Source organism: Mus musculus, chromosome 6 (genome assembly GCF_000001635.26).
Source record: "Mus musculus strain C57BL/6J chromosome 6, GRCm38.p6 C57BL/6J".
NCBI lineage: Eukaryota > Metazoa > Chordata > Mammalia > Rodentia > Muridae > Mus > Mus musculus.
Window position 1 is genome coordinate 113,008,713 of NC_000072.6, and position 228,679 is coordinate 113,237,391.

The 228,679-nt window shown below is 42.2% G+C and overlaps 3 protein-coding genes, 2 long non-coding RNA genes, 1 other non-coding gene and 1 pseudogene across 45 annotated transcripts; 3 read left to right on the forward strand and 4 right to left on the reverse strand.

The window, feature by feature from the left end:
• Positions 1-27,128: 27,128 nt before the first annotated feature.
• Gm23244 lies at positions 27,129-27,222 on the reverse strand (annotated as a pseudogene).
• An 8,100-nt stretch (positions 27,223-35,322) lies between these two features.
• Positions 35,323-37,459, reverse strand: Gm43868 (predicted gene, 43868). The gene has a single exon (NR_164179.1). It is a non-coding gene; the product is annotated as a predicted gene, 43868 (long non-coding RNA).
• Positions 37,460-37,589: 130 nt separating this feature from the next.
• Thumpd3 (THUMP domain containing 3) lies at positions 37,590-59,566 on the forward strand. Of its 4 annotated transcripts, none has more exons than NM_001355266.1 (10): positions 37,590-37,747; positions 38,703-38,992; positions 40,627-40,704; positions 46,927-47,403; positions 51,243-51,373; positions 54,389-54,458; positions 56,832-56,947; positions 58,044-58,154; positions 58,556-58,679; positions 58,962-59,566. In NM_001355266.1, exons 2-10 carry the CDS (start codon positions 38,735-38,737, stop codon positions 59,112-59,114), a joined length of 1,518 nt encoding a protein of 505 aa, NP_001342195.1. In that variant the 5' UTR covers positions 37,590-37,747; positions 38,703-38,734; the 3' UTR covers positions 59,115-59,566. The 4 variants fall into 4 exon arrangements, with proteins under 4 accessions (NP_001342195.1, NP_032214.1, XP_006505641.1 ...); NM_008188.3 differs by having other exon boundaries at positions 37,590-37,678; XM_006505578.3 differs by having other exon boundaries at positions 37,654-38,137.
• Positions 51,986-52,091, forward strand: LOC115490527. Its single transcript, XR_003956671.1, has one exon. It is a non-coding gene; the product is annotated as a U6 spliceosomal RNA (small nuclear RNA).
• On the reverse strand, positions 58,716-68,532 carry Gt(ROSA)26Sor (gene trap ROSA 26, Philippe Soriano). Of its 3 annotated transcripts, NR_027010.1 has the most exons (3): positions 68,462-68,532; positions 62,582-62,723; positions 58,716-59,106 (listed from the first exon to the last, which is right to left on the reverse strand). It is a non-coding gene; the product is annotated as a gene trap ROSA 26, Philippe Soriano (long non-coding RNA). The 3 variants fall into 3 exon arrangements; NR_027009.1 differs by lacking the exon at positions 58,716-59,106 and having other exon boundaries at positions 61,686-62,723; NR_027008.1 differs by lacking the exon at positions 58,716-59,106 and having other exon boundaries at positions 61,686-62,723; positions 68,356-68,532.
• Positions 68,533-68,549: 17 nt separating this feature from the next.
• On the forward strand, positions 68,550-144,720 carry Setd5 (SET domain containing 5). 34 transcript variants are annotated; one of them, XM_030255622.1, is made up of 26 exons: positions 68,915-69,000; positions 96,223-96,409; positions 97,205-97,429; positions 100,712-100,904; positions 101,173-101,278; positions 101,373-101,509; positions 101,605-101,813; positions 101,918-101,958; positions 102,154-102,212; positions 102,646-102,824; positions 106,132-106,374; positions 106,816-106,964; positions 107,293-107,410; positions 108,068-108,177; positions 108,656-108,905; positions 109,546-109,632; positions 110,704-110,961; positions 112,129-112,449; positions 112,856-113,098; positions 119,700-119,829; positions 129,241-129,488; positions 134,901-135,371; positions 138,728-139,026; positions 140,843-140,976; positions 141,390-141,478; positions 142,150-144,714. In XM_030255622.1, exons 9-26 carry the CDS (start codon positions 102,158-102,160, stop codon positions 142,756-142,758), a joined length of 3,993 nt encoding a protein of 1,330 aa, XP_030111482.1. In that variant the 5' UTR covers positions 68,915-69,000; positions 96,223-96,409; positions 97,205-97,429; positions 100,712-100,904; positions 101,173-101,278; positions 101,373-101,509; positions 101,605-101,813; positions 101,918-101,958; positions 102,154-102,157; the 3' UTR covers positions 142,759-144,714. The 34 variants fall into 34 exon arrangements, with proteins under 34 accessions (XP_011239787.1, XP_011239784.1, XP_011239782.1 ...); XM_030255612.1 differs by lacking the exons at positions 100,712-100,904; positions 101,918-101,958 and adding an exon at positions 69,670-69,755 and having other exon boundaries at positions 68,912-69,000; XM_030255625.1 differs by lacking the exons at positions 97,205-97,429; positions 100,712-100,904 and adding an exon at positions 69,670-69,755 and having other exon boundaries at positions 68,912-69,000.
• Positions 144,721-159,374: 14,654 nt separating this feature from the next.
• Positions 159,375-186,672, reverse strand: Lhfpl4 (lipoma HMGIC fusion partner-like protein 4). 2 transcript variants are annotated; one of them, NM_177763.3, is made up of 4 exons: positions 186,503-186,672; positions 185,106-185,591; positions 167,734-167,970; positions 159,375-163,246 (listed from the first exon to the last, which is right to left on the reverse strand). In NM_177763.3, the coding sequence occupies exons 2-4, from the start codon at positions 185,509-185,511 to the stop codon at positions 163,146-163,148; spliced, it is 744 nt and encodes a 247-aa protein (NP_808431.2). In that variant the 5' UTR covers positions 185,512-185,591; positions 186,503-186,672; the 3' UTR covers positions 159,375-163,145. The 2 variants fall into 2 exon arrangements, with proteins under 2 accessions (NP_808431.2, XP_017177089.1); XM_017321600.2 differs by lacking the exon at positions 186,503-186,672 and having other exon boundaries at positions 185,106-186,268.
• Between the last annotated feature and the right edge of the window lie 42,007 nt (positions 186,673-228,679).

Consider the following 228,679-nt stretch of genomic DNA (forward strand, 5'->3'; position numbering starts at 1 on the left):
AAAAAGAGACGACTACCCAGACAAAAAAGAAAAGAAAAGAAAAGATGCTGATTTCTCTAGCCATCAGGTCTGCCCTGAGAACTAGAAGCACCAGCGTTGTAGGTGAGGAAACTCCAGGCTTCCAGCTGTGGGAAGAGGACAAACTCTTTACCTGAGGGGTCTATAGCAAGATAAAGCCCCTCCAAACCATGGTGGCACACGCCTTCAATCCCAGCACTGGTGAGGCAGAGGCAGGAGGATCTCTGTGAGTTCAAAGCCAGCCTGGTCTACTTCAAAGCGAGTTCCAGGACATCCAGAAACTCTGTTCTGAAAACCCAAACCAAACCAACCAAACAAAAAAAGCTAAGTCCCTGTGTGGGTCCTATAAATCCCTGTGTGGGTCCTATCTATCTCTTTCACTGCAGGGACACTTTATGCTCTCCCTTCCTGAGGGCCTACGACCAGAGACTGTGCTGTACCCTTTTGTGGTCGCTTTCTTTTCCTACCTGGGTTAGACGTCTATCCCCCGTGCTCCCATGTGCTCTGACATCCTGTTTACCATATGTAATTTCATTCATTCATTTGTTCATTAACAACTTTGTTTTGAGACAAGATCTCACGTAACCCAGGCTGGCCTTCAATTAGCTAGCTGTATAGCTGAAGATGACTGAAATTCTGATCCTTCTGCCTCCACTTCCAAAGTGCTGAGATTAGATGCGTGCACGGCCACTTGTACTTTATCAAACCCACAGCCTTGTGTGTACTAGACCAGCACTCTACCAACTGAGTGACATCCCCAGCCTTACATTATCCTTCAAGTTCCTTTTATGTGCCAAGTGGTATTCCAGGCACAGCGCTGACCAGCAGCACAGTACAGAAATAAACGAGACAAACAAGATTCCCTGCCACCAAGGAGTTACATTCTAAACAAAAATGCGTCAATTATCACCCATATTCTACGTGAGTAAATGCAAAGCGGGAACCCAAGGATAAAAACCAGCAAGGAAATCACTGGTAAAACCTCATGGAGAAAACAGTAATTTGTTGTTGTTTGTTTGTTTTTCGAGGCAGGGTTTCTCTGTGTAGCCCTGGCTGTCCTGGAACTCACTCTGTAGACCAGGCTGTCCTTGAACTCAGAAATCTGCCTGCCTCTGCCTCCCAATTGCTGGGAAGATTTGCAGTGATTCTCAACCTTCCTAATGCTGCTTTAATTCCATTCTTCATTTTGGGGGTGACCCCTACCATGCAATTATTTTTGTTGCTACTTCATTATCTGTAGCTTTGCTACTGTTATAAATCATAATGTAAATATCTGGTAAGCAGGATATCTGATCTAGGGCCTCTGTAAAAGGGTTATTAGATGCCCTCCCCCCAAAAGGAGGCATAACCCACAGGTTAGAGGCTAAGCATCCACAAGCCCTCTCACTGTCTGGTGGTGAATGTAATGGTAACTGCTAAGGATGTCGAGCGGATGCCCACTCTGTCAGAGAAACTTCAGGGGAGCCAGTATGGGAGGAGAATGCAGTTGGGGCAGGGTAATGTTTGGGGTGTTGAATGGGTTACAGAACACCCCAAACCCTATAGTTGGTGAGTAGTGGAGGATCCTCAGCAGAGGAGATCTTTATCTTAGTCTGTTTTAAGCTGTTGAAACAATGTTACAGACTGAGTAATTTATTAACAGTGGAAGCTCATTTGCCTCAGGGTTCCAGACTAAAAAGACCACGATAAAGGGTTGCATCCCAAGAAAGCTGCTGGGGTCATAACTTGGCAGAAGACATTGCATGGCAACGGAGGGAGAGAGAGAGGACACAGGAAGCTGGACATACTCTTACATTCATCCATTCATGGGCGTTCATTTCCTAATCACTTCTTAAAGGTCCCACCACTGATTCTTGAAATGATCTGACTTTATTTTATGTGTATGGGTGTTTTGCCTGCATATATGTCTGTACACCATATGTGTGCAATGCCCATAGAGGTCAGAAGTCATTGGATCCCTAAGAACTAGAGTTATGCATGGTTGTGAGCAGCTATTCGGGGTCAGGGAGCCTGAATCTTGGTCCTCTGAAAGAGCAGCCAATGCTTTTAACCACTGAGGCATCTCTAAAACTTGAGTTTTAGATAGATTATTTCAATCATAGCAGCGATGGTGGCTTTCTTACTGATGTTATATTAAAAGATCACAAGTCACTGTGTTCCAGAATTGCTCTGAGAAGTGGACTGTTAGCTGTATTAAAGTTTTGACACCTGTGTGTCTAGCCAAGTGTCCAGACCTCCCTCCATTCATTTGACAAACTTTACTGAGCCAGACACCAGGGCAGGGTGCTAAAAGCAGCTGTGAGCATTGAGGTTTGAGTCTTGGCTGTCAAGAAGTGAACTGAGGAGCAGAGAAGACGGGTCACCAGCAGCTTAGCTGTCTAAGAAGAAAGTTGGAATGTGTGCCCCTTAACTTGTACTTTCTATTGATAGACAGATGGTTTATTTTCTGAGGTAGCCATGGCTGAACTCCATTCATAAAAGTGTATCCCTTGAAAATGCTTTGCTTTTGAGAGAAACACGAGATTCCCTTTTAAAGATAACTCCCACTATCAATAACTTGTAATACTATAATAATACTATAATAATAAATAATAATAATAAGTCATGCCAAAGTGCATGTGAGGTCAGAGGACAACTTGTAGGAATAGGTTCTCTTCTTCAGGTGGAACCCAGGCATCACACTCAGGAGTCAGGCTTAGCGGCTCCTCTACCCACTGAGCCATCTTGCTGCCCCTCCCTGGCCTCATTAACATACATGTGCTGTACATAACAATGGGTTTCATTCTGACATCTTCATCCATGTTCATAATGTGTTTTGATCACAGTCACCTCCATCACCCTCTCTTGTCCCCTTCTCATGGATCCCCTTCCTCTTTCCTGTAGCCCAAAGCTTACAGTCCCTCTTCTGCTTCGATGTGGGGGTGGGGCAGAACCCCAGTATGTTCAATCAATCAGGCTCGCATAATTACAGCAATATGGATGAAGGATTGTTTACAGCTCATGAGCACATGAGCATCTTACCAGTGGTTATGCACTGAAGAAAATGCCTCTGTACCCCCCAGCAACCATGAACTGCCTGATGGGCCTCCTGAGTCTCTCCCCTCTCCATGAGAGCATGTTGGTAGGCCCCACCTTATACTGGTCTTATGTCAATAATCACAGCTGAACAGTGAGAAATTGTTCTTTAAAAAAAAAAGCCTCTATGTATTGTCAGTCAATAACAATCAAACACAGATTGGAGAAAGGAAAACAGAAATGAATGGCTTAAATTGTGTCTATTATCAAAAAGCCGTCTCAACAGACTCCCAAGGTCAAATTCCTCTTTGTGTAATGCAGTTCTGCACTGTCACATATCTCACAAAAGTGGGTCACCAGCTACAGCCAAAAGCTGGGTTGGTTGCTTTGTTGGTTGGTTGTTTTGGTTGTTGCATTGTTGTTGTTGGGTTTTGGGTTTTGGGGGGGGTGGTGGTGGTATTTCTTTTCTTTTTTAATGTGTGGTAATTTTCCCTATAGTTTTAGAAGTTGGATTTTAAAGTCAAACCGATACTTTTGTTCTTCTGAAGGAATGCATCAGATACATTTGTTTCAAAGCCTGCCTTGCAAGCAATTGATTCCATCCTTTTGATTCCATCCTTGTTCCGCCTCTTCACTACCTCTTTACTACCCCACTCAGCGTCTTAAGGAAGAGAGAAGGCTGCAGAAAGCTTGTTTTGTTTTGGCTTTTTTTTTTTTTTTTTTTTTTTTGGCCTGAGAAACTGGGACTCCCCTGCCTTTCAGAGCACAAAGGTCTATTCTTTGAGGCAAGGGGCCAGGGAGGCGGCGTAATTGAATTTTGTAGGCCACTGTGTACTTCCTTCTTCCTCTCTCCTGCCAAATCAAGGCTCATAGCAATCCCAGTGGACCTTGAGGGGCAGTCCTCCATGAAAAAGTGAAAGCAGTCGAGGAAAAAGAAAAGGGGCCAGCCAGAAGCAGCCCTTCTGAGAGGCTGGGGAACGCTCATTATAGTTGAATGAGCCCATGAAAAGGGCTTTTTCTGAGCAGCCTTGATGGGGCCACTGGCTTGGTCCCATTGTAAATTCCATCTGTGTGCTATCACTTCCTGACCCAGAAACGGGAGAGAGGTTTTGGCCACACATTTCCCTAAGGAGATGTGCCAGGCAGGCTACACGAGGCTTACAGGCTCCCAGAGATGAAGTATATAAAGCTTTAAGATCATGTTGGCCTGTAATGAATTCCTTTTCCAAATTTACTTACTAAAGGGTCTGTTTCTCACCCCCCAGTTTCCTTTCAGAAACTGGAGCCTAAGTGAAGCGAAATACAATTGGAATCGCTGCAAGGAAACTTCTGGAGGGAAACAAACTACCTGGCTTCCTAGGAGGGGCTTCTAACGTGCAGATGCCTCCAAGCAGAAGCCAGTCACACGTCAAATGTACAGAGGGAACTGAGAGACTGAGGTGTAAATAAGAAAATCAAAATGGTGTGCAGTGGTGGTTCTCACACTGCGCCATGTTTGGGGACGCTCTGATAGACTGTGGTTCAATAATTTTGAGGTGGAGGCCTGAGAATGTGCATTTCTGTGTCTGTGGGGACTACATAGTAAAGGCCTCTGAGGCAGAGAGGGCTACCCCAAGCCTCAGCATCAAGCAAGACATGAGACTGAATCAAAGGTTCAAAAACATCTTACTCAGAGTCAGTAAACACATCGTGGTGCCCAGCTACAGACACAAGCTAGTGCTGTATATGGTCACGGGTCATGATGTTCCATCTCATACAGGTTTGATGTAATCAAATTTGACTAGAGAACAAAGCAGTTGTGCAAATCCATTTCTAGCCCTTATCCAAACAAGACAGCAAACATGTCACCAAGGTAAGGAACACCTCTAAGCTCTGGTCCTTATGGAAAGCCACGGAAGCTGGAAGTGGTACATCCTGATCCCTCCTACAGTCTACCCACTGTACTAGGCAGCTGAAATTATAATCACCTTATCTGGTTCATAGGCAGGCACCATCAATCACCACTGGCACAGGCCTCACCCCCAAGGCTGCCTGATTCCTTCCAGTCCAGCACCCTTTCTAAGGTGTTGGAACACGGTCCAGGGGTGGAGCCATATGAGAATTCTGAGTCTTGTAACTTCAGCGTCTTTAAAACGCAGATTTATTTCTGTGCTCCTCCTAGGAGTAGCAGATAGGAGTGAGTTTCCTTCAGATTCTTCATTATAATTAGCCATTGTTATTTGCTTATATGCCTCTATGGGAAAGCATGTTTTTGCCGTTTGCGGCTTGCCCCTGTGATTGGACACTTTACTCATGTGACTCCTCTTAAACCTCAGAGTATAAACTGGCTGATGCTCTGAATAAAGCTGGCGATCGAGGCTTTAGCCTGGCTCGTTTATCAGCTCTGTTCTCCCAGGTCCCACCACCTTCAGAAGAGTAAAATCTAGGCCATACTGGGAACCCCCAATCTGCTAGTGTGTCCTTTGTGTTCATAGGACTCTGACTGGAGAACAAAGCGAGGGTTCCTGCTCTCTGTGTCCGGCTGTGTCTCTACTTTGATCAGGCCTTATCTTCTCATCTCCATCTCTACTCATTTCCTGCCCCAAACAGGAGACCCTTTGCTGGTCTGAGAGAGAATCTCCTCGCCCCTTCAAGGTCCTTGCTCTTATCACACTGTCAACGTCATTATCTTTGTGTGTGTGCGTGTGCGTATGTGCGCTCATGTGCATCTGCATGTATGTGGTGAAATTGTGCCACTGTGTGTACATAGGTCAGAGTATAACCTTCGGGAGTCAGTTCTTTCCTTCCATCATGTGGGTCTTGGGGACTCCACTGGGGTTTCCAGGCATGGCAGTCCGCACCCTTACCCATGAAGTCGGTTCACCACCCCAGTTTGCTTGTTTGTAATGTAGGTTGGCTTTAAACCCCATCCCATTCAGCCTTCTCAGTGCCAGAATACCTGCAGTCAGCCACCATACCTAGCTTCCATGCCTATGTCTTGATGTTCCCTGAATGCTTCAAGTTTTTCGAAACCAAGAGCTGGGGGTAAAAATCTATGTTTTGGTTTATTTTATTCCTTCTCTGACATTCCGTTTTCTGAGGCAATGAGCACAGGACACTCTGCCTGTTCAAATGAGATACACCGTGTGACAGGGAGATGCTTGGAAGTGGACAAAATACATTTATTAAAGGAACATAATTTAGCATTTGGGAATTAATATTGCCAATTTGGCAGCTGGGCGTGGTGGTAAGACTGCAGGCTCTCTGCACCCGCTCTCTGTACCGGGATAAGATTCACAGACAAGAATTGATGGTTATTGGTTGGAGAGATGGCTCAGTGGTTAAGAGCACCATCTACTCTTCCAAAGGTCTTGAGTTCAATTCCCAGCAACCACATGGTGGCTCACAGCCATCTGTAATGGGATTTGGTGCCCTCTTCTGGTGTGTCTGGAGACAATTACAGTGCACTCACAGGAATAAAATAAATATATCTTTAAAAAAAAAAAGGATTGGTGGATATTACTGTTTCTTCCTTTTGATTTTATATCTAACTACCCTTATATATAACTCCCTCTCATCTACCTCTCCTCCCTACATACTTTTTTTTTTTTTCTGAGACAGGGTTTCTCTGTATAGCCCTGGCTATCCTGGAACTCACTCTGTAGACCATGCTGGCCTCGAACTTAGAAATCTGCCTGCTTCTGCCTCCCAAGTGCTGGGATTAAAGGTGTGTGCCACCACTGCCTGGTATCCCTACAGACGTATTAATGTGTGCATATGTGTGAGAAAGGCTAGACTATGAGTAGATTTTACCAAGAGATTAATAGTAACTAAATCTGGATAGTAAGATATTGAACAATTTGAAATATTTTTCTAGTTTTGCTTTTTCTATATTTAACAACTTTCTAAAAAGAGTATGGATTACTTACAAAGTAAAGCCATTCATAGGAAAGTATAGATGTTTAGGTGTTTAGGTGTTTTGTCTGCTTGTATGTCTATGTACATGTATACAGTACTGAAAGAGGCCAGAAGAAAGCATTGGATCCCCTAGAACTAGAGTTACAGTCACTTGTGAGGTTCCATGTAGGTGTTAGGAGTTGAACCCAGGTTCTCTGGAAGAGCAGCCACTGAGCCATCTCCCTAGCCTCACAGAGTGACGAATTTTAAATAAGGGGACTTGAGCTAGGGAGATAAGTCAGTGAGTGGTGGAGCACATGACTAGCATCCATGAGGACCTGAGTTCAATCAATCCAAGAACTAGAGATGCTGAGGCAGGTGGACTCCCATGATTTCAAGCCCAGCATGGGCTATGGAGTAAGTCCTAAGTCAGCCTGAGCTACATAATAAGAAAATTCATTATTCATCTGAATGACTACCTTATGTCAGATACTAGGCAAACTGTTTTTCCATACATGATAGGTTTCATTTAAATTTCACAGTGTCTGAGAAATGCTATTGCTGAGCTCATTTTAAAGATGAAGAAATGATGGGGGGAGGGGAGGCTGTAATTGGGATGTAAAGCAAATTAATTAATTAATTAATTAATGGGAAAAAATGAAGAAATGAGGCTTCAGGCCAAATGGATTGATGGACTAGGGAATACAATTATACAGATGTGTACAAAAATGCCTGGATACCTTTATATACACTGTACCCTAAGGATAACAGACAGAGGTGGCAGCTATTTAAGCCTCAAATCTCAGGATAGTTACCTGCCCCAGCCCCATATATCCTAATAATCATGCTCTCTTAGTTACCTAGTTATAGTAGATAGAACAAACTAACCACAATGCTTTAGGGCTCCTCCTCTTCCTTCTTTCTACAATTTTATTTATTGTTTTTATTTATGTATATCAATGTTTCCCTAAATGTATATATGTGTACTATCTGTGTGCTTGATATCCACTGAGGCCAGAAGAGGGTATCAGATCCCTTGGAACTGGAGTTTCAGGTGGTTTGAGCCACTTCTCCAGCTCCCAGGGTCCCTTCTTTCAAGAAGGAGATTTCCATTCCTCAAATCTGAGCTGGCCTCGAGATCTGCTTTGACAGACAAACTGTGAGCCCCAGGAGACTTGTGGATTCTACCTTTAAGAGACAGAATTCTATGTTGGAAATCCAAGCCTGCCACAGTGTGACAAAGCCCCCAAAGGAAAGACCCTGAAGAGGCAGAGGCTCAGTCATCCTTTGCAGCCCAAATAAAGCCAGCACCTTGGTAACCTTCCAAGTGAATGCAGTCATGAGTACATGGAAAACTGGCAGAAAAATCTACCCAAAGAACCCACAAAATAATGGGAAGAACTGTAAACATGCACCACTTGATGATGCCTCAGACCGCAAAAGATGCATAGGATGTGGCCCCAAAAGGTTTCATTACCCAGGGAACTAGTTACGCAGACAGAATGATGTCTGCACACCAAAACAACTTCTCAGAATACATCTGCACCACTCAGTGACAAGTGATTGTTGACTGAGGCCAGTAAACTGGGAAGGGATTTATTATAAAGCGTTATCTAATTGATAAAGCTTGAATTTACCTATGAGCAAGGTGTCAAGTCACTGAGATGCCTGTGGTTTCGCATGGTACAAAACCTTGAAGTGTTCCTTGTGCACAAATCTAGACCAAATTCCATGCCCAGAGAAGGAACACAGTCTCACCCTCCCTTCCAAATCCTCTTCTCTAAAGGGAGCAATCTACTACTAAACAGATTCTGGCGAGAAAGAGGAAACAACAAGAAACAAAAAATGTATCAAACGAGCTCTTTCTGCTTGCAAGTGAACTGTCTGTATAGTAAAACCGGTGAGAAACCATTTTCCCCCTTTGTCGTCACAGCACATTGGGTTTCTGCCCCTCAAGATTTACTGGCTTGTGAAATGTATTAACTGTAGCAGACCGAGTTTCAATTACAACAGAAGGCAAGGGTCATTTACCTACAATGAAACGGCGCTTCAATAACACACTCCCAAGCAAAAGGAGCTTGGTACAAGAAGCAGGAGACAGATTGTTACTGGAGCTGCCGGGCTTATCAGATATGAATGGCTCTAGCCAGGAAATCCTGCTCACTCCAAACACGATTCAGAACCCACTGCTCATTCCAGGAGATGCGGCTTCCACACGAGTAGTTCCATCTCAAAATCAGGAAGTGCAACAGTAAGAAGAAACTCTTGCTTGTCAGTGGCTGGACAGCTATGGTCAGTTTATAGAATGGCAGCACATTGTGTCATTCATGATAGCCTTAAAAATTAAGTCATCGTTAACTTAAAAGCACTCTACCTCGGTTTTTATAAAAGAGGTTTTTATAAAAGAGGAGCGCAAAGATGATAAAAGCACCCATAAACTACTCTGGACCTGGCCCAGATGAATCACGAGACCCTGGGGTCGCTGGCCTCAGCAGGGGCTTCCGCAGCCCCTCTGGTCAACCCCGCAGCCTCTTGGTCTTTCCTTGGTCTATTTTTCTTATTTCTAGGCTTGCTTCCTCATTGGTTTCCATCATTTGGTCTCTCTGGTTTCTCCTCTTCTGGACTCTCAGTCCCGGCCCCCGCCCCCCACCCCCCATCCCCACCCCCAATCCCGTTCTGCCTTGTCCCACACCGTGAGCAAAGCTGTTCCCCACAGGACAGCCTGCATTCCTCTGATGGTGGCACAGAGGGAGGCCTCTCTCAGGCAGGGTCCACTGCGCAGTAATTTCACTCACTTCTTTTTCTCAAAGACTCCTGACTCTGCCTCACCCTGTTTCTCTCTGCCTCTGTCTCTTTTTCCCACCCTGCCACCAAATGTGTCTTGAGATCACCAATCTGAGTGTAATAGATCTGAAGCCTGGGTAACTACGGGGGGTTTTAGTGAGGAATTTTGGGAGATGTCAATGGAATGCAGAGCAAACATTCTGCCACTGAGCACACCCCACACTCAACTCACAGACAGCTTTTAAACCTGTTTATTAGTGGCTGGGGAAAAGGATTCATGTGTGGAGGTCAAAGGACAACTTTGTAAAGCCAGCTCTCTCCTTACACCTTTACATGGGTTCTGGGACTCGAACTCAGCTCACCAAGCTCGCACAGCAAGTATCTTTTCCTGCTGAGCCATCTTGCCGGCCCACACACAACTTCCAAATGACATTTACAAACATTCTTCCAGCGAGTAGTCCTATATATATCTTCTAAGATACTAAAGAATAAATTCAATTTAAATCCACAATTACTGAATGTTTACCACACCCCAAGTCTTAGCATAAGATTTGGGCTCCGTCATCAAAGAGAAAACTTGTCAGAAGAAAGACAAGCAAATAGCCACCAGCTGTTTGTTAGGGGCTGGGCCTTAGCTCAATAGTAGAGCTCTTGCATAGCACACAAGGCCCTGGGTTCCATCCCAGCACTACAGAAACAACAGTCAGCTGTTGGGTGGAAAATGGTAAATGATAGTCCCTACCTCAGTATCTCCAATGGGAAAGAAATTCTCAGGTACTTATTTAAATACAAAGATAATGAGAGTGATGACAACACCTGCTTCTCAGCATTAAAACTCTAGCGATCAAATCAGAACATGTGTGTTGTTTAGAATGCACAGTCCTGAGAGTCTATAATTACTGCAAAGTAAAAGAGTTAAAAGAAAAACCCTAGTGTAATTGAATGTATCTTGCGACTGTATCACTCAATTTCAGTACTACTCCGTCATTCCCTCAGCCACTCTAGACTGAAGCCACTCTAGATTCACTCTAGACTGAAGACTAGAAAGGAAAGGGAAACCCATGTGCTCTGAAATAAAGCACCCAAAGATCTAAAGGAATGGAGACAGACACAGAAGAGATGGAAGATGGTGTGACATGCTGGGGCAACGCTACAGACACCATATCAGATAGTAGATCAGAGATTATACATCCCAGGCCTGGGAAGGAGAGCAGCAGCATGGGATGCTCTGGAAATAGAACATAATAGCAGAGGAGCACTGGCTCAGTAAGGCTTTCTGTGTGCCAGTCAGATGTCCGCCATATGACAAGTAAGGTTCTCAATGAGAAACGCTTGACAGAGGGGTCCCCTTCTTTTTAAGTGTGTGTGTGCGCGTGTGTGTGTCTGTGTGTATATACATATGTGTATATATACATATATAAATATATTGTATATATGCGTTTTTATATAATAATACATTTATTATATGTAAATAAATATATAAATTTTAAAAGAAATAGGGTGGCTGTGAGATGGTTAAGGTCTTTGCTGCTAAACTGGAAGAGCTGCATTTGATCCCTGGGACCACGTGGTGGAAAGACAACTGACTCCCATGCTTGCCCTCTGATCTCCATACATATATATATACATATATTTTATATATGTGTGTGTGTTCATTATATAATTTAATCAATATATAATTATATAATATTAACACTTTATAACATAATATTAATATGATAATTAAATGTATGGTTTATGTAATATATAATTATAATATATTTAATTAACATATAATTTATATATAAGTATATATTTATTAATATATGTGTGTGTGTGTGTGTGTAAGCACATGCCACTGGCTTTATATTTACATGGAGGATATGATGTGTGTATGTGAGCACATGTGTGGAGATCAGAGGTCCACACTGTGATCAGTGGAGTCAGGAGGAACAAACTCAGGTTGCTAGGCTTATGCAGCAAATACCTTTACCTGCTGAGCCATCTCTCCTGCCCAAGGACGTTCTTGAAAACAGCTAGCTCACTGGTTTGCAGAGTTGGGTTTGGTGGCCATCAAGTCTCTTGGCCTAGGAAAAGAGTTGGCTGCCCAGATGGAAGGAAGGAAACCCCAGACTAAGTAGAGAGTGACTTGTTCCCTCTGTTACTGTGTGACTCTATGATGTCTCTTGACTCTCTGATACTCAGACTCTTCATGGGCACCATGGGAATGTAATTCCACCTGACCTGACAAGCAGGGTCACTGGGATAATGGTTATAGAATTTGCTTTGTGAGGCTGATGAGATGACTCAGTGGTTAAGATCACGTATTTCTGATTTCCAGTACCCACATGGTGTTTGTTTTTTTTTTAATAAAGAATGCTTTTTATTTGTGGACTTGTTTTGTTTTTTATAGTTTGTTGTTTTTTTTTTTTAAGATTTATTTATTATTATACATAAGTACATTCCAGAAGAGGGCATTAGATCTCATTATGGGTGGTTGTGAGCCACCATGTAGTTGCTGGGATTTGAACTCAGGACCTTCAGAGGAGCAGTCAGTGCTCTTACCCGCTGAGCCATCTCACTAGGCCCCCCCCACCCCCCCCCCCACACATGGTGTTTTATGCCCATGCATCACTCCAGTTCCAAGAGATATGATACCCTTTCTGACCTCTGTAGGCAGCAAGCATGCCTGTGGTGCACTAACATACATGCAAGCCACACACACACACATCCAAAATGAAATGAATAAATCTAATTAAAAAAAAAAAGAAAACAAACAAAAGAAAGGCTTTACTATTTTTCATCCAGTGTTCCCAAGGTAAGGCCAGGCTGGTGACTGATCTGCTCACTGACTGACAGCCAGCAAGAGCCTCTCAACTAAGGTACCTTCGTCACGCACCACACTTGCCACCGTCTGCCCCTTCCCCATCCCCTACCTCCAGCCCTGCACGTGGTCTTCTGAGGAATGAGAGTATGTACAAAGCACAGTTAACTGAAGAGAGAGGCATTTACACAGCTTTTGGGAGTTCATTTTCCAGGCTAGGATGGGACATTTCACTAAAGAAGCTATTTGGGGGTCAACACACCCAAAAGAAGCTATTTTAGGGTTATCCACACTCCTCATAAGCCCAATAAACACAGTGAAAACAGAAGTGTTAGCTTAGGGTCTGAATGCTTGTGGCCATGAGTTTAACTGTTCTAGCCTTCCTCTCTCATCCTAAGTTCCAATAGATACCTCACAAAACACCTTATGAGTTCATTTACTAAGGAAAATTCTTTAAGAAAAATAATTAAGTCAGCTTCTATATTTTTACTTAATTTTCAAACTTTGCTGTTTAAACCTCATTGTAAACTACATCCTCCTGAGAGCCTGAGAGATGGCTGGGTGTTGAAGGAAGAAACTGAGTTCAGATCCCAGCATCCACACCTGGCAGTTCCAAATCCCCTGTAAGTCCAGCTCTGGGGAACCGGACAACCTCTTCTGGACTCTGTGCAGTAGCATCTACAGGCACAGAGCCTGTATGTATGGACACAAACTTATACGCATAATGTAAGGATAATAAAATGAAATTGTTTTTAAAATTACATCTTTTAAATAACTCAGTAACTTAGTTATTTAAATTAACTTAAATAACTTAGAAAACCACCAAATTGTATAAATAGTATCACTGTGAAGACACATAGCTCACACCTATTTCTTGAGGATGTGAACTGCCTTGAAGTTTCTCTCACTCTTAAACTTGAAGTACGTATTTATCATTTCTATCTAATAAACTTGTTATCTTGGCTTCACACTGGCTCATCCTGCAATTCTTTTTTCAACGTAGTCAAGAATTTGTTTATTGGCGGTCTCTACGGGGAAAACTCCTCAGGCTACAGTACTGGTACAGTACTGGGCTAAGTCCCCTCATTACCAATGACTGACTTGATCTTAGCCTGCCAAAGCTGCTAGAACCCGGGCTTTTGCCATAAAAACTGTAGTTACACAAGGATTCTGCTGATTCTATCAGTTAGCTATTGCTGTGTAACAAATTACCCTACAACATAAGAGCTGATATCAAAATAGTATGTTATTTCTGAAGGGACCCTGGCCAGCCCAAGGATGGAGAGCACGGCTCTGGCAGACCTTGCCCTTTCCCCCCATTCCCTCTGCCTTACTAAAACTGACTTGGGAACTTACTAAAATCACATTCCTAAAGCCAGCCCCCAAGGTCCATTCCCTTATTTCTCTCTCTCCATTTCCTCCTCCTGAGGCTGACTACCAAAGTCCAGCTATCGAAGTATTGAAGTCCAGCAATCAAAAGCCCCCTCTGGCTCACCTAATTGGCATACCCAATTAAAGTTAAACACCTCATCCTAACAAGGGGTTTCTCCTTGTACCTTTATAAACTGCCAATTTCCTATTTGCCTAGTTTGTATCCTTTCTACCCAGAGGCAGCCCTTTGTCCCCTGGAGACAAATATCCCTCCCCCTTCTCCCTTGTTTCCTTCCTGTTCTCCCTTGTCCTCTATCTCCTATGTCTGTCTCTGAGTCCCTGCCTTCTGTCCTTCTGGGACAAAGAAATCTCCTTTGTGCTGAGAATTTGGTCTTGGACCAGGTCCTGAGTCAATATTTTTTCTTTCACTTTCCACTATTTTACTAGTTGCTTAGATAGTTTTTCTGTATTAATTGATATTACTACCTTCATTTGGAAGGTTTACTGGAACCTAGGCTTTTTTTATGGTGTTATCTATTTGTTTGTTTATTAATTACTGAAACACTGTAGGCAAGGGTGACTTCCTACTTGCATTGTAGCCATGGATGACTGTGAACTCCTGAACCTCCTGCCTTTACTTCCCAAGTGCTGGTATTCCAGGAGTGTACCACTATATCCATTTTATGCTGGGCTAGGGATAAAACCTAGGGTTTCTAGTATGCTACACAGACACTCTGCCAACTGAGCTACAATCCCAGACCTATGTATAAATAAATCTCTGATCTTTTTTTTTTTTTTTTTTAAAGATTTATTTATTTATTATATGTAAGTACACTGTAGCTGTCTTCAGACACCAGAAGAGGGAGTCAGATCTCATTACAGATGGTTGTGAGCCACCATGTGGTTGCTGGGATTTGAACTCTGGACCTTCGGAAGAGCAGTCGGGTGCTCTTACCCACTGAGCCATCTCACCAGCCCTAAATCTCTGATCTTAAAAGATTACTTTTTAACAGAAAGCATTGCTTTGAACTGACTCAATGGTTAAAGGCACATGCCATCAAGCCTGGCCACCAATTGGTAGCTACTATGCAGAGTAATGCTTTCAGCTACTCCTTTAATGTGCATAAGATCAGGTTTTCCTCAGTCCACAGAGTGACCTGGGCCCCTGATCCTTGTAAACAGAGCCTCTCAAGGTGAGACCCCAAGACCAGCAGCACCTGAGAACTGTTAGAAATGCAAATTATTGGGCCCCACCCCAAATCTATTGATATAGACAACTGAGGACGGGGTTCAGGCATCAGGACTACCTGGGCTGATTCTAAACTATGTTTATCTCCTGGAAACACTTGGAGAACTTAGTCGATTACCAATGCCAGAGCCCCACTCTCAGAGAATCTGACTTACATACCCTGGGTGCTGCAATCCCTGCAAGATCTTAAGTGCTCTGCAATTGACTCTAAGCTGCAGTGATTGGACTTCACTTGGACCTTGAGTTCAAGGTTGAATGCAAGGAAGTTAGGAAGCTAGGGATGTCCCAGGGGGAAAGTACAGAGAGATTTAAAGGCTAGGAAACACCCAACTCCCCATCCCATCCCCGTGCCCCAGTGCTGTGAATCTAACTCAAGGCCTCCCACAGGCTACTCAAGGCCTGAGTTACATCCCAGCCAGAGATTCATTCTTGCAACAGCTCATTTCCAGTTATCTTCCATAGGGCACAGTGGAAGTTACATCTTGATAAATCCATCTTAAGGTCAAACAATCACAAGCCTAATTCTCATAAACCTGAGACAGTCTATGTGTGTATACACACTCACAAGAATTAGCTTGCATGATCACCAAGGGTCAGGATCTGCAAGGTGAGGGCCAGGGAGATGGCTCAGCATGCAAGACTAATGACCTGAGTATAATCTTAGAATCCTTATAAAGATGGAAGCAGAGAACCGCTCCACACAGCTGTCCTCAAACTTCCACATGCATGCTGTAGCATGCACACCTGCACCAAAAAAAACAAAAAACAAAAAAAAAAAAAAAACCGCACAATAATGATAAATAATAAAAGATCTGTATGGGGAGTTGGAGGCCCAAGAAAAAAAGATGTTCAGAGAGAAAAAAAAAAAGAAGAAAAAAAAAATCCCAGTCCAAAGGTAGCCAGGCAAGTAAAGTCGTCTGTTAGTCTCTTTGTTCAGTTTAGGTAGAAGGATATGATTTACTACGTAGACCAGTTTCAATGCTAATAATATCTAGAAACATACCTCAAATAACGGCTGAACAAATATTTAGGCATTCCATGGCCCAGTCAAGCTGACACATAAAATTAATCATCACAGGGAGTATGGCCTTGGATTGGTGGACCAGGGTTTCCCAAACGCTGTGCATGAGGATCTAGGCCAGTGAAATTCTCTACCGAAAAGGCCTCTGTGAAAGCACAAGTCTTGAGGAAGGCTGTGTAATAAGGCACATTAACATATCAAAGCTATGAATCATCCCTCGGGAAAGAAGTGACTCACAACTTTCTCAGCGTTAGCGTTTGATCCCAGCATCTGTTTTTTACTTAACACCTATTCATTTCCCACGGAACTAAAGTGTTGCACAGCACATATTGGGAAATGCTATGCCAAGCCATGAGAAGATAACACAGACTTGGAACGTGGGTTGGAGCATGATGTTTTAGAGGAATCTGACGGTAGTCTACGGTGATATTAAAGAGTCTAGATACAAAGAGCCCAGCCGTATCTGAAGTGATAGAGGCTGTTCTTAAGTGGGAAGGGGGGAGAAAAGGAATATGATGAGATATGTAATGGAAAAGTATTTGAATATATAGTTCATAAAGAGAAAAGAATAATAGAAAATCCCAAACTTTGGAGCCTATGAAATGAAAGAATAAATAGCCACAGATGGGGGTGGGGAAGGAAAGAAAATCTGGTTTGGGGACAAAGGCATGGCATATTAGGCTAGGGGTGTAGCTTAGTGGTGGAGTATGTGCCTATCTGAGGGAGGCCCTGAATTTGACCCCAACATCCCCAACATACATGCACAGCTGCACACATGCACACATACAAGATATGTTCAATTTTTGATGTGCAGTTTTAGGGTCACAGTAGACAGGGGGCTATAAGAAATGCAGCAGTTATCTGAATTCTGAGATTTTGTCTGTAAGACATTGAAATGATTCACCAGCTTAGGACTCATCAGCACAGAGTCAGAAACTAAGTCACCTTTACCCTCTTTCCTTCAACCAGAACAATCCCTTCTCTTTTGAAAAGGCCATGCTTTTTAAGCCAGTCTCGGGGCCTCTTGTGAATTGTACAAAGAAGCTTTCTAATACATCCCTGTGTACTGTGGCAGTAGGAAGCACTACCCTTCAATGAAGGAAGCCTCCGGCTCCATGTATGCAGCCCATGTTGATTGTGGACAGAAACATTAACTCTTCCTGTTGCGTGTAAAAACAGAACATTCACTTCGGGAAACCTCAAAGCTCTGGGTACCTAAAACCATCAGCTTTCAGATGGACTTTATAAACTAAAACAAAGCCTTGCCACCTTCTCAATGGACTAATAAGGACATGCAGGGCGTCACTCTCAATCAGTTCAGTGAGTCCTCCCCGTGTGCCTTCTGTGTGCATGGCCATAGTGGTCCAAGGCCTTTCCCCTCCTCCATTCTGCTCTGTCTGAATCCGAGCTGTGCCCTGCTTCCCCACCAGCTGTCTGAATTCTGATCAACTTGTTTAATTACTTTGGGCCTTGGCTTCCTTATTTATGAAAATGTCTTTTTTATTATTTATGTATGCATTTCTGCAACAAATGCTCCTGAGCTCCTACCTCGAGCCCCTACTTATGCTAGGCAGGGTGACCTCTCACAGTGGCAAAAGATAATCCCTGTAGCCATGGAGATTAAATCTCACTTAATTCGGTGGGGCAGTGCTGGTGCACACCTTTACTGTTAGCACTCAGGAGGCAAAAGCAGGGACATCTCTGATAGTTAGAAGCCTATCTGGTCTACAGAGCAAATTCCGGGGGAGCCAGGGCTACACAGAGAAATCTTATCTCAAAAGACAAAACAAAACAAAACAAAATACCTTCCCCCCTAAAAAATAATAGCTCACTGGATTCTCTTTTTTTTTTTTTTTTTTTTTTTTTTGGTTTTTTCAAGACAGGGTTTCTCTGTATAGCCCTGGCTGTCCTGGAGCTCACTTTGTAGACCAGGCTGGCCTCGAACTCAGAAATCCGCCTGCCTCTGCCTCCCGAGTGCTGGGATTAAAGGCGTGCACCACCACACCCGGCTAGTTCACTGGATTCTTAAGAAGAAGAAGAGATACTTTGTACAAATTATAAGGCAGGATCCCAGCACTCGGGAGGCAGAGGCAGGCGGATTTCTGAGTTCGAGGCCAGCCTGGTCTACAAAGTGAGCTCCAGGACAGCCAGGGCTATACAGAGAAACCCTGTCTCGAAAAACCAAAAAGACCAAAAAAAAAAAAAAAAAAATTATAAAGCACGATGTTTCATGTGTAGAAGGCACTCAATAAATGCTGTTTTCCTTATTTTTGATAAATCAAAGCACAGAGATCCAAGTGTTTGTGGAAGCCAACATGAGCCTGAGAAGCAGTAAAACTGTGCGGACAAACATGTGTAGTGGCCACGTCCTCACCAAAGGACAATAGGCCACTCAACACCAGCCCACTGTCACAGGAACAGACATGGATCTAGGATTTTTTTCAATTTTAAAGAAAAGCAGGGGAGGGGGAAATCCCTATTTTAGATGTTTCAAGCCTAGTGTGGGCCAAATACAATCTCTCTGATTTGCAGCTGACCCAGAGAAGACGGTGTCCTCAAGGAACTCTGGGTTTTCATTCTCTCGGAGACATTATGTTGAAAAGGTAATGGACCCTTGAGTGAAATCCTATTTCACTCCAGCTCAGTCTCAATCAATCAGCCTAAGTCTCTTCACGCTCCACTGAAACAGGAACCTGGAGTGACAGGGTCATTATCACCAGAGGAAAGGGAAATCTCACCACGGGTCATCAGCTTGCATTGTGTAAATGACTATAAGGGATAGATGGGAGCAAACAATGGAAGGGGGCACAGCAGAGAGCAGCAAAGCACAAGCAGGTCAAGAATCCAATCATGCTGATTGGATTTGAAGGAATCCACTGAGAGACAGCCACATATATAGCCAAGCACTCAGGTGGTGCCTGTAAGGTGGTCCTCCACCAGGGTGACACTCATTGCTTTCATCATCTCTTTCCACTTTATGGATTTAATATCTGGTTCCATCCTTTAAAAGAGCTCATGATTCCCCTCTGTCCTCGCTTCCTCCTCCTGCTTCAGAGCAGGGCAGATGGAAATTCCATAATAAACAACGGCAGATGTGAGAAGACAGGGATATTTGTGTTGCTTCAGTGTGGAGCCCTAAATGAAGCTAACTTAACAGACAAGAATGTAGCAGCCTCATCCCTTCTAGAAGCATCTAAGCATTCCTAATGCTTTCATTTGGCTTCATAGAAACCCAGTAAGTATACTTCTGTGCTCGTACAACCTGCTTCAAAGTTTTCTTTGTATTTAGCCCACGTAAGATTAACTGGATATTCTATAAGACCATGTCAGCTTGTAGACCCTAGCGTCATTCACCTCTCCCAGATTCTATCAAGTGACTCGAGATAGTACATGTTTCTCATATACTGGGAGAGTATGGGACAATAACACTGGCACCCATTCCTTGGCATGCATGAGACACATGAGTCCTATAAAAGAGGTGCTGAACTCAGTTCATGATTGGAAGGTGACCGTATGTGACCGTAGGTGATAGATTGAGAAATTCTTCAAAAAGAAAAAGTCTAGGCTGTCAGAAGCATCAAAGGGACCACCATGAATGAAAAAGTTTTGCAAATGAATGTCTCATTCAGACTGGGCTGCCATAACCAAGCACCATAGATCAAATGGATTAAGTGAGAGAAAATTGTTTTCTCACAATTCTGGAGATTAGTTTTTTTGTAAGGGCTCTCTTCTAGCTTGCAAAGGACTAGTGAAGATAGATAGGTAGATAGATAGATAGATAGATAGATAGATAGATAGATAGATAGATAGATAGATAGATGATAGATAGACAGACAGACAGACAGACAGACAGACAGACAGAGAGAATAGGAATCATTGACTTAAAGCAGGAGTTATATAGGGTTAGAGACCCACACAATTAGTACCTCATTTCATGTCACTTAACAATTACTTTCTTAAAAATCCCACTGTCTCCAGAGAGAGTCACATTGGGGGTTAGGACTTCACCATATGAATGGGAACATGGAGGGAGACAGACAGGTCATAGTAGTGAACTAGTCAGAGCAGCATGCTGTAGATGCTAAAGGGACATTGCCTGGTTATTCCACAACCCAGTACAACTCCCCCACACTCCCCCCAAGTTCAAGTGTTCTTTAACTCTATGGAAGAAAAGCCTAAAGCAGGAAGCTGTGTCACTAGGGCTCAGAGCTCAGCTACAAGAACATACCCATGAGAAAGTGTCTTTCAGATGCTTGAGAGCATGAAGGAGATTGGAGGTGGTCTTCTGAGGGAAGAGGCTGCTACCAACACAGGCTGTAGCCAATGAGCTGTGTGCTGATCAGCATGTAGAGGAGGCTAACAGACAGTGTGGTCAGAGAGTGATGATGGGCAGTCTGGAAATCGTGGCCCAGTGAAAGCTGAGAATGACAGTGGAAGCGAATGGAGCACTATGCCTGTAGTCAAGGGGAATCTCAAATGGCAGAAGCTGGAGACGCCAAGCAGAAAGTCTGCTGTTCCAATCCCACCCAAGAGCCATCACTCCCCTCTCAGTGCTTCTAACACATGCCTTCCCCATTCAGAGAATCCTTTGAGAAAAGGAGAATGGGTACCAGGCTTTCTGCTAATCGTAAATTGAAGTATGGCCACAAATGTCACACTTATATTCACCAGTGAGCCCAAAAGATGTGTGCTACCTGAGTTTTCCCATCAACCTATAGAGCACACACTGGTGGAGTCCTTTTTCCCAAACCGTTCGAGCCTCTAAATACAGATTTTCTCAACACTTTGCTAACAATAGTAGCATTTGCTCTGTCTAAATTTAAAGTTAAGTTGAGAAGCTAAAATAAATAGTGTTTCTGTTTTACAAAAATGAAAACCGATGCTGTGGAACAGCACTGTGGTTAAGTGCTTGCTCTACAAGTGTGAGGACCAGCGTTTGGATGTCCGGAACCCAAGTGACTATCAGGAGGGCATGGTGGCCTGCCTGTAATTGCAGCTGTGGAAGGTGGGGACAGAGATCCCCAGAGTGAACTGGCTATCAAGACTAGCCATCTAGGTCAGTTTGGGGTTTGACTGAGAGACTTCAATGAATAGGATGGAAGAGCATGTGAGAATGATACCCCACTCTCCAGCCTCACCATGAACATGTGCAGGTGCTTGTACATATATGCAAAATGTGTACCAACACATACATGTACACCATAAACACATACAGGAAAAGGACTTGGGGGTGGCTGGAGAGACGCCTCGGTGGTTAAGAGCACTGAATGCTCTTCTGAAGGTCCTGAGTTCAAATCCCAGCAACCACATGATGGCTCATATCCATCCATAACAAGATCTGACGTCCTCTTTTAGAGTGTCTGAAGGCAGCTACAGTGTACTTACATATAATAAATAAATAAATCTTTTTTTAAAAAAATGAGGAAGGAAGGAAGGAAAGGGAAGGGAAGGGAAGGGAAGGGAAGGGAAGGGAAGGGAAGGGAAGGGAAGGGAAGGAAAGGAAAGGAAAGGAAAGGAAAGGAAAGGAAAGGAAAGGAAAGGAAAGGAAAGGAAAGGAAAAAAGAAAGAGAGAGAAAGAAAGGGACTTGGTGGGAGCCTGTGTAAACAGCTGTCAACAGCCTCCAAGTGTCCAAGTAGGGAGGTTTCATCTTTGTGGCACCTGACCTATTCAACATCTGCTATGTGAATATTTCCTTATCACTCTCTCCTCTGGTGACCCCCTTTTTCTTCTCAACTCTCTGGCCACTGTTGGTCCACCATTGTCAAGCCAGGCACACATACAAAGGCAGGAATTTAAAAAACCACACATGTACCTGTGGCGCTACCAGGAACTGTCCTAAGCACTTAGACACTTGAAACATCCCCACCCTGAAAAGCAGTGGATAAAGGTCAGACACAGAAGGGACTGCACTGGCTGCAGACTGTGGTGGCAGCTCCATGTGAGAACTGCAGTTCTCTTCACTGAGCACTGGTCCCTGTGTCTGCTGTAGAGCTAACCTGAAGGTGTCCTAATGACCTGAAAGGAAAGTGACACTGAGTTGGCCCGGCTGGTCAGTCTTGCCAAGCTTTAGCTCCAGACTAGCCGACTACAGGCTGGCCAAGCTCCCTACTTCTGTTTGGCCTTCTCGGTGGCCTCCTCTGGCTTGCCCTAAGCATTTATCACTCAGCAGGAGCATTCTCCCGCACAGCTCCTTTCCCTGGACGTCCAAGAAGCCTGAGCGTCACCTCAGTTTTAACTACTTTCTTTAGCTATGATTTGCACCAATTATGTAAGCTGCTGATTCTGTGTTCTGTGCCTACAGAGCAGACACCTGGGCTCCAGACACTGCCAGCTTAGGACAGGCCCCACAAACACCTTATGCCTTGTGTTTCTAAAACTGAATTCATGACTTCCATCTCCCGCCTTCCTCATATGTTCTTTCTGGTCATCACCCTGGATCTCCCTCAGTTCACTTAAACATGCTTGAAAGCCAAAATCATCAAAGGTATCTCCGTTTCTTTAAACACTTCTTTGGAGCACTGCAGGGATGACTGTGAATCATACTCCCTCTTTTGAAAAACTAACTTTATCACTGGCTTGCAGGTGTGGCCTATGTTTATTGTTCTCACTCGAGTACTGATCTCATAGGTAGGAGTACTGGCTATGTCCACATCAGCTTTCTGAGTCATCTCCACCACAAATCCTTGTTTCTCACTCGCAGTGCTTCTCACCTGAACTGCTGTAATCCAGCGTCCCTTGTTCAGCTTCTTCTAATTTCCTCGAAGGTATTTTTTTTGTTTCATTGGGGTTTTTTTGTTGCTAGTAAACATTTAAAAACATTTTTTGTTGAAGTAATAAACATCTGCTGTAGATATCTTGGAAAAATATTGTTACAGATGTTTGTTGTTAGTGTAAGTATGTATATATGTGTGTATGTATTATGCATTACAGCCATTTTCCCTCAATAGGCATACCTCCTTATATGGAAAGGATTATATTACACACATTCTTGTATGTCCTATTTTTAAAATTAGCCTTGTGAATAATTTTTTATGTCAGTAGGTCTCTTTGTTTTCATTATTAATGAAAATGTACCATCTTATTATTAGCACCATTAAGTTTCTGTATTTCCTAATCTTACAAAAAATACACTGTAATAAACATCTTTATCCATGTTTTCCCCCTATGGGATAAGAAAAGCCAAAGATGCTGCTATTTTTAAAACTCTGAAGCTGTCACGAAACACTCTGACAGAAGGGCTTGATCCTACTACATTCCTACTGTGGGTGATCACTGTAATGTACAACTTAGGTTATTGCTGAAAACTGGGAAGAAAGTTATAGGTTCAAGTACATAAAAGCAGAGAAGGCTCAGAAATAAGGCATCCATACACAATCAGGCCAATGTCTCCATTATAGAGTTCAGTTCTCAACATCCACACTGGGCAGCTGACAACTGCCTGTTACTCCAGTTCCGGGGCATCCAACGCCCTCTTCTGGCCTCCTTGGGCACCTGCATGTATATACTCATAGCAGGGTAGTTGTACGTCAACTTGACACAAGCTAAATTCACCTAAGAGGAGGGAATCTTAATCAAGAGAATGCCCTACTGGAAGCATTTTCTTAATTAGTGATGGGGGAGGGCTCAATCCATTGTGGGTGATATCAGCCATCCCTGAGCTGGTGGTCCTGGTTTCTATAAGCTGGTTGAGCAAGCCATGAGAAGCAGGCCAGTAAGTAGCACTACTCCATGGCCTCTGCACCAGCTCCTGCCTCCAGGTTCCTGCCTTGTGCATGTTCCAATCCTGACTTCCTTCGATGATGAATTGTGATGTGGAGGGGTAAGCGGTGAGCCGAATAAACCCTCTTTCTCAAGTTGCTTTGGTTCTAGTGGTCTACCACAAAAATGGTAACCCTAAGTAGGACATACAGAGGCAGGCAGGCACATACACATACATGTAGATAAAAAAAAAATTTAATGTAGCCGGGCAGTGGTGGCTCACGCCTTTAATCCCAGCACTTGGGAGGCAGAGGCAGGTGGATTTCTGAATTCGAGGCCAGCCTGGTCTACAGAGTGAGTTCCAGGACAGCCAGGGCTATACAGAGAAACCTTGTCTCGAAAAAAAGAAAGAAAAAAAAATGTAATGTGAAAATGCAGCCAAGTTTAGTGGTACAGGCTATGATCCCACCTACTTATAGGGAAGTTAAGGTATGATGATTGAAAATTCAAGACCTGTCTGGAATAAAGAGGGCTTTTAGTCCAGTCTCAGCCATTTAGTGAAATCTGTCTCAAAAGAAAAGTATTTAAAGGGGGTGGGATATAGCTCAATAGTGTTTGCCTATATGTATGCATGAGTCCCTGTGATTAGGCCCCCAACCCAAATTAAAATAATCCAATTTTGATTCTTAAGGCAAGCAGCATATAAGACCAAGGACTTTCATTTTCTACACATGACTAAGTGTTTAATAGCTTCCTTCATTAATTATTAAGGGTGATTAAGCGTTTATGTTCACAGGGAAAAAGAAGTACTGCCAAGTGTTTAAAATGCTGGATTGCTCAGGAAGTTTGGCAATGATGCTAATTTTCTGTTGCACATGTGAGAACATGGGTTGTGGGAGTTTCCAGTATTTCAGAAGAATCTTTTTGCCTTCTCCATTGCTGTTTCTCCCCTTCCTCCCCCGGTCCTCCTTTAGTACTTCAGTGTTGTGAGTATCCATCACAGCTCTCTTCTGTGTGTTATTTCACATGTCAAATAACTTTGTTTTCCTATTTTTGAACATTCTATTCATGCATAAATGCCATGATATTCTTACTTAGGCTTCTCTCTTCTCTCTCTCTCTCTCTCTCTCTCTCTCTCTCTCTCTCTCTCTGTGTGTGTGTGTGTGTGTGTGTGTGTGTGTGTGTGTGTGTGTGTAATCCTAGCTTTCCTGGAATTCACTATGTAGACCTGACTGGCCTCAAACTCATAGAGATCCACCTGCCTCTGCCTCCTGGACTTAAAGTTCTGGCGCTAAATAAAGGTGTGCTACCATGCCTGGCTTCTCTCTGGTCTTCTGTTATTACCAAGTTCTGAGCCAGTCTAGGGAGAATGGAGGCAGCAGGTATAGTTTAGGGTCCTTTGGCCCCAGTAAGTTGGAACCAATAGTCTGAATGACTCAAAATATCCCTTCCCTGAAACTAGGTCAGTTTATTTATAAAGAAGTCTGACCCCCAAGATGATCAGGTGTTTGGGGGAAGAAGCCAAAAGCAATCTTTCAGGAAGGTGATAGGGAAGGTCAGAGACTTGTCCTTTATTCTACCTTGACTTCAAAAACACAGTTCTTAGGTGACAGGAGAATATATGCGGTACTCTGTTTAACATTAGCAGGGCTAATTCTGCTGTGTTGAGAACTGTAATAATACTGCTCAGTACTGGGATGGGCTACCTGCAGTCACTGGCCGGCAGAGTCACTATAGTGTGCATCTGAAGATGAAAGACTAGTAGGAAAGATAAGCAAGGCCTTCCTATCTCAGTGCCTATCCAAGGAAATAGAGATATCTGCAATTTGTTCCAGCTATCAGGTCAATCCGGCTTCTTCCATCTAGCCTGAGAAGTCATGCTTCTAAAACGTCTGTGATTACTTTGACAAACAGCCTAGGAGAGGAGATAAAGTCTGATTTCAGCCAACCCAGCTTGCATTTCAGTTTCTTAACAGAAACTGCCTGAGAAAGGACTGCTGCACGGCACATCAGCACATTTCCACTCTTTCATCTAGAAAAAGGAGAGAAGATTGGCTAATTAATCCTACTCGACGGTTCACATTTCTATTGCCAAGAGGAGCAGTTACTCACCAACAGACACTAGAAACACCCACACGCAGACAGACATGTACAGTCAGGTCCTTGTCAGGCATTCCGAGCTTGCCATTCCACTCACAGGAAGCTCTGGTTGAAGTATTCCCAAGCCTCAGAACAGGCCTCCACTCAAGAGCAGAGGCGTTGTTGTTGTTTTAATTTTGTATTTTCTTTTATGAGTATAGATGGTTTGTCTGCATGTATGTCTGTGTACCACATGACCAGATGAGGGTGTCATAGCCCCTAAAAATGGAGTTACATATAGTTGTGAGCCACCATGTGGGTGCTGGGAATCAAATATGGGTCCTCTGAAAGAGCAGCCAGTGCTCTTTTTTTTTTTGTTTTGTTTTTGTTTTTGTTTTTGTTTTTGTTTTTGTTTTGTTTTGGTTTTTTTTTTTTTTTTTTTTCGAGACAGGGTTTCTCTGTATAGCCCTGGCTGTCCTGGAGCTCACTTCGTAGACCAGGCTGGCCTCGAACTCAGAAATCCGCCTGCTTCTGCCTCCCGAGTGCTGGGATTAAAGGCGTGCGCCATCACGCCGGGCTCAGCCAGTGCTCTTAACCACTGGACCATATCTCTGGCTCCAAACAGCAGAGTTTTATATAGTTTTATATGCAATAAAATTACAAGCAACCATGATTTACAGATAGATATATTTACAGCATTTTTTTCTTGGATCATAGAAAAGATAGAATACCTAACGATAGAGGGAGAGAGAAGAAAGGGAAAGTCAAGCGTAGCTGTGCATGCCTGTAATCCCAGTATTCAGAGGCTGAGAGAACTTCGAAGAGGAGGCCAAGCTGGGTGATGTAATGAATCTGAGGCCACCCTGTGCTACACAGCAAGACAGACAGATGAGAGAGAGAGAGAGAGAGAGAGAGAGAGGGGGGGGGGGAGGAGGAGGAAGAGGAAGAGGAAGAGGAAGAAACTAAATGAAATCAGGCTAAAAGTAAGCAAACATTTTAAGAGATAATGTGAATGGTTTATTCCCATACTGGATTGTTTCAGCTAGTGAGCATAATCTATGTTAAACATTGCTCTGCCCCATTGTTTAATTCAACACAGTCATTGCACATGTTCTATGTTAGTCATGGTTCTAAAGAAAGAGAACAAAACACAAGAAAATTTCCTCCTTCTTGGAGTTTACCTCTCAGTGGGGATAGCTTATTTCGTTGTCCCAATAAGAAATGGAGATTGGGTGTCATCCTTGCACAGGGGCCATGCTAATCTTCTCTGTATCGTTCCAATTTTAGTATATGTGCTGCCGAAGCAAGAGAGGTGGAACAACAATATGAACTAACCACTACCCCCGGAGCTCTAGCTGCATATGTATCAGAGGATGGCCTAGTCGGCCATCATTGGAAAGAGAGGCCCCTTGGTATTGCAAACTTTATATGCCTCAGTACAGGGGAACACCAGAGCCAAGAAGTGGGAGTGGGTGGGTAGGGGAGTGGGGGGGGGGAGGGTATGGGGGACTTTTGGGATTTGAAATGTAAATGAAGAAAATACCTAAATAAATAAATAAAAGAAACACACACACCCACACACACACACAAAGAAAGAAAGAAATAGAGATTGGAAAGTCAGGATTGTCTAAGGTACAGGATTGTCCAGTGGCAGAATGTGTGCTCATCATACACAAAAGCTCTGGTTTGATCCCTGGCAGCAGAAAAGAGAGTGAAGAATGAAAAGTAAGAAGAGAAGAGGAAAACCATACATAGAAACAGAAAAACAGGGTCAAATATATAGGACAGAAAAAACACTGAGGGATCTTTGAGTTTTGCTTCAGTTGCTGTAATAACACAGTGACTTGGGGAGGAAACAGCTTATTTCATTTAAAGCTCATTGTCTATCACTGAGAGAAGCTAAGGCAGAAACTCAAGGAGGAAAGCTGGAGTCAGGAACTGAAGCAGAGGCCACGGAAGAGTGCTGCTTACTGGTCTACTACTCTCCATGTACTGCTCGGTCTGCTTTCTTATACAGCCCAAGCCTAGCTGTGCAGGGGTAGCGCCACCTACAGTGGTTTGAACTCATCCAACATCAATCATTAATCAAGAAAATGAGTCCAAAGAGGTGCTATAGGCCAGTCTGATGGAGGCAATTCCCCAACTGAGGGTCCCTCTTCCCAAAAGATTCTAGTTTGTTCCATATTAACAAAAACCCTATCAGCACAGGGGAAGAGGAGCTAGTGGAAATTAGACCCTGTCTCAAAACAGGCTCTTTAGGCTTGGCTTCCTCACATAGTAAGCAGCAAAAACAGCGCAAAGAGTAAAAGTAGGAGCTACCAGGCCTCTCATGACCCACACTTGGAACCAGTCATGACATATTGCCACAATGCCACATTCTAGAGATCCAAATCAAATCCAGAGGTCAAAGCAAGCCATAAGCCCAGCCCAGGCAATGCCCCTTGTTAAGAGCAAGGATACCAGAATTGTTGGAAGCTATTTTTGTAGAACCTTTATAACACTTCAATGAATATCCACAGCCACTTATGAGACAGTCACCATTTCACTCCCTATTGTATAAGTAAGGGAAACTCAGACTGGATTGACTAAATAGCCCCCTGACGCAGGCATCATATCTGGGAGTGGCTCTTCACTGCTGCAGAGTTCCCCTTTACTTTCAAAGTAGAGGGCAATGGTTAGATGGCTAGAACCCAGTGTTCCTTCTTCTCTGAGAGAGATAGGAAAGCAAAGTACTGAAGAGTTCAGATGCTGGAGTGCAAATCACTTTGGTTTGTAATTCAGTGCTGGTTTTAATTCATTGTCACCATGACTTGGGCTAATTAGCCTCAGTTTCACCACCTTAATAATGGGGTTGATAATGTACAGTTAAAACAATGGTGAGATAAGACCCTGCCTGGACACATGCAGCCAGCTCTTTTTTCTCATGGGATCTACATTCATTGACTCAGTCAGAAAGAAAGGATGTTTTCAAATAACACCTGTACTACACACATACAGACTACTTACATAGAATTTACATTCTATTAGTTATAAGACAATCTAGGGATGCCTTAAAGTATACAAGCAGATATTCACAAGTCAGTAGTATGCCACTTTATATAGAAACTTCAGTATCTTTGAATTTGGGAATCTATTGAGGCACTTGAAATGAATCTACTACCACACCTAAGAACTTTCTACTATTGTTAACTTGAGTGTCCTAATTATTTGCCTTGAATCAAGCAGTGTACTTCAGCCTCAAGACCACTGTGTCAAGAGTTCCTGTGGCCTACTGACACTCTATGGACACTGCCTCAGTCAGCTTTGCCTCTGACCCCAATTCTGCTGCAGTGACTACTCCCAAGGAACTCTGTCACGAGGTTGACCCCATGTCTGCTCTTTCGTTGCACTGCGTATCCCTGTTGCAGCTATCTACTCTCTGTGCTGGAGCCCTGGTGGCCATCCGTGTTTACTTACACCGCTTCCTTTACCAGTCTCTTTCAGCTCGGACTGGACAACTGGAAGAGGAAATGGAAGTTTCCAGGTTAGCTCATTTGCTGCATTTGTCGTGCTTTGAAATAGCCAAAATGCTCCAGCGTGAGGAACCACTAGGTGGCAGGGCTGCTTCACTGCCTGCCTCATCGCTTTCTTTATTCCTTTATTGTCTATACATCAACTGCAGCAAAAATACAGTTTCTTTAAAACGAATCAGTTGCTTTTAAATCAACTTGCTTACTGCTACGCAACTGCTGAAAAACTAAGAAAACTCACATACTTTGCTCTGAATATCCACTGTGATGTCACTAATTCCTTTCGGAGCTCTCACAGAGGTCAGATTACTGCAGAAGTTTTACTGCCTTCGGCTTAAAAAGGCGTGGGAAAAGCAAATAAACCAGTGCCTGTTGAGCACACGGCCAGAGCTGATTGTTTTCCCTCTAGTTGTCAACGCCCAGCAGGACAAAGATCTTTAGGTTAAGGTTCATGGACTATTAGGCTGTTGTTTCATTCATAGGATTGTGGCCCCATCTCTCCTTTCCCAGAAGGTCGCTTCGGAGGAGATGGAATTTCAGCTGCTTCCTGAGACAGAAGCAGGTGCAGGCACATCCTTCCTTCAGTTACGTCCCCACAGGAATCCAACCCGTCAGGTGGGAACTCTTAACAAAATGGACTAGGAGGGACAGAGAAGGGAGGAGATGTGGAGCGAAGGCCAAGAATGCTAATAAAGCCCTTGTCTTACAGCACCAAGGACGGAGAACTGCTGTAGACAGTTGGCGGGATGAGACATACAGCTAGGTGTGGTAGTGCACATTTGCAATTCCATTACCTGGGAGGCCAAAGCAGGAAGGTCACGGGTTCTAGGGCAACCAGTGCTACTTAGTGAGACTGCAAAAATAAACAGACAAGTTTTTAACATATATATCATTTAGAGTTAAATGTAAAATTAAGATACAAATCCTTGGGGGCTGTAGCTGGAAGGACAGAAGGGAGAGGCAAACTAGCAAAAAGGAAAAGTTAAAGTCAACTTAGGTAACACAGCACAGTCGATAGAAAATATGGAAAACCAAACCAGCAAGGTATAACATTCATAAACAAGGAAACGTTATTTTGAGGCATGAAGGTAATAAGAAAATAAAACTAAGCTAAACCACCCAACCAAACAACAACCCTGAAAACACAAAGACCTAGTAATCCTTGTGTCTACACAACAGATGGAGGCACTAGGTAATAGAGTAAGCGGTACTGTGTGGTTTCCTAACCACCATCTTGTTGTACCTTAAGAATGGGCTCGGGTGAGAGATCGCTTGGAAGCTAAAGTCCTCGCTACTCAAGCCTCACAACCTGAGTTCAACCCCTGGAATAAGCAACTCTACAAAATGATCCCCAGGCCTCCAAACAAGCCAGAACACGCACACACCACCTCCACCACCTCCACCATCACCTCCACCACCTCCACCATCACCTCCACCACCTCCACCACCACCTCCACCATCACCACCACCTCCACCACCACCTCCACCATCACCACCATCACCACCACCACCACCACCACCACCACCATCAGAGAATGACAGAATGGGTGAAGGGCTAGTAAGATGGTTCATGGGGCAGAGTGCTTGCCAAGCAAGTCTAGTAACATGAGTTCAATCCCTGAACCTACAAAAAAGGGGAAGGAGAAATTGAAAGGAAATAAAACTTGAGAACTGTGGTTCATGTAATTTATGTCAAATAGCCCAAAGAGTTGTTTGTGAGCTTTGAAACTTGGGGCTAAGAACATAGCAGAACAGGCCAGGACATGCCTGGGCAGGCCCGTCGTCACATGTCCTGACTGGCCTAGTGCCTCCCTATCTCCCGCCCTTCTGACAGTCTGTTGATGTTTAAATGGACCAATCATGTGAAACCGTGCCAATTCCTCCCCAGCCCCACCCCTTTTCTATAAAAGTCCCTAGCTTCCAAGCCTTGGGGTCGAAACCACTGTCTCCTGCGTGAGATACGTTTTGAACCGGAGCTCCGCCATTATGGCTCCACCATGTGGTCGACACCTCTGTCTCCTGTGGGAGATATGTGTCGGCCTGGAGCTCCGTCATTAAACTACCTCATGCTTTTACAACAAGATGGTTGTCTGTTCGTGATTCCTGGGTGCGCGCTGAATCGAAAATTGAGTGGGGGTTTCCCCACTAGGTTCTTTCAAAATCCGACTTCTCCCTCTTCCTTTCTGATAATAATAACACATTATTTAAAGAATAGGCTGGTATAAAGTAACTTTTATTTGCCCAAAGAATTGTTGTCTCCAGACTTACTGCCTCCATCTGTTATCCTAGGTCTAATCCTGGAAGCTTCTAGCCTCCGTACAATCTTATCTAGATCTAGAATGTTTTCAGCCTCTAAGACTTGCTGCTGAATAAACTTACCCTTTCTTGTTCTTTCTGATCTCTGACTGGCAGGTTCAAATCAGCTGTTCTGGCTCAAACTCCTTTCCAAGATGACTGATTCGAACTAACTTCTCTCAGCTTCTCTTGAATTGCTTTGCTTGGCCTCATACTAACTCTGGCAATCTACTCTTCTAGCTCCTTCTTGTTCCCTGGTTCACCCAGTCTTAACCTGTGTCTATTTGTTCTTTCTTCAACCTGTCCCTGAAAAAAAAATCTCCTGGTAAAACTGCCTCCTCCTTTCTCTGTGCTGCTCTCTTAAGTAGCCTCTTTTTCCTCTCTTCTTGTGAGAGTTGGGCATATCCTATTCTGTCAAATCTTTCTCTGATTCATCACTGTCTGCCACTCAGTTAACATCAAATATGACTGCTTCCTTCTAAAACATGACTTTACTTTCATCCTTTGGGATTAAAGGTGTGTACGAAGGATGTGTCTGTATTCCAGCCAAAGGGATTGAAACTCAGGGCTAAGCCACACCACAACTACAAAGTTTTCCCAGCAAGTAACACACTCTTAGGGTTCACAGTCTGACCAAATATCCTGGAGCAGAGCATATATGAGAAACCGGACTCAAGGAAAAGAAAAGATCCTAGTGTAAAACAGATCTCCAAGTTCCTGGGAACAGCTTCCTTTGAGCTTTAAAGTTGATGCTCTGCATCTAGCATGAGTTATCTAGCATTTAAGCAGGAGAGAGGAATGTCGCAGGGAGTAAAGGCTGGCTGCCAGCTTTGGTTACCCGAGTTCCTTTGCTGGGACCCACATGGTGAAAGGAGAGAATGAGTCCCTGCCGCTTGTCCCCTGATCTCCACAGGTATGACGTAACAAGCTTGCGTGTGCATGCACACACACGTGCACAGACATAACACATTTAACACATACTTGTTTACTTGGAGATGACTTTGACTTACTAGAACCACTACTGTGAGTTACAAATTAGAGACTACAAGTTTTCATACATATATGTAACATTCAACATAGGCATTTTCTACTAAAGATCCACTTTATGTCAATATTTTCACAGCATATATTTGGGTTCTCTATGCTACAAACTAAAGTTATATTAATCTTTCTAATAAACTGGAGATAAAATATGCTGTTGGCTTCATTGGTGGCATTTCGGTACAAATTTCTCAGCACTTGGACCTATCAGCAGAATGTGGTTGGTCTACAGCAGCGAATATGTTAGGCCTGGCCACACACTTCCTTTTTTATCTTCTTTTGAAAACCACATCCAGTCTATCAGTAATGACTGCTATTCTTTCTGAACATATCAGAACTTGACACCTCTCACGATACCCAACCCTAACATTATAGTTCGAGTATCATCGCCTCCTACTTGGACCTCAGAAATGGTCTAGTTACTGCTTTCATACAGGCTCCAGAGTGGTAGTTTTTGCTGTTTGCTTTTTGGGTTGAAATAAGGTTATCAGATAGTTCAGGTTGGCCTCAAACTTGTCATGTAGCTGAGGATGGCCTTGAGCCTCTATCTCCCAAGTGCTAGGATTACAAGCCTGTACCATCACCATATACTGGAGATGAATTCCAGTTTGCATACAAAGCAAACACTTTGCAACTAAACTATACTCCCAGTCCCAAAGTGCTGAATTTTTAGAATATATATATATAATGCATGTGTGTATCTAATGTATGTAGACCAGGAGACTGTATCAGGCCCCTTGAAGCCGTGAGTGACTGTGAGCCATCCAATGTAGGCACTGGAAACTGATCCCTAGATCCATAATAGCAGCAAGTAGACCTTACTACTAAGCCAGCTTTCTATCCCCAGGATAGTGTGCTTTTAACTGTAAGCCACGGTGAGAATTTGTAGACTATTGCTCATCCCATCTTACACTTGATTCCTTCGTTTTCCTCAGCCTTACAGCCTAAGGGGCCTCTTAGTTAATTCACTGTGAACTTGCCCTGGAATACTCTTCTTCCAGATTGCTAAACAACCTGCTCTCTTCCTCCAGACTCTGCTCTGTGTCCTTACCAAAGAGACCTTTCCTGTCCTGCTGGTATAACATTGGATTATTCCCTATATCTCCACCATTCCAACCCTGATAGTTTTTCTTCATAAGATCCTCAAAGAACATTATTACTGCATATTATTTATTAATTCTGTCTTTTTTTAATTAGAATATATCGAGAATATAAGGATATATAAGGATCTCTCCCTTGCCCTCTACTGCTGTATACCCAGAGCCTAAAAAATATCTGACATATAATAAATGGTCAATATATTGTTGCTAAATTGACAGGCCCAACATACAACTGGTGGAACCTTATTAGACAGTATAAAGACACACATTTGATACACATGAGATGGCACTAAATGATATCCAGAGAATATCTCTTCAGTATTTTAATCCTTCAGTATGTTACAAAGATCTCTGTTAGTGCTGAGTTGTCTCTATGACCTGGCCACTTATCTCCACAATTAGGGAGTGAGGAGCTCTAGCTTCACAACCTATTGAAAGCCTTTTATAATCCTAAGATAAAAATGAATAAGCAAATGAATACATTTTTAGAAAAAATAAACATAAAAGCCTTTTACATAGACTAATATTTGATAATTGAATAATCTTATTTACATTGATTTTTTCACTATTTTGTGTGTGTACACATGCCCACACATGTCATAGCTCCATCAGCACTGGAGATCAGAGGACCACCTGTGGAAGTTGGTTCTCTCCCCATGCCATACAAGCCCAGATCATCAGGCTTGGTGGCTACGACCCCCACATGCTGAGCCACTTCACCAGCTACTGCCTCCCAACAATTCTAGGAGGGAAGGATGATTTTGCAGAAGAAGCTGTAAATGAATCTCCCATAAGATCCAAAGCTTCCTCCACCAAGATAAAATTCACATAAAACTTGCAGTCTTATTAAAGTGTATAATTCAGTGTCTCTTAGTACATTTACAGTGGTGTGTAACTTATCATCACTACCTAACTACAGAACTTTCACATCTTCTGAAACATTACCCATCACCCCAATTCCTTCTAACCCTAAGCAATCCTGTTTTCTGACTCTATATATTGACCTTTCCTAGACACTGAATATAGATGGAATTGTAACCTGTGGTTTTCTGTGTGTTTGTGTTCTCTCCCTCCCTCCCCCCCCCCCCCCCCCCGTCATTGGGGACTGGACCTATGGCCTCTCACATGGTAAGATTAAAAGGGCACTATCACTGAGCTATATCCCCAGCCTATATGTGGTCTTTTGCATCTGGCTTCTTTCAGTTAACATGGCATCCAAGTTTGACCGTGTTGTAGCATGTACCTGTACTTCAGTACTTTTTATGAGGTAGCTTATGGTAGAGTTCTTACCTAGCACATGTAAAACACTGGGTTTGCAATCAGGCACCACAAAATAAAAGTTTCAACAGAACTTTTTAAAGACTAAATATTAACCTGTTGTGCAAATACCACATGGATTTCAGGTTGTTTCTAGTTGGAGGCTATATGCAGTGTTTGTGAACAACTTGTTTGAATGTTTTCTCTTCTGAGTATAATATGCTTGCTGGTAGAATAGGTAATATGGTGGATCTATGTTACGCCTCTTTCAGAAAAGCTAAACTGAATTCTAACGTGGCTGTCACATTTTGCATCGACAGCAGCAAGATTTCATTGCTCCACATCCTTCCTATAAGAGATGATTTTTGCTTTTCAAACTTGCCATTTGAATAGTTATCATAAAGTTAGTGTTAGTGTACATTTCCCTAATGATTGGTGATAGTGACCATGTACTTCATGTACTTATATTGGTCTTTCATGTACCTTTTCCAAAAGCTCTGATGCAAGTCCTTTGTAAAGCAGGATAGAAAGGAGAAATTACAAGGACCTGAGAAGCAAAAGGAGCCGCTCTCTCAACAGCTGAGAATCACAGATTCCAAAACACTTAGCAACTGCTTGAGGCCTTTCTCCTTTCTCATCTCAGAACCTATAATTTTCTAGAACTCTCATCAGAAACTCCATTTAGTAAAGGGCATGTCCTAACCCCTTTGTACAACCCTAGTGGCTTCCGGTTTTATTAGAGTGTAATCCCATCCAAGGTACTTCTGAAACATCCTATAATCTCATTTATGAAAAATAAAGAAGGAATAAAGCTTTCTTTTCCATTTGAGATGTAATTTCAGAGCCACTAAGAGTTGTTATTCTGAATTTCTAGGCTTAAAATCTATGCTAACACTGTCTTTAATAAAGTTTGCTGTTTTGAGAGGGCTACACTTTCAGGTGCTTTTTTTGTTTTGTTTTTTTGTTTTTTGTTTAAGACAGCCTTGGCTGTCCTGGAACTCATTCTGTAGACCAGGCTGGCCTCAAACTCAGAGACTCAACTGCCCTTGCCTCCCAAGTGCGGGGATTAAAGATGGTAAGCCCCACCATCTGCCCCACCTCCCAAACATTTATTTATGGAGGTGAGGATCTCACGGTACACTTGTGGAAGTCAGGGGGCAACCCATGGAGTTTGTTCTCTCCTTCCACAGTGTGGGTCCTGGGGATAGAATGCAGATGGCCAGGCTTGATGGCAGACACCTTTTACATGCTGGGCCGTTTGTCAGACCCCTTTTTTATTTTTTACTAAACTACAACGCCGCTTTCTACGATACTGGCTGCTCCTAAACTCTTTGATGCATCCAAGGCAAGGATCCGGTTTTTACCTTTCTCATTGTCCGTGCTGACAAGGACAGTGTGGCTCCATGCCTCAGCTGCTGCTGCCACCACTGAAACTTTAAACAATTTTTATTATTTATTTATTTATTTATTGGTGAGGATGAGGGGAGAGGCAGAGAGAGAGATTGCAATGCAGTGTCATAATGCCCTTGGAGCCAGACTTGGCTGTCAGAGCCCCTGAAGTTACAGGTATTGAGAGCGGCCAGAGGTGGGTGGGTGCTGGGTACCAAATTTGAATTCTCTGGAAAAGCAAGCCTTAATCACTGAGCCATCTCTCCACCATCGCTCCCCCCCCCCCCCCAAAATCCGGCTGTCTCTTTCTGTTGAGTTCTAAGTTTCCTCTTTTAAAATGTTACATTTGGGGCTGGTGAGACGTCTTAGAGGGTAAAGGCTCTTGCTACCCATCCTGATTAGCTGAGCTGGATCACTGGAACCCACGTGGTGGAAGAGAAGCAACTTCTGCCAAGTTGTCCTCTGACCTCAGGTGTGGCACACAAGCTCCCTCCACACACACAGGAAATACATGTAACTAAAATATAGGAAATGTAACCTTTGGCATATATAGAGAAACATGATCTGAAAACCGCAGGCTAGGCTAGGGGCTATACTCTAGTTACAGCACAGCTTGCCGGTCCCTGCAGAATCCAAGCCGGGTATGGTGGCGCACACCTGTAGTCCTAGCATCCCGGAGGCAGAGACAGCGGATATCTGTGATTTCCAGGACAGAACGATCGACAAAACGAGCAGGCCAGTCAGGGCTACATAGTGAGACTCCAATCTCAAAAAGAAATTCCAAGTAAAGAGTGTTGTGCAAGACGGGAATGGGGGAGAAGAATCTCTTTAGCCTCGGTTTCTCTGGCTTTAAGACTGGAATCAAGTCCCAGTCTCACCCCAGTGCTCGACACTGAGGGCAGAGGAAGTAGAACAACCGAGCATCCGCTCGCTAGGAGAGCGCCCTCCGCAGTGGTTCCCTCCGGGCAGGTGACCGGCCTACCGGCCGTTCTTCCTCTTCCGGGTCAGAGTGCACCCAACTGCGCACAGCTCTCCGCGCACACTCCCCCGCCTACCCCGGAGCGTGGGAGCACCGTGCCCTCCGAGGCCTGACTTCCGTTTCCGGGCTGGCACCTCGGCTTCCGGCGGCGTGCTCGCGGTGCGGAGACCGGAAGGGTCTGTGCTTGCTGCCGGTAACTGGCCGCGGCTGGGAGTGGCCGGGTGGGTGGGACGCAGGGGAAGACGGCGGTGGCTTCGTATAGGTCGGTGCTGGGGCTGAGCGTCTGGACTCTCGCTGGGCTTCGCAGAGGGTGGGAGTGAGAGAGCCACTGCCCTTCGGTCCGAACAGCCCTTCTGCTCTCCACACTGTCCGTAGGAGTTGTGTTCACAGTGGCGAACGGTGACACGGTGGAACCGCGTTCACCTCTGTGGCCTGTTCTTGGTTGGCACAGCATTAGGGACAAGGAAGATGTTAGCTTAAGCCACGGCGCTTTTGAAAAGCTGGTGGGAGGTGTGGGCCCTCCATCACGGTAACACCACTCCAGCCCCTTCAACCTCCACAAACACTCCCACAGGACGTCTGTATTACTAGCTTCAGACATTTCCAAGGTGTCCCCAGCATGCGCGTCATTGGATCTCGGCGTCACCACATAGTAGGCTTTCAGATATTTGTAATTGTTTAGATAGTGGAAGTTGAGTTAATCTTTAATAAATTCACTGCCCACTTGTCTACATGGCGGAAAGTAGATACCTCACCCATACATTAAAAGTTTTGATCATTAGTCCAGAATTGTGTTGTTCTCGTTAAAATCTTCTGTCTTTGGGAAAGAGAGATATATTTAGTTTCCAGTTCGAAACTAGGCAGGAGTAACTTGCTTCCTGGACCCGCGAGTGTGGGAAGCAAGAATTTTTAACTCTGAACCACTACAGCCTCACATCCTGAAGTGCTAAGCTGAAAGAGCAACAGAGGAGCTTCTCTATTCATGTTAGCAAATGTAAGATGGTGCTTACCAACACAGATGAGCCTAAGCCAAGCACTGCATGCAGTGGAAACACTCTTGTCTTTTCTCCTGATGAGCCTGCATATTGCTTGTTTAGTCACGTTTCACTGCCTGTAATCCGTGCCCTTATTTATACTACAGTTTTAACTCGATAGGTACATTGAAATACAAAAAGAGATGGCATTGTTTCCCTTTTTCTTCCCTGTATTGCCTCTAGAGACTGTTGGTCCTTTTAGAAACATCTCCATCATGTCTTGTGACACTCAAGAAGCTACCAGAGAGTGCCTGGGTATGAACCTTGATGGCAACAAAGAGCCTGTGTCGCTGGTAGAAAGCGGCGTCAGAAGTGAGTCGGAGCATCTCCAAGTCACTATTGGAGCCACTGTACCCACTGGCTTTGAACAAACGGCTGCGGGGGAAGTGAGAGAGAAACTGAAGTCGGCCTGCAGAATCAGCAAAGACCGCGGAAAGATCTATTTTGATATTGCAGTGGAAAGTCTGGCTCAGGTTTGAACAAAACAGTATTTAAATTAGTCTTGGTTATTTTATGATTATTTTTCTGGTTTATAGACACCCCTCCCCCCCTTGGGAATCCTTTACTCTGTTCTGCTTAAAGTAGCTGCATTTTCTGTTGTGTACTAATTTATGAAATTGACTAGTTTACTATGTTGCTGTTTATAATGTCTTTGTAATGTATATTCAGTTTAGTACATTTTAGCGTTAGTTTAATATGGTTTAGAAGTGATCGTAGCATTTCCTGATGATTTATTCACCGAAATGAAATACCTACCAATGTCTATGACACGTAAATTTACTTTAGCAAAAGTTTGGGTACACACAAAAGCTGAGGTTTCCTTTTCATCCTTGTCAAAGACATTGTTTTTAAAAGATTTTTATTATTTTATGTGCATTGGCATTTGCCTGCATATATGTCTGTGTGAGGGAATCAGAGCCCCTGGAACTAGAGTCTAAACTGAACCTGGGTCTTTCTGAAAGAATAGTCAGTGCCCCTAACCACTGAGCCATTTCTACAGCCCCTTCAAAGACATTCTTGATCAAAAGTACATGATTACAGGTGAGAAGCAGAGGTTAGCAAACTGCCATTGCGTTGAAACAAAAGCTACCAGATTTCTTTACTATACAAGTAGCATAGGGTATGGCTTGTTAACTGTTGTCTTGCTAGTGTATCCCAAGCTGGAAGCATATAACATGCAATAGACACTCACAAAATACTTGTGGTTTTTGTAAGTAAGCAAGCATTTTCTTGATGCCTTCAGTAGTTTTTTGAAGATTGGGCACTATTGTCATCAGTCATTAGGTTTAAGAAGAAAAGTAGTTTGTCTGCAGTAATTCAGCTATCACCGAACTAGAGCTTAAACTGTATGTGGTTTCTTTTTTGGAGGGGAGAGATAGGAGGTTGAGACAAGAGTCTGATGTAGCCAAGTTAGCCTAAATTTCACTATATAGCTGAGCGTGCTGCCCCTCCCAAGAGCTGGGAGTGTAGGCATTTGCTGGTAGATCCATGCTCTTTGCCCCTGCCATATGCAGCCAAAAGACATGAGAGAAGAACAAGGATAAAGCCTCACTGTGTTACCCTCCTTCCCTTTCCCAGACCAGAGTTACTGCCTATATGACATTTCGGACTATATACTTTGGTCTCAGTGACCCTTTCTATGGGGAAGAGTGGAAATTGATGGGTAACCAAAGAGATGGAACACTCGGGATGGGAAAATTTTGTCTTTATATTTCTCCCCTCTTTAAACCAATGTTGTTGCCTGTATGACATTATCACAGTGGCCCTTCTCCTGGGAAAAGCAGGAACTGATGGGTAACCAAAGAAATGGACTACATGGGATGGGAAAAATGTTAACTATAAAATACAGGCAGGAGGTGCTACTTTAAACCTATTTTACTTAGTTAGACATGGTAGCTTTCTCCTGGAATGTCAGTACTGGGGACACTGAGTCAGGGGAATTGTGAGTTGGAGGCAACCCAGAGCAACATAGCAAGACCGTATCTCAAAAAGATAAAAATGAACCAATTTTGTACTTCTTTTCTTTTAAATATTTAACTGTAGATAGCTTCTGTTATTTACAAGTATGTTCAGAAATTTGTTTCTAACGTTTGTTTCTCTCCCCTAGGTTCATTGTCTGAGATCAGTTGATAACTTGTTTGTGGTTGTTCAGGAGTTTAAAGATTACCAGTTCAAAGATACGAAGGTGAGCTATTCCAAGCATGGTCTTTCCCAGAGAGCTTGTTCTCTGCAGTGTACTACCTGCTTGTCACACTGTCACTTAGCCTTGCTATTGGTTTATTTCTTTACAGTGTTGAGAATATAACAAAAACCAAGCATGTGATTACAGTAAGCCTTTTCACGAAAATCCAGAAATCTCTTTAGAGCCCATCTGTACTGGCTAGTTTTGTGTCAACTTGACACAGCTGGAGTTATCACAGAGAAAGGAGCTTCAGTTGAGGAAATGCCTCCATGAGATACAACTGTGAGGCATTTTCTCAATTAGTGATCAAGGGGGAAAGGCCCCTTGTGGGTGGGACCATCTCTGGGCTGGTATTCTTGTTTCTATAAGAGAGCAGGCTGAGCAAGCCAGGGGAAGCAAGCCAGTAAAGAACATTCCTTCCTGGCCTCTGTATCAGCTCCTGCTTCCTGACCTGTTTGAGTTCCAGTCCTGACTTCCTTTGGTGATGAGCAGCAATGTGGAAGAGTAAGCTGAATAAACCCTTTCCTCCCCAACTTGCTTCTTGGTCATGATGTTTGTGTAGGAAACCCTGACTAAGACACCATCCCAGAAGCTGCTTTTAAAAGTCACTTGTTAAAGAAAAACCCTAAGTTATAGGGAAAAAGTCTTAGATTAGCTCGACAGATAGTACAGATGGTTTGCAACTAGAATTGCTTCCAACATGTGAACAAAAGACAGAGAACACAAATAGCATTCCCTCCCCAGTTTGCTTTTGTCCTGTTTTAGCTTCATGTTTTGAAATGAAGCCAAAGCAACATTTAATACCCCTTCAGTTGTTAGGACAACAGCTTTGTCTCCAGCCTGTACTTATCATCTGAGTCCTAAATATTCAGCTGCTGTTTAATCTGAAGGTTGCAAACAGACCTCAGTAACACTTTAGGGTTTTTTCCCTATATCTCTTTCTGGCCAAGTTTCCAGAATCAAGTGCTTAAAACTTTTCCTGTCAATATTATATTAATGTCTAATTTAGAGCTAATCTTTCTTAAAAGAACTGTGGTATGCTGTCTAATTCTCTGTTTTTTATTAATTTTCCAGATTATTTTGGAAAGCCAAAGTATCCCCAAATCAGTAAAACTAATCTGGGATCAGGGGCTTAATGATAAAGCACTTTCTTCATTAGATCCTAGTAAAGAAAATTAACAGTAACTAAAAGGCTAACAGAACCCATAGCTTACTAAAAATTCAAACAGCTCTAAAAGAATATCCATTGAAAATAGCTAAAAATTGTATTGCCTATAAAAATAACTTCAGCATTAGAAACATTAGTATTATAATCCTTCATACTCATTTTTTTTCTTCCTTAGTGATGTCCTGGTGGTTTGAACCCTTGACTTTTACATCCTCAGTGAGCACTCCCACTGAACTACATCCCCTGCTTAACTCTGAAGATTTCTGATAGTTACTACCAACTGAATGATACCAAAAACAGTTTTAGAGGCAGTCTTTTGAAAAGTTATACTGCTAAGTATTTGGAAATTTTGAAGGTCAGTTTTATGCATGAGTAAATGTTATTGGGCATCCTATCTTAAATCCTCTTCCACTTAAATTACCAGACATTATTAAATTCTTGGATTTTTGTCATCTTAATTTTTTTGTTGTTGTTTTTCTTCTGTTTTTTTGTTACTGGATTTCTCTGGGTAGCTCCCCGGCTGCCCTGGAACTTGCTATGTAAACCAGGCTGTCATTGAACTCACAGAGCTCTGCCTGTCTCTGCCTCCTGAGTGCTTCGATTAAAGGTGTGTGTAGCCCCTCCCACCCTAGCTTATCTTAAAATTTGTATAATTGAGGCAGTTCTGATCTCTAATAAGAGGTGAATTTGATGTACTAGAAGTCTACATCAGTTAATCGTTCAAAGTTGCCTTAGAAATCACTGTAAAGCAGGTTCGTGAAGGCAGAGGAAGGGGATCACTGTTGGTCAGATGCCCTGCACAAGCTGGGGGATCTGAGGTCAGTCCTTAGCATCTGCATAAAAGCTAAGGGGGACAGTGTAAGATGTGACTTCGTCACGAAGGGAATAGAGGAGGCAACCTGGCTGAATGAGTTCCAGGTTGAGTGAGAGGTCTTGTCTCTTTGTTTTGTTGTTGTTGTTTGTTTAAGACATGAATTCTCTGTGTAGCCTTGGCTGTCCTATGGACTGGGCTGTTCTCAAAATCAAATCTATGCCTGCCTTTGAGTGCTGGGATTAAAGGCAGGTGCCACTACTATCAACCAGACCAAATTCCTGGATCAAAAAGTGAGTCCAGACCCTCAGTGGTGGCTCATACCTTTGATCCCAGCACTGGGAGGCAGAAGCAGGAAGATCTCTTGAGTTAGAGGCTAGCCTGGGCTACAGAGTAAGTTTAGAACAAGCAGCACTACATAGAGAAACTCTTGTGGCCCCCCCCCCCCCCCCACCAAAAAAAATTGAGATGCAAAGCAATCAGGGTAAGACACTAACTTTGACCTCTGGCTACCACACTTGCACATGCATTTATACAAATGTGTACACAGCCGGGCGGTAGTGGTACACGCCTTTAATCCCAACACTTGGGAGGCAGAGGCAGGTGGATTTCTGAGTTTGAGGCCAGCCTGGTCTACAGAGTGAGTTCCAGGACAGCCAAAGCTACACAGAGAAACCCTGTCTCGAAAAAACCAAAAAAAAAAAAAAAACCCAACCAAACAAAAATGCACAAATGTGTACACAGCAAAATGCACATGTACCACACACCCACACAACATTTTTGATATAAATTTCAAGTCTATACAAAGGAAATTTCTGTCTTGACTATGAAAAATTATTAAGCCCTTTAGATTATGAGTGTAAATTGCACACACTCCCCCAGTGAACTCTCATTACTACTTTTTTTTTTAAAGTATGCACATGTATAACACAAATAAAATTTAATTTTGATTCTTATTAAATTAACATATAAAATAAAGGGTAAAGTTGGTTGGTCTTGTGTTTTCATTTGTTTGGTTTTTGCTGTGTTTTAGAGAGGGGTTTTCAGGGTGGTTTCCTGTTTGTTTGGTCTTAGTTTTGTCATATTTCTGTCGTGCATTCTTTTTCTTTTAAACTTCTCTTTATATAACGATTTTTTCATGCACTGTGTTTTCTCTTTTGGAGCTTTAAGGGTTTTTTTGTTTGAGAAGAATCTCACTATGTAGACCCTATACAGACGTGCTGTCGTAGAATTCACTGTGTAGAATAAACTGGCCTCAAATTCACGGAAATCCACCTGGTTGGTGAGAAAACTTGAGGGATCTTTTCCTATCCTCCCCGACCCAGCACTGGGATGGTCTGAGGAGCAAACCACCTCTCCTGCTTTTTCAGATGCGTGCTGAGGAATTGAACTTAGGTCCTCGTACTAGTGCAACAGTAGTGGTACCAACTCAGCATCTGCCTAACTCCCTGCATTTATTTATTTGTTTAGTTTACGTTTTCTTTAAACTCTGTAAACTCCATCTCCTGGTGACTCAGCGCATTTCATTTCTGCTTCTAAGTCTGCTGTGAGGTCTTATTTACCAGGCATTTTCTTATATTTTTGATGTCATCATCTTTTGTTTGTTTGTTTGTTTTGCCTCTAAATCATACTGTTTAACAGAGTTCTATGGCCGGTTTTCTGGGGCGAGTGTTCTTTCCTGCAGGTGTTTCCTTCCCCTGTATTTTTTTTGTTTATTTTGTAAGTTCTGTGTTGATAAAGGTTTGAACTTTGGAATTTTGGGATGAGGCAGTTTCTCTTAGGCTCCTGAGGGTGAGGCCATGAGGAAGAGCTCTCCCTGGAATGACTGGGGATAAACAGGCCTTTTCCTCCTCACTTTGTCCTATTTTTATTGTTTTATTGAAGTATAATTTTTGCTCCACCAAGTGAATTGTTATAATCTTTCCTTCCTCCCTGGCCTCGGGCATCAGACTTCAGAGTGAGTCATCAAGGAAAGCACACTAACTTCTGCCATGTTAATGAACTATAGAGACAAAAGGTATTTTAAAAGTGATTTTGTTTATTGTATATTTTATGTATTTACATTTCAAATGTTATACCCTTTCCTGGTTTCCCTTCTGGAACCCCCCCTATCTCATTCTCCCTTCTCCTGGTTCTATGAGGGTGCTCCCCCTCCCACCCATCCCCACTCCCACCTCACCGCCCTGGCATTCCCCTACACTGGGGAATCAAGCCTTCACAGAACCAAGGGCCTCTCCTCCTATTGATGCCAGACAAGGCCATCCTCTGCTACAGAAGCAGCTGGAGCCATGGCTCCCTCCATGTGTACTCTTTGGTTGGTGGTTTAGTCCCTGGGAGCTCTGGGGGGTCTGGTTGGTTGATATTGTTGTTCTTCCTATGGGGCTGCAAACCCCTTCAGCTCCTTCAAACCTTTCTCTAGCTCCGCCATTGGGGACCCCGTGCTCAGTCCAATGGTTGGCTGAGAGCATCCACCTCTGTACTTGTCAGGCTCTGGCAGCACCTCTCAGGAGACAGCTATAGCAGGCTCCTGTCAGCAAGCAATTCTTGGCATCCGCAATAGTGTCTGGATTTGGTGACTGTATATGGGATGGATCCCCAGGTGGGGCAGTCTCTGGATGGCCTTTCCTTCAGTTTCTGCTCCACAGTTTGTCCCTTTAGACAGGAGCCCTTCTGGGTTAAGAATTTGGAGATGAGTTAGTGGCCCCATCTGCCAACAGGGGGCCTTGCCTAACCTCTGAATATGGTCTCTACAGGTTCTCCCTCCCCTTTGTTGGACATTTCAGCTAATCTCATCCCTGTTGGGTTCTGGGAGCCTCTTGCTTTTCTGGCACCTGGGATGTGCTGGTGGCTGCCCCTAGTTCCCCATCTTAAAAAGTGAATTTATCTAGCATGCTAAGTGCTAGATTAGAGGGTAAAATGTGGCTGAAGTGACTGGGAAACTGAGTATTTAATTTCCTCCAGGTTTGTTTTGTTTTGAAACAGAGTCTCACTACATCCACACCTGGCCTGGAACTTGTTTTGTACACCAGCCAGCCCTGCCTCAAGCTCACAGAGACCCATGTGTCTCTGTTGGGAAGGAAAGGTGTGCATCACCACACCTGGCTTCTCCATCTTTAAGTCATTTAACGTCTGTACTGTAGATGTTTATATAGATTGTATAACTCTGTTTGGCTAGAGCTTGCTCTGTAGATAGCAGTCCTTCGTACTTCGCATTTAAATATTTAACCACACCATCCAGTAACTGTGTCTTTGTTGTTTACTCTTGGAGTAGTAGTAGTTGAATTTAGGACCCCGTGCACTGTATGTACCACTGAGCTCTATCCCTGGCCCTCTTACTTTTTATTTTGAGATATGGTGCTAATGTGTTATCTCAGTTGGCTCTGAACCCACTCTGTAGCTCAGGAAGGCCTGAACTGCAACTTTGCCTCGGGTTCCTTAGAAACTGGGACTATAAGCCCGTGCCAATAAACCTAGCCTGACAGCTATATATTAACCACCCTTTATGTGCCTCTGCTATTGTAGGTGTATGGTCTGTAGCAAAGGTCAAGGTAGTTAAGGTCTTTTCACCATGGACTTAGAGGAGTGGCCTTGCCAGTAAGCAAGTGCATGAGCCTAGGAACTGTGGGCCATACTTAGTACTGTAAAGAAAGTCCAAGTGAAGGGGAGAACAGCATAGGGGAGCTCCCCCACGTTTACTTCTTAAAAAGATAATCATGGGAGCCAGGGGCGACGGCGCACGCCTTTAATCCCAACGTTCAGGAGGCAGAGGCAGGTGGATCGCTGTGAGTTCTAGGCCAGCCTAGTCTAGGACATTTGAGGCTATAAAGAAGAGATCCTGTCTTAAACAAAACAAAACAAAAAAATTAATCATACTGTTTAAAATCTAGACAGATGATATTTTTAAGCTTCTTATAGTTTTTGCCCAAATTCAGAAGATCCGAAAGGAAGTCATTTATAGACATGTTGTCTTACTTTCTGTCTGCTGCCTTTTATTCACCTGCTTCCCCAATGCTGTGCATCTGATCTGCCCTCTGCTCCATTCTTCTTTAGTAGCATACTGTTTATATATCCTCACCATTGAAACTGGAATTTCCTTCATTGCAGGTATTATCTTGTTTATCCTTTGGTCTGTACTCTCCCACCATCCCCATCATAAGGACCAGAGTTGTCTACAAGGAAAGTAGGCACTTATTTGTTCAGTTACAATGGTGAGAAACAAAAGGCTTTCATTCTCCATCATTTGCAGGAAGAAGTTCTAAGAGACTTTGAAGAACTGGCTGGAAAACTCCCATGGTCAGACCCTTTAAAAGTCTGGCAAATTAACACCACTTTCAAGAAGAAGAAAGCAAAGCGCAGAAAGGCAAATCAGAGTGCAGGTAAAGAGAAGGCTGACTGTGGACAAGGAGACAAAGCAGATGAGAAAGATGGTAAGAAAAAGCATGCCAGCAGCACTTCAGATTCACATATCTTGGACTATTATGAAAATCCAGCCATCAAAGAAGAGATATCAACCTTAGTAGGTGATGTCTTGTCGTCTTGCAAAGATGAAACTGGTCAAAGCTTAAGAGAAGAAACTGAACCACAGGTACAGAAGTTTAGAGTCACCTGCAACAGAGCAGGAGAGAAACATTGCTTTACCTCCAATGAGGCTGCGAGAGATTTTGGGGGTGCTATTCAAGAGTACTTTAAGTGGAAGGCTGATATGACCAACTTTGATGTAGAGGTGGGTATTAGCTTTTATTGATGATGAAAAAGATCTGTAATGTGGCTGGGGAGATGGGTCAGTGGGTAAAGTATTTGCTGAGCAAGCTTGAGTACTTGAGTTCAGATTCCTAGAATCCACATAAAAGCCAGAGTAAATGTATGAATGTTAATCCTAGCACTGATAGTTAGAGACAAGTAGTGTCCTGGAGCAGACAAGCTGAAACGGCAAGACCCAGGTTCAGTGAGAGACTGTTTCAAAAATAAAGTAGAATGGTAGAAAGACAATGTAAACTTCTGTCTTTTGTACAGTCACCCACAAAAGAAAAAAAAGGTTCTCATACATTTGTAAAATTTCCAGACAGCTAGCACAAGGGCCATTGAACAGTGGCCGTAAAGCTAGAAGGATGTTAGGAATAGCATGACTTGTGGAGATAGATGGATAGGTATTGATTGAAATTTTTACTCAGTAACTCTCTAGACTTGGACAAGATTGTCTCTTTGAGCCTCTGTTTCAAATGGAGCCAATAATAGTGTGTACCTTTAAGGTCTATACCCTGGAGGGCAAATGGAATGGTTTCAAGTGTTTGGTATAGTTTGTTGGTATATGATAAGTACTCAATGGATAGATTGTCAGAACTCAAGTAGTGGTGGCACACGTCTTTAATCCTAGCACTCAGAGGCAGAGGATCTGTTGTGTTTTCAAGGCAAGTCTGGCTTACATAGTGAGTTCCAGAACAGCCAGGGCTATGTAGAGACCTTGTCTTGCAAAACCCTAAGGTGTGCTCTGTCTCTGTGTTGTGTGTCTCTGACCTTGGCATTGCTATGTCCGGCAGAAGAAAGATGAGTCTTCCCCCCCCCCCTTTTTTTTTTATTCCAAATTTAGGTGCTGGACTCATACCTACAGCCTTGCACATATGGACAAGCAATGTATTTCTAAACTATATCCCAGTCTTCTTATTTCTTTCTTTCTTTTTTTTTTAAAGGTTTATTTATTATTTATTTATTATATGTAAGTACACTGTAGCTGTCTTCAGACACTCCAGAAGAGGGCGTCAGATCTTGTTACAGATGGTTGTGAGCCACCATGTGGTTGCTGGGATTTGAACTCTGGACCTTCGGAAGAGCAGTCGGGTGCTCTTACCCACTGAGCCATCTCACCAGCCCCAGTCTTCTTATTTCTAATCTAGTATTTTTCTACATTATATGGATTTCTAGATTGTAACTTAACCTAAAATAAACTTACTTCTACCTTAGTTGGAAATTCTGCTACTAAACAATAATAGAATATAGTTTTCAGAACCTTCTATCAGGGTTTTAGAGCTAATCTTCATCTAGAGCCAGCTTTGTTCTTTTTAAAGTCAGCTAGGTTCTTAAAACCAAATGCCTCCTGTTAGCTTGAGTATCCTTGTGACTACTGGGTGACTTTTGTTGATAATGGTAATTGGAGTTCTTTAAATTTCTGATGGTTTATGTAGGTCCTTAGCAGTTGACATTTTTACCAAGAAGTCAATTTTTGTTTCATTTGGGATACTCAAGCCTGGGGCATATCACTCTCTTTGTAACTTTTTTTTTTTTTTTAATGTCAGACAAGAACAATTCTCCATTCTATATTTTCTTACACAGCTGTAAGAACAAAGAGGCTAACAAAGGCCATGTCCAGAAGTCTCCAAGGTAGCACAGAAGACAAATCCTGTATGAACTGGTGTCTCTGTGTCCCAGGCTCAGAGGGCTTCCTAGGAAATGAGGCCATGTGAATAAGATATGTAGGACAGGGCCTTGCATGTTAGAGTGTTAGCTCTAGACCTCTGCCTTTGGTAAGGCCATGATGAGGACATTTTAGGGGGAATACTGGGGAACATTTTATCTTCTTAGAATGTTTGTGAGTTAGGAAAACTAGGACAAAGGTAGTCATAATCAGACATTGTTATAAAACTACCAGGAGCTGGGCGTGGTGGTGCACGCCTGTGATCCCAGCACTTGGGAGGCAGAGGCAGGCAGATTTCTGAGTTTGAGGTCAACCTGGTCTACAGAGTGAGTTCCAGGACAGCCAAGGCTACACAGAAAAACCCTGTCTCAAAAAAAAAAAAAAAAAAAAAAAAAAAAAAAAAAAGAAAGAAAGAAAGACAAACTACTAGGAAAACAAAATAAAAGCAAACATGACGTGGTGTCAGCTTTGGATAAAGGGTATGTTTTGAGAGGCCACCGTTAAAGTGTTTGAAGTGTTCTTCAAAAACACGTAGTAATTTAAAAAATATATGTAGACCAAATGTGGTGGCACATGCCTTGGATCCCAGACTCAGGAGACAGAGACTGTCAGATCTCTAATTTTAAGGCCAGCCTGGTCTCCATAGTGACTTCCATGCCAGCCAAAGGGCACAGTGAAACACACACACACACCCAGGCAGTGGTTGTACACACCTTTAATCCCAGCATTTGGGAGACAGAGGCAGATGAATCTCTGAGTTGAGGCCAGCCTGGTCTATAGAGTGAGTTCCAAGACAGCCAAAGTTACACAGAGAAGCCTGTATTGAGAAAATAAAAGGTGGTAGAAAAAAAAAAAACCCAAAACATACATACATATTTTAAATCTATACCATCAAAATATGTTCATATAATAAAAACTGGGAGATAACTTATTAATAGCCTGTGTGTGGGGGGAGTAAAAAGAATAAAATGTTTTAAAATTAAATGAAAATAGTACATATACTATTTCATTTTTGTTAACTCCAAAAACTGATACAACTAACTTATAATAATAGTGGTTAGATTAATGATCACCCAGGAAAGAGACAAAAGAGAACTTTGTAAAGGGTACTGAGTATAGGTCAGAGCTCACTGAAATGTATATGCAGAAGGCTTACACCTCTGGGCTCACTAGGTAGGCAGATTTACCACTAAGGTTGCTGACCTGAGTTCAGTTCCTAGGATGCATGGTAGAAGTTGTCCTCTGATCCCCAAACCCAATCCATACACAAACACAAATAAATACGCAAATAACTGAATTTTATGTACTGTATAGTAAACCTGTAAAGTATAATTCAATCAGAAAGTTTGTATAGGCTGGCAAGATAGCTTAGCAGTTAAAAGAATTGTCTGCTCTTTCAGAGGATACAAGTTTAATTCCCAGCACCCATACGGTAGGTAGCTGTAACTCTAGTTCCAAGGGATCACACACCTCTTTCTAGCTTCCATGGGCACCAAGTGTGCATGTGGTGCACAGATATACATTCAGGCAAAACATTTGTGCACATAGAATAAAAATTTAAAATGTTCTGAAAAGAAAGTTCTCTGTGTTGTGGCTGTTATGTATGTATAAGCCATGCTTGGCTTTTACTTGGGTTCCAGGGATAAACTCAGATCTTCATACTTGCCAAGCAAGTACTCTTCCCATTGGCTCACCTCAGACCTAGCCCTGGTTTTGTTGTTTTTATCTTAATTCAAAAAGTCTTAATAAGGAAGACATGTATCTCTTTCTTGTGATCACAGCATTTATGAGGCAGAGGCAAGAGGATTTTGAGTTTCAGTCCAGCTAGCCTATCTAAGAATTCAAGCCAATTTTGGCTTCAAGGCTCTGTTTATTTTACTCTTTTAAATTTATTTATTTATTTATTTTGTTGTTGTTTGTTTGAGACAGTCTTTCTATCTAGTCCTGGCTGCCCTGGAACTCACTGTGTAGACCTGGTTGGCCTTGAACTTACAGAGATCCGCCTGCCTCTGCCTTCTAAGTGCTGGGATTAGTTAGAGCACTTGGGAGGTAGTACCACAGCCAGATAAGGCCCTGGATTGTTTTTAAGGGTCTTGTTAGTAGGTACAGTTCGAAGACTGTTGACTTTCTCGTTTGTCTCTAATTTGATGTAGGTTCTCCTGAACATCCATGATAATGAAGTCATTGTTGCTATTGCACTGACAGAAGAGAGTCTCCATCGCAGAAATATTACACATTTTGGACCTACAACTCTTAGGTCAACTCTTGCCTATGGGATGCTCAGGTAACAGAAGGGGATTTTGCTGTCCATATTGTAATGAACACTTTGCTCTGAATTAAATCACTCATTTTCTAAAAAAAAACAAAACAAAAACTCCCAAAACCATTTTCTTAGTTAGAATTACAAAGTACCTATTTTCTCTTCAGTATTTACTGTTGTCAGTTTTTGATGCAGAAAACACCACGTGGATGGTTTATTAGTATTCTTGGTTATACATGTGAGAGTGGTGTTGTGTGTCTTCAGCGAGGAGCTGCTTCTGTCGAGAGAGGCTGTGCTGCTTTAGGCAATAGAGTGAAGCAGAGGAGATCCTTGTGATGTGTGAGTGAGTACAGACCTTGTCTGTTGAGTGACAGTGCTGGCATGCAGCTTGGTAGCCTGAGTGCTGGGATCATGGTACATATCACCACACCCCATTTACTCATAGTTTTAAATGTTACACTGGCTGTAACCTAGGGATCGTGTTGGGACTTTGACAAGTGCAAGACAAGCAGCCTGCCTCTGTTGTCAGTCTTACGTTCTTGGTGTTTTCTTTCTCAAATAAGTCTTTTTCCCCCCTACACTTGAGATTTCAGTACTGCAAAATGGGCTTGACATGGGATGCCAAAGATTATTCATGTGCTCAACTTGGCAGCACATACACTCAACTAAAGCAATATAGAGAAGATTAGTATGGCCCCTGCATAAAGATGACAGACAGATTTGTGAAGTGTTCTATATGAAAAGAAAAAGAAAAAGAAGAAAAGGTTTACTCATGCTGGAGAGATGGCTCAGAGCTTTAAGAATGTCTGCTGCTCTTGCAGAGGACCTAAGTTTGGTTCCTAACATTCAGGTTGGTAGATAACAACAACCTGCAACTTCAGCTCCAGGGGATTCAACACCTGTCTTCTGTAGGCACCAGCACATACATACTTTAAAAATCCCACCCACACATATGCATACTTAAAAAAAAAAACGTGGTGACTGACTTTAGGGCTAGAGAGATGGCTCAACAGTTAATGTTGATGCTGGTTTTCCATATGACCAGAGCTCAGTTCTAGACTTCCATGCCTGGCAGCTTACAACAGTCTTTAATTCCAGCTCCATACTCTCTTCCAATATCCTCTTCTGGTCTTTGGGTACACACACAGAGGTACTAACACACATGTATAAATAAAATGTGAAAATATTTATTAAAAAATTTTGTTCATAAGGATTAAATGCAGAAACATAGTCAGATTATCTTATTCTGTACAGTTCCTGGCATGATCTAGTGAGTTACATAATTACATTTTCTTCCTTTTCAATTTTTGCTTCCTCTTTTGTCATGGTCACAGTTCCTCACAACTGGAACACATTAAGTTAGTAACAGAAAACTTAAGAGAAACACTCCTAAGCTTCTTTCACTAAACAGATATTTACTATCTGCCTCCAACCATGATTATAGAAACCAGCATACAGAGTTGAGTGCTGGTATTAAAAACTAAATAGAATAAAAAAGTAATGATTGGGCTGAGGAGACAGCCTGGTGCACTCTCCGCACAAGCCTAACCCCAGCCTCACAGCATCGCTATTGTCAATAATCCTAGCATTGAGGAGGCTGAGACAGGAGGATACCCCAGGCTTTCTGGCCAGCCACTCTAACTGAATTTGTGAGCTCTAGGTTGTGAGGTAAAGAGCAATTGAGAAAGGTGCCCAGCTGAGTGCAGTGGCACATACCTTTAATCTCAGCACTTAGGAGGCTGAGGCAGATAGATTTCTGTGAACTCAAGGCCAGCTTGGGCTTGGCCTACATAGTTCCAGGACAGCCAGGGCTCTGTAGAGACCCTCTCTCAAAAAAACCAAAACAAGAGGCAAGCAGGGTGGTGGATTGGGATGCCAGATCTTGATTTCTATTTTTGGCTTTCATGTGCATGTGGCAAACACAAGTGTACAGACACATGAAGTGATAATTATGCTGAGGATTGCGGTGGTTGGAGAGATGAGCAAAGATTATACCAGATCCACAAAAAACCCTTGGGCGATTCTCAAGAAAGGCAGAAACTACAGGGCTAGACAGATGGCTGTTCCAGAGAACCTGGGTTCAATTCCTAGCACTGACATGGTGGCTCATAATGGTTAATAACTTGCCTCAAGGGGTCAGATGCCCTCTTTTTGATTTGACAGGCAGTGCTCACATGTGATACAGATATACATGACAGCAATATATCCATAGACATAAAGGCTAAAAATTAAGAGGTGCAGAAACTAGATAGTAGAAAATGCAAAGGACTGCTTTCCTGTCTTCTAAAAGCTTGTGTGTTCTGGCTTAGCTCGCCTGTGCACTTGACTGCCTGTCCTCCAGTTGCACATGACTGGCTCAAACGACCCAGGGTTACTTGCTCTTTATTCCACATTCCTAAGAGGATTTGAGTGACATAATTTGATCAAGTGCCCAATTCTGGCCCATTAACAATGACTGGCATTACAGGCTTGCCCAAGAATCCGTCTTATGAGGGAGATCATTAACATGCATGATGCAAGGTCTCAAACAGAATAGAAAAATCAGATAAAACTTAGTAACCTGAGGACTGGTAAGTAACATTTAAAGCTAGTCACATGTAGTCTTGACTCCTTATTTTGTGTCCTAGGAAAAATGTTTCTTTGGATCATTTTGTCTGTTAAATGGTAATAGGGTTGTTTAAAGAATTTCAAGTGTATAAAGTTAAAGCAGTTATTTTATGTTAAGGACTGTATCTCCATAGTTAAATCCAAAATGAAAGGAGACTGAATGTCTGGTTGTCAGCAAATGCCCACTAAAAATCTCCCTGCCTCAGCTTCCTGAGTGCTAGGATAACAAATCAGTATCTCTCGCTCTCTCCCCTACCACCAGAAGCATTGTACGCATAGGCGAGGGCTGCTACTGAGTGTCAACCCCAGGCTGACTTTCAAACCATAAATTGCTGATCCTTCACGCTGGTGTGCAGATCCTATGCCAGTAGTAGATCCCAGTCTTAGTTTTTGGTTGGTTTTCACATGTGCTGGATTGTTTTCTCCCTCCAGGCTCTGTGAACCTAAGCCTACTGATGTAATAGTGGACCCAATGTGTGGAACAGGGGCAATACCAATAGAGGTAATAACAGCTTTTTATTTTTACATAAGCAAGTGATCTATTCAAAATGGTGGGCAAATTGGATCCAATGAGAAAAACCCCAAAAGTTTGAAAAAACTTCTCATAGTCAGGGTAAAAGTTCTGTTAAAGCATTGTAAGCATTGATTTCACACAGCCAAGTACCGTGTGGTTAGATGGTGAAAGCTGAAGTGGTAGAGAAGCGAGCTGAGAACGGCAAACTGATAAGCCTTTTTCCCTGTAATGAATGGACGAGGCACTAGGTTGAACAGCAGAGGATAACTGAGGGGGTCATAAACGTCCACATAATTAGAGCTTCCTGGAGTGAATAAGTGGGAAGGAGAAACCACAGCATTGCAGCTCAGTGCCAGGGCATCTGCATGCAAAACAGGTGTTCTGGGCTTGATCTCCAGCACTGCAAAACAAACCCATAAGAATACCTAAATTGCCGGGCGTGGTGGCGCACACCCTTAATCTCAGCACTCAGGAGGCAGAGGCAGGCGGATTTCTGAGTTCGAGGCCAGCCTGGTCTACAAAGTGAGTTCCAGGACAGCCAGGGCTATACAGAGGAAACCCTGTCTCGGAAAAAAAAAAAGAATACCTATAAGTATTCTTTATGTTTGTTTTGAGATGGGGGTCTTATTATGTAGCCCTGGCTGTCCTCAAACTCACAGGGATTCACCCATCTCCTCTAGGGCACAAACTACCTGGCCGTTTGACCTTTTTTTTAAAAAAAAAACGTATTTTAGGAAATCTGACAAGGCTACATACCCAGTGACCATCAATAATTTTCAGAATTGCTACAACACTCAAAAAACTACAGAAGGTACTAGGTGGTGGTGGTGGCATATACATTTATCCCAGTACTCAAGAGGCAGAGGCAGGCAGATCTCTTGTGAGTTCCAGGACAGTCAGAGCTGCACAGAGAAAGCCAGTCACAAAAACAAAAACAAAACAAAACATTACAGAAGGCAAAGTAAGAAATGGGAAGATGTTTTCTTTCTTTCTTTTTTTTAATCCTTTTGAGGCAAGGTCTTGGTATGTAGCACAGGCTCACCTTGAATTCATGGTACCACAGGTTGTGTTGAGCGGGCAGAAATTGGACAGATGAGCAAGCCCAAAGCAACCCACAAAGGGAAAAATAATCTAGTATAATTAGGAAATCTCTGGTCTGACTTTGATTGGGAGTTAAAATCCAAGAGGAAAATGCACCTAGTTTGAATGTTCCACTGGTGGTGGCTAGTGAGTGACTACTTCTTGAGATCTGAACAGGAGCTGAATTATTATAGTCAAGAATTCTGGAAACCAAACTGTAGTTCTCCATCATTAAACCATGACTTATCTGCGAAATGGCAGGTAAACTGACCATGATGAAGAAACACACAATCAAAGTAGACATCAGAATAAAAGGGGTGGGGTGGGAAAACCAGATTAAGCCATTTCCACGTAAAAGTAGGCATGAGAGAGAGTACCTACGTGGAAACTTCAGCTGAGTCATGATGGAAACTGAAGGGTCTGTGTACAGATGTGCCCATTAAATTATCTAATACCTGTCCTAGAAGACACTGAGATTTAGAAGTACTGTAAATGTAGCCCAAGGTAGGAAATCCATCCTGGATTAAACATTAAAATAATAATTAAAAAAAATAAAAAGGTTGGCAAGCACAGATCACACCTGTGAGTTCTTCCTGTATCCCTGCACACCCAGTTTATGGCATACTTGAACATTCCTCTTGTTTGCTGTCATTATAGAATAATAGACCAGAATGTCATCATCCTAAAGGGTCTGGGCAAAATAGTTATGAAGTGCTGTATTCATGCATGCATGTCTTTGTGGCAGAAACAGTACCATAGTATGTCACTTTGTTTCACAAATATGTCACTGCTTGGCATTTATATGCTGCTGACATTTTTTACTTAACTACAAAATCTTTTCAGAAATGTGGTTATCTTTTAAAAGCTAAACTCACAATCCAAGACAGCATAGGTCTGGTTAGTTAGGTAAATTTTTAAAAATCATGTTAATTAAGAGAATGCAGTCCCTTATATGTGCCAGCCATTGCCGGGTAGAAAGAAAATACTAGACCTATCTGGAAGGAATTGCTGGATTACTTAGGCAGAGGTGATAGACATAGTTTCAAATGGGCTAAGTCAGCAACAGAGGTGTGCAAAGTGCTTCTAGCGCTGACATTGATGTCATAGTGGATGACATTGGAGCCACATTTCTAGTGGGTGAAAGTTCAGTAGGCAGAAGAACAGGGAAGACATTTCTGGCAAGGAAATGAATGGCACGGATTGCCATGTTACTGAGAGTTGGCCATAGTGACTTTTCCCTTTTCTCTTGTGGCATGTTTAACCAACACTCCTGTCTCATAGGGGGCTACTGAGTGGTCTCACTGTTACCATATTGCTGGGGACAATAACCCACTGGCAGTGAACAGAGCAGCAAATAACATCTCATCTCTATTGACTAAGAGCCAGATTAAAGATGGGTAAGTTTAACTTCAATGATTGCATTGCATCTTTTCAAGTCTCTCTCCCTACTGACTTGGAATTATTATTCACCCCCAGTGCTTTGTGGTATCATTATAGCCAAATGAACAGTATGAGAAGTCACATCTAATTTACTGAAAAACATTTGTAATTAATTTAACTACCATTTCCATACTTTATTGGAATGTTATTTCTCCTTTTTTGTTCATTATTTTTTGTCTTTTCCCAAAACGGTACAGTATGGTATAGGTTTTGTTATAGTATAGGTTTTGTTATGTAGAAAAGGCACGCACGTGCCCTTATTCCAGAGGCAGATGGATCTGAGTTCAAGGCCAGCCTGGTCTACAGAGTGAGTTCCAGGACAGCCAGAACTACACAGAGAAACCCTGCCTTGAAAAACCAAATTAATTATTTAGAACAATATGAGTTGAAAGAAGCATGAAAGTCATTACCATAACTTTTAAACTACCAGTTATCTCTATTAGTAGCCATGGCCTGTTTAAATCCTCCAATTGCTTTGCTTCTGAAGGCTGGTGGATTAGGTTTCTGTTTATATCTGTATATGTGTGGGGGCCTGAGAGTGCCATGGAGCTGTGTCATGGTGTGGAAGTCAGAGGATAACTAGTGAGAGTTGGGTCTCTTCTTCCTGTGAATCAAATTCCTTTTGTCTGGCTTAGGGCAGACACCTTTGCCAGCTGGGTCATTTCTCTGGCCTTTTAGACACTTTTTTACATGTAAGCTCATTTTCCCTGGTATTTTCTTAACCATACATCCTTTGAAAACCAGTCTTAACCATTTAAAAAACTTGTATTTCAGTTATGGACATATTTCTTCCTATGTTACTTTAACATTTCTTTTTAGAAAAACAACCTTTAGAAATTCAGACTGCAGAATGTTTTTTATTGTATTTATTTGTGTGTGGACATGAGGGTAGAAGATTGAAGTCCAACTGAAGGATTTAGGTCTCTCCTTGTACCACATGGTCCCTGAGGATCAAGCTCAGGTCATGAGACTTAATGGCCAGTACCATTATTTGCTGAGCCATCTCATTAGCTTGGGAAAATATATTGAAATATCTTACCTTTGTCTCCACAGAAAAACAACCTGGGGTTTGCCCATTGATGCTGTTCAGTGGGATATCTGCAACCTCCCACTGAGAACTGCTTCTGTGGATATTATTGTAACAGATATGCCATTTGGAAAAAGGTAGAAATTGGATTCTTTTTAAATAAATACCATGAGTTTACCTTTTATTGTACTGTCTTCTCAGTCAGAAAAACATGCCATAATTCATTTCACTCACTGTACCATTACATGGTCCTATTCCACATTGTAGGCTGAGAAGCACTTGCTTCTTGGACAGATTTCTACTCGTGGTTTGTCTTCAATAAGCTAAGTTGCAGTTGTTTAAAAAAAAAGTGTTCTGATAGAAAACTATACACTGGACTAACTCTATAACACTGGACTAACAGTTTCCTTCATTGGCATAGAATAGAGGCTCTGGCCTGTAAAAGATGACTGCTTCACACCTAAGATTTGTTCTTGTCTCATGTAAGAAACTACCTATTTACCTTTTGCAATAGATTAAACTTGACCTTCTTTTATAGGATGGGATCCAAGAAGAGAAATTGGAATCTCTATCCAGCTTGCCTTCGGGAAATGAGCCGTGTCTGTAGACCAGGGACAGGCAGAGCTGTACTGCTTACTCAGGACAAGAAATGTTTTACCAAGGTACTATACACGAGAGTTAAATCACTCACCTCCCTGTTTGTACACAATACATTTATTTGGTGCCCTCAACAGAAGAGGATGTTGGATGGACCCCCTAGAACTGGAGTTATAGTTGTAAGCCACAATGTATCAGAAACTGAACCCAGATCCTCTCTAAAAACAGCAAGTGATTTTCTGAGTCAACTTTCCAACCCACCACCCATAGCATTTAAGTGGGAAGATTTTAGGTTGTTTTAGAATCAGACTGGTAGCCTAATGACTTATGTTTTTTGTGTGTGCCAGGCCTTATCTGGAATGGGACATGTGTGGCGAAAGGTCCATGTAGTCTGGGTGAACATCGGGGGCCTTCATGCTGCAGTTTATCTTCTAAAGCGCACTGCTCAAGCCTTTGTTCATCCTTCAGATCAAGATGAAGGAAGAGACCCTCCTTGGTAAAGAAAAGAGTGAAGACAACTTATTAATATTTGTAGTTCCTAACACTGGAAATATCAGCATAAAGAACTTGCTTTGGGAGAAAAATAGCAGAAAAGTAACTTACAGTACAGGTTACACTGCTTGACCACTCCAGAATGCTTGATTTCTAGCAAGGTGATTGTAATGGTATTTCTTAAGAAGCCTACACTGCTTGGCTTCTAAGTGTCAGAACACTTTAGGCCATATTCTATTGCTTGTGCAACCTACTGTTTTATGGTCTAAATTCTTTGTATCATCTCAGAAGCAGAAGCATCCCTTAAGATCTACAGTTTTATCATCTGCCTTAAAATAAATATACAACCTAAACAGAGCAAAGATGCTTGTGTGACTATTATAATATTACTAAGTAGTAGAAACACCAGTAGATGTATGGAACCAACAAGCCTAATTAAAGAAATTTCTCTTTTAGTGTATGGAAGCGTTATTTTCCAAAGCCCTCCCCACCCCCAAAGTGCCTGTCAGTCTTAGGGGGTAGAGGGAGCTAATGTATCTTTAAATGAAAATGTAAACTGTACACTGTACTGCTTACTCAGGACAAAGATTTACCAAGGTACCTCAGGAGAGTTAAAATCACCCACCTCCCTGTTTGTATACAATATGTAGGTCTGGGGCCCTCAACAGAAAAGGGTGTTGGATAGACCTCCTGACTTGGGAGCCCTGTTATTCCTGCCTAGCTGGTTGTTCTGTTTTCGAGTTGTACTGATTTTTCCTCAGATAGTCTTGTGGGACTATCATTATATAAGTAACCTCATTACTTATCAGTTCCTTAACAGTGCCTCCTAAAAGTAATCCTTGTTTGAGCTTTATGGAAAGTTATTTATTTAGGAAAGTCTGGCTTCTTTCAGCTTAGATTTTCAGTGTGATGTTTCTATTAGAATAAAGGGCACAGACAATCCTTCCTTTGAGAACAGAATCCACATTGGCACCATAGTCAGTGGCTTTTTGGAATTAGTAACTGGAGAATGAACTGGTATTATGAAATTTTTAAAGGTTTTATACCCTAGATAGGCAATTTTGCAATCACAAAATAATACATTATTGATTGAATATAAACTTAAAATTCCATCCTTGATCAAAGGAACCACTTTTACCTCAAACCAAGGTGATCACAGAACCAAGATGTACAACTATGATTGTTTCATCACCATTTACCAAGTTCCTGACATAATCTTTGCCAGTAAGCATTTAATATTTACTGAACAAATGAACTACTTTTTATGCTAAGTTCTCAAGTTAATACACCAGGTTTGTACTTGGTTCACCATAGCTTTAATTCTATTAAGTATATTTAAAAAATTGACTTAAAACACTACAAATATAGTGGACACTGTTAGCTTCATCTCTGGCTGGTAAATTTTGCTAACCTGGTTACGTGAATAGGAAATAAGCTATGAAGTTTCTCCTCTAGACAAGGTTTTTGTCACATAGCCCTGGCTGGCCTCTGCCTCCCAAGTGTTGGGAACTAAAGATAAGCAATACCATGCCAGGTGGAAGGCTTCTTACTGTGTTTGTGTGAAATTATGTGTACCAGTGCAGGTGCCTGTGGAGGCTAGAAGCTGGTGTTAATTGGCAGTCTATGAGCTATCTGGTGTGGGTGATGGGATGAGAAGTCAAGTCCTCCTCTAGAGCAGCCTGGGATCCATTGCCACCTTTCACTTAGTTTGTTTGGATGGTTTTTGCATCAGGATAAAGTTCTTGCTCATCAGTTGTGAAGATGTTAGCCACTTAAGACACCAGTTTCAGCCCAAGTTCTTCCTGCCTGCCTTCTGTGACCCACGTAAAGCAATACATGCTTTTCAAGAAAGACCTCTCAGTCCTGTGTGCTCAGTACCAGTTTTCTAGGCTCTTTAGGAGCCATTCAGTGTTCACTATGTACATCTTTCTAGAGAAGCCATTTCTCAAAATTTAAAACTTTCTAATCTTACCTATTCCTAAAATTTTGAAACACTAGCATAAATCTTATTTGAGATTTTTTTGGGGGTGATGGTGGTCCTATTTTCAGGACTAGATCAGGATGTAGCTCAGTGAGAACACTAACCTAGGAGTTTGAAACTAAATTTCTGGGTTAAAAGGCCCAGATGGCTGGCATCTTCTGTATTTAATTGATAAGGGATAAGTATTAGTCAGGTGAAATCAATGTAACATGGAGTTATTATATACATCTTCCAGAAGTTGGTCTAGGTTCATTTTGTATGACCAAATCATTAAGAGTCCAAATTGTCACACTCCTAACAATGTACAAGTTCCTCCAACTTACCTCAAAGTTTGAATTTAATCACACTTGTCAGCATAACAAGCCAGCCTCCCTCCCTCCCTCCCTCCCTGACAAAAGGGATGCCCAATTCCAACTGTGAAGACCCAAACTTGTCAGTCTTTCAAAAGGATGTTTGAAGTGTAAGTGCATGCCCCCCTCTTTGGTTCACACCACAAATGAACAGTGCCAAGGCACTCCCCACTTTTTCTTTCACCATTAGGGCAAATGGCAACATAACTGTTCTAGACAAACCAATAGATTAAAAAGTCATTCCACAGTTTGACTATTTAGGACATAGGTTTATTGCCAAACTTTCACATAACTAAAACAAGCACAGTGACAAGTCAAGCCACATTTGTAAGCTTCATCCATTTGTAACATTTATGAGTTATAGATTAGAGTTTATATCTGTGGGGAAAATTTTTAATATAACAAGCTGTTATATTGCTCAAAAGAACCACTGAGTATTTCTTTTCATCTGCCAGATATTCAGCAATGACAACTATATGGTTTTAAATTTTCTAAGCTATTACACTTTCCTTCAACTAATACAGCAAGTAGCTTATTTCCCTTCTGAAATACTTCAGCTTTTTAATTTCTAGTTCAAAGCTTCTGACAGTTTTGCTTTCTAAAACACGAACAAGTCTGCATTTAAAATGTTCAATAACATTCAAAACAATCTGACACTCATTGAAATGACTCCTTTCAAAATGACTACACAATATTGCTCGCACCAACACAAAAGTTAGTATGTTGCAAAAGACATGCTATATTAAACTCTCTAAAGACAGTATACATTTAAGAAATGTTCTGGACAAACACTTCTACATGTCAGTTTTATATATATTATAACACAAACGGTGTTAATTGAATAATTAAGCATTTTAAAAGCATGAAACTACAACCATTGTTCATAAATAAGTTCTAACGTTGTGGTTTTATAATTTGGAACTTTGGGGAAATGTTCAAAACATTTTATGACAAACACCTTTATCCTCACATACAAAGAAAGCTACAATACTTAAAATGGTAATTGCATAACACATTGCATGGATTATACAAGGTGTAACTTAAGAGTTTAATTCATACAGAACACATATGTTCTACCTACACTACATTAGAAAAATCCAAACTGCATAGCAACATTTAACACAGTGACATTACTGTCACTGACCATCATGCCTCTGCTTGCTTCTGAGAACATAAATGGCAACATCTTGGGATTATGAACATCATGTTGATCTCGAAGACCTGTTGCTGCTCAGACAGCAGAAATATAGCCTTAAACAAGCACTGTCCTGTCCTCAAGGAATGATCTAAAGGAGGAAAAACAATAATTACACAATTAATATTCTTAATTAAGACTTTAAGAGCCATGGCAATGTTCAAGCAGGACCAAATGTGGTGCAGTGTTGAGGGCAATCTGGGAAGGTTCCTTAAGAAGTTATGTTCTGAGACCATTCTCAGTGGCTCAACAACACTTGGTCAAAAATTTTAATTCTCCCCTCAGAGAAATGGAGTAGTTACTCCACTTTCAAGTTCCTTATAAGCTTACCATCAACCTTATAGTACACTCTAGATGTCCTGAAATATTTCTATCAGAACAAGGTAGTATAAAGCTGGTAGGTATACAAAACGCTAGACTAGTTTCTATCCCTGACCCTTAATCTGCTAGTATATCCGTAGGAAGTTGCTTAAGTGCCACTAGTACCAACAGCCTCTGTTAGAGTGAACAGTAGATTTTAATGAAGGGCCAATAAAGACCACTTAAGACTACTGACTGAATTAAAAATCCACCCAGTGGAGTTAGTATTGGTTATAGTTATATAACAAAATATCCAACTTAGCCAGGCGTGGTGGTGCACGCCTTTAATCCCGGCACTCAGGAGGCAGAGGCAGGCGGATTTCTGAGTTCGAGGCCAGCCTGGTCTACAAAGTGAGTTCCAGGACAGCCAGGGCTATACAGAGAAACCCTGTCTCGAAAAACCAAAAAAAAAAAAAAAAAGGAAAAAAAATATGGCTTGAAAACATGCTATTGTTGTCAAAAGGAGATCCAAACAAGTATTTCTTTGAACAAAAATTATGTAGAAAACAGGGTGATAAAGAACAAGGGCTTTTTAAAAAAGGCCAGCATTATTTGAGATATACAAGTGACTCCAATTCAAGCCTAAAGGCCACTCAATGCTCACTAACAGTGCTAATCAGAATCAATTCCTTAGCCCAGTCAAAAATAGTCCTGAATATCTTCTGGATAAACATGTCCTCCAACATATAAACTAGTATACACTAACAAAACGTCTCAACTTCAAGGTGAAATGCTTGACTCCTAGACTTGTGACCCAGCAAAGTGCTCTATAGGTAGGGTTACTAGGTCAGAGAGTCTTGCCTGCAAACCACAATTATACAATTCCACCAAATGTAAGACATGTAAAAATGACTTATTTAGCTCAGGTTTTGAAAATTAAAAATCAAACCCACAAAGACCTAACTTTCACATTAAGTACAAATGTTTAACATATATAACATGTTTTGCCTTGATATATGAAATCATATGACATCACCTGACAGGAAACTTAAGTTTATTTGAACAACAATCAGCCTAAGGTAGGCCTAGCACATGATCAGGATAGTGCAGGGAAACCCAAAGAAGTGCTTCTGAGTATAAACCAAGAGACCTCGAAATAGCAGCTTTGTTCTGTATCTCATGGGCTTTAACTATCACTTGAAAACAATTTCACAAATCACAAAACCAACATTTGTTTAGTTTCCAACTCTGCCTATTCACCGGAGAAATCCATGTCCCAATTTGATGGGGGAAAACTTGAATGAAATATTATTTGGAATATTTTAATATCCCTGTGTATATGCAGATGGTTTAAAGACAGGTAACCTTAACTGTAGTTTCTTGGTTGTCTGCCTTGTTTTTTGAAATATGCTCTCACCAGGAGCCTGCCAAGTAACTACTCTTGTGTGCTCAGCAAGTCCTAGGGATCCCTTAAGCATGCTCTAACAGGCCTGGCTTTTTTTTTTAAAAAGTAGGTTGCGGTGATAATAATTCAAGTTTTCATCACTTGAAACACATTTTACCAACTATCACCCAAGCTCCCTTAGTGTGTCCCCTATAAAAGAATCTGACCTGCAAGTTCCAAAAGTATTACTACATTTTAACCTTAGTATTCAGGAGACAAAAGCAGGCAGAACTTTAGTCTACATATCTTGTTGCAGATCAGGCAGAGATACATAGTGAGACCCTGCCTCAGGAAAAGCTATCATTTTTATATTCACAGTAAGCAAATTAACATTAAAAGTCAGAAATTCTTAATTTGACTTTGGCTGTGAAGAATTTGGATTCTCTGGATTTGAAACTAGAAAATCTGATTAAGCGATGCAACAGTTTCTGTATACTAAAACTCTAAGACCCTTGGTTCTAAAGATACCACATTTAAAAAAAAAGTTAAGTATAAGACAAAAAGCCTTAATAGCTCTTTTATAGGGGAGGGACTCATTTAATATTAGTCCACCTCACTCCTCATAACTATTTTATGAGGTTTATTATATAACCCATTTTTTAAAAAAAAAATTAAAGGACAATTTTAGTGTTTGAAAGATTTCCCAACCCCACCCTGGAAATCAGGCTGCAAATCTCAGCAGCTGCCCTTAGAAGGCAAAAAGCCATGCCATTTAAGCCATGGGAAGTTAGTAGCAAACAAGAGACCACATGGCAGGAAGGAGGCTTTAAAGAAAGCCCACAGTGTCAAAAGACCCAACCAACAGCAGAGACAGAAAAAATAATACCCAAATCTCATCAGAAAGGTAGACGGATTTAGCCACATCCATAGTGGCTCATTAGGGAATGCTTCAATTATAATTTTATGAAATCTCAGAGCCCCCCTCCCCAACAGGGTTTCTGTGTGTATTCCTGGCTATCCTAGATAGAACTTGATGTGTAGACCAGGCTGGGCTCAAACTCAGAGATCTGCCTGTCTCTGCCTCCAGAGTGCTGGGATTAAAGGCATAAAGGCAAGCACCACCACTGGCTGGCTAAACTCTGGCCCTACATTTTTGAAATCCAAAATTATCATTACTTGCTTTCATGTTTAGTAATGGCTGCAGACTTAGCTTTCAGCTTTGTATAGATGAAGCACAAAAGTTAAGTAAAGCTAGCAGTTTAAACAAATAGGATACTAGAAGTTCAATTTTTATTTCTTTATTGCTTAGTGTAAGAGAAAAGACATTAAAGTCTGCATTGGTCTTCTGTATCCCACAAGTCTGCAGTTATGGCTCCTCTGTCCACAGTTACACTTCAAATAAAAATTAGTTCCTTGGTAACATTTCCAGTGCTTAAAGAGTAATTTGATTATTGGCTACCATATTGGAACAAACACAAAGTATTTCATTACTTCAGTAAATTCTACTGGAGACAGTATTCTCTTTAAAAAAAAAAAAAAGAAGAAGAAGGAGGATTTATTTATTTAATGTGAATACACTTGTGGTCTTCAGACACACCAGAAGAGGGCATCAGATCCCATTACAGATGGTTGTGAGCCACCATGTGGTTGCTGGGAATTGAACTCAGGACTTCTGGAAGAGCAGTCTGTGCTCTTGAACTCCGAGCCACCTCTCCAGCCCCTGGATAGTATTATTATAGAGCACAAGCACACACAACACAACAACCTAAAAACCAAGCTTCACAAATACATTTGTTGCTTAATCATTTTACTTGTGTTTGGCTACAAGTCAAGCAAAATTATAGGTCCTGAAGAAGCTTGGCAAAATCACATTTAGACCAGCAATAACGTGTAGAATGCCATGAGTCAAGCCAGTCCAAGAGAAAGCACTGCTTAAATAGAAAAAATACAAGCTCACAAGACCTTAGGTCAGGAAAGACAACAAACACCTGAACTTTGCATTCCAAAAGGAACCACCTTTTACAGATGTGTACAATGACAAAATTTTAGTAAGCAGTAATCAATACCATGTGGCTCAATAATGAAATATACCTTTTAATGTCTTAAAATATCAGCCTGGCAATATGTAAGATACATCAGGTAATATTGGGGGAGGAGACATCCACCTGGAAACCATTAATGGTTAATAGCTCAGTTTATAAATGGAGAAAAAGGAGAGAGGCATTCATGGGAGTGGAAAGTTAAGCTTTAGGTTGGATTCTCAATACATCTATTGTTGTAAAACTCCCTGGACTGAGAATAGGCCCAAATGTGGAACACCACCTGACGGGAGAGGTGATAGACACTGAAAATTAAGGATCAAGGCAAAGGATCAACAAAAAGTGTACTAAGGAGTTATAAAAGAACTGCAGTGTTGAGGCCCCAGCTACAGCCTCGATTTGTGGTGTATGTAACTAATCTGTCTGGTTTCATGAGTCATCAGACTTCTAAGATCAGGAAAGGGAAAATGCCAATGCTCTGTCTAGGGGTTGGATAAGCCAGTATAATAAATGAAAATGGGGCTAAAATGAGTGTTCTAAAATACCTTTTGATAAGGCTGCAGAAGGAGCGGGAGAAATGGATATGAAGTACTGGGCTCTTTAAAAATGATTAAAATTCTGCTTACATAGTCTAACTCGCGACACTGTAATTTCATACTGTAGTAAGGATCTCAAGCAGGAGAGTATAAAACTCGGGTGAGCATGTCTTTAATCTACCTCGATGGAAAATACTCCGAGGCGGATCACAAGCAATAATAACCTGTAGTTTTGCTGCATAAAACCCCAGATGACTACCTATCCTCCCATTTTCCTTATTTGCCCCTATTAAAAAACTTCCCGACAAAACCGAAAATCTGTGGGAAGTCTTGTCCCTCCAATTTTACACCTGTTCAATTCCCCTGCAGGACAACGCCCACACACCAGGTTAGCCTTTAAGCCTGCCCAGAAGACTCCCGCCCATCTTCTAGAAAGACTGGAGTTGCAGATCACGAGGGAAGAGGGGGAAGGGATTCTCCCAGGCCCAGGGCGGTCCTCAGAAGCCAGGAGGCAGCAGAGAACTCCCAGAAAGGTATTGCAACACTCCCCTCCCCCCTCCGGAGAAGGGTGCGGCCTTCTCCCCGCCTACTCCACTGCAGCTCCCTTACTGATAACAACTCAGAGCGACTTTGGGAGAGCAAGTGCTTCCTGCCTCCAAAACAGCCCAACTGAGCCCTCGCTCCTTCCCTCCACTCCCCGGAGTGCGCGATGGAGGTCTGGCTCAGCACGCCCCTCTTGAGGCAACTCAAGTCGGAAACGTGCTTGCACCCGCCCCGCAGCCGCTCAGCCCTACTGCCCGTCCCCGCCCCCAGCGCGCGCTTCCTGCCACGTTGCGCAGGGGCGCGCGGCCAGACTCTGCGGCGCGGGGCCGAGGGGAGGGCCGGAACCTGGGAGCGCCTCCTCGCCGCCCCCGCTGGCCGGCGGATGGACTCAACTTGCACGAACACGAGCCAATGGCAAGGGCCAGTTTTCTGGGCCCCGAGAGCCAATCAGACGACGAGGCCCGGCCGGCGGCGGGTAAAACGACTCCCCCAGAGGAAGGGGAGGGTGGGCGGCCGCTCGCGCGCGAGCTACTTTCGCTGACCCTCCCTCCCCTCCCCCGCCCCGCCAGAGGCCGACCGCGCCCGCACGTCCAGCTCGCCTCACCCCACCTACCTCCCGCCCCACCCAGTGGGCAGAGCGAGGCTGCCGGCGGCTGCGCACTCCGGCTGCCGTTAACTGACAGGCGCCTTACGCCAACCAAAACACGCCATTTGTGTTTTCACACACGGCGGGAGGAAAAGAAGCCAATCAGCGACGAGACGTCGGCCGGAAGCGCTCCTCCGCTGCCCCCCCCCCCCCGAGCCATGGCCGCGTCCGGTGGAGACTTTTCCGCTCCCTTCTCCCTCCCCCTCCGGTTGCTGCAGGGCGGACCGCATTCCTGCCCACCACCCGCTTGCCCCTTCCAGCGTCACGACTCGTACCCGGCTGTCTCACAGAACGGCTCCACCACGCTCGGAGGGCCTGCCGCGGCCGCCCATCCCCGCAAACGCACCAAGCCGCCCTCCCGCCAGAGTCCCGATCCCCTACCTAGCCGAGGCTCTCTGAGGAGCCGGAGCCCCAAAGCACAGCCTCTTCTTTAGGCGGCCCCGGCAGCCTCCGCTGATTGGCGGCGCACCGGCCAATAAGTGTGGGGCGGTGGGCGGAGAGGCCAATGGCGCGGCGGGAGGGGGCGTGTCCCGCGTGCCCCTGGCGCCGGCACTGGGAATCCCCGTGCGGTCAGTGGCGTTTCCGCTCGGGCAGCGGGCTGAGTGAGCTGCCGCCGCTGCCGCCGCTGCCGCCGCCGGGGGAGGGGCGGCCGCCGCCCGCCTGCGCTCAGAGACTCACGCAGCCCTAGTCCCGCCAGTCCGCCAACACAGTAGTGCCGGCCCCCTCCGCCCCTGGCCCTCCCCCTCCCCGCCTCGGGCTCGCTCCGCCTTTTCTGCCCCCCACCCCCACCTCACGGGTACGGGCCATTCCCGGCCAGGAAACGCCGTGGCGCCGCGTTGGGCCTAACTCGAGTCTCGCTGCCTCCCGGGAGTGCCGTGCGCCGCAGCCCGGGCCCAGGCCCCGGCAGCGCCTGGGTCAAGGTAAGGGTCCAACAGAAAAGAGACACCGAACCACACGACCGGGCCCCGGGGGAAAGAAGGGTCACCTCAGTCTCCCTGCGTTCCCTCTCCTCGGGGTCGTGGGCCTGGGCCTCCCCAGCCTGGTAGCAGGAAGATGCTTGCCCTTTTCGTCTTCTCAGCTACCTTTACACACCATTGCACCGCTCTTGCCCAGAGAGAAAGGCTCTCCTTCATCTAGTCGACCCCACTACCTTTTTAATGTCTTCCCTGGGTCAGGACTCTTCCCCTCCCCCTACTCTGGTCTCCCCTTTTTGCCTGGGTATTGCCTACTCCACGTTTATACCCTTTTCAGGAGAGGCCTCCCAACCCTGCTCTCAAAATACACATACTTTTTTTTCTGTCCCTGAGCCCCCCACCTCCCCTGTTCTTGCGGCCTTGTGACAACTCTGGTCGCTCGTGGGGGCCCAGTCCTCCCCTCCATAATCTTCCTGAACGCCTCTCCTCTGGTTTTCCAGTTCCTATCTCAGATGGCTGCTGCTTTTCCCACACCAAAGACATTACCTTCGCCACCCCCACCTCACATTCTTGGACTCCCTGTGGCGTATGCCCCAGTATCCTTGCGATATCCCTGTTGAATTTGTAGGGTTCTAGCCTGGAATTGAGCCAGATTTTGTCGTTTTCCCTGCCTAGGGCGTGGAGAGCGATCTTTTAAGAACGACTCTAAAGAAGAGGGGGAGGGATATGCCCCTATGAATCCGTGCAAGCCAAGATCCTAGGTAAATGGTAGTGGGCAAAAGCCCTGGTTTTAGTAGGTAATCGCTCAGAAGGAAAGTTTTAACTCCTGGGAAAGCCCCTTCTATGCTAATTTATTCTATCGGGCGCCTTTGCCTTTCTCATTCTTAGGAATAAGGATCTTTCTCCTGTGTACTGATGCTGCAGCCCGCCCTGCTGGCCTGGGTCAGGGGTGCGTGGATGACCTGCATTTTCTGCTTTCTCATGTTACTTGTGTAACGTCTTCACCAGCAACTCATTTTTCGCCCAGAGCTCTGGGCTCTGGGTTTTGTCTATACCTGGATTCCTTTTGCCAATTGTTCCTGTGCTCAAAATACTTAAAAAGATTCAGGTTCTCGAATTTCCTCCATACCTTGACTAAATTGTTTTTAGATGACATATTTGTGACCAAGGTCATGTTTACATTACTTCCTTGCTTATATGTTAAATACCTATACTTTTGATTGGGGAGGATCCAGATGGAGGAGGTTCCAGGAGGAGGTTTGTGTGCAGCATATTGAGAGGAAAGTGTTTTGATGGTTAATTTGATATTAATAATGGTTTAGGTCGCTAGGAGGAAAACTTTAAGAGGTTATTTTAGATGTGTGCAATCTGACCTAGGACTAAAGCAGAGAATACTGACATAATTAGAGATTTCTGAGTTTGGAGGACACAGGAATTTCTTTTCCCTGGATTTCTTCCAGTTTTCTCAGGAGGATCATTAGTTCTCTGTCCAAAATTTGTGGCCTGTTATGGGATTAGAGGCTTTAAGGTTATTCAGATTGTCATGTGTAGAATATTGAGTTATGTTCTTTGGTAGGACATGACCCAAGGCTCTTGTTCCTAGCTGTAAATTTAAATATGATTGCTGAATGTTTGGAAAATTGACCTTTTTAAAACTAAAACTTAATGCTTATATCCACATTGCTGGTTTAATTAAAACGAATATTTGGAATTTGGTATTTGTTGATTTTCAAATCAAAGACCTCAATTTAAAAGTGACCTTAGGATTGTTCCTTTCTAAAAGCATAGTTCCAATCCTTCCAGCATGGAGCACTTGTTCCCCCCCCCCCCCAAAAAAAAGTGTGTTAAGAAGTGGGGGTGGGGTAAAGAAAAGGTTGCTCCTGTGTTGGATCACAGGAGTGAGTATACAAGGCGGCAGCAGCTGCTGGCTCTGGAGCTCTGGTTGCTACGTGAGAAGCTTGAGTAGTGCTGGCTGCTGTCTCCAGGGAAGGACAGCAGTGCAGCGTCCATTAATGCTGTTGGCTGCAGGGAACTGCACTTAGTGATGGCTGCTCAGGCTGGAAAGAAACCTTGCTTGCTTTCCTGGGAAATTGTACTGCTGAGCTGCTTTGCTTTTTGCTAGTGAAGAGACCAGAATTAGCAATTCATAACTGTATCCATTTATGGATATCAGCATCTGAAAACTGGATCAAAGTTAAAGACTTGGGGTTTTTTGTTTGAGGAGGGGTTGGAAGCTTTTTGTTACTATCTGAGGTTTTACCCTTCACAGGACTTAAAGTTCATTAGTGTTTTGATCTTTTTTAACCCCTAAAAAACCTAAAAATAGTAATGTGGGTAATAGGGTGAGGAGGATCTTTGTTTTGTTTTCCCAGTGCAAGTGACATGAATTCCTCCATCTTTTAATTGCTTGAGTCATTTCAGATTTGTATTTGTCTCTCCGTATTAGGCCGTATTTACCTTTGTGAATAGATTGATGTTCTTTGAAACATCTTACTATATATTTGGATGCCTAAACTAAAAAGAGCTGCTTTTGGATTAATGCTTGGTTTGTTGTTAATTCTAAATTAATCTGTAGACCTCTCCAGATTAGATATACTTACTGATATCTGACCTATAAATTGGATTAATCGTGTATGTGTTGGATTATAGACTTTCCACCGAACAAAGATGTGTTTTGGCAGTAATCCATCAGAGACACAGAAGGAATATTCAGAAATTGAGTAAGTTTAGTTCAAGATACTAAGAAGGCAGCAAGAGTCCATTCTAAGCCCACCCTACCCCTAACCAAATAGAACCAGGGTGATCTTTGATTAAGCCTTTTTAAGTAGTTTGTCTGGCAAGGAATATTTGAAACTGAACCATCACCCAGGCATGTGCAGCACATAAAATCGTAGGGTTTTTCCTCCCTAGGATTATTACTGCAACCAATGCCTTTTCCTTCGGGAGTCTGTTTAATTTTGTACAAATTTATTTAGATCCCATAAATGTAATGGTTCTAGAATTTGTAGCAAAAAATGAAGAAACATTGTAGAGTATTTTGAATTCACAAATGTAGTTCATATTGTTTTTCCAGTGCTAAAAGCAAGTCCATAAAACAAAACTCTGTTAATGATTGTTTTAGATGGTTGTAATAATATTTTTGTTACGTAGATTAGGTGCTGTATCCCATAAGTATGATATCACTCATACTGATATTACAGTTCAAGGTATTTACAGTTAAGGTGCAAGTGTTTTGAGCTTAATTATAATATACAAGTTCCCTTAGAAAATAATGACTACCACTTTTATTTCCTGTTTTTTTGGATCTGATTGTGGTCTTACAGTAATCTCTGGAAGATCAAGAGGCTTTTTTCTTAGAAGGATTACTTGAACTGACACACTTAAAAATGCCTACATCTTGATACTGCTTAGTATCTAGAAGCCTGTATACTTTAGAAATTATTCTGACCCTTTTGATGAAGGTGGAACTTTGAAACATAAGGCAATAGTAGTCAGTAATTATTGAGTACATATCTACAATAAATTAGATCATAAGTAAAATAAAATTTTATTACAACTTTTGGCTAAACTAGTTTTTTTTTTTTTTTTTCAGTTTAATTTGAAATTAGGAGGCCTGACTAGTGGTGAACTTAGACTGAAATATGCGTATAATATGCGTATAATAGTTCAACTGGTAGTCATTTTTTTTAAACTGGTAGTCATTTATAATTTGGTTTAAAGTGTCCTTTCAGATAGACTTAGAAAAGAAGAGCAATGCACCTATGAGGTAGATAAGTCTTGGAGCCCAGATATTCTAACACATCTAGTAAATGGCATGACCTTCATTTGGTATTGTGATTCGTTTCTCTAGTGGCTGGAATTCAGGGAAATTGCAAAAGGTAAAAGGAGTAGCCTTTCTTTCACTTAACGATACGTATAGTGAAATTGTCTTGTTGTGTATTAAGTTATAAACTGGGTAGACATGCCAGTAACCCTGAGAGTTGGTTCTGTTAGAAAGCATCCCTTGGACGAGTTCTTACTCAGTACTTGAAGAAAGGAGCTGTGAGGTACACAAAAGTACAGTCTATGTTTTTCTTATGAGTAAGGGTTCTCAAACCCCAACCCCTTCCTTCCATTACTGTTTCCTTCCTTCCTTCCTTCCTTCCTTCCTTCCTTCCTTCCTTCCTTTCTTTCTTTCTTTCTTTCTTTTTTTCAGAGTATCTAGGGAAATGCCTGAATGTAAATTTCCATAAAGTATCTTTGGTGTCAGGAAAGTGATTTTTTTTTTTAATCTTTTAAAAATCATTGGTATTCTCAAAACCCTAAGAGTATTGCTCAGTTTTGTTTGTGGTGTGTGTGTTTGCCACTTCCATGTCTCTTCTGTCTTGTAGTATGAGGCTTCCCAGAGTTTTCATGGCACATTGAAGTGATAATCATACATGTATATACCAGAGATGAAGAAACCTAATTTAGGGATTACAACACAAAACAGCAACAAATCAGTGGCTATAAGAATTCTGGCTAGAGAATCAAGTTTTTGATTTATACTACGGAATCGAGGGGAAATGCCAGTTCCTTGCTGCTCTATTTGAGAACTAGGTGGAAGTATGGGAGGAGCCACAGACCTCTGCAGCAGGATTTTGTGTGAGTAGAAAAGGAAGATTTTTGTTTGAAATCGCCAGCTGCTTATGTCAGACTGACTCCCTTATTATGCCTCCAGTAGGCCTGTCAATATGGCCAAACAGCTAGATAAGTGCGGGGCAGGACAAAGGGCTCTTTGCACAGCAGGGAGGCAGTGTTGGTGGGGGAGGGGCCGGAGGTAGGGAAGGAAAGAGATTTTTTTTTCCCCCTAGGAGAGTATTCACTTTGGTTTACAATTAAAGAAACTGTTTTTAGTTTTCACTTACGCCTTTAATTTATGTCAAGCACATACTTTTAAAACCCAAATTTCATACGGTCTAGAAATCAGAAAGAACCTATCCTATCTTCTGAGGAGTGGGGAGGCCCCAAAGCTTTGTATGGATTAAAGTGAGTTCCATGTTCCCTGTCCTTATAAATGTAAGTTGCCTCCTTAGTGGACCAGGTCTAGAGCATCTAGGTTTTAGTAATGATTGGAATGACCTATTCTGTGTAAAGTAAATTTGTATTTCAGTATATGCAGTATGTTTAGTTGGGTTTAGATTTGACAAGGTGTACTGTTTTCCTTTGTGCAATATTTATATGTTTGATCATTATGTAAAATGTGAACTGAAAAAGGATTTTTATAAGGGCCTTTTAGCTTACATCTGTATGTTCTGTACTCAGGAAACTGACTCAAGAGACTGAGCCAAAGACTGATGCCAGCCAAACTATAAAATAAGACTCTGCCGGGTGTGGTGGCGCACGCCTTTAATCCCAGCACTTGGGAGGTAGAGACAGGTGAATTTCTGAGTTCGAGGCCAGCCTGGTCTACAGAGTGAGTTCCAGGACAGCCAGGGCTACACAGAGAAACCCTGTCTCAAAAAACAAAAAACAAAAACAAAAACAAAAAAAAACAAAAAAAAAGAATAAGACTCTTGTATCAACAAACAAACATACAGGAACCCCCTTCCTCCCCACCCCCAAACACATAAGGAGAGCTTACCTTATTGTTTCAGTCTTCCTCCTACTTCCTGCAGAATCTGATATGCTCTGGAGATTACTACCTGTCCCCATCTTTTAGTTTAGGCTTAATTCTATTAGTTTGTGCTTGACTCTCAGCAAAAGGTGATTGCATCTAGCTTATTACTTAATGAAAATTATGGTGTTAGAGGTGTGTAAGTTGTATCTCTTATAGGCAAAGCCATGAGAGATACTGCCAAAATTAGGTTCCTGTTGAAGGTGTTATTAAAATGTTAAAGACTCTATCCTGAATCATTTCAGGTACTTTAAAGGAAATGTCAAATGTTACATGTATGCTAGTTCATTTTAAAAATTACACTCACAAATTAGACAGTAGTTATTTAGATTACAAAAGTTCTTCCTTATAGAGTAGTATATGACAGCACATTTCCACGAACGAATGTTTTGCTTTAAGAGAATTAATTTTTAGAAATCCTTGAACTGTTTTTCCAAGAGCACATCTGTTGCTTGAGTGAGATAGAGAATCGGAATGATGATTACTTTGTGTAGCAAAGAAGACATTGTTGTAGACGAACATAACCAGAATGCTGCATGTAATGTACATTGATCGAGTTTTTGTTGTTTTGTTTTGCATCATTTCTCTCTTTTGTAAAAAGAAGTACAGCATGTTACCCATGTAACATTTTATTTTAAGTATGGCAGTCTTGGCAGTTACAGTACACAAAATATTTTGATCTGAAAAAAAATTAAAAGACTGGTCGAAGGCTCAGTTGGTCAGGTATTTGTAAAAAGAGTACTTGAGTTCAGTTTCTCAAACTCACGTAAAATTGTGTGTGCTGCTTGTAATCCCAGCCCTGGGCAGACAGAGATGCCAGGTCTCTAGGGCTTACTCACTGGTCAGCCTGGCCTACTTGTCCAGTTTAGGCTAGTAAGAGACCCTGTCTGAGTTGTGGGGAAAGAATTCCTGAAAAATGAAATGAGGTTGTCCTCTGGCCTGAACATGCATACCCTTGTTCACACATGCCCAAACAAGAAAGTACATTTGTGTTATTATCACTGCTGGGAAACATTTCTCATCAGCAAAATAGCAACAATTTTAATGTGAACTCTAGTGATACCTCATTATACATTACAATAGAAATTTAGATGGTCTTTTCTTCTTTTTATAGTCTGTTAACATGGATTATTCCCATAAATTTGTGGGAACTAAAAGGAAGCTGGTTTTTCTAGCTCCAGTGTCTCTATCAAATATCTATTGCTAGCATTAGGGTTCCCTTGCAAAAAATACTAGAAATGTAGCTTTTATTGCTTCAACCGAATCAAACTAGAGACCTAAAACAGATTCTGACAAACGTGAGAAAGTAGGAGATTACATCTTGATTCCAGTAATATTTATAACTTGTAGCTTCCCAAATAGCTAATTTCATTTTTGTAAGATCGAGGCAGCAGTAGGCCAGCATGGAGGTGAAGCACACACAGCACCTCATCTTGGTGTGCAGCTGCTCCACCTTACTTCCTGCTATTATTATCCCACTACGCCTCTTCCCAGCAAAAAAAGAAACTAGGACAAAGGGGGAAATTGAATGGGCTGCTGTAGTTTATAGCTTATGTTAGGTTGTGGATTTGTTTATATGTTCTAAAGCTAGTACTTTAAAGGCTAGTGACAAATAACTTTTATATCTTCCACTCTTGGTACACTGTTTCAGATTCTGAGCTTACAGAAAGATTTTTAAAGCATGTAATATCATTGGCTGTTTATAATAATTACCACTACCAGATGCCATTGTATTATAAGGTGAAATCCATTCTCTATTTGTAGTTTTTATTTTGCAGCTTGGGTCTATGACTAGAATTGAGATTTTTAACATTAAACCTATCTATCTACCTATAGATAGTTAGATAAAGATATATACCTCTCTAACAATTAAATAGTCGATTGAATATGAAAATTTCATGCCTGAATTATTTTAAACTTTCTTTTCCAACATTACTCAAACTGAAATTTTTATTTTTTGCCATTTTTGTTGTATTTTGGTGCTCAGATTTTCTCCCTCTTCACTCCTGAAATGTGGAGACTTGGACCCCACCCCTACCCCCAATAATTCATATGGTACATGTGTGCTACTATTATAGTAAGAGTGGAAACTTTGTAATTCTTAGACATTATGATCTGGTTAGAATTTTCTAGGTTTGTGCTCAAATCAATCCACAGGGATTTCATTATTTTATGTTTACATTTATTGTTGATTTGTATTAGGAAGTTATTGTTTTCTCTCCCAATGTATATAACTCTTTAAAAAAATTTATTCTTGTCTTGTTCTGATTTTTATCCCATACTGAAAAATTCTATTTCCTATCACCAACCATAGCATATACTTTTGTGCCTTCATGTCTTCTGTGAAGGAGTGCAATGCAATCTACAGCTAACAATCAACTGAACACTCTTGGTATCCAAGCAAGGTTTTACTTAGGAAAAAGAACCTTAAAGGATATTTTAGCAATTAGTTTTCCTCTGCATTTATTTGTATTACATTTTTCTTCATTTATTTTTTTTTTTTTCTTTTTCCAATGGACTGTTGAGAATTGGCTTGTTTTTAGGGGGTAGTTATATTTATTCTTAAAATAAATGTGGTTATTGTGACATTTGAGATAGACTCAAAAGAGTGCTTTTTTGTCGTTTTTGAGTCTTGAACCCAGGACCTTGCATGTATTGGTAAGTGCTATATATATGTGAGCCCAGAAGGATACTTAAAACAAGTATTTAACCACCTAATGCAGAACAAAGATAGGTTTTTGAGGCAGTGAGATTGACCACAGGGTGAATGTAACATTAAATTGCTGTACGAACACATAAATTTTATTTTTCAATTCTGTGGCACAAACAACTACAGCCATGGAAATAGGTGTGTTTCTGTGCCCACAGCCTGAAAATGTTAGCTAGATTTTTTTTTAAGAACAAATCTAGAAAAAATGTAGGAGCAAGTCTAAAATTGTAGGCTCTTTTAAAATAGTTCCGTTCTTTCTAGACAAATTTACTTTTATTTATACCAGATAAAACTTTTAATTCATGACCCAGCAAAAGTACAAAACCAGGTCAGGTTGGTTATGTCAAAGAACATCTTAAGATGAAGCTAAAAATATATGAAATTGTTAGGATGTTTGTGTTTAGGCTACTTTTATTGAGAGAGTGTCAATGTTTAAAAATCTTTAAAACAAAATCTTCCCAGGTTAACAATCACTTTATTGACTGCACAGTAAATAAGCAGAAGTATCAAAGAATCAAAACAAGTAAACATTGCTAGCATCAGGTATATTGCTCAGAAGTTAGTGTTGCTATATAAGTATTAGAACAAGTAAATAAGAAAGCTAACTCCAAGGTACTTTTACTTTGGGATCTTGGGCTTAATTGACTTAAACCAAATGTTTTTATTTTACTCATACTTGGTGCTTAGGTCATTAGGCTTCACAGTATTGCTAGTCCTAATGGATCAGTTCATGATTTGAGTAGAAATCTAGTCTTTTTTTTTTTTTTTTTTTTTGAGAAACATGACTCTGGATTGGTGTAACTTTCCTTTGTAGTTTATTATGAACTGTTAGTATGAAAAAGAATGGCTGGAAATTTGCATAGTATACAAAGCAACAAGAAGTAGGCATACTCTATAAAATAGTGTGGGAGCTGGATAGCTCAGGATTAAGAGAACTTCCTGATCTGCTGTAGTGGCCTTCTGCAGTAGGGTCCTAATGCTGCGATTCTTTAGTACAGTTCTTTATGTGGTGACCCACCAGCCATAAGGTTATTTTCATTGCTGCTTCATAACTGTAATTTTGCTACTATTATGAATTGTAAGTATCCGTGTTTTCTGATGGTCTTGAAGGCTACCTGAGGGAGTCACAACCAACATGTTGAAAACCACTGTATAGAGGATCAGGATCCAAGTTTGGTGCCTAGCACACTCAAGCTTAAGGGGAGCTGATGGTCTCTTCTGGCCGTCAAGGGAACCACATTCATATGCATACAATTTAAAAATAAGGGAACCACATTCATATGCAAACAATTTAAAAATAAATCTTTCACAAAAGTTGCAATGTTCTAAACAAGAGAGGTGAAAAGTAATTTTTTGTGGAATGAGTTAGTTTTGCCTAAATGTGTAATAATAGTAATACATTTCTATTGCAGGTAATTGTGCAAAGGATTCAACTACATTTTTTAAAGTTCTGTTTATTTTCTAGTTATGGGTGTTTTGTCTGCATCTGTGTTTGTGCATCATGATTTTGCATGATAACCTGTAGAGGCCAGACAAAGGTGCCAGATCCTCTAGTATTGAATTTACAGATGGTTATAAGCCACCATTTGAGTTCTAGGAATTGAACTCTGGTCCTCTCCAGCACCTCAGATGATTGTCTTTTTGAGAACAATGGGGGGGGGGGGAAGCAAGTGTTCTATCACTACACCCTAGACCCAAAATTATTTTTCTTAATCTTTTATGAGGAGGGACCATGAGTTTCCCTAGAACAGACCATCAACTGGAGGAAACTCTTAGTCCCTACCTAGCAAACCAGTTTTCTTTGTAGAGTTCTGATTCTGTGCTAGAATTTGTCTGTTGGTCTTTTATTCTCCCCTGTAAGCAATTTTTAGAATGTATTTTTTTTTTATTTAATAGTATGGCAAGAAGTAGCTAGAGATTAGATTAGGAAAAATGTATTTCCTTTGGACTTTATAAAATTGTTAGTTTAAAATACCTTATTTAGAGCAGGGAAGGTGGTATAAGCCCTAGATTCTCCTACCACACCCTACTCAAATTCACTTGGTTAAGGGCCATAATGGGACTGGAGAAATGGCTCAGCAGTTAAGAGCACTTGCTGCTTTTATAGAGGATCCAGGTTGGGGTCTCAACATCCAGAAGGTAGCTTACAACCCTCTGTAACTCTAGTTCCAGGGAATCTGACACCCTCTTCTGGCTTCCACAGTCATCAGGCACACCTGTGGTTCTGACACATAAATACAGGCAGAACACCCCATGTAGAGAGAAATCACTTTTTTTAATTAATTTATTTTTTTATTAGGTATTTTCCTCGTTTACATTTTCAATGCTATCCCAAAATTCCCCCCATACCCACCCCCCCCAATCCCCTACCCACCCACTCCCCCTTTTTGGCCCTGGCGTTCCCCTGTACTGGGGCATATAAAGTTTGCAAGACCAATGGGCCTCTCTTTCCACTGATGGCCGACTAGGCCATCTTCTGATACATATGCAGCTAGAGACAAGAGCTCCCGGGTACTGGTTAGTTCATATTGTTGTTCCACCTATAGGGTTGCAGTTCCCTTTAGCTCCTTGGGGAATTTTTCTAGCTCCTCCATTGGGGGCCGTGTGACCCATCCAATAGCTGACTGTGAGCATCCACTTCTGTGTTTGCTAGGCCCCGGGAGAAATCACTTTTTAAGGTAAGGTCAATATATTGGGCTTTATTGGTTTGAGTCTGTAGGTTTTACCTCCTTTTCTTTTGTGTCCTGTGTATATTTTTTTAAATGCTGTTTTACAGTTTCTAATTTTTTGGGTTTAAAGGCTAGATTGTCATTAGTACATTTTACTGAGAGATATCCTTATACCTATATTTCATATGAATTGGTGATGAGTTAGATTGCAGGGATACTTTATAATGGTAGTATGTACTTTGTTGAATTTCATAGTATTTGCCTAATTATGATATTAAACAACTGTTGATATTGGTGGCCTAGATCAACTACCCTCACACTTTAAAGTATTAAACATGAGTTCCCATGAGTTCCCAAAGAATTAGTGTTTGAGTGGTTCTCTACACTAAGATTTAGTACTTGAAGTTAAAACCAGAATAATTCTGGAGCAATGGCTTAGTGATCCAGAACATATGCTGCTCTTCCAGAGAAAGAGTTCAGTTTCAGGCACTCATGCAGGTAGCTCACAAGTGCCTTCATCTAGCCTCCTTGGCATGCACACTTGTACACTTAAGAGATAAATCCTGGGCTGTCGAGATGGCTCAATGGGTAAGAGCACTGACTGCTCTTCCGAAGGTCCCGAGTTCAAATCCCAGCAACCACATGGTGGCTCACAACCATCTGTAATGAGATCTGATGCTCTCTTCTGGTGTGTCCGAAGACAGCTACAGTGTACTTATTTATTATAATAAATAAATAAATCTTTAAAAAAAGAGAGATAAATCCTTAAAGTTTTTAATTACTAATAGGAATTTTTAAAAAAGACTTATTTATTACATATACAGCATTCTGCCTGCATGTATGCCTGCAGGCCAGAAGAGGGCATCAGATTTCATTATAGATGGTTGTGAGCCACTATGTGGTTTGTGGGAATTGAACTCAGGATCTCTGGAAGAGCAACCAGTGCTCTTAACCTCTGAGCCATCTTTCCAGCCCACTAACAAGGCTTTTAAAAACAAGGAGTATTGTTGACATGCCTGTTTGTTTGTTTGTTTGTTTGTTTGTTTTGAGACAGGGTTTCTCTGTGTAGCCCTGGCTGTTCTGGAACTCACTCTGTAGACCAGGTTGGCACCTAGTTTACAGAGATCTGCCTGCCTCTGCCTCCTGAATGCTGGTATTAAAGGCTTTCACAACCACCACCCAGCTTGATATGAACAATAACTTTCTATTTTTTTAATTACATTATTTTACAATTTTGCAAATCTCTTTAGTATCTTAATAGAAGACAGCTGTGTTTTCAAAACTGCTTCTTTAATTTTCACAATCAGCTGAAAACAGGATATCCATATACTCATGGATATACAGTCAGAAAATAGGAAACTCAGGGTGCCCCTTGAGGGAGTCTAGCAGTGAAATACTACTGTTTTGTGCTCATGGTTTTGAATATGTTTAATGTGTTAGCATTCTGCTGTATTTTTGACATATTCAGATTATACTGCCTTTAGCTGTTAGCTAAATAAATCCTTTAAATTCATCTTAGTAGCTTCCTTGCTTGTTTCATTGCTCTCTAGTTCTTGTGTTCTATTATAACCCAATGTTTTAGGATCATTTTTACCATTTTTCACCCCAAACAGTTGCTGGGTTGTGTGGTTGTGCATGTGTGGAGTGAGGGTGTTTCATTTTCCTTTTGTGACAGGGTCTTGGGCACAGGCTTGCCCTAGAACCTCAGGTCTTCCTTTCTACTTTGGTTGTCTCACACAGTCTTGGTTTGTTTTAATGGTAAATGATCCTTAGAGACAAGGAATGTTCATTGGTCTTTAATTGATCTGTTTCTAGATCTTTTAAATAAGCAAAGCTTTAAAAATGATTTTTTTTAAAACACCCGACTACTTATATTTCAAATTCAGTACCACATAGTTAATGTAAACTGATCTTTTTTTCTGTGCACAACTCCCAATTTCCAGTGACACCAACATATTTCTTCACTTTATTTTTGCCACAGTATACTTGAAACAGTTTCAGATTAGTAGAACAATATGATTACTAAAAGTTGAATGGTTTGCTTTATTCTGTTTACTTTTCTTTAAAACATATCCCTTCGAATATAGTCATCTAAATTACAGCATTTTAAATTTTTTGGTGTGTGCTCTGATTATACCACCAGCTAGAAACTTAGTGAAGTAATTTTTATTTCACTTTCAGATTTTTCAGGGATTACCTTTTGCTTTGCAAGTAAATAAAATATTTTTCTAGTTATTATGTAAAATATAGAAAGCTAAGTATGATAAAAAAAAATCCTGCTTTTAGCCCTGAGGACTTCATCCCTGTTCTCTTTCTGTCACACACTCAGACTTCACCTATTCTTTATTAAACATACTGTTTAATAAAGAATATATGTTTATAAAGAAGAGGTGTATTTTTTTGCATTTACATTTATTTTTGGGGAGGCATGCACATTTACATGCCTGAAGTCAGAAGTTAACTCGTGAGTTAGTTTTCTTGGCATATGTATTCTGGGGATCAAATGTGAACCATCTTGCTAACTCACAGTGGTATTTTCTCAGGATACTTCTGTTTTAAGTGTCTAAAAAGTAAGTTAATACAAACTATCTCATTTTAGATTTTCAATAATTTTTCAATAGATAGTTTTATACCATAAAAGTAGTGGCATAGAGTTTCTTAGAAACCAGGATTTCTTGACTTAGTATAATTTATTGGGGTAGAAATACGCCTTTTTCTTCTAAAAATGTGTGTTGAAATGCTAGGTCATGTTTGTTCCTGGTGGACGCCACTGCTGCAGTAGCTCCTCAGCAGACATTCCTTTTTTTTTTTTTTTTTCTTCGAGACAGGGTTTCTCTGTGTATCTTAACTCAGAAATTTGCCTGCCTCCGCCTCCCAAGTGCTGGGATTAAAGGCCTGCACCACCACACCCGGCTAGCAGACATTTCATGAATGTTTATAAAAAGTACCATTTCAGATGAATTCAGGTGTTTTAAAAATGAGTTAAATGTTTTATTCTTGCTAACTGAGATATCCTAAGAGTTACAGTTTCACATTTTAACACTATCAAGTTGTAATAAGTAGACTAACATTATTAAACTCACAACAGGTGAGTCAGTGAAGAAATAGTGATTACAAGGATGTGAAGGTTCTAAAAGGGAAAAATATATGGTGTGTATTTTTGTATATAAATTTAAATTAAAAAGAAAGCAAATAGGTACACTTTGAGTTGTCCCCACTTCAGCCCACACAAAACTATATGGGAGCTCTGAAATTGTATAGACTTTAATTCATGTTCTGGTGCTTCTGTTAATGTGTGTGCACACGTTAATAAAATAAAAAATCAGGTACTTGAAGGCAAGAAGGTGGTGCAGGATCTCCTAGAGATGGAATTAAGTATTTGTGAGCAGTCCAACATTTGTGCTGGGAATTGAACTTACTTCTTTTGCAAGAGCAGTATGCACTCTATTAACTGCTGAGCCATCTCTTCAGACCCAGATTCTAGTTTGTTTTTTTCCAAGACAGGATTTCTCTGTGTATCCTTGGCTGTCCTGAAACTCAGAGATCCACCTGCCTCTGCCTCCCAAGAGCTGAGATTAAAGGCGTGCGCCACCACTGCCCAGCCTGATTCAAGTGTCTTGGCAAATTTAATTTGCCCTAATAGAAATAGTGCCTTCCTCATAGAGTTGTTATTATAAATGTTACATGGAAATGGAATATAGAAAAACTTTCTGGTACAGAATAATCAGTAAAAGGTAGCTTTTAATTTGAAAGTTGGTATTCTGCTGTGCGTATCTGATTAGTTTTTAAACTTCAACCTTACTTAGGGTTATGTTCATAATTTTGTAAATAGCACCTGATTTTTATTATTCCATTGATTATATGAAAATAACTAATTGTTTTTTTTAAAAAGGAGTAATTGGTACTTAGCTGAAATTTGAAGCTTCTGAGAGCTTTGCCTGTACTTAGCAGTGTTTTGCCACAGAGCTATATTCCCAGTCCCTCTTCCTTTAAGTCTTTGTAGCCCAGGTTGACATTGAACTTGTGAATCTGACTGCCTCCAACACCTAAGTTTCACTACATGTTTTCATTATCATACTAGGCAGGTCTCTCATTTTATAAATATGCCAGTGTTTACTTCAGAAATGTAATCAGGTTAAAAATTCTTGCTGTGCTGTCCAACTAGAGATCAGTCTCTAGATCTCACTTAAAGTTGGAAGGAGAGCACCAGCTCCCAAAAGATTGTCCCATGGGGCCTAGAGAGATAGCTCAGCAATAAAGAACACTGTCTCAGTCTTCCAGAGGTTCTGAGTTCAATTCCCAGCAACCACATGGTGGCACACAACCATCTGTAATAGGATCTGATACCCTCTTCTGGTCTGTCTGAAGACAGCTATTATTTGTATATACATGCTGAAGTATTGCTTATGATAGGCTATCTGTGATTTGCTTTGGAATGAAAATCAGTTGTAGGATTTGTAAAACTGGCTAATGACTATATGAACTAGAATTATTTCAGTTTTGTGCCTATTTAAAAATCTTCCTTATAAAACATTTTAAATTTAGAGTAAAAGTTGACCATAGTGGGACCTGGTCAAGCAGACTACAATAGCAGAATCAGCGGGTATACCTGTAATCTGAATACTTGTTGGTGTAGGTAAGACAGACTCGTTTAGAGTTGGAAGCCAGCCTGGGCTTCAGAATAGGGTCCAATCTCAAAATAAAAACAAAACTCCAAACAGAACCAGATGGTTTGGTTTCTCCCTGTTGTTTACTGTATGTACTATGAGCCAAGTTCATCTCCTGACCATCACATATTTCCAGTCAACAACGAAATGGAGTGGCTCAATAAAAATATAGTGGCCTATATAGAGTAGGGATTTTTTGTTTGTTTGTTTTTCTGGTTTTGTTTTGAGACAGGGTGTAGCCTTGGTTGCCCTGGAACTTCCTTTATAGACCAGACTGAGATATATCACAATTTTTAAAATTTTAAAGAAGTCTACAAAGTTTGGAAAGCCTTCTTGACTGGAAGATTGAGGAGGTAAATTTGTTAATTATTAATATGTTCAGTATATAGTAGATCTTTGAGTTGGCTGAATTTTTGGTGAAGCATCTCATAAATACCAGATTTATGCCAAATACTGAAGCTTTACCAAAGAAATCTGACCTGGTATTTAAATAAGCCTGTTTACTACTCAGGCCTTAGCATCACTAGTGACATGGAACAAAACTGTCCATTCCTCAACTTCACTTGAAACGGTTGCCTTAGAAGAAGGAGTTCCTTGTTTGTTTTCATCTTAGTTCCTATTCTATTCCTTTTGTATTGGAAAGCTGTATATCAAAATTTGTAATGTGCTAAGTTCTTAGAACCATGCACTTAGGTGAATTATAACAGATTTAATTAGAATGACCACACAGCTAAATAATATGGTATATCAAATCTGTCGATTTCAAGATCTTTTCATTATACCATGTCACTCTTCTGATTTCAGGAACCTTTGACTGTGCTGTTAAAATCTTCACTTTCTTCCATTTGTTGTTTAGATATATTTTGAGTTTTTTTTCCTTCAGGCTGCTTTGTCAGAAGAGGAAATAAATGGGAAGTTATTGAGAGTTATCCCTTATTATAGTGATTGCAAATTCTTATTTCCTGGTAATGGGAGGCAAAGCTTCCAGATATCTGTATACCATAAGTTGCTTTTGAGCCTCCTTTATTCCAGACTAGTTGCAGTTCAGAAGATATATATATAGAGCAAAAACTTGGGTTTCTGGATACTTTAGATCATATTTTGATTTTTTTGTTTGTTTTTGTTTTTGAGGAAAAGTTGTATGGTCTTTATCAGGTTATTATGGATATCAATGACCACTCCTTAACAGCACCTGTTTTTCATTATTCCATTGATTATATGAAAAGTATAAGAACTACAGATATCCTAGAATTTGTTTAAGAAAGCAACATATACCAGATTCAGCTAATTTTTTGGTCTGAAAAGGGTAACAAACTATTATGAAGCCCACCTATGAAGCAGTTCTTGTCTGAGTAAAGACTTGTATATATAGTGTAAACAAAGTTCTCAGTACATGAATGGATGTTCAGTGCAACACTGCAGAGTACCAAAAATGAGTATCTGCCTGCTGAAGAATCATTTAAATTATAATGAATCAATAGAACAGTGCTACAGTATCATTGAAGAAGTACATATTTAAATATGGTCACGTTAAATATCAAAACCAGTTTACAAAACCAGTCAGACTATTCCTTTTCTCTTTTAAGAGGATACACGAGAATTTTACTTCTGTTTTTTATGTTCTTCTAATGATAGGTTTTTTGTTTGTTTGTTTGTTTGCAATATATAGTATCACTGTGTGGCTCTAGTCAGCCTGAAACTTGGTATGTAGACTAACCTTAAACTTAGAAAAAGTCTTTGTCTCTTCATGTTGTAGAATTCCTGCCATTTGCCCAGCACACCCAGTTATGATTGTATACTTTATAAGCATCTTTGTAATAGAGCCGGACCACTGCAGTGAGGAGGCCTCTTGTACACATCAGAGTATTATGCTTAAGGTTTCTTTGGTGTTACTGTCCTTAGCTGTCATTTGAGAAATCTTCTATCATATTTTCCTTTATTACGGTAAGAAAAAGTTTGTGTTTTCTAAACAACAAGCTACTTACACAAGAAACTCCCCTGGTAAACAATGCAGTGGATTGGCTTTTAAGCAGACAGGAGGGTTACTTTCCCTTCAGAATTTGACTCAGTTATAGGAAGAAACATAGTTAAGAGGTATTTTTGGTTTGGTATGATTTTTGTTTTTCTTGTAAGTGGTTGTCAACATGTAATTCTTGTCACATGAGTAAACCTAAAGAGTTAAACATATTCAAGGACAGGGTGAGGTGATGATTCCACATCCTAAATCCAGCATTTGGGTGGAGGAGGCAGGATCTTTTAAGTTTGAGGAGTTCTAGGCCAGCCAGAACAATATAGTGAGACCAAGTGTCTCAAAAAAAAAAAAAAGAAGAAGAAGGCGGCTTCAGGGCTGATAATGTGGCTTAGTTGGTAAAAGTGCTTGCCTACCATGCAAACAGCTCTAGACTTGATTCCTATCACCATATAAAACTCTAGGTGTTTTGGTACATCCCTATTATTAGCATGCAGGAGGTAGAGGCAGGTGAATTGGAGTTTGAAATCAGCCTACAGAGTACCTAAGATGGAAGACACACCTTCAGATAGCTTTTATGTTCATAGTAATTGTTTGTTGTCATTGATAAAGGGAGAAGTGGGAAATCTGCATATATAAAACTCAAGGTAAAGCTACATAATATAAATTCCCCCAGAGAGCTGGAAGATTCTGGACTTGTTAATAAACACACTTTTAATTTAGATATTGCTACCCAACGTAATTAGTTTAATAAATAAAAGCTACGTGTTAAAATCTTAATTTTCTTTTGAAATCTGCTGTATTTGTGACTTTCTTGTGAGTAAATTCCCCCTTTCATTGTTACTCATACAACCCAGAGCTTATTGAATGCTAGGCAAGCACTCTACCACTCAGCTATACCTTCAGTTCCCTGAGTTAATCTTTTTCTAATTATGTTTTTGTCTGTAAAATAATCAAGGTTTGGCGATGTCTCAGTGATTAAAAGTACTTGCCTCACAAGCATGAGAGCTGGGTTTGAGTAAACCCATGCAAAACTGTACAGGTCTGTTATTCCAGCCTGTAAGAGAGTCCAGACAGGAAAGTCACCAGAATCGCCTGATAACTTCAGGTATCAGTCTTCCTCTGACCTGCATACTTGTGTGTTCACACAGAGGTTTTTAAAAACCATCTTCTAAGTCCTAAAACTATTTTTATGAAGTTGAATTTATTTAAGCCAGTACAATTATGAGGTATGCCTCCTAGTACATGTAAATAACTATCTAGGAAAGGTAAATGTACGCCTTGACCTCTATCATAGCCATTATAAGTAGGACTTTCTTTTTAATTGGTCTTAAAATTGCTTCATAGTAAGCGAAGCTTTACAGACATTTTACCAGTTCCAGAATCCCCTAGAGAGAATGTAAATTTTAAGAAACCAAAGGATAAACAAGAGTTAGAAGAAAAGGAAATTTTATCTTGGCTTGAATTGTTAAGTCACATATTTCAGATTATGCCAATCTGTTTCTCTTTCTTTCTTTTTTCTACAACTCCTGGATCTATTTCCTGTATTCACTATCTTCACAGTTAAGCCCAATTTACTATTGTGTAAATTAGGTGAGCTTCTCACCAGATCTCTGAATATTTATAAATACTCCTGTAGTATTTATCCTTTCTCTCCCTTTTACTGTTTGGTTTGTTGGTTTTTATTTTGAGACGGTCTCACTGTGTGCCCACCTTGACCTGGAACTCACAGGGATTGCCTTTCTAGGACTGAGACTAAAGGCTTTTACCACCACACCCAGCCTATATCTTTTGGGTTTTTGTTTGGGTTTTATTGTGGGGTTTTTTACTTCTTTGTCATATTTTTCCCATTTCCTCTTCCTATACTTTTTGGGTGTGGAAAGGCGGAAGCTATTTTTAGCCACATTCAAGTTATTAGTGTGGCACTTCTTTCTTTGTAGATTCTTCTAATTCTACAAGCTTCATAAATATCCTACTGCAGATTCTTCTCCATGTGTTTCTTAGAGCGGGACAGTATTCTTTCTGTTGTACCTACTTGAGACATAAATTGCCAAGCAAGTTGAGGATTCACAGAAAATATGAAGCAGGAAAAAAGAAAATAACTATTTTATATTGATACATTTAGAAGTCATCTAAAACAACCAAAAAAAAAAAAAGTCATCTGTGTAATACAATGTTTCTGGAGTCATTGAGCTAAATTGTGGGCTATATCACAAAATTTCTAGCTCCTTATGTAATCATTTTTCCTAATATCCTTTTCTCCCAAAGCAAAAAAAAGTAGTACTGCTAGTTTTTTTTCCCTTGGGATAGTTGGGTTTTGGCTAGAAATGGATAAGCATATAATTCAGATGGTACATGAGTTCTGCAGAAAGCTGATTGTATGCATTAAAAACCCACATTTTGAACTGGTGTGTGTGTGTGTGTGTGTGTGTGTGTGTGTGTGTGTGTGTAGTAAAAGGAGGAGTAAAGCCGTGGTGGAGCACGCCTTTAATTCCAGCACTTGGGAGGCGGAGACAGGCAGATTACTCAATTCAAGGCCAGCCTGGCCTACAAAGTGAGTTCCAGGACAGCCGGGGCTACACAGAAAAACCGTCTTGAAAAATCAAAAGAAAATAAAAAGGAGTAAAGCAGGACAAGCTGGGTTTGCTAGTGGATCCAGTATTCTGTAGATCTGGTAGGTTGTTCATTGATGGGAAAGTGAAACTACATATTTTTTTCTTTTTCGTTCTTTCTTTCTTTCTTTCTTTCTTTCTTTCTTTCTTTCTTTCTTTCTTTCTTTCTTTCTTGTTTTTGTTGTTGTTTTTTCAAGACACGTTTTCCCTGTGTAGCCCTGACTGTCCTGGAACTCACTTTGTAGACCAGGGTGGCCTCGAACTCAGAGATCTGCCTGCCTCTGCCTCTGGAGTGCTGGGATTAAAGGCCTGTGCCACCACGCCCTGCAAGACTTTATCATTTTAAAGTCCTCATAAGAGTTCCCACTTTGTTAAAAAAAAAAAAAAAAGTTTTTCATTAATTTATTTTTCCTCCCCTCTTCTCCTCCCAGCCCTACTCTCTCAATCCCCCCTTTTAAATTTTATAGTCATAAGAAAAACTGATTTAAGAGAAAATTCAACTCACATGCAGACGGAAAGATCCAATCATAAAATTGCAATTTTTCCCCCAACCCCTTTGCAATTTTTTTGAAGGGTTTTTGTTTTGTTTTGTTTTTTAAGACAGGGCTCACATATCCCAAATTTGCCCAAAATTTGCTATATGTAACCCAGAATAACCTGGAATTCTGATAATTCTACCTGTACCTCCAAAGTCCTAGGATTATAGATAGCCTCATAACACCATGCCAAATTTGTGCAAGGCTAAGAAAACTCAGGGCTTTGTGGTGCCAGGCAAGTACCCTACCAAATTATCTCTTTGTACAAATTTTCTCTCTTAATTCAGTTACTCATTAGCCTACTAAAGAATTTTCAGAGCTGTGCTATATGTGTTAATTTCCATTATCTAAATACAGGGTTGAACATAATGCTTTCAGTAATATATATGTGTAAGAAACCTGAATCTTGAATTGTGTCCCAGTTTAAGGATGGTGGTTTTAAAAAGAAATTTGGTTTGAGGCTTCCTGTAGTTGAAGTTCCCTAACCTAAGTCTTTAACAAGGTGAGAAACAATATTGTATATGAAAAACCCAGTACCTAAACTGAAAAGAAATTGGGCCTATGATGACAATTCTAGGGAAGATTTTTAAATTGAATGTATATTTAAGCTGGAGTCTAAGTAAATGGATTATAATCATTAACTCTAGTAAGATCTGAAGTCATGCTGCCCCTAGAAAAGGAGGCGTTGTACCTAACATTGTAAAGACACTTTGTTAATGTTTATCTTGACCTAAGCTAGAGTAGATTTTCTTTTTTCTCTCCTAGATGACATTGTTTTATGTACTGAGTTCCATGTAATTTCAGAATTCAAAATATACCTCTCTGACCCTAGATTAGTCTAAATATTTATCTTTATTTTTGTGAGTCATAATTGAGTATCAGATTTCATAACAGTTTTTATACAAGAAACTATTGTGTCCCAGGTTTTTCTTGGGAAACTGAGGAAAATTAGTATAAATTTTTACTGTAAAGGCCTTATCGTTAATATGTTTAGAGAATTCTGCTCATCAGAGTAAAAATATTTTTGGTGTTTCATTTGAAATATAATTATGAGTGGTGGAGACTTTAAACACAGTTAAAGGAAAGCAGGGAAGACAAAGGGCTCTCTAAGAAAAGGGCTTGGGATGCGTGGGGTAGGGATATTCCCTTTATTTTATCAGAGACTGAAATGGAAGAAATTTGACATTCTGGTGGCTTATGGGGAGCTGCTCAGAGATTGCTTCTTGGCTGAGTTGCTGTCTGCAAAGGCTGCTAACAATCGCTTGTCTGGCAGCAGATCTTGTTCATCAGGATTGCATCATCTCTGGGAGAGTGGCCAAGGTCCACAGCCTCAGTACAAAGACTGTCTGAAGCATACGAGGCCTGTTCTCTTTCTAAAGCTGCACTCTTCTTCCTGCCAGTCCTCTTCACAGGATTGCTAAAGCTGACTTGTGCGTTTCTTTCATTGGGTTGACTGTTTACTGGTCTCTTGTCTCCCAGCTGCTTCCGCCTCACCTGTCTGATACATTTCTTCTGAAATCTTAAAAGTCTAGAAACTACATATAAATGGTAACTCTCAAAAGAGTGCTCAGTATTGGAAGACAGGCTGGGTTTGTTAGTGGATCCGGTATTTTGTAGATCTGGTGGGTTGATAATTGATGGCAGAGTGAAACTATATTTTTACTTTGCCTCTGTCCTTCCTCTTACTTGCTGCTGCTGAATACTTGACTATTTTATTTCTTCTTTTTACTGTCACCTTCAAACCTTTTTTTTTTTCACTTCAAAATTGTGAATATACTTTTGAAAATATTTTTCTAAAGATTACTTTGTTTTCCAGATTTTTAAAAATTGGAAACATGCGCACGCCCACACCCACACACATAAATGTAAAGGGCATGCCTTCTAATGGATGGTGACTTGTGAACAGCTTTCTTCCATGTTTATGACCTGTTATTATTTTGGATATTGAGAGCTCATTTTGGTCAGTACTATATTTGACTTTGTGAAATAAAAACATGAATTTAAGAAATTCTGATCACCTACTCTTCCCTTTCTTCATTCTCTTTCCCCAAATTTAATAGGTTCTCTATTTTCCTTTCCTTTTGGGGATATAGTAAGTTGATGGAATTGACCCCAGGTAGAACCGATTCCCCCTGCCCCCAGTTTTTATAAGGAATGGAATGGGGAAAAGAAAGGAGTCATCATTTAATATGTTTTGCTAGGCCTGTATCCAAAGTAAATCTGGTATTTGATGAAAAGAGGTCTGTGCCCCATGTGGTGGTGTGTGCCAATAATAGCACTTGGGAGGGTCAGCCAAGGAGGATACAAGTTTAAGTCTGATGTGGGCTATAGCAATTGCTTAAAAACAAACAAAACAAAACAGAAATGTAAAAGTTACTGAGTTTGGAACCCCCATGGAAAGACAAGAAAAACTTGAGAATCCTGAGGGGAACAGTTTTGATAGAAGGGAAGAGAAGGGCAGTATCTCATCACCTTGGAAACCAAGGCCATTTCCTTCCCTCCCTTAGTTATTTTGTGTTAGATGTAAATGGAAAGTAACAAGTAATACAGAAATAAAATTATTAATCTGTAGTGTTCCACTTTTTGAGCACATCAATGTTTCTTCATATATTAAACTGTGTCTCAGCCTTTTCTAGGGTTTCAGAGCTACTCGCAGATAATTGGGGGACCTCAAAGGTGACTGCCCCAAATCCTTTTCATTTGTTATATTTTGAATTTTAGTAAATGTTGAACTTGGTTACTATGATGGGATCACTCAGTAAACATTTCTTGATTCCTCTTGATATGTCAGGCATAGTATTTAATCATTGGAACTACAGCAGTGGTTTAAAAAAAAAGTTTTGTTTTTTAATCCCTGCCATAATTTGTGTTCTGGTGATAAGAGTTTAAGTAATGGAATAAATTATATTTTGAAATTATTTTTGTCTAGACACAGTTCTTACACATCTCCAAATTAGGAGATTAAATTAATAGTTACTCTAGCTAAAATTTAGCTTGATAAACCAGAGTAAATGTTTTCTTACATGAGATATTATAATAAAAGATTGTATATGGATAATCTAGTAAAAGTTCTTTATCATTTAAATAGCTATATTTTACATCATTTTTCAGTGAAGGAACCATATAAAGAGAGTTTCGTGTATCAGAATTTGAATTAGGAAACCTCATCATTGGGGCTTGAGAGATAACCCAGCAGTTAAGAGCCCTGGCTGTTCTTCCAGAAAATCTAAGTTTAATTCCCAGTACCCACAACCATCTATAATTATAGCTTGATGGGAGCTGATACCCTTTTCAGATGTACATTCAGACAAAACAGACATTTAAAAAGAAACCCCATTATTATGATTTAGGACAACATGGTCAAGCTGGCCTATTAAGATTGCCTTTATCAGAATAGTAGCAGTAGTACAGTTATATAACAATTGGCAAGAGGAAAAAGAATTTACAAAGAGAAATTAATAAGCTAACTTCTTAATGTTTCTTAAAGTTGTGTATCAACTGTCCAGATAGCTGGTGTAATATCTCACCACTGCATTTGAGACAAGTATGTAGTCCAGGCTGGTCTCTCTTGAACCTTCTGCCTTGGCCTATTGAATGCTGGGATTACTGGGTGTGTGTGCCTAGCTATTGTGTTAAGATTTCATAAGGCAATGTAAAAATAATTTATTCACTCTTGAGAGGAGGTACTACCTGAAGTAACTTTTTCATTTTTGCCTTGTAATACATCTTTTTTTAAAGTTACTATCATAGGGAGAAAATTAACTATGTGTGTCTGTAGATAATAGGTAGTTGGATGGGTAATAATTATTTTTATGAATCTATTTAGCTTATGAATCTATGTTAGCGGTGGCTATAGCAAAGAATCATTAATATTGTTGAGTAATTTTTAAGGCCTTTTCTGACATAGAACACATGATTTGAATTCTTCTGAGTAATGATCATCTGACAGATTCTGGTGGTTATCTGGTCAAACAACTTCTAGGCTTTTCTTAATGCAAATTATCTAACTAAAATTAGAAGAAGTACCCTTCAAAATGCTCTTTGGGTTTATTTGTGAGTGTTCTCTTTGTTTTGCCATTTGAAGATTTTTGTGTCATTTCCCCAATTGCTTGGGTGTTTTTTGAGAATTCTTGTTTAGCTACTTGAGGGGGGATGGATATTTATTTGCAAGTTGGTACAAAGACAGCAAGTGGAGCAGTCACACTGATCATGAATTGTGTCAAGTCGATAGGAAAGTTCACTTCATTTGCATTTTAGTTTTAGTTTTAACAGTGTCACCCTGAGTTGGATGAGAACAGGTATTTTGCCACACCCCGTTTCAAGAGGCCCAGGTACTACAGAAAGCTGCTTTAGTTTATCGCATCGGTAGCTTTCTCAAGTAATGGTGCAAAAGTAATACCTTTATATGGTCTTAATTTTGGACTAATTGACCATTCAGAATTAGTTTTCTTTTGCCACATTAATGTCTCATTTATCAAAATGAAATCCACATGACTCAAATCAGTAACTATTTAAAATCTTCGTTAATTGATTTTAGTTGGTATCATATACTTTTTGTTTTATTTAGCTATTTTTTAATAGTATTGATAATTTTACTTCTTTCTTTTTCAGATTTTAGAGGCAGGGTTTCTCTGGGTAGGTCTGGCTGTCCTGGGAATCACTATATACACTGGACTGGCCTTGAACTTAAGGATTCCCCCCCCCCCGCCTCTGCCTCCTGTGTGCTGGGATCAAAGGCTTATGCCACCCTCACCACCTGGCTGATAATTATATTTTACCTACTGTGTTCACGAGAGTCTTTTTAGTCTAGAGGTCTTTGACATTATATTGACTTCTAAACACATAAAATGCTTCTTGTTTCATCTTTTAGTGACTCTTCTTACATTAGTATGAAACCACTAATATGAATCATGCTAATTCTGTTTTTACCTCCAAATGCCTTAATCTGATTTTTTTCCCCATATTTACTACTCACTGATTTTTTTTCTTCCTAAATAATACCAGTTTATGGTTACCAAATCAAAGTTTGTTCATTGCTTTTTTTATGCAAAATAATATTTGTCATACAATGTTGTTTAGGATTTCTGTTACGTACATGTATACATCCTTTTAAAGTGGTTATTAAATCAAAACAAAGTTGAGCAGGAGGTACAAGTTTCTGTATGTCCTCTATATCCACACATACTTAGCTCTCTCCCTCCACCCCTCTCACACATACTTAGCTCTCTCCCTCCACCCCTCTCACTTACGTTTCTCTTCATATCTATCAGTATATATTGCTGCACAATTGTGGGTTTTAGATAATTACATGATCTCTAAGACTAGTTAAAAGAAGTCAGAGAGGGTGGAGAAATGGCTCAGCAGTTAATTAAAAACAGTGGCTTTTCTTCTACAGGACCTTGGATTCAAGGCCTAGCACCCACATAGCAGCTTACAGCTGTCTGAAACTCTATTCTGAGGGGATCCAATGCCCTCTTCTGGCCCCTGTGGGCACTACATACACTTAATGTACAGCATGCAAGTGAAACACATAGATTTTTTTTTTTTTAACAAAGCAAGTTGGGGGCATAAGAAATGGCTATCTGATCAAACAACTAATTGATATCTTCTACCAGGTTTATTTTAGAAGGGATAAGTGAGTGTTGATTAAACTATGCTTATTGATTGCCTAGAAGAAGTTTAAGTGAAATTATTAAGGAATAATAGTTCTAGGATTCTTCTGATAACCATCCTGAATCTTAAAATTTGTTTGGTATATCCTAGACTACTAGAAAAGTGTGTCTGCTGGGCAGCTAACGAGTGAGGAACATGTGCTTTTTAGTAAGCCAGTTAGACTATTGTTTTCACTTTGGCAGAAAAGAAAATAATGAAAATAGAAATTTAAAAATAATCATAACGTTTACCAATCTCCTTTGTAGAACATTAGTAAATTAAAATACATAATAAGCCAACAAACAACTTTTTAAAAACCTTATATCTATTCAGGGAGCTAGAGAGATGGCTCACTGTATAAAAAGCACTTGTACAACTTTGAGGACCTGAGTTCAAATCTCCAGTGTGCATGTAAAGGACAGGAGATTGTTGCTTCACATGCCTCTAACCAATATCAGCAGGCATAGATCCTATAAGTCAATCCTACCAACTTACTGGCCAGCCTGCTAACCCAGCCAAAACGGTGATTTTGCAGTTTAGTAAGAGACCCTATCTCAAGGGAATAAGATTTGAGAGCCATAGAGAAAGACAGCCAGAATCCTCTTGTTTCCATGTGCATACATGAGTACTCTCAAACATACACACTTGACAAGCATACACTGTGCAGAGACACCACAAACACAAAGAGTACTATCCTAACAATACAAAACACCCTATAGCATTTAAGATAAATTTAAGAAATTCTCTAGTCAGTGGTTATTTTCATTTTTTGTGGCAGGATTCCTCATGTCCGTAACATGTTGGCTGAGGCTCTGCAGTTCACCCCCACTCTTTGAGTGGTCAGTCTCCATTAATTGGACCCCGTGATTCCCACCTTCTGCTGTCTTGGACGTCATGAGCATTGCAATCCCTCTGGGAGTCACCACACCAGATACTTCCTACTCAGATATGGCTGCTGGATCAGAGTAAGTGGTATTTCCTAGATAATAGGATTGCTACAAGTTCGTGTGAGGATGGATTTCTTCTGGGCAGTTCATAAGCTATATGTAATATTTTCTTAAAACCTATCCCACTAAAGAAAACATTAGGCATACCCTCCCCCTCCCCACCCCCCAGTTGGAGGGACAAAGAAATTAGAAGGGGGAGGAAAGGAGCTTTTAAGGAGGGATTTCTGGGTAAATAGAATCAAAGTTGCAAAGCAGTGGTTACATTTTCCTTTGTTTTATGGGTGGGGAAGATTGCAATGAAGTAGGTGTTACCACCTCCTTCTAAAGAGTTAATTCTGATGAAGAGAGATAGGTTTTCTTTCCAACTGATTTTCTTTGAAGGCCTCTTCCTATGTACTTGTCATTATTCTAGAATAAAGGGGCTGAAACTTTATATGGGCAGACTGCTTAACCAGCTCACTGTGGGGTAGAAGGCATGGAGAGCTGTATCATCTGTTTTTACAATATTCGTTGCCTAGAAAGAGGACCTTCAAAGTCAGTGGTACCAAACTTGTTTTTCAGCTAAGAGCAGCGTTAGGAATTCAGAATTTGTGGAAAGGCCCAATCCCTAAAATAGACTCAGTTCTTTGAAGAATTTAAATGCCAAATGACAATGAAGGTAGGCCTTCATTATACAATTCTATATATTATTCAGTTTAAATTTTTTTAGCCTTTTGTATCCCTTCTCTTTAAGTTGTCCAAGATTGCCCCCGCTCACAGATTCCCCCCTCTTGTCCTTTTACCTCCCTTGTACCCAATCTTCCTTGCTTACAGAAAGGAAGTGGAAGCCCCCTACCTTTCAAGACGAAGTGGCACTACACCAGGATGTGAAAGTCCAGCGAAAGAGACCCAAGGGGCCTAGGGGGCAGCACACCCCCAGAAGCCAAGTCTATTCCAGGCAGTACCAGGGATTAGGGTCTGGGCTGGAAAAATCCTGGTGTTTTGAATATGTTCAGGTCCAGTTCAGACTCTTGATCCCACAGCCACTTCTTGAGTGAGGTGGGTGTTGCTCTAATTCCCGTTTCTCTTGCCATTTTCAGTCCCTGGGAATTCTTTCCCCTTCAGCAAAGCAAAGCGACTGTTCCAGAATTCTGGGTTGAATGGCGTCCCTTGTTAATAGTGGTTTCCTTAAAACTGAGGATACTATTAAAGAGCATGTATATTTCTTCATAAAGCTACATAATGTTGATTTTTATTGTGTTCCTTAAAGAGGAAGACATGAAACTACCCTAGGAAGTAATATATGATATTCTGGGGTAGTCTGGAATTGAAAGTCATTTTTAAGCTTATTCCCATAATACAATGGGAGGAGGGAGGGCATAGGAAAGACTAGTTGTCTTTCTTTATTATAGTGGTTTTTGTTGTTGTTGTTGTTGTTTTGTTGGTGTCATTTGGGTTGGTTTTTGTGTGTGTGTGTGTGTGTGTGTGGTTTGGTTTTGGTTATGGTTTCTGCATGCCAACAAGATTTAGTTAAATACTATTAGCTGAGACTTCCAATTGTGTAATTTTTCTCTAAAATAAAGTACTTAAAACTCTTCTGTGTTATTGGATAGCCAGCTCAATTGTACAGTGGTTATAGGTCTTTATAAAGTCAGAAAATAACAACCTACTGCAATGTTAACAAATGATGTATCAGTAGAAAGTACTAATATATATGAAAAATAAAGAGGCTAAACAAGTAAGTTTGGAATTGGTAGGTAAGGAAAAAACCTAAACCAGTTATTTTTAAACAGATAATTTCTTCAAAGTATAACAGTAGCTGCACATATGGTCTGGGGAATCGAGGAATAATGCAAGAATGAAAGTAGCCTGGCCTGTACTACAACTGTAGTGCTGTGTCCTAGAACTTTCTAAGCTTCTCATTCATTGTCTGCAGACAAAATTCTGATAACTATGGTCAACAACCAATTTCACATTTCTTGTTGATTAGTTTTACAAAGGGTATTAATGTCAATAATTCAGCTTATTTGCTAGTCTTACTAATTATTAATGATATTTGTCCTTACTTCATCATGTCTAACCATTGTTCCAAGCATTCTCAAGATTAAATGTGGTATTAAGGGCAACATAGCTAGCCAAGGAAGAAACCTATACCTTGCCTTCTGAAATTATTAACTCTTGATTGTAGTAGTTTACATTTTACAATTATATATACCAGGTTACTTGTAGGGAAACTTGTAGATGTAACAACGACCATAAAAAGATCTTTTCATCTCTTGCATGACCAAAAATCAGTTACTTTCTAAGAGGTGGCCTTATAAGAGGCTGCATATTGCTCATTGAACATAATTGATGGGATATATTTGTTGTGAGCCCAATTTCTCTGTGTATGCCCAATTCTTAAGACATTTTAGTCACAGGAGGAAAAAGGATAATCATTTGCATAAAATGGTTGTCTAATAAAGACATGCAATACTAATACTTTTTTGTGTGGTTTTTTTGTTTTGTTTTGTTTTTTGTTTTTTTTTTTTTTAGTCCTGAGGCTTGAACCCAGGTCCTCACAGACTAAACACTCTATGACTGAGCTATCTCCCCATATCCTATACTATAAATTTTTAATCTATATTTTAAAATACTCATAAAAATCATTGTATAATTTCTAACCAATGTAGACATTGTAAAGTTTCCTCATTTAATCTAAATTTTAGATTAGGTACGCATAACAATATTTTAAATGGCTGTGCTTGAGCTTGACTACATATTATGGAGCAGTAGGATGGCCTGTTAACCTCCACAATATACGTTTTATTTTTATTCCCTAGACTTGCACATGAAGTGCATATGTTCATATTTACCCAGTTTGGAGATGGGTAAGATATAACCAACATAGCTCCATCTCCATGGCCATCTTTTATTTCATGCAACTTTTTTTTTCTGTCCCACAAAAAGCTTCATTTCTAATAAACAACTTTCTTATTTCACCCCATGTGTTTAATGGTATAAAATCCCCTACATAAAAATATGTACAGCCCTTTGAATTACTTACCTAGTAACATACATAGTCAATAACAATGTATAAATCCATTACTTTCTTTTAACTGTCCATCATAGAAACTAAATTCTACCTTCATTTTATTAATGCTTGTCTGCCTTTGGTTTCATTTAGGAAACCCTACCTGTTTCCTAACACTCAGCCAATTGCCTCAGTGACCCATGTTCAAATCATCCTTTTCTCAAGAATACTTACCTGCATTCTTGATATCCCCTTCCAGCCACCCCACTGCCAATTCCCAAAGTGCATGCACCTCACTAACAGAGAATACTTTCCTCTGTCTAAGTTCCTCACCTAGAAATGACCTTTGCTGTTATTAATAAGACCCCTTCTCACAGTTGTGGACCATAAAACTAGGTGAGTTCAATACATATCTCAGAGTCTTCTCATCCCTCATGTCTCAGTTCATGTGCTACCTTGAATTGCACGGTTTATTCCTGCTTAGTTTTGTGTGTTTTATGTATCTTGAAGCAGGAAGGTAGTTATTTGGAACAAACTGAATTAATTGATTAGCTAAAACCCTTTGATCTCTGGAGTTGTGTTAACACTGGTGTTGCTAATGGGTGAATTTGTTCTGATTAATATACATTACGGATAATCCATTCTTACTTCTCCCAAGTCATAGAATTACATTCCTTAATTATTCTTCAAAATTCTATAAAACCAAACCAGGTAACAAAAGTAAAGAAACAAGGAAAAACCTATTTTATCCTTGGCTATGGATGCCTTTTTTTTTTTAATCAAATAAACTTACATAAAATTTATAACCTTGAATGTGAAAAAAAAAAATTCTGGGCTTAAAGGCCTCAATACAGTTTATAGATAGAATGTTATCCTTGCTTTCAAACAATGCATAATGGGAAAGGAAGAGGCTTTGGAGTCAGGCAAACAACTTTGTTTCAAATCCTGACTCTTATCAGCATACGTGCTTAGAAAAATCATGTAATCTCACCACCTTAGCTTCACTTCCCTCTCTATAAAAAGGGGGTGACCATGCTTAATAATTGCAGGTATTAAATGATTTAATACATGTAGACCCAAGTAATAGATGATTCATAATGGTAGTCATGGTTACTATTTAATATGAAGCAAATTTAACTCCCAAATTCAGTTTTATTTTGAAGTTCTATGTTACTGTCATGCAGCTGTTAAACAATTGTGTCCTTGAATATGCTTGCATGTCCTTGGTGGATGAGAAATTCTAATATGTGAAAGGTATTTGGGGGTTCATCAAGATGAGAGGTGTGATAAATATAAGATGCCATTGTTTTTGCCTGTACTTTCTTCAGGGTATCCTGTCTTGGTAGTGAATGGAAGAGGGCCTGGTCCCTGGGGCAGTGCAGAAGGCACTTTCATCATCTCACTCACTGCAAATGTCATGTGAGGTTTCATGGAAGTATTAAGAGATCCAATTAAGAAGAATAGTTCTGAGTCTAAACCAGCCCAGAGTGGCTTCTCTAGGGGAAACTCCCCGCTCTGCTGGTACGTTTGTGTTTGTCATTAGGGACACCTTGTATCCCAGGTGCCTGCCTTGAGACATCTGCCTGTACTGGCTTCATGTTACACACAAATCCACATTCAATAACACTATTATTTATAGGCGTAGTTATGTTAAACAGACTTTCACTAAGTTCTTATTCTAGTGGCTGGTGGTTGTGGAAAGAGAAGGGATTAGGATGGGAAGTGAACTGTTAGTTTAAGGGAAGAGTAGGTGTTATGCTATCATGCATTGCTTTTCGCCTTTGTGCAGCCCTGAATCTGTGGAGGCTAGTCCAGCAGTTAATGAGAAGAGCGTGTATTCCACTCATAATTATGGGACCACTCAGAGGCATGGGTGTCGAGGACTGCCTTATGCTGTGAGTATGCACTTGTTTCTCTCCAGAGCAGTGATCTTCTTGGAGTGTAATCCATTCTTATACATTGTGACTTTCTTGAAATGTTTATATGCAGCATGACGAAGTTGCCCCTTTTGCACTTCCCTGCCTCCAGCGGACGTCTAGCCCTGCATCATTGTTCTTGTTTTTATGTCCCAGTTGACCTTGGCATTTTGTTTTATCACTTTCCTGGTTGAAGCCAAAAAACGAAGGGTACTACTTTCTTCTTTCTTTCCATATGTACCATACTTTAGGGGAGAGAGGGGCCAGTGTTTGGACACTGTTGATTTAAAAAATCTTATTTTCAGGATCATAATTACGGAGCCCCTCCTCCTCCGACACCTCCTGCTTCTCCCCCTGTCCAGACGATCATCCCTCGTTCTGACCTGAATGGCCTGCCGTCGCCCGTAGAGGAACGCTGTGGAGACAGCCCGAACTCTGAAGGAGAGACTGTTCCTACCTGGTGTCCTTGTGGTCTTTCTCAGGATGGCTTCCTTCTCAACTGTGACAAGTGCAGGTAAGATCCTGTTTCATCTAAATTCAAACCTGGGTTGCTGGGATTAGGGTTTCTTATCAGTAGGGAAAAGCTCAAAGTATTTCTTCTTGTGTTTGTTAATGTAGATGATTCCTTAGTGCTCCTTGGCTCGAATTCTCTGCACTAGGTGAGAATTGCTGACAACAAGGAATGAGAGATTGATGTTAAAGCTATTGAATTTGATAAGAAATTTAATGTCCTGGAAACATTTGGTAGGTGGGAGGGAGGGGGTAGTACATACGCAGAGACACTTCTCCCATGTATGATGTGCTGTGCTGCATGCTGCTGGAAGGACTACTTTAAGTTTATTTTCCCTCTTTAGGGGAATGAGCAGGGGGAAGGTTATTAGACTTCATCGGCGGAAGCAGGACAACATATCAGGTGAGCAGAAGGTGGGTTAAGCCCACATTTTGACTAAATATTTTGATTTAAATGTTCTCCTATAGTACATAGCTATTTTCACACAAAGAAGTTCCACCAAAACCACTGTATCTATCTGGAAATGTTTCTTAGACCTCTAACAGTCAAATTATCCTTTGTAAGCACCAGAAATAATTTTTTTTTTCTGTTAAGTTACCCATTTATAGTTAAAGACAGCAGAGTGTGGAAACTACTTTGAAGGGGAAAAATTGATGGAATACAGACTAAATCTTACTTCATGCCAACAACAACAACAAAAAATCTTGTTTTCAGAAGAAAGGTGGGGGTCTATGTAGAGTTATAGTAGAGGTAATTTTTTACCTGGTGTAGGGCATATGGAAAGGAGGAAGAAGATGATATTAGTGCCTGAGCTGTGTGATCATCTTTTTTTCAGGTGGGGATAGCAGTGCAACAGAAAGCTGGGATGAGGAGCTTTCTCCTTCCACTGTGTTGTACACAGCAACACAGCACACACCTACAAGCATCACCTTAACTGTTAGAAGAACCAAACCCAAGAAGCGGAAAAAGAGTCCAGAAAAGGGTCGTGCAGCACCAAAGACGAAGAAGATCAAGGTATGCAAGGTGTATAAAAACACCTTGAATACAAGTATGTCTGAAATAGCTCAAACATTTGATTCAAGCAAAAATACTCTAAAATTCTTTGAAGAAATTTGATGCCAGTGTTTGGCCACTTTTTTTCTACTTTCAAAAAGTCACCTGATCAATATATACAAACAGAACAAACTCTCTTCTAACCTTCGTAACCATCACCACAGGCTCAGTTTCTTCTACTTCAACCACCATCCCAGGTATGGAATGCCAGCCCTTGCTGGTAAATTCTCATGTGAGATACAGCCTTGAATCTAAGCTTCCACTGTCTTTGCAGCATCTCCCTACTTCTCTGTCACAAAGCAGTCTGAAGTTCTTGTCTTGTTTACATGGCTGACCTCATGTCATTGAGGTCATTAGGCTGATTGATTGTCCTATATCTAAACAGAACAATAACATGAGGAAATTTATCTTGAATGGTCTAGATTTTCTTATTGTCTTGGTCACTTTTCTATACTCTTAGATAAAGGGTCTCTAGAAGAAACATTTGTCTTTTCTATTCTTTCTTCCCCATCACAGCAACTTGGTTGCTCCTAGGTCACTTGCCCACCCTTTGTGAAGGGGATCAGTCTTTGTTTCCTTCCTAATTTCAAAACTAATAATCTGCAACTTGAGGATTATAATTACTTTCTGCTTGGTGTCAGCAGTTTGTATAGTCTATAAGTGGTGCATGCTCTTACCTATTAATTGTCTCATACCATCAAAGTATTGGAATTCATGTCCGTGTTCATGAGCCTTTGAACTGTCCTTTTTCTTGATCATGGTTTGATGTACCGTTGTATTTGTTACACTGAAAATGAGACAGCATAGGATACTGGTTAGTACCTTACTTAGTTTTAGTCACATGGATATAACTGTCATTCTTGGTACCAAGTTTTGTTTTGTTCTACTTGTTTTCCTCTTTGGGATAGGCATTTCGAGAGGGATCCCGGAAGTCCTTGCGGATGAAGGGAAGGGGTAAACCTTTCCTGATGCTGCATTTTACATTTGGTCTTGCCTTTTGATGGCTTCTTTCCTAACGTTGATGGTCTGAGACTCTTGGAGTCTGCTTTTCACAAGGTTGTAATGTTGCCATTCAGTTTTCATAAATATTTTCTCCAGAGTGGACTTTCTTGTCTATTTTATGAAATATTTTCATGTTTCTGTTTCATTGTGGTAGTGTGGGAGATAAGTCACAGTTTTTAAAAACAAAACGAGGCTAGTCTGTTTTATTCCAGTGATTGGACTCAACCTCAGGAGTGAGAATTTTCTGGTGATGAGCCAGGCTCTCTTGTAAACTCTCCTTGACAACTTTGGCTTTGAATTATTGTTTGAAAGGATAACTCTTTAGTAGAAAATTGGTGTTGTTAATATGTGATAGTCTTACTGAAAAAGCACTATTTTTCTTGGCATCTTTTGGCATTTCTTGGCATCTTTTTCTTGGTGGAGATTTATGTAATGCTGCTTATCAAATAGGACTGGTGTGTGTGTGTTTGGAGAAGTAATGTACTTTTTAGATACTGGCTGGGTTTCGTTGTACTGGTTAGTTTTCAAAGATTTGGTTGTCGTTTCTTATATCTTCTTTTGTCCTGCCCATGAGTAAGTTGACATACCTCCTAAAAGTTTAGGATTTAAGAGCTTTAGTTTGAATTTGAGTTGTACTTTGGTTCTTCTAAGTATTCGTATCCCTAAATCTCTTAAGTTGTCCATTAAATAAACAGTGACTCTTTGAGTTAGGATAAACTTATTAGGATTACTTTGTAGTTGGAGCACCAGTGGATGTTGTCATTGATGTCAAGTGACATTTTACCTTAAATTTGAAAGTCTGACCTCTTATGTGGATAGGAGATTCTTTAATGAGATAAATCTACAAGTTGCCACGTGTATTTTCAACTGCTCGTTTCATTTTATTTCATTTACTAACAGGGACCTTACATAGAATTTGGGGACTAACTTTAGACCTAAACTGTAAGGCCCTCTTTTTTTTTTCCCCCTGCTATCAACTAATACTATAACTAGCTCAACTTTCGATACCTGTAAGCAAAATGAAAGCCATCTCTTTCTCTCAGAGAAGTTTATATACACTTTTTGCTTACAGTTTCAACAGAGCCTTGTAGATATGTTAAAATTTAAATAGGAAAAAAAAAAAGGTTTTACTTTAATTATCTTATAATTTTTAAGTTAAGTTATAAATTTTGTCTTTGGAATTAATGAAAACTTTCATAAAGATACAGGTAGTAGCTATAGGAATATAAAGAGAATAGCATTTGAATTTTTAATCTCAAAACCAAGAGCTTTCCTACAAGACACAACTCTTAGCCAGTGTTTTAGGTCAGCAAGGTGAGTGAACAGGTAAAGGAACTTGCTGCCAAGCCTGACAACTTGAGTGTAATCCCTGGAACACTTTTGGTGGAATAAGAGAATTCCTACAAGGTGTCCTCTGTGGCACAGGCATACCAGCAAAATATATGTTAAAAATAGAACAATAAGTAAACCAGTGTATCTTCAATACATTTGGATAAGTAATTCTGTGTGGTAATTTACATAAAATGATGGAACATTATTCAACGTGTATTTGATAATGGTTCCAAATGGTAATTTCCCTGTGAGTGTTAACATTATGAACTAGGTATTGCTATTAGAAATAATAGGTGTCTCAGAAACAAATAGGTGACTCATTCTCCTAATACAAATACAAACCATTTTTACTGCTATACTAACACAGCGAATATCAGCCTATTTTGAAATTTTATGCACTACAACAACTTAAAATTCTTTTTTGTCTTTTTATGACTCCCCCAAGGAATTTGATGTCAATCTTTCTTTCTTTTTTTTTTCTTTTTTTTTCTTCCCGGTTTTTGGTTTTTCGAGACAGGGTTTCTCTCTGTAGCCCTGGCTGTCCTAGAACTCACTTTGTAGACCAGGCTGACCTCAAACTCAGAAATCCACCTGCCTCTGCCTCCCCAAGTGCTGAGATTAAAGGCGTGTGCCACCACCGCCCGGCTGATGTCAATCTTGATGGATTGATCTTTACTACTGAAAATGGTCATGAAACCAGTAATGGATGAAGATACTAAGTCAGATTACTTTCTCACTTTATAATTAGACAAATGAGGAAATCATTTGAAGGTGTCCAAGACCTCATAATTGGTTGATAGTAGAAGCTAAAACCCCTGATTTCAGTCCATTGCTCTTACACTACACCAACTGTCAAGTAAAAACAAGTATCTTGCTTATCCTGCCGTGTTCATGAATGGTCTCTTACTAATTCACTTATCTTTGATCTCTACAGAATTCTCCCTCGGAAGCACAGAATTTAGATGAAAATACCACTGAGGGCTGGGAAAATCGGATAAGACTATGGACTGATCAATATGAAGAAGCTTTCACTAATCAGTACAGTGCAGATGTACAGAATGCCCTTGAGCAACATCTCCATTCTAACAAGGAATTTGTGGGCAAACCTGCAATTTTAGACACTATTAATAAAACTGAACTGGCCTGTAATAATACAGTAATCGGTTCCCAAATGCAGGTAAGAGCTAAAGCTTTAAAAGCACTAAGAGATTGAAATTACTTTAATAACCAAAGAACCAGAATGGAACAAAATCATTATTCCATACCAAATAACAAATGAACTACCTTCCTGCTGATAATCTCTGTTCAAAATCAGGTTATAGTAACTAAACTGTCTAGGCACATGTTTGAGAAATAAAAGCTATAAATTTATAAAGCAGACACAGCTCCACTGACATCTTAAGTTCTTCTTTGATCTTACCTTCTCTGGGACCACTAATTGGAACATGTTTCCTGGAAACTTGAGATTATGTCAAAAAGAAAATTTTCCAATCTTCAACCTATTTAATACACTGATAAAACCTGAAAGTGTTAGTACCTTTTTAACAGTTATGAAACACTGTAAATGTTTACCACACTGCTATTGCTATTCTTAAACATTAACACTGTTTTTATTCAGTTACAGCTGGGAAGAGTCACTCGTGTTCAAAAGCACCGGAAAATCCTGAGGGCTGCAAGAGATTTGGCTTTGGACACTCTTATAATAGAATATCGTGGGAAAGTCATGTTACGACAACAATTTGAGGTCAATGGGCATTTCTTTAAAAAGTAAGAACATCATTTGTTGAGCATTGAGGGCTTGCATGGTTCTGACTGACGAGTCATTCAAATAAGCTCGTGTTTTGTCTGTTTGCTGTTGATTCAAAAGGGCAAATAAATCTGCAAATCGTGTATGTACACTAGTGATGACTCCTTTCCAAGCCCAACATTCCTTGCTTTTTGCTTATTCATTAATGAAAAGCAGACAAGTCTGTGGTGTTTGCTACCTTAGGTATTGCAAATGACTGTTCCTTATTGAGTCAGTGTATACATCACATTTGTGGGGTGGCCCTTTTGTTTGTGTTGAGAATTACAGGAATTTTAATTATATCCCTAGACCATATCCCTTTGTGCTCTTCTACTCAAAATTCAATGGTGTAGAGATGTGTGTCGATGCTCGTACTTTCGGTAATGATGCTCGGTTCATCAGAAGATCATGTACACCAAATGCAGAGGTAAGCTATCTTTAGCAACTTCCCTTTCAATGGAGCCATCAAAGGACATGTTTAATTGAAGAAACAATCTGAAAACTTCACCCAGATAAAGGTCTGTAGCTAATAGTTGTATGATTTTTAATGCAGAGATGAAAAAGTAAAAGTGTGGTGTCTTATGGAGATGGAATAAAGACAAGAAATAGGTTTTCTTTAGAGAGGACAGAAATGAAAAAAAAAAGAAGTAATAAAACAGACTGGATAAGATGTCTATAAATTGAATTGGAAAAAATTTAAAATATTAAAATGTCATGTGGTAATAGTTTGTCTTTGCTATTGTGGGAAACAGTGGTAAAAATTTGTAAACATTTCTAAAGTTCATTAATCGATGTATTCACAGTAAGTGCAGTAAGGTTAACACAGCTTTGTTTCCAGGCTAAGGAATTTTTAATTCTTTAGCAGAATGCAGATACTTTTAAGAATAAAATAATAGTTTCACCCTTTTCTATTTTGAAGAAGTTTAACAGATTGTTCACTAGTGTATTATCATGAAGTGATAGAGGTAAATAAAATAACAGATTACTCAAAATAGGCAGAAATTATTTGGGTCATGCTTTTCCCATTTATGGAAAACTTGGTTTTGGTTTTGAAGGCAAACATAATGATGTCTTGTTCATATAGGTGAGACACATGATTGCAGATGGGATGATTCACTTGTGTATCTATGCCGTATCTGCTATCACCAAGGATGCAGAAGTCACCATTGCATTTGATTATGAATATAGTAACTGGTAAGACCTCAGAAATTTTTATAAGCATAGATGGCCTTAAGATTTTAATATCTTAATATTAAAATTGTTTTTAAATCTTGCCCTCCTTTTTTTTTTAATTACTGTATTTTTTGCCAAGAATCTGTACTCCTACTACATAGGAGGCAGAAGCATATGGATCTGTATGAGTTTGAGGTCACTAAGGCATTCCAGGCCAACCAGGCCCACCAGGCCATGACTCTGAAAAGAAAAATAAAAAGCAGTAGGGAGAAAGAATTAGTCGAGGTTTGTGTTCTTCCTGATTCTGTGCTGCATAGGTTAGAGGTAGACATATACAGAAAAACTGAAATTTTGAAAGTATTATACCAATTCTAATTTATTTAACAATAACATCAGAGGAAATTTTTATACCAGTTTTTCAATAAGGCGAATAGTTAGTATGCCATAATATTCTGTTTACAAGAATACTGAGATACTTATGGTTGTTTCTTTGGCACAGTAATTACAAAGTGGACTGTGCTTGTCACAAGGGAAACCGGAATTGCCCTATACAGAAAAGAAATCCCAATGCTGCAGAATTGCCACTCCCACCTCCTCCTAGCTTTCCCACCATTGGAGCAGAGACCAGACGTAGAAAAGCACGGCGGAAAGAGCTGGAGCTGGAGCAGCAAAATGAGGTTCCAGAAGAGAATCCTGACCCGCAACCACAAGAAGTTCCAGAAAAAGTAACTGTATCCAATGAGCATGAGGTAATCTCTGTAACCAAGTCAGGATGGTCTGATCCCATGTGTTGTTTCAGAGAGCTATACTAAAACATTAACTGCTATTATACACATCATCATGAATATACTTACTTAGATTTTCTTTTCACTTTATGATATTCAGAACCATGAGCAAAGCCAGGGTATAGTGGCACACTGCTCCAGTATTCAGGAGACAGAGGCAGGTGCATCTCTGTGAGTTCTAGGAAAGCCCAGGCTGATGCACAAAGAAACCTTGTCAAAATATAAAGAGAGGGAGGGAGAGAAAGGAAAGGAAAAAAGAAAAGCCTAAGACCTGATTCAGAAAGAAAAATAATAATATCAGAAACCATCCTTTTAGGGCCTGGTATGGTGATACTCACATCTAATCCCAGCATCTGTAGGGCTGAGGCTGGGTGGTTATGAATTTGAGGCTAGGCTTAGGCAGTATAATAAGTCCCTGTCTCAAGAAACATACAACAAAAATAGAGCATCCTTTGACTCACAGATCACATGCTTTGCACACAGAAGGACCTGGGCTTAATTCCTATTGTAGAGCATAAAAAGAAGTGGGGAGGTAGTGATGCCAGAATAAAGCAGGTTGATGCTCAGTGTTTGAATATGATCTAATAGTGCTTCTGTCTTAAAGGAAGTTGACAATCCAGAAGAAAAACCAGAAGAAGAAGAAAAAGAAGAGGCTACAGATGACCAGGAGAACTCTGCTCATAGCAGAAGGGTAAGTCCTGTCCAGTAGATGTCTCTGTACTTTCCTAACGCTGAGGTTTTACCATAAAGTACGTTTCATTACATATAGGCATGCTCACAGTTGTTTATGATAACTATCTGTTAGTGGCTTTAAGATATTTCCTTCTAACAACTGGATTTCCCTAAAACTTGGTGATGAAGACCAAAGTTTGTTGGCTTAGTTTTCTTACTTTGTTTTGTGTTTTTATATTTAAAAACTAAAATCAAGAAGAGCTGCTGATAGCACAGTTGTATAGCAGCACAAGGTCTTGAGTTCGATCCCAAATTACTGGGAGAAGAGGAAGATAATCAGCACTGTGAGCCTCTGTCCCTGTGACAGAAATGCTGTGAAAAACAACTTGAAGGAGGCCAAGCTTACCTATGCTCAGGTTACGCAGGTTCAGGTCTGTTGTCTTCATTGCTTTCAGAGCAAGCCGAAATAAGACAGTAGGAGTCCACTGCAAAGAAAATCTGCTTACCTCATTGCTACCAGGAAGCTGAGAGGAAAAAAAGCCAAGAGGCCAAAGATGGAAGAGTATATTCTATACTTTTCCATGGCACCCAGTGGCTTGCTTCCTCCAAGAAGGCGCAGTTCCTGGGGTCTCCACAACCTCCCAATAGCACTTACCACATGAGTTCTGAGCCTTTAACTGAACTTGAGCCTTTGGGGCACATTCATATCCAAACTGTAGTAATTTTTTTTTTGTCAGATTGATTAAAAACATTTGCTAATTGTGTTCATTTGTGCTTAGAAAAAATTTAATGACAATTTACTTTGGTTTTGAGCTCTGAATGTAGGACAGAAATTGCTTGTCGTTGCTTTATGCACTAAAATGTGTTGAGGTAGCTCACCTATTTTAAAACATTTAGTTTTAAATTTCTGCTATAACTGTTTACTATATTTAAAATAATTTTAATTTTTTTTATCTTAAAGTTTAGTGATGCATATGCTATCTTAATAATACTTTGAATAAATTCTTATAAACCCTACTAATTTTACTTTTGAAATAGCTTCTGGTTGATGCTTTTTTTATTGTTGTTTTTAATACTTTTCTACCCCCAGACTCGAGAAGACCGAAAGGTTGAAGCCATCATGCATGCTTTTGAATCTTTAGAGAAGAGAAAGAAACGGCGGGATCAGCCTGTAGAACAGAGCAGCTCGGACATAGAGATTACTACTAGCAGTTCAGAGATAGTAGTTGGAGAAGAGACAAAAACTGCAGCCCCTGAGTCTGAAGTTAGCAGCCCTGTTTCAAATGTTGCTATCCCAAGCACCCCACAGAGCACTGGTGTGAATACTCGGAGGTCCTCCCATGCTGGGGTAAGAGGGAAAGCTCTGAAAAGTCCTGCGTATGCTAATGTCAGTTGTCTTTTTCTATAGTGGTAGAAGTTAGTATTTTCAACGTTGCTCTGTATCAGAATAAGCAAAGCTATTTTGATCTCAACAGCTGGTTTGTGGGATGCAGAGAGACAGGTGAGGTCAACATTTGAATGACAAAGTCCCTTAGCACTTAAGTGTCTCCCAGATAAGTTCATAGAATCCTTTGGTTTGGGAGAATGCATACTGAGCACGAAGGCTTCACCTAGCTCAGTCTCCATCTCTAAGGGAAGAAACCAAATCTTTGGGTTTCTCTCACTGATTCTCTGAATAGCTCAGGTACATGACTGACCTTCCAGGGCCTTCTCAGGACTAGTGTTTAACATAGGACTTCTGGGTGTAGAAAAGAAACAAGAATTATCTTGCCTAAGAACCTTAATATTAGGTACCTAGCTTTAATTGGCTTTTGACCTATTTTATTTTATACATGTTTGTTAGAAATAGAATTAACTAAGGCAGATGTTTGTCTATGGTCTATTTAGGTAATAAAGTCTATAAAATTTTGTATTTTTTTTAATTTGTTTTGTGACAGGGTCTTCCCATATAGTCCTCCTGGCTGGCCTGAAACTTGCTTTGTAGATCAGATTAACCTTAAATTCACAGGGGTCTACCTGCCTCTGCCCTCTCTACCTCTGATTCCACCTCCTGAATGCTGAGATTAAAGATAGGTGACGTGGTGCCAAGTTCAGATTTATTTATTTTTATATTTATGTGTGAACAGACAGACACACACCTTCTTACATGTATGTATGTGTATCATGTATGTACCCTACCCACAGAGGCTAGAAGATGGGATTGGATCCCCATCTAAAACTAAAACTCCTAGTTAGAGGACTTTGTGAACACTAAAAACTGAACCCCAGTCTTTGCTGCAAGAGCACCAAGTGGTGTTAATTGGGGATTAATCTTCCAGCCTTAAGGATTAATTGAAAATCATTTAGAATGCTTTAAATAGATAGAAAACTAAGAAACAGGTAAGACATTTCTGATGCTAGGTGAGAGGAGCCTTGTCTAATCCTAGTACTCAGCAAACTAAGGCAACCTGGGAGATCCTGTCTGCAAAGGAGAAGAGAATTTTCTAGTAAACATTTGGCCTTGATATTGTTACAGGATGTAGCTGCAGAAAAGCCAATCCCTAAACCACCTCCAGCTAAGCCTTCTAGACCCCGACCGAAAAGTAGAATTTCTCGGTACCGGACCAGTTCAGCCCAAAGACTAAAACGCCAGAAGCAGGCCATTGCACAACAGGCAGAACTGTCGCAAGCTGCCTTGGAAGAAGGAGGAAGTAACAACTCAGTAACTCCTCCTGAAGCTGGAAATACAGACAGTTCAGGAGAGAACAGACAGCTAACAGGGTCTGACCCAACTGTGATATCAGTTACTGGATCCCATGTCAACCGTGCTGCATCTAAATACCCCAAAACCAAAAAGGTAAGCGACGATATAAATTTCATATGGTAAGGAGTATCACGCTAAAGCAAGAGGGCCTATAATCCCCAAGGAAGAAGTAACCTTAGAATTATTAGATTGAACATTTTACGTAAAAAGTTGTTTGTGCTGGAAGCTGAAACCATCCTACTTATTTTTGTTCACTTGATTTTAGACAGAATTTAAATCACTGGTAAAACACTATTTTTATCTGTCTTTGTGAGCATGGAAAATGTAAAGGAAAGATACCTTATACTCTGAATGCTCAGCTCATCTTCACTGTGGTTGCTGATCTGTTCTAGTTTTAGTTGAAGTTTGATTTGTGAACTACACTACTGCTTCTGGCAGCTGTTACAAATGCAGTGATAACTAATGGTTTTTGTTTTGTTTTGTTTTTTTAAACCTTTAGTATCTAGTTACAGAATGGTTAAATGACAAGGCAGAGAAGCAAGAATGCCCTGTTGAGTGTCCTTTGCGTATCACCACTGACCCAACTGTGTTGGCAACAACCCTGAACATGCTACCAGGTCTTATTCATTCCCCATTAATTTGTACCACCCCCAAACACTACATTCGCTTTGGCTCACCCTTTATGCCTGAGAGGCGTCGAAGGCCCCTTCTGCCTGATGGCACATTCAGCTCCTGTAAGAAGGTATGTGCCTTTCTGTCTGTCTCTATCTATCTATCTGTCTATCTGTCTATCTCCCCCTCTACCCCCCACCCCCTCCCCGTGTGTGTCTGTGTGTGTATACCTGCCCATGAATGAAAATATGTTTAATACTGTAGGGTGCATATAGTTGTAGTATATTTTACATAATTGTCTAGATAATTCGAGAATCTCTAGATAACTTTGTGAGTTTATATTGTGTTGTTAAACATGGAAGTAGACTCTTTAGAAGTCACTGTGGTCAAGTTGGAATGTATACAGCATTTTTGGTGCTCAAACTTGTGACTGTTTACCTGTCCATACCTAGAAGCTTTTCACATTACTGAGAGCACAAGGCAATTGATGGGATGGATGTGTTTTGTATATGCTTTTGTGATACTGGTTAGCATGGTAATTTGTGACTATTGTATGATGTTGGACCCCAAATAATTAGAGAACAGTTATATTCATAAAAGCAGATAAGATTGTCGTTGTAACTATATAATCAATTACTATTATTTCTTAAAGGAGTTTAGACAAAAAATTATCTTAGAATTTTATTGGACAATAAAAAGACTTATTCCCTGCCTTTCTGGGACTCTAGTTGTTTTGGGTCTAGCACCAGCAATGTTTGGTAGTTGTTTTGGGAATGCACTTTATTAATTCCCACATTTGTACACATGTTCCAAGGGTGTCTTGGGAATAGATTGTTCTTCAAGCCTATAATGCTCTTCAATGTTTTCAGAAACACAGAACACACTTTATCAGGTCTTCCTTTAGGTAGGGTTCTTTTCCCTGGACCACCCTTTTCTCTGATCCTCAGATCAGGATTCAGGCTGCCGCCCTCATTGTCTGGCCTTGACCTCTTCCTCGGGCATCACATACATGAGGATGCTGCATGTAGCTTATTTGATGTGATGAAGTTTCCAATTCCAGGCAGGTCTTCCCTGATTCCTCTAAACTTAAAAAGATTTTTTTCTTTCCCCAAGATCATAAGTTACTTCTTGGGGACGGGAATATAAAGGATCAACAGAATGACATGGCCTATTGAAGGGGAGCAAGGAAACGGGAGTCTGCATAGGGAAAGGCAGTGCTGCTGAGTCAGTAGTACATTGCAGAAGCCTAAGTAGCACATCCTATAAAGTACTGCACTTACTTGGTTTGTATGGGGAAAACTCCCAAATGGAAGATTTTCTGAGAAATTAGATTTCAAGGTCCTTGTCAAAGAGATTTTGGATAATGCAGTAAGTAACTTGGTGAAATAAGTAATAACAGTAGAAAGATTTTGAAAATCTGATCACTATAGGAATTTTGTCTAGGTAATGAAGAGCTGGGTCTCTAGGGAATTCACTTATACCACTCACTTAGCTTCTCTTGGATCTTGTGTTTATCAGAAAAAGAAAATGGTTTGTTGTACAAAAACACCATTACCCATGATAACCAGGTATGATAGTCATGTTACATCATACAGTAGGCCAAGACAAGGGTGTTATATTACTAGCCTGGGCTGCAAAAATCTCATCTCAACATCTAGAATGGCAAAACAGACTCAGTTCTTCAGTAAGTAAAACAGGAAGCTGATGTGATGGCTAATTAGGCAAACACTTGAATTCTATCCCTTGACTCATGTAAAAGTGGAAGATGACCTGTTGATGTAGTTGTCCTCTAACATCCACACCAGCATGAAATCTGTAGTCCCCCGCAAAATAATGATTTCTTAAGATGTAATATTTAAATAATAGCAGAATCCTAGCTGCTTTTATGAGGAGTGTTAAAAGTTAGAAAGGACCCTGTCTCTCCCTAAGGCTATATACTCAGTTTATTATGGGAAGGATATATTCTTCAGTGGTAAGAGGTACTACACTGGTAAGATACTCTTGTGAACAACCCAAATAGAAACTCTGCTTATTAGGTTTAAAAATAAGAAAGTAGAGTCATTGGTTATAAAAAGGGAAGATTAGAGTGAATGGGAATGGGAGAGGAATAAGAAAGAATGGAAAGGGCATAAGTATAGACAAAATACATGATATGTGTATATAGAAAAGTATGAGACCCATTGGATAGTTAGTATGTGCTAAGAAAAGCAACTTTTAAAAAAAGAATTATTTTATGTATGTGAGTACACTGTAGCTCTCTCCAGACATCAGAAGAGGACATCAGAGCCCAGATGGTTTTAGCCGCCATATGATTTCTGGGAATTTAACTCAGGATCTCTGGATAAGCAGTCAGTGTTAACTGTTGAGCCACCTCTTCACCCCCAAAAAGCAACCTTTTTTTTTTTTTTTTTTAAGACAGGGTTTCTTTGGGTAGCCCTGGCTGTCCTGGAACTTACCCTGTAGACCAGGCTGGCCTCAAACTCAGAAATCCTCCTGCTTCTGCCTCTCAAGTTCTGGGATTAAAGATGTACACCACTGCCCTGCTCAAAAAACAACTTTTTAAAAAGAATATTGGAGTGTAAAGCATTTTTATCAAGGCAGTAAAATCAGGTTGTAAAATCTATCCTGATGTCTTAAGAAGAGTTACTGGGGGCTTTGGAGAGACGCCTCATCAAGAACACTTGCTGCTCTTGCAGAAGACCCAGATTTGGTTCCTAGTAACTACATGGTGGTTCACAACTGCTGTAATCCCCGGTCCCGAAGATTTGATGAGCCATACACATACATACATACATACATACATACATACATACATACATACATACATACAGGCAAAACGGTCACATAAGTAGAATTAATCTTTTTTTAAAAGGAGCGATTGATGGTAATTTAGCAGGGATTAATATAAAGATCGTTATAAAGTGGACTAACATTTGAAATGCCTTATTGGTAATTATACAGAATTGCAATCTTTTTTTTCCTTTCTTGTTTGTCGAACTAGCAGAGAGCCAAGCAAACAAACTTGTGTAAAAGTATAACTTACATAGAAAATGTACTTGCTTGAGCTTTTGTTGTTGTTGCATTACTATGTATAGGGGGAGGTGATTCAAAGTATCAAAATAATCCAGGCTTATCTGTATATCTACATAGAGTAGATTGACTTGAGACTCGTGGAGATCTGCCTGCCTCTATCTCTTGAATGCTGAGATTAAAGACATAGACCACAACACTTGGCAGTTATATATGTAGTATCTCCATTGGCAACCCATAGAAAGAAATTGAATTTAACTGAACTCCACATTGCATTCTCCAAGACTGTGACCAGTCTCCTACTTAGTTGTCTCCCACACCTCTTTTTTTAAGCAGGGTTAGAACAAGCTGGATAAGCACTTTAACCACCGAGCTATATCTTCAGCTCTGTATCAATCACTATTTTTAGAAAGAGACTATCATAGAAAGGCTGCCTCATTAAAATTAATCTTAAAATTGTTATGGCCAGTGATGTGGCTCAGCTGGAAGAGTGCATACCATTCCCAATGGTGGTGGGGGTCCTCATAAAACTTAGAATAGCTGTGGTGCAGATTTGTTGTCTTAGCCTTGGGACAGGTGGAGGCAGAAAGATCAGAAATTTGAGGCCAGTCTCATAAGACCCCCTTACCCTCCCTTCCTAAAACCCTTATTTACATTGGAATTCAGTTTAAATTGCTGCTTTAATATTTCCTGAGAAAAATCCAGATTAGATTATACAACATAAACATTTTGTGGGCGGGGCAAACTAACCTATTTTTTTTTAAAGCTAGAAATCTGAGTCAACTTTTTCTTGGGTATGAGCATTTTACCTGCATATGTGTAAGTGTTACCACATGCATGCCTGGGCATTCAGAGGCCAGAGTTGAGTTGGAGTTTGAGATGGCCTCTATATGGGTGTCAGTAACCAAACTTAGGTCCTCTGCAAGAGCAACATGCACTCTTAAACCACTGAGCCATCTCCAAAGAATAATATATATTCTTACTAATAGACCTACTGTTTCATATATCATTGAAAAACCTCCTAAGTTAAAAGCAGTATAGGACAAGTTTGTGTCTATATGTTTATACCCAGATTGTTCACTTGTGAAGACATTTATTAATCTTCCAGGAGTGTCTAAATTTAATTAATTTGAGATAGATAGACACAAATAAATTCATGTCTCCTGGTTTTTTTTTGTCTTTGTTGTGTTTGTTTAAGGATTTTTTTTTTATATGAGTGCACTGTAGCTGTCTTCAGACACATCAGAAGAGTGCATTGGATCCCATTACAGAAAAGGTTGTGAGCCACTATTTGGTTGCTGGGAATTGAACTCAGGACCTCTGAAAGAGCACTTAGTGCTCTTAACCGCTGAGCCATCTCTCCAGCCCTGTTTTGTTTTATAATAAACATGTAAGCCTTTAGTCAGTGTCCCTCTGTGTTGTGTATAAAGTCATTTGAACATATGGAAAGAATCTTTGGTGTCAAGATTGCTTAGAAAGTTAGTGTTGTCTGCACTGTTGCTTTATTTACCTTTGAACATAAACATACTGCTAGAATTAGCAGGGAGAGGTGATTAATAGATAAGGGAGTGAGTATATTTAAAATAGATAATATATTCAAATGCACTTAAATCATTAACGGAAGAAGTTGAAAGTTTGGAGTGTTGAAATCATTGGCTACTGTGTATAAACCGAGTCTTTTTGTCTCGACCAGAAATGGGTTCAGAAACTTGCCCAAAGTAAAGCATCTCTAGTAATGGGGAGAGCTTGTTTCCTACCAGGTCTTCACATTCCAAAGCTTAGTTAGTTCACTGTTCTCCCTCATTTTCAAAAATGCCTCACCTACCTTTTGGGCCTTCTAAAAACTTTTCAGTATATTTTACAGAAAACAGAATTGTTTTCAGACTTAAATATTTTCTAAATAGAATTTGCATAGGAGAACAGAATAGGAATTTGAAAGTAATCTTTTATCCATAGAAAGAAGTGGTCATGTTCCTTTTTTATGAATCTTAAATATTGTTTAAAAAAATGAATGAGAGGACACTGAAAAAAGGGTTACTTGATTTGACTCTGTTTAGCCTTAGAGACAAGACTGGTGACATCATCTCAGTGCCCCATCTGCTTTTATATAAGCTCTTTTTTTTCTAGTCTTAAGATCTAGAATGTCAACACTTATATGGCTTTCTTACACTAAAAATATTTTAGTGTAAATGTTTTTTCCTTTTCTCTTTTCCTTTCTTTTTTTGAGGGAACTATAGGAATCTCTAATTTGAGTTCCTATCTTCTGCTCTAAGTGGAAAAATAAATTGAAAATAACCTGTATATAATATAAATTTTAAAACTTGCATATTCATAACTAAGGATTTTTCATTTGTCTTTCCAGGCTAATATCCCCTACCCGTGAGAAAGGGCTTTAGACCAAGATGACCTCAGAGGGTCTGTGCTTTTGATGACCTGTGTGCTAAGACTGTGTAAGAGAGCATATCACTCTTGGTCTTGGCTTTTTAGACATCTTGTCATGTCCTAGAACATTGATGTGATTCAAATGATTCTTAATTTTATTTATATTTATATATACAGATGTATATATACACATAGACATATTCATTTACCTCTGTTTACGTTCTCCTTCAACTTAGTAAACCACGGATACTTATGTAATAGAGAATTTTTCATAATAAAATTTCCTTGAAGGCTTCCCAGGTTCTAATTAACCACTGGCTACTAATCTTCTATAACTACTCTGTTGAGAATATTTACTGACCTATGTTCTCTAAAGGTATAAAATTATACTAATTTACCTTTTCCTATTTGGAGACAGTCTGTCTGAAATTAATGTTTATCAAAATTGGAAGTGTCTTATGTTAGGATAGGAGAGCTACAGAATGGTGAACAACTTAAAACTGTGTCTTTTAAAAAAAAAATCACATATAATAATTTCTTTTCCACAGAATCCTACCTTGTAATTTTTGTAAGCATTCTTATTTCTCATCCATCTAGATTACATATTAGCAACTAAAAAAAGTAAGTGGAGAGAATTCTTGAAAAAGTTTTTCCACTTTTTTTTTATTTCTTCAGAACCTCTTTTTTTTTTTTTTCCCCTCTCTCCTCTCCTCAGTGATCTGCAGTTACTGGGGCATAATTTGTGCTTGAGATAGGATCCCACAGCTTTGGGAGCTTTGCCTAGTAGAAACACTGACTTGACTGTGGGAAATGGAGCTTGGTTGATAGAATCCCTCCCTTGGCCCAGTCCCTATCACCACATACATAAACTTGATATTGTGGTAGACACCTACCCAGAGGATGAAGCAGAAGCATCATTATCACCACATACATAAACTTGATACTGTGGTAGACACCTACCCAGAGGATGAAGCAGAAGCATCATTATCACCACATACATAAACTTGATACTGTGGTAGACACCTACCCAGAGGATGAAGCAGAAGCATCATTATCAGGGTGATCTTTAGATACTTAGGATGTTTGAGGCCAATCTAGGTTACATGAGACTATTTCAAAACTAATCTTCATTAAAGAGAAGGGAAAGAACAGCCAAAGCCAGCCTTGGCTGCACAGGCCCGACCCTGTCTAGAACCTATGTGAATGTATTTGTATTGTATTACTCACCAATTAATTTGTAATGATCTGGTTAGTGCACTGAAAATAGATATCTTTTAAATGGTTATTGAAAATTCTCTGGGTTTTCCCTCCCATTGTAGCGCTGGATAAAGCAAGCCTTGGAAGAAGGGATGACTCAGACTTCATCTGTGCCCCAAGAGACTAGAACACAGCACCTATACCAAAGTAATGAGACTAGTAATTCTTCTAGTATCTGTAAAGACAATGCAGGTATGTATCTGATCCTTTTCTAAATTTGATAAGAACAGTCACCATTTGAGGTTCACAGTGAAATTTTCAGTGTTGGTTCTCTGATATAAAAAGAAATAGTGTTTTCTCTAAATAGTTAATTTACATCTGTCTTTACAGAGGAAGAGAAAGATCTCGAGTCAGGGATCAGTTTTCCCAGGACGACAAAGAAGGAACTAGACAGTGTACAGATAACAGCAGAAATGGTTATAAAAAAGGTTAGATACGTTTAACGTAGTAAGTTTAGGAAATATTTATTTGTACTTATAAGGGGAGACAGTAGAAAGTGGTGGAACACTTTCAAGGGGAACAGTTGGAACTGTTAAGTGGCTTGTTGGGTGGGATCTGACTAAAGGGGCAGGAAATAATGGCATCCTTGAGGAATCATTGTTGTTTTGTTTTTTTTCAAAAGAACTTGCCTCCCAGAACTATAAAATTTCTGACTAAGACATAAAGATATGGGCCAAATGGCTATGAAAAAAGGACCTGATCATTGTCTTTTACAGTGTTCTGTTTCAGACTTCTAGCTGAAATTATTGGTATATTGACTTATGATATCCTATTTGTTTGTTTACTTATTAGACAGGGTTTTTCTGTTTAATCTAAGCTGGTATCAAACATCCTCTCTGGTACTCAAATTCGGATCAGTTTTCTGAATATTGTATAATCAAAAAATGCTGTAACTGGATACAATGATACTTAGGATCCTAGTACTTGGAAGACAAAATAAGACAAGAGGATTGCTGCAAGTTCAAGACCCTCCCTGTCTCAATAAGAAACAACAACAACAAAATTTACCAACACAGATTAGTTACTAAAACTCACTTTTAGTTTTGCTTTGGTTTATTGGATAAAGAGAGGTGTTTGTGGGGTTTTTTTTTTTAAACCACCATTTTTTGACTTGCTGAGTATTTATGAAGCTGAATTTAAAAGAATTTTGTAAGTAATTGCTTTATATTAAAATTCTTAGGTTTTAATCTGTTCACCTAATGAGACAGATTCATTCAGGTTTAGTTTAATAAAAATTTTAAGGCAGCTTTGAATTGTGTCAACTTACAACTTTAAGAGTAGCTGAATTAGACTATGGTGTGTGTATGTGTGTGTGTGCGTGCATGTACGCGCCTTCCTCTATCTGGTGGGTATGTTGCACACATATACACATATATAGTTGATTTGGAGAACAGACTGCATGTCCTGGCTGTCACACACTCAGAGAGAACTTGTCCTTGTTACTACATACCCTCAGTGGAATAGAATTAGCACTGTTAGTCATCAACTTGTATTACATTTCTATTCTTCTCTCCAGCAAGCTGTGAGAAACATTGTTAGAAAACACCTTGCCCTTAAGTATCAATATAAACCAAAGGAAAGCATTACATAAAGAGATTAATGGCACAGAATTACTGTTTGTTGAGTTTTAAAAGTTTTGTTTACAACAATATGGAGGAAAGTTGATGAAGAAAGTGAAGAGATGTGTTGACACAGATAAAAATATCAAATAGACCTTTATTTGAGGTCTAGTTTTCTATCCTGTGTGATGTTACTAAATGTCTCTGAATTTCACCTGTAAGTGCCTGCTTCATAAGGTTAATAAGAAATTGAATAATTTTTACTAAGTGCTTAGTTCAGTATCAGACCCATATCTGAATTACGGCTGTCATTCTACATAGAATACTCTTTCTTGTCACATATGAACTACCTAGATTAAAGATGATAAATTCTTCCACTGGTGTGGTTGTGCTTAATGTGTACAATACCAGTAATCAAGACTGATGGAAAAATCTTGGTTTTCAGGCCAGTCTGGGCTGTATAGTAACTCTATCACAAAAAGAAAAGTCAAAGGATATTAAAAGATAAAATTGAATAAAAATAAGATGTATTACCATTGACATAAAGAAGAGATCAGATATTCATTTGTAAATAACATGAATATATCCCTAGAAATACCTTAATAATCAACTGAAAAATTCAGAACTAATAACAGTTGAATAAAATCCTTGGTTAGAAGTAAATATCCCTTAAATACTTAAGAAAATGAATGAAAACAGGTTTTTGTCATCCTCATTTTTAGCAAAGCTAAGAAACTACCTGAGAATTTTCATACTTGGATATGTGATGCAAACTATTATTGAGAAATACTTTGCAAGTTTGAGCATAAAGGAAATTCTGTATTCAATAATTGGATGTATAATATTCTTTCTACTCCTATGGTTTCCTAGAGCCATCTTTAAAATTTTGATTTTAAGTTCATTAAAGTTTTTAAAATAAACCTTGGAAGGGTAATAAGTACTTTGCTGAAAATACACACCTAGTTTTCATGGGACACTCGTGGTTAAATTATCATGGCGAATGAGAATACGGAACTGAATAGCTAGACTAGGCTTTGAAATAGGGGCATGGTAAATTGCTCTAAAAAGAAAATTGCTTTCTAAAAAGAAAAGTTTTCAGTTACTTGGGAGATTGTAAAGTGATTGGATCTTTTGCCAATGCAAATTCTAAGTGAACTCAAATACTTTTTCTTACAATTTTTTGGGTTCTTTGTGTTTTGTGGTTGGTGTGTTTGGGTTTGTTTCTTGAGACAGGTTTTCACTATGTAATCCTGGCAAGCTTGCTTGCCATCTTCCTGCCTCACTCTCCTAACTGCGTGTACCACCACACCCAATACCCTAATTCAAATAGTATTAACTCTTGTTTCTGTGATCATGCTGACTTTAAGTTAATATAGTAAGAAAGGATTTTCAGTAAAAAAAATATATATATAACAATATTCCAATTGTCTATTCAGATTCATTATGTGCTTTAAAGATTTATTCTTAAGCTCACTAGTTCTAGCTATTGTACAAGATATAAAAACCAAATATTTAGGTACAAAAATATTTATAATTACTAGTAGCTCCAAGTTATATTTTTAAATATAATTCTTAAAATTAAATTTAAATTTTTTAATTTATAAAATTATATTTAAGCATAATTTTTAAAAGCCAGAACTCCAACTGATGAGAGAGTAATAGAAATTGTTATTTGATCTTTGTTCATATATAAGATCTTGATAGTTTACACTGACATTGGCATTTTTAAAAATTGTGTGTGCATGTACTTGGTGGGAGGGTGAGCTCGCGCGCGTATGTGCGCCTGCTCACTCCCACACATTTATACACTTGATATTTCATATAGGATAACTGACAGAACCTTCTACCTTGTAGGTCTTGAGAATTGAGCTTAAGTAATCATAATCAGCCTTACCAGCAAGCCTTCACTTTCTGAGCCATCGAATGGGCCCTTTTAATTTGAATTATTAATTTGAGGTTGTTGCTCAATGATAGTACTTGCCTAACATGAGAAAAACCCTTGGTTTGATCTCTGGTTCCACAGTTTTTTAAATAGTTTAGCTTTGTTTTATCAAATTGATTTAAGACCACAAAAAAAAAAAAAGGATAGCATTACATGTAAATTAGATTTACTTATCTTCTTGAATCTTGAAGAGAACTAAAGGATAATTATATGACCTATTCTCTCATAACTATAAAGTTGGCTTGATAATTGTTTTTTAACATTTGAAATGGAGAGAAGAATGTAACAGCCATTCATGAATTTGATAATAAATTATCATGCTATAATTTTTTAATGAATTTATCTTAAAAGATGAGCTCTCAAGCTAGGCCTTTGATCACAGCACGCGGGACAGAGACAGGCAGATCTCTGGAAGGAAGCCAACCTGTTTTACAGAACAAGTTCTAGAACAGCCAGGCCTTCAGAAACCCTGTCTCAGAGGGGCACCGAAGTAAGCTATCAAAGCTAAGAAAATGGCTTAGTGGGCAAGAACACTTTCTTTATAAGCCTAAAGACCCACATTTGAACAAATTGAATTCCCAGAATCCATATTTTAAAAGCCAGGCATGGATTCATATTCCTGTAATAACCACTTTGGGAGGTAGAAACAGAGCTTGGTGGCTAGCCAAAATAGTGAGGTTCATATCCAGTGGGAGACTGTCTCTAGGTACAAAGTGGAAGCACTAACATAAAACATCTAATGTCCTCTGGCTTCTGCATGTACCGGTACACTCCCAACCACACATAGATTTGCACACATATGCCACACACTACCAGAATTAAAAAACCATATGTGAATTATCAGGTTACTCCACTGTTTTATTATTATTTAACATATTCTGGAGTTTTTAGCTATAAGCATACTTGCCTCTTCCAAAGGGAAAGGATGTATAAGTACTAGTAAAGAGGGGTGACTGTCATCATATGCAAGTAATACAGTTAGATTCCTAGAACAGCTGAGAAAATTGGCTGGAACCAATATGTAAACATTTCATTATAACATTAAGATGGACAAATGGAGAACATGGGAAACGAAGGCTCTCGGTTATGAGGAGGGAATCAAGGCTTGAATAGCTAAAAGAAATCATGCATAGTCATTGGTGAGGGTGGTCTCCCCGAGTTATATTACCAAAGTACTGAGATTAGATTGTCTAATTATTATACTTCATTGATAAGAATATTGTGCTAGTCTTTCCAGAAATATTTTGGATAGAGTTGGGAACATTTCTAGCCAATTTTTAAAAAGACGAAATATCAGTATTGCTAGATGTGGTATGTGCCTAGAATCTAGTACTGGAGAGGCTGAGAAAGAAAAACACAAATTTGAGGCCAACCTAGGCAACATTACAAGACTCTGTCTCATCACTAGGGGGGAGAGCATTGTAGCTCAATATTAAAGTACTTTCCTAAAATATACAAGGACCAAAAAAATGTATAATAATAGTCTAATGGAGAAAAGATTCTTTTTAATTCAATGAAGAAAGATAAGAGTTGTTCAAAGGTAGTAGGCATTTGCTACTAGAAAGGTGGGGTAGGAATCAATGCTCTAAAGTTAATTGTGCATACTTCTTCCTTAAGAGTTTAAGTATAACTTAGGGGGCCAGGGGGATGACTCAGTGAGTAAAAGCGCTTGCCACTCAAGCCTGAGAAATTCAGATTCCAGAACCGTGTAAGTGTGACTAATCCCAGCACTGCTGTGGCAAGATGAGATTGTGGAGACAAGTGAATAGGCCAGAGGAACACAAGACAGCTAACCTGGAATATGGTTTTCAGTAGAGGCTCTGCTCCAACAAGGAGTACACCAACTCTGGCCTCCACACTTTAGGTAATACAAACATGGACACATTTTTTTTTTCTTAAGTGTAAATTAGGGAAGGACTATAACTAAGTGGTAGAGTGCATACACAGCATGTGTGGTTGTCCCTCAGTTCATTCCTCAAACAAGATAGTATTGGTGCTTTATACATACTGTCCCAAAACTTCAACAGTGAGTACTGTTGCAGCCTAGACTACATTCTGGGCCTCAGTGAGAGACACAAAACATAAACATACTGACTTATAGACAACCTAGGCTCAATCAACCCTTGAGACCCCCATGGTAAAGGAGAAAATCAACTCACCAAGTTGTTCTTTGACTTCCAACTGCATGGCACAGCCTGCATGTATGCATACACACACACACACACACACACACACACACACACACACACACACACACGCGAAATAAAATATTTTTAAAAACTAAAGAATTAAATGTTAACCTAAAGGTTAAAACTAAAGGCCAATGGGTGGTATTTTCATAGTTCAGGGATAGAATTGCAAGTTCGTTAGTTAGATTCATTCTGCTAATTAAAGCCATTAAAACAGACGATTAAAAAAACATCTTTAGATTTAATTTTTGTATATGAGTGTTTTGACTATACATATGTATGTGTACCACATGTTTGCGTGGTGCCAATGGAGTTCAGAAGAGGGCATTACATTTCCTGAAATTGGAGTTATAGATGGTTCTGAGCTGCCATGTGGGTGCTAGCAATTGAACCTGGTTTTTCTGTAAGAGTAGACAGTGTTCTTAATCACTGCCATCTCTCCAGCCCTGTTAAATACATTTTAAAAACAAACTAGCCAACGGTGGTAGCACAGGTCTTAATCCTAGCACTTGGGAGGCAATAGCCAACCTGGTCTACAAAGTGAGTTCTGGGACAGCCAAGGCTACACAGAGAAACTCTCTTAGAAAAGCCACTTTAAAAGAGAGAGAGACTGGGGCTGGAGAGATGGCTCAGTGGTTAAGAGCATTGACTATTCCAGAGGTCATGAGTTCAATTTCCAGTAACCACATGATGCCTCACAACCATCTGTAATGGGATCTGATGCCCTCTTCTGGTGTGTCTGAAGACTGTGATCATGTACTCATATATATAAAATAAATCTTTTTTTTATAAAGAGAAACTGAAAAGGTCAATTTTTAACTCTTAAAACCAGCATACTGATACAGTGTAAGCTAGACATTGCAAATCATTCACACAATTAAATACAGAGGTAGTAAGCATGTGTAAGTGTGGATGTACATGCATGGAGACCAGAGGAATTGATCAGGTATTTTGTTCTTCATGCTGTTTTGAAACATTGTCTCACTGAACCTCCATTAGGCTGGCAGCCAGCAAGCTCCCACCCCAGCACTGGAGTTACAGGCTAAAGTACAGCTATAGCTGGCCTTTCGTGAGTATTGGTGATTCAAACTCACATTCTCAAGCTTGTTCAACTCCCACCTTAAAGTTGAGAGAGAGAGAGAGAGAGAGAGAGAGAGAGAGTCCTGTAGTTGTCCTAACAAATAAGTAGAGAAAAGTTTTTTATCATAGTAGACTCAACAATTGCAATACAGGAAAATACTTAATAATTCAACATAGGTTAAATTTTGGCAATACTAATGTCACATACCCATTTTTAAAAGGTATTCATAAATCGGGTATGCTAACACATGCCTGTGACAGGAGGATGCTAGTTTGAAGCTAGCCTGGATTACATGGCCACTTCAAGGACAGCTTAGTTTACAATGATAGGATCCTATTTCAAAAACATGCTACCACCAAAGAAAGAAACATACAAAAATTTATTCACTAACAGAAATTTCTGGGAAATCATTTTAATTTATGTATATATAATGGGTAGCATGGGTTTAAATGTATGAGTTTGCATAATCTTGAGCAGTATTGAGGCAGGGTTTTAAAAAATGAGTGTGTATGTTAATATATATTTGACAACTATACCAAAAAGAAAACAAATAGCAAAGACTACCAACTGACCTTTAGGCAATCGCTGGGTTTTTAAATATAGCATCTTAAGTGTTCATTGAATATCAAATATAGATCACATTCATTTATGTAGTAATTCCTCCTAGTTTTCCTACAGTAATACACAAAATGTATTTAGCAGTTACATTGTTGAACCCTCAGTACAGAGTTCTTAAAGATTGGCTTTGAAGTCTTTAGAAATGCTTAAAAATTATTTTACAGATTAGTCTTGAATTACATGTTTATTTGTTTGTTTTGTACCTAGGCACATTAAAAAGGATAAAACATCACATGCTATAAAGAACAAGAGGAAAAGTATTCTTTCAATGTAGAGAAATGAAAAATCCTAAGAAACAAAAAAAAATTTATTTAAACATATCAGTGCCTCACACCTTTATATTGGCTACTTTCCTAACTCCAGTAGGTTTGCACTTGGAGTTACATCACCAGAGAAATCTTCCTAAGCACATCCCTGATCTCGGGCCACATTTGCCTGGCATGATTGTCGTTGTTTGCACCAAGCCATGGTGCTACAGTTTAGCATGCTTTTATTAAGACCATTTGCCGAATGACTGGAGATGAATGGCCAATTGGTAAAAGTGCCAGTCTAAGGTATAAAATGCCCCAGATTTGATCTCCAGCACCATATGAGGCAGGTGACCATGGACTGGGTGCTACCATGTCTAGTCTTTCTATATGCATCAGAATCTTCATCTTTGATACAGGGTGATGTTAATAACAGAAATGCTGGATTTATAGATACCTTAATTTTCATATCAAACACACCACACAGTGCCTGGTAAACATCACCTTAACAGTGATGTTCTTTTACTTGTTTTATTTTCTAAGAAATGGAATTCATAGTGTTGTTCGGGCCCAAGCTAGCCTTCAGCTCTTGGACTTTTGAGCAGTCCTTTTACTTTAGCCACCCTAGTAGCTGAGACTATAGTTCTTGGACACTGTATCTCACTTTACCTACTTTGAAGGGTATTTATGTGTTTATCATCATTCCTGAGGGGCCACACTACACATGCAGACTTCAGAAGACAACTTTTGGAAGTCAGTTCTCTACCTTCATGTGGGCTCCAGGTTTGGATAACAAGCACCTTGTCAAATAATCTCGAAAGCCTCTTTGTAACTATTGGAGCCACTTATTTACTTAGTTATTTTTATGCAGGGTCTCACTATGAATCCCAGGCTGGCCTAGAATTTGCTGTGTAGACTAGGCTGGCCTAGAATTTGAGATAATCCTGTCTCTGCCTCAGAAGTGGTAGGGTTATAGTCAAGCTTAACCAATAAGAAACTTAACATTAAACATTATTTTGCATGTTTTCTCTAAGCTCTTTGAAAATAGAATGTGCAGTAGCCCTTACATACATACCATTGCCATATAGTGCATACTAAGTAAATGAATGATCTTTAACTGTTTACTCACTTTTACTTAAGTATATTTTTCCTCTGAGGTGTGTTTTGTTCCTGAAGATCCTCTTAAAAACAAGAAATGATAGTACATAAAATATGGTCAGTAAAATACTTAATAATAACCTGCTTTTTAAAATGGACCTAAGAATGCAGTTAGCCTAATCAGGAGTCTTGTTTTGGGTTTTGTTTTGTTTTGTTTTTTTTTTTAATAGAAACCATTTTCTTTTCTAGACCCTAGTGTTTGTTCAGTATTTGGACATTAGGAGCTATATGAGGATACAAGATCAAGTGTGTCTCCTCTTACTTATGAGTGTTTGCTAGAAGAGCTGCAGCCTAGCAAGTGATAATGTAGAAGTAAAGAGTGGGTTTAACAGCACAAGTTTAAGATTCTCTAAATCTCAGTGGAAGGAAACCTATATTTCACTCCAGAAGAAAAAGTAGTGAATGCCCTTGGCATTGACCATTAAAATTGTCTATATTCATATTGAGTTTCTCTGGGACATGAAATGCTTCATAAGTTGTATTCATGGAAGTGATTAGACGTTTGTTTAGGCAGCCAGGCAGTAGTGGCAAATGCCTTTGATCCTAGGCAAAGGCAGGTGGATCTCTGTGAGTTAGAGGCCAGTCTGATCTAAAAGCAAGTTATGCGAGAGCCAGGGTTACACAGCAAAACCCTGTCTGAAAACCCCCGCGTCTCCCAAAAAAGTATGTTTACACTTTTGGCCTAATTAGCAGAGGGTATTTAATGGGATGAGATATAGGATCTGTTGCAAATTAGAGGTTAGTGCCTTTGCTACCTAGCCTTCAGGAAGATATGATTCAGCTCTCATCAAAGCTTTGTGTTTCACAGACTTACTGAGCCCATTAAAGAAATGGAAGTCTCGCTATCTGATGGAGCAGAATATCACCAAGTTGCTTCAGCCTCTGTCTCCAGTTACACCACCCCCACCCAGCTCAGGCTCAAAGAGTCCCCAGCTGACCACACCTGGCCAGACTCACCCAGGAGAAGAGGAGTGTCGAAATGGATACAGCCTCATGTTCTCACCAATCACATCTCTTACTACTGCTAGTCGTTCCAACACTCCTCTGCAGTTTGAGGTGATTGGGGTTTTGTTGTTGGGACTGATATGAAAATCACTGTTTATACCTCTTTATTTCAAATATAATATAATTTCAGGTGTTTTTAACTGTCTTCGTTCATCTCTATGAGAACCATTAGCCTGGGGTAACTGGGCTGTGGCTGTAGCCTCTTGTCTTGGCAGCCCCTGTTCTGCCAGAGTAGTAATAGTGTTGCCGTGATCCCTTCAGCTTTCTTTTCACAGTCAGTCCTTCAATCATATTTGAGTGAGCATACAAGATCATTATCTTTATTATCTGTGTTGGTCAACAGAGGTGCTTGGGTGCCTGATACCCGTTAGTTTCACAAGCCTGGGAGCTCAGACTACACAGTGAGCTCACATCTGTGTATCAAGACCTGCCTATAACTATAAAGTGGCTTTCCCAGGTTCTTTGGTGGCTCGCCTGTGGCCAGGGAAACAGGGACTTAGGAACATTGGGTTTCTAAGGATGGTGGCGGTGCTGTTGCTGTTTGTTTGCTTTTCTACTTCAGCTGATTTTATTCCCCTCCCTGTTACAGTGTATTAGGACTGAGTAGACTGGAGGCTAGTAACACACATTAATTGTTGGATTACATTAGAAATACATGTATAAACTGTTTCTAAAACTGTTATATTCAATCACTTTGATATTGAAGTTCAAGTGGCAAGTATGAATATATAATCCATGTGTTTTTAAAAACTCATTTGCATGTTTCTTTATTTAAATGGATATTTGTGGGGGGGGGGAAGAGGACTTGATCTACCCACTAAACCTCTGGCTTTCACTTTTCTGGATGTTGTGTTGATGAAGTTGAATATCTAGCAGATCACACTTCTCTGAAGACTTTTATGACTGTAAGGATTAACAATGCCTGGGTTCTAAAGGCACTAGCAACTGAAAGTACATGAGTGTGCTGCTCTGCTTCTAACTCAGTCCAGTAGTGACTTACTGTAGAGCAAACCTTGGTATGGAAAAAACATCATCCTGGTTACATTTTTTTTCTAGGTAAATTATCATATTTCTGTGTCCTTTTTAATTGGTTATTAAAGAAGAATTCAGATTTAATAGTTAAGCTTTTGTTAGCAATTAGAATTTCATGGTAAGGTATCCAAAGAAAAGTTGTCCCTGTAGTGCAATCAGTTATGGAGATAGAGTTGCACCTTTTCGTGGCAAGTTTCATTATTAATTTGAAATTACAGAAATTAGAAGTCTTCCAAAATAATTTTATATGTTTCCTACCACTGCTGCATTTTAATAACTATAAAACAGCATGCAAATGAAAGGTATTTTAAGATAGAGAACATAGATTTTAGTGAATCTCAGTCTAAGAATAATGTTTAAACACCAGGAAGCAGGCTAGCTCAGCAGTAAAGGCACTTCTGCAAGCCTGGCTTCCTGAGGTCAGTCCCTGCAACCCATGTGGTAGGAAGCCAACTTCACAAGTGACTTCCCCACATAGACATAAAATAAATGTGATTTTTAAACATTGAAACAAGGGACTAAAGATAGCTTAGCAGTCGAGAGCTTGCACTACTCTTGAAGAGGACCAGAGTTCCATAGCCAGCACCCAAGTTGGGAGAGTCACAACGATTTATAACTCTACTTCTTAAGAGGTGAAACTCCCTATTGTCTCTTCCTCAGGCACCTGCACACATGTGCAAAGACACATTCATGCATCATTTTTTAAGTAAGTTGAAGTATTTTAGGGACTAGAAAATGGCTCAGCCATTAAGAGCACTTGGTGCTCTTGCCAAGAACTGGGCTTTGATTCTTAGCACCCACATGGTGGCTCATAACCCTCTAACTCCAGTTCCAGGGATCCGATGCCCTCTTCTAGCTTCCATAGGTACCAGACACATTGTGCACAGACACTTATATGCAGGTATAAAATAAATAAATAAATATATATACACACACACACATACATACATATATATACATAAAAATGCAAAAATAAAATAATTTTTAAAAGATTATCAGGAAGGAAAGAAAGTAGCGAAAATTTTAAATACATGATTATAAAGTACTAATTTAATAATGCAACGTCACCATTCTCATAAAAACAGCTTTGCCATCCTACCAGTCATACCATCATTCTGATAGCAAGGCTCTTTCCTGTTTTTGAGTACAGAAGGGTTGGTTTGCAACCTTTTTTTCATCAGAAACTATAGCAGGGGGTTGGGTGCTTTGGGTATACATCTATTATTTGAAGACACCAAAAGTTTGAGCCCACTCTGAGCTACATTAGCAAGACCCTGTCTTTTAAAAGGAAAGAATATATTGAAAGATGATATAATACAAATTTTATTTCCATATTGTTTTTTAAACATAAAATTATTATTTGAAAGAAGAAAATGTTGAAATAAACTTGTCTGTTAAACGTTAAAAAGAGCTGGGCGTGGTGGCGCACACCTTTAATTCCAGCACTCGGGAGGCAGAGACAGGTGGATTTCTGAGTTCAAGGCCAGCCAGGGCTACACAGAGAAACCCTGTCTCAAAAAACCAAAACAAAACCAAAAAAAGCTAAAAAAAAAATATTAAAATGCAGGCTAGAGTGATGACTGCCATTAAGAGCACTGGCCATTCTTTCAGAGAACCCAATTTTTAATTCCCATAACACCCATATGGTTCCTCACAGCTATCTGTTACTCTAGTCTCTAGGGATTTAATGCCCTCTTCTGACATTTCCTGGCATTGTGTGCATGTTTTACACAGGCACACAGGAAGGCAAACCACTTGTACACCTAAAGTAAAAATAGTATTTTTAAAAATTTGTGAAAAATAAAGTAGCAGTGAAATATCAATAAGTGTCAGGAGTAAAACCAGCTCCAAGTGGAAAGGAAAAACCTTGAATAAGAAGCGTGTTCATATCTAGAACTGAGGGGATGAGGTACACAGTCACAGAGAAGGAGGGGAAAGAATCTAGAAGAAGGAAAACAAGAGCCCTGTGCTTTGTACACCCAGCACCCTCCCCATTCTAAAACATTGCTATCCACCTTGTTTTGCTGAAGCAGCTCCATTTATATATCCTAGCATAGCATAGCCCACGTCTGTTTTCTGGGCCTCAGTTGTTGATAGTCTGTATATTGAGAACTTTCCCTTTTCCCCAGTGCCTGGTACAGAGTCCTTGTCATAGCTGCTATCATCACTTTCATGTTACCCTTCACACCATCACCTCAAGAGCTCACTCTCCAGTTCCCATGTGTTAGAGAGGTATTACCTCAGCAAAATGTTCTGTCCTATGAAAGTCACAGAAAAAATACACATATACATGGTATTGGGGTGGGAGGGTGCTTTGTTTGTTTTGTGATCCAGTAAGTACAATGGATTTTTAACTCTGTTAGATGTGTGCAGGTGTATAACAGTCACTTGAGAGGAACTGATCATAGTTCACAGGTATACCCCTAAAGCTAGTAAGAGAATAAAGAAAAGAAAGATTATAATCAGAGGAAGTATGGGGTGAAGAAACAGAGTTCCTCTAGGAAGAATAAGGAGTAGGTTGTGCCCCACCATAAGAAACACTGTGAGCCCTCTAAAATGATTCACCTAATTCTTTCCTGAGTTCTAATTGAGGTGTTCATTGATAGCATGAAACATTATAAGTCCTTTCTAAGGTACCAGGAAGCATTTAGCTGAACTAACCACTTTGTGGAAGTGAGTTCTGCAGTTAAACATTTACCATATGCATAAACATTAACCATCCTCACCACCAAATCCCTCCCTAAAAAGTGTGGCAAACAGCCATGCTTATCGTTACTTTCTGTTTTGCTTCTTGACTCTGAGAAGATAAATAACAAGATACTTTTTCCTCCTCTAGAACATCTCCTCCCCTGAGGGTTCCCCTGCACATAGGCCTAAGCCCCTGTCACCAGAGGTAGTTACCATACCATCTCAATCACATGCAGGCTGAGAGTGAGTGCACAAGGGTGGTCCTGAATTGGGGGGTGAGGGGGCTGGACTGGAGGGTGGCCTCTCATTCACAGCAAATAGAGTGGATCTTATATAAAAACTGACTGCACAGGACCGTGGGGAAATGAGTAGCTGTTTTTATGTTGTGGGGTTGCTTTTGTTGTCATTTGGGAGAAGGAATGGCTGAAGAGTTTCATTAAAGAGAATCTTCAGAGGATGTAGATTCTATGTGCATGAGAGCATTGTTAGAGAAAGTCATGAATAACATCCTCCTGTTAACAAGGAAACTGGAGTTGGTCGACACTGTCTCAGTATCATGTCAGCAATGTATAATTGGGGTTAAACTGACAGCTCACACGGCTGGGTGTCTGGGCTTTGGGTGACAGATGAGCAGCTTCCTTTAGGGAATCCAGCGTTCTCTGGCTTTCCTTCATTTCCTCTGGAGTGCCTAGTTGGGTGTAAGTATGTAAGGAAGCTTAAGCCCAAGCTCTGGGTTACAAACCTTCTCTTGTGCAGAGGCTGGGATACAGTTTGTGTGCAGTGATTTATACCTCTTAGGATACCAATTTCAGTACTTTGCTAAGAAACCCTCCTACCCTAAAGATCCAAAATCATGATTTCAGTGTTAGCAGTTATAATAAGCTTTAGACATGTAATTAATTATTAACCCTATAAATCTACATGGAGCTTTTTTTCTCTGTACCTTTTCAAAATTAACTGGCCTTTAGTCTCACTTTCCAAAATAATTAGGGCCCTACTCCCTGACTAATCACCAAATTCTCAGTCAGTAGGATATTCTGTAGATCATCATGAAACTGAAAAGATTATATTCCACTAGTTTATTGTTAACTTCCTGAGTATTGTGAGTCCATCTTGTTGGGAAAGTATAGATTGCTCTGTCTTGGGTTGCTAAAGATTCAATATTAGAAAGGCTTTGATAACTGATCTGTCTAGTTAAGGGAATGTTGGTGTTAAGCGATACAGATAAGCAGTAATGGGTCGGTTTTATCACTGGTGCATTTCAGCCTTTGATATGCTTTTTGGCGGTAGGCTTTAGCAGTTCTTTGATAGATTGATAGACAGCAGAGGACACGGAATTGAACAGACAGAATGTTGCATGAGAAACATAATCCAAGGTACAAGTAAATAAGGAATGGATTCGTTGCAACCTTTAATGCTATTCTCCTAGTGAGTAATTTACCATGCTTGGCTTTTCAACTACCTCCTGCTTTTCTCCACCTTCCCTTACACCTTCCATTGAAACTAATTTAATAATATATAACATCAGAAGCCAGCAACTTAAGACCTTTCTGTGGTGTGTGTGCTTGGGGCTCAGATACATCCCTGGCTACACTGCCAGCCCCACATATGCTGTCAAACGATGTGATGAAGGCTGAGCAGAGTAGTCATGTTTGCAGAATTGCCTGATGCCTTCATTCCCTTTTTGCCCTTTGACTTTTTCTGTTATACCATGTCCCATATCTCTGTTGATTTTTATTTCAGCTTTGTCACCGAAAAGACCTAGATTTGACAAAAGTGGGATTCCCAGACTCCAGCACTCACAGCTGCGCTGATAGGCCCTCCCTGCTTAACTGCAATCATCCTGACCTGGCTTCTCATCCCTCTGTTGTTCCCACCTCCGAGGCTGGCTTCCCAAGCAGGAGTGGAGATGGTCCTCAGACCTTGCTGAGAAACTCAGACCAGGCGTTTAGGACAGAGTTCAATTTGATGTACGCCTACTCCCCTTTGAATGCTATGCCTCGAGCAGATGGACTGTATAGAGGGTCTCCCTTGGTGGGAGACAGGAAGCCTTTACATTTAGATGGAGGATATTGTTCCCCTGCTGAAGGCTTTTCCAGCAGATATGAACATGGCTTTATGAAAGACCTCTCTCGGGGATCCATGTCACCTGGTGGTGAAAGGACCTGTGAAGGAGTCCCATCTGCTCCTCAGAACCCACCGCAAAGGAAAAAGGTAAGTATTCATGTTACTCTTTTAAAGAATATTAGTCAGATAATTCAGAACTTTCTAAGCTCCAGTGCATAACACTTGTCCTACTCTTTGCTATGACCTGTAAAAATTAGTTCTTTTATTTGATTACATTACTTCTTTGGCTTATGTGGGGGGGGGGGGGCATGAACATGCCAAAAGCACATACATAGAAATCAGATTACTTGTGGGAATCAGTTCTTTGCTTCCACCATGTGGGTCCTGGGATTGAACTCAAGTTATCGGTCTTGGCAGCCACAGCCTTCATCAATTGAGTAGACTCTATTAGTATAACTGGAAAGTGTTGTGAATAGCCGGCAGGACTGAAGTGCAGTCAGTAAAAGAGTGTAGCCATGAGTAAGGCTTTCCATCTTTAGCATCCCAAATACAAATAAAGCAAATATCTAGCTTGCCTTAGAGGCACATGTCTGTGAACCTAGCATTCTGGAGGTTGAAGTGGGATTAGAAAGCTAAAGCTATCCCAGGTTTTTTAAACACAGCAAATTTTACATAACTGTTGTATGCAACTGAAAGGCTAGCACACTGGAAGAATACCAAAAGCTGTGTTACTCAGAGAACCCAGTTTGGGGCATAGCTTTAAGACCATCAGATGTGTTTTCCCAGGCAGATGTAGTTGTTCATGTTTGTAATCCCAGCACCCATTCATGATGTTGAGGCAGAAGGATTGAGAAGTTCTATGCCAGAGGCCAAAGAGCTGGGTCATCAGTTAAGAGCATATACTATTCTTCCAAAACACTCAAGTTGACTTCCCAGTGCCTGAAGTGTTTACCAATGCTTAGAACTCCAGCTCCAGGAGATCTGATGACCTCTTTGACCTTCATGAGTACTTGCCAACCCAAGCCACATAGAGGCCCATGTTTTGTTTCAGTAATTCATTTTGTAATCACAGCGGTTATATAATTAGGGAATGTCCTTATCTTGCACATGAGAAAACTGAAGCTAGTTAAATAACTTGTTAAACAACAACAGATAAACAAAGGAGTAAAGGCACTGTCCTGATTCTGATTCCAGATTACACAATCTAGTTGTTAATATTATATGATAGATTTGATTGCCTCCTAGAGTCTGCACTAATAGAGCCTCCCTAGAAAATTGCACTAGGAGATTCTGAATTACAGTGGTTGTAGTTGCTCCAAAGGAGTTGTTCACATCTTAGCAGAGGATAAGTTAAGGAATGAACAAGAAGTCTTTTATTTCGCTTATTTGAGGGGTAGAAATGGAAAGGCGGTAGGTTTAGCCACATTTCAAATGATGTGTAGGAATCAGCCTGCGCATCAAGAGGGAGGTGTTCCTGCGCAGTCAGTCTGTGATACTACACTGGGGTACAGATGGGTTCTGATAGCTGGCTGCAGTTACAATGCCAGGGAGCACCAGGAAGCAGGTGCAGAGAGCAGTGGGTAGATCAGACCTTAGAGATCTTGCCATGGCCTGGGGCTTATAAAACTCAAAAAACCTAACAGCTGCTTTTCCCCCCTTAAATATTGTTTTGGGATTATTTTTGGGTTGTCATGGTGACTTGGATGAATTTATTGTTAGGGATTCACAAAGCTGAGTATACTATGTATGACAGTCTTACAGAGAAACTAGTTATATCCTCATAGAAATAAAGGCTCGTGACTTTATTTCAATTATAATAATGTTCATTATCCAAGTTTATTAACTTCTCCAATATTATATGTAAAAAGGCACACACAAAATTATTTTTACTGTTATTTTTGTGGTATTTCACACTTAGGCAGAAAATTAAGAGCACCTTGGATAGGAAAAGGAAACACTAGCACACAATAGGATGACAATGGAGCTCTTCCTTACATGAGCAGTACTGACTTTGAAATTGTATAACATGACATATCTTTGCATCTCTAGTTTTATTTGTTACATATACAAGTAATTGAAGTTAGAATTTGTTTCAGAAATATTTCTAAAATATTTGGGCACTTGTGATTTTTGTACTAAATGTTAACAGTAAAAAAAGCTAAGGACTGGATGACTGGAGAGATGGCTCTGCATGAAAAAGCACTTACAGCTCTGTCAGAGGACCTAACACCTATATGCAGCAGTCACAAACACCAATAACTCCAGCTCTAAGGCAGCCCACATCCCCTTCTTCCCTCTGAAAGCACATACATATGGGTAAATAAAATATTTTTTAGGGCTAAACACATTGCCAAGCCTGGCAAATCTGAGTTTGATCCTAAAGACACACGGTAAGAGGAAAACACCACTTCCCCAGGTTCTCCTTTGACCTACATACAATAGTTAATAAGTGGGGTTTTGTTTTGTTTTTTAATTAAATTTTGATTAAAGCTAACTTTAATTTTATTAAAGCTAAAGCATATATGTGATACCATATACCTGTGATATCAGGACCTGGGTGACTGAGGTAGGAAGATCCTAAGTCCAATGCCTGCCTGAGCTACAAAGATCCTGTCTCACAAAAATGAATGAGTGAATGATATAATTTACAGATTAACCAAAAAAAAACCAAGATTCTACAGTAGATTTAATAGGCAATAGAATACAGTAGTGGATGGATAGGAAAAGGTTTGTTTCTGATAGCAGGATGATATATGAGTAAATAATTAGAAGGTAGTTTGAGGATTGGGAAAAAGTTTCTAGGTTGTAGACAGGTTGCTGAAGTATATAAACAAAATAATTTCTTCTTACTTTAGTTCTTTAATACCTTTCTTCCCTTATATGTAATACAGATAGTCTTAAATCCCATAGTATGTCTTCAAATTTTGAATATTATGAAGAGCCCTGAAATACTGGCTTTTTCCTCTTGGTGTGATAGCTTATTTATTGTGGATTATTTTTGTTTGTTGTTAATGGAGTAAGTGTTCCTAAGGAATGAAGAACTTTTTTCCAGGATACAAAAGCATTCTGTTTTTTCTGCCATACTTTTTATAGATGCCCCCATTTTGGTATATAACTGATTGTAGGTTACCAAGGTGATAGTAATCTCACAAGTTTCTCTGAAGAAAGTAAAAGGATATAGTCTTATTTGAGCACCATTGTTTGATAGAATATTTTTTGTCCTCACCAGTTTCTGAGTGGCTTGAGTCTGTAGCACTGCTCAGATCTCTTTTATACCTAAAAAAAAGATTGTTATATAGGGACTGGAAAGGTCCCTCAGTGATTCAGAGCTCAGTTCCCAACACGCACAGCAGATGGCTACAACTGCCTGTTGCTCTCCTCTCCAGTAGTGTTCCAACTCCTGCACTCAGCCTGTGCACACACACAGCTGTAAATACAGTAAAGGCTATTACAGTTGATACCTAAGCCACTCACTAATGATACATTTTCTTTTTCATATCTAGGTATCCTTGCTAGAGTACCGCAAAAGAAAACAAGAAGCTAAGGAGAATTCTGGTGGGGGAAATGACTCTTCACAGAGCAAAAGCAAGTCTTCAGGAGCTGGGCAAGGCAGCAGTAACTCTGTTTCTGACACTGGTGCCCATGGTGTGCAGGGATCCTCAGCCGGAACCCCGTCATCCCCTCACAAAAAATTTTCCCCGTCTCATTCCTCTGCATCGCATTTGGAGGCGGTAAGCCCGTCAGATTCCAGGGGCACTTCTTCCTCTCACTGCAGACCTCAAGAAAACATCAGCAGTAGGTGGTAAGTTTATGTTTAATTAGCTTTATAATTAAATTCAGGTGGGAAGTTACACATTCATTTCCAGTTTTACCTGAAGTTTTTGGAGCACTTATCTAAGACAGGCAGGTAATTTGCCATCTGTTTGTTCAGCTAGTTAGTGTAAGCCAAATCTTCTCCCTTCAGAGACTCACTGAACAGTGAGGTTTTGGGTGTCCACGCGCTATTTTTTTTTTTTTTTTTTTTGATGAGAGGTAAGTAAACAGTCCAGCCAAATCGCTCCCCTCCCCCACCCCTTGTGTGCACGTTCATATATGCACTCTTGGTCACTCATACATGCATATGGAGGTCAGAGAACACTTAAAGGAAATAGTTCTTCCCTATTTAAAGGAAATAGTTCTTCTGGAGATTGAACTCAGATCTTCAGACTTAACCTTTACCTACTGAGCCATCTTGCTGACTCTGGTTTTCTCAAATTGAAAAAGAGCTGTGTCCCATGCTGCTAGCATATACAGAGAAATGCAAGACGGTCTGAAAAGAGTTGTCTAGTTTAGAGGCTGGAGAAACGACTCTGGTTAAGCGACTAACTGATCTTCCAGAGGAGCCAGGTTCAATTCCCAGCACCCACATGGCAGCTCACAACTGTCTGTAACTCCAATCTTTGACACCCTTATACAGACATACATGCAGGCAAAACACTAGTGCACATAAAATAAAATAAAATAAAATAAAATAAAATAATTACCATCTCACAGTTTTGTGCTGGAGAGATAGTTCAGTGGTTAAGAGCACTGACTGCTCTTCCAGATTTCCTGAATTCAATTTCCAGCAACCACATGGTGCCTCACCACCATCTGTAATGGGATCTGATGCCCTCTTCTGGTGTGTCTGAAGACAGTTACAGTGTACTCACATACATAAAATACATACATACATGCATGCATGCATGCGTAGACTTGTCAAGGTTAGAAGGTATCATAAAAAATAAGTAATATTAATGACAAGTTCTCAGTATTGAATGAGATAGTTTCTTTTGTTTTTTTCTTTTGCAATTTTTTGACATAGGTCTCATAGCCTTGAACTCTTTGATCCACCTGTCTCTTCTTTCTGGGTCCTAGGGTTATAAATATGCATCACAGCTAGGAGTACAGCATTCATTCTTTTCTTTTTTCAGAGGTGGGGTGTCTACATTTGGAGACTCGAGACCACCTTACTTTATGATAAAGGATCGCTCACTGAACCTGGAGCTCACTGATTAATCCCGAGTCTCTGGCCAGTAAGCTCCAGGGATCCTCAAGCATGGGATCTTGAAATGAGCCTGGGAAAGAAGATACAGGTCTCAAAGTATTATATTCTTTAATCTCTAAGAATCCTATAAAAAACTATTTCAAAGCTGGGCATGGTGGTGCCTTAATTCCAGCACTCGGGAGGCAGAGGCAGGTGGATTTCTGAGTTCAAGGCCAGCCTGGTCTACAGAGTTGAGTTCCAGGACAGCCAGAGCTACACAGAGAAACCCTGTCTTGGAAATTCAAAAAAAAAAAAAAAAAAAAAAGAAAGAAAGAAAACTATTTCAAGAACACAGTTTCAGAGGAGGAAATTTCACATTCAGACAGAGTTTAAAAGAAGTTAATATCTTTAATCTACTTTTCCCAGATTGCTTTCTCACTGCCCCTACTTTTATACATTGCATAGTTTGAAGCAGAGGAAATGCCTTGTTCTCAGTAGGTCCTGGAGAAAATAGTGTAAGGATGGTTTAAGAGTCTGTACTACACCATCTTTATCATGGTGATTTGTTTCAGACTCTTAGCCCTTAATCTCTGTGGCTTCTGTACCTTTGCAGGATGGTTCCTACATCAGTTGAACGACTCCGAGAAGGAGGTAGCATCCCTAAGGTTCTTCGAAGCAGTGTGAGAGTTGCCCAGAAGGGAGAGCCTTCTCCAACATGGGAGAGTAACATCACAGAGAAAGAGTCAGGTGAGCTAAGGTCTGCAGTTCACAGCAAATGTTGGGATAAAGTAAGTTAGTTTCTGACCTACTCAGGTTCTGCTTTATGCTAGCTTCCAGCTCAGTCTTACTCTTTGGGCTACAGTATACGTGAGATCTAGCGTTGCTTGCTCTCTGTCTGCTCTTTTCCCAAGGGATACTTTTCTGTAACTCTCATCTCCAATGTTCCGGAGCTCCACCTTCATGAAGGATGAAGAGAAAGAAGGAGACGAGAATAAGATGAGGCATTTAAAATTTAGCGCATAATTAACCACTTACTATGCCCTTCTGGCATGCTGCGCTCATTTTTTCACAGAGATCAGCATGTATTGATGATTTGACTGAATGATACCTATTTCCTATGTGTTCTAAGAAGCCAAGTTGATTCTTGTAATGCCTTCCAGACCCTGCAGATGGAGAAGGCCCAGAGCCATTGAGCTCAGCACTCTCTAAAGGAGCAACTGTTTACAGCCCTTCCAGATATAGCTACCAGGTAAGTCAAGAGACTTCTGGGCTCTAGAGAAAGAAGTGCCTGTGGAGTTCAGATCCTGTGTTCCTAGTCGTGACACACTGTCAGCTGCTAAAGTCTGCATAGTATAGCCCTGTAAGTCAGGCATCTGCTCATCTGCTCACCTCAGGGATCTTTTTTTTTTTTTTTTTAATTTATTATTATATGTAAGTACACAGTAGCTGTCTTCAGACACCCCAGAAGAGAGCATCAGATCTCATTACAGATGGTTGTGAGCCACCATGTGGTTGCTGGGATTTGAACTCAGGACCGTCAGAAGAGCAGTCAGTGCTCTTAACTGCTGAGCTGTCTCTCCAGCCCCACCTCAGGGATCTTAGTAAAGCAAATGCATGCATCAGAAACTGATGTTTGACTGCTTTTGTTAGCCATTAAAATGTTCTGGGGGAAGGAGGAGCAGGCTAATGATGGCTCAGTGAGTGAAGGCTATCAAGCCTGATGACCTGAGTTTAATCCCCAGAACCCACACAGTAGAAGAAAAGAATGGACTCTTACTGGTTATGCTGTGTACTCCACATTACTGTTATAGCACACACACAACCTTTTTAGTGTGCAGAATAAAAGAATGTTATAAGCAGGTCAAGTTATTGAAGGGACTAAGTTAAACTTCCTTATGCTTTTCTCCCAACTCTTTTAAGCTCCTGCAGTGTGACAGTCCACGGACAGAATCACAAAGCCTCCTTCAGCAGAGTTCGTCCCCCTTTAGAGGACATCCCACCCAATCTCCAGGATACAGTTATCGAACTACTGCACTGAGACCTGGAAACCCTCCCTCTCACGGTTCTTCAGAATCCTCCCTCTCTTCCACGTCCTACCCCAGCCCTGCCCACCCTGTGTCTACAGACTCGTTGGCCCCATTTACGGGGACTCCAGGGTATTACAGCAGCCAGCCGCATTCTGGAAACAGCACTGGCAGCAATCTTCCAAGGAGGAGCTGTTCTTCAAGTGCTGCTAGCCCTACCCCACAGGGCCCCTCAGACTCACCGACCTCAGACTCGGTTTCTCAGTCCAGCACAGGAACTCTGAGTTCCACCTCCTTTCCTCAGAACTCTAGGTCTTCATTGCCATCAGACTTACGGACTATCAGTCTGCCCAATGCTGGGCAGTCAGCTGCCTACCAGGCCTCCAGGGTATCTGCGGTTTCCAATTCACAGCACTACCCACATCGTGGTAGTGGGGGTGTACACCAGTACCGACTCCAGCCACTGCAAGGGTCAGGAGTCAAGACTCAGACAGGACTTTCCTAGGGCTTCTGGATATGGGCAAACTGAACTTAATGAGCCCATAGCTGCTTCCTTCCAGCTGCCTCTGGAATCAAGGCCGAGCATATCGCTGGGGAAGAGGGGTACAAGGTGCCAGAGGAATGGGTCTGGTCAGCAAGAAATGAGACTTGTGGTCATGACTGGCCTCCGGCCTTGGAGAAAGATGTAAATCTTGTCTGAAGCAGAGACTATAAAGAAGTTTCTCCCTGCTGTTAAGGGTACATTGTTAACAAGCAAATGGTGTTTCGGTTAGTAACGGTTCTAAGTGCAATGACTTGTGTTGAAGCCTATGTCTCCCATCCTTGCCTGTAGCCTGTAGTCACTTGTGCAGTGAGGACATCTTTTTCAATAATTTTTTTTTTTTTCTTTTCAAAAGAAAAAAGTGGGAAAGAGCCAATCTTAAAGCCCCAAGCCATCTGAGTAGTGTTAGGGTTTTATGCACTTAAGGGAAAAAAAGGTAGGTATGTAAATGTCTGCTGTGAGACAACCATTCCTAATGCAGATGCATGGTCAAGGTGTGTCCACCTGGAGTGCTCCCTGCCTTTGTCTTAAAGCCACCAGGAAATGGGCAGGGAGAGGAATGTGGGTGCCTACTCTGACTGAGGCTTGCCCGGCTCTCTGAGAGGAGGAGCTCCTGGGTATTTGGGAGCAGATTTGGGATGGACTGGGCTCCAGCTGTTACCATCCACTCCTCCTTCCAAGTTGTTTCACAGTTTAATGATAGCCCTGTGAAGTAGAGAAGTGAGGCAGGCCAGTTTAGGAAACATCCAGTGGTCTGGGTAATCTTTGAATTTTAATTTTCCTATTCCCAGTTAATCAGGAGTTGCTGTCCTAAGAGCAGGACGGCCTCCGTGACTGAAAAGCATGCACTCATGACTGCAGGGTAAGAATGGGACAGATAGGGTTGCGGAGTGGCACCGACAGGGCTGTGATTGTGTGTGGGGCATACCTGCCCCACGTTTCTATGGGGAATGCTTATATGACAGTGAGCAGGTGAGAGTTAGCAAGTCACCCATACCCCTAACACTGTTCTGTAGGAGAGACAAAGAGCAGACTGGCTTCTCCCCATCAGTGCATTGTGCCTGTTGTACACCCCTGGAGGAGCCCTGAAGCCAGCCCAGGTGGGGTACACAATCTTTTTAAATTCCATATGGTTGCCAGCTTATTTCTTTCACTTGTTTACTGTAATACCTGGCGTGTTTTTATTTATCTAATTTTGTATTCAGCTATAACCATGGTAGGGTAGTGAGTGTATGACAGTGTGATCCCTGGTGCTGCAGTGGACCGTACTTCTTTTGGACAAGATATACTGTGAGTCTCCCTCCTTACCTCTAATTGTTTTCTTTCCCATTCCCTAGACTCTTTCATCTCCTTTTCTACCCTGACCTACAACTATCATATGCACAGTCTTCTCTCTTTGTGTGTGACTGTTACAAATTTTCACTTTTCAAAATTGAAATCAGGTGTTTGCTCAAATGAGGGGAGAATTTTTTTTTTGTTTTGGTTTTATTTGTTTTTAATGCTGAACCCTCGGCATAGTACTTTCTGTTGTTTTCCCCACAAACCCATCAGTCTGGGAGAGCATTGGGAGTGGAAATCATGTTGCCTGGGATGCTGGTTTCTTTGTATATTATATAAAACGTATGTAAATGTCTCTCCATTTGGGCTGGGGTTTGCATTCTCCCATTGGCTAAAAGCCAAGGGGAGAGGCCAGCGGGCAGGCGGCCCTCACCCTGCCTGGCACGTGCAGAGACCCCAGCCACTCTGTGTGGGCAGGGTGCTGTCAAGACCAGACCTCTGGGGGGGAGGGTGGGGGGAGGGGGGACTCTTGGAAGGGAAGGAGCACCACTTCTTCCTCAAGTGGAGTGTTTACACCTTGCTGTAACATTTGAACTTTCACAAGAGATGTAATAATTTTGATAATAAAATTCTTAACCATAATCATCATAATGTTAACAATGTGTTTGTTCGCTTCTGGAACATCACGTTCCCTGATTTAACCTTTCCTCACGAAAGGCAAGGTGGACCCGTGTCCTGGGTTGCTCTTAGTGGAGTTCTGCCTAGAATGGGGTCAAAACCCTGACTCCTCTTCCTCTGACCATCTATGCGTGATACCAGGCCAGTGTTAATACAAACCTGCAGTATTAGGACATACCTCTGGAAGCTGACTGGTCATCTGCCCTGCAGCTATGAAACATTGATGTTTTTCATTTAAAGGCAAAGCCAGCCATTATCTGTGGTAAAAGGGTATTATGCTGATTAAAACAGAAATGGGTCTGAACAAAGCAATGTCTCTTCTCTCCTAGAACTTCTGTATAGGGGAGAGGTAAACACTGGTGTGTAGTTTTAATATTCACTTCCAGTTTATTGTGCTTGTTTTCACCATGGTGATACCAAAAGCATAAAGTAGAAACACTTTCCAAACCCCAACAGCATTTGGAGACCACCTCCATATTACTAGAGGATACCCCAGTCTAGATAAACCAACTGTCACCACTTGTCCTCTCAGCAGCCCAAATAGCCTTGGAAGAGCACCCCAGGAAAAATAAGCAATCATAGTCCCCTGACACTGAGCCTGCATGAAAAAGAGGCAGCACTTGTCTTCAATGGTAAGTGTCAAGGGCAATAGTGTCAGGTGAAACTGGCTGTGAAGCAAGCAGCTCTGTGACCTTGATCGGTACCCCGATTAAGCCAGATAGAAGAAAGCAGAACGGCCAACTGGCTACTGACTCTGGTGCTATTAGGTGGTACAGGCAAAGTTGGGATCATCCAAAGCCCCTGCGTGCCGCAGGTATCCTGGGATAGCTATGAGTATGGCCCAACACACTTGTTAACCACATCATGTTGCGGTACCAAAGACTAGGTGATTGAAGGTATCTACCGTATCCCCATTAGAAACACCTCAGGCGGTGTTACTGTTTCCTGGACAGGTCACTGTGGTTAAAAGGGCCACACTTGTTTGTCAGAAAAAGTCTCCAAGGAGTTGCCACTGAAACTGAGACCTTAGTGACTGGGGAGCGTTACTGGTGATGCCAGTTACTTCAGAAAGTGTGAGCTCCGTTAGAAGCTTGATTGAGATGGAGCTGCAAAGGGGCTAACTGAAAGTCCGGTGGTGGACTCGACCAGACGGGCTAAGTTCTGTCTGTTACCTTACAGACAGTATGTGATCAACTCCAGTAAAACAGCACTTCTAGAAACAGGTAGCAGATTAGATTTGCTTTGTAGGTTGTAGCTTATTGTCCCTAAATGAGGAATCCATATTCTCAGCAGTCGGGAAAATCTGTTAAGATTTTAAGCAAAAAAGTGGCATGAGCTACTGTGTGGTTTACTGGTTCTTGTTTTCTTACACTTAACGCTCTTTAAGATTGTCTTGATCCTGTTAAAGGAAAAATTAATAGAAACTGAGAAAACCGTTTCCAGACATTAACAATTGTTGAGGCAAACAATGCACTGGCCTCTGTGGTGGCTATTCTTGGTTGTCAGCTTGGCTACATCTGGCATTATCTAAAATGCAAAAATGGCGGGCACGCTTGTGAGAGACTTTTATTTTGAAGGAGGAATGTCTACTTCAAATCTGGATCTCTGAGATAGGCAGGCACACCCTGCACTCATCTTTTGAGCTGGGAAAAGGCATGCCTTTCTTTAATCTGGAACTCAGGCAGGAAGACTCTCCTCTTAATCTCTAACGTGGGCAACACCTGCTGGAAGCCCACGGAAGGATACGGAAGGAGGGAGCTTTGTTCTTTGCCTCCTTGCCCTTACCTTTCTGGCAAATCCTAGAGCCTCCTCCTTCAAGAGTCCAATGTACGCTGAAGACCTGCTGAGACATCCAGCCTTGTGAAGTGTGCAACTTCTGGATTCTTGGACTTCCTGTTGGGTTAGCTGGACCTTATCCGTAAGTCGTTTTAATAAATCCCCTTTCTATATAGAAGAGGTTCATTCTGTAGATTCTGTTACTCTAGAGAACCCTGACCTTCTGTTAAAATGGCAGTGCTAGAGATAAAAAGTACCTGATATCAGGTATATTTTGCAGTTACACGCCAGGAAATTGACAGTGGATTTGAATGGCAGAAGTTTACTCAATACCTCCAACCAGCTGTGTTTTGGTGAGTGTGTATGTAAGGTATTCAAACATGGTAACTGTATTGTTTCTAAAGTAATTGGAAGCTAAAGATTTCTTGGGTATTTTGGAGTGGATGTTTTAGGAATACCTAAAATACCTGTCACCATCCACCACTTAATTCTGCCTCGAATAAGAAGAAAATAAGTGGTCACATGGTTCTCTTTAAAACAAGCATATTCCAACCACCACACCTGTCCAGGATGCTGTTTGGTGGGGATGGCTCTGCATCAGGTAGGAATATGAAGACTATTGTCCATCATCTATGCCATGAATTTAAAACTGCTTTAAATAAAGCTTGTTTAAGTGACAAATAGTAAAGATAGCTAGCACAGACACCATTCACATGAGAGTTTCAACAGAAGCACCAAGGAGTCTGGAGAAAAAACAAAAGCTACAACTGAGAAAAGCTATCCTAAGATAATCGAAGCTACAAATTAGGGGGAAAATATATATGTAATTAATTTTTGTCAACATGCCTGGGAAGAGGGAAACTTAGCTGGGGAGTTACCTCCATCAGACTGACCTGTGGGTATTGTCTATGGGGCATTTTCTTGATCGCCGATAGTGGTGGTTTGAATAGGTATGGCCTCCATACCTATGACTCAGCTGTTTGAAGGCTTGGCCCGTAGGGAGTGTCACTATTATGAGGTATGGCCTTGTTGGAGTAGGTGTAGCCTTGTTGGAAGACGTGTGTGACTGTAGGGGTGGACTTTGTTAGTCTCCTATGCTCAAGCTACATCCAGTGTAGCACACAATCTTCTGATGCCTTTGGATCAGGATATAGAACTCTCAACTCTTTCTCTAGTACCATGTCTGCCTGCATGTAGTCCTGTTTCATGATTAATAATGGACTAAACCTCTGAAACTATACACCAGCCCCAATTAAAATACTTCTTTTATAAGAGTTGCTATATCATGGTGTCTCTTCACAGCAATAAAACCCAAAACAAGACAGACTTTGCTACCAGGAGTGATAGACCTGACCATGCTTGTGTTCGGAGGAATGTAGACCTCGGGAATGTAGATTAGAAAAGCAGTTGAATGCTTTAAGTGAGGCCTAGACAGTGGTGCTGAGCGTGATTTGAACTGTGTGGCCTGGCTCAAATTTCAGAGGACAAGAATTTTAGTATGTTAGCTAGAGATCATTCTTGTGATATTTTGTAACTGCTTTTTGTCTGTGTTCAAAAAATCTGCCTGAAGCTAAATTAAAGGGTTAGAGATCAGTTGCATTTGAAGAGGAGATTTCAAAACAGCCTGTGGTTATAAATGATCATGCTTATAAAGACTATAGTGAAAATGGGCATCCGAAGAATGTGGCTAAATCCTGTGTTCAAGGAAATAAGTTGATTAAAGAAAAACTGGATGTTGAATACAGGGAATGGTGATCAGGGCAAGCTCCACCCAGCTAAACTTCTGATTTGTGTAAAAGGATTAAAGAAAAGCTTAGGTCCAGGCGTGGTACTCCACACTTTTAATCCCATCTCTCAGGAGACAGAAACGTGCAGATCTCTTGAGTTCAAGGTCAGCCTGGTCTGCAGAGAAAGTCCCAAAATACCCAAGTTTGGGCAGTGAAGGAAACCAGAAAGCTGGTGAAGATGTAATTGAACAAGGGGGCCATTTTCCAGCCCCAGCCAGCAGCAAAACTAAAGAAAGTTACTGAGGCCGTTGTGTGGCAGGGGTGTCCCTGCATGGAAGCCTAGAGAGGCATTGCATAAAGCCCTGAAAGTGAAGCCTAGATTGCCTCAGAGACCCTAAGATGTTAGAAATGCCAGAGCCGTGGTGTACCTGCAGAGGACAACTCTGGAGTGGAACCAGCCCAAGATAAAGAAGTATGTTGCAGCCAACAAAGCTGAAAGGAGTTGGAGAGCCAAAGAATATTTTGACATCAGACATGTGGATGGAGAGTTTGGAGTTGTCCAGCTAGTTTTCAGTTTTGCTCTGGCCCAGCATTTCCTTACTCTGCTCCATTTCAGAATGGTAATATATATCCTATGCCATTAAATGTTTTGAAGTATGTGGTCTGGTTTTTTTGTTGTTGTTTTGTTTTGTTTAATAGGCAGTTATGGTTAGTAGATTGCATGAATCTTAGAACAGACTTTGAAATCTGGACTTATAAAATTGTTGAGACTATGGGACTTTGGAAGTTGGACGAACTACATTTTTCATTGTGTTATGGCTGCAAGCCTATGTGGGGCAGGAAATGGAACGTGGTGGTTTGAACAGGTATGGCCCCCATAGATTCATGTGCTTGAATGCTTGGCCCATAGGAAGTGGCACGATTAGGAAGTAGGACCTTGTTAGAGTAGGTATGGCATTGTTGGAGGGAGTCTGTCATTGTGGGGGTACGCTTTGAGGTCTCCTATGCTCAAACTACACCCAATAATGTCAGTCACCTTCTGCTGCCTTCAGATCAAAATGTAGAACTCTCTATACCTCTAACATGTCTACCTTCATGATGCCATGTTTCCCTCCATAGTAATAAAGAACTAAACCTCTGGAACTATAAGCCAGCCTCAATGAAAATGTTTTCCTTTTATAAGAATTGCCTTGGTGTCTCTTCACAGCAATAAAACACAAACTAAGACACTGATTGGGCCTTATCATACCTAGGTCCCCTGGACCTAAGCTATGTCAGAAACGAGCTAAGTAAACCAGTCAGCAGCATTCCTCCGTGGTCTCTGCTTCAGTTTCTGCCTCCAGGTTCCTGCTTCCTCCTGCCCTGGTGTCTCCAGATGATGAATTGTAAAGTGTAAGCTGAAATAAACCCTTTCCCCTGAGTTGCTTTGGTCGTGGTGTTTTATCACAGCTACAGAAAGCAAACTAGAACACATACTTAGTAGATTTAATCCCAGATAACCAAAATCAAGACATCCTGAGGCAGACAGTGCCTTACAGCAGCCAGCACTTGCAAGGCTGAGTGAGGCAAAATGATCACTGAATTTGAGATCAGCCTAGACTGTAGACAGAGGTTCTCAACCTGTGGATCATGACCCTTTTTGGAGGATCATATATATTCAATATCCTATATAGCAGATATTTACATTATGATTTGTAACAGTAGCAAAATTATAAAGTAGCAGTGAAATAATTTTATGGTTAGGGGCCACCACAACATGAGAAAGTGTATTAAAGAGTCTTAGCATTAGGAAGGTTGAGAACCACTGTTATAGACTGGGTCTGTCACTCAAAATATAAACAAAGAAATTCTAATTAAGATACTGGATTTTATTTTGTGTTACATTCTATTTAGTGTATAGATTTAGTGTTTATGTGCCACAGTCCCAGTGTGGAGGTCAGAGAACAGCTTGTGTGAGTCAGTTCTGTCCTTCCAGTGTGGGTCCTGGAGATCAAACTCAGGTTAACAGGCTTAGCTTAGGTCCGTTTACCACACTGAGTGATCTCACTGATCCAGATAGCTGGATTTTGAAGTAAAGGAAAAATTCCTGAGTTGCGTGTGTGTGTGTGTGTAGGTGTTTGTCTCCTATTTTATAGTGGAATGAAAGTTAGACCACATCAATGTTTTGAGACTCTATTTTACAGGGAAGTAGGATGTCTTTCCTTTCCTTGTTGCTTTCTTGTGGTACTGGGTATCAAACCCAGAGCCATGTGCATGCTAGGCACACACCAACCAATCATTCTGTCTGGTGGGATCAATATGCAGAAGTTAGGCAGGATGTAGTAATGTGCTTGGGGAGCTAGTGCGGGAGGATGGTGAGTCAGTTCCATGCTTTCCTGTACTACGTAGGGAATTTCAGGCTAGCTACAATTGAAATTCCTGGCCAGCCTTAGATGCATAAGGAGAACTTGTATCAAAACCAGAGTACATTTTTGAAGAACTTGAGGGAGTCCACTGCCATGAACAGTTCCTTGGGGTTTTGAATTTTTGCTGACCAAACCCTTGAGAGACATCAAAGTCGAACCTGACAGTAACTTAAATCTCATTGGCAGTGTTACTGCTATGACACAAAACTGCGAATGAACACCGGACTAAGTAGGGTTTTAGCCGTAAAGCTTTTTACCTGCAGTGTAGATACAGTGCCACCGTAAGTGAGTACCAGGTGTATCCAGTCGTCTTACTGGTGAGGTGGCAAACAGAGTGGATGTCTTGGCTCTGATGACTATCAGGGTGCAGAAATGGTTTTTAGTTTTTTTAGGGAAATGACTGATTACAAGTTTGAAAGAAGATACGTGTAGGGTTAGCCTGGAACACATCAATGACCCAAGGATTTCAAAGATAATATTAAGAGTCAAGTTGGAAGGACTCTCACCAACATAGAGAAAAGTCTGCTCATCAAAGATGGGGTGCTCCTGAGCAATGGTTAGGATTTTATACACAGCCAAATAGACAATTAAACCTGTTTAAATCCATGTGTTCATAACCAAAACAATTGTTAATTTTGAAGGATATTAGAAAGACCTCACCATACTTTTTAGTGTGTACTTATTTTTTTTATTTATGCATGTGAGCCTGAGTAATGTATCTGTATCATGTGTGTACAGATGCCCACAGAGCCCAGAAAAGGGCATCAGATTCCCTGGAGCTGGAGTTCCAGGCTATTGTGAGGTGGCAGGTTGGAACTAGGAACTGAACTCCAGTCCTTTGTCAGTAAGTACTCGTAAGTGTAGCGGGACATATTAAAAAATGGACTGGCGGGCTTCGCACGCTACCACCAGCAACCAGTGGACCACATGGCTCCAGCCAGGTGATCGCAACTCAGTGGTCTCTGATGGGGCTGGGCTACTCTCTCTGCCTGACAACTCTCCAGCAGGGCTGGCCCTCCCGAGTTCTCTACCATGCCAGCCCCACGCAACAACCGTCCACCCCATGGTCAGCTGCCACACCACCCATCAACCACGTAAATCAAACTCTTAAAGCTTGTAATTAACCAACCAGATTTATGTATCAGTAAATTCTCAACTTACACGATGCCAATACAATAATTTCAGGACCAATTGATAATGGTAAAAGCTTTATCCCAATTATTCTAACCTTATGAGATCATAACTACCTGTGGCTGGTTAAAGGCACACTGGTTCCCGCCTGCCTCCATCTTGTTCTTCCTCCTTCTCCCCTGAGACACTCTCTCTCCCTGCAACTCTTCCTTCCGCTTCCCTTTTCCCTGTCTAATCACAGGCCTCCTGCTACACTAATGTAGTTGAACAGGGAAAATCTTGTAACACATAAGCACTGAACAATCCCTCTATAGTCATCTTCTAGCCTTTGATTTTTTTTTCAAACTGGTAAAGATTTCAACAGTTACAAGTATGTTATTTCCTTTATGGAAATATTTCCATAATGAACTAAAGATCTAAGCAATAAGCAGATGTTGATAACAAAGTTTATATAATCTTTTGATTCAAAAAAATCTATCAAGAAGTCATTAAAATGTATCAGCAGCTGGAGGGATGACTCACTGGCTGAGAGCACTCTTCCAAAGGGCCTGGGTTTGATTCCCAACACCACATTGTGGCTCACAGTCATCTGTAACTCCGGTTCCAAGGGATCTGATGTCCTGACCTATGTGGACTAGACATACATGTGGTACACAAACATGCCTATAGCCAAACACCCACACACAGGATAAAAAATGTAAAACACATTAACATGTTTGAGTTTGACTAAGTATGTTCAATTACCAGTTTGCTTGAATTAAAAAAAAAAAAAAGGCACAGCCCAACTACTGAACAAGAGAATCTACATAGTCTTGAACACTGTCATCTTAGCAATTGGGCAGCAAAGGCAGAAATATCACTGCCAAGTATACCCCTAATCTGCATAGAGACCTCTAGGCCAACCAGAACATCATAGTGACAATCTAGTTTTTAATAAAGCAACCAACCAACTAAGAAACAAACAAAAATATAAACCAGACCTGGAGAAATGGCTCAGCAATTCAGACTGCTTACTGCTCTTCCAAAGGACCCAGGATCAGTTCCCAGTACCCACATGGTGGCTTACAATCCTGTAACTCCAGCCCAGAGAATCTGATGCTCTCTTTCAGCATCTTAGAGCTCTTGCAAACACTTTGTGCACATAAACTCACAAAGGTATACACACATTATTAATAAATACTTTTTAAAACATAAAAGGAATTACCCAGCAAGCGGGAAGCCAGCCAAACTCCACTTTGGGTGCTTAGCCTCAAGTAGAGGATGATAGTTCGTTTTTTAAAAGGGATGAGCTATATTTTTGAGAGTTTCAGTAGGAGCATAAACAAAAAATATAGATACCATACAAGTCAAGCCACAGTCACTCTGAAGAAAATGCTGAGGCCGTCCTACTTCAGCAGCACATGAAGGACTCCTTCACATGAGGATTCTCTTTAAGGGTGGTTTTATAGCTTATTAACTTTTGTGTGTGTGCTATGCTGCATCTCTCATGCATAATCAATGACAGGCCACTAGAAATTGGCCAGAGATGGTTGACAACCCCACAAGTGGTTTGTTTCTCTACCCCTAGGGCCTAGGTGCCTAGCCAGGGTGGATGTCCACTGAGTGCTTTGTTTAGTGAGCAAATGAATTTGAAGACATTCCAGTCAACCCGGTGAATCCTGCAGCCAGACTCCATCTGTTAAGGTGCCAGCAGCCAACATTGACCTACCCTTGTTCATGTGTCTCACCACAGGACTGACCTTCCAGAATGAATGTGTGCTAGTCATCTTGGCTCCCAACACCATTCTTGCCCTGTAGCTACTTCCCCCTATCTCTTCTCTCATTGGCCTTTGTGCTATGTTTCAGAACATGCTTCTCCTTTATAGATAAACTTCATCTCCTTCAACTCACCATTGGCTTTATTGGGGATCACACTTACACCGAAGAAGTGTGCTCTGTGTGTGTGTGTGTGTGTGTGTGTGTGTGTGTTTAATGACAGGGTCTCATGTAGGTGAGACTTGCCTTCTTCTTTCTTACTAGCCAAGAACAAGAATGCCCTTGAACTCATGATTCTCCTGCCTCTACCTCCCTTGTGGGAAGAGATGGGATTGCAAAGCACGCACTGTCTCATCCTTACAGAACATTTAAATACTCAGTTCCTCTCATCTGATTGCGTCAAGCTTCTCATTGACTCTCCCAGACACTAGCATCTTGTCCACAAGATTAAAATACCCTCCATCCTGAGGCTCTTGTCTTTTACTACGTCCTTTAGCATAGTGATTCTCAACCTTCCTAGTGCTGTGTGACATTTTAATGCAGTTTTTCATGTTGTGGTGACCCCCCAACCATAAATTATTTTTATTGCTACTTCATAACTGTAATTTTGCTACTGTTATGAATCATAATGCAAATATCTGTGTTTTCTGACGGTCTTAGGTGACCCCTGTGAAAGAGTTATTCAGGTCAAAGGGGTCGTGACCCACAGGTTGAGAACCCCTGCTCTACACCCTTTCATTACCTTTATCGTTCTACTCCCTAGCAAGCCTCTTTAGGTTGCTTTGTGGTGGCTGGCTCTCCAGACTAACTTAGACCACATTTCCCCCAAATTGGGGGAAACCATGTATACAGGTTCTTCTCCAAAGTCTTCCTGGAATATTCAGGTGACCATCCAGGGTCTGTCCTCACAATTTCTTGTCTTTCCTACTGTTTCACAAAAACCTCAGTCCTGGGTGGTGATGGTGCACACCTTTAATCCAAACACTCAGGAGGCAGAGAGGCAGAGGCAGAGGCAGAGGCAGAGGCAGAGGCAGAGGCAGAGGCAGAGGCAGAGGCAGAGGCAGAGGCAGAGGCAGAGAGGCAGAGGCAGAGGCAGAGGCAGAGGCAGAGGCAGAGGCAGAGGCAGAGGCAGAGGCAGAGGCAGAGGCAGAGGCAGAGGCAGAGGCAGAGGCAGAGGCAGAGGCGCAGGGAGGCAGAGAGGCAGAGAGAGAGAGGCAGAGAGGCAGAGGAGAGGCAGGAGGCAGGAGGCAGGAGGCAGGAGGCAGGAGGCAGGAGGCAGGAGGCAGGAGGCAGAGGCAGGCAGATCTCTAGGCCAGCCTGGTCTACAGAGTGCATTCCAGGACATCCAAGGCTGTTATAGTACAGTAACCTGTCCCCCCAAAAAAGCCAACAAAACAGCACACAGACAGCAAGAGAGACACAGGCAGAGGGGGAGAGAGAGAGAGAGAGAGAGAGAGAAGCCCTTAGTTCCTCTTAGAGCCTCTTTTCAGGCCCTCCTTGTCCAACACCCTCTCCAGATCTCAGGGCAGATCTGTTCCCTTCTTAGCCTTCCCTCCCATTGATTGGAACTATGGCAGATTTGTGGCCACCTGCCAGGCCTTGTCTTCAGACTTAGCTACTTGAGCATCCTTTTCTAACCTCCACTACCATCTCAGCCTCTTGGTTCACTGAGAAAATAGACTTCAACAGGCCAGAGCTCCAACTCTAACACAAAAGGGCATCTTTTCAGCCCCCACCTCTACACTCTGGGCTGGCTCCCACCCCTTCAGAGCTGGCCCCTTTGCAGTCCTCTCTCCCATACCTTCCTCACATCTGTGAGCTTTGAAAACACCCACATATTTAGAGACTGTTGCCGCCTCTGGGTAAAAAGCTGGTTCTTATCCTCTGCTGGGTCATGGGTCCACTTAGCAGATCATGACGGAACCTCCACACATAGTTCTCCCTCTTTGCCAGATGATGGATAATCTCCACTCTATCACCAACCGGTCTTGCCCCGAACTAACCTCACTTTGGCTGTCTCCAATGTTCCTACCAACTCCCTGGTGGCCTTATCATCAGCCCTGTAATGCTGGACCTCTCTCCTCATCCTTGGTTTCCATAGCAGCACACTTGAAGTTCTCTCACAAGTTGGCATGCTTCTGTCCTCTCTCTGTGTACATTTCTTCCTCTGACTGGCCTTTACACCAGGCATCTTCTAGCCTCCCCTGGCAGCTCTCTTTACACTGTGCAGTCAGTTACATTGGATAGGCCCATCTACACTTCTGATTGCAGCTATGACCCAAGTGCAGCTGCCCATGGCCTACATCTGTCAGGAGAGCCTCCCACATACGAACTGATCAGAAGTCTCCTGATATCTTAGCAGATCATTCTAGTCCCTCAAAAAAGATCTTTTTTTTTCAAGCTCCCTGTCTTCCTCAATGTCACTGACATTGTTTCTTTTATCCCAAAAACAGTTACCAAGTGTCCTCAGCTCCACTCCAGAGCATGAACTCACTCCCTCCCTCAGATCTACTGCCATGACCTCATGTCACACCAGGTGTCTAGCTCTCTCACATCTAAACTGTCTCCTCTTTAAATTGTGTCATCCCAACTTTGATATCACATCTACTCAACCTGAAGCAATGTAGAGATGAGCATTGCTGTAAGTGTGGCACACAAGTTTGTGAAGCATTCCATATTTTAAAATTTTTCACATCTATCTGTCTATCTGTCTGTCTGTCTATATATCTTCCTATCTATCTATTTTTCTATCTATGTATCTATCTTTCTATGTATGTATGTATGTATGTATGTATGTATGTATGTATGTATGTATCTATCTATCTATCTATCTATCTATCTATCTATCTATCTATCTATCTCTATCTAGGGGAGGGCATAGCCACTGTGCACATGTGAAGGTCACATAACCACTTTTGGGAGTTGGTTCTCTCCTTGTGCCATGTGGGTCTTAAGGATCTAACTCAGGTCACCAAGTTTAAGAGTAGACACTTTTACTCACAGAGCCATCTCTCAATCCAAAATCCATCTTCTTTTTTAAAAATTATTTTTATTATTTTTTAAATTATTCATTTTTATTTTATGTGCATTTGTGTTTTGCCTGCATGCATGTCTATGTGAGGGTGTCAGATCCTCTGGAGCTGGAGTTATAGACAGTTGTAAGCTGCCTTGTGGGTACTGGGGATTGAACTTGGATCCTCAGGAGGAGCAGCCAGTGCTCTTAACCACTGAGGCATCTTTCCAGCCCCCAAATTTGTTATTTAAAAAAATATATTTTTTAATTTACTTTTTAATTAATCTCTGTGTGTGTGTGTGTGTGTGTGTGTGTGTGTGTGTGTTGCCTCTGTGTGTGTGTGTTGCCTCTGTGTGTGTGTTGCCTGTATGTGTGTCTGTACACCATGTGTGTCTGGCGATCTTGGAGGCCAGCAGAGAGCATCATCTCCCCTGGAACTGGAGTTACAGATGGGTGGGAGCTGCTTCGTGGGTATTGGTCCTTGACAAGAGCAGGCTCTTTAACCACTTAACCACTGAGCCATCTCTGCAGCCTCCCAAAATTGTCACCTTTTGGCCCATTCATTATCACCATACCAAAGTAATCTTCCTGAAAATGTGAGCCCTGTGTAAAATACTTCTGTGAACTAGACCTGGGAGCTGCGGTGGTTTGAGTGTGGTGTTCCCTATAAGGCTTTGGTACTTGAATACTTGGTCCCGGTTTGGAGGCTGTTTGGAAATGATTAGGAGGTTGGCCTCCATGACAGAGGATGTCACTGGAGGTAGGGTTTAAAGATTTCCAAGACATCAAGTCACTCCTAGTGTGTTCTGTGTCCAAGCTCTTTGAAACTGCTCCAGGTTCCTGCCACCTGCTCTGCTCTGACATCATGTACTCTAACCTTCTGGAGCCAGAAGCCCCCAATAAACTCTTCTCTAAGTTGCCTTGGTCACACTGGTTTATGACTGTGAGAGAAATGTAACTGACACAGTGGCATTCACCTGTAATCCCAGCCCTTACCAGCTGATGCGGAAGGTTGCTTTGAGTTCAATCTACCCAGGGATACACACCAGGACCCTGTCTCAAAAACAAACAACTCCTGCCATGGGTGGTGGTGTACGCCTTTAACTTCTGTACTCGGGAGGCAGAAGCAAACAGTGTCCTCGGTCAGCCTGGTCCACACAGTGAGCTCCAGGCCAGCCAGGGATACACAGGTAGACCCTGGTCTACCCACCTCCAAATAATTAAGGAATCTTCCACCACTCTTAACTCTGAGCTCTTTCAGACCCTTGTTGACCCCCAGGCTTGTCTCTGACCCCTCCGCACCTCACATTTCCTGCTTCACCTGTCCTAGCTGCTTTCAGTCTCCCGGGGATATAATCCACCCACCTGTCACTCAAGCTGCTTTCTCTTCCACTGTGGCCTGCCTGTCTCTCGCTCCCACACAGTAAGATTTCCTCCGCATACGCGCATTCCACCAGAAGCCATGTTAGGTACCGCCCCTAAGAGCACCCACAAGAAGCTGGCATTCAGCAGAGCCTGCCATGTTCTGACATGCTCATCTCCACATCCAGACGCACTTTTAGAACAAGTCATTGTGTGCAGTATGTGGTCCACATGGGCAGCTCACACACGTGCCCCCAACCACCTGACCACGCCCTGGAATGCGGTGAATGTCGGAATTCTCATCTCTTCAGTGTGGATTTTTATTTTCTTCCCTTTGGGTAAGTGCTCTAGAAAGAGGTATCCTGGCTTCCCCGAGTCCTCACAAAAGAGTGGAGCACTGTTACTGTGGTCAGAATACCGCATGCAGAATCAAGACTGTGCCAGAGGGAGTATCCAGAGTGCCGCTGCTGCTGTCTCCTTTTGCCGTGTCACAGAACCCCGGTTTCATTTGCGTTGGCAACGTGCCCAGTTAATGTTTCTAGCCTCTTTCAGTTACATGTGCCAGGTGACTCAGTTCTGTGGCATTTCCAGGCAGCTTCAAGTGGCTCATAGATCAAATGACTGGAACACCAGCAGCTAACCTAAGCTATGAGATACTTTTTAAATTTTTATTAATTTATTAATTTATTGGGTTTCTCTCTCTCTCCCTCCCCCCCCCCCCCCCGTCTCTCCATAATCTCCCTATGTAGCCCTGGCTAGTCTGGAACTGGATATATAAATCAAGCTAGTGCCAAACTCACAGAAATTCACATGCCCCTGCCTCCTAAGTATTGGAATTAAAGGCCTGTGCCATCATGACTGCCCCCCCTTTTTTAAATTTGTATTTTATGTGTAAGGGCATTTTATCTGCATGTATGCACGTACTACAATCACATGCATGCCTGGTGTAGCAGGTCTCCTGGAACGAGAATTACAGATGCTCCTGGATTCTGAGAATTGAGCCCAGTCCTCTAGAAGAGAAGCCCTTGCCTGTCGCTGCTGGGCCATCCCTCCAATGCCAACCCCACGTCTGTGAGCGATGCTTGTGGAAAGGTGATGGCTACAGGGGACATGCAGACAGGACCCGGGCTCCTGCTCCCAACGTGGGCCATGGTCATGCTATAGAAATACCCAGACATTTTTTTCTTTCTTGAGACTAGATCTCTTCATGTAGTCTAGTATGGCCATGAATTTATAATCCTTCTGCTTCCGTCTTCTGAGTTCTGAGATCACAGGTATGTATTACCAAAGTTGGTTTTGTTTTGTTTTTTTTAAAGCTGTGGTAAAAGAAACTGTCATTAAGTCACACTGAACATTAGCACTCCATGAATATACAGCCATTGATATGAATGGAGGGTTGGGCTGTATCCCACCCATGAGGCCCTGGGTCAGGAGTCAGAAGCAGCAGCCAGCATGGGTGATATAAATTGTGTCTTTATTTGAACACCATTCCACCTGCACTGAAGCATAAATCCAGCAGCAGAAGGGGGCGGGACCAAAAGAAATGTTACCAAATTGGACAGTGAACATCTAAGACACATTCAGACAGAACTTACTAGTGGGGCACAGACAACACCAAGCTACCCTAACACACAGCACAGGTCCTTGGAGGACTGCCAGTCAGAGTCCTGGGATGGCTGGTGGCTCCTGCTCTCTTCTCAGGAATACCTCCTGTCCCACCCAAAAGCTAGCTCTGAGCCAGACAAGGGCCCCCAGAAGCCTCTCATGCTAGAAGGAATCCAGCCCTTCCAAGAGGGTTTCCCTTTTTTGGTTCATACCAGAGGCTGGAGAAGGACTAGTCCCTCTGTGCTCAAGAGGGACTCAACTTGTAGAAGCTTCCCCGTCCTCCCAAGCGCCATCTGCAAGCTGCCATCTTGGCTCTTGCAGGCCCCAGAAGGATGTTAATATTCCCCACATCCTCAGGCCCTTGGAACAGCTTTCCTCCATAGCTCTGGTCCTTAGAGGGCAGTGTTCTACTTCCCTCAACCCCAAGGACTAGTCTAAACAGTGCTCTGGAGCAGAGGCTGGACCCCATTGAAGCTATAACTGCTTTCTCCTCTCCCCTCTCTGTCAAGAGCAAAGAAATCCGCTAACACCAAACACCAGCCTCTCCATCCAGTCACAAATAGCTGAGGATTTTCAGGGACCCAACAACGGGAAGCTCTTGGTTAGTGATCAGAAACAGAGATGTTGATGTCCATATCCTATCCTTCCCCAAAGGCTAACACCAGCTCCCCGCCCTAACTGTCCTACGTCAACTGCCAGGAGGTCAGTTAGAGCCTCACCTGAGTTCTTGGCCGAAACATCCATTTTCTTTGTCCCTAACTCTTCTAAGCCTTCAAGACCACATTTTGGTTCCCATTGCTCCCTCTCTTCTTTCCCCGCGATACCCTGGGGCTCCTGCAGACTGCAGACCTCAGCCTGCCAGCCTGAAACTCCACACTGCACCGCTGGGCAGCAGCTGGTTGGCTGGAGAGTGGCAAGAACACTGGTAGACGACTCCTCAGAGGGAACTCATGCCCTTCCTCTCTGTCATTAGCCCACCTCTATCTAACACAGCCTGGCCTGCTCGGTCCCTTGTACACACACAGTTCTCTCCAAAGGATCAGAGCTACCGCAGACACCAAGAAGTCAATTCTATCCTGTCTGCCAAAGCACAAGGGACCCCCTGGGCAGCAAGTGTTCTTAGGAAAACAGGCTCTCCAAGCACACACATGGCTGCCCTCCTCAATCCCTAGCGTTTCCTCTTCACACACATACCCACTATCTTCTTTCTTCTCTACATTTTGTTCTTGCTCCCTGTGAATTACCCCTCCATTTCCCACCTCCCAGGTTTCTTCATCTGCTGCCCATCCATGGAAAACCCATTCTAGTTCTTCACTTCTCCATCGTTGTGTGTGCCTCTCCAGATCTCTCTCTCTCTCTCTCTCTCTCTCTCTCTCTCTCTCTCTCTCTCTCTCTCTCTCTCTCTCTCCATTCTCTCCATTCCTCCCTTTCCATGCCTGTCGCCTGTCTCCTGCCTCATCTTTACTTCGCCGGCTTTGCTCCTGCCCGCTTCTCAGTCAGTCACCCACTCCTGCCCCTCTCGCCACTACCTGGACCCTCCCCTCTGGTTTGAAGCTGAGGATCTGACTTCCTGCTCCCTTCTCCTTCTGACAAGGCTCCCCCACCCTCCCTGTCCATTCCCAGTCTCCTGGCTACCTGCTGAAGATGACTCCAGCACTCTGGCTCCAGGGAGGGACCAGGTTGGGACAAGAGCTGGGGAAGACAAGGGCAGTGGCCAAAGCTCAGGAGGAGGTGTCTACCCTGGAGGAGAGAGGAGAAAATGTGGAGATGGGATCTGGAACGTTCCAAGTGTCAGGAATTCTGCCAGGAACCAGCATCAGATTCCAGGTAGGGTCCTGCTGGGGCAGCCTTGGGTCATGGGCCTGGCTCAGGAATCCTAACTCAGCTCCAAGTCCTCTGAAAATGAACACAAGGACAGCAAACTCATAGACTAGCCGTTCTTCCTCTCTGGCTGAGGCCAATGTAACACAGGGAAGTGAGACGCCTCCTGGACAGCCTATAGGAGGCACACATTCCTCGACACAAGGACCAGGCAGCAGGCCGTGTCCTCGGAGACATTATGTTTGATGACGTTCGTCTGCCACCCCTCCACTGGAAACTGGAGGCTTTTCTATGATTAGATGGCTCTGCCACCAGATCCATAAGGTAGCCAAAGATGGTCAAAAACTACAACAAAATAAAAAACAAAACAACAACAACAACAACAACAAAAAACCACCTGGAATCTCCCTCGTTTTTCTCTCTGCTAAGGGGGAGGGAGGGGCCCCCCACTGCAGGAGAAGAGAGATCTTCTCATCTGCCCTTTCCTAACACACGCACACACACACACACACACACACACACACACACGCACACACAAACACACACATACATACATACATGCACACACATACACACGCACACACACACACACACACACATACACACATACACACACGCACACACACACAAACACACACATACACACATACACGCACACACATACTCACGCATACACACGCATACACACACATACACACACATACACGCACACACTCATGCACACACACCTACCTCAGCTCCAAGCACTGCCCATGAGGTTGCAGACCCTGGGCTTATCGCAAGGCGAGAAGTGGGCAAAGAGGAGAAAGAGGCAGGGACAGGGTAACAGGGCCTGGGGTGGGGACAAGGGTACCCTGTTCAGAGGTGACCTGCAAGTTCAAGTTAGGCAGAAAAGTATCAAAGACGCAAGACAGTCTCTGCCCTTGGCAGATGTCCAGGGTGTAGGAAGCATGAGAAGGAGAGGGGTAACCCCTAAGTCCCCACCTCTGTGCCCCCTCTCCACAGCCACCAACCCTGACAATGGGCCTGAGAAGTCTATGCTGTACAAAACAGGCCAGGCTCGAGGGGCCAGTCACCAGTGAGATATCCCAGTAGGGAAGAGGCCAGGCCAGCCTCAGGCTGGAACTAGCTTCCTCCTCCCACAGCCTCCAGAGCCCGTGTCTCCCCCTCAGACTCTGAGGTGATGAAGGACTACCAGCAGCAGGAAGGAAGACCCTATCCTTTCCCCCTCAGCACGGCTCAGATTCTTTTGAGAGCTGGGTGCAGGCTTGAATGAGGGAGGCAGAGGAGGCCCCGTTGGGGGGCTGGTGGCACCTGGAGCTTTGTGGCAGATGTGGTGGGACCATCATCAGCGAATAAAAATAAAGTAGGAAAGAGTCTGGCCCTCCTGGGGCAGTGTGTTGAGTAAGTCTCTTTAGGCGATCAGGACCGGCAGGCAAGGACGCAGCAGGCAGCCCTGCACACTGAAGGGGTCCAAGGAGATTGCGCGGCAGAGCGTCCTTTCCCTGGGGATCCCCAGGGACCTCCAGCTAGTCTACACAGGAGAGAAGGAAACCGAGGGACCAAAGAGGGAGGCCCAGGCTCCACTAGGTCCAATGGAGGCGGGGCCAGACTCAGGATCTCAAGGGCTCTGCCTTCTTGCCAGGCTGCCACCTAGCCCCTGCCTCTCTTCAGAGCCCGGAGGAGGTCCGTGTGCAGCCAGTTCAAGATTTGGGTCTGGAGCTTGAACGCAGGAATGAGAGGGCAGCAGACGGGATATGCTGAGGTCAGGCCAACTCCTGGGCTATAAAATCCCGGCTTTCAGGGTCCCTGTGTGTGAGCAACAGGGCATGGTAGGACTCCCCAGCCAGACACATCACCTCCTGGCCGCAGCACGGAACTTACTGTAGTGCCCACGAAATCTGTGGGAGGAAGGGAGGGGAGGGGAGAAAGAGAGAGGGGGAAGGGGAGGGAGAGGAAGAGGGAGAATGTTAGAGCCTGTGAGGTCCCAGCTGCCCCCTCAGCCACTCCCCAAGACACAAATGGCCAGAAGTGACTAGAACCAAGTCCTTGAATGACAGGTCAGCCTTAAGCACACCATGTAACCCATTAGCTGTCATGTGTGAAATAAAGACCCTCTCCCACTCCACAGGGCCATTCTGAAAGGTCATAGCAAATGCCTTTGACTTGGAACTGGCCTACAGTGTCCACCTCCATGAAGCAGTTAAGGATGCAGATGGGTGGAGCTCCCCACATCACTGGTGTGGGGAGTTTTATTGGGCAGGAAGGGGTTGTTTTTAACTCTCTTGTATCCTAGGCTGGCTTTGAATTTACAAGGTAGCAGAGGCTAGCCTTGATCTGATTCTCCTGCCTATGCCTTCAGAGTACGAAGCTTACAGGTATACACTACCATGACTGGCCTCCCATATCATTTTAACAATGAGCTGTAGCTGGGAAAGTTGGCTCCCATCTTAATCTTAACTCTTAACAGGAGGCTGAGTGAAGCATAAGGCTTGCCACAGGTATGGGGGCAACCTGGGCTACACAGTAAGTTCCAGTGTATCCTAGTCTACAAAGCAGAGCCATGTCTTTCAAGTAAATGAACTTGTGAGGGAGCCATGTGGGAACAGGAGAGAGACACTGAATGGACCCATCCACTGAGAGGTTCATCCATCCATTGCCAGGGTAGCATCAGAGAATCCACATAGGCTTAGCCTTGCACTTCTGGAAGTTGCCACCAGGGGGTAGGTCCTGACCTCAAACCAAGACCAAAGAACCTACATGATGGGAGGGATCTGTCAGAGCTTTTAAGGTCAGATTAGCAGAGAAATGTCCCAGGAAGCTAATAAAAGGGGACAGAAAACCTCTAGCCTGGCTGAGCTGTAAGATAAGTAGCGTGTTGTAGAACCTTGGCCTCACTGAGCTCTAAGATAGGTAGTGTGTTGTCGGACCTTGGTTCTGGACTCGAACCTGCGTTCAAGCCCTGACTTCACTACTTAGATGACTTGGAGCAAGCTCTCCCTCTGTGTGCACACCATCCCCTGCCCCACCCTTGTTCTCACCTGTAACCCGGTGTTCATAATGCCTGCCTGCAGAGGCCTGTTAGAGCTGACCGCTTTGAGCATCCCCCAAGTACTAGACCCTGCTAGCCGCTTTGCATACAGAAACTTTCCCCTCAACCTGACAGTCCTGGGAGACGGATCTGTTCTCATCACCCTGGTTTTATGAAGTATGGGAAACTGAAACTCGAGGGCAAGTAATTCCTAGGCTTAACCCGCTTCTACTCTAGTCTGTGCTCACCATTCAAGAAGACTTTAAGCACAACACTGAGGTCTCCTGCTAGATGAGTAGACACGCAGCTGTGTATGTTATCATTTAAGCTCATTGTATGGTGAGCAGAGACCGTAAGAAATGACTGTAAGGAGTGGACAAGCTAAGCATAGGTTGAACCGCGGGAACCACTGCTCTGAGACTCAGTCTAAGGACCGTGTGCCCATACACACAAGCATCCACCACAATGCCTCTCTCAGAACTGGGGGTAGGCTGACATTAGGGTCAGAAGACTCTGCTTGACCTCAGCCCTTTGGAGGCTATCTGGCACTGTTATTATATTTTATTTCTGAAGACCCCAAGGGAAAAAACTTGTGAATGTGTGTGTGGAGGTAGAAGAAAGATATTCACTGTAGTGTCATCAGGAAACCTCAGACCTTCCCTAATAGAAGAAGAATAAAATAAACCACCATTCAACCCGTGCGATGACGTGTGTGGGTACCAATCCGCTTAAAAGCAGTTACCTCTGAGAGTCTGGCTTTCTGTGTAAATTGTTTCCTGTTGTTTTGAGACAGGATCTTGATATGTGGCTCAGGCTGACCTTGAGATCATAATTCTCCAATGCCAGCCACAAGAGAACAGGGGTTATGCAGGTATGCATGACTGAAATTGTTTGTTTTTCTTTTTAATTAAATGAAATTTATTATTCATGTCTGTGGAAGACATGTGAGGTTGTGTGAGATCAGAGTACAGCCTGGGGGTCGGTTCTCTCCTTCCACAACGGGGTCTAGGCTTCAAACTCAATTATCAGGGTTTCATAACAAGCCATCTTGATGGCCCTAAATTATTTCCTTGTTGTATTTTACTGTTACTTGATATATGTAATATGTAATACACCAGTTATACAGCATGATGTAATAAATTTGTGAATGGTACCATTCAAAGCTGTAGCTGTTGATAATTTGCATATAGCACAAGCCCCAGTCTCACACCCTAGGTTCCTCCCCTTCAGACCCAATCCCAGATGACCACCCTCCCAGCTTCTGTACTTATCTTTTTTAAGGTTACTTTTGTCAGGCGTGGTGGCACATGCCTTTAATCCCAGCACTTGGGAGGCAGAGGCAGGTGGATTTCTGAGTTTGAGGCCAGCCTGGTCTACAGAGTGAGTTCCAGGACAGCCAGGGCTACACAGAGAAACCCTGTCTCAACAAAAAAACAAAAAACAACCAAACAAAAAAAGATTATTATTAAAATTTTATTTATGTGTGTATCTCTGTGTTGGTGTAAGTCACATGTGTTCACACAGATGCTTGTGGCAGCCAGAAGAGGGCTTTGGCTCCCCAGGGTCTAGAGTCAACAGACAGCTGTGAGATGCCCAACCTGGGTGCTAGGAACCAAACTCATGTCCTCTAGAAGAACTGCACATGCTTTTCACCATTGAGCTCTCTCTCCAGCCCCATTATTTCTTTGTTTTTAATATATATTAAATACATTGGTTATAAATGAAAATATATTAAGTATATATTAAATAAATGTAATATATTTAAATATATTATATTTTAATGTATCATTATATATTATATTAAAACAAATTATATATGTTATATAATATATATGTATATATGTGTATATATATGTATGTATATACATATGTGTGTATAATATATATGTGTATATATACATATATGTGTGTGTGTGTGTGTGTATATATATATATATACATATATATATACACATATATATGTGTGTGTGTATGTATATATGTATATATGACCTGGTGTGTTGGTGTAGGTCTGTAACCTGAATACTTGAAGTGTGATTAAAGGAAGATTAAGGCTATCTTTGATTATATAGTGACTTGAAAGCCAGCTTGGAGATGCTGTCTAAACAACAACAAAATGTGTGGGAATGGTGACTCTCCTGTAATCCAAGTACTTAAGAAGTTGAAGCAGGAAGAGCGCTGTCAACGTCAAATCCAGCCTGGTATTGAGTAAGACCCTATTTTTATTTTTTTTTTAATTTTATTTTTTGTTTTTTTGAGACAGGGTTTCTCTGTATAGCCTTAACTGTCCTGGAACTCACTCTGTAGACCAGGCTGGCCTCGAACTCAGAAATCCTCCTGCCTCTGCCTCTCAAGTGCTGGGATTAAATGCGTGAGCCACCACTGCCCGGCAACTTCCATTTTTTAAATTTTTATTTAAGCCATGCATCCCTTATTTCTGCTTGGCTTGGGACTTAATGAACACACTGCTCAGTCACTTCTGAACTTTCCTTTTCCCTCTCCACATATAGTTTCTCAGTCACCTCTGTCCCCTCACTTCACAGTGTGGGGCATCAGATGATGGGAACCCACAACCTTTGAACCTCAGCCTGTTTGCTTAGTTTTCAGGTTCTCTGTGCGCATGCGTGCATGCTTGACTGTGTAAGAGTCTCTCTCTCTCTCTCTCTCTCTCTCTCTCTCTCTCTCTCTCTCTCTCTCTCTGTGTGTGTGTGTGTGTGTGTGTGTGTGTGTGTAAGCCAGGGGACAAATTTTCCAGGGTCTCTTTCCACCTTGTGGATCCTGGGGATCAAACTCAGATCATCGAGTTTAGCATCAAGTGCCTTTTACTGTTGAGCCATCTTTTTTTTTTTTTTTTAAGATTTATTTATTTATTATATATAAGTACACTGTAGCTGTCCTCAGATACTCCAGAAGAGGGCATCAGATTGCATTAAGGATGGTTGTGAGCCACCATGTGGTTGCTGGGATTTGAACTCTGGACCTTCGGAAGAGCAGTCGGGTGCTCTTACCCACTGAGCCATCTCACCAGCCCCTGTTGAGCCATCTTAATGGCCTCTGTGTACTCCTTTTTAAAATCGTTTAAGTGTATGGGTGATTTTGCTTGAGTGTATTTATGTGCACTATGTGGACAGTGCCAGAGGAGGCCAGAAGAGGACGTTGAATCTCTAGAACTAGACTTAAAGATGGCCCTGTGGCTTCACGTGGATGTTGGGAATCAGCCCAGGGCCTCTGGAAGAGTAGCCAGTGCTCTGAATCGCCAGCTCCCTGTGTGTAATTTTTGCTTCACTCCTTTTATTGCATCTGCGGTTGCCCTTTCCTGCCTCACAGCAGGCCTTGCCCTCTGGTCCACACACTTGCCTTTGTTCTCCTGTTTGAGCTCCTCCTGCAGCAGGTCCGTCTGCCGGTTGCCCAGCACGAAGGCAAGGAAGGACAGGATGAGCGCGTTGAGGATGCCGATGATGGCCAGAATGTACGCCCAGCGCACTGAACAGTCCCCCAGGGAGTACTTCCCTGTCTTGGCCCCGCACATGTCCCGGATGGTCTCAGCATCCCAGCCATCAGGAAAGATCATACAGCCCAAGACGAGGCACAGGGCTGGCCATCAGGAGCAGGACCCACACCGACGTGGAGTAGGGAGGAAAGAGAAAGCATTATTACTCCTTAGAAGTGAGACGGTGGGTGGAGGCTAGGTCCTGAGAATTCCCCCAGCCCCATCTACCAATCTGAATGTGTGGTAACTACTTTTCATGCATTGGGAGAGCAACGTTGACCCAAAGAAGCAGAAAATGGAACCCTCAACTTCTCCTGCTTCACCTTGCCTTTAGGGAACATGAACATATCAATGCCAGGCCACGCCCCCTGACAGCCTCTTACTCTCCCCCGCCCCCCATCCTCATCACTCCAGTTTTTATGAGTTTGTCTTTGGTTTTTGGTTTTAATTTTGTTATTCGATCAACGGTGGCTCACTGACACTTTGCATTCGTTCAAAGATGCTAGGCAAACAGACTGCAGAGGACTGATGGCAGGGCCAGCCTATAGATTCTCCACTTCTAGCTGTGACTGGGAGGTGAGAGGTGCCAGGCCTATGCGTTCTGTGGAATAGGAATCATGGTGCTTCAGAGACATTTAGCAAAGTGCCAATTTGTTCAAACTTTGCTGTGGGCCTACTGTCTGTCAGGCACTAGAGCAGAGCTCAGGGAGGCTCTTGGATCTGTGTCTCATAGAGTTTACATAGGAGAAAGGAAGGTTGCAGTATAGGGTTTAGGATTTAAATGTTGCCCCAGCTCTCTGCTAGCTTTGTGAGCCTCAATTCCTTTATATTTGTGCCTCAGTTTCCAAATCTGTAAAATGGGGGTGGTTAAGACTATCATCAAATGACTATAAAGATGACAGGTGGCCTCAAAGTGTTTTGCACAGTAACTTCCATATAATGTTAGTTGTCAGTATCAAAACTAGTCATAACAAGTAGTTGCCGATCTTGCCAAGGTTCTGGGTTCTGTTCCCAGCACCCAACATGGCAGTTCACAACAATTATCTATTACAGCACTTCCAGGAGATCTAACACCCTCTTCTGGCCTCTGTAGGAACTGCATACACACGGAACACATACATAAATGCAGGCAAAACACACACAGAAAATATAATAACTCAAGGTCATCTTCATCTACACAGTTACAAGCCAGTTTGCCCAACAAGACACCATCTCAAAAAAAAAAGCCAGACAATAAACAAACAAAACAAAAAACCCTAGTCATAACAAAAATAATAATTACACAAATAAGGAAATAGTTCAGTAGGTTTCAGGTGAGATAGATAAAGGTAGAAAGGGCAGGCCAGGATGACCCTGTAAAGATAGTTCCTTCATCCAATCTACCCACTTGGGTTAAACTACCAAACCCTCCCAACACCAGCCTAGGCTGGGAGTGGGTGGGGCAAGTCTGAGCCAACCATCTCACTGCGTTCCTTTGGAAACAGTGGTTGTCTTGTCTATGAGTGGCACAGGGCCCCACAGCAGGCCAATCAGAAGGACCAGGTTCAATGGGCAACGGAAAATACTTGCTCAGCTCAGTCCCTCTGCAGTATTTAGGTCTGCAGCTTGCACAAAGCTTTTTGAGCTGTATGACCCTTGACTCCTCCAGACCCAAGAGCTTAACCTGGATATTAGACGACATTAGGTGATATTAGTTTGGCTGGCTCTCAGTTCTGTCCACTATATGTGGCCCATCCAGTCCCCACAATGTGAGAGGGGTGAGGGCTTTGACACTCCTCCCCCCATCTCCAGTAAAAGGGAGTGCTCCCTACGCTCCTCTTCCCTCCCCAGAGTTCTGCAAGTTGGATTCCATCCCACACCCACCCATCCTCAGTGCCTGATGTAATGTCCCCAACAGCACTGTCACCAATCTCTCATTCTACCAGGGCTGCCTTCAGAATCTTCAGAGACCGGACCTCCCACTGTGATGGGCATAAAAGATTCTCCAGCTCTGCAGCAGAACCAAGCCAGGAGAGCTAGAGACTTAACGTCTGAAGATGCACCTTGGTGCACAAATAGAGAAACAAGTGCAGACCCCACCCCGGGGCAGGGGGAGAACAGGAGCCAGAGGCTAACCCTGGAAGCTTCAGGCATCCATGGGCACTTAAATTTGATATTGTGGAAAGCAGAAAGTAGGCATGGGACTAAGCCCTGAGGTGCTCTATCACTGCCATGGAGCAGGGAGGAGTAAGAGGAGGAAAAAGAGGAGGAGACTTGGATGCCGTTCTCCCTAGATGCCCTTGATTTGTCTCCTCATTCCTGGGCTGAGGAACTCTAGCAAAAGGCAGCAGTGGGGCTAGGAGCTTTCAGGGGAACAACAGACACGCTATCCCTTCAATTGCTTCACCGCCTTCCTCTCCCTAGGTGCCAGAGTGGCTGGCCTCGCTGTAGTCTGTTTTTGCTCGCTCCTGGTGCATCCTCATCTCCATGGAAACCACTCCTGTATCCCGGAGCCCTAGCTTCCTCCGCCTTTCCAACGCGGGCACTGAGACCTCAGTGAGATGTTCTTCCCTGTGCTTTCCAGTGCGCTTCTCTCTCTCTCTCTCTCTCTCTCTCTCTCTCTCTCTCTCTCTCTCTCTCTCTCACACACACACACACACACACACACACACACACGCACACACCTCATTTCTCTTCGCTGCTCTCTCTTTCCCTCTTTTTCTTTGCCTTTGTTTCCATCTTTTCCTTTCCTCTCTCCCCTGTCCCTCCCTCACTGTGCTCAAGTCTGAGCTTCAACCTTCCTTTCTTCTTTTTAGTTAACATTTGACCTCTCTATTCTTTTTTCTTCCATCTCTGTATCTATGCCCCCATCCTTTGTGTTCTCTCTCTCCTCTCCCTCTCCCTCCCTCTCCTCCTCCCTCTCCCTCTCCCCCTCCCCCTCCCTCTCTGTCTCCCTTTGCCTCTGCCTCTGCCTCTGCCTCTACCCTTGAACATCTCACAAATAAATTTCTGGAATCCTTGACCCCATCCTGGGCCCACAGGAGCGGTGTGTCACAGACACAGGCAGGCATGGTGTCTATCTTCAGCATGAAAGGGGGCGTAAAATCAAGTCACCCACTGGCTGTCATGTGTGTGAAGGGCTGTCTCAAAGGAAACAGACTGGGAACAGAGGCCAGAGCATCAGGGGCAGCTGGAAAAGACTGAGACAGCCTCCCTACCTCCTTGGCTCTGAAGAGCACCAGATGATGGCTATGAGGCCTTAGGGGCTTCTCTAGAAATGGGAGAGAACCAGAGGTCAAACTACTCGAGAAAAGCCAGACTGAGATGGGTTTTCTTAGGTCTGGAGGGAGAGGGGCAGAAGTCAGCCTCACCCAAGCCTCTCAAGTATGGGGATGGTGAACCACAGACAAGACAGGCTTCAGCACTCACCTGCCTGATGCGCTCGCTGAGGTCTGTGGACTGTGAGCCTCTTTCAGAAGTCAGATGTTGGTTGAAACATCAGCGGCTCCTGAGTCTGATACTCAAAAGCAGGGCAAGCATGTGGCAAGGACTCACAACCTTCTGCCTAAAGACTTTATGGCAGAGACTGCCCTGTCCACTGTTGGATGTTCTGCTTCATCCCTGGCCTCCACCCACGAGATCATAGGAGCAAATAGTTACTGTTGTATTAAAAATCCCTCAAAACATTTGAGAACGAGATTGCTTACTAAAAACCACTGGTGTAGAGGCAAAGGTCCTAGAATAGACCAGTCATTGACCCTAGAGTCTACTGGTACCCTGGGATGCAGGCAGCCAGGAGGCATTATGACAATTTTAGATTGATAATATCATACTGGAGTGTAGCCCCAGTGTTGGGTAGTAGTGGCAAAGTGCTTGCATAAAGCCCTAAGTTCAGTACAGCAATGATAATAACAACAATAATAATAACAATAATAATTTATCTTTAACAATAACACTGAAGATGGGTATGATGACCCACACATATTATCCCAGCACTAGGGACAATAAGGGAAAGACATGAGTATGAGGGTAGCCTAGACTGCATTGCAAGACCTCTGTCCAAAGATAAATAGTACTGAGCATTTAACTATAGACCAGAGTGCTAAGCTCCCACATTGTTTCCCTGTCTCATTTAATCCTATAAAAAAAAGAAAATTAAGGGTTTGCAAGATGATTCTGCAGGTAAAGATGCTTGTCACACAAGCCTGGTGACCTGACTGTGATTCCCAGATGGAAGAGAAAACTGACTCCACAAAGTTGCCCCCTGACCTGCACGTGCAATCTGAGACACGTGTGCCCACACATACGCATCATGGTGGTATGCACAATAATAAATATTTTTCATAATCTATGAGGTCGACAAAAACATCACTTACAGGTGAGGGAACTAAGGCTCAGAGCGACAGAGTCTCTTAACTGAATGTCACCCAACTGGGAACAGACAAACCCTGTATTCAACCCCAGACAGATACTTCATGCTTATCTTGGGACAGACTCCTTCAAATTGTCTAATTCACTTAATGTATATGTGTGTTTCGCCTGCCTGAACATATACGCACTGCTTGTGTGCCTGGTACCCATGGAAGTCAGAAGAGGCTATCAGATTTCCTGGAACTGGATGTGAACTGCCACGTAGGTGCTGAGAACTGAACCCGGATCCTTGGCAAGAGCAGCCAGTGCTCTTAACCACTGGGCCATCTCTCAAGTCCCTTGACTATACTTTCTGTTTCCTTTTTCTTCATGTATTTCTCTATCCATCCTGATGCACAGAATACAAGTGTAAGGTCAAGGAATCTTGCAGTCAGTTTTAGCAATGAAAAGAAGGGTCACATCCTCGGAGCGCTGGCGCAGGAAGCTGAATGTCATTAGCAACTATAGCAACTGTTGTACTGCTTCTGGGCTGCCTGATTCTTGGACATTTGTTTTAACCTAAGAGTCCAGAATCAAGGCTGGAGAGAGTTTGGTGCTTAGCACCCACACTGGGCACTTAGAACCTTCTATTTACTCCAGCTTCATGGATCGTATGCTGTCTTCTAGTTTCTGCAGGCATCATACACAGACACACACACACACACGAATAAAATTAAATCTTCAAAAAGTTAAATTAAATTAAAAATTTTTAAATTAAAGTTAAAATAAAATTCTTAAAGAGAAACTAAATCTTAGATTACTAAACCATACTTATTTAAGGTCTTCCAATTGCACACAAACCTAGTTCTAGCAGATGTAATAATATTCCCTTTAATTTTTAAACATTTTTGGATTTGTTTATTGGATTTCAAGACTAAGGGGGTTTTGTGTTTGTTTGTTTGTTTGTTTGTGTGTATCCCTGTCTGTCCTAAAACAAGCTGGCCTCAAACTCACAGAGATTCACCTGCCTCCACCCCCCAAGCTCCAGGATTAAAGGCGTGTGCCACCACACCTGGCTATTTTTGTTTATTAACAAACTTTCAACAGTGTGTCATTGGGGAAGTCCCTTCACCTCTCTGAACCTCTGTTTTATGATCTTAAGAATGGTGATATCTACTTCTCAAGCTGCAAGGTAGACTGAGTGGTAACCAACATCAAAATAGTGTTTGCTCTTTTGAGCGTGCTTACCCCTAAATCCATTTACATCTGTTTTCTTGAAGCCGCATCTAGTGCAAGAGAAGCTGGAAATTTTTTTCCTCTCCTATCCCCTGTCCTCCTCCCCACTTTGTACATAGTTCTCCCTGTGCATATACAGGGAAAATACATGCAGTGGGTTGGCTGCATAGCCAACACAGGTATGGACACATCTATGACAAGGGAACTTGTTATATGAATGACAGCATTTCCATGCCCTAGAATGTTACTAATTCAATTTCCTTTTCTATTTCTAGTTTATTAATATAGGGGCTTGAATGAATGGTTTAAAAAAATTTAAGCTGGGTAGTAATGGCACATGCTCTTAATCCCAGCACTTGGTAGGCAGAGACAGGTGCATCTCTGAGTTTGAGGCCAGCGTGATCTACAGAGTGAGTTCCAGGACAGCTTGGGACAGACAGAAAAACTCTGTCTTGAAAAACTATAAAACAAGCAAACCAACAAAAACAACAACAACAAAATGTTACACTAGGGCACGTAGCTCAGTGGTAGAGTTGTTTAGCAAGCACAAGTCCCTAGGTTTGATCTCCAGCATTGCAATATGAATTAATCTTTGTTTCTTCTCTAGTACATACAGTCAATGCTACAATTTTCCCTATTAGCTCTTCTGCTCACAAATCCTGGTGTGTTTTCATGTACTTACAAATATTTCAAAATTCCTGGGATTTGTTTGTTGGTCTGTTTATTGATCTACATGTTGCTTGATAGAAATGGCCATCTCTGTGATTTTGAGGCCAGCCTGGTCTACTTAGCAAGTTCTAGGAGGCTAGCTTGGTCTATACAGTAAGACCCCATCTTTTTTTAAAAAAATAAATAAATAAAGATTTCTCTGACATCCAAATGTTATCAACTCTTTTTTTTTTCTCTCTCTCTCTCTCTGTATAGCCCTGACTGTCCTGGAACTCACTCTGTAGACCAGACTGGCCTCGAACTCAGAAATCCGCCTGCCTCTGCCTCCTGAGTGCTGGGACTAAAGGCGTGCGCCACCATGTCCGGCGCTATCAACTCTTCTATCTTTCTGTTGCTTCTGGCTTAAGTCAGTTTTGCTCTGAGCGCAGACACAGTGTGGTTTCGAGCTTTGTAATTGTAACAACCGTGTGGCTTTGGGTTCAGAATGTGGCCTGCCATGGCGAACATTCTATGTGAACTTGAGAAAAATGTATTCCCTGTGGCTGGTGGACGCCGTAGCCTCCAGCCAGCTATTGGATAGAGTGATTGATGCTATTGCTGAGTCGGTCATGTTCTGAGGGATTTTCTGGCAGCTGGACTTCTTTTCTTTTGGTCGTCTTCCATGTGTTTCAAAACAAGGTCTCATGTATCATAGTCTGTCTTCAAACTCACGATGTAGCCAAGGGGACCCTGAACTCCTAATCCTCCTGCTTCCTACCTCCCGACTGCTGTTACTGCAGATACCTAAGACCAAGCCTGTCTTCCTTTATTTGCTTTTAATTCCTGTTTCTTTACAGCTGAAGTGGGTCCTTGGTAGACTGCACACAGGTGAGTCAGTTGTTTTCACCCATTCTGATGATGGTCTTAATTGGCACACTTAGGCCACTGGCACCCAGCACGCTTGCTGATGTTGCAAGACTCATACCTACTCTGTCTGCCACACTTTCCTCTTTGTGCCCTTGTTATTTATGTTTTTAAAAATAAAAGAACAAAAAATGAACCTTTTAAAGAGCCTGGAAGCGATGTCTTTGGAATCCCAGTGCTGGGGAAGGGAGAAAGGGAGACTCCTGGGCTCTCTGGTGAGCTAGCTTAGTCTAACTGGAGAGCCCTGGTCCCAGTGAGATATCTGATCTCAAAAACAAACAAACAGACAGATGGATAGCTCCTGAGGGATGACACCTATCACCTATGTGCACACGCAGACAGACAGACAGACAGACACACACACACACACACACACACACACACACAACTCCTTCTAAGATAGATCCACCACAAAGAGACCCCCCCTCAGCTTTTCCCTTATTTCTCCTTGTTTTGAAGTCATGATCCTACTGTTTCGGGTCCCAGTGTAGCAAGGATAACAGGCAAATACCATCATGCTTTGTTTTGAAGGTCAATTCCATCGAGTGCAAGCCTTCAGGACTGAAAATCCACAGTGGAGGAGGACTTGCCAGGCATCCGCCGGCCCAGGGTCCAATCAGTAACGCTGACACTGAGAGGTCCCAGCTGTTCTCAGCACATCCCAGGGGATGCTGAGGCTTCCGCTCACACAGAGTCCCCCGTGCTCCTTCCTAGCTTCCCACTTGCTACGTGGTCTCTGTTGTTCACATTGCTTTCTCGGCCTCCTTCTCTGGCTTCTCTGCTGCCTGTTCTGTGCTGGTTGATGCCCTGAGATGTTGTTCCCTCTTCTTCCTCACCTTGTCCCTGGGCAACTCTGCTCACCCTAAGCGTCATGCGATGTTACCTCAGATCTTCAGGTTTGACTCCAGACCTTTCTCTTTGACTTCAGACCCAAACATGCAGCCATTATTGGGTTCTCCCCCTTACACATCTCCCAGGGCCCCAAAACTCAACATTTCCCTGAGAGGAGCTCATCTCTCTCTGTCAGAAACACAGTGCTCCTCTGTGAATGCTACTTCAGAGGCTTGGCTACCCACAAAGGACGCTTTGCCCCTGCCTTAGCCTCAGCCCACAAACCCAGTGGTCTCCCAAACCCGCTCCGGCTCCTCTCCCTGCTGTTGCCTGGACAGTCACTTGCATGTTGTTTCTCCGTTGTTCCCTGCTCCCTAGGTCCTCCCGGCAGCCACCTGAGCTTCGGGAGCCCACGCCAGGCCCTGCTCACTCCTACTCCCAAAAGTGATTGCCACGGCCTGTACGCCTGTACGTAAGACCTACGCTCCAAGGCTGGACGCTCGGAAGGTTATTGGATAGCTCCTCCTCCAACCCTACCCCGCCTTTCACTTCCCCTCCCTCTCTCACACAGAGCTTCGTGGCAAAAGCATTCGACCGTGGGTCACATCACAGCTATTCACAGTCACGAGCATGTCCTATGTCAGTGCACACACCTGTGCCCACAACACCCTTCCAATGACTCCTAAGAGGGGTGACCTATTTGTTACAGTTCAAACATGTCTCCCAGCATCGTGGATTATAATCCTGAATGGCAATGTCGAAAGGGGCAGGGGAACCTTTCAGAAGTGTCAGGCCCTCGCCTCCACAGAACAGATCCCCACACAAGTCAATTCCCTCTGCCCCCAGTCCTGTAATGTCTTCTGCATGTGACTGATCAACACGCAGGTCCTTATCAGCTGGCCAGCTCCTCAGCCGTGCACTGTCCAGCCTCAAGAACCATTCATTAACCAGCTGGGCACACGGCTCAGTAGCAGAGCATGTTTGCCTAGCATGTGTGAAGTTCTGGATCGATCCCTAACACCATAACACATACACGCTTTTAAAAATGGCTTCATGAGAACAGCCATGATCACCAGAAAAACAAAAAGGGGGAAATCATGTTATCCAGGCAAGGTAGCATACACCTGTAGTTCCAATGTAGTTTCCAATGTAGGGGGGAAAAAAAAAAGGAAAGCAGGAGTTCAAAGCTACCTTCAGCTAGACAATGAATTTGAGGCCAGCCTGGGCTACTTGAGATTGTCATAAACAAACAAACAAACAAACAACAGAGACATACAAATATAGCATGTCCATGACCTCAGAACTCAGGAGGATGCCCATGAGTTTGAGGCCAGACTGGGCTACATAGCAAAAGTCTGTCTGAACAAACCAAAATAAATAAATAAACTTCTGTCCCTTACAAATTGCCCATGTAACAGCCTGTTTCTGCAGTCCAAAGCCAACTCAGACACCACGAGTCTGCTCATTGTATATGACAGGAAACAGAAATGATGGGAAAATCCCTAAGGGCTCACAATCACTGTGACAACCAGAATGCAGCACCAGGTATCTGCTCCCTCCAAAGGAGCTGGGTGGTAGAGTGAGTCAGGACTTAGGCGTCATCTTTCACCTATCCATTCAACAGGACACTTCTGGGGACATAGTGGCTTGTGCCTACACTCCCAGTACTTGAAAGTCTAAGACAGGGCTGGTGAGATGGCACTGACTGCTCTTACAAAGGTCATGAGTTCAAATCCCAGCAACCATATGGTGGCTCGCAACCATCCGTAACGAGATCTGGCACCCTTTTCTAGAGTGTCTGAAGTCAGCTACAGTGTACTTACATATTAATAAAAAACAAAACAAAAAACAAACAAACAAACAAACAAAAAAGAAAGAAAGTCTAAGACAGGAAGATTGACACAAGGTGACAGGAAGATTGACACAAGGTTCACTGGAGCTGGCCTATATAGTAAGATGCTATCTCAAAAATAAAAAGCACTAAAACCAAAGCAACAACAAAGCAATGGGCACTTACTAGGCACCTACTGTACACCGAGTGGAGCCTTCTGGCCCAAGACTCCCATTGTGTCACTTAGGCACTGGAGAAGCAATCAGATCTGGGCTGGGGGTGCAGTGGACAAGGCTGGGTTTTTCATCTTTCCCCTTACTTCCCATTCCTGTGCCTCATCATTATCAACTACTTTAGTCCCAGAGCAGTTTAAGTACTTAAGGGCCTCTTAAAGAATAATGCCCCCATGTTAGGGAGACTAGCAACAACCTCAGCTCAAGCTCTGGCTGCAAGCACCTAAGGCACTGGTCGTGTAAGTGAAGGAAGCTAGGAGAGGTGAATGCCCACTCAACTTTTCTAAAACAAACAAACAAAAAAGTACTTATTTTATTTTAGTATGTAACCTGTATGAGTATTCTGCCTGCATGTGCATCTGTCCTTAGCTGTGCACCCTAGAGCACCTCTGTGACCCAGTCACTTCATGTGTGTGCCACAGGAGGAGACTCCTCCCCCCCTTTTGTCTTTTGAGCTCTAAGATGCTGAGCAAGGTCTGTTACCCAGCATTCCCAGAGCCCAGCACACTGATGTACAGAGGAGTCCTCCAGTGAAGGGTCAGTGTGAGAGGGAGGGAGAGAGGCATGAGGAAGTAAGGAAAAAGGAAGAGAGAGAAAGTGAGAGGGGTGGGGAGAGAGGGAAGGAGGGAGTCCCTCTCATGTGCTAATGTCCTAGCAATGTAACCAGAGATCGCTAAATTTTGTATACTCAATACATATTCAATGTAACTAAACTTCTAAATTTTATTATATGATTAAAATCTGAAACCTATCCAGGTGTGATAATGTGGGCCTGTATTCCCACCTCTAAGAGAGGCTGAGGCAGGAGGATCGCTGCAAGCTAAAATATAACTAGGGCTGCCTATCAAGAGCCTATCTAAATAATTAAATCATTCATTCCCAAAGGCAACCTGAACCAAAGTCTGAGGACGTAGAAAGAGACACAAGTGCATGTCTTGAGTTCCTGTTATGCCCACTCCTGTGACCTCTGATCCCAGAGCCTGTGACCCAGGTGATAGCCACAGCCTGAAGCTGCTCGCCCCTGCATGACACTATCTAGCACTCAGCTTCCGCCTCCCCTGCCAGCCTCTGCACACCAGGTGAAGCCTGGCATGTGCACACACTCACACCTGGCTGAACAGGGGCCAGGCTCATTTTCCTTCTGGGGACAGAGAAGCCTAGGTTCCCACTGTGTGACCATTCAGCTGTTCCTTCTCTCTGAGCATCTTCCTTCATTCATAGCAGAGTCAGGCAAGCCAATAGCTTCCCTCTTCTGCTGATGGCTGACGACTTCTCAAGGCTGGTGGTCATCGCAATGAGTTCAAACTCAGCAGCAAAGCCTTCACAATGGCTTCCCTCAGACTGTCTCAAGCGCCGACCATACATGGGAGTCGCATTAAAAACCACTGTTCCATTCTTTCCTATCATCCTTGGAAACAGGTACAACACTATTTTGCAGATGAGAAAACAGAATTAGAGAGGCAAACCCACTTGTCCAAGACCACATAGCTGGGAAGTATTGGCACATTCCTCTGTCTCATTATATCTGAGGCACTGGGGGTCGAACCCAAGGTCTCATTCATGGTAGACAGGCAGTGATGAAGATAGATTCACATCTCTTCTACTTTGCTTACTTTGTAGCCCAAACTGTCCTCCAAGACACCATCCTCTTGCCTGAGGTCTCTCTGATGCTGGCATGTGCCGCCAGGCCGCAGCTTGGGTCTCCTCTCTGTTTCCTGTGGATCCCCTCAGCCCCATTTCTGACTCTTGCGGCTCTCACCCATCGACTGTGAATTCACGTCTCTTGTTCCAGCTGAGCAGCGGAAGGTTCTGGACTCATTAGTACTCACACTGAGACTCAGCTTCCCTTCTATCCCAGATGTGTGAGATTGGACAGGTCATTGTAATGGAAGGGTGGGGCAACAGTGTGAAGACATCTGGCATAGAAACCAGCGGACAAGATGGCTGGGGGAGCCGGGCGGTGGTGGTGGTGCACACTTTTAATCCCAGCACTTGGGAGGCAGAGGCAGGCGGATTTCTGAGATCAAGGCTAGCCTGGTCTACAAAGTGAGTTCCAGGACAGCCAGGGCTATACAGAAAAACCCTGTCTCGAAAAAACAAAAACAAAAACAAAAACAAACAACAAACAACAAACAACAACAACAACAACAACAAAAGATGGCTGGGGGAAGTCTCTTGCCTCAAAACCTGGCAAGCTGAGTTCTGTCTCCAGAAGGCACATAGGGATAGGAGGGGAATCAACTCCACAAAGTTGTCCTCTGACTTCAGGTAGGAGGACTGAGTCACAATAATGGTTCCGTGACCCAGCACATCTATGGCTTGGGACAAATAACTTTTTAGCACACAGTCTGGTACTCAGTAACGTCTTAGAATATGCTGACATTTTTTTTCTTTTTGAGACAGGATCTCACGTAGCCCGTGTTGGCTGACCCTGTTCTGGGATCACAGTCCTGGGCACCACTCAAAGCTAGTAGTGTTTTTGAGTTGTTGTAACAGTCACAGTAACTTCAAACTGCTCAGTCATTAGAATCCAAACTCCCCTGCCCGGCACTCATCCATCCATCTCAAATCTGTTGCTCCAATAGAGATACAACACACAAGTCAGACACACCTGTCCATCCGGAAGCCCCTGTGTTCACACTGAACCCGTATACAGCCTGCACCTGCCAACATGACCCACCTCCAGTCTTGATTCCCAGCTAAGCCATAGCCAGCCTTGACTGTGTATCTACAACATTTGTAGTTCAGCACACATCAGAGTCCCCAGGGGTTGGGAACACCTGTCTGTGGTCATCTTACTCCTTCTTTTACAGTCTCTGTGGGGACTCACCTTTCTCACTATTGAGCCATGTTGCAGGGATAGGTACATTTGGGTCTTGGACAGAGTCACCACGATTCATTAGGAGGCTGCTACCAGGCAGGAGTCAGGCTGACAGAATTCAGCCTTGAAACTTTTACTTCCATCATTCTTTGTGTGAGTGTAAGTGTGTGTGTGTGTGTGTGTGTGTGTGTGTGTGTGTGTGTGTGTGTGTGTTTTGAGACAGGGTTTCTCTTTGTAGCCCTGGCTGCCCTAGAACTTGCTGTGTAGACCAGATGGCCTCAAACTCACAGAGATCCTATTGCCTTTATCTCTCTCCCCAGTACTGGGATTAAAGATGTCTGCCACCACACTTGGCTGCTGGCATTCATTTTCCACAGTCATTGCTAAGCTTGAGCTATGTGAAGTTGGAGCCACTTTATTTTTTACCTTTAAGAGGCAGTGGACTAGGGACTGGAGAGATGGCTCAATGGTTAAGAGCATTAGCTGTTCCTCCAGGGGACTTGGGTTCAATTCCCATCACCCACATGACAGCTCCCAACTGTCTGTACCCAGAGGATCTGACTCCCTCACACAGACATACATGCAGGCAAAGCACCAATGCACATAAAATAAAAATAAATACAATTGAAAATGAAAAAGAAGAAGTAGTGGGTTTTAAAATGAGCCGGCCCAGGGACCAAGGGATAGGAGGATCCCTCAGATGTCACCTGAGCATCTGCAGCCACATGAAGTCAGAAACTCCTGACTTTCAAATCATATAAGACAATAAACCCAATTCTGCTCATTTATTTTATTTATGATGGGCTGTCGTCTATCACTCCAGGGCTGCTGACAATATCAAGAACCAAGTAGAAAGTCAGCTTCCCGAGAGCAGGGACTGCACATCGTAGGCTTAAGATTCTTGTGGTCGGATGCAGTTGTACATTTTTCTAAAAATGCCCCTGGACCATAAAGGGACAGAACTTTATTGGAACCTTGCAGCTGAGCCAATAATATGCCTTGAGATTATTTAAGACTATGTACTTAACCTGCTGTCCTACTGTGTGCCCTGGTTTATGGTTAAACTGCCTTTAAAAGAACAATGTAGCCAGGAGTGGTGGTGCACGCCTTTAATCCCAGCACTTGGGAGGCAGAGGCAGGTGGATTTCTGAGTTTGAGGCCAGCCTGGCCTACAAAGTGAGTTCTAGGACAGCCGTAGCTGTCTTCAGACACTCCAGAAAACGGTGTCAGATCTCATTACGGATGGTTGTGAGCCACCATGTGGTTGCTGAGATTTGAACTCAGGACCTTTGGAAGAGCAGTCAGTGTTCTTAACTGCTGAGCCATCTCTCCAACCAACGTTTTCTTTTATAAGAGTTGCATTGACCATGGTGTCTCTCCCAGCAATAGAACAGTGACTAAGATACCCAGCATTGTAGCATTGTGCACAGGATGGCCACAGAATAGGTAAGAAAAACAAAACATAGCCAGGCAGAGGGAGTGAGGGGAGAGGAGGGGAGGGGAGGGGAGAGGAGGGAGGGGAAAGGGGAGGGGAGGGGAGGGGAGGGGAGGGGAGGGGAGGGGAGGGGAGGGGAGAAAGAGATCTGTAGTTTCCCAATGAGAAGGTTTTCTTCAAAATGCTTGGAGGGAGGGAATCCAAAGGAACAAGAATCAAGTGACAAGCGTTCTAATTCCTATATGACAAACAAGGCTTTGATCCTGTGCTGTCACTTTAGGTGATGGCTCACTTTCTGAGCATAATGATCCCAGACAAAGAGTTGTTTGCAGGAGTCCTACAGGCTGAAAGATACACTCTCAACCAACTGACAGTCCCTCAGCCCCAGATGAGAAAACTGGGATTAAAACTGAAAAGGCTTATTTAAGACCATGAAGGAGGTTGGCAAGATGACTCAATGGATAAAAGCACTTGCCACCAGACCTTAAAACACAAATCTCAACTGAGGTCCCATGAGATGGGAAAAGAGAACCAACTCCTGCAGATTGTCTTCTGACTTCCGTACATGCACCACAGCATAAACACACACACACACACACACACACACACACACACACACAAGTGAATGTCATGAAAAAGTAAAAAGACTGTAAGTCGTGGCATTTGTGACCCATACCTTGCAGTCCAAAGCTGGCCTGTTTCCTAACGTCACTTTATTAAGCAATGTGTATCAGTCACTTATCTAGAGAACTCAGAAATCTCTGAGGAAAATGCACCTAAGTTCTTAACTCTGCCAACTGCCTCCTCAGTCCTTAGGAAAAGGAAAAGGTATTGGACCAGGAGGCCAAAACCAACCAACAACCAACCAACCAAACAACAAAACCTGCCCATAGACTGGATTTACTCCCACACTAGTGGTGTGACTTTGAGTAAGTCTTTCACAGGTCTGTGGCAGTTGCCGCTCTGAAACAGGAGAAGTGAAGATGAAGTTTGAAGGTGCTGATCGCTAAGATTGTTAAATTTCAGTGATCACACAGTTGGACTGTCCATCAAATCCCAGGATGGAATCTCACACGGATTACAGAGGAACAGCGGGCCAAGAGGTCAGCATCCTAGTCACACAGTCCAAATTAGAGTTGATGAGTTGGTTTTCTAGATGAGCATATATCTTTCCAGCTTGCCTTCAGGGGAGAACACAACGGAAACCCATGCTGTCACCTCTGCACACCACTGGAAAACATGGAACAATATCCACACTCCCTTCATTTCTCTTTCTCTGTTCTTTTCAATGGTTCTTAAAGAGTCCCATTAAGACAGGTCCATATCTGAGGGCTGGAGAGACCGCTCTATGTTTAAGAATGCTATCTGCTCTTACAGAGGACCAGAACACAGTTCTCAGTACTCATATCAGAGAGCTAACAACTACCTGTATCCTCAGCTCCATGGGATCCAATGCCCTCTTCTGGCCTCCACACTCAACTGCTTTTGAATGTACCTTATCACCACCACCACCCCACACACATACACATAACTAAAAATAAAAAAGAAACCTTTAAAAATAAAAGAACGTCCATATCTGAATATATACTACCTTCTTCCAATCAGCCATCTTCAGACCTTCAATACCCCCCAGTAGGACAGACATTCCTCCCTACATTTGTAAGAGTCCACTTGGGGAAGCAAACTAGCTTCATGGCCTTGACATCACATCTGGCCTTCAGCCCAAGTGACAAGTCTTAATTTGATCACTACTGCATTCTTAGCACTTGACCTTGAGTGACTTCCAGCCCTTTTGAAAAACTCACACTCTTCCTTGAAAAGATGGAGATTTCTTTCCAATGGAAAGGTTCAAGTGAACACATACCACACTGCAGAGACAAGTCCGTGCAGTATATCCTGCGGTGGGATTGCTTACAAGCTGTCATCTATCACCTTTCCTTTGGGCACCCCTTTTGAAAGGCTGACCACTTGTTGAACGATCTGAAGTGCTTACTGCAAAGAAGCATCTCTAATGCACCATTATCAAGCCTTCTCTTTTCCTTCCCATCCCTGGAAGGCTTCAAACTTCCCCCTAGCCTCTACCCATCTTCTTCCCCACCCTTCAGTCCCTAGGCTCCGCTTTGCCCGGTCCAACTCTCTTTTCCTTTCCTGCAATTAGGCAAATATCCAGGCTGCTGAGTTTTCAAAATGTGACTGCGATCGAAGAGTGGGTGGGGACACAGGACTCTAATGGATCAGGGGAAACTGTCTCAGCATTTCTCATTCCCAAAAGGTCTTTCCCTGAGCCTTAGGGGAAGATGACTATCCCAGCCAAACAGTTCAGAGATTTCAAAGGACTCATCACCATTGACTGTGGCACAGAACCCTTCCTGAATGTGGGTCAGGGGTACGTTTAAAAGGATGGAAACCTTCTCTTCAGAGGCTTGTGTTGCAAGCTTTCCACACGCATCTTCTCAGTACCAACACCACAGATAGCCTCCCAACTCTCAGGACAGGATTTCTCCTCTGCATCATTTTACAGATGAGAAACCAAACCTCAAAAAAGCCAACAATGTCAGTGAGTTCAAGGTCCAAGACAAGTCTCTCGAGTCACCAATTTCTGCATCAACGCCCCCAGCATAACAGAAATTGATCATACTTATAGTAAGCCCTCACTCAGGAAAAAAAATTGTCCTCCTCAAACGCCGCCAATAAAGACCCCCAAAACACGAACATAGTGCTAATCCATCAGTAGACCCGAGCTTTCAACATGAGGGATCCAAATACCAATTCTAAAGATTGTCCCCTGCCCTAAGGTGGCTCTCTGTTGTTGAATGTTCTCCCCAGTAGCTGCTGAGAGCTGGCCTGAAGTGTCTCAATACAGAGAAGAGGAATTTAGCCCTGACTCTTCCAAGAAAGAGCTCCCATCTTTAGCATCTTTGCTAAGGGTCCTGCGCCCACTCCTCCCCTACCTGCCAGGAGCTGCATCCAGGCGCAGATCTTGTAGACAGTAGCAGTGTTGCAGAAGAAGAAAAGAGCGAAGCAGGTGATGCAGCCGAGAATCAGCACCATGGAAAGCAACACGAAGAAGGCGGCCGCCTTGAAGGCGCTGGACGGGATGGTGCTGAAGTCGGTGAAAGAGCCCCGGCAGGTGAGCTCGCGGCCCGCTAGCCCGCTGCCCACGCAGTAGTGGAAGAGGCCGAAGTAGCCAGGCTTGGGAGTGCTCACGCTGTCGCCTACCCAGTAGGGCTGGATGAAGACCACCACGTTGATGATGGCGAAGCAGATGGTGAAGATGGCCCATAGCACGCCGATGGCCCGCGAGTTCCGCATGTAGTGCTCATGGTAGAGCTTGGAGGCTTCCTGCGAGGGCAGCATGGTGCCCGGGGGCGGGGCCGGCGGCAGCGGCTGACAGGGGGCCGCCGGCCCAGGACTGACCACCGGCCGCGGGGCGGGAGCTGGGGACGCACGCGAGAAGCAGCCCTGAGTCTAGGAACTCGCAAGGGCGGGGCCTGAGGCGGAGCTGGGAACCTGGGGGCTGACTGGGGAGCTAGGAGGGGGTCATGACAGTGTTGGGGCGGCGACTTGAAGGCCTCCTATTGGGGGGCCTGAGAAGGAGTCATGGGAAAGTTGGGGGGGGGATGGGATGAGGACATGGGATCTGGAAGTAGGGGGGTGCCAGAAAGTGCTCGTGGGGGAGTTCAAGAGGGGGCTTGGGAACTGGTGCTGGATTAAGAAGGGGACGTGGGGAGATGTAATGAAAGATGGAGATCAATATTGGAGCATTAACAAGCACCGAATAGAGAGAGCTGGGAAGGGCATATTGGAGCTGTTATTAGGGGTAGTGGGTCTGGGACTGGGTGTCTAAAGGGGATCTGAAAGAGGATAGACGCTTCTCTATAAGGAAGAGAAGAGGTTGTCAGGGGCTGGTACTGAGGGCACGAGGAAGGTTACAGTAGGGCCAGGCAGAAGACTGGAGCTGGTACCCAGGGCTAAGTGTTGGAATCAGGATGAGGCTAGCGTGGAATCAGGGGCTGACACTGCAGGGTCTGCACTTGTGGCGGGGATTGGGGGGCGGGGATAGGGGGGGCTCCTTAGAAGCCGGGGCTGAATGTCGGCTGCGGGGGGGTAGTGTAGGATTGGCGGGCCAGGGCCGAGGAGAGTGGCTTTCCAGGCCAAGGGAACAGGCGATCGAGGCCAGCGGGCAGTCTGGGCCTGGAGGGGCGGGCGGTGGGCAGGGGCCGTGCCTGGCGCGGGGGAGCCGCTGGGCCCGGGTAGGGCCAGAGCTGGGGGGGGGGGGGCTGCCCCGCGCCCAGGCCGGACACGCGCGGAGGCTGCGGCCGCGGAGAAGGGATGTGGGAAGACCAACCTGGGCCGAGTCGGGACGGCTGATCCGGGACCGGCAGGGCTCAAGCTCCGGTGCTCGATGCTCCTAACAGCGGTTGCCTTGGCCCAGGCGGCGTCCTCTGCGCGGCCTCCATCTTGCTCCGGCTCTCCCCGGGGCGCGCTCCCGCGCCGAGGCGCGCGCTCCCGGGCACTGGCGCGGCGCGGCCGGGGCGCGTTCCCGCGCGGGCGTAAAGAACTGAGAGGAATGGAAGGGGGGCGGGGGAGGAGGAGGGAAAGGGGCCCTCCAGGTTCTGACAGTCAGAGGTACGGTCAGGCACGGTGACCCTGAGGTCCCTCAGCCAGAAACATAGCCTCTACCCCAGCCCCGGCTTCAGGCCTCCTGACTACTGGGACTCCCTTCGGTCAACCTGAGTTGTGGGGTTCCAGCTCCCCACAAAGCCCGTGGAAATGGGGGAAGGAACGAAATGAGGATTATTGATAGACGTTGAACTCAATCTCTTGATTCCTGATTACCCCCTACCATCTATGACAATGCCTCCAGTCTCTCCATTCTGCTTCCACGCCTTTGCGTCTTAGAGGCGTTGAAGGTTTTCAGAGTCTCCTAGGAAACTGTCAACACCCCCCTGGGAGAGGGAAACTCCTAAACTGTTAACACCCCACGCCAGCCTTGGGGATTCCTTGGCCCACAGAACAAGGAGATGGAGCCAGGGAACAAGACCCAGGCTGAGTACCAAAACCAGGAGGGAAAGGGGCTGGCAAGCTGGTTTTTCCTTTACATCCTCCCCCGTGCCCAAGTCGATGCAAGCCATGAAGTCTGAACATCATGAAGATCTAAACAACAACGCCTCAAAGTCAAGGGTGGTGATTAGGCCAAAGAACACCCTCAGGGGCACTCCTGGGAGGCAGCTTGACTCAGTCATTGCTTAGCCTTTGAAACCCAGACAAACTAACACTAACCTTGAACTTGAGCTATCGGGACCTGTTTCCTTATCTGTAAAGTGGACAAATTATGCCCCATTTTATAGAGGTGTGTGTGTGTGTGTGTGTGTGTGTGTGTGTGTGTGTGTGTGTGTGTGTGCTCGAGCACGCACATGTTAGTGGATCCCAAACACTGGACCACACAGAGAAGTATGTTTGTTGAAACTCATATCTATATGCAAAAACTCATGTCATATTTTTAAATGTCTTTTTCCAGTGAAATAAGAAACTGTTCTTTTGGTCTTTGGGTTTTTTTTTTTTTTTTGGTTCTCCTTTTTGTTTTTTGTTTTTGTTTTCTGATTATGTATTTTGTAAAAGTCTGCTTTATTTGGGGAGAGTATGCTAAGTAGTTCTAGCTGGCCTAGAACTCACTGTGTTAAGACCAGGGTAGCCTTGAACATGCAGGAATCCTCCTGCTTCTATCCGAGTGCTGAAATCGCAGGCATGCACCAACAAGCTTGTTTTGTGTCTGTTTTGTACGTTTCTGGAGATCAAACCAGGAGAGCATTCTACTAACAGAGCGACATCCTAGATCAACATTTTCAACTTTTAAGAAATGGTGGTAACAGGGTGGGGTTGTGGGTGGGTTTGTTGTTGTTTGATGTCTTTATAAGAAACAGGCGTTTGAATCCCAGATTATAAAGGGAGAATGGACCTAGCAAATTCCACAACTTGAGACCTCAGGTCCATGTGAATTCACCATCCCCAGGAACGGAGTACTGGCATGAACTTGGCTTCTCTTTCCACTCTCTTTGAAGGAGCCTTCCTTTCCACCTGCCAAGGATCCTGTGGTCCTGGAAGCATGAGCAGAAGGGATGGGGCAAGCAATCTCCTCCAATACCTCTTCCCATTTTGCAGATGGGGATAGAAGCCAAGGAAGACATGCCATGGAAGAAGACAACTGCCCTGTCAACCTGTCACAAACCATCTCGCCCATCTAATAAGCAGGGATGAGCCCCCTGAAGGGTGGCACTCCAATGCGGGGTACTGGAGTCAAGAGGACTCGGGAGACGGAAGATGTAAGAAGACAGAGGGGTCCTGCTGCAGATGCTTCCAGTTTGGGTGATTTCCAAGCAATCTCCTGCCCTGTTCCCTGCTTTGTCTTAAATTATTCTTTTCCTAGCCTGCTGAGCCACGCTGAGCCATCCAGAAGAAAAGGACATCAAAGATTCACTGCGAGTTCCTGCAAGGCTGGGTCTTGGTTTCCCTCTCTAGAGCAGAGGCTCTCAGTGAAGTTCTGTCCACACCGCTTTGACAATAGTGCATTGGCCCCATTGATCCCTTCTCACCCAGTTCCCGGATTGATCCTGGGGTAGGCCAGTAAATTTTGTTTCTGCTTAAGCCAGTTTCCCTTATGTTTTGTTGTTGTTTCCAATCTAAATAGTCTTAAATAATTCATCTGCACTTCTCTAAAAGAGATAGTAGGAGCTTATATATTGATTTAGTTATTTGCTGAGACAGGGTTTCCTGTAACCCAGGCTGGCATCGAACTCAAAACATAACTGAAGATGACTTCAGACTTCTGGTCCTCCTGCTTCCACATTCCAAGTGCTGGGATTGTAGGCATGCATTAACCAGCTTCAGTGGGCTTTTGCTTGATTTTTTTTTAATAGAAGACTATCTAATACATGAGCTATTCAAAACCAAAAGACCAGAATGTGAGACCAAACTCTGCCACATATGATCTGTGTGGCTCACAAGTCAAAGACTACATTTTTTAGGGAGGGAAGATGTGAGAGGAGGTTTGAGACACATACTCCAGGTTGGTCTTGAACTCACTGGGATCCTCCTGCCTCAGCCTCACAAATGCTAAGATTACAGGTGTGCACCCCTCCCAGGCTTCTTGTTGCTACTGCTGCTACTGCTACTGTTATTGCTGCTGCTGCTGCTGCTGCCACTACTGCTGCTGTTATTGTTTTTAGTCTGTGTTTTACTATGCAGCCCTAGCTGGCCTCCAACTGTAGCAATCCTTCTGCCTCAGCCTCCCAAGTTCTGATGTTACTCTTGAGAGTCTTATTTTCTTCATTTGTAAAGTAGAGAAAAGCACACTTCCTCCTCCTCACAGATGCTGAGAGGATTAAAAGAGATAATGGATAGAAAAGAGCTTTGTAAATGGAAAAAGGGCTATAAATATAAGTGATTATCATTAAAGTTTAATAATAAGTGACGTCTCCAAAAAAGAGATACAGCAGGAGCCTTAGAGATGCACTTGCTGAGCTGTAAGGGCCTGGGACGGGATGTGTCCCATTTCAAAGGGCAAACTTACAGCAGTTGAAGAGAGGAAACATGAGGTCTGTTCACAGGAAGAACATCTCATGGGAACCAAGAAGGAACAAGGATGGAAAGATTATAATGGAACCAAAAAATGGAATATGGTGGTGTGCACCTGCAATGCCAATGCTTCAGAGGCCGGGGTGGGAGGAAGACAACTTCGCCAGTAATATAGCAGGAAGGAGCCCCACTATTTATAAGGCTGGGGATGTATAGTCCAGTGGAGTGCTTTCCTGGCATTCATGAGACCCCAGGTTCCATCTGTAAGGGAGGAACACATCCAGCCACCAAATTCTCAACACGAAGGAGATTTATTACCGAAAGGGGCAAGCAGGAGGTTGGGGAGGTTGGAAAGGCAGACAGCAAGCAGCAGTAACAGCAGCAGCAGCAGTAGGCAGAGAAACCAGGAGAATGCATACTAAGTGTCAGGGTACATGTGTTTAATCTTAGCACTTGGGAGGTGAAGGCAGAAGGATCAGGAGGGCAAGTTTATCTTGAACTACATCCTAAGCCAATCCTGACTATATGAGACACTTTCAGAAAATAAAAAATAAAGCTGAGCATGGTGGTGCACGCCTTTAATCCCAGCACTCAGGAGGCAGGGGCTGGAAGATCCCTGTGAGTTCAAGACAGTCAGGGCTATTGTACAGAGAAACTTTGTCTCAAAAAACCTGCCACCACCACCACCACCACCACCAGCAGCAGCAGCAGCAGCAGTAGTAGTAATTTTAAAAAGAAGGGGACTGGAGAGATGGCTCAGTTGGTAAAGTGCTTGCCATGTAGGTAAGAGGACCTGGGTTCAATATCCATGTTTAAAAAAAAACAAACACAGGTAAACAACAACAACAACAAAGGCCCCACCAGTCTCAGCAGTATACAGGCAGCATGGTAGAGACAGGAGGATTTCTATGGTTCCCTGGCCAGCCAGGCAAGTGCAATCAGTGAGCTCGACAAAAAATAATGAACAGTTTTCTGAGGAACCGCCAGACTGATTTCCAGAGTGGTTGTACAAGCTTGCAATCCCACCAACAATGGAGGAGTGTTCCCCTTTCTCCACATCCTCGCCAACATCTGCTGTCACCTGAGTTTTTGATCTTAGCCATTCTGACTGGAGTGAAGTGGAATCTCAGTGTTGTTTTGATTTGCATTTCCATGATGATTAAGGATGTTGAACATTTTTTCAGGTGTTTCTCTGCCATTCGGTATTCCTCAGGTGAGAATTCTTTGTTCAGCTCTGAGCCCCATTTTTTAATGGGGTTATTTGATTTTCTGGAGTCCACCTTCTTGAGTTCTTTATATATATTGGATATTAGTCCCCTATCCAATTTGGGATAGGTAAAGATCCTTTCCCAATCTGTTGGTGGCCTTTTTGTCTTATTGACGGTGTCTTTTGCTTTGCAGAAGCTTTGCAATTTTATGAGGTCCCATTTATCGATTCTTGATCTTACAGCACAAGCCATTGCTGTTCTATTCAGGAATTTTTCCCCTGTACCCATATCTTTGAGGCTTTTCCCTACTTTCTCCTCTATAAGTTTCAGTGTCTCTGGTTTTATGTGGAGTTCCTTAATCCACTTAGATTTGACCTTAGTACAAGGAGATAGAAATGGATCAATTCTCATTCTTCTACATGATAACCTCCAGTTGTGACAGCACCATTTGTTGAAAATGCTGTCTTTTTTCCACTGGATGGTTTTAGCTCCCTTGTCAAAGATCAAGTGACCATAGGTGTGTGGGTTCATCTCTGGGTCTTCAATTCTGTTCCATTGGTCTACTTGTCTGTCACTATACCAGTACCATGCAGTTTTGATCACAATTGGACATAGTACTACCGGAGGATCCCGCAATACCTCTCCTGGGCATATATCCAGAAGATGTCCCAACCGATAAGAAGAACACATGCTCCACTATGTTCATAGCAGCCTTGTTTATAATAGCCAGAAGCTGGAAAGAACCCAGATGCCCCTCAACAGAGGAATGGATACAGAAAATGTGGTACATTTACACAATGGAATACTACTCAGCTATTAAAAAAATGAATTTATGAAATTCCTAGGCAAATGGATGGACCTGGAGGGTATCATCCTGAATGAAGTAACCCAATCACAAAGGAACTCGCACAATATGTACTCACTGATAAGTGGATAATAGCCCAGAAACTTAGGATACCCAAGATATAAGATACAACTTGCCAAACGCATGAAATTCAAGAAGAACGAAGACCAAAGTGTGGACACTTTACCCTTTCTTAGAAATGGGAACAAAACACCCATAGAAGGAGTTACAGAGACAAAATTTGGAGCTGTGACGAAAGGATGGACCATCTAGTGACTGCCATATGCAGGGATCCATCCCATAATCAGCTTCCAAATGCTGACACCATTGCATACACTAGCAAGATTTCGCTGAAAGGACCCAGTTATAGCTCTCTCTTGTGAGACTATGTCGGGGCCTAGCAAACACAGAAGTGGATGATCACAGTCGGTTATTGGATGGGTCACATGGCCCCTAATGGAGGAGCTAGAGAAATTACCCAAGGAGCTATAGGGAACTGCAACCCTATAGGTGGAACAACAATATGAACTAACCAGTACCCGGGAGCTCTTGTCTTTAGCTGCATATGTATCAAAAGATGGCCTAGTCGGCCATCACTGCAAGGAGAGGCCCATTGGACTTGCAAACTTTATATGCCCCAGTACAGGGGAACGCCAGGGCCAAAAAGGGGGAGTGGGTGGGTAGGGGATTGGGGGGTGGGTATGGGGGACCTTTGGGATAGCATTGAAAATGTAAATGAGGAAAATACCTAATAATAAATAAATAAATTAATAAATAAATAAATAAATAAATAAAATAATAATGAACAGCGAAATAAGGAGACAGTCTACATAGACTCCTGACCATCAAATGCTTTTGCATGCTCTCTTGAACACACACACCACACACAAACACATACACCACACATACCACACAACACATCAGATTCACACCACACATAAACACACACACACCACATACACACATACCACACACACCACACATACACCACATACACCACACATACACACATACCACACACACACACCAGGTACACACCACACACAAACACATACACCACACATACACACATACCACACACACACACACCAGATACACACCACACACTCACACACACACAAATACACCACATATGCACACTAAACACACACAAACCATATACCCCACAACACACACTCACCACACATATACACATACCACACACACACCAGATACACACCACACACTCACACACACATACATACATACACCACATATACACACTAAACACACACTCACCATATACCCCACAACACACACACACCACACATACCACATACACACACACCACATACACACATACATACAGCATACTCCACACACACACACACACACACACCACACATATCACATACACACCACACACACACCACACCACACACATCATACACACACACACACAAGAAAAAAAAAGAATGAAGAAAGAGAAAGATCAAGTCATGAGACCATAAGGCAAGGACCATGCTGGAGGAGCACCTAGAACAGAAGGTCCCCAGAAAAGCTCTGTATCCAGCCTAAGTGCACAGTTCGACTTGTGTTACATCTAGGTCCCCCATCCTGTACTTGGACTATTCCATTTAATGCCTATAGTAAGCCCTTTCATAGTATAAGGAGCTGAATCGTGTGTCACACTGTTCCTATGTTAAAGTCCTAACTCTCAGCAATGTAACTGGAGTTGGAGATAGGGCTTGAAGAGACATAGTAAAATGAGGTGCCGTGCATGGACATCTGATGACTGGCATCCTTACAAAAGAAGTTAGGACACAGACAGAACTTAGGCCAGTGGTTCTCAAACTTCTAATGCTTCGACCCTTTAATACAGTTCCTCATGTCGTGGTGACACTCAACTATAACATTTTTTTGTTTGTTTGTTTTTTGAGACAGGGTTTCTCTTTATAGCCCTGGCTGTCCTGGAACTTTGTAGACCAGGCTGGCCTCGAACTCAGAAATCCACCTGCCTCTGCCTCCCGAGTGCTGGGATTAAAGGCGTGCGCCACCACGCCCAGCTTATAACATTATTTTTATTGCTGCTTCATAACTGTAATTTTGCTAATGTTATGAATTATACTGTAAATATTTGATATGCAGATGGTCTTAGGTGACCCCATGTGACAGAGTCATTTGGCAAACAGGTCATTATACGCAGGCTGAGAACCACTGACTTAGGCCAAGACGCCAGCATGTGAAGACACAGCAAGTAGGCTAAGCAGAGAGACCTCAGGAAGCTTTAAAAAAAAAGTTGATTTCTGGTTAAGACACACAATCTAGGTGAACATGGGGGCACACCCAGCACTTGGGAGGCAGAGGCAGGTAAATGTTCTGTGAGTTTAAGTTCAGCGTGGCCTACAGAGTAAGTTCTAGGCCATGGCTCGGGAACTGCATGTTGAGACTATATATATATATATATATATATATATATATATATATATATATACATATTTAGTGACTGGCAAAGACTATAATATAAATTAGTTTTTAAAAATTTCTGGTGCACACCTATTGTCCCAGCACTTGGGAGATTAAGACAGGAGGATAGCTATGTCTGAAGTCAGCCGGAGCCACAGAGTGAGAATTTATTTTAAAGCAAAAAAAAAAAAAAAAAAAAAGAAGAAAGGAAGAAAAACAGGAGGTAGGGGGATCCTTTGATTGTCCACTATGATTGTCAGTCTTGGTGATTCGCTTGACTGCATCTGGAATTGACTAAGAGACAAGTCTCTGGAACCTGTAAGGACTTTGCTTGACCAGGTCACTTGAAGTGGGATGACCTATCTTAATGTGGACAGCACCTTCTGGTGCCAACCTTAGATATGAGGTCAGAGGAAGAAAGGCATTTGCTTTTTGCCTATTTGCTTTTTCCATTGCTATAGAGTTCATCTACCCCGCTGTTGCCACTGCTGCCGCCACTGCCATTCTTCACTGACATCAGAGCCCAGCTTCTTCAATCTTTCTATGTGAACTGAAGACCAATGACTCCCCGGTAATCCTCCATTGTCAATACCAAATTGGGAATGCGAAGGCATCCAGCCTCAAGGCTCAGAGCTATTGGGATGTTAGTCTGTCTGGTGAAGGTAGCTATTGATGAACTACCCAAACAGTAAGCCAATCTAATAAATCCCCCTTTAATATAGATTATTATTCTATCAATTTTGTTTCTCTGGAGAACCCTGACTAACACATTGTCTTTACAGTTCATTTAATGTGAGGAGCATTTAGTTGGTTTGCTTACAGTTTAGAAGTTTCAGTGATCAACATGGCAAGAAGCAGACGGCTATGGTGCTGGAGTAGTAGCTGAGAGCTTTACATGATGTCTGCAGGCAGCAGGCAGAGGGAAAGAGAAACACTGGACCTGGGATGGGTTTTTAAAACCTCAAAGCACAGCTCTGCTGACATACCTTCTCCAGCAAGGCTACAACTCCTCCAATGAGGCCGCACCCCCTAATCCTTCCCAAGCAGTTCCACTAACTGGAGAACAAGCATTCAAACATATGAACCCCTTGGAGCCATTTTCTTTCAAGCCATCACATACATTTATGAAATAAAATAAGCAAGCAGTAGAAGAGATGGCTCTGTGGTTAAGAGTATATACTGCTGTGGTAGAGTGTGCTGGCTAGGTTTATGTCAACTTGACACAGCTAGAATCATCTGAGAGGAGGGAACCTCAGTAGTGAAAATGCATCCATAAGACCAGGCTGAGGGCTAGCCCGTAGGGCATTTTCTTAATTAGTGCTTGATTTGGGAAGGCTTAGCCTACTGTGCATGGTGCCATCCCTGGGCTTGTATTCCTGAGTTCTATAAGAAAGCAGACTGAGTAAACCTAGAGGAGCAAGCCAGTAAGCAGCATTCCTCCATGACTGCATCAGCTCTGCCTCCAGGTTCCTGGCCTGCTTGAGTTCCTGTCCTGACTTCCTTCAATGATTGTCCTAGTCACTGTTTTATTGCTGAAGAGACACCATGACCAAAGCAACTCTTATAAAAGAAAACATTTAATTGAAAGCTTGATTATAGTTTAGAGATTAGTCCAATATCATTGTGGGGGAGAGCATGGCAGCATGCAGGCAAGCATTGGAGAAATAGCTGAGAGCTACATCCTGATCTGTGGGCGGAGAGAGATAGAGACTCTGGGTTTGGCATGGGCTTTTGAAACCTCAAAGCCCATCCCCCAATGACACACTTCCTCCAACAAGACCACACTCCCTAATCCTTTTGAATAGTGGCACCCTCTGGTGACTAAGCATTCAAATGTATGAGCCTATGAGGGACATTCTTACTTAAATCACTGCATTGATAACAGTAATGTGGAGCTATAAGCCAAATAAACCCTTCCCTCCCCAAGTCGCTTTTGGTCATGGTGTTTCATCACAGCAATAATAACCCTAACTAAGACACAGAGGATCCAAGTTCAGTTCCCAGCACCCACAGAGGGCAACTTACCTGTAATTCCAGCTCCAAGGGAACTGAGGTCCTCTTCTGGCCTCTGAGCTCTCTCTCTCTCTCTCTCTCTCTCTCTCTCTCTCTCTCTCCCTCTCTCTCTCTCTCTCTCTCTCTCTCTCTCACACACACACACACACACACGATAAAAACTAAAACAAAATAAACAGGATTGCATGTCACCCTGACTCTTTAGTTACTGAAGTTGAGAAGACTGAGATAGAATACAGGAAGTGATAAAATCAAGTCTAGTGTTGGTCAGGTGTGTAGCACAGTGGCAGAGCACTGGCTAAGTATAGTGAGGCCCTGAGATACATCCCCCAAATGCCCTAAAACCCAGTTTGAAGATTAGATAAAATAAAGGAGTTACAGAGACAAAGTTTGGAGCAGACACTGAAGGAATGACCATCCAGAGACTGCCCCACCTGGGGAACCATCCCATAAACAACCACCAAATGCAGACACTATTGTGGATGCCAACAAGAGCTAGCAGACAGGAGCCTAATAAAGCCAGTGCCTGACAAATACAGAAGTGGATGCTCACAGCCATCCATTGGATGATGCACAGGGTTCCCAATGAAGGAGCTAGAGAAAGTATCCAAGGAGCTGAAGGGGTTTGCAGCCCCATAGGAGGAACAACAATATAAACTAACCAGTACCCCCAGAGCTCCCTGGGACTAAACCACCAATCAAAGAAAACACATGGTGGGACTCATGGCTCTAGCTGCATATGTAGCAGAGAATGGCCTAGTCGGTCATCAATGGGAGAAGAGGCCCTTGGTCCTGTGAAGGTTCTATCCCCAGTATAGGGGAGTGCCAGGCCAGGAAGTGGGAGTGGGTAGGTTAGGGAGCTGGGGAGGGGGGGCAGGGATAGGAGATTTTTGGAGGGGAAACTAGGAAAGGGGATAATATTTGAAATGTAAATAAAGAAAATATCTAATTAAAAAAAGAAAAAAGTTTAAAAAAAGATTAGATAAAATAATAATATAGTCTAAGAAAATAAAAATGAGGGCTGGAGAGAGGCTCAGTGGTTAAGAGCACTGACTGTTCTTCCAGAGGTCCTGTGTTCAAGTCCCAGCAACCACCTGATGCCTCACAACCATCTGTTGTGATCCGATGCCCTCTTCTGATGTCTGAAGAGAGCAATAGTTAATATATATATATATATATATATATATATATATATATGATAAATCAATAGATTTTTTTTAAAAGAATGTAAAAAAGAAGAAAAAACAAAAACAGGAAAAGAAAAATGAAAACAATTTTGTTTTTAGACCTGCACTAAAAAATAAGCAACAAGCCGGGCAGTGGTGGCACACGCCTTTGATTCTAGCACTTGGGAGGCAGAGGCAGGTGGATTTCTGAGTTCGAGGCCAGCCTGGTCTACAGAGTGAGCTCCAGGACAGCCAGGGCTACACAGAGAAACCCTGTCTCGGAAAAACCAAAACCAAAACCAAAAAAAAAAAAAAAAAAAAAAAAAAAAGCAGCAATCACCTCTTGGCCTTCTGGTTGAGCTCAAAGTAAATAACAGAACAGCATAAAGCAAGGGCCCTCTCGGCTTCATTCTTTTCAAACAGAGATCTAGGTTTTCTAACAACTTTAAAGTAAGACTTTCCTTTCCCCAGAGGTTTTCACCTTGTTACAAGTCAGCTGACGTATTATGCCAGCCATGCCATGCAGACTGGTTATTTAAGGCTAAGAGGATCACAAGTTCAAGACCAGCCTGGGGAACTCAGCAAGATTTTTGTCTCAAGTCAGAAGGGAATGGAAAGTCAGGTGTTGGCACACGCCTTAAATCTCAGCACTCAGGAGGCAGAGGCAGGTGACTCTCTATGAGTTAAGGTCAGCTTGGTCTGCATAGTGAGTTTCAGGCCATCCAGGCTACATGGTGAGCCCCTGTCTCAAAAATGAGCAGAACATATAAAGGGATGGGCCTGTAACTTAGAATTAGAGCAATTGCTTAGCATATTGCTGTGTGACAAAATATTTCCTGGCGAGACTCAAGGCACACATGTGCTCACAGTGTGAGCCCACTACTGACCAAAGCACAGAGGCCACCAAAGTCCAGCCTGGTGAGCCAGTGAATCTTATTGTGGTTCCTTATAGGAATATGGGGGAGGGGTTACTAAATGGAGCAGAAATGACTAAAAAGCAGCTGCATCACCAAAGCCCACCCCAGCACCAGTGACAACTCAAAGCTGGGAAACAGGTAGCACATTGCTTGAAGAGTGTCCTTTTGGGGTGCCTCGTTGGTCCAAACCTCTTCCAGGCAGCTCAACTATTTTCTGCCCCTTTAGGCAGCTGTTAGGGTTCAGAGCTTTCATTGCAGTTCAGCTTGTCTGAATCGTATTGGCCTAAACGACAGCCTTCTTTGCAGCCCAGCTCCCTTCCATCTGAGAGGGACTCAGCTTTTATTCCTTATTCAGGCAGAGAGGGGCGTGGTGAACCTGTTCAGTTTCAGGGACTTCCTGAAGTTAGTTTGTGTTGTTTAGCTTCCAGCTCAAGGAGCTTCCTGCAAGGTGGAATGTTTTAACCCTAGGAGGGACATCTTACACATCACAGGTTGGAACACATTCTGGATCCCAACTTCAAGGCCTACTTGCTTTAGTTTCTGTGTCCATCCTATGCCAGAACCAAACTGTTTTGAGCTAAGAAACTTAAGACTTTAAATTGTCACATACATACTGATGTTCAATTGTATTTTGTTCATGTTTTAGGAAATTGGTTTTTGATGTCAATGTGCTTAACTTTGTCATCTTTCTTTCTTTCTTTCTTTCTTTCTTTCTTTCTTTCTTTCTTTCTTTCTTTTTTTTATAATGGATTAAAGCTTGCCATGGGTTTTCAAGACAGTCTGGGCTATAAAGCAAGAACCTGTCTCAAACAAAACAACAAGAAAATCAATGGGAACTCCCCACACATGGTCAAACACAGCTGCCATTCCAGCACTTGGGAAGAAGATGAGGAGTTGAAGGCCAGCCTCAGCTACATAGCAAATTTGAGGCCATCCTGGATTACATGAGACTCTGTCTCAAAAACAGAGATAATGGGAACCTGGCTTCCTTCTGTTTTGATTTCTATAGTAGATTGGTGTTGGTAAGCAAGACATGCCTGTATTTTATCTCTCCCCTTTATTGTTTACCCTTACATTTTAAAACATGCATCGTTAACAGGATAGCTAAAATAAACTAGGCTGCCTCTGCTCCACCTACACAGAAACAGAGTGGGGAATGTTTTAGCTCAGAACCATACTATGCCATTGTTATGGTCATTTGCATATTTTTGGTTGTGTTTCTATCTAAAGCCCTCTAAGCACAATATTTTAAAGTCAAGTTTATTAAGATTTAGGTACCTAAAACACGTTTTTCAGTATTGACAAAAACATGCAGTTGTATAACCACTACCATAGACACATGACATTTCCATTGCTCCCAGAATTCCCTGCTGCCCCTTCCATGTTGGATCTTCATCCCACTTTGAGCCCCAGGCAGCCATTTATTTGTTTTTCCCCCTTTGGTGTGTTTTATTATTATTATTATTACATTTATTTATTTATTTGTAGTACTGTGACAAGTGATCTGATGTTTGGATGAATCCATTCATTTTTCCATGTACCATTTGAGGTATATTTGGGCTATTCTCAGTTTGACAATAAAGCTATTGTGAATATCACCATAGGATTGACATAATATGAGGCCAGTCTGGGCTATATCATGAGTCTGAGGCCAACCTTGGCTACATAACAAGACCCTGTCTTAATCAATCTATCAATCAGTTGATATACAATTTTGTATCCCCACCAGAAACATAGAAAGTCTAGTTGCCCCACATCCTCACTGGTTCCTCTGTGTGTGTGTGTGTGTGTGTGTGTGTGTGTGTGTGTGTGTGTGTGTCTGTGTGTGTCTGTGTGTATACACCAGGTGAGGGGGGTGTATGGTTGATTCATTAGTTGGCTGGTTGGTTGCTTGGTTTCCAAAGGATTTTGAGACAAGTTTTCTTTTTCTTTTTTTTTTTTTTAAGATTTGTTTATTATTATATGTAAGTACACTGTAGCTGTCTTCAGAAACACCAGAAGAGGGCATCAGATCTCTTTATGGATGGTTGTGAGCCACCATGTGGTTGCTGGGATTTGAACTCAGGACCTTCGGAAGAACAGTTGGTGCTCTTAACCACTGAGCCATCTCTCCAGCCCATTGAGACAAGTTTTCATGTAGCCCAGAATAGTTTCGAGCATTCTACTTAGCAGAGGATGACCCTGATTCTCTAGCTCTACTTCCCCAAGGGCTTGAGTTACAGGCCACAATTTAGGGCGATTTTTTTTTCACTTTGGTTTTGAGTGAGTATTCCACTATGGTTTCCATTTAGAAATGAAATCTCTTTTGCTTTGTTTGTTTGTTTGTTTGTTTTGTTTATGAGAAAAAAATCTCACTGACTAGCCCGAAAGCTAACTATGTAAAAACAGGTTGACTTCAGAAGACCCAGCCACCTGTCTCTAAAACTCGGGTAGTAAAGCCACAGCCCCATGTCTGACCTAACTCCCCCTCTCCTTCCCTTCCCAGTCAAACCTCAGTGCCATTCCTTATGAGCTGTCTCCTTTGTTTATTGAGACAGTCTCTTTCCGGGGACCTGAGACTCACCAAGAAGTTTAGGCTGGCCAGCCAAGGAGCCCCAGGGTTCTGTCAGTGTCTGCCTCCCTCGTGCTGTGCACAACCTTATGGGTCTCTACCTCCCTAGCGCCGGTTTACACTACCTTACCTTGTTTTTGTTTTTTTGTTTTTTGTTTTTCCTTTTTCTTTTCTTTTAACTTTTGATTCTTTGTGAATCTCACATCATGCACCCCAATTTCACTCATCTCCCCATCCCTTTGTATCTGCCCTACACACTTGCAACCCCTCTCCCCCCAAATCTTGCTATGGAAGCTGTAATGTGTCGCAGTGTGTCCCACAGTACACCCTTTTGTCCACACATCTTTACTTGCATATGTTCGTTGGAATGAACTGTTGGTCTGGTTAAGGCCTCTGGCTTCTGTTACTCTATGAGTACTGGATCCTCACCAGGACTCCCCTCAGATATCCTGTTGTTGCCATATGTCATGGCTCTCCTGCAGCTTTGGATCTGCAGGACTGACTGCATGCCTGGTACTTAAACATGGATGCTGGGACTCTAACGCAGGGCTCTACTTTACCAACATGCCCTTATTGTGAAATGTTGGAAACTCTCCATTACATTACATAGTAAATATTGCTTCCCAATTGGTGACTCATCTTTTCAATCTTCTTTTTGTTGTTTTGTTTTAATTGACTATCACTACCACCACCACCACCACCACCACCACCACCACCACCACCATCACCACCACCACCACCACCACCACCACCACCATCACCACCACCATCACCACCACCACCACCACCACCACCACCACCACCACCATCACCACCACCACCACCACCATCACCACCACCACCACCACCATCATCATCATCATTGTCATCATCATCATCGGCTGAGTTGGCTGTAGTACATTCATAGAGGTCAGAGGTTAACTTGCAGTACGCAGTTCTTTCCTTCTATTGTGAAATCTGGAGGTCAAAATTCTGATCATCAGATTTATGTGGCAAGTACAAGCTGTCTCACTGGCCCCATGTCAGTTAAGCAGGGTCTCACAAAATAGCCCAGGCTTCCTTGAAGGTTGGGATCCTCCTGCCTCAGTCTCCTGAGTGCAGGGGACCACAGGCATGCGTAAACCACAAACACGCTATTGCTTAGCAGTGTCTTTTGAAAAAAAAACAAAAAACAAAAGTTTTTTTCTTTTGATGAATTCCCATTTGACATTTTTCTTTACCAATTACATCTTTTAAATATATGATATCTGTCAGTAATGGCAAGGAGCCTTGCCACAGACACTCTCAGGAACTGTTTTCTTTCTTAAAAAGTCTTCTATTCAGGCAACTCCAGACTCTTGACAATGCTGCCCAAAAGAATTTTAAGATGAGTCAGAGTGAAGCAGTCAGTGCACTCTTTAAAATAAGGGAGAATGAAAGCAGAGAGAGACAGACAGACAGACAGACAGACAGAGGAGAGACAGAGACAGACAGAGACACAGAGACAGATAGAGACAGAGAGACGCAGAAAGAGACAGAGACAAAGAGGCAGGGAGACACAGAGACACAAAGACAGAGACAGATATGCTTAGAAAAGTTACAGTACACATCCAAGACATGAATGTAGACTTCTCAAGACAGAGTCACATGAATGTGTCTTGATAATGGTTAGCATATATGCATACATGCTTATATTTATGATTTTTATGATTTTGTGGCTTTATATTACCTTGATCAGAGGATTCAGAGGATGTACTATTCAACAGGGTTTAACTATTAAACAGATAAAACTTTAAAGTTTAAAGTGAGTAAAAGCAGATGATCTAACTCACTTATTTCTCTTAGAGAATTCCCCTCTGCTGTGAAGTTGCACAGTGGTTTTACGAGGTTTTAGGTTCGCTGTTCAGAGTTAGGGATGCTCACAGGCACAGACACCCTGACCGTAAACAAGCACAGTTCATCTGCTGTTCTGAACACTCCTGTTGGAGATGCCCTTAGGAACACAGACATTAACCTGGAATTTTCAGTTGTCTTTTAGTTTCCTGAATCTCACTCGGTAGGTGAGGCAAACGCAGCCCCAGTATGATCAGTTTCTCCCTCTTATGCCCCCTCAATTTTCCATGTATTTTCATCCTGACTCAATATTTAAGCAAAATTTGCCTGATCAATGTTGCAGCATTTTCTTCCACACTTTCTTCCAGAAATGTTATGTTTTACTCTGCATGTTAACCCTCCACAACACATACTGAGTTAATTTTTGCTTATGATGAAGTTAAGATGATCTTGAATTCTGGTCCTCCTATGACCACCTCCCTGTGTGCTTGAATTACAGAGATACACCACCATCGCCTGTTTATGTGAGGGATTGAACTCAGGGCTTTAGGAATGGTAGGCAGCACGCAGCTTCAGGGGACTGAGCTTCGTCCCCTGCCCCTCCATACTCATCATGTACTTTTGTGCATGGTTATTCTGAACAGTTTGTTGAAAAAGCAATCTTTTTTTCTTTGGATAGTCATTGTACCTTTGTCAAAAATCAAACGGCCATGTGTGGTGGCACGCACCTATGACCCCAGAGTGTGACAGGTGAAGGCAGAATTTCAAGTTTGAAGAAGCCTAGGAAACAGAGTGAGACCCAGTCTCAAACGTGAATAAATATGGTCTGAAGGGGTTGCTCAGCATTTAAAGAGCACTTCCTGCTTCTGAAGGGGACCCAAGTTAGGTTCCCAGCACCCACACCGAGCAGCTCACAACCACCTGCAACTCTAGCTTCCCATGATCTGACACTCTTCTTCCCTCCAAGGGACTCAAATGTCTGAGGCACACACATGACAGATGCAAGTGTGCACATGCACATATGACCACAAATAAGAAATAAACTTTTCAAGCCGGGTGGTGGTGGCGCACATCTTTAATCCCAGCACTTGGGAGGCAGGGACAGGTGGATTTCTGAGTTCGAGGCCAGCCTGGTCTACAAAGTGAGTTCCAGGACAGCCAGGGCTATACAGAGAAACCCTGTCTCGAAAACCAAAAAAAAAAAAAAAAAAAAAAAAGAAAGAAATTTTTCTTAGAAAAAAAACGTCTTCCCCAAACTCGTATAATAATCTATAAAGCACTATTCATAAAATCTCTAAAGTGGGAAAAAAGTAAATATCCACGGACTGGTAATCAGATCCATAAAATATAGTGTATGCTGTCACTCAAGGGACATTCAACAATAAAAAGGGACAAAACGCTAATCCATCCTATGATGTGGAGGGATTGTGAGAACAATGAGCTAAGGGACAGAAGCCAGTCACAAAGACAGCAGTCTGTGATCCCACTTCTGGGATGATGTGTCAAGATGAGAGACTCTACAGAGACAGGAAGTGGCTGCCCGAGGATGGGGTGGGAGAGAGGAGTGGACTGCTGGTGGCTATGAGGCTTCTTTTTTGGGTGTTAGACCTATCCTAGCCTGGGGATGGTTGCACAGCTATGTGAACGTAGAGGCATTGTGTATTTTACTTCCATGAACTTTATTGTATGTAAATTAGATCGAAATAAACATTTTTTTAAAACTTTTTGAGCCAGGCTCAAAGACTCATACCTGTAATTCCAGCACTTAAGAAGTAAAAGGGGTGGGGGGCTGGTGAGATGGCTCAGTGGGTAAGAGCACTGACTGCTCTTCCAGAGGTCCTGAGTTCAAATCCCAGCAACCACATGGTGGCTCGCAACCATCTGTAATGAGATCTGATGCCCTCTTCTGGTGCATTTGAAGACAGCGACAGCTACAGTGTACTTACATATAATAATAAATAAATCTTTAGGCCAGAGTTGACTGGCAAGAGCAGAGGTCCTAAAATTCAATTCCCACCGACCACATGAAGGCTTACAACCATCTATACAACTACTGTGTACTCATATATATAAAATGTTTTAAAAACTGCTTTACAAAAAAAGAAGAAGAAGAAGAAATGAAAAAGGAAGGTGAGGGTTCTGTGACTCTTGGCACATTGAGGGTTTGAGTCCATCCTGGGCTATATGAGGTCCTATTTCAAAAAGGCAGTAACAAAGACAGCCAAAACTGAAAAAAAAAAGAAAAAAGAAAGAAATGTAGTTGGGCATGTTGGCTAACACCTATAATCTCAAGAAGCTAAAGTAGAAGGATTGCCACCAGTTACAGGCCAACCTAAGGGCTGTACTCAGTTCCAGGTCAGTGTGGGTTACACAGTAACCGCCCTGTCTCAACAAACACACAGCAAAACTCAATCAACACAAACAATTTTTTCTCATATATTTGAATCTTTATCTGAAGGCTATTTTGTTCCATTGATGAATTTGTTCACTTGTTTATGACAGAAATCTCATGGATAGTCTTGTCTGGCTGCACTCAATGTGTAGAGCATGCTGGCCTCAAACTTGTAGTGGTCTCTCCCCATCTGTCCACCTCTGCTGTACTGGGAGTGCAGCCATGAGCCACCTCGCTTCCCTTGTGCTGATCAACTTGATCAGTACTTTCCCAATGTAAATCTCCCTTGACCATTGTAGTTTTGCAGTGAGACTTGATATTAGGTAGCCTGACTTCTTTAAATCTGCTTCTTTTAAAATTCATTTTTTGGGCCAGAGAAATGGGTAAAGGTTCTTACAGCTAAGCCTGCCTGAGATCAATCCCCTGCACCAATATAGTAAAAAACTGACTCCCAGAAGAAGGTGCCCTCTGACTTCTCCATGGATGCTATGGACACACACACACACACACACACACACACACACACACACACACATACACTTTTTAACATTTTAAAAACCATTTTGGTCATTCTAGTTCTCTTTCCTACATAATGCTTAGAAGTCAGCCCATTGGTTTCTCCCAGCATTCCTAGTGGAATATTGAATGGCTCACACTTACTCTATAGATCACATTCAGGGGGAGCTGATGCCTTGCTTAACAGTATGGAGTCTTCTAACCCACAAGCATGCTGATCTCTCTCACAGTCTTCATCTGCTTTGATTTCTCTGATCTGTGTTTTGTTCTTCCAAACACCAACCTTGACAGTCACATCTGCTTTGTGGCTTTGTTTTGTACTATTGCAAGTGGTAACATTGTGCTTTGTGCTTTCCAATTGTGCATTGATTGTAATGAAATACATTGTTTTAAATTGGCTGTGTGTCCTGTGACCTTGTGAAATTGCTTATTAAACCTAGCAAAGTTTTTGGTACATTATTTCAAGTTCGAGGGTGTTTGTTTGTTTGTTTTGGAGAAGTTGTTGGGTTTTTAAACTATTATTATTATTAATTCGTTTTGTTTGTTTATTTGTGGCAGAGGTTTGCTGTGTAGCCCAGGTAACCCTCACACTCAATACCCTCCTGGAGTGCTAGTATTACGTGCATGTACACATAAGTACGTGCACGTGTGGAGAAGCCAAAGGACTTCTTTGTGAAGTCTATTCTGTCTGTCCATCTTTACGTGGCTTCAGGGGATTGAACTCAGGTCCTCCGCCTTATACAGCAAGCTCCTTTACCCACTGAACCATCATGCTGACCCTGGAGGAGTTATTTAAATGTCCCATTACAACGCTGAATAAGAGTGGTAAAAGTAGATGTCTACGTTGTCTAGGGTATTGTGTTTTGGTTTTGAAACAGCATCAGTATATATAGCCCAGGTTAGGCTCAAACTTATTTCCTCCAGCCATGACCCCCCAAGTGTTAGAATTACACCCTATCTGGCTCAAAACTTTCAGTATTTTGCCATTAAGTATGATGGCATTGGTAAAACATGTGCTTAGCATGCGCATGACTAATGCCATAAAGAAGTGGGTTAGATGTAAGATATTTTTTTTTCCTTCTGTAATGACAGTTATCTTGTTGGGAGTGTTCCTCTGTTTCTAATGTTCTGAGAGTTTTATAAGTGATGTTGTTTTAGGACATCTTGAGAGAGTCATACAGTTTTCTCCATTAAGTATGGTGAATTACACAGATTGTATTCCAAACATTGATTTCCTTATGCATCTCTGTGACAAACTCCATGGATCTTGCTTGGGTCTGACTGTTTTCCTCCAATGATGGTATTTAAAAAAAAAAACAAACCTCAATATATTCATGTGTGTGCCAATGCCTTTAAACACAAACACATCAGAGGCAGAGGCAGACAGATACCCGTGTGTTTAAGGCTACTTGGTCTATACAGTGAGTTCCAGACCAGCCACAGCTATGTAGTGAGACCTATGTCCAGCAAACACACAAAAAGATGAGGCCTTCGGGAACTGATGGACTCATGAGGACTTCACATAAACAACAGGGCTGGTGCTATAATAAATGAGCCGGAGGGAGTCCCTTGGTCCCTTCTACCTCACAAAGACAAAGGTACCATCTATAGACCAGACAGCAAGTCCCCACCAGATCTCCTTAATGCTTGCACATCCCAGCTTCCAAAATTATGAGAAATAAATTTCTTTTATTTATAAATCACTCAGATCAATGAATTATACGAGCTGGATGAACTAAAACAAAATATGACCCCCTTTCTTCTGTTTGTTCTTACAATTTCTTTATTCTTACTTGTGTGTTTGAGAATCTGCAGACACATATGTCTGTGTACCATGTAGCCTCAGAGCATCGACTACCCTGGAACTGGAGCTACAGACACCCCCTTGTGGACCCTGGGAACTGAACCTGGGCCCTCTGGAAGAGCAGCCAGTACTCTTAATCACTTAGATATTGCTCCAGTTCCCTTTTGATTCGTCTTTTTAAGGCAGGGTCCTGTGGCTGGGCCTTGAATCTAATCATCTCCTGATTTCTTTCTTGGCAAGAAGAGCTATTGGTTTTTCTTTCTTGTTAAAAAAAATTATTTATTTTTGTTTATTTTACAAGTATAGGTGTTTCCCCTGAAGGGATGTATGTGCATCACATGCATGCAGTTCCTGAGGAGGCCAGGTGAGGGCATCAGACTCCCTAGAACTGGAGTTACAGATGGCTGTGAGCAACCATGTGGGTGCCGAGGACAGAGCCTGGGGTCCTGAGCAATAGCAGCCAAGGCTCTTAACCAGAGTGCCCTAGTTACTAATCTTTGAATGTTGATTTTGTGTCCTGATACTTTACTGAAAATGTGTATGGCATCTAAAGGTTTTGGGTTTTGGTTTTGTGGGGTGCTTTGTTGTTTTTGAGACAGAGTCACTGTAAATAGCCTTGGCTATCCTGGAACTCACAATGTAGACTAGTCTGGCTTTGAACTCACAGAGTTCTTCCTTCCTCTGCTTGCTGAGTGCTGGGATTAAGGTGTGTGCCTTGCTTGTGAGCGTGGAGGACCTTAAGGTGCATTATCACACTAGTTATGTGAGATCTTTTGGACTTTTTAGTGACAGAGCTCACAACTATCACTTTCTCTTAGCACTGACTTAGCTGCCTAAGGCTCAGTAAGCCATACTTTCATTGCCATTAAAAATATTACTATTAATTCTTTGAGAATTGCAAATATGCATATTGTGTGTTTTGATCATACAACTCCCCACTCCTTCCCCCCTAAATCTTTCTAGTCACCCACGACTCTCCCAACTTCATGTCCTGATTTTACTTTATTTTGGTAACCCCTGGGGTCCAATTTGTGCTATCTGTATACTCGTAGGAGTGGGACAACCAGTGTGTCCAAACCGTTAGCGGGGGTGGGGCCGGGGGGGGGGAGGGTTTACACTCTTAAAGAAAACCACCTCTCCCTCCTCCAGAACCCATAATCTGTTAATAGCTCCTCATTAAAAGGGTTAAATTTTTTCCACACTTGTCTCTTCCATGATCCATTGGCCATTAAGAGTGCATTACTTCATTTCCATTTGTTTGTGGAGTTTCTCGCTATTAATTTCCAGTTTTATTATACTATGGTCTCATAAGATGCAATAAAAGATTTTGATTTTTTTTTTCTATTTGTTCACACTCGAACTACATCCTAGAACGTTTCCTGTCTTAGAAAGGGTTCCAGGGCTACTGAGACGAATGTGCATTCTAGATTTATTGAAAAGAATATTTTTAACTTAAAAATTTTTTTAATTAATTTATTTAGTGTGTGTGTGTGAGAGAGAGAGAGAGAGAGAGAGAGAGAGAGAGAGAGAGAGTAGTGGTCACAGAACAACCTCAGTTCTCTCATCCTTCTTCATGTGGTCTCCTGTGACCTAACTCAGGTTACCAGGTTTCTACAGCAAGTGCCTTTATTTTTTATTTTTAATTTTTAAATTTTTATTTATTTATTATTTATTTTTGGTTTTTTTCCAGACAGGGTTTCTCTGTGTATCCCTGGCTGTCCTGGAACTCACTCTGTAGACCAGGCTGGCCTCGAACTTAGAAATCTGCCTGCCTCTTCCTCCCAAGCAAGTGCCTTTATATACAGAGCCATATTGCTGCTCTATATGTATCTTGCTATGGCCTGTGTGTGGTGTATGTGGGAGCATGTATACCATGCGGACCGTGCAGAGGTCAGGAGACAGCTTTCATTTTCTCTTCCCCCCTTCCTGCGGGCCCCAGGGGTCAAGCTCAGCAACCCAGGCATACGCAGCCAGCACTCTACCCACTGGACCATCTTGCCAGCTCCGGGAATATTTCATACATCTCTTTTAAGTCCATTTAATCTAAGAGATGGTTTGATTTGAATTTTCTTAATTTTTAATCTGGATGACCTTTCCAGACTCAAGAGTGTGTCACCACGCCCAGCCGCATTTAGATTTTATATTCAGTCAGCTAGTTGATAGTTCTTTATTTGTGAAGTGAGACTTGACATTTAAAGTTACTGTTGAGAGATCCTTACTGATTCCTGTGCTTTCGTTGGTTGTCTCCCTGGTCGGCAGTATGAGTATCGGGGTTGCAGGTTTACTGACATGGGCATGTTGAAATCCTTTCTCCATTCCTTCCAGTCATCCATTCACTCGTTCCCAAGCTTCCCTTATTGGGAGCATCTTTGTCTGAATATAGTATTCCTGTGCCCACTTTCTGCAGCTCTGCCTTGGTGGTCATAAACTACCTCGACTAGTACTCTTCTTAAAATGTCCTCATTTTGTCTTGTCTACAGAGGAAGTTCCAGACCAGCCAGGGCTACACAGGATTGAAAAGTGAACTGAGATAAACACTAAAAGAATAGTCTATCAAAATGAGATTAAAACAGAAAATGTCCACAAATCTAGAAAAATAGAGATTTAAACACAGTAGTATGTGTGTTATGTCTGAATGTATATCTGTATGCCACAGGTGTGCTGAGTCTGTGAAAGCCAGAAGAGGACATCAGATTCCCTGGAGCTGGAGCTATGGGTGGCTGTGCAGGGGCCATGAGGGTAGTGGGAATCGAACCTGGGTACTTTAAGCGCTGTTCTGTATATCAGCCTCATGGTGCGCTTTCTCCTCGAACTCACTAACATCCTAAAGTTTGTCCTAAAAATTTTCCAATTTTCAGATCAGCAATGGCGGTGCATACCCATAGTCCCAGCACTCAGGATCTGAGGCAGGAGGATTGGAAGCTTGAGAGCAACTTAGGCTATGAAGCAAGAACCGGTTCCAAAAGAAAAAAGAGACACTCTCCAGATCTGAAGTTTCTCCCTCTTTAGATAAAAGGTTGCTTATTTGGAATATGTTAGATCTGTCCAGACATGGTTCACTTCCAGGTGGATTCAACATTTTTGCCATGAGCTTCTTCACTTTGGACTCCTTCCCACAGGCATTCATTGGTCCTGGGTCACAGAAGGAGTCATAGACAGGTATACATTTTTCTCTAGCAGAGCTTACAGGTGTCATAAGGTCTGTAACAATTTTTGTTTTGTTTCTTACGACAAAGTCTCCCATAGCCCTGGCTGACAAGGGACTTCTGATCCTTCTGCTCAAGGCTCCCAAGTGCTGGGATTAAGGCACACAGCGTCACACGGAGCCCTCGAATGATGGTTTGCATTATTCCTTTGTTTGTTTGTTTTGTGTTTTTTGTGTTTTTGTTTGTTTATTTGTTTTGGTTTCTGGTTTTTTCGAGACAGGGTTTCTCTGTGTGGCCCTGGCTGTCCTGGCTGTCCTCAAACTCAGAAATCCACCTGCCTCTGCCTCCTGAGTGCTGGGATTAAAGGCATGCACCACCACACCCAGCTGCATTATTTCTTTGTTGGAATGTTTATCCTTTTGAGGTGCAATGCATTCTGGGAATATTTATCCTTTCAAGGTGTAATACATCCTGACCCTCTTTGCCTCTGCCTGGGCAGCAAAGATTTGTGATTCTCTGCTTATGGGTCTGTGACTCAACAGTGACATTGAAAACATAAGGACTTTGGTTTCTTTTTTTTTTTTTCCATTTTTATTAGGTATTTAGCTCATTTACATTTCCAATGCTATACCAAAAGTCCCCCATACCCACCCACCCCCACTCCCCTACCCACCCACTCCCCCTATTTGGCCCTGGCGTTCCCCTGTACTGGGGCATATAAAGTTTGCGTGTCCCATGGGCCTCTCTTTCCAGTGATGGCCGACTAGGCCATCTTTTGATACATATGCAGCTAGAGTCAAGAGCTCCGGGGTACTGGTTAGTTCATAATGTTGTTCCACCTATAGGGTTGCAGATCCCTTTAGCTCCTTGGGTACTTTCTCTAGCTCCTCCATTGGGAGCCCTGTGATCCATCCATTAGCTGACTGTGAGCATCCACTTCTGTGTTTGCTAGGCCCCGGCATAGTCTCACAAGAGACAGCTACATCTGGGTCCTTTCGATAAAATCTTGCTAGTATATGCAATGGTGTCAGCATTTGGATGCTGATTATGGGGTGGATCCCTGGATATGGCAGTCTCTACATGGTCCATCCTTTCATCTCAGCTCCAAACTTTGTCTTTGTAACTCCTTCCATGGGTGTTTTGTTCCCAATTCTAAGGAGGGGCATAGTGTCCACACTTCAGTCTTCATTTGTCTTGAGTTTCATGTGTTTAGCAAATTGTATCTTATATCTTGGGTATCCTAGGTTTTGGGCTAATATCCACTTATCAGTGAGTACATATTGTGTGAGTTCCTTTGTGAATGTGTTACCTCACTCAGGATGATGCCCTCCAGGTCCATCCATTTGCCTAGGAATTTCATAAATTCATTCTTTTTAATAGCTGAGTAGTACTCCATTGTGTAGATGTACCACATTTTCTGTATCCATTCCTCTGTTAAAGAACTCAAGAAGGTGGACTTCAGAAAATCAAATAACCCCATTAAAAAATGGGGCTCAGAACTGAACAAAGAATTCTCACCTGAGGAATACTGAATGGCAGAGAAGCACCTGAAAAAATGTTCAACATCCTTAATCATCAGGGAAATGCAAATCAAAACAACCCTGAGATTCCACCTCATACCAGTCAGAATGGCTAAGATCAAAAATTCAGGTAACAGCAGATGCTGGCGTGGATGTGGAGAAAGAGGAACACTCCTCCATTGTTGGTGGGATTGCAGGCTTGTACAACCACTCTGGAAATCAGTCTGGTGGTTCCTCAGAAAATTGGACATAGTACTACCGGAGGATCCAGCAATACCTCTCCTGGGCATATATCCAGAAGATGCCCCAACTGGTAAGAAGGACACATGCTCCACTATGTTCATAGCAGCCTTATTTATAATAGCCAGAAGCTGGAAAGAACCCAGGACTTTGGTTTCTTACTCTGTCATCCAGACTCCCCTGGGACTCACATCTTGCTCGTCAGTCCATCTGTATTATTTATTGTTGAAGTCAAGGAATCTCTCTCTCTCTCTCTCTCTCTCTCTCTCTCTCTCTCTCTCTCTCTCTCTCTCTCTGTGTGTGTGTGTGTGTGTGTGTGTGTGTGTCTTGATCCCAAAGAGCTATGTTACTAAGGAAGAAACCTTTTCTAGAAGTTTCTCTGAAGTCTTGAGAGCTGGTTAGAGCCTAGCTCCAAGAGTCGCTGGGAAGGAGACTGAGCATCTCCCAGTCTCTGTGGGAAGAGATACACCCTCTGAAGAGTGCAGAAAGGACAGATAAGGATTGAAACTAAGCGGGCTGGTGAGATGGCTCAGTGGGTAAGAGCACCCGACTGCTCTTCCGAAGGTCTGGAGTTCAAATCCCAGCAACCACATGGTGGCTCACAACCATCTGTAACAAGATCTGACGCCCTCTTCTGGAGTGTCTGAAGACAGCTACAGTGTACTTACATATAATAAATAATAATATATATATATTCAAATATATATAATAAATAAATAAATCTTAAAAAAAAAAAGAAACTAAGCGTTTAGAACCAAGCATGGTAGCTCGCACCTGTAATCCCCTCCCTCAGGAGATGAGTGAGGCAAGAGGACTGCCTTCAGGTAAATGCCAGCCTGGGCTATAAAGTGAGTTCTAGGGTAGCCTGGACTACAGAGTGAGACTCTGTTTCAAAAACAAGAACAAAGCACAACAAAACCACTAAAACCAACAACAGTGAACTGGACGAACGTGGCAATACACACCTATAATGCCAGCATTTGGAAGGTGAAGGCAGGAGATCCGAAGCTCAAGGTCATCCTTAGCTTCCTAGAGAGTTCAGAGCTAGCCTGGGCTACTCAAAAACTTGTACTTAGGGACAAGGGGGAAGAATGAATATTTGGTAGACAATATTTTCAAACATTTCTGTGAATGTGAATCAGGAGAAAATCTGTTTAATCTGGGCTCATCTATTGACCTGACCAAAACTCACAAAACTCTGTAGACAGTCTGGCCTCTAACATGTGGCCATCTACCTGCCCCGGCCTCCCGAGTGCTGAGTTTACAGGTACGCCTCCCACACCCAGCTTGGCTTTCATTCGTGGAATAAAACATGGCTAACTGTGCAGCCATATTCACTAACTCTGTCATGACTCTAGAGAGGAGGGAAAACTATGCAGAAGTCTAACTTATTTATTTATGGTAAGAACAGACAGTCATCTTGAAGTCAGAAATACTCAGAATGGGGCTTAGTGGTAAGTACTCCAGCAGAGTCCTTGATTAACAACACGGGGGAAACTGCACCATACCGTCTCTGGGGATGCCATTCCGCAACATTGAATTGAAGACATGAATCAGTCTGGCTAGACTCAGTTCCCTCTCTGGTTGAGGCAAGTGTCCTGAGAGAGATGTCCCCTGGGGGAGCTCGGCCTTCCGCGTCACATTTTCTGTGGATGAGATTCCAGAAGCACCACAAATTCCCACATCGGGATCTCTCTTCCTCAGCACTTTCCCCTCAGACATTTTGCTCAGCCTCTAAGCCTTGAACAGCCAAGTCCAAGGGTCTCCCAACCCTAGACAGCCCAGGCTTCCAGCCCCTGTAAAACCCTTGATACACATCAGCCCTCTATACATGCTTGATTAATTAATTAGTTGGTTCATTAAGAAACCACTGGCAATGCCAGCATTCAGTTGTCCTCATATCAAGTTGATTTGTGTGCTCAGAACATTAAAGCACCCAAAGGCAAGATTATAACCAATGAGAAAATGTGTTAAGTCTGTTTTCTGTTGCTGGCACAAAATACTTAAATTTGAGTGCTTTACGGAGAAAGAGGTAGCCAGGCATGGTGGTCCATGCTTTGATCCTAGAGTTTAGGAGGCTGAGGTAGGAGGTTTGAGGCCACCATGAGCTACATAGTGAATTTTAAGACAGTTCAGTCTAGAGTAAAACAGTGTATCACAAAAGGATAGGAAGATAGAAGGCTAGAGAGATGGCTCTGCAGTTAAGAGCACTTGCTGTTCTTGCAGAGGACCCAGATTTGGTTCCCTGCACCTGCATGGCAGCTCAGCATCATCTGGAACTCCAGCACCAGGACAACCAGAACCCTCTTCTGGCCCCGGTGGGCACCAGGCACACACTTACACACATGTAGGCAAAGCACTCGTAACATAAATAACTACCTTTAAAAAGGAGTTCTCGATACTGTAGTGAACTACCTAAGAAAAGCGGATGCTGGCACGATGGCTCAGCCAGGAAAGCACTTGTCTCCCCAGCCGGACAACCTGAGGAAGCCTGTCTAAAAGTGAAGGAGAGAGCTGATTCTACAAAGTTATCCTCAGACTTCCACATGTGTACTGTGGCATGTATTGTATGTACTGAATGCAGACACACATGAAAGGGGGGAGAGGCAACTAGAATCAGCTACATGAAGACAAAGTCACACACGAGACAGGAAGTCAGAGACGGCATGGCTGGGGCCTGCTTACTCTTTTTAGAACCACCTTTTCTGTTTTGTTAGTTTTTCAGACAGTGTCTGAGATAGGACACACTGACTTCCAATTCATTCAGAAGCTGAGGCTGGCCTTGAACTTCTAATCTTCATGCTTCTTCCTCTTAAGTGCAGGCATTACAAACCTCAGCCAACATTATACATACATATGTGTGTGTGTATATATATATATGTATATATATATATATATACACACACACACACACACACATATACACACACACACACACACACACACACACACACACACATATGAAGGGTCTTACCATGTAGCCCAGGTTGGCCTTCAGGTTGGCCTTGAATTTCATCAATCCTCCTGACTCCTGGGATTACAAGCATGTACCACCCAGTTCTAACTGTCCATTCTTATGACTAACACCATTTGGTCTCCAGAGAAATGCTAATCTACACGTCCAAAGACAACCCTGAGCTGAAGATGGAACTCAGTCAGTGGAGATCTTGCCTGGCAAATACAAAGCAATAGGCTTGATCATTGGCACTGTATCAAGCTGGGCGTGGGGTGAGCCCGTGGCATAGCACCTGGGAGGCAGAGGTAGGAGGAGCCATCATCTTCAGCTGTGTGAGACCCTGTCTCAAAAAAAAAAAAAAGAGCAAATGTTTAGTGTTGGCAAGAAGGCTCAAAGGTGCTGGACACCAAGCCTCATGATGTGAGGTCCATCCCCTGGATCCACATGTGGAAAGACAGATATCTTTTGTTCTCTGCATCCTTACTATGGCAAAACACCCTTAGCCATATATATGTGCATACACACAAGCCAACATAAATTAAAATGCGACAAATAGGGACTGGAGAGATGACTCAGTGGTTAAGAGCATGGTCTTTCGAAGGACCAACATTAAATTCACAGCACCTACATGGCAGCTTACAACTGCCTGTAACTCCAGTTCCAACGGGTCTGACACTCTCACACAGACATACAAGCAGGCAAAACACCAATGCACATAATATTAAAACTTTTAAATGTAATAACCATTTAAATAATAATAAAAAATAGCATAGTTTTTAAAAACTGTTTATGCACATGAGTAGTTACCTACATGTACATATATGCACCATGGACATGCCCAGTGCCAGGGGAGGCCAGGAAAGGGTGTTGGATTCCCTGGCACTGGTGTTTACACTCTACCAGATGGTGCTGGGTACCAAACCTGGATCTCTGTAAAAGAAGACTGTGCTCTTCACCGAAGCTACTGCTCCTGTCCAAAGACAGGCACATTTAAGTGGTTTTCAAGGGGTTGTGTCTCTGCTTACATCCCAGTTCATCATTTCTTATATGAATTTGCCAAATCCTTCCCCTTAGATAGCAGAGATGTGCAGGGATCTTACACAGGGAAGCCTTGGTCCCAGCTGTGCCAAGTGTGAAGCACTGTTGCAGGCTCATGGTTTAGATTTGTCCTAGTAAGAGCTGTACGTGTTGCAGGGCAGTGGAAGTGCACGCCTCTGAACCCAGCACTCAGGAGGCAGAACTCTTAGCTCTTAGCTCCAGACCAGCCTGATCTACAGAATGAAGTCTAGGACAGCTAGGGACACACAAAGGAAAAAAATAACAACAACAAAAAAGACTGTACTCCCTGCAGGAACATTTTGCAACTGTGACAGTTTTCCTGGGGGGGGGGGACGACGACTAGTATTACATTTATTTATGTATGTATGGGCACATGATTGTGCATATAACTGAACATGTGTGGAGACCTCAGAGCAACTTACAGGAATCAAATCTCTCTCTCTCTCTCTCTCTCTCTCTCTCTCTCTCTCGTGCGCGCTCCTTCCATCAAATCCAAGTCATCAGGCTTGGTGATAGCTACCTTTATCTGACAAGCCATCCCTCTGGTCCCTTTGTGACATCTTTATTTCTCCTAGAGTTGCACACATGTTTGTCCAGGGTGGAGGTTCTTCACACTGCCAGCCAGGACCCTGGCACTGCCATTAAAGCTGCAAAGGTCTTTACTTTGGTAGCTGTCAGACTTCTGTCTCTGGGACAAAGCGCTCAAGAAAACAGCTTAAATTGGAAGATTTTCTTTTGACTAATTCCGAGGTTTCAGCTCACAGCCTCGCTTCAGCCCAGTGCTTCTGGGACTTGCTGTTTCATGGTTGAAGGAGTCATGAACTTCCATCCCCTTACACTTCCTCCATCGTAGTCCCATTTTGGCCCCTCTGGGTTTCAGAGTAGTCTGCAGTAGAGCCTTCATTCAGGGAAGTCTTCCTCCCACAGAGACACACCAGAGATGGGCTTTACTAATCTGATGGGAGTCTTTCGCCCCAAGCAAGTGGGAAGTGAAACTGACCAGAGCTGTGGGCAGGAAGGCACACCTGCAATCCCTGCTGTCAGGAGGCTATGGCAGGAAGACCACAGGCTCCAATACTAGCCTGAGCTGTATCGCAACAATGAAGCAGTCTAAGAGCCCAGCAGAGTGGCAACTTCTGTAACCAAGCACTTAGAAGATGGAGACAGGAGGATCAGGAACTCCTCAGCTATACAGTGTGTTCAAGTTGCCTGGGGTACATGAGACACAATCTATAAATAAGTGAACTTATCTGTTTATTTAAAATATAAAACTTTTAAATAATGCTAGATGTTATGGTACATGCCTGTGTGGTTCACACAGGTGACAGAGACAGGAGGATTGTATCAAGTAGAAGGCCAGCCTGGGCTATGGTGTGAGAGTTTGTCTCAAAAAACAAAGATGATGCCACATCAATACCAGTACTGGGGAGGCAGAGGCAGGGGGGTGGATGCCTGTGAATTTAAGCCTGGTCTAGATGGCAAGTTCCAAGACAGCCAGGGCTATGCAGTAAGACTATGTCAAAAACAAAAACAAACCCTAAAAACTAAAGAACTTAGGAAGCAAGAGAGGGACATAGAGCGAGTGTAGCATTGGATCGAGTGAGGAGTCACCAAAGTGGACCAGGAAGAAGGCAGCTGGATCCTGAGATGCTCCACCGGGAACTGAAGGTCCCTATTTCATATGGCCTGGGTACATTTCCCCCAAGGGCTAATTGTGAAGGGCTTGGTCCCCAGCTTGCATGACTAGAAGCAATGGAAGAGGCAGGATTAGCTCCAGGTCCTACATCATTGAGGGTGGGTCCTTAAAGGGACCAGAGGTCCACTGGTCTCTTCTCTCTACTCTGCTCTGTCAGGAGGTGAGGGTTCCTGCTGTGTGCTCTCACCACAGTGCATTGCCCTACCACAGAACCAGAAGCAATGGGCCAACCAATAGAGGAAGAGAGCTCTGAACTTGTGACCTAACATGCTTGTTAGTTTTGGTTTCTTTGGTAAGGAACTAGTTTTACTTAATATCCATATGTGCATATAATATGTTTAGATTAAATCTGTCCCCTTCTACACCCCTCTACTCTCTCTCCTATTCCACACATCTCCCTTCAAACCCCATGTGTTCTCCTCTTTTTTTATTATATTTTATTTGGTTTGATTTTTCAAGACAGGGTTTCTTTGTGTAGACCTGGCTGTCCTAGAACTAGCTCTGTAAACCAGGCTGCCCTCAAACTCACAGAGATCTGCTTGCCTCTGCCTCTGCCTCTGCCTCTGCCTCTGCCTCTGCCTCTGCCTCTGCCTCTGCCTCTGCCTCTGCCTCTGCCTCTGCCTCTGCCTCTGCCTCTGCCTCTGCCTCTGCCTCTGCCTCTGCCTCTGCCTCTGCCTCTGCCTCCCAAGTGCTGGGATTAATTTACCACCACTGCCCAGCAATACCTCCCTTTCTTTATTTAGTACCCTTTAAGTTGCTCAGGGTGCCAGTATGTGCATGAATATGGAACCACCTACTGGATCATGGATAGCCTCTCAGGAACCACACCCCTGAAGAAAATTTGGTATCTCTTTCTTATTAGCTATCAGATAGGGATAGGACTTGAGAGCCACTTATTCTGGGTCTTACAGTCTTTCCACTCCTTATTCTAACATGATCCCTGAACCTCGTAGAGAGGGACTGGGATACAGGTATCCAGTTTAGAGCTCCACAGTATGTTTTTCTCTGCATGTTGACTGGTTATGGGTCTCTCTAAAAAAGGCTTCTCTGATGAGGGTTGCGAGATATACTAATCTATAGTGTGGGAAGCCACATGTGCCGTTGCAGGGTGGCGCTGGCTACCGCTGGCCACCACGCATACAAAGGCAGTAAAATTTTTCACCAAGATGAGGTTTTGAGAATTAACCAATCAGATGAGAGACAAGTTACCCAATCAGATGAGAGACAAGTTACCCAATCAGATGAGAGACAAGTTACCCAATCAGATGAGAGACAAGTTAACCAATCAGATATGAGACATGCAAATGAGGTGGTAAGCATAACCCATGCATAACCAATCCGGGTGTGAGACACGCCTCTCCTAGGCCTATATAAGCAGCACCAGTTCTGGGCTTGGGGTCTCTTTGCCTCTGCAATCAAGCTCTCCCAATAAACGTGAGCAGAAGGATCGTGTTGCAGCGTTGTTCTTGCTGGCGAGCCAGGGCGCGTGCAAGACTATAGTTATAAAGATAAGAACATTGGGAGAAGCTTATTACTATGTCTATCAAAAAAAAAAAAAAGTGCCAAATTCTCCTCCCCTAGGGCCTATGACCTAGTCAGCCGAGAGTGTTTAGTCCAGTTAACAGTACCATATATAAGGTCCATCTTACAGAGTGAGCTTTAAACCCAATTAGGAAGCAACTGGTTATTTCCACAATGTGCCTAATACTACTGCACCAGTGGGTTCATATAGCCAAGCCAATGGTTATAGCTTGCCGGACTCACAGATGGGCAAGACTGAGGACAGGTTTTTTTCTTCCTGCAGCATACACAGAACTTTCCAGCTATCGCCGTGATTAGGGTTTCTATTGCTGTGAAGAGACACCATGATCTTGACAACTCTTATAAGGGAAAACAATTGAAGCTGTCTTACAGGTTTAGAGGTTTAGTCCATTATCATCATGATAGAAAGCATGGCAACACACAGGCAGACATGCTGGTGGAGAAAGAGGGAAGAGTTCTACATCTGGATTGGCAGACAGCAGGAAGAGTGACACTGGGCCTGGCTTGAGCACTTGAAGTCTCAAAGCTTACCCTCAGTGACACAATTCCCCTAACAAGGCCACACCTATCCCAGCAAGGCCACACCTCCTAATAGGACCAATCCCTATGAGCCTATGGGGGCCATTTTCAATCATACCACCACAACTATGAAAGCTAGTTGGTAGAAATGAAGCTTCCAGGTGGTACTTGACTGATGTCACTATGTCCTATGACTCAGATATGTAGTCTTTTTTGTTTATTTGTTTGGTTGGTTTTTTGTTTGTTTGTTTTTTGAGACAGGATTTCTCTGAATAGCCCTGGCTGTCCTGGGACTCACTTTGTAGGCTGGCCTCGAACTCAGAAATCCACCTGCCTCTGCCTCCTGAGTGCTGGGATTAAAAGCATGCGCCACCACACCCGGCACAGATATGTAGTCTTAAACAATAAGGTCTTACCATCAAATTCTGGAAAGCAATGGCAATAGCCTATAATGTGTGTGTGTGTGTGTGTGTGTGTTTGGGGGGGCTGTTGGGAGGGTGGTCTGGTGCTATGTATACAAATGCTAAATTCTGAACCCCAAGATCTGGTTGCATCCAGAGGAGCAAAGTAACTCTTACACCAGCCTTTGTTATGTAAACCTTGCCCCCCCAAATTTAAAGCTATAGGTTAAATAAAAGTGGCTACAGCCAATTACTGGGGAGAATAGAGGTAGATGGGGTTTTAGTAACCAGAAAGAGAAAGAGGAGGAAGAAGGAGGAGAGAGGAGGAGAAGGAAGACAGAGAAAACAGGAAGTCTCCATTAGACGTGATAGACTAGGAATACATGGCTGAGTAAAATGTCCCCTGAGGATAGACTGGTGGAGCAGAAATAACCCAGGCCTAGAGACTCAGACAGTAAGTACTTGAATGGGGGGATGTTCAGCTGAGAAATTAACAATCTAGCATATAGAAAAATAGAGTAGGGATAATTTGCCCAGTAATTTTGCTAAAGCTGATTTTTAAAAAAATCTTTAGGACTCTGCCCCGATTAGTAGGGGACTGGCTGGGTCATATTAATTACTAATAGTTATTAAATAACATTTAAATACCATTTACAGGGAATCAATGGGACTGACAACTAACTCAGAACCCATACTTGATACTGGGCATTTTATTTGATAGCCAATGGTGTCTGAGGGAGGCACTGTCTCCCCATTATAAGGTAACTCCATTTAAACCATATACTTGTTCTATAGTAGTAGCTTTCCATATAGCATTTTTAAAATGCTCCCCACAGTGGGCTAGGCCACCCTACATCAACCATTAATTAAGGCAGTCTCTTAATAGACATATACAAAAACCAATTCCCTCAATTAAGGCACCCTCAGGTGACTCCAGGCCATGTCAATTTATGACTGGAACCAACCAGGACAAGATTCAAGTACATCCCACCCATTAGAAGTCTGCCTGCTTGTTTATTTATTTATTTATTTAGAGACAGGGTTGTTTATTTATTTATTTATTTAGAGACAGGGTTTCTCTGTGTAGCCCTGGCTGTCCTGGAACTCACTCTGTAGATCAGGCTGGCCTCAAACTCAGAAATCCGCCTGCCTCTGCCTCCCAAGAGCTGGGATTAAAGGCGTGTGCCGCCCGGCAGTATTTATTTATTTTTTTAACTTTTATTTTTCTCTCACACATTACATCCCTACCGCAGGCTCTTCTCCACTCTTCCTAGTCCCTCCTCCCCTCCTGCCTTCTTGCTCAAATCAACTCTTTCTCTGCTTACCTTTTTACAAAAAGAGCAGGCCTCACAAGGATATCCTCTGAACGTGGCCTAACAAGATACAGTAAGACTGGGCAGTTATACTGACAAAAAACAGGTTAATAAAGGGAGAGCTGTCAAGTTTTTACATACTTCGGAGTGGTCAAATAGTTGACAGTTGATAAGAAGTTGGGTTTTTAATGGTGTGTGTGTATATAAATGGAGTTGAGGGGTGTGTGTGTGTTTGTGTCTCTGTGTGTGTATATAAATGGAGTTGAGGTGTGTGTGTGTGCGTGTGTGTGTGTGTGTGTGTCTGTGTCTGTGTGTGTCTGTGTCTCTGTTTATAAATGGAGTTGAGGTGTATGTGTGTGTGTGCATGTGTGTGCATACACACTCGCGTGCATGCACACAGGTACCCTGGTTCACGTGTGGAGGTAAGAGAGCAACTTTGTGGAGACTGTTCTCTCATCTTCATCCATCTTTTCTTGGGTTTCAGCGATTTAAGAGGCTGGTAGCCAGGCTTTCCCAGCAAGCACTTTTACCACTGACCCATCTCACTGCCTCCTCCCACCCCTGCCCAGAGTTGCTCTTTAAAGTTGAATCCTGTTAATAAATACACAAACATGATTAGAATGTCACAGTTTTGTGACCTCTCAAGGAGTAACAGAGGTAGGCTGTATTGATGGCAGCCATTGGACTGGAAAGATGGCTAAGCAGTTAAGAGTACTTTCTGCTCTTGCAGAGGACCTAAGTTTGGTTCCCAGCACCCATGTCAGGACCCTGCAACCACCTGTAACTCAGCCCCAGGGGATCCAGCACCCTCTTCTGGCCTCCGAACACAATGCACTCATGTGTACATATACACACAGAGGCATACACAGACACATCGTTAAAAATAAAATAACTCTTGGGAAAAAAAAAGCTGATAAACACATGAGATAACATAAACAAGGGTCAGATAAAAGCAAAGACAGATTTGTGCAGGTGCAGAATAGACTGGCAACTTGAGAGATGCAGGCTCAGTCACACATAGCCAGTAATCTCACCCCGGGCCATGATCTCCGAGTCCTGTAATGAGGAACAGCTGCTTCGAATGCTTGGCTCTTTGGAGGCAGTTGGAAAAGACTAAGGCAAGCCTAGCATTCTAAATCTGATCTATACCTGCTGTAGAATGTGCTGGATCCTGGTGCTTACAGAGAAGTACTTGGGAAACCAGGGATGTTAAATGCGGGAGGGTTGTCTCTTCCAAAGACATATAACCTGTTTTCTTCCCAGGAGGCTGGAAATGCACGTGGCGAGTAGCCTGGTGAGATCTCTGTCTGAAGGGCCAGGCCCTACCTGGCTCCCCCAGACTCTTATGTTTATCTCGGTCTTCCTTCCTATACCCTTACCTTGAGCATTGCTTCTCAATCAATAGAACCCATCTTCATGGAAGAGGTTGGTTATACTTTGTAAAGAGTTTCACTGTGAAAGTGGCTTAAGCTTTGTTTTACACACGAGATCAAGTTAATTATCATCAGGAAACTTTCTCCTAAATCATGCTATGCTTAAACAGGCCTAGCTAAATGGCCTGGTGTCAGACTCTAGAAGTTTGAGCCAGCACCAGCTACTGAGTCGTGGTAACTGACCTCCTTCCTCCTCTTTCGTGCAGATCATTGCTTTGCTGGCTGGGGTGTTTGTAGCATGGTGGTTGTAAATGGGATGAATCCATTAGATTGATCAGGTCAGAAGGCAAACTGGAAATCTAGTACTTCCAGTTTGCAAGACAGTCTCAGATTCCCTCTGGTTCCTTCTGCTCCCTCTGGCAGATTCAGTACCCCAGGTGATGTCTGTGTAGCAGTTTACTTCTGTCAATAAAATCTCTAAGACTATCTTGACCAGTCTGCAACCATTTTGACTTTGTTTTTTAAAATACATTTCTTTAAATCCACATGGTGGCCCATGCTTTTAATCTTAGCACTGGAGAGGCACAGGTAGGAAGGTCTCTGTGAGTTTGAGGCCAGCCTGGTCTACATAGTGAGTTCCAGGATAGCCAGAGCTACATAGACCCTGTCCCAAAAAAAAAAAAAAAAAAAAAAAAGATTTTTTTTTTCATTAATTTAGTTATGTGTGTGTGCCCTGGTGCATGTGGAGGTCAGAAGACAGCTTTATTGAAATTGGTTCTCTTCTCCCACTATGTGACAGCTCCTGGGGTCAACCTCAGGTCAGCAGGCTTGGTGGCAAGCAACTTTGCCTGCCATCTTGCCAGCCTCATTTGGCCTTTGTGTTAACAGCAGTGTGCTAATAGTGGAGAGCTTTGAGAGGGCTGAATCGGACGGAGAGCACCTGAGTCTTGGGATTGACACCAAAGACAGAGGAGAGGGCAAGGCAGCCGACAGATGCCTTACACTTGTGTGGCCTAGGTCACAGGACCGGGTGCTGCCCCTTTAGAGAAAACGTTTGCTTTATGGACCCAAAATGACATGACAGAAGTCTTACGCACACAGGGAGAGAGGGGAGAAAAAAGAGATTATGAATGTAGTTCATTTGGTAAGTTTTTGACGAGCATACACAGAACCCTGGGCTTGATCCCGTCCTAAAAACATGATAGTGTGTGTCTATAACTCCAGCACTCAGCAGGTAAAGGTGGGAGGGAGAGAAGTTCAAGGTTATAGATTGTTGGTTACTTAGAGTCTAACCTGGAGTACAAGAGACTCAAAACAGACAACGAAGCAAAGCAAACATACGCACCCAAAACTGAAAGAAAAGGAGAATGTTTGGAAATGGAGTTCGAAATTTGGGAGATGCCTTGAATGCAAGTTTGAACACAGTTTGGATATTTTATTTTTCTATATAGTAGTTTGCTATGTAGCTAAAACTAGCCTGAAACTCTCAGTCCTTCTGCCTCAACATTTTGCACTGAGATCCCAGGTGCACACTTGTATTACACCTGAATTGCACCTGTGTTGCACCTGTACTACAGGTGCACACCATCACACTCATCTCTGGGTTTTATTGTTACATTTTGTTTAAGCTTTGCACTAAAAAAAAAATATTTGAGAGGAGAAAGCTTTGGTGGCTTCCCTGTAACCCCAGGTCTTGGGAGGTGAAGGCAACAGAATCAGCTCAAGACTAAGGCCAACCTGAGCTACAGAGTAAGACCATGTCTCAAAGGCAACAACAGAAACTGATAACGTTTTCCTGGATACAGGTTTATTAAGCAAAAGTGATCCTCTTTAACCTTAGTATCCATAGCAGATGTACTTCTAAACAGCCTTGGCTTTCTTGTCGGCTTTAGGGACACAGCACCCCCCTCAATAGATGTCTGTAATTTTCCCCTCTTGTAAGCCTTGAAGGTCACTGGTTCTCCAACCTTTGGGACAGGACCTGTCAGTCTTAGAATGGTGTCAGTGCAGAGTAGCAGGTGTAGGATGGAGGTAGGCTCAGAGGTGCTGGCCACTCTCATTGGGAGGGTACCAGCAGGAATACCTGAGATGAACCACTCATTCATGTAGCCCAGACTGCAAAGCACTCGAGGCTCGAAGGCCATAATACTTTTGTCTGTGCTTCCAGGTGCAGCGTCTTCCTCAGCTGCAATCACTCCTCCCTAAGGAGGAATTTGTGAATGTCAATCTAGCTCTTGCTGGGCAGCAGTATGGTGCCTGATACGATAGGCCAAGGCTGGAAAGGAAATACTTATTTGAATTTAGTTTTAAGAGACTCTCCTTCTGTAGCCCAAGCTGGAGTCAAACTGAGAGCAATCCTACTGCCACAGTCTCTCAGGGGTTAGAACTATATGTGAGACTATGCACTTTTCCTTGTTGGAATCTTAATGGGAAGAAAGGGACTATGCAAAGACATTTATGCCCACATGTAGTCATTTAAAAAACATGTCATCCCTGACTTAAACCAAAGGTGATAACTTTTCAATAAGTTTCTTTGAATCTATTAGGTATTCTTCTAAAAAAATGTTAAAATAAAACTTTTGATATTAAAGCACCTCTAAAATAAAAGGGTTTATTGAGCTGCTCAGATCCAGCAAAAAACAAAAACAAAACAAAAAACAAAAAACAGCCCTGAGACAGATTTTTACAATTTACAGCAGTTGGGCTAGATGGAAATTGGGAAATATCACGGGCATAGGAATAGTAGTACACCTTTTGTGTGTGTGTGTGTGTGTGTGTGTAGGGAGCGGGAGAGGGAGAAAGAGGGGAGAGAAGGAGAGAGAGAAAGAGGGAGGGGGGAGAGAAGTTGAGAAGAAAAAGATTTTTTACTTCTAATTTACACTAAGCACAAAATCTCAGAGCTGGTATGTAGTTCAGTGGGCGTAGTGTTTGCCTACCTTGCAGGAAGGCCTCGGTTCCACCCCAGTATTGCAGAACAGGTGGAGTGGCATGTAATCCCAGCTCTCAGGAAGTGGAGACCAGAAGACCAGGAGTTCAAGGTTATCAAGTTTGATATGTATGAGACCCCATTTCAAAAATACTTTAAAGTCATTTTTAAAAAAACAGTTGGGAACTAGACATGGTGGCACCTGAATGTTAGCCTGGAACTCCCTGGGTATCTCAGGCAGGCTTTGACTCTCAGTCCCTTGTCTCTGCTTCCTGAATGCTGGAGGGAGAGGTATACACTATCCTGGACTACATAGTGAATCCCGGGCCAGCCTGCGGATACACAGTGAGTCTATGCCCATGATCCCCAAAGAAACAAAACCAAATGAAGAGGGGGGAAGGAGGAGGAAAGAAAAATGGGTAAAAGATGTTTACAAGCACCCAAGAGAGAATATTCAAATCAGCAATAAATATGGAAAAGGTGATCAGCTTCATTAATCAGGGATATGCAAATTCAAACCAAAATTAACTCTACCCAAGAAGCCAGATGCAGGAGAGGACACGTTGTCTGATTCCATTTATAGGAATGTCTAGTGACAGAAAGCAAGTTGGTGGCCGTCTGGGGGTGGCGCTGAGTGAGAGCAACCAGCAGAGGACGAGGGTGTTTTCTGGGGTGATAATATAATTGGAGGATCACCTCCGAATGAGGATTTTATACTTTGTCAACAGTCACAATTAAAGCGGCTGTATTCACGCGTATGTATTCTATATTTCAGCTTGAAATATAAAGAAGCTTGATTTTTGGCCAGATTCAGTTTTTATCTAGAGCCTGGGGTAGGAAGGTTCTTGGAGCCGCAGAGTCTATTGCCAGTCTGGGTAATATAGTGAGATTCTGTTACCAAAATTAAAAGAGGAGCTCTGTAGAGTTCAGTTGGTACAGTGTTTGCCTATCTACTCAAGCCTTAGGTTTGATTCACAAAGGTCTCTAGCACTGCTAAACTAGACATGTTACTACATGCTTGTATCTCCTCAAGAGGAAGAGGCAGAGAAGTATAAGGTGATCCTCAGCTACACAGGGACCTTGGGGCCATCCTGGGCTACATAAGACCCTCTGGAATGGAGGAAGGGTGGTTGCTTTTTGTCTGTTTGTTTGTTTTTTGAGACAGGGTTTCTCTGTATAACCCTGGCTGTTCTGGAACTCACTCTGTAGACCAGGCTGGTCTCAAACTCAGAAATCTGCCTGCCTCTGCCTCCCAAGTGTTCAAGTGTTGTGATTAAAGGCGTGCGCCACCACACCCGGCTGCATTTTTTTTTTTAAAGCCCAATAAGATATCACTAGTAGGGCTGGTGAGACAGTGTGTGTGTATTTACCAAAAATATCTACAAAATAACTCATAGCAACAGATTTTTTTGAGAGTCGCACACTGTAGTACCACAGCTGGTCTTGATGGCTCCTTTGTCTTTTTGCCTCAGCTTTCGGAAGGCTTCACTCACAGGTGTAAGCCATTGCGATTGACTAGAAAAATCTTAGAGACATTATGTTTGTTCTACTTTTGTTGCTATGATAAAAACAAAAGCAAGCCAAGAAGAGGTTTATTGAGCTCACACTGTCACATCAGTGACATCATCATTGAGGACCATCAGGCAGGACAGGAACTCAAGCAAGAACCTGGAGGCAGAAAGTGAAGCAGAGGCCATGGAGAAATAAACACTGATTACCAGCTTGATCCCTGTAACTCTCTCAGCCTGCTTTATTCTACAACCCAGGACCACCTCTCCAAAGTGGATACCTCCCTCTGCATCAATTAGCAATCAAGAAAAGGCCCCACAGACATGCTCAGAGGCCAACCAGGTGGAGGCAATTACTCAACTGAAGAGTCCTTTCCCCAAGTTGGGAAGCAAGAATAATCATCACAGTTTAGAAGACGAGACTAAATAATAATTTTTTTAAAAAATGCATATTTTGATTCTATTTGACCATCGCCAAAAGGGAAAACTAATTTCCAGTATTAGAATTCAGGACAGGACCTAGTTGAGCATGAAGAGTGACTGACAGTCAGCAGGGGTTGTGGTTTGTGTTTTCCTTAGATTTCTTTACAAATCTAAGAAAATGAGTACTTTTAGGCACTATGTTAACTTACTATGTTTTCACAGCATCAATTTCATTTTGAGAGTTTTCTTTCGACATAAGTTATAGCTTAATCAACTGTCTGACTGATGGCCAAATGAGCAATTCTCCCTCAGATATACAATACTGAAGGAGGCCTTAACACCTTCTCTCTAAACATCAATACTTGGGGGTAGATAGTACACACATCTTCTGAGACTAACAATTCTAGGAATTTGGGACTGATATTTGAGATTCTCAGCACCCAGAAAGTGGAGGCAGGTGAGTCAGGAGTTCAAGGCCAGCCTTGGCTATACCACAAATAATTACCTACATCAAACAACAAACACCAGCCCAATACACAAACAACTCCCTAGACAGGGAAGAACTGAGCAGGAGATTGGCACGTGTTGATTTATGATGAAAGCAGCTGATAGGAAAATGAAGGAACATTATTATCTACACTTTTTTAAACATTTTTAAAA

Bases quoted from the DNA above. Each gene is read 5' to 3' on its own strand.
- Thumpd3 (NM_001355266.1), top strand. From the start codon at position 38,735: ATGTCTTGTGACACTCAAGAAGCTACCAGAGAGTGCCTGGGTATGAAC. The intron at 47,404-51,242 runs GTGGGTATTAGC...AATTTGATGTAG, and splicing joins TGACCAACTTTGATGTAGAG to GTTCTCCTGAACATCCATGA. The intron at 56,948-58,043 runs GTAAGTTTAACT...TTGTCTCCACAG, and splicing joins AAGAGCCAGATTAAAGATGG to AAAAACAACCTGGGGTTTGC.
- Setd5 (XM_011241480.3), top strand. From the start codon at position 100,813: ATGGAAGTATTAAGAGATCCAATTAAGAAGAATAGTTCTGAGTCTAAA. The intron at 106,375-106,815 runs GTAAGAGCTAAA...GTTTTTATTCAG, and splicing joins TAATCGGTTCCCAAATGCAG to TTACAGCTGGGAAGAGTCAC. The intron at 106,965-107,292 runs GTAAGAACATCA...TTATATCCCTAG, and splicing joins AATGGGCATTTCTTTAAAAA to ACCATATCCCTTTGTGCTCT.
- Lhfpl4 (NM_177763.3), bottom strand. From the start codon at position 185,511: ATGCTGCCCTCGCAGGAAGCCTCCAAGCTCTACCATGAGCACTACATG. The intron at 167,971-185,105 runs GTAGGGGAGGAG...CCTGATGGCCAG, and splicing joins CTGGATGCAGCTCCTGGCAG to CCCTGTGCCTCGTCTTGGGC. The intron at 163,247-167,733 runs GCAAGTGTGTGG...TTCCTCCCACAG, and splicing joins GCTCAAACAGGAGAACAAAG to ATTTCGTGGGCACTACAGTA.